Genomic DNA, 281114 nt, shown 5'->3' with positions numbered 1-281114 from the left:
TGAAATAATGACTACTCTCATTTTTGATTCATCTGCTTTATTTTTTACTCTGATTAAATGTCTAGTCTGTTATAGAGGAGCGGGGTCGAGCTCGGCCTGTGTTGTTCACCGTGCTCAGCCGCACCCTTCTCACTTCTAACCTCAAAATGGAGACCTACTGACTGTTCCTCACATCTTACGTTCAGTTTAGAAACTTCCAGTGGGTAAATTAAGCTGGTTTTGTTATTTTTCTTTACCGCACTGTTTTATAATTATTGTAACAACGCCCCAAAGGCGCGGTGAAATTGGTTTAATTTTCGACATTCGCTTGTTTTTTCTGTTCCTAACCTTAATAGCGTCATGAAAACCGCACCAATTACACCCAGGCTGGTATTATTTTGTAGAGACAAGTAAGCCAGAAATTTCACAGTTCTCATTAACTCACCAACCTCAGTGGTTGTGGCGAAAACTCAAAGGAACAACGCTGAATATCCTTCCGAGTACGGAGCAGCAGCCGGAGCGCTTAGGGACCGTCGTAAAATTGCAATCTCTGTATTTTCAGTTTGGACAATCCAAAAAAACCCCCAAAGAACAACAACAACAACAACAACAACAACAAAAAAAAAAACAACAACAACACACAAATCCTGTCATGACCTGGGGTCTGTATCACGAAGCGAGATCAACCTTTTCTGGGTTACCCAGACCTATCCTGGGTTGACTAACCCTAACAATGGCAATCAGGATAATCGGTATCACTATGCTGAATATCAACTCGGTAACTCAACCCAGGGTTGCTTTATCAAGAGCCGTGAACGCGCACGCAGCGGACCAATCACAATCATGAGAGAAGCGCAGCGTCACTGAGCGTCCTCACAGAGCGCCATATGTGAGGGAAAAAACAGTATTTCTTGTGAGGATCAGAGATTAATTCTACTAAAATATGAGGAGGAGAAAAGCAACATTACAGAAAAGGCCAACACCGTGGCAGCTGCAGGAGGAGGAAACATGCGTGGCAATGCATAACGGGATAAATAATGTTTAGTTTTAGTTTAGATTAGTTTATTTGCACATAATGTTAAAAACAGACAGGATAAAATTTACAAGATTAAAAAAAGAAAAGTGCCGGAGAAGCCACTAAAAGCTTATCAAAGAAATTCCCCTGTCAAAACATCAATTAAATCACGTAATAGAGAAGAAAAAAAACAGGTAAGGAAAGAAGAAATAGAGGAGGAGAGAGGGAAAAATCAAGACAAAACAAGGTAAAAAATAAAATGATGTGTATGTTAAATTACTCATCACTGGTTCAAGTAGCTACAGTACCTGTACCTGTACATCTGACACTGATCACACCCTTGAATCCCATGAAATCAATGCTGAGCAGACGAGTTGCGTGTATTACAATTATCGTCTAACATCATTGTGTCTGATAAATTGGTCTTCTTTGTCATAACGTTATATACGCTACAATAAAGCTTAAAGCTGACACCAAATTGATAGTCTGAATAAAATCATCCTGATATTGAGCTGTGTTAGAAATTAACAGCTGCGCAAAAATATACCTAGTCTCCCTCTTTAAAAAAACAAGAAGGAAAATCCCTCAAACACCATGAAGTGTAGACATGATGGGCTACTTTCCACATTTCCAGCAGCAAACCTGTCAATTAGGCCCATTATCTTTAACAGGGATCATTTCCTCCAACAAAAAAAATGTTGGCACTAATTAATGGTGCTATTAAGTGTCTGCAAATGATCAGTTTCTTTCTGAAGTGGTGGGATGAAATTTTGACTTCTTTCCACTCTTTTTTGAACAATCTTTTCATTGTCTGTTGTTGTTGCTTTCTCTTCTTTTTTAATGTTCACAATAAACTTTCAAATCAAAATCAATCAAATTAATTAAACTTCCCGTCATGACTGGGCTGCATTTCTCTCAGCGGAGTCATTTTTTTCCGAACAGCTGATTGGCCAGTGGGTGGTGCTTTTTATAGGATCAGATTCAACCCTGAACTTACCCTGCTCCGGAGCAGGATAGCCGTTCAGAGTAAGTTACAATGGTGATCTACCCCGATAAGAACTGAACCGGCTTTGTGAGACCGAAAACCCAGGGTTAACCCTGAAGTTACCTCGCTAAGACAAAATCCTGCTTCGTGATACAGGCCCCAGAAGGCTAAGAGTCTCACAGCATATTATTATTATTAATACTTTTACTCTGGTACAGGTATATACCAATGGTGGCTGCTGGTCTTTCAAGGAGGGGAAGCTCATTTTCGGCCTACATCATAAAATGTGTCCGTTTATTTATACGTAAATTCTACCCTCTGGGGCTGCTGCGCGAGGCTAGTGTGACCGCCTGTGAGTGTTTTGGGTCGGTGGAGGGGCTCACAGCAGCACTCGCTGCTCGTTGGGGACAGTAACTGCAGAGCGACAGAAGTCAGAGTCTCCAAATACAAGTACAGTCTCCAATAACACCAGAAAAAGATGCTAGGTTTGTCGCTAGTTGTTTTTAACAAAGAAATAGTCACTAAGAGGATTGGAAAAGTCTCCAGATCAACTCGGAACAACGGAATGAAACTTGAAAAAATGCTCCGGTGGTGGTTTATATTTCAAGATCGCTGATTTGCTTATTTCGCTGTCAGTCAAAAAGGGATTCAACCTCAGACAGATCATTCAATCATCATGCAGAAGCCCAGCGTCCAGGCCAGCCAAGGCCAGCCCACTGCCCCATAGACCCCCAGAGACGCTGAGCATCCGATGAGCGGGACAAAACCGAGCATTTATCCAATGACTGTCTAGTTTCGCTGCAGTGGAACAACCCACTCTATGCTTCCCCATTGAAGTCTTTGGACGCTGAGCTTCCACTGTTCAATGCACTGTGATGCTATGGGAATGAATGAGAAGAAAGTCGCGTCAGTGACCTGTGAAAAGTAGCTGATTCTGAACAAAAGTTGAACCCGTTCTAGCGCATATTTAGTCAATGAAATGTAAACACAACAGTACATATTTGACCACTTATTTTTTGACATTTTACGGGAAGCTGAGCTTCCCTTGCAGTTTTAGAGCAGTCGCCACTGGTATATACCATGTACAATAATCCCATTTTAATATTAAAGGAGCTATATGTAAGAAATTTAATGCAAATAGTCATAAAATCCTCCTAATATGTCACAAAGACTAAGAAAATGTTCATATAACATACTGATCTCACTGACAACAATAGTACAGCCAGAATATTTTCATCTAAAAAATTTTTTTGCAGTCTGCACATCATGTTTATGTTTTGAATTTGTGTTTTGGCCTGTTGCGCCACCCACCGCCGTCTACTAGTCACACAGTCAGTAGACTCTCAGCATCAGTTACAGTTACAACTGAGCTACAGCAGCACGGCAAGCAGCATTAGCAGTGTCCCAGTACATTTGGCCACATTCTTACATACACCACCTTTAAAAAATGTAATCCATATTTTCTTTCCACCATTTTTATTTTATTAAAAAAAAATAGCCTATTGAATGTCTTAATTGTATATCTCACTTTTATTTTGTAATAAGTCACTGGTATTTCAACCTTTCAATACCAACATACTTCTCTGTTTGTAAGGTCAGTATTGATCTGTCACAACCATTTTTATCCGTAAAAACATTTAAAAATATCCCAGAAAAAATGAGTGTTATGAGCATTATTTATGAGTATTTCTCAATTTTATTTTGAAATAGCTCACAGGAATTTCAGCCTTTCAACACTAAATTACTTTTCATCGGCTTTTAAGGTCAATTATCATCTTTCACAAACATTTTTTTCAGAAAAACATTTAAAAATATCCCAGAACAGAGGAACATGTCCGAATCCAGCTAAAGGGAAACACAGATGTTCATTTCTCCTTTCCGTTATTTTGTCAGATAATTATACTAACAATCCGAGCCTATCTGTGTGAAAAAAATGCACTTTTAGTGGACGTATTTTGACATTTGAAATGCCGTTGTTGATGCTGTCTGAGTGCCCTATTATTTAATATAGCGCACGTTCACGAGCTGCAGGCAGGTCAGCCCTAGCTTCATACTGGAGAAATGTCAAATATTGAACATCCTATCACTCATTTAAAAGTAGATCAGAAAATAGGGCCCAGGTTGAAAAAAACATTAGTTCCCCTTTAAGAATAACCTAGATTTAAGAAGTGAATTGTTAAAAATGGCATAAAAACTGGATTAAAGTTAGTTTTTTAAGAGCCGTACTGACAGAAAATGAGAGACGCCACGCCATCACAATATCACTAAAGATTCACATCAGGGTGAGGACAGATAAGAGATTAATCTAAAGTGTATCGCTCCTAAGTTTTATATTTGTTTTTGAATTAAACATCTAGTTAAAAATTTGAACATTACTGTTCAAATAATCTGTGAGCACCTTAAGGTTATTTTGCAACAATGCAAAAGTGTTCAAACTGAACCCGCTCTCCCCTACTCTGTCATAAGAAAAGCCACCCAGTATCTGTAAATAATATTACAGACTTACTTTTTTACTTAAAAAAAAAAAAAGTATAATTATTTTCATTGAATGAGTGAGGGTATGCATCCAATACATTCCATGTTTCAATGTTAACTTATCATCACATATCTTAATAAATCAAGTTAGCAACTATACAGTCACAATTGCAAGTTGCAATTGTCATTACAGATAACATTTCATCCCTACTCATATACATACATACTCAATACATATTTATCAGACACCCACACTCACCCACACAGCCACAGACATACAGACACACAGACACATAGACACAAAGACACACAAGGGCAACAAACAAGACAGAACTGACACAAGACACAGGGTTCCTTTGATTCATGCAGGCTTGATGTGGTGATCCTGCAGCCTCCCCCAGTCTACAGAGCTTCATAAACTGAGCTCCATATTTTGTTAAATTGCTTCTCTCTGTTACTGTCCTCCGACATTGTCCTTTCAATGCTCAAATGATATTTCATTACTGCTTTCCAATTTTGAAGTGTAGGTGCTTCTTTGGGCTCTAGTTTCGCAGACCGGGCGAGGCAGGGGCGCAGCGCACTTGCGCTTCGCCAAATGGGTGTGGCCAGGCGGATTTTGCAAGTTTGGCACACCGTGCGCGCTGGCGCAGCTGCTCGTCTGTCCCACCTCTGTCCCACCTACCTGCGCAAGTCGGAAAGAGGGAGGAGAGAAGGCGTGGAGTGGGTTTTACACACATCACACCAATCAAATGAGCCCCTCTCCTCGCCCTTAAATGCGCTGCGCGAAGGTGTAATGAGAGTGTACTCAATTCGCCATGGCAGAAGAGAGCAGCAGCGTCAGACAGCCAAACTTCTCCCAGGAGGAAACTGATGTTTTGGTCCGGGAGGTCTGCTCGCAGTGTCCGAATATACGGAACTGCGAGCAGACCTTCACGGGCTGATGATGCAAAGGTAGCCTGGGAGGAGGTCACCACAACTGTAAATCAATGTTGCATTTCTCTCGTGCGCACATGCGCTCTCTCTTTCTCTCTCGCAGTCTCACTCTGTTTCTTTTCTTTTGACTTTTCTAAGATGACAGATGCTGAATATATACTCCCTATCTGATGCTGTGGCTGTTTGTAGTTGGCTGAGAGGGATGTGAACTCATTAGTTTGCAGCTGTGTTAATCAAATCAAGTTGGGTTTCCATTACGCGTGCCAAACGGTGCCAATCCCCTTTGATCTGACATCAGATGTGACGGGACAGTCGATATAGAGATACATTTATGTGCTGATTGCAGATAGTTGTATTGCATAGTGGTTTTGTGGCTATTTATTGCATCGTTAATGTGCCTGATATTCTGGAAACCTGCCTGTGAGGTTTTGGTGAAGTGTGCGCACTGCCCACCAGTCAGCCAAACTTCGGCTTACACCGGCTGCGCTCCCCCTGCGCTGACAGTAGACCTGGTTTCAGATGGCGAGCTTTTAGCGCACCTTGGGCGAAGCCTTTTGGCACGAAACTGTCACTGCGCCAAGCTGGATCTGTCGACACCTCCCCCTGCTGCGTCGCCACACCCATCTCAGCGCACCTCGGTCTGCCAAACTACCAACCTGAGCATGCCTCGGGTTGCGCTGCTCGACACAAGCTCTGCGCAGGGTTCGCCACCCTGCGCCACCCTGCGCTGCGCCGGGAAACTAGAGCCCCTTATTTTTCCAATTTTGCAGTATAAGCTTTTTGTAAACTATTGATGAGAAAAGAATTTGCCAGCCAGTTGGATACCTTACTTTCTCCACATTTTGGAAGATACAAGTTGTTGAAAATACCACCTTGGTGTTACAAGTTGTAGACATCCATCTTTCAATATTCTCCCAAGTCTTTGTAGTTTCCTCGCAATACCAGAAGGCATGGATGAGGGAGTCACTCTGGGTGTGACATTTTAAACATCTATCTGAGGAGCTACTATCAAACTTATGAATTTTGTCTCTACTATAGTATACTCTTGTCATTAATTTGTACTGAATTAAGTGTACATTTTCATTAGTGGTGATTTTATATGTGAGTTGTAGGCATTCCTTCCATTTTTATTTGCATCTACCATACCAAGGTCTTTATTCTATTTATTATATATATTTTGATTGTGATATACAGCACCTATTAATCTCCCCTATCTCAGTTGAAACCCTATTCCCAAGATTAAAATTACATGTTATCCAGTTTTTCAGTTGCAAGTACTTGAAAAATTCAGTGTCTTTTAGTTTATATTTATTCTTTTGTTCGGGAAATGAAAGTACTGACTCATGATTCATAATATCTGATAATTTCTGGATTCCGCCTGTTATCCATGTCTCCCATTGTAGTTGTTCATTTTGAATAGTTAATGATGGATTGTTCCAGATTGGTATTTGTTTGGGGATTTCTATTTCTTGATTAAGTATTTTTTTCACCCTCTTCCAAGCATTTAATGTACTATTAATTATGAAATTTGCTATTTTAGTTTTATGCTTGGGAAAAAGTGCTAAGAGTAAACTATTAGGCTGTAATTGATCATTTTCAATATCTATCCAGGGTTCGGAAGATTCAGATCTCCCTCTTCTCGAGGATAATACAGTAGTTTTCTCTTAATTCTTAGTTTTATTACCCCAGATAAAGGAAGTAAGGAGTGAATTTATTTCTTTAAAGAAGGATTTTGGTGCGGTAATGGGTATTGTTTGAAATACATATAGGAATTTTGGCAGCCACATCATTTTGAAAAGGTTTATTCTTCCTATTAAATTAATCTAATTAATCTTGCTTAAAATCTTTAATTAATGGGAGAAAATTGTCTTTATATAACTGTGATTTTTCTGCACTGATATAAAACCCGAGGTATTTAATATTCTTTGTTTGCACTTTAAATTGTTTTACGTTTTCCAAGTTATTTATACTTTTGTCTAATATCAATAATTCCGTTTTTCCTACATTCATTTTATAGCCTGATAACTTTGAAAATTCTGTAATAATGTCCATTACATATGGGATGGAGGAGTTTATATCATTCAAGTACAGTAATAAATCATCAGCAAATAGACTAAGTTTATATTGCTTCTTACCAATAGTGATACCACTGATATTTTCTGTCTGTCTGATTTTTTGTGCTAAAGGTTCGATAGCAAGTGCAAACAAAGAGGGTGATAAAGGGCATCCTTGAGCTGTGTCTCTACTTAAAGGATAACTTCGGTATTTTTCAACCTGGGCCCTATTTCCCCATGTGTATGTGTGCGTATGATTCATAGGTACAACTCGTTCTAAAATTGGTTCAGTATTGAGGGAGGCGGATGCAACCGGGAGCCGCGAAACGACCTAAAACGGTAACGGGGGCAAATGCGTCCCGTATAAGTTTGCGCATTAAAAGTGCTTTTTATCGCCACTGACCTGCATCCGCCTCCCTCAATACTGAACCAATTTAAGAACGAGTTGTACCCATGAATCATTCGCACACATACACATGGGGAAATAGAGCCCAGGTTGAAAAATACCTAAGTTATCCTTTAAGGGAAAGGGTTCTGAGAGATTTCCATTTGTGAATACTTGTGCCTTTGGTGACTTATAATGTTTTTATCATATTAATACATTTTAGTGGAAAGTCAAAGACTTCTAATACTTTATACAGATAGGACCATTCAATTCGGTCAAAGGCTATCTCCGCATCCACTGCCAGTAATGTTAAATCTTTCTTGTGCTTTTTTGCATATTGTATTAAAGATAAGCATGTTCTGGTATTGGTTTTTAGGTCTCTGTTTTGTATGAATCCGGTTTGATTGTGATGAATAATTTTTGGTAAAATTTTTGTTAATCTATTATTTAAGGCTTTAGTAAGAATTTTTTTATCGCAGTTGATTAAACTACTAGGTCTAAAATCAAAAGGCCTATCACCTTACCTACCTGGCTTTTGGGATCACGGAGATAGTGGCAAGGTACATTGCTTGTGGAAGAGTTTGATTTTTTTGAGCTGAATTTATCACATCCATTAAAAGAAAATTTATGTTTGTCCAAAATGTTGAGTAAAACTCTAGGGGGAGGCCATTCATGTCTGGTGCTTTTTATAAGGGAGAATTGTTAATAGCTGATTTAATTTCTATAAAACTTGCTGGGTGTCACATATAGGTCTTGATATTCAGCCGGTGTAGTTGTTGTCTTAATGGCCAAAACTCAGTCTGCCTTGAACGAAGCTGTGCAGACATATCCGGCACCACTCTGAGATTGCTCCCCTCTTGTTTCTCTCAGGTCATTTCCAAAATCTGCAGTTTCTTCTGAAAATGATGTAATCTGATTATTATTAATTTTGCATTGTCTTTAGTTGGTCCAACACGGTGCGCTCTTTCAAAATCCTCTTCCTTAAGAGTTATGCTCCATTTCTCCTCCAAGAATTTAACAAAGAAGGCAATCATTGGCATTTCATTTTCTTCTCTCTCCGGAACATTCAGGAGTCTCAAATATTTTGTTGATGTCTGTTTTCCAACTGATCGATATACTCAGTAGCGTGCTGAAGTTTCCTCTCCAGCTCATAGACGCGACTTTCCTGGGAGCCTAACTTAACTCCTTGGTCATGCATTTCGCCGATCAAGCTCTCCACTTTAGTGTCGAGAGCATCCACTCCCTAAACTACGGAGTTCAACAGTGTGTTGGTTTAGGAGTTTGTCCAGTTTCAATTCTATTTCATCAAATCTGGCATTGTAGCTGGGTTCTCCCCCTGAAGTTTGCATTTTTGTTTGCTTCCTTGTATGCATCGATTGCACGCAGTTACGTATCTGGTAGTTTCAACTAGTCAACTTACTTTGTTTACAGATCAAGGTGTGGTGAAAAAGGTTGATGAATGAAAATTATTCAATGAGTTTTAATCCATTGTTTGACACGCCGGCATCTTGCTGAGGTGACGCTGTCGCTTGAAGAGCTGCTTCCTGGCAGATCTCGCACCATGCGTAGCTGCCGCGGGACTTTAGACACAAGGAAGTCGGGAGGTTACCGGTATTTTGAAGTGTGTGTTCCTTCACTTTTATAAGGAAATATCCAGGTAAACACTGCCAAGATAAATAAATAGTCACTTGTGCCTATAGATAAGAGTGTAACTATGCTGTAAGCTAAAACTGACAGAGGACGATCTTGTATTTTTGCCAATGTCTGTAGGTCTGTTAAATGTGTTCTATTTAAGCAATATCACACTCGATGTCATGATGTTGTACTGTATATTGTCACGGCTGTATTGTCTTCTGGCCTGCGGCCTCGTGCCTATGACCGAATCACAGCCGTGACGATATACAGTACAACATCACGACCTCGAGTGTGATATTGCTTTTATACAACAGTTCAGCAACAACTTAAACAGCAATGCTGAGTAGTGAAATGTTAATAAAAGGTGATGAAATAAATTATTTAAGTATGTTATGTAGCTCCGCAAAAAAAAACAGTTCCCCTAGTCTGTTGCCAGGCATTCTCGGAACCCATCGGCTGTATTCGGCATCTGACTTCCGGCAGATGACGAATACAGCCTCTGGGGGCAGACCCCTGATTTTTTGGCATTCTGGTTTGATTTGGGCGGAGGAGGCGAATTTCCGTTTCCGACTTCCGTTTAAATATATAGTAAATATGCTGAACCATTGAGATGGATTCAGAGTTTGCAGTGACGCCAATTATGTTCCACCTCGTTAGTACACCGCACGGACCGTTTCACCTGGCAACAACTGCAGCCGGCTCAAACGTGATTGATCAATATCACGCAGACTACAAATTGCCGACAACCGGAAACCAGGGCTCTTCCGCTCTTCTTCCGGAGGCAAGATCTCCGGGGTTTGCCTACAGACTCTACATTCACTGAATGTAGAGTCTGTATATAGAGACTAGTTGCCAGGCAACGCGGCACACACGCCAGGAACTCACAAGCTACTTTGTATTTACATTGATCTGCAACTGTGTAACTTCGTCCAGTTCGGCTGATGAAACGTTGGCAAACCTGGATGTTGGCACGGCCGGATTCAGCTTCCTCGTCCTCTCCTGACAACCACTCATAATTTAATTCAAATGTAATTTTGGGGAAAATATCTATCTTCTTGGTGTAATGCTAGTGTCAGTTTATGTCAGTGTAGCGAGTGTGACAGTTGGTTAATTAACGGTTTATATTTATACCACCTGTGAGCGGAGTGGTTTTACTGTTACATGTCCCAGTGATGTTATACTCTATATCAGCACTCATGGAATGCCTCTCGTCCAATCAAATTACTCGGTCGGAACTAACTGTTGTATAAATGTGTTTATACAACAGTTAGTTCCGACTGATGATTTGAACAATTTATAGGAGTTCATGTAAAAGTATTCCAGTTGTTCATGAATGTACACTGACTGTGAATTAACACTTTTTCATGTAAAGTGACTGTGTGTTATGTGGCTCAAGAAGTGTACTAATTTGTGTTTATTTTTTTATTTATTTTTACTCAGGACTGAGCCACTACTGTTGTCTTTAGATACCATTGTTGCATTGATAGCACCTTTTGATGATGCTGACACTGTTGCTAATACGGTTTAGAGATAAGTGATAGTATTAAGCTCTTGTAAGGTAAAGTGTTGTACGACATATTTGTTTCATTTTTGAAAAGCAAGTCTAAAGCTATTTTTTTTGTTTTGTTTGTTGTCTCAAAATTAAATAAATTAAAGCTGCTGATTTCTTTCAGTTGGGGAATAAAGACCCACAAAAAGTAGTTTATCTGTGTCAGGTCTCCTCATTTTATGACCAAGCTACATATATGAATGTACTGACTTCTTTATACTGTGTTTGTGTGTGTGTGTGTGTGTGTGTGTGTGTGTGTGTGTGCAGTGTCACTGGTTTACCTCTCAGATTTGAGAAGATGAGTGACTTGAAGGAAGAGGAGGACAGATCAGAGACTCCAGTGTCCAGCTGTCCGTCTTTGAAGAGTGACGAATCCAAAGATCATTCCCCATTCTTCAGTAATGAACCTGGACCCTCAGACACAAAGTAAGAGACCTGAAGATGTTTTCATACATGATGTGTTGTTTTATTCAGTCACTGGGGATGTACCAATCAAGTTCCTCTGTCTCCACACCTAAAACACTATGTTTTTAGGCTGTTGGTCAGTGCTTCCGGATATCTGTCTGTCAGCTGTCCAAATCTTGTGAATACAATATATCAAGAACTCCCTGAAGAAATTTCTTAAAATTTGACTGAAACGTCCACTTGGACTCAAGGATGAACTGAAAAGATTTTGGTGGTCATGGGTCATTGTCACTGATTATGCAGTGATGTTACAGAGTGGAGCCTTTCATACTGATGATCTTTAGTAACACAGTAGAGTACAGTAAAGTTTTAAGTGTTGGAGAATAAACTATTGAAATCATCTGAGGTTGTGTTCAGTAAATCAGCCTCAAACATGTAGATGTAGAAACTCTTCACTCCCTCAAATAAACATGTTTCCAGCTGTAGGTAAACTGTTCAGAGATGCAGATGGAGAAGGAATCATCAAATCTTGACCATGTGTCATGTTAATGTTACCTCTGTTCTTTACAAGGTCTAATGATATGTGTAAATCATTTGTTGTTTCCACAGACAGAGAGCAGAGTCTCCAGTGTCCAGCTGCCTGTCTATGAAGAGTGACCGGTCTATGGACAGACCTATAACCTTCAGTAATGAACCTGCACCCTCAGACACAAAGAGTCATTGGAGACAGTTTCAACTGTAAGTTGGCCTGAAGATGTGTTCAGTGTTCAAATTCAATGTATTTTAATATTTTTCAGTTCAGAGAATCAAAATATGTGAAGAGGGAATGGAAATGTGTACAAACAGCCTGCTGATTAAGGTGGTCAAAGGTCACTGTGACCTTGTGTCTGTCTTATTCTCCTCAACGCGATATCGCAAGAACACTTTGAGGGAATTTCATCAGATTTGGCACAAACTTCCACTTGGACTCAAGGATGAACAGATTCAATTTATGGGGTCAAAGGTCAAGGTCACTGTGGCTTAGTCCTTAGCATTCTCATGAATGTCATATCTTGATAACACCCTCAGGAAATTTCTTCAAATTTGGCAAATTCAATAATGAACTGATTAGAATTTGTTTGTCAAAATTCAAGGTCACTGTGGCCGATAAAGACATGTTTTTGGCCATAATTTATTAATTCATACAGTGGTTATGACTAACTTTCCCACAAATGTCCAACAGGATAAAATGGAACAGAGGGGGGGACGTTTGGTCAGATACTAAATTGGTGACACTACTCATGGGTGTTCACCTTGAAACTGTGCTGATTGTATCGATCCTTTGTGCTGCCACATTGAAGATGTATGTAAAGCATCCATGTTTTGGAAGATGTATCTTTTTTGCAGCAACATCCATATTTGAAACATTGCCTACTGTCATGGCTACATATGAAACTCGACTGGTTTACGGAGGCGTACAACTACGAGGCATTCATTTTAGTTTGGCCCTGATCAGAGTATTTTACATTTGGATATCTACTGATGCAGAGTCCGACCTGATACTTATATTTACCTAAATGTTGATTAAATGCGTATCTGACACATTGTAATAACAGCTGTAGCTGCTGAATCTGACACACCTCAGTGCTACTTGATCCAAACACTGGTTCAAGGTACAAAGTTCGGCTTTATTGTCACTTATATAATACATGATTTCACAATGAAATTCTTTTAGGCTGCACCCTCAGAACAAGTATTAGCAGATATTCAAATATCTAATTAAAATAGATGTTACCATGATTAGACAATGAAAAACAAAACAAATTATATAAGAATTTCACTAAAGGGAGAAATAAGGAGAAAAAGGAAATTATATTTACAAGGATATACAGACATACACTTACATTATGTGTACACAAAAAACAATTACAATCTGAAGATCCTGGTTCAAAACTATTAGGTTGATAAGCTTCACTTATTGATTTGATATGAATAAAAGTTCAACTTGAAGACTGTGACTCCTGAAATTGACATGATCAGTTAAGGAAAAAAAGGTCTCACTCTTATGGAGTTGTTGGAGCGACAGAAACACTCTGATTGTTCAGTGATGTTACAGAGTGGAGCTTCCTCTCACATAGATGATCTTTAGAAACACAGTAGAGTACAGTAAGTTGTAAGTGTTTGTGAAAAAACTATAGAAATGATTTGAACACAAGTTCATTAAATCAGCCTCAAACATGTAGATGTAGAAACTCTTCACTCTCTCAAATAAACATGTTTCCAGCTGTAGGTAAACTGTTCAGAGATGCAGATGGAGAAGGAATCATCAAATCTTGACCATGTGTCATGTTAATGTTACCTCTGTTCTTTACAAGGTCTAATGATATGTGTAAAACATTTGTTGTTTCCACAGACAGAGAGCAGAGTCTCCAGTGTCCAGCTGCCTGTCTATGAAGAGTGACCGGTCTATGGACAGACCTATAACCTTCAGTAATGAACCTGCACCCTCAGACACAAAGAGTCATTGGAGACAGTTTCAACTGTAAGTTGGCCTGAAGATGTGTTCAGTGTTCAAATTCAATGTATTTTAATATTTTTCAGTTCAGAGAATCAAAATATGTGAAGAGGGAATGGAAATGTGTACAAACAGCCTGCTGATTAAGGTGGTCAAAGGTCACTGTGACCTTGTGTCTGTCTTATTCTCCTCAACGCGATATCGCAAGAACACTTTGAGGGAATTTCATCAGATTTGGCACAAACTTCCACTTGGACTCAAGGATGAACAGATTCAATTTATGGGGTCAAAGGTCAAGGTCACTGTGGCTTAGTCCTTAGCATTCTCATGAATGTCATATCTTGATAACACCCTCAGGAAATTTCTTCAAATTTGGCAAATTCAATAATGAACTGATTAGAATTTGTTTGTCAAAATTCAAGGTCACTGTGGCCGATAAAGACATGTTTTTGGCCATAATTTATTAATTCATACAGTGGTTATGACTAACTTTCCCACAAATGTCCAACAGGATAAAATGGAACAGAGGGGGGGACGTTTGGTCAGATACTAAATTGGTGACACTACTCATGGGTGTTCACCTTGAAACTGTGCTGATTGTATCGATCCTTTGTGCTGCCACATTGAAGATGTATGTAAAGCATCCATGTTTTGGAAGATGTATCTTTTTTGCAGCAACATCCATATTTGAAACATTGCCTACTGTCATGGCTACATATGAAACTCGACTGGTTTACGGAGGCGTACAACTACGAGGCATTCATTTTAGTTTGGCCCTGATCAGAGTATTTTACATTTGGATATCTACTGATGCAGAGTCCGACCTGATACTTATATTTACCTAAATGTTGATTAAATGCGTATCTGACACATTGTAATAACAGCTGTAGCTGCTGAATCTGACACACCTCAGTGCTACTTGATCCAAACACTGGTTCAAGGTACAAAGTTCGGCTTTATTGTCACTTATATAATACATGATTTCACAATGAAATTCTTTTAGGCTGCACCCTCAGAACAAGTATTAGCAGATATTCAAATATCTAATTAAAATAGATGTTACCATGATTAGACAATGAAAAACAAAACAAATTATATAAGAATTTCACTAAAGGGAGAAATAAGGAGAAAAAGGAAATTATATTTACAAGGATATACAGACATACACTTACATTATGTGTACACAAAAAACAATTACAATCTGAAGATCCTGGTTCAAAACTATTAGGTTGATAAGCTTCACTTATTGATTTGATATGAATAAAAGTTCAACTTGAAGACTGTGACTCCTGAAATTGACATGATCAGTTAAGGAAAAAAAGGTCTCACTCTTATGGAGTTGTTGGAGCGACAGAAACACTCTGATTGTTCAGTGATGTTACAGAGTGGAGCTTCCTCTCACATAGATGATCTTTAGAAACACAGTAGAGTACAGTAAGTTGTAAGTGTTTGTGAAAAAACTATAGAAATGATTTGAACACAAGTTCATTAAATCAGCCTCAAACATGTAGATGTAGAAACTCTTCACTCTCTCAAATAAACATGTTTCCAGCTGTAGGTAAACTGTTCAGAGATGCAGATGGAGAAGGAATCATCAAATCTTGACCATGTGTCATGTTAATGTTACCTCTGTTCTTTACAAGGTCTAATGATATGTGTAAAACATTTGTTGTTTCCACAGACAGAGAGCAGAGTCTCCAGTGTCCAGCTGCCTGTCTATGAAGAGTGACCGGTCTATGGACAGACCTATAACCTTCAGTAATGAACCTGCACCCTCAGACACAAAGAGTCATTGGAGACAGTTTCAACTGTAAGTTGGCCTGAAGATGTGTTCAGTGTTCAAATTCAATGTATTTTAATATTTTTCAGTTCAGAGAATCAAAATATGTGAAGAGGGAATGGAAATGTGTACAAACAGCCTGCTGATTAAGGTGGTCAAAGGTCACTGTGACCTTGTGTCTGTCTTATTCTCCTCAACGCGATATCGCAAGAACACTTTGAGGGAATTTCATCAGATTTGGCACAAACTTCCACTTGGACTCAAGGATGAACAGATTCAATTTATGGGGTCAAAGGTCAAGGTCACTGTGGCTTAGTCCTTAGCATTCTCATGAATGTCATATCTTGATAACACCCTCAGGAAATTTCTTCAAATTTGGCAAATTCAATAATGAACTGATTAGAATTTGTTTGTCAAAATTCAAGGTCACTGTGGCCGATAAAGACATGTTTTTGGCCATAATTTATTAATTCATACAGTGGTTATGACTAACTTTCCCACAAATGTCCAACAGGATAAAATGGAACAGAGGGGGGGACGTTTGGTCAGATACTAAATTGGTGACACTACTCATGGGTGTTCACCTTGAAACTGTGCTGATTGTATCGATCCTTTGTGCTGCCACATTGAAGATGTATGTAAAGCATCCATGTTTTGGAAGATGTATCTTTTTTGCAGCAACATCCATATTTGAAACATTGCCTACTGTCATGGCTACATATGAAACTCGACTGGTTTACGGAGGCGTACAACTACGAGGCATTCATTTTAGTTTGGCCCTGATCAGAGTATTTTACATTTGGATATCTACTGATGCAGAGTCCGACCTGATACTTATATTTACCTAAATGTTGATTAAATGCGTATCTGACACATTGTAATAACAGCTGTAGCTGCTGAATCTGACACACCTCAGTGCTACTTGATCCAAACACTGGTTCAAGGTACAAAGTTCGGCTTTATTGTCACTTATATAATACATGATTTCACAATGAAATTCTTTTAGGCTGCACCCTCAGAACAAGTATTAGCAGATATTCAAATATCTAATTAAAATAGATGTTACCATGATTAGACAATGAAAAACAAAACAAATTATATAAGAATTTCACTAAAGGGAGAAATAAGGAGAAAAAGGAAATTATATTTACAAGGATATACAGACATACACTTACATTATGTGTACACAAAAAACAATTACAATCTGAAGATCCTGGTTCAAAACTATTAGGTTGATAAGCTTCACTTATTGATTTGATATGAATAAAAGTTCAACTTGAAGACTGTGACTCCTGAAATTGACATGATCAGTTAAGGAAAAAAAGGTCTCACTCTTATGGAGTTGTTGGAGCGACAGAAACACTCTGATTGTTCAGTGATGTTACAGAGTGGAGCTTCCTCTCACATAGATGATCTTTAGAAACACAGTAGAGTACAGTAAGTTGTAAGTGTTTGTGAAAAAACTATAGAAATGATTTGAACACAAGTTCATTAAATCAGCCTCAAACATGTAGATGTAGAAACTCTTCACTCTCTCAAATAAACATGTTTCCAGCTGTAGGTAAACTGTTCAGAGATGCAGATGGAGAAGGAATCATCAAATCTTGACCATGTGTCATGTTAATGTTACCTCTGTTCTTTACAAGGTCTAATGATATGTGTAAATCATTTGTTGTTTCCACAGACAGAGAGCAGAGTCTCCAGTGTCCAGCTGCCTGTCTATGAAGAGTGACCGGTCTATGGACAGACCTATAACCTTCAGTAATGAACCTGCACCCTCAGACACAAAGAGTCATTGGAGACAGTTTCAACTGTAAGTTGGCCTGAAGATGTGTTCAGTGTTCAAATTCAATGTATTTTAATATTTTTCAGTTCAGAGAATCAAAATATGTGAAGAGGGAATGGAAATGTGTACAAACAGCCTGCTGATTAAGGTGGTCAAAGGTCACTGTGACCTTGTGTCTGTCTTATTCTCCTCAACGCGATATCGCAAGAACACTTTGAGGGAATTTCATCAGATTTGGCACAAACTTCCACTTGGACTCAAGGATGAACAGATTCAATTTATGGGGTCAAAGGTCAAGGTCACTGTGGCTTAGTCCTTAGCATTCTCATGAATGTCATATCTTGATAACACCCTCAGGAAATTTCTTCAAATTTGGCAAATTCAATAATGAACTGATTAGAATTTGTTTGTCAAAATTCAAGGTCACTGTGGCCGATAAAGACATGTTTTTGGCCATAATTTATTAATTCATACAGTGGTTATGACTAACTTTCCCACAAATGTCCAACAGGATAAAATGGAACAGAGGGGGGGACGTTTGGTCAGATACTAAATTGGTGACACTACTCATGGGTGTTCACCTTGAAACTGTGCTGATTGTATCGATCCTTTGTGCTGCCACATTGAAGATGTATGTAAAGCATCCATGTTTTGGAAGATGTATCTTTTTTGCAGCAACATCCATATTTGAAACATTGCCTACTGTCATGGCTACATATGAAACTCGACTGGTTTACGGAGGCGTACAACTACGAGGCATTCATTTTAGTTTGGCCCTGATCAGAGTATTTTACATTTGGATATCTACTGATGCAGAGTCCGACCTGATACTTATATTTACCTAAATGTTGATTAAATGCGTATCTGACACATTGTAATAACAGCTGTAGCTGCTGAATCTGACACACCTCAGTGCTACTTGATCCAAACACTGGTTCAAGGTACAAAGTTCGGCTTTATTGTCACTTATATAATACATGATTTCACAATGAAATTCTTTTAGGCTGCACCCTCAGAACAAGTATTAGCAGATATTCAAATATCTAATTAAAATAGATGTTACCATGATTAGACAATGAAAAACAAAACAAATTATATAAGAATTTCACTAAAGGGAGAAATAAGGAGAAAAAGGAAATTATATTTACAAGGATATACAGACATACACTTACATTATGTGTACACAAAAAACAATTACAATCTGAAGATCCTGGTTCAAAACTATTAGGTTGATAAGCTTCACTTATTGATTTGATATGAATAAAAGTTCAACTTGAAGACTGTGACTCCTGAAATTGACATGATCAGTTAAGGAAAAAAAGGTCTCACTCTTATGGAGTTGTTGGAGCGACAGAAACACTCTGATTGTTCAGTGATGTTACAGAGTGGAGCTTCCTCTCACATAGATGATCTTTAGAAACACAGTAGAGTACAGTAAGTTGTAAGTGTTTGTGAAAAAACTATAGAAATGATTTGAACACAAGTTCATTAAATCAGCCTCAAACATGTAGATGTAGAAACTCTTCACTCTCTCAAATAAACATGTTTCCAGCTGTAGGTAAACTGTTCAGAGATGCAGATGGAGAAGGAATCATCAAATCTTGACCATGTGTCATGTTAATGTTACCTCTGTTCTTTACAAGGTCTAATGATATGTGTAAAACATTTGTTGTTTCCACAGACAGAGAGCAGAGTCTCCAGTGTCCAGCTGCCTGTCTATGAAGAGTGACCGGTCTATGGACAGACCTATAACCTTCAGTAATGAACCTGCACCCTCAGACACAAAGAGTCATTGGAGACAGTTTCAACTGTAAGTTGGCCTGAAGATGTGTTCAGTGTTCAAATTCAATGTATTTTAATATTTTTCAGTTCAGAGAATCAAAATATGTGAAGAGGGAATGGAAATGTGTACAAACAGCCTGCTGATTAAGGTGGTCAAAGGTCACTGTGACCTTGTGTCTGTCTTATTCTCCTCAACGCGATATCGCAAGAACACTTTGAGGGAATTTCATCAGATTTGGCACAAACTTCCACTTGGACTCAAGGATGAACAGATTCAATTTATGGGGTCAAAGGTCAAGGTCACTGTGGCTTAGTCCTTAGCATTCTCATGAATGTCATATCTTGATAACACCCTCAGGAAATTTCTTCAAATTTGGCAAATTCAATAATGAACTGATTAGAATTTGTTTGTCAAAATTCAAGGTCACTGTGGCCGATAAAGACATGTTTTTGGCCATAATTTATTAATTCATACAGTGGTTATGACTAACTTTCCCACAAATGTCCAACAGGATAAAATGGAACAGAGGGGGGGACGTTTGGTCAGATACTAAATTGGTGACACTACTCATGGGTGTTCACCTTGAAACTGTGCTGATTGTATCGATCCTTTGTGCTGCCACATTGAAGATGTATGTAAAGCATCCATGTTTTGGAAGATGTATCTTTTTTGCAGCAACATCCATATTTGAAACATTGCCTACTGTCATGGCTACATATGAAACTCGACTGGTTTACGGAGGCGTACAACTACGAGGCATTCATTTTAGTTTGGCCCTGATCAGAGTATTTTACATTTGGATATCTACTGATGCAGAGTCCGACCTGATACTTATATTTACCTAAATGTTGATTAAATGCGTATCTGACACATTGTAATAACAGCTGTAGCTGCTGAATCTGACACACCTCAGTGCTACTTGATCCAAACACTGGTTCAAGGTACAAAGTTCGGCTTTATTGTCACTTATATAATACATGATTTCACAATGAAATTCTTTTAGGCTGCACCCTCAGAACAAGTATTAGCAGATATTCAAATATCTAATTAAAATAGATGTTACCATGATTAGACAATGAAAAACAAAACAAATTATATAAGAATTTCACTAAAGGGAGAAATAAGGAGAAAAAGGAAATTATATTTACAAGGATATACAGACATACACTTACATTATGTGTACACAAAAAACAATTACAATCTGAAGATCCTGGTTCAAAACTATTAGGTTGATAAGCTTCACTTATTGATTTGATATGAATAAAAGTTCAACTTGAAGACTGTGACTCCTGAAATTGACATGATCAGTTAAGGAAAAAAAGGTCTCACTCTTATGGAGTTGTTGGAGCGACAGAAACACTCTGATTGTTCAGTGATGTTACAGAGTGGAGCTTCCTCTCACATAGATGATCTTTAGAAACACAGTAGAGTACAGTAAGTTGTAAGTGTTTGTGAAAAAACTATAGAAATGATTTGAACACAAGTTCATTAAATCAGCCTCAAACATGTAGATGTAGAAACTCTTCACTCTCTCAAATAAACATGTTTCCAGCTGTAGGTAAACTGTTCAGAGATGCAGATGGAGAAGGAATCATCAAATCTTGACCATGTGTCATGTTAATGTTACCTCTGTTCTTTACAAGGTCTAATGATATGTGTAAAACATTTGTTGTTTCCACAGACAGAGAGCAGAGTCTCCAGTGTCCAGCTGCCTGTCTATGAAGAGTGACCGGTCTATGGACAGACCTATAACCTTCAGTAATGAACCTGCACCCTCAGACACAAAGAGTCATTGGAGACAGTTTCAACTGTAAGTTGGCCTGAAGATGTGTTCAGTGTTCAAATTCAATGTATTTTAATATTTTTCAGTTCAGAGACTCAAAATATGTGAAGAGGGAATGGAAATGTGTACAAACAGTCTGCTGATTAAGGTGGTCAAAGGTCACTGTGACCTTGTGTCTGTCTTATTCTCCTCAACGCGATATCGCAAGAACACTTTGAGGGAATTTCATCAGATTTGGCACAAACTTCCACTTGGACTCAAGGATGAACAGATTCAATTTATGGGGTCAAAGGTCAAGGTCACTGTGGCTTAGTCCTTAGCATTCTCATGAATGTCATATCTTGATAACACCCTCAGGAAATTTCTTCAAATTTGGCAAATTCAATAATGAACTGATTAGAATTTGTTTGTCAAAATTCAAGGTCACTGTGGCCGATAAAGACATGTTTTTGGCCATAATTTATTAATTCATACAGTGGTTATGACTAACTTTCCCACAAATGTCCAACAGGATAAAATGGAACAGAGGGGGGGACGTTTGGTCAGATACTAAATTGGTGACACTACTCATGGGTGTTCACCTTGAAACTGTGCTGATTGTATCGATCCTTTGTGCTGCCACATTGAAGATGTATGTAAAGCATCCATGTTTTGGAAGATGTATCTTTTTTGCAGCAACATCCATATTTGAAACATTGCCTACTGTCATGGCTACATATGAAACTCGACTGGTTTACGGAGGCGTACAACTACAAGGCATTCATTTTAGTTTGGCCCTGATCAGAGTATTTTACATTTGGATATCTACTGATCCAGAGTCTGACCTGAACTCCCACTTGGACGCAAGGATGAACAGATTCAGTTTTGGTGGTGCTCAAAAAACATATTTTTGGCCATCACTTCACATGCATATTATGACAACATTTCCCACAAATGTCCAATAGGATAAAATGGAACAGAAGAGGAGACATTTGGTCAGATAATGAATCAATGACACTAATCTTGGGTGTCCATCTTGAAATTGTGCTGATTATATAGATCTTCTGTCCTGCCAGGTTTAAGATGTTTGTAAGGCATCAGTGTTTTAAAACATGAAGCTTTGCAGCAACATCTGTATTTGAAGTATTGTCAGCGAGTGATGCACCGATATGAATTTTTTTAAAACTGACACACTGACCGTTAATTTCACATTTTTTCTACTTTTCATCTGAATATCAGAAGTCTTTCAAGTAACTATGACAAATTCCTTCAATATTTATCTTTACTCAGAGACATGACTTTCCGTAATTGCTTTATCTGAATCATGGCTTACAGAAGACTCTAAAGAAATCTTTAAATTACCTAATTACAACTCAGTTCATCATGTAAGAAAAAATAGATCTGGAGGTGGCATATCTCTTTTTATTCATGCTGATTATGACTTCAAAATAAGGGATGACCTTTCTTTGAAAACAGATAGGGCTGATGTGGAATCTCTTTCTGTGGAGCTCTCTAGTGTCTCTGGTGGACAGAATGTTATTGTTGGGGTTCTTGATCACCCACCTGATTCTGTCATCAAAGACTTTAATGAAAGTTTGTTCTGTTCACTTGGCCTTATCAACAGAGAGAAAAAGCTTTGTTACATTTTAGAAGATTTTAATTTAAATCTCCTTAAACATAATTCAGATACCCTTATTGGGGACTTTCTAAATGTTCTCTATTCTAGTTATTTCTTCCCTCTTATTCTTAAATCAATACGAGTTAATTGAAAAATCTGCAACTTGACCAAAGGAATGAAATCTGGTATTCTATATTCAGACTTGTGAGATCATTTTCCTATATTCCAACTCTCTGTGAACAAGGTTAGTAGAGCTGAAAATTCTAAGCTAATAACACCTAAAGAAATATGAGTAAGAAAAACATTGATGAGTTTAGACATGCTTGGCAGTGTTTCCTGGGATGATGTATATGAAGAGAATAATGCTGATTTAGCATATCAGAAATTTATGAAAGTTATTAGCTCTTGTTTCAGTGAATGTTTTCCCATAGGAAGATCTACCAAGAAATGTCACCAAGGCGTCAATAAGCCATGGTTCACAGCTGATTTGTTGAAGCTGCTGAGGAAAAAGAACAAACTGTATGAAAGATATATCTTAAATCCTACTCCTCTTACTCATGGTGCTTATAAATCCTATAGAAATACTATTAGAAAATTCAAATAATTCTAATGAATTCTATTAGAGCTGCAAAAAAGAAATAGTGATAATGACGTGGCCAGTGATGAATTAAACAGGTGTTCAAACAACATTAAATCCACATGGAAAGTATTAAACCAGCTGCTTCAAAGAGAAAAAAAACTACCTCAGAATTACCTTCTGTCTTTCTGAATGGGGAGGATTGTTAAGTAACCCATTTGATATAGCTGAACAGTTTAATGATTTCTTTGTTAATATTGGTAAGAAATTAGCAAATAAAATTACTACTAGTCATGTAAACCCATTGGATTTTATTCAAGGGACATTTCCTGTTATGTCTTCTTTCAGGATCCCCGATATCCAGGAAATAAGTGACATAATTGATCACTTGAAAACATCTGCAGCTGGCCATGACAATATTCCAGTATCTCTTGTCCAGCAGGTGAAACAATTAATCTTGCAACCACTTTCCTACATCTTTTCCCTGTCTTTAAAAACAGGAGTTGTGCCAGAAGATTTAAAATTTGCCAAAGTAATTCCCTTGTTTAAAGTGGATGATCCATGTTGTTTGAACAATTATAGGCCCATAACTATTTTGCCATGTTTTTCAAAAATACTACAAAAAATGATCTACAACAGGATTCTTCTTCATTTAGATTTCAAAACAATTCTTTACAATCATCAATATGGTTTTTGAAAAAAATATTCCACTTACATAGCTCTGCTTCACCTGATTGACATGGTTACATCTGCTCTCGAAAACAATGAATTTGTTTGTAGTATATTCTTAGACATTTCTAAAGCATTTGATACTATAAATCACAATATCGTATTGACTATATCTTATTAGTTATATAAATATGGTTTTCAAGATGTAACTCATAAATGGTTGACAAATTATGTTTCTAACAGAGCTCAGTTTGTTTGTGTTAAGGGATGCTATTCTAACAGAGCTAAACTACACTGTGGGATTCTGCAGGGATCCATTCAGACCACTATTATTTCTTATTTACATAAATGATTATGATGATGATGATCCTCGGATTGGGTATCCTGGCGATCCTGTATATTTTAGAAATATATTTTTTTTATAAGACAGTGGTTATTAGCTGATGGCTTGCTCACCTCCAGACACACCCACCGGTGCTATCGGCCACTGGGATGGCTCTATCAGCTGAGCCCAGGTAGACCGGCCCTTACATTATGCTGCTCCTGGCAGTATGGCAAGAGACGCTGGCGAGTGAGAAATGAGCCAGAGGTCCTCTGCGTATTCGGCCTACCACGGTATTTTACACCGCTCAAAGTCTGTGAAATAGGTGCGCTTCCCTGTGGAATATCATCCATCCGGCCACCACGGATATCAAGGGATCCTACGGAGCCTCCACGCCTGAAACAACGCCGGAGTGTTATGGCATTCACCCACGGTCCTGTGAGTTGGCAAAAGCCAGATTTGGATAGTATTTAAATAAAAAACAAACCTTAACTTGGATGCATTCTTTTTTTTTTTTTCTTTCTTAATGCTTTGCAAAGTATCAGATCGGATACAAAAAAAATGTGACCGGGACTTCCCTATAAATGATATAGCAAATGTTTCAAATCTCTCCTATCATGTTTGCAGACGACACAACCCTTGTTCTCTCACACTCAAACTTCAGTTCATTGATTGAAAATGCAAATGTTGGTTTAGGTGCCTACGTTGCGTGGTTTAAAGCCTCAGTGTGTAAAAATGGTGAGTAACAGTGACATCAGTGGTCAAATTCAGATTGCAGGGCTCACTTGCGCTCACTCGCTCACCCCTCCCGTCGGGTAAGTGACGGTGGCCTCGTAGGACAAAAAGCCTTGCGCAGACAGCAGAGCTGGCACGAGTTTTTCAGGAGTATCTAGCGACGAGGTGAATATTTATTTAGGAATCTAAACCATGTTACGATATTGTAGCGACCCTGCAGTAAATGTTCTGTCATATTGTCAGTGTGAGTTAATGGCATCTTTGGGATTGAATGAGTATAGGTAGGGGGGCGGGGGGCGAGCGTGACGGGGATGAGGACTGTGTGAGTGCGCGTGCTGGTGTGTGTATGAGCGAGCTGGAGGAGAGAGCAGGAGTGCACAGTTGGAGTTACAGCTAAGTTCTTGTTTGTTGGTTGTTTTGGCGTAGTTACGGCCAACAGTAACCTGTACTGTTCAGTTTTAAACAGTGGTTTGCCGAATAACTGCGTCATCCTTTCCACACGTCCAGGCGGACGCTAAAATATGTTATAGCTTACCAGTGAGATATAGGTTATCTGTGAGTTATATGTTAGGAGTGTTTTATTTCTAATTGTTTTGGTAACACGAGCAAACATTAGCACAGTAATGCTAAAATAACACATTTTATGTGATAGTCACGGCTCAGTGCGGCAAATATAGGTTGATACGATTATAATATATGCGTTTCCAGAGTGTTCTTCCACAGGAGTTTTTTCCACCTGGAATAAGCAACGCCAATATTCACTCGCGTTTTGTCACGTCCTCGCTTATGTGATCTTTTTCTTTTATTTGGTGGCGTGGTTTCCCTCTTATGAGGCAAAACATATGTGAGGTATCAACAACAAGATTCCTGGGAATTATCATTAATTAGTAGAAAAATAAATAAATGTATTGGTATAATAAGGAAGGTTAGCCATCTCATCACCAGAAATTGTCTTTTTACTCTATTACAGTTTGATTTATCCTCATCTTTCATATTGCAATTTAGTTTGGGGGAGTACATATCCCACTACTCTCCAAAAGATTTTGACCCTTCAGAAACGCTTTGTTAGAATTGTATCCCAATCAGAGCCATGTACTCCCTCTGTCCCTTTATTTCAGAATCTTGAGATCCTTAAAATTTATGATATTAATGTTTTTCAAATATGTGTTTTTATTTATAAGATTCTCTACTAAACTGAAGAAAATATCCCAGAACAGTTTAGGACTTACTTTGTAGCAAATTCACTTGTTCATTCCTATACTAATGTAGAAACATAAATTTAAAGGTCTGGAGCTGGGCCAGAAAGCTCGCGACCTCGTTCCCATCTTCTCGAACAGACTTTCTTTGTTTTCTATTAGATATCAAAAAACTCAAATACTCAGAGGTCAAAAAATCACTGGAGACACGTAGAATCAGATGCAACTGAGTTTAATGTGCTCGCAGGCAACAAACACATCACAACTCAATGAGTCAAGCTCCGGAGCAGGACTGGAATTTCTTTGTCTGCACCCGTTTTTATTGTGAAGATTTCCGCTGAGTCGTCTTTTTCTTAATCCTTCCCACTTGGCACTTATCGTAACGGTATCACATTTCTGCTGAGTTTCCACTTTTTCTTTAGTCCTCCCCACCATATCGGTGTCACATTTCTCCATTCTCCCCCTGATGGCTGCCGCTTTACTTGCACTCGTTCATAATAGTATCCCCGCTCTCCTTTTCTCCCTTGGAGAAAATCTAAAAATCCAAAATCTTTGTTTCGGTACCAATACCAATATGAATTTCGATACTTTACGATACTCTTCGGTACTAAGGAAAAGTCCTTTTGGATACAAACCTTTAGAACAATAAATAGTAGGGGTGTAACGGTACCAAAAAATCATGGTTCGGTAAGTACCTCGGTACGGACGTCACGGTTTGGTAACTCAAATGTTCCACCAAGTTTGTGTTGTCTCATGTTGTCTCCCTTTGCGAGGCAGACTTTCTCTTGTCTTTTTTCACGTATGCCAGCTGCGAATGTTGATACAGGTGTTGTCATACACACCACTTGCGCAATATGTGCTCAGTCAGCTCAATCAGATGAACTGCAGCTCATTAACATCTGAAGTTTTAGGGAATATTCTGCTGAACTAATAAAGTGGAGACACAAATTTTGCACCACTGATGGTAATTAGTGACAGTTTTAGTAAATATCTCCTCTGGTGGCTTCAGATGAAGAAACTGAAAGTGATGTTCAGTAGAATCTCCATGTTTCAGTCTGTCAGCCTCAGACAGTTGAATCTACTTTAAGGTGTCCCATCATCTGACGCTCATGTGGATTTCAAAGCAGTTCACCAGCTAAAGAATGAATGATAAGAGGATGAATTACTTGAGACATGTGATTAATCATTGTTCCAAAGTTTGTCTGAATTACACAGCATGTCCACCAAAAACACCAAAACTAAAACCACCTGAGGATCAACTGCCTCTCATCAAGAACAGTTTAACTGTAAGGAAATGTTGAAAGACATGAGGAAAGTTTGAGCCTTTTGAAAGTTGTCTCACAGTGGAGCAGAACATTACTCAGGAGGTTTTCATGAAGCTCCACCATGAGATATTTGAACTGTCAGTGATTAAGTGTGTGAATAAAACAAAGTATTTCCACAAGAGGTGGCAGGACGAGGTCTAAAGAATGTGTTCATCTCCACAGAGAGAAGAAGAAGAGGAGTCGTGTTTCTGGGGAGGAGCAGCCGTCCTGCTGTGCTTTGTGTCAGGACGTCCTGAAGGATCCAGTCTCTACCAACTATGGACACTGGTTTGCCAGACTGTGCATCACCTCACACTGGGACCAGTCTGCTTCATCAGGAGACTCCTCCTGTCCCCAGTGTGGGAAAAGATCCAGAACAAGAGCTGGACTGCCGACAGCCAGTCAGACCATCACTGTACAAAGTAAGACTGTACATCTGTCCTCTGATGTGATCATGTCTAAACACAGGATTCCTCTTGGTTTATTTGTTATGTTGTACAGCATACACATAAAAGATTGTTATTAAAGTCATACAATTTTAAATTCTTTAATTTAATGTTGGTCATGAAAATAATCATCAGCTTCTCTTTTCCTTTAGTCTCACAGTGTTCCTTCTCTTTCAGGAGATAGTGGTCGGCAGGAGGTTTTAGATGAACATAAGATCAGTCTGAGGAGGAGATGTGAACATGTGACTGAAGGAAGTGATGAAACAGGAAGTGAAACCCTCCTCAACAGGATCTACACTGAGCTCTACATCACAGAGGGACAGAGTGAAGAGGTTAATACCCAACATGAGGTGACACAGCTTGAGACAGCTTCCAAGAAGAAGATCCTCCATGACACTCCAATCAAGTGTCACGAAATCTTTAAAGCTTTACCTGACCAACAGAAACACATCAGAGTTGTTCTTACGAATGGTGTCGCTGGCATTGGAAAAACCTTCTTGGTGCAGAAGTTCACTCTGGACTGGGCAGAGGGTTTGGAAAACCAAGATATCAGTCTGGTGATTCTGCTTTCGTTCAGGGAGCTGAACTTGATCAAATATGAGCAGTACAGTCTTCTCACTCTGCTCCATGTTTTCCATCCAACATTACAGAAGGTAACAGCAGAGGAGCTCGCTGTCTGTAAAGTTCTGTTCATCTTTGACGGCCTGGATGAAAGCAGACTGTCTCTGGATTTCCACAACAATGAGGTTGTGACTGATGTCACACAGAAGTCATCAGTCAATGTGCTGCTGACAAACCTCATCAAGGGGAATCTACTTCCCTTGGCTCTCGTCTGGATAACTTCCCGACCTGCAGCAGCCAATCAGATCCCTCCTGCATGTGTTGACAGGGTAACAGAAGTACGAGGCTTCACTGACGCCCAGAAGGAGGAGTACTTCAGGAGGAGAGTCAGTGATGAAGAGCTGTCCAGCAGAATGATTTCACACATCAAGACATCCAGGAGCCTCCACATCATGTGTCTAATCCCAGTCTTCTGCTGGATCACTGCCACAGTTCTGGATCACATGTTGACTACAGAGCAGAGAGGAGAGCTGCCCAAGACCCTGACTGACCTGTACTCACACTTCCTGTTGGTTCAGACAAAGAGGAAGAAGCAGAAGTATGATGAGGGACATGAGATGAGTCTACAGGAGTTGACGGCGGCTGACAGGAAAGTTCTTCTGAAGCTGGGGAGGCTGGCGTTTGAACATCTGGAGAAAGGAAACATCATGTTCTACCAAGAAGACCTGGAGCGCTGTGGTCTTGATGTCACAGAGGCCTCGGTGTTCTCAGGAGTTTGTACACAAATCTTCAAAAGAGAGAGTGTGATCTTCCAGAAAACAGTCTACTGCTTCGTTCATCTGAGCATTCAGGAGTTCCTGGCTGCTGTCTACATGTTCCACTGTTTCACCAACGGGAAGACAGAGGTACTGGAGAACTTCCTGGGGAAAGACTGGGATAATGACAGATACCTGGAGCATGAACTGGATGAAGCCGAGAATGGTTTCTCTACCCTGAAGGACTTCCTGGGGAAAGACTGGGATAAATACAGATCCCTGGATGTCTTCCTGAAGAAAGCCATGGAGAAATCCCTCCAAAGTGAAAATGGTCACCTGGACCTGTTTGTCCGTTTCCTTCATGGCCTTTCTCTGGAGTCCAACCAGAGACTATTGGGAGGCCTGCTGGGTCGTACAGACAACAGTCCAGAAATCATCCAGAGAGCCATCAACAACCTGAAGAAGATGAGCAGTGACAAGATCTCTCCTGACAGAAGCATCAACATCTTCCACTGTCTGCTGGAGATGAACGACCACTCAGTACATCAGGAGATCCAAGAGTTCCTTAAGTCAGAGAACAGGTCAGAGAAGAAACTCTCTGAGATCCACTGCTCAGCTCTGGCCTACATGCTGCAGATGTCAGAGGAGGTTCTGGATGAGTTGGACCTGAAGAAGTACAATACATCGTGGGAAGGACGACAGAGACTGATTCCGGCTGTGAGGAACTGCAGAAAGGCTCTGTGAGTCCAGATGTGATTAACATCATGAATTATTGTAGATTAGTAGTTTAGTTCTTCAAATATACACAGAATAAAATTCTTAATAATAATAATCCAGTGATTTTGGAGCCACGAAGTACAGAGGATGTTAGTGGATGCCACATCCCCTTCTTAAAGCAAATGGACCAAAAGAAAAATAATGCTCAAATTATATTTAAATAACTTTTAATTCTCTATATCCTTTTTTTATACTTAACTACCTTCACTCAAATCAGTCATCAAAACAGGACATGTCAAACTGTTTTATCATCAAATGCATAAAATCAATATAAAGAGTCCTCTTTCATAATAACGTATTTTAATATATGTGTCATAACAGACTTTCTGGCTGTGGACTCAATGAGACTCACTGTGAAATCATGACCTCTACTCTTAAGTCCAACACCTGCCACCTGAGAGAGCTGGACCTGAGTTACAACAACCTGCAGGATTCAGGAGTGAAGCAGCTGTGTGCTGGACTGGAGAGTCCAAACTGTAGACTGGAGACTCTGAGGTCAGTTCACTTGTTTACGTAGTTATTTTTGGTGTATATTGAATTCAAATCCTTGACTGAGGTCACAAAGCTTTACAATTTTCTCCAGAAATGTTATGTCTTTCCAAATGGCTGAACCATCAGTAACAAAAGTAGAGAAATGATGATTTAGAATGACATCATCGAGTTTGAGATTCATCAAAACAAATTTAGGATTCCTGAGGTTCTGGGTTATTCTTGTTTTCATGTTAACATTAACTAATTCTTTGAAGCCACAGACCTTTAGATGAAAACAAAAAGCAAATAAATAGTCTGCACTGGAAACATCATTGTCTTAAAGGGCACATTCATATATTTCAATCTATCTCAATAGAATACTCAGGTGTCCATATGTACATTCAAAGAGGTATTATCTCTGTCAGATGTAAGCCTGCAGGGGATCATGCATTTGGTTTTGAGTATTTGTACCTGTCTGTCTGTCTGTCTGTCTGTCTGCAGCTAATCTCACAAACTATTGGACCAATCAGCCTCATGTTTTGTGTAAACATTTATGACTGGATGTTCAATGACTTCTTGTGGTTGCAGTGATTCACAGTTGTTGAAAACCTGTTTTATGGACTATATTATACCGTCATTGACTGCTGACTTATCATTTCTTAAGTGTCTGGTAGGGGCCATAAATTTTCTGGCAGTTGACTCAGCTAAAAACAACAAGCTTTACTGTCTGTTGACTCAATGGGCTCTAGTTTCCCGGTGCAGCGCAGGGTGGCGAACCCCGCGCAGAGCTGGTGTCGAGCAGCGCAACCTGAGGTGCGCTCAGTTTGGTAGTTTAGCAGACCGAGGTGCGCTGAGATGGGTGTGGCGGCGCAGCAGGTGGAGTTGTCGACAGATCCAGCTTGGCGCAGTGACAGTTTCGTGCCAAAAGGCTTCGCCGAAGGTGCGCTAAAAGCTCGCCATCTAAAACCAGGTCTACTGTCAGCGCAGGCGGAGCACAGCCGGTGTAAGCCGAAGTTTGGCTGACCGGTGGACAGTGCGCACACGTCACCAAAACCTCACAGGCAGGTTTCCAGAATATCAGGCAAAAAAAACACTATTCAATGCAACTTCCTTACAATCAGCACATAAATGTATATCTGTTTCGACTGTCCCGTCACATCTGATGTCAGATCAAAGGGGATTGGCACCGTTTGGCACGCGTAATGGAAACCCAACCTGATTTGATTAACACAGCTGCAAACTAATGAGTTCACATCCCTCTCAGCCAACTACAAACAGCCACAGCATCAGATAGGGAGTATATATTCAGCAGTGAGACTGCGAGAGAGAAAGAGAGCGCACGCACATGAGAGAAACGCAACTGTGTTGACCTCCTCCCAGGCTACCTTTGCATCATCAGCCCGTGGAGGTCTGCTCACAGTTTCGTATATTCGGACACTGCGAGCTTGGACCTCCATCACATACAAACATCAGTTTCCTCCTGGGAGAAGTTTGGCCATCTGACGCCGCTGCTCTCTTCTGCCATGGGGAATTGAGTAAACTCTCATTACGCCTTCGCATGGCGCATTTAAGGGCGAGGAGAGGGGCTCATTTGATTGGTGCGATGTGTGTAAAACCCACTCCACGCCTTCTCTCCTCCCTCTTTCCGACTTGCGCAGGTAGGAGGGACGGAGGTGGGACAGACGAGTAGTTTCGCCAGGTGTGCCAAACTTGCAAAATCCGCCTGGCCACACCCAGTTGGCGAAGCACAGGTGCGCTGCGCCCCCACCTCGCCCGGTCTGCGAAACTAGAGGCCTTAGACAGATTTGTGAACAATATTTGAGGGAAATGGTCTTTTGTGTGTATAGAAAATGTTTTAGATCTTTGAGTTCAGCTCATGAAAAATGGGAGCAAAAACAAAAGTGTTGCGTTTATATTTTTGTTCAGTGCAAATACAAAAAAATAGTGTGTCAGTCTCAGGTGTGCAGTTAAGTTGGTCATATTCGCTCTTTTTGTTGAGATGGTTTTAGAACAAACCTGGCACACCGGCTCGTCCAAATTACTGGGCTCCCCTCTGACATTTGGTTTAAATTCAAAACACTCCCATACAGGGGCCGTGGCATTTGGTTTAGAAACAAGTTCCCTGTCTTTCTCTTACGCTCAACTGTTTTCTTTTTTCTCCGCCTCATCTCCCCCTCATGAAGATCGCACTACGTCTGTGTGTGTAGCCCATAGCCCCGCCTCCCCCACAGAGACAAAGACACTCGATGAAAAGAGCTTTCCCGCCGTTCATTATGCTAAAGGTATTTTTTCGCTGTCGCTCAGTTCGCCCCTTTGATATCGCTTCATTGCTCAGTTGCAATCGCTCGTCAATGTGGCAGAAATCAACAGACTCGCTTTTTTGCTTTGATAACGTCAATGAAGCGATCAGGGAATTTCAGGGAGGGGAGGGGGGGTTCTTGACTGTCATGACATGTCAGCTTCATTAAAAGTATAGCTGCAAATGAAAAGCAACAATAGATGTAAAAACACACAGAGACAATACATCTGTGATTAGTCCCCTAATTTAATTTTAACAATTTATTCAATCTTCTCCAATTTCTCGTTTTATTTTAGGGATGCACCGAATATTCGGTAACCGAATATATTCGGCTGAATATTGCAAAAAAACCACACATTTGGTATTTGGTGGAATAAGTTAAAAGCAAGGCCGAATAATAGCGACGTGTTTTGATAACACAATCAAACGGCGTGCCGTGACGGGCGGAATAAAATGTCTGCAGTGTGGCGATCCGTCCTTCACCGCATTTGCAACTAAAAATAGTTGTGAGCGAGCAAAATAGGCTTAAATCATTCAGCACGCTGTGCGAGCAGCCTACAGATTTCAACCACCAGCAGAAACAAATGGCGAATGCCACCGGTTGTGGGTTGAACGGGGGTCACAGACACAGACAGGAATGTATTCCTGTCAAATACGGCGGCCATCAGCTTACCGGCGGCGGAGAAGTCAGTTCCAATAAGGTAAAGGTAAAGTTCCACTGATTGTCACACACCTGAATGTGTGAAATTTGTTCTCCGCATTTGACCCATCCCCTGAGGGAGCGGTGAGCAGCAGCGGTGCCGCGCTCGGGAATCATGTGGTGATCTAACCCCCCAGTTCCAACCCCTGATGCTGAGTGCCAAGCAGGGAGGCAATGGGTCCCATTTTTATAGTCTTTGGTATGACCTGGCCGGGGATCGAACCCACGACCTCCCAGTCTCAGGGCGGACACTCTACCACAAGGCCACTGAGCTGGTATAAATATAATATAATATCCTCTTCTTGGCGTCACGACTGCCCAGAAGTACCTGAACGGCCGAGCCAGCCGAACACAGGTATGTGATGTTTCAGAGGAGAAACGAGCTTTTCACGGCCCACAAACCTCACCACACTTTAGGGACTGTTCGTTACTTATGAAGGGACTGTCGGGGGAGGAGGGTGGCTGGTTGATTCTTATTTTATTTATTTATTTTATTTTGATCCCCGCTATGTTTATCACTGATCGATGCTGTTTTTGAAGTACGAATAAGTCAATAAGTAAGTTATTCCACTGAAATATCATTGATGTATTATAGAAAAGTGATTTATCTTTTTGCATGGGTCCAGAACTTTTCGCATCTAAAAACTACATACAGTATTGGCTGATATCACTAGTGTTGCAGGGTATACTGATAACGGTAGACGGCGGTACTAAAACTCCACAGTACATATGATAGTTCAAAGTCCAATCACAAGAGGGCCGTCCCGGCGCACACTAGTCAATAACGGCTCGCGCTGGCCACCTGGCACTCAATATGCTGCTGTAGTGGTTTGTTTTCCAGACATGTGAGTGTCTTTGAGCAGTGAAAGTTATTATTTATTTCTTTTTACTTGTTTTACTCGCATTTGCAACTAAAAATAAAATAGATTTGAGCGAGCAAAATAAATCATTCAGCACGCTGTGCGAGTACAGATTTCAACCAGCAGCAGAAACGAAAGACGAATCCTGCCAGTTGTGGGTTGAACGGGGATCACAGACAGGATATGGCTTTCAAATACGGCGGCCATAGTGCTCTGTGCCGCAACATAACGGCGACAGAGAAGTCCGACTCCAGGTCCAGTAATTTCCTCTTTCGTTGGTGTCATGACTGCCCAGCCGCCAGCTGCCACCTGAACAGCCGAGCTGTGGCAGCACAGGTATGTGGCGTGTCAGAGGAGAAACGAGCTGTTCACATTTCTCTCTTTGTGGCAGGTAATGGCCCACAAACCTCACCGCACTTTAGGGACTGTTATGTATTATGTTGTAGTACTGGAGTTACCACTAGGTGGTGCTGTAAGAATACAAGTGCTGTGCTGTATATGTTGAAGCTGCACGAGTAAACACTGTTCAGTCTGATTCAAGCCGTCTCCTCCTTGAGTCCTATATATTACATGGTGTCATACGCGGGATTAAAAAGATAAAAAAGAACCCAGAAGATGAAAGATGGAGCTGCAAAAACCTCCAGGAACGTTGAGCTTAGAAGGGAATCTAGCTGAAAACTGGAGAGTCTGGATTCAAAAGTTTAACATATATCTCATCGCTAGTGGAATAGCAGAGAAGTCGGAGAAAATAAAATGCGCCACTTTTCTCCATGTTGCCGGGGACGACGCCATCAAGGTATTCAACACGTTTCAGTTTGACGACAATGTTGATGATCTGGACGTATTGAAAGATCTGTTTAAAAACTACTGTGAACCTCGAAAAAACCTGACGTACCAGAGACATTTGTTTTTCACAAGGGCGCAAGGAAATACAGAGTCTATTGATGCGTACGTCACAGACTTAAAAAACAAAGCAAAAGACTGCGAGTTTGGAGACTTAACCGAGTCATTAATAAGAGACAGAGTTGTATGTGGAATCACACATGACCAGATTCGAGGCAGACTGCTGAGAGAGCCGGAATTAACGCTACAGAGAGCAGTGGACATTTGCCGTGCTAGCGAGGTGAGCCAAACTCAGCTGAAAAAGTTACATGAAGAAACTGAAGTACCGGTTCAGAAATTATACAGGCAAAAAACATATGGAAAAAAGAAGAGACCACAAGTTCAACCAAAGGCAGAAAAACCACAAGCAGACTGTGATAAATGCGGGTATAAACATGAGCCTAGAAAGTGCCCTGCATATGGCCAAACTTGCAACTCTTGTCACCGGAAGAATCACTATGCAAAAATGTGCATGAGCCGTGGACGGAAAGAAATCCGACGGAAAATACAAGGTATTGAACGTGACACAGCAAGTGATGATGACATGTTCATAGGGACAATTGAACTGGAACAAAAAGAAGTGAGCCATGTTAAAAAGCTAGACAAAGTGGATGAGCAAACAGATAAGGATGACTGGACTGCAACGCTGAACATAAACAACCAGACACTCACTGTACTGATAGATACAGGTGCTAACTGTAATGTCATGTCCAAAAGAGAATTCGATGCACTGAAATTGACTGAAAAGAACCTGGACAAATCTTGCTTTAAGTTAGTGGGCTTTTTTGGGCAAAAAGAGAAGCCACTAGGGCAGAAGACCATTAAATGCCAATACAAAGACAAAGAGTTAAATGTGGACTTTCAAGTCATAAAGCATGATACAAAAGCAGTATTGGGAAAGGATTCTAGTGTTGCTTTTGGTATGGTGAAGAGGATATATGGAGTGGAAGAAAAAACACAGACATATTGAGTGAATATGAAGATTTATTCACAGGACTGGGCTGTGTCCCAGGAGTTCACCATATTCAGGTAAACCCAGCTGTTACACCAGTGATTCATCCTCCTAGAAAGGTCCCAGTAGCCCTGAAAAAAGACATTGAAAAGGAATTAAAAAGGATGGAAAACCTTGGTGTCATCGAAAAACAAACTGAGCCTACAGAATGGGTCAGCAGCATGGTGACTGTTGTGAAACCAAACAAGATAAGGATATGCCTTGACCCACAGGACCTAAATAAAGCAATACAAAGAGAACACTATCCTCTGAAAACTGTGGAGGAAGTTGTGGCTGAAATGCCAAAAGCAAAGGTCTTCTCAGTTGTGGATGCAAACCAAGGCTACTGGCAAATCCAGTTGGATGAAGAGAGCTCCAGACTATGTACCTTTAACTCACCATCAGGAAGGTACAAGTTTAAGAGACTTCCCTTTGGAATATCTTCAGCACCAGAGGTGTTCCAGAGATGCCTGTCACAGCATCTAGAAGGACTGGACGGAGTCGTCAATGTGATGGATGACATTCTTGTGTGGGGTGAAGACAGAGAGTCACACAACAACAGACTGAGGAAGCTGTTCGATCGACTGAGGAGCATAAACTTGAAACTAAACAGAGACAAATGCAAAATCGGACTGAGTGAAATCAGCTACATAGGGCATGTGCTTAGCGAAGATGGATTGAAAACTGACATGAACAAAGTGCGAGCCAAGAAATGCCTGAGCCAAAAGACAAAACAGAGCTACAGAGATTCATGGGCATGGTGCAGTACTTGGCCAAGTTTATTCCAAATCTCTCAGAAGTATCTGCACCACTCAGGAAGCTGCTAGAAGGAGAAACCACCTGGCATTGGGAGAGTGAGCAACAAAAGAGCTTCACACGACTGAAAGAGCTTGTGAGTAACACTCCAGTGTTAAAATATTATGATGTGGAGAAGCCTGTCACACTGTCACTCGACGCCAGTTCTGGTGGTTTGGGAGCAGTGATCCTGCAAGAACAACAACCTGTAGCGTACGGCTCAAGGACACTAACAGAATGCGAACAAAGATATGCTCAAATAGAAAAAGAGCTGCTCGCAATCGTGTATGGATGTGAAAGATTTCACCAATATCTTTATGGCAGACATGTTCAGGTTGAATCAGATTACAAACCATTGGAGACTATTTTAAAAAGTCACTTCACAAAGCTCCAGCAAGGCTGCAGAAAAAGTTAATGAGGCTACAGAAATACAGCCTGCAGGTGACATACAAGCCTGGTAAGGAAATGCACATTGCAGATGCATTGAGCAGAGCCAGCCTGAAACACCACGCACATGGCAGACAGGAGGATGACTTGGATGTGAGCTACGTAGTCCAACAGTTACCTGTTTCAGAAGAAAAGTGTCAGCAGTTCAAAGATGCAACAATAGAGGATGAGGAACTGAGACTGGTCCGACAAGCAGTACAGGATGGCCTGAGTCACGGAGCCAAGTTCGAAAGTCAATCCAAAAGTACTGGACTTTCAGAGAGGAGCTGACATATTCTGATGGACTACTGTTCAAAAACTCCAAATTGGTTGTTCCTACAAAGATGAGAGAGGAACATGGCAAAACAAATTGAAGAAGTTGTGCAGAAATGTGCAGTGTGCAACAAACACAAAAACAACAATCCCAGAGAGCCCTTGACACCTCATCCAGTTCCTTTAAGAGCATGGTCAAAAGTTGGAATGGATCTCTTCCATTTCAATAATGCAGAGTACATCATGTGTGTCGACTACTACTCAAAGTACCCAGAGATTTCAAAATTAAGTGGTACTACAAGCAGGCACATCATTACGGCACTTAAGTCTGTTTTTGCCAGACATGGTGTACCTGATGAACTGTTTTCTGACAATGGGAGACAGCTGATAAGTGCAGAAGTGCGAGACTTTGCAACCAGCTGGGAGTTCAAACACTCTACCTTGAGTCCAGAGTTTCCACAGTCAAATGGGCAAGCCGAGAGAGCTATACAAACAGTGAAGAATCTGCTGAAAAAAGCACAGGAAAGTCTCAAAGACCCATACATTGCTCTTTTGGAGTACAGAAACACGCCTTTGGAAGGAGTAGGCTACTCACCTGCGCAGCTGCTTATGGGAAGGAGGCTGAAGACAAAACTACCTGTGTCAAGGAACCTGTTAAAGCCAGGAGTGTACAGACATGTACGGCACAGACTGATGAGCAGACAAAAGAAGCAGAAACGCGAAGGAGAAAGAATAAGAGTCAGACAGCAGAACCAATGGCAACCTGCTGTCATACTGAAGAGACATGATCAGCCAAGGTCGTACATAGTACAGACTGACAATGGGCAAATCTACAGAAGGAACAGGAGACACATTCTGAAAACCAAGGAAACCGCAAGTTCCCCACAACAAGCACAACACGAGACTGTTGAAAGTGGTCACGATTCTTTGCCACTGATGGAGAGCGGACAGCAGCCAGCAGGAACTGAACCAGAACAGAGTGACTACCAAGAAAGTCACATGCCTGCAGGGTCTCTACCACAAACACCAGAGTCATCAGTGATAAAAGAGTCAGTGAGCACTGATAATCATGCAAAAACCTCACATTTTGGTAGACCTATAAGAGTTCCCTTTAGGTATCGGGAGTAATAGCTGAAACTGTGTTCTTTTAAGTTCTAACCTGTTTTACTGAGAAAAAAAAAAAAATCTGAAGAAAGGGAGATGTTATGTATTATGTTGTAGTACTGGAGTTACCACTAGGTGGTGCTGTAAGAATACAAGTGCTGTGCTGTATATGTTGAAGCTGCACGAGTAAACACTGTTCAGTCTGATTCAAGCCGTCTCCTCCTTGAGTCCTATATATTACAGGGACTGTTCTTCACTTATGAAGGGACTGTTCTTTACTTGTCAGGGGAGGAGGGTGGCTGGTTGAATTTTATATTATTTATTTATTTTATTTTGATCCCCCTTATGTTCATCACTTATTGATGCTGTTTTTGAAGTATGAATAAGTCAATAAGTAATTTATTCCATTGAAATATCATTGATGTATTATAGAAAAGTGATTTATCTTTTTATGAAAGACAAAAGGCACATCTGCCTCATTTTTGCTGTGGTATAGTGATACTACTCAGAACTGTGATACTTTCACTGGTATTGTACTGTGGGTCCCAATTTTGGTACGGTGACAACACTAGATGTCACAACCATTCCATTCGGAGTCGCACAGTGAGGCGGCTCGGGTGCCGCTTAAAAAAGTGTTCCCCTACTTCTAATTTTACAAATTAAGCACTGATATTAAAGCCGCTACAAGGAACTGTTAACTGGATATGCAAAAGTCTCTCGTTTCTGCTGATGTCTGTGCGTGACCTACAACAGCAAATGAGACCATCAGTGTGAAGATAAGCTATTTCTATATAGTATATATCCATACCTTTAGGAAACTGTGTACGGGTCCGCCGCAGCTCGCTTCCAGGACGAAGCGATTTACGGCACTCAGACGGCACACTTCATCTTACCTAGCTGCTTACATTTATAGTGACTCTTATAAATAGTCGCCATTCCTCCTCCTCGACCTGACGTCCGCGGGGAGTTAATATAGCAGCAATCATCGGGTAAAAGTTCTGTGAAAGCACTGGACTCACCAGCAGTCAGCCACGTCTCAGTCACACAGAGAAAACCCAATCATCGGGAAGTCAGGAAATCCTTCCGGATAAACGTTTTGTTCGCTAGCGATCTAGCATTTACCAGCCCAATCCTGGCAGCAGCCGGCAGGTCCACGGCATTAGCTGTCCGGGGAGCCACACACAGAGGCCGCAGGTTGCGCAGATTCACCCCGCGCCAGCGGGGACGAGGAGAGCAGGGGCCGCGGGGCTGGAACACCTCATCTGGGCTGACGACAGGTACCAGCCAGGCGTCGACAGGGTCCAGCGAGTGCCAAGAAATAAAGAGGCGAGGCACCGCTCCATACCGTCGCCAAACAGGCCTTCAGCCTTACCAGCCGACCGCTGCGTTTACCCCGGCGGCAGTGGCGCTTACGCCGGAGAGGTGGAGCTGGGGCGCGGCAGAGGTGAGCTGGGATCCCTGATAGGAGCGGGGGCAAAGTTTTCCCGTCTTGTTGTTTCATTCATCCCCAAAACAAACGCATAACGGTAAGCGTCTTTACGACAATCCGCGCTAGAGCTCATGGGAAATGTAGGCTTCATTCCGGCAAAACACTACCGCTTTTGTCCACAGGGTCGCCAAAATCAACTCAAAATTAAAGTTCCTTGTAGGGCCTTTAACTTTATTTACAATGAAGCTTGATTCTGCACTTAGCCCGTATGTGAATGTTTACTGTTGCTATGGCAACAAGTGACAGCTGACGTTAGCGTTAGTTAGCTTAGCTCAATCGTCCGACAAACAATAACCCATAAAATTATAAATCAACATATTTAAACAAAATCAACAACAGCTACCAACAGTTACAGTCCTTACAACCTTAGCTAATGTGTTGTCACAGGTTAGATTGTCAAGATTAAAGTAATAACAGCTTAAATCCCTGAGGAACTACGCTAGCATTAGTGACGGTTGCATCCACTCATATGCAGTTACCTTACGTTACAGTTCCCTCAAACAATATCACAAAGCACAATACAAACTATATAAACAAATTATCTATTAAGTGTACACTACTGATAAAATCTGAAGGTGCTTAGGTGACATTTACCCACCTGAAAGAATAAATGAAAATAAACGGTGATTTTGCTGGTCTTCAGTAGCTTTACTCTAGGTATAACTGCCAACTGAAGAACGCAACGCAAACCAACTGTTTATATACCCAGATTTGCTCTTGTGCCTTTACTCAAATCAGTTGTGCTTTAAATTGGGGCGGCAGTAGCTCAGTCCATAGGGACTTGGGTTGGGAACCGGAGGGTCGCCTGTTGGAGTCCCCGTCCAGACCAAATATGGAGCGTGGACTGGTGGCTGGAGTGGTGCCAGTTCACCTCCTGGGCACTGCCGAGGTGCCCTTGAGCAAGGCACTGAACCCCCAACCACTCAGGGCGCCTGACCAAGGTCAGCCGCCTCACTCTGACATCTCTCCACTTTGTGCATGTATAGGTCCTGTTTGTGCATGTGTGTGTCTTTCGGACCTGTGTGTAATTGACAGCAAGAGTGAAAACATTGAATTTCCCCATCAGGGGGATTAATAAAGTATATAAAATTAGAAAATTAAATTTAAAAAAAAATGAATTAAAAATTGAATGGGGGGCATCTGTATGGTATCTGTAAAGATACAAAATCGATATCATATGCATAAAATTTTGTCACAATTGAGTGGGCAGATACACATATACCCTATATGTCACACTAACTTTATTTGTGAGCATGCTATCTGCTCTCTTTGGATGGTATATCCAGCTGCTCAACCTAACAAAGGAGGCGGCACCTGTTGCTAGCTACCCCAACTACACTACCACGAAAGCAGCAACGCACCTGCTAATGGAGGTTCTTGATCTGGCCAGGTCGGACCTCTGTTGGCAGACCCGTCACTGCTTTTGTGGAAGTGTAGTTGGTCGTTCAGGCGCCTCTGCTGTTGAATTAGGTCGCGCTATTTTTGTGGATCGGGTTGTTTTTATTTTCTGCACTTCCCTATTCCGGTATTGACTCTGACTTCTGATTGGTTAAAATGGCCTTTCCGTTAGAAGTTACATCGCCACCTACTGCTTTGCCATTTGTATTACATCACTTGGTAGTGGGTTTTGCGGTTTCATGTGGATATCATATATTTTTATCACACCACTCGTGGACGATTTTTTTTTTGGAAACCGGAGCCCAAAAAACTTAGGTTTCAGAATTGATTTTCGCCACAGCTCCTGCACTGAATTCCCCGTGAACTACAGAACTCAGAACATGTTGCTTTGCAAGCGTACTAGGCTGATGAGTAGAATTTAAGAAACAGGCTAAATGACATGATGTTGCACAATCCTGTACAGTAGGTGGCGGTATGCACCTTTAAATTGTTTGCAATCCGCCAATAAACCGAGAGAAGAAGAAAAAAAATGCTTTGCAAGCTGTCATTCCGATTGAGACTGGCCAATAGAGATGTGTCTTACAGCTTTCAGTTTAGGCCCCGCTCACCAGGTTCAACTTTTTACTCGCAAAACTTTTTGACTTGCAAACGACAAAAAATGACTCGCAAACAAAACTTTAGGATTTGCATTTTTTAATCAATCATTTTTTACTTGCAATAAAACATTTTTTGATTGCAATATTGATACTTTTGCTCTCAAATCTTTTTTTTTGATTGCAAAACCTACTCTGTTTGATTGAATAATAAAGAAACAAATGTAGCTCCATAATATTACCTGAAACCTGCACCCTGAGCACACTTTTAATAATAATTTTAATAACTGCCTCCAATAACTCTTTTAATGTGCATGTGTCTTTTCACTTTTTTTGTATTTGACAGTTTTCAACCTCCATCCTGTTGAGTTCAGGTGTTTTAATTTTCCACTTTCTAAACTTCTTCATTCTAAACTTTCTTCAGCTCTGAATACATTATTAAACACTGAATGATCTCAAGCAGGAACATTATCTTCTAAAGTGACATCATTTATTCTTTATTCAGATTAAATTCCTGCTGGTTGTCAGAGATCAGCAGTGATTCCCTGGCCTCAGCTCTGAAGTCCAATACCCATCTGAGAGAGCTGGAGCTTAGCAACAACAGGCTGCAGGATTCAGGAGTGGAGCTGCTGTGTGATTTTTTGGAGAGTCCACACTGTAGACTGGAGACTCTGAGGTCAGTTCACTGACTGTCTGTTACATCCATAACACACACACCCACATCCAAAACTTACATTTCCATTTGATTATGATTTAATTTTTCTTGTATAAATGTATCTGCAGTCACAACAGATGTCCACTGTTAGTTGTTACAGTAAATTTCTGTTTATAATGTTTGGTCAATGGGAAGATCTGAACTAATCAGTTTTAAACTGATAAAGTTTACATGCTGAAGTAGAAATCTTTTTTTGTTTTAAATGTGTAGGTCAGCATTTTTATGTCCTAAATATGGTTTGATCTCTCTCTCTCTCTCTCTCTCTCTCTCTCAGATTGTGGAGCTGCAGTTTGTCAGAGATCAGCTGTAGTTCTCTGGCCTCAGCTCTAAATTCCAACCCCTCCCATCTGAGAGAGCTGCAGCTGAACGGAAACAAGCTACAGGATTCAGGAGTGAAGCTGCTGTGTGATTTTCTGGAAAGTCCACACTGTAGACTGGAGACTCTTGGGTCAGTTCACTGACAGTTACTGTTTTAGATGTTATATATTTAATTAACTATTGGATCTAATTTATGTGCATACATAACTTACATCCCTCATTTTTTCATTTTTCTTGTATAAACGGTCTTCTGTGTCTTAAAGAAACTGTTGAAAATGTGAACTGTTAGTTGTAAATTTCTGTTTATAATTTTTGGTAAATGGTCACATCTGTACACAGAAGATCCCCTGAAGTAACATTTGTTTTTAATTCATAAAGTTCACATGCTGAAGTAGAAATAATTTTGTGGTTTCTGTTAATTTCAGTGTGTTTTCACAAGCGTCTGATCATTGATATTGATCCTCCAGAACGCACATACACACACACACACTCACACACGCACAGAGAGCGAGAGCAAGAGCGCGCGCGCGGAGAGAGAGAGAGGGAGAGAGAGAGAGAGAGAGAGAGAGAGAGAGAGAGAGAGAGAGAGAGAGAGAGAGAGAGAGAGAGATCAAACCATATTTAGGACATAGTAATGTTGGCCTACACATTTAAAACCTAAACACATCTGATAGGGTTATTATTGACTTTTGACTACATCTTTTATTGTTTATTCAGTTTGAGGTACTGCTGGTTGTCAGAGATCAGCTGTGTTTCTCTGGCATCAGCTCTGAAGTCCAACCCCTCCCATCTGAGAGAGCTGGAGCTGAGAGGAAACAACCTGCAGGATTCAGATGTGAAGCCACTGTGTGATCTTGTGGAGAGTAATCACTATAGACTGGAGACTCTGAGGTCAGTAGAGGGTTGGAGTCAGTTCATGCTGGTTTCAGCAGTATTGTACCAAACACAGTTTGTATAACAGTATTTCCTGTAAACCTCCTCCCTTCTCAGTGCTGTGAGAGGAGAATGGTGACAGGCTGTAGGATTGGACAGAAAGACAGAGAGGACAGCAACACAAGTTGATGGCAGCTTGTGATGTTTTTCTTTAAATGGGCATCTGCTACAGTCACACTGCTACATGTAGCTACATGTGTGTAATGTCAAAGAAACATGTAATCTTGGTCACCAATGTTGTGACTTTATCGCAGATTTCAGATCATAATCCTGCTGGAACATGTTTGGTTGTGTTTAGAAGTTTTTATTGATGATTTTTCATTGTAGAAAGTGACGCTATTTTCCATTATTATCAATTATTTTCCAGCTGACCAATCAGAGCAGACAGAGCTCTTCAGGAAGGAGGCTTAAAAAGACAGGCACTAAAATGTTTCAGACAGAAGGTGAATACAGGTGTTCCAGCACAGACAGCATTAGGAAAATAAACATGTTCAAGTAGAAACCTTAAATACAAGTATGAACCTGAACATAAGCATAACAGATCCTCTTTAAAGTGTTTGTTCTCCTCATCTCTGTCACTGTCACATTTAGTAACCATGTGGTCTTTATACAGAGCAGAACCTCTGCTGAAGTCCAGTAATCACAGCTGGCATGTTGCTGTTCAGTCTTTGTATCAACAAATTCAAATGATATCAATTCTACAACAGACTCAGTCATTCAAGTGAATCTCTGTTTGATGATGTGTTCAGGACTCTCTGCAGTTTATTTCTACTGTGCACTTCAGTGAAATCTGCAGAGTAAATAGACTTGATGCCTAAAGTCTCTGCAGGTCCGCAAGCCTCCAGCTCAGTGTGTTCTCTCCAACATGTTAGACCTGAAAGGAACCTGGCTACGCTACACAGCTGCTCCACTTCTGGTCTGAACAGGACTGAAGCCCCTGCTGGTCTTTATACTGGATGTGCAATGTCCTTGACTGACAGCTGATTTATGACTTATGTTGTCTGTCTTTTTCTCTCATCAGCTGGAGGTGATTTCTGTCAAAGTGATCAGCACGATGGATGTGAGAGGTTAAAGCAGCTGCATCAGTTTGTGTGTGGAGAGACTCTGACTGGACCATATTACTTGGAGGTAGAGTGGAGATGACTCTCAGTGCTATAGTCTGAACTGCTCTGAGATCAGCTCCACTGTCAAGTCCACCATCATCCCTGTGTATTCCTCTGGATCTGACAGAGTATCATTGACTGCTCTGTTCTTCAACACTTCACTTGTTCTGCTCCACACTCAGCCACCTCCTCCACCCTCCACCTGGACATGAGTCTGGATTTTGTAGATAGATATACTGAATCTGACTCTGTAGATTTCTACTGTTTATGACAACATCACAGTAAATTTACAGTCATTTAAACGGCACTCAGGCTGCTCAGATTACAGTGAAATAGTGTAAAGTCTGTGAATGTCTCTGTATTGTTTTGTGTTGCACCTCCACACTGTGGAATGATGGAGAACTGCTGTTCATGTTCACATGATCCTCCTGTTGGAGGTTGATGTCAGGATGCAGAAGTCTGCAACTACATTTAATCATATTGATCACTGAGATTATATTTCTGTATATATGGTCTTTTTGTTTCTGCATATGTATGTTCCTATTTTATTTGAATAATATATTCTGTAGCAGAGTGCATCAATTTTTGAGCCATGGTGGTTTTATATTTGTAAAACTTCCTTTAAAAATCTGTGACGACATCACAGTGTAAAGTCAATGAGCTAAGAAGGAACTTGAGGGCGGGGCCAGTAAGAGAAACATTACAACGCATAATCCATACATCTCGTTACTTATAGTGGAGTATTGCTGCTTTTGGCCTCATATTCATTCTCTACAACGTCACGTTGTAGCAGGGTTCAGATAGCTGTCGTGTTGGTGGATTCGTCTTATGCAAGTGGTGGTTGCGGTCTGTAGGTGCATGTCATGTAGGCTCCTAATGATATGTGGCTGCAGTTATACATGTCTCACCTCAAGACCCCAGGAACGCCATCCAGCATTGCACCCAATTTTTTTCAAGTTGCCACTTGAGGTATTGCAACAAAACATCCCCTGCAGCCCAAAAAACATATTTCCCCACAGACAATTACTTCTGTCTTTATTGAAACTTCCATATTCGTGAGAACAGATGAAGTTGTGACAGTACTGTTAGACAATATCTATTATAAAAGTACTAAATAACACCATAGGAACGACACTGCAAAATAAAGTCAGACTTGGTACCTTAATATTGCATTTAATCTACTTGTATGGACTTTCTACTGATACTGACTGAGGCAAAGGTGATGGTGGTGATGACGGTGATGATGATGATGATGATGATGATGATGATGATGATGATGATGATTTTTCATTTTTTTATTTTACCAAGGTTATGATGATGTCATATTTAATGTCAAATTATTGTTGTTTAGCATGTCAAACAAACAAATATGTTTGTTTTATGTTTTTTTGTGTTGTTTTTTTGCCGGAGACAAAGACTCTAGTCTAAATTGTGTTTAATTTTCCTTTTGGTAAAATGCACTGTATATGATGAAATTAGAAGTCAAATATCCTGAGAATAGTAATCCAACCCTTCTCCCTATCCTTTCACTGTGCATGTAGCCTGGATCCAACGTGCTAAATGTATCACACATCTACACCGAGTAATGTCTGTCTAAATTACACCAACATGGCAATCATGTAAGCAGAGCTCAGATTGGCTTTTTTATTGAATACTGACCTGGCGTTAGCTAAGGTTACCTCTTGGGATCCACATTCACAGCTTAGTAATATGCACACTGATTGTAAAAGGGCCAACATGCCTGAACATGTGGTCAGTAAGAAGAGCCATCGGAAAAACCAGAAGCTTTGAGTTCGCTCTCTGTGTGTATAAAGGATGGTTCATTGCATGCAGGACCTTTGGTCTTGATAACCCTACTACACAGAGGTCACACCATAAATTAAACAGTCTTGCTTTGCCTGTAGTTACTGTGCTAACATTAGCTATGCTAAGTTATTACACAGGGCTGCCAACTTTTGACTTCAACTTGGAGTGAGATTTGTTCAAAAAACATGTAATTTAAAACAATTTTCCTGCATTTCTACACCACCTACCCTCTTGGATTAAGACAAGACAGAGCAACCATGTATAATGTTAACCAAAAATGTAAAATTGTAGATTTCAGCATTGAGGTAGTTACATACATAATCCAGACTAAAATCCATTGCCCCCTGAGTGTCTGTCGCTAGTGCGCATCTTAATGTGTCGGGGAGTGAGGTTTTACGCACTGCACTGTCTGCTGGCTACCGCTACACATAGGCATGCCAACCTAAAAACCTATTATTGGGAATCCTGAGAAAGCGACAGAGACACAAAGCATTCCCGTAACCATAGTAACTCACTCACTCCTGCCTGTGTGCGCACGGCATGAGAGGAGAGGAAGAGACGCTGACTGAGATTACTCAGAGCAGCATGCATGGGAATAAATTACAATATAATAGATATCTGTATATTTCCTGCTTTCCCCCTGATGACCGGAATAACATGGTGCTGCTGCTGCGTTTTGCTGCTCTGTCTTGTCTGTCCGTGCGCTGTCAGTATCCTCTTTTCACGCCACGACGTTATCAGTCATGAATTTAGTTTTCACTGCGTGAGAAAATGGACATGTGGCGTGAGAGCGTGTGAAAAGTGTCAGTTGCGTGGGTCTCACGGTCAATGCGTGAGAGTTGGCAGCTCTGGTTATTACATTACCAGTCCATGATTGGAGGGGGAAAAGATGCTGTAGCTCATTGCTTTTGTCAACCTGTGGTTGTCAGTTGCGGATGATTCTGGTGTAGAAGAACTGTGGTTCCAGTGCAGTCTTTGCTGTGCTACACTCCAACGAAGCAGGTAAGAAGAAAATGGTTGCTCTTTGTCTTTACAGAGTTAGAAGTTTGGCACTAACCCAGCTGTGTTTGTCCTGTTGCTTTTGAAATTAGCTTGCATACTTTGTGTCTGCTGCAGGTGCTAACTTGTCTCGTCTCGTTAACCATTTGGATGAGTCCTGTATTTGCTTCGAGCGGGCCACATGGTGACCAGAGAGTATTTTCTGCTGTTAGCGGAAAGGTGAGAAAAAAAGTGGAGGAAGGGCAGATATAGATATAAACGGCTCATTCTAAAGAAACAGAAACAATAATTATTCTTTCAGCTAATTATACACTAAAGAAAACATACTTCTGTTCCATTTCTGCCAATATATCCCTCTAAATCCTACATACTGGAGCTTTTAAAAAAATTTTGAATTTAGTGAGTGAAAGACTGGCAGGAACACAGTCCTGAGAAAGTTATAGGTAGAGTGAGAAGTTTTGAGTGATGTGTCAGTCTCTAACATGCCCATCAATGTGGAGGAAAATTAATCAAAAGGCATGTTTGATGTGCACATAAGCAACAGGGGGTTCTGTGGTTATTTTACAACAGTCTGAACCTTGTTGCATAAAACCAGGATATTTGCTGTGTGCAATAGTGCTTCGACAGTGCACATCACTCCAGTCAGAGAGTGCAGATGGAACAGACACCTGCTGCCTTTTGTGTTTCAGATGGCTGTAAAGAGTCTCCAGTGTAAAGGAAGGGCATTCAGTACACAGTACAAGGAAAAGAAATGTTGTGAGAGTGTGAATGGCCTGAGGGAAGAATGAGTCTGGTGGTCCGAGTTTGTAATGAGCTGTAGCGCCTGCCTGAGGGCAGGGGGTTAAACAGGCGGTGACTAGGTTGACAGCATTCTTTAACTATGTTTTGGGCTCTTGAGAGATAGTGTGTGTTTGCAATGTCTTGGAGTAAGGGAAGAGGACAGCCGAGACTTTTTTGGGCTGTATTTATGACCCTCTAAAAAGCTTTTTTGTCTGCAGCCAGCGTACCGAACTGTGAGGCAGTATGTTAAAACGCTCTATTGTGGAGCAGTAGAAGGTCAGATTATTTTTCTTCAGGATTCTCAGGAGGTGCAGATGCTGCTGTGCTGTGCCTTCTTGCAGTGGTGTTGGTGGACCAGGAGAGATTGTCTGATATGTGGATTCCCTGGAATCTGAAGCTGATATAGCTGAGTATATTACTGATTTGCCACAGAACAAAATCCTGAGGAAGGATTTTCCGAAGCATCCTAAGCTTTTCCATTGGTTATAGTGAAGGGTGACATTGAACAAATCAAATCATTCATTCATTTTCCGTAACCACTTATCCTCTTGAGGGTCACGGGGGGGCTGGAGCCTATCCCAGCTGACACTGGGTGAGAGGCAGGGTACACCCTGGACAGGTCACCAGACTATCACAGGGCTGACACATAGAGACAGACAACCATTCACACTCACATTCACACCTACGGACAATTTAGAGTCACCAATTAACCTGCATGTCTTTGGACTGTGGGAGGAAGCTGGAGTACCTGGAGGAAACCCACACTGACATGAGGAAAACATGCAAACTCTGCACAGAAGGGCTCCCCCACCCTGGGTGACCCTCTTGCTGTGAGGCTACAGTGCTAACCAATACACCACTGCGCCGCCAATTTTCTTTGATATCATGTATGATACCTGACTACTTGACAAATTCCATATTCAGTAATCCAATTGATGTAAATGGTTTTAAACAACAGAGTGACGTAAAGTGTGATATCGAAGTAAAACCTAAATGGGTAGCACTTTACACTGCACAAATTACAACGTAATTTCATAAAGTAATTTTAAATTTCCGGCAATAACAAGTAACAATTTCGTCATCTTAAAGTGTAATCTAATGGTTATATGCTGTTTCTGGTGATAGAAAGTAATTATTAGCATTATAACAGTTTGTCATTAATGTAGTTATCTGTGCGCTTGTTGAAAACTACTTTTTTTTTTTTTTTTTACTTCTCTCTTTGATGGAACTTCCATATTCTTGAGAACAGATGAAGTTGTGACAGTACTGTTACCCAATCAGTGTTGGTTTTGAGGGCAATTTTTTTTTTAATAGATAAATAAAAATAAATGCTGGTCTCTTCTAATAGAAAGAGAAGGCCCACCCACCTTTTGATAAAGAAAACAATGAGTTCATTAGCCTATTTTGATCTAGTTTTGTACTTTGGTGATCGTACATCATTGTTAGCTGTTGTCCAAAGGGCTCTAGTTAAGCTAACGTTAACTTCTGGAGCTTAGCTTCATTAACTTAACTGTAATGGCAGAGATAACAAAGGTTGGCAAATGTTATGCTGAATGATTCAGTGTAAAGAAGATGCAAAATGACAAGCAGATCTATTTTGACACGATACAGGACATGTTAGGTCACCCTAATCAGAGTACACATGGCTGCAAACATCAGTAGAATATTCATTTTCATCAGCCCTGTTAGCTCAGCTTAATCAGAATATTGTCTTTTTTGAAATAAGGGCAAAACCCAGAATATTTTGTGCATGTAAACATAGTCGTGTTTACAGCAGGTCTGATGGCCCTGTAGCAAAATCCACTCTTGCAACAATTCTATTTTTAGTTTAGGGATGTAGGACGTCTACAGACAGTCTGCAATCACAGAGAGAAACACTTTATAATTAACACACCCACCCACAGCAGCCAAGAGATGATTGTAAATAAAATTTCAGACTTTGAGAGCCTTATTTTAAGGAAATGAAATAAATGCTTTTAAAAACATTCCAAAGACCTGCAAATGAAAAACACAGCGGTCATGCACATCCTAAAACTATTCAAGGCAGGTGCTAGACAACAACAAAACGGCAATAAACAGTCTGAAGGAGAGCATTCAGATCAAAATGTCACTTGTTGATGTGCCAATAAATGTCAGTTGAGAGCTACAGCATGTGAACCTTTTTTGCGTGCTGATAAAGACCTCTTCAGGTAGAAGCCTATTTCACTCCACTGTTCGAATTGCTGTCACAGGAAGTGATGTGGCAGGGTTTGGCTGAAGCATCACATATAAAAGCTGGCGATTGTTTGGGTGAAGACATCGTATAGGGCATAATTTTGCTCTCAGCACACAGCAGATACATTCCTGTTCAAAATATCATCACCTGCTGTTCCAGGAGACGCAGCCAGCAGCTGAAATCCAGTCTGAGGAGGCGTTCAGGGACTTCAGTAGGTGAGAAATATACTGTCTCACTTTAATTCTTTATTTGTGCATGGAATAATAAAAGACAAAAAAAGAAAAAAAGAAAAATAACAACATAAGAAAATGTGCAGGTGGACTGAAAAAAACGTTGATTTTGTGATGAGAGAACCAGGAGTGCTAAAATGCTACTCATTTCTGGGATTTAAGACTCATTCCTGCAGCACTCTACAGAGATGCCACAGGTGGACAGTAAATAGTGGGGTACAAAAAAGCTTCACAGACACTGAGCACATATTCAGTTTATGAGCGAACATGTGTGCTTGTCTGTACAACTTGTGACACTGTCTGTAAACGTCCTTATCATGTAGCTGGAGCCATGGCAGTCAGCTGGATCATTCTGTTCTATGGCCTGGGACTGGTACCAGTACACCTTTGTATCTTTATACAACATAACATTCATATTATATGTCCACTGCAAAAACAGTGACATTGATTATTACGATGATGATGATGATGTAATTTTTCTTGTATTTACCAGGCAGCAGCTAAGCTAACGGGTGATACAGGTAAGTCACATATTTTAAATGTTTTTCATGTTAATTACTGTCAAAAGGGGGACAAAAACTTGACTCAGGCTGAGGTTGGATTCAGAGTGAGAAGATTTCAAATACCCTGTACCCTTTACACTTGTGATTTTTTGGCAGGCTAAAAAAACTCTGTGCATCTTTGCTGAGAAGGCTCTCACTCAGAATGATTTAGAAATTAATTTCAAATCTTAAGGTCAGGCACAATTTTAAATTGAAGAATTGACATTTTAAAGTAAACATGTCTCAGGTCTGTGGGACAGGAAGCAACCCTAACTGCTCCAATACATTGGTAATTATGTAAATAAGGTACTTTTGTAGTCCTGTTTTGAGCAGCATCTAATTGATTCCACATCTACAGAAAGGGATGTTGATGAAGGTCGTGACTGGGACATCTTTGACATCAATGAAGGTTTGTGGACACATTATGGTTTTTGCTTTGTTGTATAATCTGTGCATATTGCTGAGGATTTTCATCAAATGATGAAATTTTCCTGTTGCAGCGGCGGGGCTGGACCTGCTGGAGGGAGATATCGAACAGGACGATGTAAGCTGGTCTACACAGACACCAAAGACTCCAAAGGCTCCTGCTACTCTTCAGTAATCTCCATATTCAGGCCTATTTGAGTATGGCATTATATTTAATCAGGAGAGACAGATGAATGAAGTAATAATAACTGTGTGATAAGATTACAGGTGTAGAGATTACCAGATTATGTGCTGCTCAAGATTTGACAGAAGACTATCCAGTACGGAGTCCAGATGCTGATGAATCTGAGAACACTAGGCTGTGATGGAGAGGTGGAGGTTGCATACCACTGTAGTAAGAAAGAACTGCAGGCAGGAAGAGAGGCATGTTTAAAACAAGAAGCAGAGACTGTGTGTTGCTGTGCTGTTGGTTCACTGTGATCAGCTGGCAGACAGGCAGAGTGAATGGCTAATGGTACAAGACATAAATTACAGATCTTATGCAAAAGCTTAGCAGACTTCTACCCAAACAAACACTGACATGAAGATTCTCTCAGCTATATCCAAGACATATCTCAGGACTACAAGGTAATCTGCTAGTTTATTGTAACAGCTTGGTCTGGTCTTATTGTTCCATTTTGTTTGTTGTCTTTTTGCCTAACTGTTTTTATGGTAATGCTGCTAAATAAGGGAATCAGTTGCCTGCTTAGTGAAGACTTTTAGTGCACGTTTCTCTAATATTATAGTATGTTGTAAAGTATTAATTTCATTGACAAAAACTGTGTGCTGCTGGATGCAATTATCCTGAAAATGGAAATTCACCACAATCGTGTATTGTGATCCACAGTAAAATCATATATCGTCCCGTCCCTTGGGATAATAATTTATCCACAAAAATATGTTTTTCTGTCCTCAAAATGCCCCATTGTGCACTCGGAATTAAGACACTAACTTCCATATTTGAGCAGTATATGCAGGAAATAAAGCTGGGTGATTTGAACAGCATTAATGCGATGATAAATCATTGAATAATTAAAATGATGCTGGTGTAGAGATGAGAGAGAGAGAGAACACAACTTTATCAGTCTCAGGTCTCATTTTTAAGTGATTGTTTGGAAAGACACAGTAATAATCAAGGAACGCAAACAATTCCAAAACACCAGGTTACAGTTCGATCACTAAAGTGAGTTCGCCCTGTTTTTATTCATCTCTATTTGTATATGTGTTGTTCTCTTCATTCCAATCAGGCATTCAGAAACTCCAGAATAGGTGACGAGTATCGCTGGCCAACAACCATTCCCTACTACCTAGAGGACAGTCTGGGTAAGACACCGCATTACAATGGAAACTTGCATTCACTGTACTCATCATGTTATCATGGATATGCACCAAATGAGGAGGCTTTTTGTTTCTTTGTGTTACACTTTGCAATATGTAGAGATCAATGCAAAGGGAGTGATCCTGAAGGCATTTGACCAGTACAGACTGAAGACCTGCATTGACTTCACACCACGGAAAAAAGAGGAGAACTACATCTCTGTGTACAAAGGTGGCGGGTGAGCTGCTCTGTTCAGTTCATATAATCTGTGGTATTGAACACAACTGTGTTAATGCGTATTCAAACTGTCCTCCCCACAAAAAGGCCGAATAGGTCGTCTGTGCAAGCAGACCACATCTCTGTTTACTGTTAGGTAGCGACCTCTGGTGGCTGAAGTAATTATGACAGAAGCAAAGGGCCCAGTTGTTAAGAAAATATCATTTGGATTAGAATGATCCAGATATGGAAATCCAATGTTTTGCTATCCATGTGATTGGATCACCATGATCCAGATATAAACTTACCAAATTCGTCACACTAACTGTTCAACAAATCACAAAACATGTGCAAAATATGAATAAATGTAGTTCTTTTCTGCTGGGATCAGAATGATCCCTATTTTTTTGGATCAAAGGTATCCCAGTCCTATTAAGAATGAAGGTTTGATCCATATCAAAACCAAGAGTGGACTGCGTGATCTAATCCGATTTCAGTAGCCTTTTTTTTCCTTTTGAACAACCCAGTTTCAAGATTTGATCCAATCTGATAGCAGAAGTCTGATCAGATTGCTTTTGAACAACTGGGCCCTGGTGACGCAGTCAAAGATGTCCTGTAACAGTGGTTCTCAACCAGAGGTTGTTCAGGGAGTTTCAGGGGGTGTCCAGAAAAATGAAGATGTAGTTTATTTTCATTATTTAATTCTCTGTAGAATTGAGCTCACTGTTAGTAAGACTCATAGGAGGAATTCTGAACAGGGGCGTTTTTAGGTTTTGAGGACATGTGGTGCTTAGCACACCGGACCTCTGTAGGGGGGTCCGAGGGGAACCTTCTTCGGGAATATTTCTTAATGAACAAGCTCTTATTTATCCTTAAACCAGTTTATTTTCCAGATTAATTATGAATTAGTTGACAGTGAATGATACTGAGTAGCAACAGAATACTTTGCAACTACTATCATTAAAATTAAAACATTTTGAGGAACATGTACTTCAGTATTTACATTTTATTCTACTTCAGGCCCTGATCATACAGAGCATGTTTTCTCAGCTGGAGGCGGCTTTTTGTAATTGTTTTAATGACAATGAAGCTCTTTGCTCGCTGTATTTGTGTTGCTACGCTCCTCGTGTTTCTGAGCTCTGGGCGCCTGGCATTTTTGTTGGCACACTCTGAACTCCTGTTGAAAAAACTTAAACTCAGAAGAGAAAAGCGCCTCATGTCATCTCCACTTTTTTCCCATTGTCTAGTTGGATGATTTGAGAGGCGGGCCTTCTGTGGTGGTCAGGACAAGTTTACAGTTGGTTAACAATGGAGGAGGAGGAACTGCATTTGCAAAGCGTTTTTTTTTTTTTTTTTACTATTGGCATTCAATTATTGAAAGAAAAGGCAGTGCGGTACGTCTTGCGTTTTGCAACCTGCTAAACTCTGTCTGTGTGATCGGAGCCTCATAATTCTACTCCTCCACATCTCAGAGGGAAACACTGTACTTTTTACTGCACTACATTTATTGCCTGTTTGGGTTATTTTGAAGACTCAAATTATTATTACAAAATATAACTAATACAACTAACAAATGATGATGTTAAGCCAGATAACCAAAAGATATCTTGGGAAAGTTGAACTGGTATCGTAGTTCAGGCCTCAGGACTGCCATATAAAAACAGGCCCTGTTTGCTTTTAACAGCTCTTTATAGGGTGATAAGAGCCCATGTCAGTGTTTCAACACTTTGATCTACTGTCTCCAATTGACCCTTTGCTCTGCCTTCAAATGCAGACCAAAAATTAGAGAATATTCCTTCAGGGAGTTGGTGAAAGGCGGGCTCTGTGACAGCTTGACGGTCCATCACAAAGGTGCAGGACTTTGCAAAGGGTCATTTGGCTAAAACAAAAAATTTCAACAAAAACCTAATGGGAGTGCAGTTTTAAATTTCAGTATAATGGACCGTTAGGTTAGGTTTCTGCACAAATATCAATCCTCTTATACCCAGGCCTCTGAATGTTGACCTTAAAAGACCACTCAGTAAAAAGTGCATATCGCTTTCCCTCTCTGTATAGATGTTCCTCCTCTGTGGGGAACCAGCGTAAGGGGAAGCAGCAGCTGTCCATTGGTGAAAGGTGTGACAAACTAGGAACCGTTGAGCATGAGTTTCTGCATGCTCTGGGCTTCTGGCACGAGCAGTCCAGAGCTGACCGAGATGATTACGTCAACATCAAATGGAAAAACATCAAAACTAGTAACACTGATCAGTAAAATCTTATGTTGTAACTTCATAAAATAAATGAAAATGTTTGCTATCACCTGGGTTTTTCTCCTAATGCATGCCTGCTATCTGAAAACATTTCTACAGCAGTGAGCAGTTGCAAAACTGTTGTTCCATCAATCCTTGTTAAAAACAAAAACTGCATTCCCTAGATCGTACAAAGAACTTCAAGAAACACGATGACGCAGAGTCCAGTGCTCTTGGTGTTCCCTACGACTACGGCTCTGTAATGCACTACAGCAAGGATGGCTTCAGCAAGAACTCTGAGCCCACCATCGTCACCAAGATCCCCCAGTTCATGGATGTGATCGGTCAGAGGATAGGGCTCAGTGCTAGTGACATAACCAAGCTCAACCGTCTCTACAACTGCAGTAAGTCATGTCAACCTGTCATTGTGTCCATTACACAATTAATGAGAAAATCACCTGCACTTTGAGTGTCGGAACGATCAATACACTAAATCACCTCATAAAATAAAATATATTTTAATCCCACAGAGGTACAAGACAAGAGTCAGAGTTTATCTAGCAGGAGGTGATGCAAATATATATTGATAATCTTTGGCAATAACCTCTAATTCAGACCAGATGACCTCAGTGCTCATTTAATAATCATGTGGCCATAGCCTTTATTATCCAGAATGTTTTCAGGTCTCAGATCAGCACACAGTCTTTCTGCTGAGGGTTGCCAGCTCTTTTCTGTTCCATGTTTTCTTTTGGGTTCAGGTGCACTTCTGCTGTGAGATGATGTCACCATATTTGTGTGATGGCACTTTTGTTCTGTACCTGCATAATCCCCCCATCAGTTATGAAGCACTGCACTGACGCATCTTGGTGAAATTCTGAGTGTTTCCTCTCCACAGCCAAGTCTTCTACCTTTGTGGACAGCTGTGACTTTGAAGAGGACAACATTTGTGGGATGATTCAGGGTCCCGGCAATGCAAAGTGGGAACGACTCACTCGTGCTCGTGGAGGGCCTCAGACTGACTTCTCCAACATGGGACAATGCAAAGGTGACAGTCAATCATAACAAATGCATGCTATAGAGTTGAACCTTTTTTAATGTCCTGGATGTTCCTTTTACAATCTACTGCAGACTCTGACAAAGCATTCTCATAGAACGGTTCCTATGATATCATACTAATTAACGCCCCATTAATGACGTTACGATGTCCTAAACATACAGTCACATGCTTAATGTAAAGTCATGGAGGTTAGGTTTAGGCAAGTAAAGGCTATCCACAAAATTTGAGCCCCTCATAGTGGAGGCAGTGGGACCTGAAGGAGACTTAAATAAACTGACAATGATAAAGTTGGACTAGTCCCATAAAAAGTAATATGAGGCCCAACATTACTCACTGTTGTCTCCTCCTGCCCTCAGGAAAAGGCTACTTCATGCACTTCAACACAGCCTCTGCTAAATCTGGTGCCCGTGCTCTACTGGAGAGTCGCTGGTTTTACCCCAAACCTGGAGCCCAGTGTCTGCAGTTCTTCCTCTATAACAGCGGGGCAGCTGATGATGTTCTCAATATCAAGGTGCGACAGTATGACAAGGCCAACCCCAGCGGTAAACTGAAGCTCTTCAAGAGAATTTCAGGTAACAAATGAAATATTGCATGTTGTGTGATTTATACAGTGTTGTTATAATTAAAGCCTCCATCTCTCATTTTTCAACAACATCCCTTATGAATGTCATCAGCCCATTAAATGGCCGTTATCAGGTGTTGTCACTACCATTAAAATGCTCCAGACAGAGTAAAGTGCATCTACCAGAAGGTAAGAACATGCACATCCACTGCTGTGAAAAAGTTACAGCTGGAGTTCTCAATCTCAAGCCGAGCCTGATGGGTTGGCTAAAAATGTGCGCTGATTGGCCAGGTTGGGCAGGACTCAGGCTGTGGAAAAGACACACATTTATTTATGTATTTATTTATTTAATTTAGAGCAGGGAGCTTCTCTAGCGTGGAAATACAGTGTGGAGAGTTGGTGATCCACTGAGCTGGCCCATTTTCCATTGGAGACACGCATGACTTGTGCCTCCATGCAGCCAGTTTGTCCTGGGCGTTAGAGGCTGAGTAGTGCTTTTCGGGATCCAGTTTAGTCAAGTCTGGGCTCAGTATTTTATGTAATAATCTCAGACAGGATGAGTTGGGGCTTCAGCTCACATGGGTTGGTACAGTTTGGGATGTAATTTCTTTGGCCTGTTGAGAACTCTACTACTCTCTACTTTCACTTTCGTTTGGTTTAGGCACTAAAACTACACGGTCAGGGATAGGAACAGATCACAGTTTGGGTTAGAATAAGTACGGAATTCTTAGCAGGACTAGGTGTTACAATCCCTAATGATTCAGTTCGATGCTTTACCTGAGTGGGTTGAGAGAGAGATGTCCTCTGGGTTGGGTTGAGCTTGATGATGACTACTTAGTGATGTTTCTTCCCATGCAGCACATCTTCAGTTGTGTACCTCAGCTTCACTGGGTGTTTCGGCCATTTATCACAAGACACCCTCAGCTGAGGCAGGCCCACCACAGGCTGATCAGACCTGGGTGTGTGCTGCATGGGACTAAGTGGTCATTTAACTCCCCACGCTGTCTCCTTTCTTCTTAGCCACAGCCAGTGACTGCTCTTCTCTGCAGCTGTGGCGAGCTCTTTGATGGTCTTCCTCAAGGTCTGCCCTCTTATGCCACCTTCCTTCAGGAGCCTTGCTGTAGAGCTGGCAACAAAGCCCCTGCAGCCCACCTCTACTGGGCGTACCTTCATGCTCCAGCCACGATCTTCTGCCTCAGCTGCGAGATTGGCATAGCGCAGCTTTTTCCTTTCATGAGCCTCGTCGATGGCATCTTCCCAAGGGACCGTCAGCTCAATGATGAAGACACGGCAGCAGAACTTTGACCAGAGCACGAGATCTGGCCGCAGGTTGGTCACTGCAATCTCTGGGGGGAAGGTGATTTTCTTGCTTAGGTCGACGCGCATTTCCCAGTCCCTGGCTGCATTTAGTGGGCTTGGGTCTGACATGGAGGCGTTGGTCCGTTTTTTCTCCCCTTACTGGATGAAGGCTGATGTTCGTGGGAAGGTAGTCTGAGCCGATTGCAGGATGGCATTTGCTGTGGATCTCCTGTGCTCAATTGCAGAAGCTAGGCACTTCAGCACTTGGTTGTGCTGCCAGGTGTACCTTCCTTGGGTCAGACAGATCTTACAGCCCACTAAGGTATGTTTCAAGGTTGCTGGGGCAGCGCACAGGAGACATGCTGGGTCTTCTCCAAACCAGAGATGTAAGTTTGCTGGAGAGGGAAGAACATCATAAGTAGCCTTGATGATGAAACTTAGCCTGTTGGACTCCATATTCCACAGCTCGCTCCAGGTGATTTTCCTCCTCTCTATGCCGTCCCACCTCATCCACCGGCCTTGCTGTGCCTGGGAGACTGCTCTGGCACATCTGGCTGCTTCCTCCTGATTTCGCACTTCCGCCACCACCATTTTCCTCCGTTCGACTGGAGTAGCCATCTGCCATGTGGGTGTTGTTGTTCCCAGTCCGAACCCTCCTCTGCCATGCTGGACGTGACCCACAATGTCCCGGTGTTTGAGGGCAGCCTGTGCGTCCGCCACTGCAGCCTGTGGCTTCCACTTCCTCCCTGTTGCCAGGGTGGGAGCAGTGCCTCGCACCAGAAGGTCTCAGGACTCCGACAGTGTCATCTCCAGCCGTACTTTAGCACATTTGTATTCCTCCACCAAGCTTCACATCGGCAGGGAGAGGGCTTCATTTCCGTATAACCCCACACTGCTGAGGCACCCTGGCAATCCAAGCCACTTCCTCAGTTGAGCATTCACCAGCCTCTCCAGGCGCTTAACATGGGATAATGTCACCTCGTAGATTGTAATGGGCCACATGAGACGGGGCAGGAAGCCGAACTGGAAACACCACACCTTCAGTTTCCCTGGGAGAGCAGTGCGGTTGATTTGGTTGAGGCCATGTATTGCATCTTGCCTAAGTTGTTCCACCCGTTCCACATCCTTGAGGGCTGCGTTATACCAGCGTCCAAGACTTTTGATGGGTTTCTCCAGGATAGTTGGTATTGGCTCCCCACCGATGTAGAACCTCTCATTGGTGAGTTGGCCTTTAATGAGGGAGATGCTGCGGGATTTGCAGGACTTGATCTCCATTCGAGCCCAGCTGATGTTTTCCTGGAGCTTACTGAGCAGACGTTTGGTGCATGGCTTTGTTGTTGTTATGGTCGTCATATCGTCCATATATGCCCTGACTGGGGGAAGATGCAGCCCATTCTCCAAACATTCTCCTCCAACCACCCACCGTGAGGCCCGGATAATCAACTCCATTGCCATGGCGAAAGCCAAGGGAGAAATAGTGCAGCCGGCCATTATTCCAGTCTCCAGATGTTGCCAGGCGGTGGTGCAGTCCTGCGTTGAGATGCAGAACTGGAGATCTTGGAAGTATGCCTTGACCAGGCAGGTAGATAGCAGAAACGCTGCCAATAATGATGTTATATAAGGAGCTAGAAAGTCCACAGAGGTGGGTGGGAGGTGTGGTGGATTGGGTCCCACAAACCCCAGACTTTCACCCAGGAAGCCAGTGTTTGCATCTCGTATGAATGTAGAGCCAAACCATCAGGTTTTTTTCTAAATCTGACTGTGTGTGCTTTTGTTGACATCCTGGCGTTAGTTGGGCGTCCCACAATGTCAGCAGCAGACACATAAGGACACCTAGCCCATAATATACTTAAAATACAAAGTAACTGTATTTTGTTACAGTTTTAAGAGCTGCCATTCTGAATACAGCTATTGTCTTGAAGGGATTACTTTTTGTTCCTGTTTTATGGCATAATTCTCCGGCCAAACTACCACAAATCTGTGCCCCTGACAACTGATAATGGACATTAAATGGGCTGATAACATTAAAAGCAAGGGTCAACATCAAAAACCAAATATATACATATATATATATATATATATATATATATACATATATATATATATATATATATATATATATATATATATATATACATATATATATATATATATATATATATATATATATATATACATATACACAGTACAGGCCAAAAGTTTGGACATACCTTCTCATTCAATGCGTTTTCTTTATTTTCATGACTATTTACATTGTAGATTCTCACTGAAGGCATCAAAACTATGAATGAACACATGTGGAGTTACGTACTTAACAAAAAAAGGTGAAATAACTGAAAACATGTTTTATATTCTAGTTTCTTCAAAATAGCCACCCTTTGCTCTGATTACTGCTTTGCACACTCTTGGCATTCTCTCCATGAGCTTCAAGAGGTAGTCACCTGAAATGGTTTTCCAACAGTCTTGAAGGAGTTCCCAGAGGTGTTTAGCACTTGTTGGCCCCTTTGCCTTCACTCTGCGGTCCAGCTCACCCCAAACCATCTGGATTGGGTTCAGGTCCGGTGACTGTGGAGGCCAGGTCATCTGCCGCAGCACTCCATCACTCTCCTTCTTGGTCAAATAGCCCTTACACAGCCTGGAGGTGTGTTTGGGGTCATTGTCCTGTTGAAAAATAAATGATTGTCCAACTAAACGCAAACCGGATGGGATGGCATGTCGCTGCAGGATGCTGTGGTAGCCATGCTGGTTCAGTGTGCCTTCAATTTTGAATAAATCCCCAACAGTGTCACCAGCAAAACACCCCCACACCATCACACCTCCTCCTCCATGCTTCACAGTGGGAACCAGGCATGTGGAATCCATCCGTTCACCTTTTCTGCGTCTCACAAAGACACGGCGGTTGGAACCAAAGATCTCAAATTTGGACTCATCAGACCAAAGCACAGATTTCCACTGGTCTAATGTCCATTCCTTGTGTTTCTTGGCCCAAACAAATCTCTTCTGCTTGTTGCCTCTCCTTAGCAGTGGTTTCCTAGCAGCTATTTGACCATGAAGGCCTGATTGGCGCAGTCTCCTCTTAACAGTTGTTCTAGAGATGGGTCTGCTGCTAGAACTCTGTTTGGCATTCATCTGGTCTCTGATCTGAGCTGCTGTTAACTTGCGATTTCTGAGGCTGGTGACTCGGATGAACTTATCCTCAGAAGCAGAGGTGACTCTTGGTCTTCCTTTCCTGGGTCGGTCCTCATGTGTGCCAGTTTCGTTGTAGCGCTTGATGGTTTTTGCGACTCCACTTGGGGACACATTTAAAGTTTTTGCAATTTTCCGGACTGACTGACCTTCATTTCTTAAAGTAATGATGGCCACTCGTTTTTCTTTAGTTAGCTGATTGGTTCTTGCCATAATATGAATTTTAACAGTTGTCCAATAGGGCTGTCGGCTGTGTATTAACCTGACTTCTGCACAACACAACTGATGGTCCCAACCCCATTGATAAAGCAAGAAATTCCACTAATTAACCCTGATAAGGCACACCTGTGAAGTGGAAACCATTTCAGGTGACTACCTCTTGAAGCTCATGGAGAGAATGCCAAGAGTGTGCAAAGCAGTAATCAGAGCAAAGGGTGGCTATTTTGAAGAAACTAGAATATAAAACATGTTTTCAGTTATTTCACCTTTTTTTGTTAAGTACATAACTCCACATGTGTTCATTCATAGTTTTGATGCCTTCAGTGAGAATCTACAATGTAAATAGTCATGAAAATAAAGAAAACGCATTGAATGAGAAGGTGTGTCCAAACTTTTGGCCTGTACTGTATATATATATATATATATATATATATATATATATATATATATATATATAATAGATCAGCTCAGATCAAAACAAAAACTCAAATATTTCACCTACAACCTCAACCATGGTATTTACATAGTGATTAATCTTTGTTCTATCGGTTCTCCTTACAGGAGGTGTTATGGGCTCCTGGGAACTGCATAACATCAATCTGGATATGACACAGAAGGCCCGTGTGGTTTTTGAGGGTGTGAGGGGAAAGAAAAGTTCAAATGGAGGTTTCTCGCTGGATGACATTAACCTGTCATCCACAAAGTGTCCTCAACACACCTGGCACGTCCGCAACATCAGCCGCCTGCTTGCCACCACGTCAGCAGAAAAACCACTGTACAGCCCTCGCTTTCTGTCACCAGCAGGTTACTCCTTTCAGGTAAATGCCTTTTAAATATCTGATTCTCTCGATGCTGAAGAAATCCAAAGCTCGACTCACTTGTTGTTGTTCTAGTTGCTAAGCTATCATTGCACAACAGCTGTTCTGTCGAGGTGTTAAGTTTATGGTCAGTGAACTAACATTACCGTAACATGCTTGCACAGTACTTTAATGTTACTTAATCTCTACAGATATCGACATATGTATGCAGAATGTGCAGGCAGCGGGACAAGACTTTAGTATTTGTAGTCCTTGTTTGTAGTCCAAATAGTATTGATCATGTTTTAGGGGGTTTTGGTTGCAGGGGCGCTCATTCAGTCATCTGCAGGGAGCCACTAAGTCGCCTGCAGGGCATGTTCAAAAAAATAACTGTGGTCAAACCAGCCATCGCTCGCATCTCCGTGGTCAAATCAGTTAATGCTACAACTGTGGTTCACCCATACACTCCCCGTTAAAAGGGTTTTTTTTGGGGGAGTTTCTCCTTATCTGCTGCGAGGGTCCAAAGGACAGAGGGATGTCGTATGCTGTAAAGCCCTCTGGGGCAAATTGTGATTTGTGATATTGGGCTTTATAAATAAAATTGAATTGAAAAATTTAATATATTGACACACATGATAAATGCACTCAAGTAGCCCAGATCAAGCTGACAGGGAGAGCTAACAATTGACGTGGCTAACAATTTTTGTGTTTTTTTTTAAAAAGTTGTTAACACAGGGTATATAATGCCAGGGTTGGCCCTCACTAGACAGGTCCACTGGGAAAATTCTAAAACCTCCCAAAAGCCAGTCCATGCATGTTCGGTTATATGCAGTCCTGTAAACCATCAGCTATTGTCCCACAACAATTTAGCTTTGTTATCTTTTCTTTTATTTATCCACATTCATATGCAGATATCTGTTTCTACAAATTAGTGGAAATGTCCATCCATCTCCAATCTTGAGTCTCATGTTACTTATCGAGCTATAAGCAATGACCAGTGCACAAAAGAGAAAGTCTTGGTCTGGATATCATTTATGTGGATATCCATGGGCTAAAACAGATCCCCTGAAATACTGGCTTGTCCCCAAAGGCTACATTTGTCGTCAGAACAATAGCTGACGGGATTGCTTCATACTGCTTTGTGATCCACAGGTCAGTGTGTACATGTACAGGAAAAGCGACCGTTCAGAGTACTTGGCCACCTACTTCCGCCTGACCTCAGGCCCCAACGATCACAAACTCAAGTGGCCATGTCCATGGCGACAGGCAACCATCGCCCTGATGGATCAGCAGTCTGACATCAGACAGCAAATGAACATGCACCGCATGTTCACCACTGACCCCAACAAGAAGTCCTCTAATGGTAAGAGAAGGGGGGATAACTTGTAGTGTAACAAGTCTGACTCGCCTCTTATTGTTGCTTTGTTGGTCAAAAAGAGAATCACAGCTCACCTCTTTCTCCACAGGCACTAAGTACTTCTGGGATAATCCCAAGAAAGTGGGGTCTCGAGTAAATGAGTCTAATGGCAGCTTTTACTATCGAGGCCCAGGCTTGCCAACATTACAGTTCATCAGCCACAGCAGCCTAAAGAGCAGAAACTTCATCAAAGGAGACGATGCCTTCTTCCTCCTCAGTCTGGAAGGTGTGGAGTCAGACAGGACCAAGACATCACATACAACCATACTGTATATCATCCTGTCTCTGAAATGTCACCGTTGTTGTCTGCTTGTCCTCAGATATCTCTCATCTCCTGGTATCTCAGCCTCTTCCCCGCTCTGCAGTCCAAGCTGACACCGATTTAATGATAGCTGCAGACCAAGGTGCTCCGCAGGGAGCAGGGATGGGCAGGAATAATAGACAGCAGGAGATCGAAAAGGTGCCGATCATACAGGACATGTCCTGATTCACAGAAGTGAGTGTAAAACATTAGGGTCAGCACTAGTTCACATCATAGGAATGACTCACCGTGTTGATGCATCTAAATCAAACTGTCATGTTCTTTGTTTGTGTTCTGTCCCAAATGTGTCTTTCATTACAGTGGCAGACGTCCCACGATTTACCATCTCCTCTCACCACTCCATGATGTCCCGATCAGAGAAAGCAATCAGCACTAACAAGGCAAGAGATCACATTACTACATGATCTCTACAACCATGGGCACCAAATTATAGTTAAAAGTGGAGGAGCGGAGGGTCTGGGGCTCCTCTCTATATCTATTATTTTACCAAGCCACTTTGCATGAAACCACGCCCACTTCCGCATGACGAAAGTGAGGAACTAGATATCAAGGCCTGATGACTGGCTGCCAGCCTACTGCTAGCCAGTCCTCTGTGCGATATACCTGCGGCCCCTCTGAATTATTTCCCCCCAGAATGTTTGTTGATCCAGCGGGGAGTTGGGGGGCGGTCCAATCACTGAAGGTCCATGAAATTCATAGTGTGGAAAATACAGTAGGTTGGAAAATAGCAACATGGGTAGTTAAAGAGAAGCTTTGCTGATTTTCAACCAGCTCTGTGTCATCGCAGTGTGTGCAAGCAAAAGTTCGGTGGACCTCCGCCAGCAAACGAGCTTCCAGCGCTTATAGCACAATGGAGAGCCAAACACTTGGAGTTCCCTGCTGCACATACTTCCTACACTGTGATCACCAAGCTGGTTGGAAATCAGCAAACTTTCCCTTTAACAGATGTAACAACTTAAATTCAGCCAGTGTAAAATATGGACTGTACAATAAAGATGAACATGACAGCGCCCCAAAGGTGGTATTCAAAGCCACTGATGAACTCAAGCTGTGCTGTTGTTTAAATGACCCCCAGCATGCCACAGTGAGTGTTACTTGCAGCCAATAATCGGGCCTTGACGTCTGGCAGCCTGCTTTCGTCATGCAGAAGTTTCATTTAGAGTGAGTTGTTACAATAACAGACACATCCTTGGCCAGAAAATTTTCTGCATTCCAGTGAATTTTTACACTCCAAATTATGGTGCAAATGTGTTAATTTCCTTAAAGAAAAACACGAAATTCAGGTGAGAGGTGACAATTCAAAATTTCAAAACATCAGGTCGTGTAATGCAGTGGGGCTCTCACACATTCTGATTTGCTTGCAAATATTTACTCTCTTGCAGATTAGCTTCTCATTTAATGTTATCTCTGCTGAGTCACACACGTAGGCATGATTTACTTAGTCCTCCTTTGTGTCTTTTGCTTGTAGAAGTATCCTCTTAAAATGTGAATGTGGCACCTATTCACATTAATGATACATTTCATTAGAAACACCTGGATTTTAATAGCTCATCTGAGTTTCAGCAAGACTTCTGCTCATGTTAACTTCAAACTGCAGACTGTCACCAAAGAGGCCACTGTTTGTTTCACATGTGAATTTTAAGACAACCCATCATGTTTTTTTCTTAATCTAACCATGTGTGTTTGTTGCCTAAGTCGAAGGAAATCAAACTAAGGACTAAGTATTTTACCTATGTTGTAAGTACTTTTTTTTCAAAGTATGCATTTAGAGAGCAGAAACTGCATTTCCTGTAAAAACAGAGGTGTATCTTGTGAAAGAAACAATCAACATTTTTGTACGTGAACATCTAAAAACACACCTGCTCTGTGGGCCCAGTGATACAGAAGCTCCAGGTTATTTTACGCATGGAAGTCGAACATCTTTGGCTTCATTTATAACATTAAAAGGAATGAATGGGGCTCCACCACCAATACTGTATCCAGGTCTCTATACATCCATGGTGAGAATACGTCTGTCACAGAAAATCTCCTGTCGTGTGTCACATGTGTGAAGGGTCACATCCAGATCTGAATCTTTAAACATAGTCTGAGTTCATATGAGAAAACAGCTTTGGTTAGGATGGGAAATGTAGTTTTTAATTCATACTGCATCCACTTATCCAAACTAGCTTGAATGTTTAAAGAAAGCAAAGATTCTTGATCAAAAAGTAGGGATGCAAAAACACACCTCTGCTCCCCCAAGTGTAATAGTGGGGGTGCAGCTGCTCAGCTTGCTCCATTGCTCAGGCGACTCTACAGCAATTCCTTTTCATGTATAATTTGAATTTGAAATAAAAATCTTTATGAGCATGCATTTTCAAACCATGTGTTTATTTCATCATTTCCAGATTTGCAACTCAACATTGATTAAAATACTGTGGTTATTTTCTAGGGTCTGTGGAAGCAAAAGTCAAGGTCTGGAGCTGGGCCAGAAAGCTCGCGACCTCGCTCCTTTCTTCTCGAACAGACTTTCTTTGTCTTCCATTAGATATCAAAAACTCAAATACTCAGAGGTCAAAAAAATCACTGGAGACACGTAGAATCAGATGCAACTGAGTTTAATGTGCTTGCAGGCAACAAACACATCACAACTCAATGAGTCAAGCTCCGGAGCAGGACTGGAATTTCTTTGTTCGCACTTGCTTTTTTATTGTGAAAATTTCTGCTGAGTCGTCTTTTTTCCCTTAACCCTTCCCGCTATGCGCTGATCATAACGGGGTCACATTTCTGCTGAGTTTACACTTTTTTTAGTCCTTCCCCCTTGGAGCTGAAACATTACGGTGTCACATTTCTCCGTTCTCCCCCTGATGGCTACTTTTTTACTTGCACTCGTTCATAATATTATCCACGCTCTCCTTTTCTCCCTTAGAGCCAATTTCACCATGTGATGCTTTCCTGGACAGCCCGCCTCCTCTAGAGTCATATCAGGACAAGCTGCAATTCCCCTAACTTTCCACCAGTGTTTTCTGAGCCCATCCTCATGCTATTTTTAGCCTAGGTACTTCTCCACCACAATGCTTAAGTGCTCAATGAGTGTGTGTGTGTCATAAGAATACATGAAATATTAAACCAGTGTGTAATTTGTCAGTTGCACAGAGTACATTGCTTCAACACGTATCTTTAAAGGTCAACTTAAAGGTACAGTATAAACACTACAGTAAATATTACACTACAGGTCCTCAACCATGTCATTGTAAGCTTAGAGGGGACTTACTTATAACTGACCCTTAGCTAAGCCCTATCTCTTTGTGATGGGCAAAGTCAGAACTTTCTTTAGGGTGATGGGGTTGCACCAGGGGGGATTAGGACTTGATACTCTTATCAATCCTGGCTACGCCCCAGGCATTCAGTTGGTTTTGGTTGGGAGTGCATATGTAGCAGGACTGATTCCCCAGATTTCAGGTGATCAGGAAGAAGCCTGAGAACCAGTTCCCTGCCACATAATACAAAAACTATTTAGATGGAGAAACAAATCTCACAAATGCCTTCACAGTGACAAAATGCCTCATTAATGATAAAATAAACCAATGAACAAACTGTTGGGGATATGTTCAGCAAGTAAACTCTTGCATGAATAGCACCAAGATCTGCCCTGATGCAGACAGACTAGTGGAAAGGTGGTCTTTAATATTTCCTCCACAGAGTAAACTGAGAAACCAAGTTTCTGTCTGACAATATCTGCTAACATGAGGTCTGCATTCGGTCGAGGAAGGATCAGAATGTCTTGAGTGTGTATTTCCTCACCTCTCTTAAATCCTAAAGAAAGGACATCATCACACCCTGATAGGCCCAGAGGGGAAATGCACCAAGCTGCTCTCAATTTTTTATTTAGGAGTCAGTCCCCACACCCTGCGCAACAGGTGATCTGAATAACACTCCAATCAGCAACTGTGACATCCAGCTGAAACAACTTGGGAAAAAAAGAAATGACAGCAAGTACCAAAGATTGAGGGACTGCTACACACCACACACATCTGATCAACTTGCATAAAGGGCAAGATAGGTGTGCATTTCACCATTTGAAGGTGATTTAAAAAATTACATGGTTTCTTTTATCTTACTTGTGCAGGGTTTAGCCATCTAAAAAGTTGCGCAGTCTTTTGTGAATTTGCCCCAGAATGTATATTCTAATCCTGTATGGAACATATCATGGTCCACATTGTTCAGAGCATGCAGTTTTACATACTTGTCAAGCAAAATCCCCAAATCTGTTGGTGATTTTAAATAAATCGCAGAACTGCTGCAAGAAATAAAACCTTGTGCTTTCATGTACTAGGATATCAAATTTTTGAAACTGTCTACCTTAGAGACATCTCAACGCAACATCTTGAAAAGAAGATATGCCCTGTGTGTCATTGCATCCATCAGGCAGTCGCTTATTGAGCCAAAAACACACGACAAACATCAGGTCATGTCAAGCATCATTTTTATTTTGAGATACTCAAGGAAAACAGTGTAATTGATATAATTCACTCTCAACTGGAAAGCTGTAAGCACAGACTAACTTCCACAGAATGTTTTTTGTTTTTCATAAGAGTCTCAAAGTCATGGGTGATGGTTGACAAAGTAACTTTAAGGTTGTGTTCAATGTTTACTCTGTTCCTGTACTTAGTCTTCAGGTGGACCAGAGCTGAGTCGCCACTTTCACGAAGATAGGTTGTGCAGAATGTTGGGATATGTTTGATTGCATGGGAGTCTTGTGACCCTCTGACACTTCCTTAAGAAAGAAGTTTTGAAGCAGAATGCAATAATCATTGCTTTGAGTTGACCTATAGGACATCTCATGAAGGAGGACTATTCACTGGATTAGAAAGAAATTAACTCTTCACATATTGATTATTTGCTGAGAATTTTATAATAAATCAATCATCCCACTTCTTCAATTATCCCACTGTTTTCTGGTACAAAATTTAACTTTTACACAGCATTTTACAAACTGTGTCTCAACCAAACTGGTTCATATAAAACCAAAAGCAAGAGCTCAAATAAAAAAAAGTCAACAGTTGTCTTTTCACATTGATTAAAGATATAGTTTTGAGGTGTTCAGACTCAAAAAGATGATAATACCTTTGCAAGACCCCCCCCCCTTCTGATCACATCATGCTGGTTTTGGTTGTCTGAGACTGCAGCACTGAGAATCATGTCCACTTGGGATTCTTCTGTCAGTCAGTGTTGGATGAAGCTCTCCACTCTACCTCTCAGTAACATGGTCCAGTCAGAGTCTCTTCACTTTACATCCCAGTAACATGGTCCAGTCAGTCTCTCCTGTCTTCCTCCCAGTAACATGGCCCAGTCACAGTCTCTCCACTCTACCTCCCAGTAACATGGCCCAGTCACAGTCTCTCCACTCTACCTCCCAGTTACAGTACATGGCCCAGTCAGTCTCCCCGTCTTCCTCCCAGTAACATGGTCCAGTCAGAGTCTCTGATGTAGCTGCTTCAACCTCTCTGGATCATCAGGATGCAGCTGATTCTCTCACCACATCCACCTCACCACCACATCACTCATACTGACAGAGATCAGTTTCTAGCTGATGAGAAAAGAAGACAGACAACAGAAGTCATAAATTTAATTTACATGCACAGTTATGTCGAGCCATTTTATAGCACAACTAGGCCGTTTAATTGGACTACTGTCCTAGTCCCAGTATACAAGTAAAGGAGAAGGAATCTTAGCTATATAGCGTAGCCAGCTTCCTTTCAGCTCTAACATGTTGGAGTGAACATACTTAGCTTGAAGTTCACAGACCTGCAGAGACTTTGGGCATCAAGTCTGTTTATTCTGCAGATTTCACTGAGGTACACAGTGAAAATAAACAGCAGAGAGTCCTGAACACATCATCAAACAGAGATTCACTTGAATGACTGAGTCTGTTGTAGAATAAATATAATTTCAATTTGTTAATACAAAGACTGAACAGCAACACGTCAGCTGTGATTACTGGACCTCAGCAGAGGTTCTGTTGACCACATGGTTACTAAATGTAATGATGCTTCTTTGAAATCAGAGACACTAATTTGCAGGCTTCATACAGACTGATCTTAGAGCTGTGACAGAGACGACGAGAACAAACACTTTAAAGAGGATCTGTTATGCTTATGTTCAGGTTCATACTTGCATTTAAGGTCTCTAGCCTTTGTGCTCCACTGTCTCGCAGGTTAACTTATGTTGCAGCGGTGCCTGGATGGTGTGTCATGGTTGTGCTGCTGCTGTGGTCTTGCCTGATGCCTCCTACTGCTGCTGTTATTATTAGTCATATTTCTACTGTTATTATACACATATGATTATTGTCACATATGTACACTATCATATATTAATATATATCTACAAGATATTGTACCACAATAGCCATAATTATTATTGTAATATTGTTACTTTCATTAATGTTGTAAGCTACTGTCATTACCGTCTGTCCTGCATCTCTCTCTCTGTCTCTCTGTCTCTGTCTCTCTTTCTGTCTCATTGTGTCATACATATTACTGTTAATTTATCATGTTAATCTGTTCTGTACAACATCTATTGCACGTCTGTTTGTCCTAGAAGAGGGATCCCTCCTCATTTGCTCTTCCTGAAGTGTCTACCATTTTTTTCCCTGTTAAAGGGGTTTTTATGGGGAGTTTTTCCTTATCCGCTGTGAGGGTCCTAAGGTCGGAGGGATGGCGCATGCTGTAAAGCCCTGTGAGGCAAATTGTGATTTGTGATATTGGGCTTTATAAATAAAATTGATTGATTTGATTGATTGATTGATTGATACTAGAACATGTTTATCTCTTTAAGCCTCCTTCCTGAAAAGCTCTGTTTGCTCTGATTGGTCAGCTAGAGAATAACTGAAACAGAGAATAGCGTCAAAAATCACCAATAAAAGCTTCTAATCACAACCTAACATGTTCCAAGAGGATTATGATCTGAAATCTGGGAGAAATTAACGTCAGTGACCAAGATTACATGTTTCCCTGACGTTAGTATGTAGCTACATGAAGCAGCGTATGTAATGTAAACGGTTGCTGCAGCATGACTGAAGCAAATGACCATATAAAGAAAAATGTCACAAGCAGATGTCAGCGTATCTCATTGGAAACAGTCTGAGGTTTTTACTCAGGGATTACTTTTACATACATTAACCTCATTATTTAAAATTTTGGCCATGTATGACACAAAATAAGGAAAAAACATAATGGGTTCCCTTCAAGCTTAGATTACATGGTGAGACAGTTTGATGAAGGAGGACAGTTGTCTCTATACATGTTGTGATGCTGTCAGCTTTAATCCAGCTTTCTGTAGACATGAACGCAACAGTTGTCTTCACATCAGCTCAAGCACATGATCACACCAAGTTTCTGGCTGATTTGATTGGCTGACTGTTCTCTCTGTCTTTCTGTCCAGAGTTTACAGGAAATACTGGATCTTTGCTTTGATTCTAACTGTGTTTAGTACAATACTGCTGAAACCATCATGAACTGATTCCAACCCTCTACTGACCTCAGAGTCTCCAGTCTATAGTGTGGACTCTCCAAAAAATCACCCAGCAGCTTCACACCTGAATCCTGCAGGTTGTTTCCTCTCAGCTCCAGCTCTCTCAGATGGGAGGGGTTGGAATTAAGAGCTGAGGCCAGAGAAACACAGCTGATCTCTGACAACCTGCAGGAACTCAATCTGAATAAAGAATAAATGATGTAGATGAGTCATTCATAATCCAATCAGATGTGTTCAGATTTTTAAATTTGTAGCTCAACATCACTATGTCCTAATCAATGAGTTTTTCCCTAAAATGTGTATAGCGACTTTCTTGAGGGCTGACATTATGATGATCCTCAATAACACAATGACAGACATTCATACACCTATTCATGTCATGTCATGTCAGATTAATAACATGCTGATGATCTTAGTCAAGTTTGGAGTTAGAGGATCAATACAATATTGATATGCTGAAAATATGCTCTCTGTGTGTGTGTGTGTGTGTGTGTGTGTGTGTGTGCGCGTGCCTGCCTGCGTGCGTATATTTGTGCACTGAAGGATCAACAATGCAACCATGTACCAAAAAGTATCAACAGAAGTTTACTTTGATAACTTAATAACCTTAATAACAGTAGTAGTAGTTTTTTTCAGCAACAGAAGTCTGTTGTGATTGCAGGCTAAATTTTTACAAGAAAAATTAAAATAGGAATAAATGAAAATGCACATTTTCACGGATGTAAGTTATGTATGTATATAAATTTGGCCCAGTTGTTAATTAATGATAGATGGTAACAGATAGTCAGTGAACTGACCTCAGAATCTCCAGTCTACAGTGTGGAAAATCACGCAGCAGCTTCACTAATTCTTCCGTGTCTCATCTTGTCAACCAAAACAACATGAATTTTCTAGTAAACAAAACATAGCAGTTGCCGCAATCATGCAATCAGCACAGGTTGCTGATTTAGGTGACTTTTTAATTTAGTCATAATGACAAATGCTGGTTCAGCCAGTTTGCATACAATAGAACCAATTTAAGCTCGTACACTGAACCACACCAGCAAAATCCAGTTCTTTCAGCATGTAAACTTTAGGTTTGAGGAGCAATGTGAAGGAAAAACACATGCATGCATAGATCTCTTGCTTTATACTTCAATAGTTCAGATGATCTTCTGTATACAGATGTGACCATTTACCAAAAATTAAAAACAAATATTTACTGTAACAACTAACAGAGGACCTTTTCGTCTATTGTGACTACAGATCAATTTATACAAGAATAATTACACAGATAACAAATGGAAATATAAAATTTTCTGGGTGTAAGTTATCTATATGTAGATGAATAAGTTCAAATTGTTACTTAAATATGCAAGAGTGATAACTGTAACAGACAGTCAGTGAAATTACCTCAGAGTCTCCAGTCTACAACGTGGACTCTCCAGAAAATCACACAGCAGCTTCACTCCTGAATCCTGTAGGTTGTTTTTACTCAGCTGCAGCTGTCTCAGATGGGAGGGGTTGGACGTCAGAGCTGAGGCCAGATAGCTACAGCTGATCTCTGATAAAGTGCACCAACTCAATCTGAATAAAGAAAAATTGGTAGATAAACATCATTAATAATCCATCAGATGTGTTCAGGTTTTGAATGTGTATCTCAACATTACTATGTCCCAATCAATGAGCTTTTCCCTAAAATGAGTGGAGCGACTTTTTCACTGTGTTATTGTGGATTATCATCAAGTCAGCCTTCTACAGACATCATCCAAATGTCACCACAACATTCATACACCTGTTCATGTCAACACAGATTAATAACATGCTGCTGATCTCAATCAAGTCTGGATTTAGAGGATCAATATTTAATTGGACATGTTGGACTAAAGAACTGTTCATTATTTTATTTCTTAAATGACCTTCTTCATATTGTTTTTATATATGTAATTAAAAGCAGAGCCACACATATATTTATGTTTGTCTTAAAACAACAGCCACATGCACATCAATAGTTATTGGTCAATTTAAACAAATATTAGTTCAGAGGATCTTCTTTGTATGATGTGACCATCCATCCATCCATCCATTTTCATCTGCTTATCCGGGGTTGGGTCACGGGGGCAGCAGGCCAAGCAAAGCACCCCAGACATCCCTCTCCCCAGCAATGCTTCCCAGCTTCTCCTGGGTGACCCTGAGGCATTCCCAGCCAGAGATATATAATCACTCCAGCGTGTTCTGGGTCAGTTCCAGGGCCTCCTACTAGTGGGACATGCCCGGAACACTTCTAACGGGAGGCATGCAGGAGGCATCTTCTCTATTTCTACTCCGAGCTCCATCTGGATGTCCGAGCTCCTCACCCCATCTCTAAGGCTGACCCCAGCCACCCTACAGAGGAAACTCATTTTGGGCGCTTGTATCTGTATCTGCAATCTTATTCTTACAGTCACTCCCCAGAGCTCACGACCATAGATGAGGGTTGGGACATAGTCTCTTTTTCTGACTGCTTCACACTCGGCTGCAAACCACCCTAGTGCATGCTGGTGGTCACAGTGTGATGAAGCCAACAGAACCACATTATCTACAAAAAGCAGAGATGCAATTCTGAGGTCCCAAAACTGGACCCCTGACTGCCCCCGGCTGCACCTTGAGATCCTGTCCATGAATATCACAAACAGGATCAGTGACAAGGGACAACCCTGGCAGGGGCCAACGCCCACCGAAACTGTGTTTGACTTAACACCGAGTATGTGGACGCAGCGCTCACTTTAGCCATACAGGGACCAGATGTCTCAGAGCAGCGACTCTGGTACCCCGTTATCCCACAGTACCCCTCACAAGACTCTCTGAGGGATGTGGTCATAAGCCTTCTCCCAGTCCGCAAAATACATGTCAACTGGATGGGCAAACTCCCACAACCCCTCCAGCAGCCTCGGAAGAGTAAAGGGCTGGTCCATTGTTCAACAGCCAAGACAGAATCGACATTGCTCATCCTAGATCTTAAGCCCTTCTGGCGAACCGGTAGCTGTCTGCTGCTTCAAGTAACCCCTGGGCCAGCCAGACCTGAAAGCCCTCCACCTTCAGCCTGACAGCCTCCCTCACCACGAGTAAATGGTAAATGGACCTGCATTTGTATAGCGCCTTTCTAGTCATCCGACCACTCAAAGCACTTTCTACACTATGAGTCACATTCACCCATTCACACACACATTCATACACAGGTGGCCGAGGCTACCATAAAAGGTGCCACCTGCTGGATTAAAGCTGCTACTTTTTAACACACTCACACACCAATAGACGCATCATCGGGAGCAATTTGGGGTTCAGTATCTTCCTCAAGGATACTTCAACATGCAGACTAGAGGAGCCGGGGATCGAACCGCTCATCTTCCAATTGGTGGACGACCCGCTCTAGCTCTGAGCCACAGCCGCTGTGTCCACCAGCTGATTCCCAGGTTGCCACCACGACAAGCACAGACAGCCTTCTGACTGCAGCTCTTAGCAGTTGCCTCCACAATGGAGGCTTTCAACATAGACAACTCAGACCACCCATGTCCCCAACCTCTCCTGGTATGCACAAAAAAATCCTCGGAGGGTGGGAGTTGAAAACCTCATGGAAAGGGGCTTCAGCCAGACATTCCCAGTTCACCCTCACTACACGTTCGGGTTTAACAGGTCTGTCCGGCAGCCTCCCCCGCCATCTGATCCAACTCACTCATGACAGTTCTGCTACTCTCTTCAACCGAGTGTCCAAGACGCCCCCATCCCAAGGTCTGGCTCCGGGACCCTGGTCAAGGCATTCCAAGTCTGAATTTTCTGTTTCATCAAGGTCTTCTTGAATCGCTGTTAGTCCGGCCCCTCCCCTGGGACCACTTTGCCTTAGGAGACCCTTCTAGGGGCTATTAGCCCTGGAAAACACAGCTCTCTGGTTCACAGGGACATGGAAACCCCTACACCATGTAGAGGTGGCAATTCTTGGTGGAGCTGTGACTATTTACCGAAAATGATAGTCAGAAACTTACTTTAACAACTAACAGTGGACATTTCCTACAGTTTCTTTAAGTCACAGAAGTCTGTTGTGACCGCAGACTAAATTTATACAAGAAAAAATAAAATATGAACAAATAAAAAAAAATGTTTGTATGTACAAATAATAGGTCCAGTTGTTAATTAAATGTAAAATGTAAAAGACGGTCACACCTCAGAGTCTCCAGTCTACAGTGTGGATTCTCCAGAAAATCACACAGCAGCTTCACTCCTGAATCCTGCAGGTTGTTATAGCTCAGCTCCAGCTCTCTCAGATGTGAGGGGTTGGACGTCAGAGCTGAGGCCAGACAACCACAGCTGATCTCTGACAAAGTGCACCAACTCAATCTGAATAAAGAAAAATTATGTAGATAAACGTCATTAATAATCCATCAGATGTGTTCAGGTTTTGAATGTGTAGCTCAGCATTACTATGTCCCAATCAATGAGCTTTTCCCTAAAATGAGTGGAGTCACATTTTCACTGTATTATTATGGATCATCATCATGTCAGCCTTCTACAGACATCATCCAAATGTCACCACAACATTCATACACCTGTTCATGTCAACACAGATTAATAACATGCTGCTGATCTCAATCAAGTCTGGATTTAGAGGATCAATATTTAATCGGACATGTTGGACTAAAGAACTGTTCATTATTTAATTTCTTAAATGACCTTCTTCATATTGTTTTTATATATGTAATTAAAAGCAGAGCCACACATCTATTTAAGTTTGTCTTAAAACAACAGCCACATGCACATTACAAGAGTTATTGGTGGCAGTAATTATTCCTCCTGTCCACACTAAGTGTGAAGTGGTCCCTTCCTAACACAGCTACAATGTAAGAAATGACTTCATGAGTTAAGATAGAACTATTATGAAGCTTTTGCTGTCTCAGTTTGTCAAATCAAGTGGGTGTCTACCAAAGTTACAGACTGTTAAGCAACAAATCCCCTCTTTGAGTTACTATTCCTCCACTGCAACTCAACAAGGAAACACTGTAAAACACAAAATACTGACTGTGTCACTCAGACTGCTGAAGCCTCAGATTAGTTTAATCTGAACTTTTACAGAGAGTAAGACAGTGGATTTTGACCTCCATTTTGTAACATTGGATTAAGTTTATAAAGGGATTGTTTCACACACACCAACAAGACAAATGTACTTAGTAGAATGCAGATCTCCACCAGGTGGCTGCATCACAGCTGTGACTCTAGACAACAATGCACATGGTCAAGCTGCACTCACTGAGATTTTCCCTCCTGGGTCCTTAACAGTCAAGATGGCAGCAAAGATAACATCTCGTATCACTCCTAATTTTAGTGGATCTTAACATATTGGGTATGTAATTAATCTGCAGGTGTTCTAGTTTAAAGTTAGACTTATTTTTTCTATGAATGTCAGTTTTTGAGTCATGACAGTCAGTCAAGTGCAGTCAGTAAAACAGTGAATCACCACCACCACGAGAGGTTCTTGAGCATACAGTCATAAATGTTTACACAAAATATGAGGCTGATTGGTTCAGTAGATTGTGAGATTAGCTGCAGACAGACAGACTGACTGATACATATACTCCAACCAAATGCATGTTACCAATGGTCCAGCCATTTAGAAAGACAGAAAATTTTGGGAGAAAATGTAAAGCTTTGTGACCTCAGTCAAGGAGTTTAATTAAATATATACCAAAACAACTACGTAAACAAGTGAACTGACCTCAGAGTCTCCAGTCTACAGTGTGGACTCTCCAGTCCAGCACACAGCTGCTTCACTCCTGAATCCTGCAGGTAGTTGTCACTCAGGTGCAGCTCTATCAGGTGGCAGGTGTTGGACTTCAGAGCTAAGGCCACAACTTCACAGTGACTCTCTGAGATTCCACAGCCAGAAAGTCTGTTATGATACATATTTAAAAATATGTTATTATAGAGGAAGACACTTTATACTGACTTCACGCATTTGATGACTCAATAGTTTGACATGTCCTGAAGAAAATGACAAATTAAAGCTTATTAAAAGCATTTCAGGCACTTTTTTCTTTCAGTCCCTTGTCTTAAAGAAGGGGATGTGGCATCCACTAACATCCTCCATGATTCCTATAAAGTGGCTCCAAAACCATTATGGAAAAATTATAGCAATAATCGATGGAAGCAGTTCTTTGGGACTACAGAAATCTGTTTCAGAAAATGACACAGATCTTATTTTTTTGTCTTAGGTGTAGTGGTCAAGAAACTCAGGGGTTATTTGCATATCTGATTATATAAATCACCTTCAGAACCTACTGATGGTGTAATAACTGCATTCACTGATAACCATAAAATACTGCTACATGTTGGGCTGAAATGCCTCAGGATAAAACCTCAACCACAACCTCTAAAATCCTTCATTTGTTTGACCAAGTTCACTGTTGCCTCCATCATACAAAGGTGAAAAACGAACAATTATTAGAAATGAACAGAATAACTCGGTATCATTAACTTGATAGCTATAAACACAACCAACAGAAAAATCTACAATTTTTACACACAGCATTTGAAACGGCTCAAGAACATCTGTGACAACAGACACATCATTTTTGTAATAAACAAGTGGAACATATTTTAAGAATAATAAAAAAAATTAGTGTGTATATTTGAAGAACTAAACTACTAATCTACAATGATTTATGATATTAATCACATCTGGACTCACAGAGCCTTTCTGCAGTTCCTCACAGCTGGAATCAGTCTCTGTCGTCCCTCCCACGATGTATTGTACTTCTGCAGGTCAAAGTCATCCAGAACCTCCTCTGACATCTGCAGCATGTAGGCCAGAGCTGAGCAGTGGAAGTCAGAGAGCTCCTTCTCTGACCTGTTCTCTGACTTAAGGAACTCTTGGATCTCCTGATGTACTGAGAGGTCGTTCATCTCCAGCAGACAGTGGAAGACGTTGATGCTTCTGTCAGGAGAGATTTTGGACATGTTCATCTTCTTCAGGTTGTTGATGGCTCCCTGAATGATTTCTGGACTGTTGTCTGTACGACCAAGCAGGCCTCCCAATAGTCTCTGGTTGGACTCCAGAGAAAGGCCATGAAGGAAGCGGACAAACAGGTCCAGGTGACCATTTTTACTTTGGAAGGATTTCTTCATGGCTCTCTCCAGTAAAACATCCAGGGATCTGTAATTCTCCCCATCTTTCCCCAGGAAGTCCTCCAGTACCTCTGTCTTCCTGTTGGTGAAACAGTGAAACATGTAAACTGCAGCCAGGAACTCCTGAATGCTCAGATGAATGAAGCAGTAGACTGTTTTCTGGAAGATCACAGACTCTCTTTTGAAGATTTGTGTACAAACTCCTGAGAACACCGAGGCCTCTGTGACATCAAGACCACAGCGCTCCAGGTCTTCTTGGTAGAACATGATGTTTCCTTTCTCCAGATGTTCAAACGCCAGCCTCCCCAGCTTCAGAAGAACTTCTCTGTCAGCCTCCGTCAGCTCCTGTGGACTCGTCTCATGTCTCTCATCATACTTCTTCTTCTTCCTCTTTGTCTGAACCAGCAGGAAGTGCGAGTACAGGTCAGTCAGGGTCTTGGGCAGCTCTCCTCTCTGCTCTGTAGTCAACATGTGATCCAGAACTGTGGCAGTGATCCAGCAGAAGACTGGGATTAGACACATGATGTGGAGGCTCCTGGATGTCTTGATGTGGGAGATCATTCTGCTGGACAGATCTTCATCACTGACTCTCCTCCTGAAGTACTCCTCCTTCTGGGCGTCAGTGAAGCCTCGTACTTCTGTTACCCTGTCAACACATGCAGGAGGGATCTGATTGGCTGCTGCAGGTCTGGAAGTTATCCAGATGAGAGCCGAGGGAAGCAGATTCCCCTTGATGAGGTTTGTCAGCAGCATGTTGACTGATGACTTCTGTGTGACATCAGTCACAACCTCATTGTTGTGGAAATCCAGAGACAGTCTGCTTTCATCCAGGCCATCAAAGATGAACAGAACTTTACAGACAGTGAGCTCCTCTGCTGTTACCTTCTGTAATGTTGGATGGAAAACATGGAGCAGAGTGAGAAGACTGTAATGCTCATCTTTGATCAAGTTCAGCTCCCTGAACGAAAGCAGAATCACCGGACTGACATCTTGGTTTTCCAAACCCTCGGCCCAGTCCAGAGTGAACTTGTGCACTGAGAAGGTTTTTCCAATGCCAGCGATGCCATTCGTCAGAACGACTCTGATGTGTATCTGTTGGTCGGGTAAATCTTTAAAGATTTCGTGACACTTGATTGGAGTGTCATGGAGGATCTTCTTGTAAGCTGTCTCAAGCTGCATCACCTCATGTTGGGTATTAACCTCTTCACTCTGTCCCTCTGTGATGTAGAGCTCAGTGTAGATCCTGTTGAGGAGGGTTTCTCTTCCTGTTTCATCACTTCCTTCAGTCACATGTTCACATCTCCTCCTCAGACTGATTTTATGTTCATCTAAAACCTCCTGCAGACCACTATCTCCTGAAAGAGAAGGAACACTGTGAGACTAAAGGAAAAGAGAAGTAGACTCTATTTCCTAAGGAGGCTGAGGTCATTCAACACCTGCCAACCCCTACTGCACAGTGTTTACCACTCAGTGGTGGCCAGTACTCTGTTTTTTGCTGTGATGTGCTGGGGAGAGGGGACACGTACGGCAGACAGGAACAGAGTGGACAAAGTCATTAAGAAGGCCAGCTCTGTGGTTAGCTCTTAACTGGACACTGTCCAGCAGGTGGTGGAAGACAGGATGCTGTCCAAGATGAGGGCAATCTTGAAAAATCCCTCCCATCCACTTCATGCACTGGGGGTGATCAAAGGGAGCACCTTCAGTGACATACTGATTATTCCTAGGTGCAAGTCAGAGCGCAGCAGGAGGTCTTTTCTTCCTGCTGCAATGAAACTTTTTAATGAGCACTTATGATACATAAGTTACAGTGTGCGTTTTCTGTTTTTTATCTTAATTTATTTATTTATTTATTTATTTATTTATTTATTTATGCATGTAGGTGTGTTCAATTATGGCTGCTGTAACAAAGTAATTTCCTGTGAAGGATTAAATAAAATACTCAAAAGTACCTCTTGTATAAAATTCTAGTTCCGCCACTGCATGACATCAGAGGACAGATGTATAGTCTTACTTTGTACAGTGATGGTCTGACTGGCTGTCTGCCATCCAGCTCTTGTTCTGGATCTTTTCCCACTCTGAGGACAGGAGGAGTCTCCTGATGAAGCAGACTGGTCCCAGTATGATGTGATGCACTGTCTGCAGAACCAGTGTCCACAGCTGGTAGAGACTGGATCCTTCAGGACGTCCTGACACAAAGCACAGCAGGACAGCTGCTCCTCCCCAGAAACATGACTCCTCTTCTTCTTCGCTCTGTGGAGATGAACACATTCTTTAGACCCTGAGATGCTAAAAACCTCCTGAGTAATGTTCTACTCCTCTGTGAGACAACTTTCAAAAGGCTCAAAGCTTCCTCATGTCTTTCAACATTTCCCTGCAGTCAAACTGTTCTTGTTGAGAAGTAATCACTCCTCAGGTGGTTTTAGTTTTAATTAGTCTTTAGTTTTAGATTAATCACTTGTCTCAGCAAATTCATTCTCTCATCATTCATCCTTTAACTGCTGAACTGCTTTAAAATCTACAAGTGTCATGAGATGGGCATGGGCATCAAAGTCTGTCCATCCCCTTAGTTTAAGAGTGTCATCCTGGACAGTACATTGTCCTCTGAGGCACACATCAATAATGCTTCGAGGTCTGCATGCTTTCGTCTCCACCTGTCGCAGACACCTCACAGCACTGCTATCCCCTTTAACTCTTTGGTTGCATCCCATATTTATTATTGCAACTCTGTCCTCTTTGGCCTCCCTCTCAAGTGTCTTCATTAACATAAACTAGCCACCTGTATCATTACTAGAACCCCCTCCATAGATCACATCACTCCTGCAGCTTCACTGGCTTCCTGTTAAATATTGTATGGATTTCAAGATTGTGCTTCTCACATTTAAGGCCCTTCATAACCCAGCCCCTCTGTATCTTTCTGAACTCCTTTATATCTACACACACTCACATACTCTTAAATCCACCTCTGCTCCTTCCCACTTGACTACCATGGGTTTGAGAGCCTTCAGCCATTCTGCCCCCCAGCTTTAAAACTCTCTGCCACAAGACATTTGGAATATTGACTCCCTTTCACATTTCCCCATTTGAAAACACACCTGTACCGTCTGTATATAACCAGTATGTTTCTCAGTTTCTGATTTGTCACAGCAGCCAGTTTGCCATTGTGTTCTGTCTGTTTAAGGCCAAATAGTATTGACGTTTGTTTTGGGTTTTTGTGGTAGATGTCCAATAGTTGATGTCATTTTCTTTTTCTTAAGATATAATTTGGTTGGGCTGGATTGTGTGAGGTTTGTCCTGAGGCCTTGTGCTGTTGGAGGAGGTGAGCCTCAGGACCAGCTGGCTGAGAGGACTCCTCGCACTCCTCTGGGGTCACTTGTTTTAAGGTATTTGTAGAATTTCATTACTCTTTTTTGAATCCTAATTACAAGGGAGAATTGAGTTCAGCTCGGCATCCATTATTAGGGGTGTTCCTGTGGACTCTGAGTATACTGTTGCAAATCTCAGTGTGTGGGACTTCATCTGGGTGTTTGTCCAATTTTTCATAGTCTTGATTTGCAAGAGGACCCCACACTTCACTACACTACAGTAATGCGGGTTGGATTATAGATGTGAATATTTCGAGCCAGATTCTAACAGGTAGACTTTTTCTATAGCATAAAAAGCTCTCATTTCCTTGTCTCTGAGATCATTAACGGCCAGATTGTAATTTCCTTTTAGGGTTATTCTTAGTCCCAAATATGTGTAGCTGTGTCTGTGTTTTATGTCAGTCGAGCCCAGTAGGAACCTGATTGGGTTTCCCTGACACCTGGGTCGCTTCTGGAAGACAATAATTCTAGTCTTTTTCAGATTAACCATCAGGGCCCAGGTCTGACTGAAGATTTGCAGCTGATCCAGTTGCTGTTGTAATGCTTTCTTGGACAGAGCTGACGGTATTAGATCATCTGCAAAGAACTGGCGTTTAATTCCTGTGTCAGAAAGGCTGAGACAAAGAACGTCTGACTGTTCTGGTGATGTTGCTAATTACACAATAAATGTTAAACGGGGTGGGGCTGAGACTGCAGCCCTGTTTCACCTCTCTGTCCCGCACTGTTTCTGTTATAGTCTCTCTACCTTCTTGTGTGTCCAATGAAACAGTGCTGCAGATTATACACCAGCTATTTCCAAATGTTAAATTTCAGACTCAGTTTCCTGCTGCAGTAAGAAGTCAGCAGGCTCTTTGTACACATCTACATATTCTCTTCACAAATTTTGAGCCACTGAACAGGAAACTGATAAAATACATTGAATTTGAACACTGAACACTTCTTCGGGTCATTTTACAGTAGAAACAGTCTCTTACTTTGTGTCTGAGGGTCCAGGTTCATTACTGAAGCTTATAGGTCTGTCCAAAGACCAGTCACTCTTCAAAGACAGACAACCTGACACTGGAGACTCTGCTCTCTGTCTGTGGAAACAACAAATATTTTACACATATCTTTAGACCTTGTAAAGAGCAGATGTAACATTAACATGACACATGATCAAGATTTGATAATAACAACAAATAGTTGTGTTTATTTCTCCATCTGCATCTTTGTACCTTGAGCATGTGTTTGGATCTAGAAGCACTGAGGTGTGTCAGATGCAGCAGCTACAGCTGTTATCACAATGTGTCACATGCACATTTAATCAACATTTAGGTAAATATAAGTATCAGGTCAGACTCTGTATCAGTAGATACACACATTAAAAGGACTCTGATCCCCAGTGAGTGACTACAACAATACCTCATGTTATTATAAAAACACAGTGTTGTAGTGTAGATTATCAGATAATATTAAAAACGGAATCATATTCAGGTCAGTTTACAGTAGAAACAGTCTCTTACTTTGTGTCTGAGGGTGCAGGTTCATTACTGAAGGTTATAGGTCTGTCCAAAGACCGGTCACTCTTTAAAGACAGACAGCTGGACACTGGAGACTCAGCTCTCTGTCTGTGGAAACAACACATGTTTTACACATATCATTAGACCTTGTAACATTAACATGACACATGATCAAGATTTGATAATAACAACAAATAGTTGTGTTTATTTCTCCATCTGCATCTCTGAACATTTTACCTGCAGCTGGAAACATGTTTATTGTAGGAGTGAAGAGTTTGTAATGGCAATATAGCCCAACTTTGTACCTTGAGCATGTGTTTGGATAGTAGCACTAAGGTGTGTCAGATTCTGCAGCTACAGCTGTTATTACATCACTGTACTCTACTGAGTTTCTTTACACTACTCTACTGTACTTCTATGTCCTATGCTTCTTTATTCTATTGACTTACTTTACTGTACTCTGCTGTGCTGTATACATGTTCTGCGTGTGCAGCTTGAAGGAATTTCACTCTGCTGTCTTTTACTGTATAGTGGCAATGAAGCTGAACCAGTGTTTGGATCTAGAAGCACTGAGGTGTGTCAGATTCAGCAGCTACAGCTGTTATTACAATGTGTCAGATACACATTTTTGTCAATATTTAGATAAATATAAGTATCAGGTCAGACTCTGTATTAGTAGATACACAAATGTAAAGGACTCTGATCCCCAGTGAGTGACTAAAACAATACTTCATGTCATTATAAAAACACAGTGTTGTAGTGTAGATTATTAGATAATATCAAAAACTGAATCATCTTCAGGTCAGTTTACAGTAGAAACAGTCTCTTACTTTGTGTCTGAGGGTCCAGGCTCATTACTGAAGAATGGAGGATCAGACTTACTCTTCAAAGACAGACAGCTGGACACAGGCGACTCTGATCTGTCCCCCTCTTCCTCCAAATCACTCATCTTCTCAAATCTGAGACGACTGGACACACACACACACACACACACACACACACACACACACACACAGCATAATGAAGTCAGTACATTACCCATACAGTCAGTAACTTGTTATTGACAGGACACTGATTACATACTGGGTGGGTATTTTCCTGACACTATAACAGACTAAACAATTAATCAGAATAAAAATCAGCAGATGAATCAATAATGACAGTAATCATTATTTACAGGTCTAGTATTAACACTCACCCTGACTCAGACAACCTGTATTCCTCTGACTGCTCCATCGAGTTTAAAATGGAATCTGGGACAAACAGGTTTTATCTTCAGTGTTCTACCTGTTTGTAACTCCTCCTCCCTTTTTTAGAAAGGAATCTGGGTGAAGTTGCAATCACAGTGGCTTGAGACTAAACTTGGGATCGAGATTTGGGACCCCCTAATATTATTATTACTATTATTATTATTTTGGCACATTAACATAAGAAATAAAAAGCAACATCAGTCAGTCAGTGTGCTGCTTCTCTTCTCTGTGTCACTGCCTGTTTGCAGGAGGGCAGGGCTGCACTCTACACACACACATACACACACACACACACACACACACACTCACAGCGAAGGGACTTATACATATTTTAGGATATATTTAACTGGAGTCAGTGACATGGGTGCTCATTATAACTACAACAAAAATGTATCAAACACCTGTTGAACAAGCAACACACTATTTCTTTTTCTTTTTCTACTTTAATATTTTACTTTTTAAATTTGGCCCGTGGCATGAATTCTACATTAAAAGTGTGCTGTAACACCTGACAACTGTATTTGAGTTTTAACTCTGCCAGACTGCAAGAACCCCTGCCACTCCCTCATCACTGTCCCTTGTCACAGTCACCACAGTTAACGCACTTAAATCGAGCACCCCACAGAGCAGCATCACATCTCCTTGTGACCTGTCTTCATGGACAGACAGGTAGTGATCATGTTTTGCTCTAAGCCTTGGTATTGTACACTTTTAAAACATCTCAATACAGCCAGTCTAACTTTGGCAATAACCACCGTTAATCCTAACAACAAGTAAGCTAGTCTGGCATCAAATCCCATTGTCTCCTTCAAACTCTGTCAGATTCGGGTTTACCAACTCCCTGGTGTGAGCAAAGACAGATGCTGAATTGCTTTCCCACCTCCACATGTCTTTAAAAAACAAACAGAGAATATTTAACTTTCTCAAGCTGGGGAAAGAACATCTGTAAGCCCGTTAGAAATGGAGGGAGGCTGTGAGGATTTCCATTAGAGAAAAATTTAATTTTATTTCTGAACCAACAGGAATTAAAGCATTTAGCTGGATCACAGGTTAAATTAAAGGGTTCTGTAACAACAAGATGAAATATAAAATAAGCCTTGCATTTCAGGCCCAAAGAAAAGAAACATGTTTTTAGAAAGCTGAATTTGATGTAAATGAACCAAACTATCTCCCAAAAGACTGTTTTCTCTTCAGCACTCTGTTAACTTCATATGTAACTGAAGAACTCTGAGATAGATAAATCATAATGAGTGTGTCGGTGTGTCAGAACAGCTTCTACTCTGCACATCCAGAACCATTTAAACCTCACTACAGAACAGTGATCTACAGGAGAACAAATATTTGACAGCAGCACAGAATGGGAAGGAGAAGAAGAGTGTTACCTTTAAACTTTTCCAGCCTAATTAAAGAGTGAAAAATCAAAAGCTCAAAAAAAACCAAAACAAAGTATTGTCTAGTTCTCAGGAATGAGTGAGTTAATTTGTTGTTTTTCTCTACAGGCTGCAAATCAATGAGCAGAAGAAAGTGGACGGAAACAGAGATCGGGACAGTCGGATAGCATTTCATCTTACAGTGCAAACTGCCTCAGAAGAGAAACTGCTCTGACTACACTCAGACAGAAAAAAGAACATGTCAGAAATGGAATACCTGCTCTAAAAAGGCAAATGTTCAATCAGAACACCTGTTAAATGTACAAAAACTAAGTATCAAACAGGTGTTCATTTGACAATGCATACACCCACCCAGTGCCTTAGGCCTAGTCCACATGAGCACGGGTATTTTTAAAAAATCTGCGTCCATACGAGCGGTGTAATAAAAATACCTCCGTCCATATGACACCACAAATTCCACTATCAAGCAATGTAATACACATGCCAAAGCAGTATGTGGCGATATAACTCCTAACTGTAAGGCCACTGTAGCCAATCAGAAGGCAGTAAAACGTCATTACCCGAAAAACAACAACAGCAGGAGCAGTCTCCCTAATAGCACACTCTTGCCTCTGTTGCTGGATGTGGTTGAGTAGCGTTAGTTGTATGATACAGCCACAAAGTGCTGATATGCTGCTAAACAGCAGCAGTATTTTGTTTAGGTCCATCATCAAATTGTCTCTCGCACACACTGGATCGGGTAATAACACAGCTGTTTTCTGTTTACGTTGCACACTGTGACGTCATACAATGGAGACGAGACAAAATAACTGATGACTGCTGACACCGGACTTTTCCTAAAAGTTCACCCTGGACTCCGGTTACAAATAATTCCGGTTACAGGGGCCCAAAACTGCAGTTACGTGTGGATGAAAGGGCAAACTGTGAGCAAAGAGTCACGGTTTTATAAATACCCGCGTTGGTGTGGACAGCCCCTTAGAGTTTGCTTTGTTGTTGATGTTGTTGTTTCATTTGAAATGCTGTTTTTTTGTTATATTTAAGTACTGAATAGGACCCACTATGCAACAAGTCAGACTCAGAGACAAAAAAGCAAAGGATAACAAAAACTGAATGGAATGTTCCAAGTAAAAATATCACCAAACAAAACTCTACAAAAATAAAGGGGTAGAGAGCGGACAGGCAGAGAAGTCAGGGTCTTCATCCAAACACACAAAAAGAGTTGACAAAAAGGCAAAAACAGGGGCAGCAAAAGCATTCACAGAGGTTCTTCAGAGTCTGAGTGGTTACCACTATGGGAAACGGACGATTTGACAAATACTGGAAGTTGAACTGGAGTCTGTATGGTGAGCAGGCAGGTGAGTTCTTGATTGATGGCAGGTGTGCAGTGGAGGCAGAGGAGGCAGGGACGAACAGGAGAGGGAGAGTGGTCAGCCACGCCCTGCAGCAAGGGAGAAACTAACACAGACAGGGGAGAGAGACAGACAAGAAACACAAGGGAGAGGGGAAAACACAAGAAACATGAGGGAAGAGGGAGGAGACTGCCGATACCCAACATTTTTCTTGTTGTTTAAGTCTGCACCATGACCCAGCCCATCAGGCTGAGGATCAGCTTTGGTGAAGATGATGACAGGAAGCTAATTCTGCCAGCAGGGATACCAGACTCCATAGAGGAATTGTTCCAGACAAGTAAGACCAGTTTTGGATTAAATTTCCAGCTTCAATATCAACATGCTGATTTCAGAAATTAGTTCATAAACCTGTTGCTGACCACAAAAATAAATGACAAAGCAACCATCACAATGATCTACTTTCAGATTTATGCAGAAGAAGATGATGCACGGACACATCAACCTCTGGCAGCCCAACACATTCCTCATGAAACTCCTCGATGGACACAGATACTGTAACACAGAGCCTGTTTCATCTCCATCTTAAAGGCTGTGGAGTTCGGCCAAGTGTTTTCATAATTCCTTGTTTTAGCTGTGATGCTGAACTGAAACTGAAACTTGAAACAATGTTGGATTTTTCAAGCATCCTGCAGTCGAGACAGAACACAGGTGTCCTGTCAACAGTTCTACAGACGTCTCTTTTACAATGGTGGTCTATAGGGAAATTGCTTCTTTGCAATACTGCGAGTGGCTGCTGGAGAAAGTTGGAGGCAAGGCTGGGTGATGTTCCTGAGGGCTTGATGTTTCTGCCTGGGCAGAACCATAGACTGTTTAAATAATGGACAATGCTACTGTGATGTCACCCATTGGTTTATGGACTCCTGCTTTGAAGCTTTGAGTTCGGCACTTCAGCCGTTGCTATCTTGGCTTATGGAGCCAGAAGTGACCATATGTGGGTGAGAGGCTGGAGCTGTGGAAAAGCGAGGGGTGGATCTGACTGAGAAGCTAAGGACACCATCAGCAGATGGCATGTCACTCAAAGTGGCCCCGCCCTTAATTAGACATAACTTTAAGCCTTAATAAAATGTAAAGAGGTGAGTTATAGCAGCTGACTGACTGTGAGCAGGTCTGAAGAGTCCTCTGGATTACATCACTTCAGAAACATGTGGAATAATAACAACATTGTTTTTAATCATTTTTGTTGATTACAGAACAAAAATATTTCGCTGACAGTTTCATGTAGGTGGGAGCTCTGAGAAATTATTTGTGCCCCTTCTCATTTATTTATTGTGTCAACACATTGGTTTCTGTAAATAATGCACTCTGCTACAGAATATAATGATTCACATAAAATAGGAACATAAATATGCAGAAGAAAAAAGAACGTGTTACAGAAATATCATCTATCAGTGATAAAAATGATTAAACGTAGTTGCAGACTTCTGCTTTCTGACATCAACCTCCAACATACAGGATCATATGAACATGAACAGCAGTTCTCCATCATTCCACAGTGTGGAGGTGCAACACAAAACAATACAGAGATAATCACAGACTTTACACTAGTTGACTGTAATCTGAGCAGCCTGAGTGCAGTTTAAATGACTGTCCATTTACATGTTTGTTGTCATAAACAGTAGAAATCTGCAGGGTCAGATTCAGCATATCTATCTACAAAATCCAGACTCACGTCTAGGTGGAGGGTGGAGGAGGTGGCTGAGTGTGGAGCAGAAGGAGTGAAGGAGTTTCAGTGTAGAAGGACAGAGCAGTCAATGATACACTGATGATGATTCTCTGAATAGAGCATGTTACTGGGAGGTAGAGTTCCTCTGGAGTCTCTCCACTCTACCTCGCAGTAACATGCTTCAACCTCTCTGGATCATCTCTCTCAACACATCTACCTTTCAGATCACTCACTCTGGCAGAGTTCACCTCCAGCTGATGAGAGAAGAAGACAGACAGTCATTAATCAGCTGTCAGTCAGTGATGTAACACATCCAGTATAAAGACCAGCAGGGACTTAAGTCCTGTTCAGACCAGAAGCGGAGCATTCATCTCGTATCATGCTTAACTTTAAATGGATCATAACTCCTCACATCAACTTAAACAAATGATCACAACAAGTTTCTGGCTGATCTGATTGGCTGACAGGCACTGAGAAGGTTAAAGGTTTACAGATAATAGTGGATATTTGCTTTGATACAAAATGTGTTCAGTACAATGTTACTTAAACCGGCATTAACTCACTCCAACCCCCTACTGACCTCAGAGTCTCCAGTCTACAGTGTGGACTCGCCAAAAGATCAGAGAGCAGCTTCACATCTGAGTCCTGCAGGTTGTTTCCTCTCAGCTCCAGCTCTCTCAGATGTGAGGGGTTGGACTTCAGAGCTGAGGCCAGAGAAACACAGCTGGTCTCTGACAAACTGCACCAAGTCAGTCTGAATAAAGAATAAATTATGTACAATTGTAGTTAAAAATTCTATGCATTCATAAAAATAAAATCAATAAATAAATAAATTTGCTTTAACAACTAACAGTGGACATTTTGTACAGTTTAGAAACAAAAGTCTGTGTCAAAAAAGACAATATGAACAAATGAAAATGGGAATTTTTAAGTATGTAAGTTAGGTGTGTGCAGACATTGTTAAATTGTAATTACATGTATAATATCTATAACAGTAATAAACAGTCAGTGAACTGACCTCAGAGTCTCCAGCCTACAGTGTGGACTTTCCAGGAAATCACACAGCAGCTTCACTCCTGAATCCTGCAGGTTGTTGTAGCTCAGATCCAGCTCTGTCAGATGGGAGGGGTTGGTCTTCAGAGCTGATGCCAGAGAAACAAGGCTGATCTCTGACAAACTGCAGTACCTCAATCTGAATAAAGAAAAAACGTTGTAGATAAAGTCATTAATTATTCAGTACATAGGTTCAGTTTTTAAATGTGTTGCTCAACATTACTATGTCCTAATCAATGAGTTTTTCCATAAAATAACTAGAGTGACTCTGTCATTGTGTTATTGTGGATCATCATAATGTCAGCCTTCTACAGACATCATCCAAATGTCACCACAACATTCATACACTTATTTATGTCAACATAGATTAATAATATGCTGCTGTTTTCAAGTCTGGAATTAAAGGATCAATACTATATTGATCAAACAGCTGCATCTGGAAATATGCAAAATATTAGCACACACATCAATTTCCCTTTAAACAGTTTCTTTACGAAACAGAAGTCTGTCATGAGTACAGACTAGATCTGTACAAGACAAATAAAAATATGAACAAATGGGAACATACATTTTTATGGATATAAATTACATATGCACATAAATTAGATCACATTATTACTTAAAGATATCAGGTAACTGAAAATTACTGAACTGACTTCAGAGTCTCCAATCTGCAGTGTGGACTCTCAAGACAATCACACAGCAGCTTCACTCCTGAATCCTGCAGGTCATTTCCACTCAACTGCAGGTCTCTCAGATGGGAGAGGTTGGACTTTAGAGCTGAGCCCAGATAAACACTGCTGATCTCTGACAAATTGCAGGAGATAAATCTGAACAAAGAATAAATGATTTTAGAAAACAAAGTGCCTGCTTGAAATCATTCAGTGTTTGTTTTCAGAGCTGAGGAAGGTTTAGAATGTAGAGGTTTAGGAAAAAGGAAACTTAAAACACCTGAAGTGAAAAATAGCTCTCATTAACATGAATGACAACATGCTCCTACTTTGAAAAAGATTAATGACTTTGCCTCTTGAACTCTGCCAGTTCCACTCGTCATGATGTGCAGCCAAACACAACTCATTTATTTAAAGAATCATAAAGGTAACTTTAAGTTAAAATCAACTGTTTGACAGGTTCAGAGTGAAATACCCAATGATAATTTGTATTATATTAAGGGTTTAGCTCAACAATGCTCTGCCACAGTCAATGGACTAAACCATTGAAGAAGCTTTAGCATGAAGACACTGTGACACAGTGTGAATATCAGCCTTATGTCTGCAGCTTAGTGTTACTACAACTTTCACATCATATTAATCTCAGCACAGGAGTAAAAATGATGTCTGACCTCAGAGTCTCCAGTCTACAGTGTGGACTCTCCAGAAATTCACACAGCAGCTTCACTCCTGAATCCTGTAGCTCATTGTGACTCAGCTGCAGCTCTCTCAGACGGGAGGGGTTGGACTGCAGAGCTGAGGCCAGACAGCCACAGCTGATCTCTGACAAACTGCAGGAACTCAACCTGAATAAAGAATAAATCATGTAAATAAAATTCATTAATGATACAATCAGATGTGCTCAGGTTTTAAATGTGTAGCTCAACAGTACTATGTCCTAATCAATGAGCTTTTCCCTAAAATAACTAGAGTAACTTTGTCATTGTGTTATTATGGATCATCATCATGTCAGCCTTCTACAGACATCATCCAAATGTCACCACAACATGCATACACTGATTCATGTCAACACAGATTAATATCATACTGCTGATCTCAGTCTCAAGTCTGAAATTGGAGGGTCAATATCAAATCAGACATGTTGGACCAAATAACTGTTCATTATTTCATTTCTTACATGACCTTCATCATACCGTATTTGTATATGTAATTAAAAGCAGAGGCATATATCTGTTTAAGTCTGTCTTAAAACAACAGCCACATGCACATTACAAGAGTTATTGGTTGCAGTCATTATACCTCCTGTCCACACTGAGTGTGAAGTGGTCCCTTCCTACCACAGCTACACTGTAAGAAATTACTTCATGAGTTCAGCTAAAACTAATAAGAAGCTTCAGCAGTCTGAGTTTGTCAAATCAAGTGGGTGTCTACCACAATTACAGACTATTTAGCAACAAATTCCCTCTTTGACTTTTCTCCACTGCAACTCAACAAGGAAACACTGTAAAACACAAAATACTGACTGTATCACTCAAGCCCCTTTACACTGCCAGATTTTCTGTGAATGTTGGGCTGTTTTGCTGGCAAGCTGCGAGTGTTTAGACACACAGAGCCGGATTGGTGAGTTGATCCGAGGTGCCCAATTTTCCGCCTCGTAGGGTAGTCATATTGGTGGAACCCTTTTAGTTTAAACAGACCAAGGCGGCCTTCCACAACGGAAGGGGCTGTTGAAGACTTGTGGGAGGAGCTGTTGATGATGCCACACGTGCGAGCCACTGGCGGTGGATAAACGGGAAACAGCTGATAGCAGGAATTAGCGAGCAGCTGGTACCACGAGGGAAACGCAAACCTGACAGACACTGTAAACATGAGCAACTGAGGAGACAAGGAATTGCACGCCCTAATTGCCCTCACAAACATAGAGGCCATTAACCGCCAGATGACAGGAACGGTGAAGAACAAGCCGACCTACGAGAGAATCGCTGAAGGACTGACCAGCCGGGGCTTCCCTCCCACATCACTGTTTACATCACACGCTGAGCTACACGTTTTGTTACTTGCTCACTAACACCCCATTCCCCCTGAAAAAGGCGCATTCTGTATAAACAAAAGTAGGTAGGCGGCATTTTGCCGCACTCCCCGATTTTGCTTTTATACTGCCAATGCTTAAAGAAGACTGATTGTTCTTTGCTGCAAATTTGCACATTTCCTATCTAAAAGGGGGCTTCGGAGTGCTGAAGCCTCAGATTGATTTAATCTGAATTTCTGAACAAGACTGTGGATTTTGTCCTCAATCCTGTAACACTGGAGTCAGGTTATAAAGGAATTGTTTCACAGACAGCATGGATAGAAGGAATGATTACAGACACCAACAAAAAAAGTGTACTTAGTAGAGTGCAGATCTCCACCAGGTGGCTGCACCACAGCTGTGACTCTTAAAAACAATGCATGTGGCACAGTTGTGTTCCATGAAAATTGTGAATCAGCACAACCACGAGAGGCCCTTGAACATAGTCATATATATAAACACAAAATCTGAGGCTGTTTTGTCTAGTAGTTTGGGAGATTAGCTGCCAACAGACAGACAGATACACATGACCACAATCAAATGCATGATCCCCCACAGGCTTGCAATGCCTAACTCTTTGAATGTACATATGGACACCTGAGTATTGTATTGGCATAGACTTGAAAAAATATAAGTGTGTCCTTTATAAGACAAAGATGTTTCCAGTGCAGACTATGTATTTGCTTTTTGTTGCAATCTAAAAGGTCTGTGGCTCCAAATGATTAGTCAATGTTGACATGAAAACAAGAATTACTCAGAACCTCAGGAATCCTAAATTTTGCTTTTGATGGATCTCAAACTTGATGATGTCATTCTAAACTATAATTTCTCTATGTTTTGTTGACAATTTTTCAGGCATTTGGAGAGACACAAAATTTCTGAAAAAAGTGAAATCCTGAAACCTCAATTAAGGACTTGAATTGAATATATACCAAAAAAATGCATTAACAAGTGAACTGACCTCAAAGTCTCCAGTCTACAGTTTGGACTCTCCAGTCCAACACACAGCTGCTTCACTCCTGAATCCTGCAGGTCACTGTGACCCAGCTGCAGCTCTCTCAGATGGGAGGGGTTAGACTTCAGAGCTGAGGCCACAACTTCACAGTGAGTCTCATCCAGTCCACAGCCAGAAATTCTGTCATGACACATATTCCAAAATATGTTATTATGGAAGAAGACAATTTATATTGACTTCATGCCTTTGATGACAATAATGCATGACAGCAGTTCTTCAGGACTTCAGAAATCAGCTTTGGAAAATGATACAGATCTTATTTTTAAGTCTTATGCATAGTGGTAAATAAACTCAGGTATTATCTGCATATCTGATTATATAAAAAGCCTCAAAAACTGTAAAATGTAATAATTATTAGAAATACATAAAATAACTCTGTTCATTAACTTGACAGCTTTAAACACAACTGAAAAAGTTACAGTTTTTACACTCAGCATTTGAAACAGCTCAAGAACATCTGTGACAAAATCAAGTGGAACACATTTCAATAATAATATGAATTTTATAGTGGGTGTACTTAAATAACTAAACTACAATGATTTATGATATTAATCATATCTGGACTCACAGAGCCTTTCTGCAGTTCCTCACAATTGGAATCAGTCTCCGTCGTCCCTCCTCTGATGTGTTGTACTTCTGCAGGTCCAACTCATCCAGAACCTCCTCTGACATCTGCAGCATGTAGGCCAGAGCTGAGCAGTGGATCTCAGAGAGTTTCTTCTCTGGTCTGTTCTCTGACTTCAGGAACTCTTGGATCTCCTGATGTACTGAGTGGTCGTTCATCTCCAGCAGACAGTGGAAGATGTTGATGCTTCTGTCAGGAGAGATCTCATCACTGCTCATCTTCTTCAGGTTTTTGATGGCTCTCTGGATGATTTCTGGACTGTTGTCTGTCCGACCCAGCAGGCCTCCCAATAGTCTCTGGTTGGACTCAAGAGAAAGGCCATGAAGGAAGCGGACAAACAGGTCCAGGTGACCATTTTCACTTTGGAGGGATTTCTCCATGGCTTTCTTCAGGAAGACATCCAGGGATCTGTATTTATCCCCGCCTTTCCCCAGGAAATGCACCAGGTATCTGTCATTATCTTGGTCTTTCCCCAGGAAGTCCTCCAGTACCTCTGTCTTCCTGTTGGTGAAACAGTGGAACATGTAGACTGCAGCCAGAAACTCCTGAATGCTCAGATGAACGAAGCAGTAGACTGTTTTCTGGAAGATCACAGACTCTCTTTTGAAGATTTGTGTACAAACTCCTGAGAACACCGAGGCCTCTGTGACATCAAGACCACAGCGCTCCAGGTCTTCTTGGTAGAACATGATGTTTCCTTTCTCCAGATGTTCAAATGCCAACCTCCCCAGCTTCAGAAGAACTTCTCTGTCAGCCTCCGTCAGCTCCTGTAGACTCGTCTCATGTCTCTCATCATACTTCTGCTTCTTCCTCTTTGTCTGAACCAGCAGGAAGTGTGAGTACAGGTCAGTCAGGGTCTTGGGCAGCTCTCCTCTCTGCTCTGTAGTCAACATGTGATCCAGAACTGTAGCAGTGATCCAGCAGAAGACTGGGATTAGACACATGATGTGGAGGCTCCTGGATGTCTTGATGTGGGAGATCATTCTGCTGGACAGATCTTCATCACTGACTCTCCTCCTGAAGTACTCCTCCTTCTGGGCGTCAGTGAAGCCTCGTACTTCTGTTACCCTGTCAACACATGCAGGAGGGATCTGATTGGCTGCTGCAGGTCTGGAAGTTATCCAGACGAGAGCCGAGGGAAGCAGATTCCCCTTGATGAGGTTTGTCAGCAGCACATTGACTGATGACTTCTGTGTGACATCAGTCACAACCTCATTGTTGTGGAAATCCAGAGACAGTCTGCTTTCATCCAGGCCATCAAAGATGAACAGAACTTTACAGACAGCGAGCTCCTCTGCTGTGACCTTCTGTAATGTTGGATGGAAAACATGGAGCAGAGTGAGAAGACTGTACTGCTCATCTTTGATCAAGTTCAGCTCCCTGAACGAAAGCAGAATCACCAGACTGATATCTTGGTTTTCCAAACCCTCGGCCCAGTCCAGAGTGAACTTGTGCACTGAGAAGGTTTTTCCAATGCCAGCGACGCCATTCGTCAGAACGACTCTGATGTGTTTCTGTTGGTCAGGTAAGGCTTTATAGATTTCGTGACACTTGATTGGAGTGTCATGGAGGATCTTCTTCTTGGAAGCTGTCTCAAGCTGTGTCACCTCATGTTGGGTATTAACTTCTTCACTCTGTCCATCTGTGATGTAGAGCTCAGTGTAGATCCTGTTGAGGAGGGTTTCACTTCCTGTTTCATCACTTCCTTCAGTCACATGTTCACATCTCCTCCTCAGACTGATCTTATGTTCATCTAAAACCTCCTGCAGACCACTATCTCCTGAAAGAGAAGGAACACTGTGAGACTAAAAGGAAAAGAGAAGCTGATGATTATTTTCATGACCAACATTAAATTAAAGCGTTTAAAATATAATGACTTTAATAACAATCTTTAATGTGGATGCTGTACAACACAACAAATAAGCCAAGAAGAATCCTGTGTTTAGACATGATCACATCAGAGGACAGATGTACAGTCTTACTTTGTACAGTGATGGTCTGACTGGCTGTCGGCAGTCCAGCTCTTGTTCTGCATCTTTTCCCACACTGAGGACAGGAGGAGTCTCCTGATGAAGCAGACTGGTCCCAGTATGATGTGATGCACTGTCTGCAGAACCAGTGTCCACAGCTGGTAGAGGCTGGATCCTTCAGGACGTCCTGACACAAGACACAGCAGGACGGCTGCTCCTCCCCAGAAACACAGCTCCTCTTCTTCTTCTCTCTGTGGAGATGAACACATTCTTTAGACCTCGTCCTGCCACCTCCTCTGGAAATACTTTGTTTTATTCACACATTTAATCACTGGCAGTTCAAATATCTCATGGTGGAGCTTCATGAAAACCTCCTGAGTAATGTTCTGGTGGTTTCACTTCTTTAGGTCAGTTTACAGTAGAAACAGTCTCTTACTTTGTGACTGAGGGTCCAGGTTCATTACTGAAGTCTGGAGGTACAAATTTACTTAGGTTACTCTTCATAGACAGACAGCTGGACACTGGAGACTCTGATCTCTGTCTGTGAAAACAACAAATGTTTTACACATATCATTAGACCTTGTAAAGAGCAGAGGTAACATTAACATGACACATGATCATGACACACAAAAAGCTGGTCCAAATGGCATATACTCGCGGTACCATCCACATATGCTCTCAGAGCCCGCACAGGGCATAACCGCTCAGACTGGTCGTCCTCTTCACCCTCTGGTGGGTCAAACCGCGCCAACTGGATCAGCCGATTGAGGTGCAAGCTCGACAAAACCTTAGGCAGGAATGCAGTATTCGGCCATAAGGTGACCCCTGAACATAAACTAGCCACCTGTATCATTACTAGAACCCCCTCCATAGATCACATCACTCCTGCAGCTTCACTGGCTTCCTGTTAAATATCGTATGGATTTCAAGATTTTGCTTCTCACCTTTAAAGCCCTTCATAACCCAGCCCCTCTGTATCTTTCTGAACTCCTTTATGTCTACACACACTCACATACTCTTAAATCCACCTCTGCACCTTCCCACGTGACTACCATGGGTTTGAGAGCCTTCAGCCATTCTGCCCCCCAGCTTTAAAGAGCCTTGTAATAGTAGGGGGTGGGGTCACTTGTTTTATGGTGTTTGTAGAATTTGATTGCTCTTTTTTGAATCCTAAATAAAAGGGGGGGAAATGAGTTCAGCTCGCTGTCCATTATTAGGGGTGTTCCTGTGGACTGTGAGTATACTCTTGAAAATCTCAGTGTGTGGGACTTCAACTGTGTGTTTGTCCCATTTTTCAAAGTCTTGATTTGCAAGAGGACCCCACACTTGTAATTTGTAATTTATTATTTGAGAGGGACAGTGCAAGTTAATGAACATCACCATACGTGTAAACATGCCCGATTGTAGCCATCTAGCTAATTTCCATCTGTTGTCCCTAGCACATGTTCTTCACTACAATACAGTAATGCGGGTTCGATTATAGATGTGAATGTTTCGAGCCAGATTCTAACAGGTATTTCTATGTTAGAAGACTTTTTATAGCATAGAAAGCTCTCATTCCCTTGTCTCTCAGATCATTAACGGCCAGATTGTAATTTCCTTTTAGGGTTATTCTTAGTCCCAAATATGTATAGCTGTGTCTGTGTTTTATGTCAGTCGAGCCCAGTAGGAACCTGATTGGGTTTCCCTGACACCTGGGTCACTTCTGGAAGACAATAATTCTAGTCTTTTTCAGATCAACCATCAGGGCCCAGGTCTGACTGAAGATCTGCAGTTGATCCAGTTGCTGTTGTAATGCTTTCTTAGACGGAGCTGACAATATTAGATCATCTGCAAAGAATTGGCATTTAATTCCTGTGTCAGAAAGGCTGAGACAAAGAACGTCTGACTGTTCTGGTGATGTTGCTAATTACACAATATAAATGTTAAACAGGGTGGGGCTGAGACTGCAGCCCTGTTTCACCTCTCTGTCTTGCACTAATAATTTCAACGGGTGTCTTCCGTCTTCTTCAGAAGCGTCACCAGATGTCAATGGTGGCATGCCTTATATCAGCTGATATTATGGAGGCGTAGTCACCCTGTAAAATTTAACAGGACAACCACGCCTCCAGCTGTCAGGTCGCTCCTCGAGGATGGCGCTCCTGGTATGTGACAGCATATATGCTCCCTCATCCCGGTTCATTGTCCTGCAGGCCCGCTTCCTTATCTCCACTGCCTCCATGATCCAGCGTTGGAAAGAAATATCTATAATCTATAATCTATATATAATATATGTTCAGATGACTCTGGCCTCCTCTTAGTTCATTATGTGGTTCTCTCTTTTGCAGTGATCAGAAATAGCTGAATTCAGGTTTTCTTGATCGGCTTTTTCTTTTTCCGATCTTGTGTGTCTTTTTTCTGTTTCTTTTTTGCATTCTTTCTGGTGTTCTTTTTTTCTTGTGTCAAAGCATCTGCCCATTTCCCCAATGTAAGTTGCATTGCAGGAGCTGCAAGGAATTTCGTAGATGACATTGCACCTATGGTCCGGTCGTATCTTGTCCTTCGGGTGTATGAGTAGCTGTCTTAGTTTGATGAGTGGTTTGATCCGCGTGTCAATATGATATTTTGCATTGGATGCGTTCTGTGATGCCTCTGATATATGGTAATGTGATGATAATCGTTTCCAACGCTGGATCATGGAGGCAGTGGAGATAAGGAAGCGGGCCCGCAGGATGATGAACCGGGGTGAGGGAGCACATATGCTGCCACATACCTGGAGTGCCGTCCTCGAGGAGCGTGGTCGTCCTGTTAAATTTCACAGGGCGACCACGCCTCTGTAACATCAGCTGATATAAGACATGTCATCTAGTGACACTTCTGAGGAAGACCAAAGACACCCATCGAAACATGTCAAGGTAAAACAAACCTTGTTAAATTTCAGACTCAGTTTCCTGCTGCAGTGAGAAACCTGCAGACTGTCTGTACACATTTACATTCTCCACAAATTTTGAGCCACTGGACAGGAAACTTTGAATTTGAACACTGAACACTTCTTCAGGTCAGTTTACAGTAGAAACAGTCTCTTACTTTGTGTCTGAGGGTTCAGGTTCATTACTGAAGTCTGGAGGTACAAATTTACTTAGGTTACTCTTCAAAGACAGACAGCTGGACCCTGGAGACTCTGCTCTCTCTCTGTGGAAACAACAAATGTTTTACACATATCATTAGACCTTGTAAAGAGCAGAGGTAACATTAGCATGACACATGATCAAGATTTGTTTATTGAGTTCTGTTTATTATTATTGTGCAGTCATGCTTTGTATAATGGCAACAAAGCTGAACTTTGTACCTTGAACCAGTGTTGTCCAGGTGTCAGATTCTGCAGCTACAGCTGTTATTACATCACTGTACTCTACTGAGTTTCTTTACACTACTCTACTCTTAACTATAATGTCCTATGCTTCTTTATTCTATTGACTTACTTTACTGTACTCTGCTGTGCTGTATACATATTCTGCGTGTGCAGCTTGAATGAAATTCACCCTGCTATTTTTTACTGTATAATGGCAATGAAGCTGAACCAGTGTTTGGATCTAGAAGCACTGAGGTGTGTCAGATTCAGCAGCTACAGCTGTTATTACAATGTGTCAGATACACATTTAATCCATATTTAGATAAATATAAGTATCAGGTCAGACTCTGTATCAGTAGATACACAAATTTAAAGGACTCTGATCCCCAGTGAGTGACTACAACACCTCATGTCATTATAAAAACACAGTGTTGTAGTTTACAGTAGAAACAGTCTCTTACTTTGTGTCTGAGGGTCCAGGTTCATTACTGAAGTCTGGAGGTGCAAATTTACTTAGGTCACTCTTCAAAGACAGACAGCTGGACACAGGCAACTCTGATCTGTCCCCCTCTTCCTCCAAATCACTCATCTTCTCAAATCTGAGAGGTAAACCAGTGACACTGAACACACACACACACACACACACACACACACACACACACACACACACACAGCATAATGAAGTCAGTACATTACCCATACAGTCAGTAACTTGTTATTGACAGGACACTGATTACATACTGGGTGGGTATTTTCCTGACACTATAACAGACTAATCAGAATAAACATTAGCAGATGAATCAATAATGATTATTATCATTATTTGCAGGTCTAGTATTAACACTCACCCTGACTCAGACGACCTGTATTCCTCTGACTGCTCCATCGAGTTTTAAATGGAGTCTGGGACAATACGACTAAGTTTCACTTTCAGTGTTCCTCCAGTTTAAACCTCCTCCCATTTTATTTAGAGGAAACTGTTAAGTCGCCAACACTTTGACTCGAGACTCGTCCTCAAAAGACCCATGAACGATCTTCATTATTAGTATTATTATTATTTTGGCCATAAATGACATAAAAGCGACAGCAGTCAGTCAGGGCGGTGCCTCTCTTCTGTGTCGCTGCCTGTTTGGAGGAGGGCAGGGCTACAACCCTTCCTCCTGCATCCTCCTCCATCTTATAGACTCTACACACACTGCCATCTAGTGGTCAAAAGTTATAGTCTGTGCACACAATACATGGACAACTTTTTCCCACAGAAAAATAGATACACACATACTAAATGGCCCCTACACTCTGTGTGGAGTGTGGCTCCTCCTTGGGCCTTTCCATTTGCTTGTTTTGTGCAGAGTGTGTGAGTCAGTCAGAGTTAGCTAGCTTTTGTATTTATTTCTGTAGAAACTCTGAGTCTATCCTTGATTTGTAGATTGCACTGTAAATGTCTGTGTTAAGATAGCTACTAGCTGTGCACCACATGGCCATCACTAAGAATATGTGTATATGTCTGTATGTCACAATTCCCCTGAGCTGATTGGAGGGTTATTCAGATCACCTGCTGTGCAGGGTGTGGGGACTGACTCCTAAATAAGAATTGAGAGCGGCTTGGTGCATTTCCCCTCTGGTGTCTTGGCCCTTTCGGACTTCTTTGCCATCTTTTGATTTTCTGGTTGAGGGTGATTTTGAGCTTTCTGAAACCTCAGTGGAGGAAATATTAAGACCACCTTTCCACTAGTCTGCCTGCATCAGGGCAGAGCTTAGTGAAAGAGTTTTAGCTTGTCTAATGATAACCCAACAATTTGTTCATGGGTCGATTTCATTATCAGTGAAACATTTTTCATTGTGAAGGCACTTTATTTCTCCAGCTAAATATTATCTATATTATGTGGTAGGGAACTGGTTGCCAGGCTTCTTCCTGATCAGCTGAAATCTGGGGAATCAGTCCCGCCACAAAAAATGTTAAAAGCATCAAAATCAGGCTTCAAAACCCACTATGTCATTTGTGTTTTACTGCAGAATGTAAATGTAATGAATGTAACACCTATTAAGATTATTAAAACCCCATACTCCAAGAAACACTTTAGAAATCATGACCTTGGTGTCCTCAAAGGTAGCTACAGCCCTAACTGAACATCTTATAAATATATTGTATTTCCTCTGAAGGGTCTGAGGCTCAGAGGTCTTAAGGCTGCGATGATGCCTTCCAAATAGTTTAAACTGGAGCTGCAGCTGAGCCACAAATACACTTGCCACTTAGGCAAAACACTAACTTCCTGACTAAATCAAATCAAATTTATTTATAAAGCACATTTAAAACAACAGCCGTTGAACCAAAGTGCTGAACAATCATGAGCATAAAAGCAACACAATAAAATAAATGAAAAGAAGCACAAACAGATAACACAGACAGAAATGCCAAACTCTCATACAGAGTTAAAAGCCAAAGAATAAAAATGTGTTTTAAGACGTGATTTAAAAACTGGCAGTGAGGGGGACAGTCTGACATGCAGGGGCAGCTCGTTCCAGAGTTTGGGGGCTGCAGCTGAAAAGACCCGGTCTCCCCTTTGCTTTAGCCTAGATCTGGACACAACTAAAAGCGACTGGTCAGCAGACCTGAAGGCACGTGGAGGTGCATGTGCCACTAAAAGATCAGATAAATAAATGGGGGCTAGCTCATGTAAAGATTTATAAACGAAAGTTAAAATTTTAAAATCAATTCTAAAACGTACAGGGAGCCAGTGAAGGGAGGCCAGTACAGGAGAAATGTGCTCTCTCTTGCCTCTTCCGCTTAAAAGGCGAGCTGCAGCATTTTCAACCTGCTGCAGTTGTGAAAGGGAGTTCTGGTTAATCCCAACATAAAGGGCATTGCAATAATCCAGACGGGTAGAAATAAAAGCATGGATGAGTCTTTAAAAAAGTCATTAAAAGAGAGGCAGGACTTAACCATAGATAAAAACCTCAGTTGATAAAAGCTGGATTTGACGACTGAATTTATGCGTTTATCCAAATTAAAACCACTGTCCACTGACGGATGATTTTACATATGGACTTACATTGCTCAGGTCCATATTGGGACCAACACAGGCACTACTGGGTCCAAATATCATAATCTCTGTCTTTTCTTCATTAAAACTTAAAAAATGTAAGGCCATCCAGCAGTGGCAGGAGGGTGCCATTTTGTTTCAAAGGCAGATAAATTTGTGTGTCATCTGCATAAAAATGAAATGCAATGCCATGTTTTCTCAGAATTGAACCCAGGGGGAGCATATATGGGAAAAAGAGGATAGGCCCAAACTAAACTTAAGTCACATGCAGCCTGTACGAGGTGTTGAAACTACAATATCAACTAGACGTTGGAGGAAAATGAGTCAGTTGATGATGCTTTAAGTGGTTAATAGTCAAAATTACTGAATATTAAAGTTTTCATTTAAAGCTGCCATCAGACTGTACAACAGACACTGACTTTGTTTTGCTTCCTTAAACCTTATTAATCTGCACCTTTACTTTATTATCGACACAGTGAGATGCCTGACCTGCAGCAGCTGACTGTGAGCAGGTCTGAAGAGTCCTCTGGATTTAATGGATTCAGAAACATGTGGAATGACAACAGCATTGTTTTTAATCATTTTCCCTGTCATACATTCTTGTGTCAGCACAGTGGGTGCGGAGCCTCCAAGCATTCCTACGAGACAGCGCTGAGCAGGTTTTTTTCATGCAGCAAAGTGAGACGGTCATTGGATAAATGCAAAATCGTCACTTCCAGGGAGGCTCAGCTTCCCTGGGACCTAATGGAGCGGTAGGCGGAAGAGGACGCTCGGTGTCTGCATGATGATTGGAGGAATTGTCTAAAAGGCTGACCCCTTTGTGATTGACAGTGCTTTGGAAATACACACCAGTATCGTCATATTTTGAGTTGAGTCCCATGTGGATATTTGTGAGTGGAGTCTTCTGACAGAGTGCTGTCCAGAGTTCCTTATTTCCATAAGCAATATAGCTCATTTTCACCGTTTCTAAACCCATCTGAAATCTTTGAGGTGTGTTTTGCTGTGGTTCTGTGGCATGAGTGTGGATGAAAAACTGCTTCAATGAAATGCTCCTTTTATAAGTTACTGCCTCGCTACAATATGACAAATTTTATGATGTAAACTTAAAGTGCGCTTCCCGTTTGAAAGACCAGCAGCCGCCACTGGGCTCCAAGAGACTTTTTTGTACGTCTGGACATGAAATGTGTGCATACCAAATCACATACTTGTAAGTGCAACGTACTGTGGAGGCTATTTCGTCGAAGTTTTGTAGGGGTTGCTACGGAGCTATTTTTTGAAATTTTTCACGATTTCTGGTGTGAGTACCAAGTTTTGCGACTTTTCCAGCACTTTTAGCCGCTTGAAAATGCGATTCAGTTGAGAAAAATAATTCCTTCTGTTTTAGTAAGGTCCTCGCACCATTCGCTTCTCAGGCCCTAAATATCAACTGTGCCAAGTACAATTTCTAGAGGCAAAGAAAAGCACCACACATTTGGCTAGATTTATGAAGAACAGTTTATTGTAGAGTTCAGTGACACATTGGACCACCACCATCCTGACATATAACCCCATTTAAACAAAATCTCATGACAAAAGGGAGAATTCTTTCAGTGACAGAAGTATTTTGGTACAGCAGGTAGGTTACTGACATTTCACCGGTACTTGCACCGCACTGCCCACTTGCACGGCGGTCACCTCAACATTTACCACAGTTTAACATCCATCACAGCCACAGGGGATGACTGGCTTTGTCGAATCAGCTTAGCGTGAGCAAAACAAATTTACCACAACCTTAAACATGGGATTAAAAACACAGATGTTTGAAAGCCTCTGTAAATTACTGTGAGATGCCCTCCTGTCGCTTATATTGCTTGCATGACAAAAAGAGTGCTCATTAATAAAAGGCAATACCCTGCACAGAATGAATCATATGTACAGTGTGAAACTGTGAAGAGAACGTTCGTTAAAATCACAGAAATATTAACCTTTATCCAATTCAAGATCATATTTTTGAATCAGTGTATCCTGCTGGCCATCACAGGACTTCAAACTAAAATAGCATACTGCAAATGACACTTGCAAAAGTACAACTTCTGTTATGTAATAAATAAACTTGTCACTATTATGAACTAATTCAAAAGCTTGTTTCACTAAAACACTATTAAAAATGAGTCACTAGTAATATATGATTATTAGGCTGACATTTAACAGCACCTTTCAACGGTAACATTACAGCACAGAGTGTACTGTATCATAATACCTTATACATGTGTTTGCAGGAATGGACATACAGGTACATTTGACTTCAGTACAGTCTTAAAGCCACTGTTACCCTGCCATACCATGCATAGTGCACAGGATCAATGCCCCATAAAAAACCTCATTAGGGCATTAAAGTGTGGTGACTACTCACTCACTTCAAATGTATGACGTCTAACTACTTGAATGTGAATAACTAACTCACAGCAGCCGAGTTGTAACTACGTGTGATTTTCGGTGACTGGTGAAATTTTTTTTATTTAACTATTCCCAAAGGAACTAATTCAACTACAAGCTTGTCATTTGATTTCCTTCGTGAATATCATAAGTGGCCCCTTTGTGTTTGCAATTTGACAAGCAGATGTTTGACAATTTAATTGGGAAAAGCACTACTGCTGATAACTGCTGAAAATTAACAACCCATGGAGTCCTTTATGCGAATATATCAAATCAGATATTATATCTGACTTATTATTCCCTTTTCTTCTTCATGATATTTGATCATTATTGATGCTCAAATGTCGTCTGCATGTTTTAAAGTGGAAACAGACAAGTTTTTTGCTTTAATTTAATGTTGATTGCATCATGTAACAGCTAAAGAAAAAAATTAAGCCTTGGTTCCCTTTCAGCCTTGCTTTCACAAGTCTTGCATAGCCAGATCTCCACAGCGCTATGTCAGTCTTATTTTTTTCAGCTATAAGGGAGGAAAAAAACTCTCAGGCTTGTTTTTGTTTCTTTAAACCAATCACAGTCATCTTGGGTGGAGCTTACCCCAGGATGCATCGACCGTTTTCTTGCAAAATCATCAGGGTGAACTTGTTTTGGTGGAATATTTGCACGTGGGGGGATGAGGACTGTCTATAAAATGGCCCCGTAAAAGAAAACACCACAAAAAACATTAACAGTCGTATGTTACTGTGTGACTGAATGTTTAGTCATAAAAAAGACAAACATAATTTGATTTTCGGAGCCCCAGAGGTGAAGCCTGACTATACTTAAGCTGGTCTATGCTCGCCATAGCATCCCCAGCATGAGCTTTGTGCACCATAAATGAAATGATTGCCCCTTTTGTTTCAAGTGCAAAGGCTATGAAAGTTGTTTCGTCTCTTGTTTGAGCAGCAAAAACTAGGCGCCCACTACGGGCACTGCAATTTTTCAGTTCAACAGTGACCCATTCAAGGGAAAACTGGCCGAGCAGGTTTGCCCGTACAGGCTTCTCTATAACTGTTCATTGAGAGGCCACAGGGATAGTCACTTGACCTTCAATTCTTGGATAGAAATAGCCACCACACTGGGGAGAGAAGAGTACTTTGCTGCTGGCTTATAATGAGGGATCACTATAAAAGCAGACCCCCTCGGAAACAAAGCTGTACAAAATAATTTTGACTTTGAGATAAGCAACAATTGGAATTATAGTACACAACTGCAATGTTTGACAGTACGTCTGTGTTTACTACTGTTGTCAGGCAGTGTACTTTTCTGGTACACTCGTTGATTTCTTGCTTATCTAAGAATATTGTGTTTTGTCTGTTTGTAGCTTGCAAGCCATCTCTGGAGGCCCGCACCACAGGATCGCGCTTTTCAAAGCTGAAGGCTCCATTTATGGCACAAAAGAAGTGTATGAACCATTGTGCAACCCAAAGAGGACGAGGATAGCACCCAGTAGCTATTGGTTGCTATCCCCAATTACCAAAGAGCATTGGTGTCAGTTCTTTGCAGTTACAATCCCCAGTAGTGGAAATGATGGGCAGCGGAGCATCCGAGGTAAGTGTGAAAAAGACAGACTGCCCCGTTGCTCAGCTCTGAGGTAAATGCAAAGCAATGTGGCTGTCTTTGCATCTCTGGTGCCAACAAAAACACCACTTAAAAAAGCTAAGAGTTGTCTGTTTCCACTTTAAAGAAAAACACTAATACCTTTATCTTTTATTACTCATTGTAAAGTAACTGTTAAAGGAAATATGATCTCATTAAAATGTTATTTTCATGAGGTGGATTGCTCACTGAAAGGAGGCATGACTGAAATCCTCCAAATACACAAGTTAAAGAAGAAAATTCTTACTCACTAGCTAATACATTTGGGTGTGGTAAACACTCAAAGAAAGTAACAGTTAGACAGTTAGAGATTTGAGGAAATATGCTTGTTTGTTATTTTGCCCGGTGTCAAGGTTTGATATTAATGTCATCTCTGTGTATCCTGTTCAGAAATAGGCAGGGACGTGTTTAGCTTAGCTTAATGCTAAGGCAGAAAGCAAGAGGATACAGCTAGATTAGCTCTAGCAAAGTGAACAAAAATTGACAACAATAAATGTGTCTTATGTATACAGGGCCTACGATTAATAAAGACGCTATGAAACAGAAAAGTTTTACATTTTTTTCACCATCAACTGCTTTGTGACTTGCAGCGTCTCAAAAGTCCCATCCCAAGTACAGATGCACTGGTGATTAGCTTGCAGGTTAACAAGATGAGACTATACTGGTTTCATTCATGATGTCAACGTCCTGTCTGTTGTTGCTACGCAACTTTGACGCGGGGACCAATAGGAGTGTCAACCAAAACAGACTCTGATGGCCCAAGTCAAATCACATTTATGTCTGCTCTACCCATTTAATAACAGGTGAGAATAATAAACAAATCTAACACCAGTGAGTCATATCATAATGGTGTAATAGTTACACCCTGAGCCTGTGTGTTTGGTCTCACATTTTGGTGGTCATTATAAGCCCAGGCATGGCCCGTTAAAAAATACTTTATTCATACTCGTACTTCAGTCATCTTATTAAGCTAGCACAAAGGTTGTGGTATCACGTCAGATAACCAAAGGCATGAATCAAGGCCAATCGCAGTGAGTTTTCTTTCCCATTTTTCCTTAAAATCACCCAATGAAGGACTTTAATCCCTCAGTATTCTTCAATACAAATGTAACTCAAGGTTGCGAAACTGACCAGAAAGAATAAGAAACTAAAGCTCACTCAAGATTATGCAGCATGCAGACCACAGAATACACACCTCCTTTTCCCCAAGCAAAGATGATGGCGGTGTCACGACGTCAAGTTTTTAGCCATAGTTTTTAACTTGCTAGCCATACCTTGGCTAGCCATTTCTATTTACCTTATTCCCTATATGTAATATCTCTGTACAAGATGCATAAAGATGACACTTCATATCAGTTTGCCAGGTTAAGATGACTAACAAGTGAATTTCCCCAAACCCTTTAAGAATGAAGAACACATGAGTCTGTTCACTGGGATGATACAGTTATTCTGAATGGCTTAAAACATGGTGTAAAAAGCCATGAGCACTGCTTTAGCCATTGCAGCTTCCCATTCTTTCCTGGAGTCACTGAGGCACTACTTCCTTCAAAGATGCCAGGGCTGAATGAATGCGGACATGAAGCCTGTTCTCAAAGTCGTAGCCTGTAAAATCCTCCTAAAACATGAGATTAGACTAGATTAGACTAGATTGTGATAGATAGACAGACAGGTAGATAGGCGAGTTGGGTAGGAAGGGTAGGTACTGTAGGTAGGTTATGGTCAGGTAGGTAGGTTATGGTAGATCGGTAGTTATGTGGGTAAGGTACTTGGGTAGGGCAGGTAGATCAGGTAGGTAGGTAAGTGAGACGTTAGGTAGGGTATGTAGGTAGGTAGGTAAGTGGGTATGGTAGGTAGGTAGGTTAGGGTAGATAAATTAGGTAGGTTACAGTAGACAAATTTGGTAGGTTAGGGTAGGCAGGCAGGTAGGTAGGTAGGTAGGTAGTTGGGTAGGATTGGTAGGTCAGGGTGGATAGGTTAGTTGGATAGGTATGTAGTTAGGGTAGGTAGATTAGGTAGGTAGGTAAGTGGGAGGGGTAGGTAGCTTAAGGTTTATAGATTAGGTAGGTTAGGGTAGATAGGTTAGGTAGGTTAGGGTAGATAAATTTGGTAGGTTATGGTAGACAGGTAGGTAGGTAGGTAGGTAGGTAGGTTGGATAGGTAAGATATGTATATAGGGTAGATAGGCCAGGGTGGAATTGTTAGTTAGGTAGGTAAGGTATATAGATAGGGTAGGTAGATTAGGTAGGAAGGTAAGTGGGAGGGATAGGTAGGTAGGTTAAGGTTAAAAGATTAGCTAGGTTAGGGTAGATAGGTTAGTTAGGTAGGTAGGGTAGGTAGGTAGGTAAGTAGGAAGGGTAGGTAGGGTATGCTGGTAGGTAGGTAGGTTAGAGTAGATAGATTAGGTAGGTTAGGGTAGATAGGTAGGGTTAGGTAGGTAAGTAGGTGGGTAGGGTTGGAAGGCCAAGGTAGATTGGTGGGAGGGGTAGGTAGGTAGGTTAAGGTTAATAGATTCGGTAGGTTAAGGTCAATAGGTTAGGTAGGTAGGTAGGTAGGTAGATGTTATGCATCACTATACATTATCTGGTAAATTAAACATAATTATAATTTAGTCGATTGCTTCATCAATATTTTACCTTTGCTTGAAGTAGCAATGATCTCCCTTTTCCCAGAGTCTGGATTGCAACATAAAAAGGTCCAGGTTATGACTGAGCATGTGATCACATCAGGACCATCCAAATACAGATGTGAATTAATCAAAATGTGAATGCTGCGTGCGGCAGACTTACCTCCTGTTTTGCAAGAAGTATACATCCAAGCTCATAGACAGCATACGGCTGAACGTACGAGTTGATCTGCCGTCCGTACTCATCTCTAGCAGCCAGCTGGAATGACTGGATCACAGATAAAAATGGACAGGCGAGCAGCTGAGTAACATTCAAAGTGTATATCAACTGCAAATACATGTGTAGATGTAGACTTGATACCTGAATAGCATCTCTCATATTTCCATGACATTTGTGAACAGCACCAAGAAGTAGGTGTTTCAGGCCTCTGCACGAAGCCTCATCTAAACTCTGTAACACTGAACAGACATCAAGAGGGAATTATCACACAGGGTATATTCTTAGAAATCCGGCTGCGGCTAACTCATGTTGCGATGAATCATGAAGGTTACAGTCACCCTGATTCATTATCTGCAGTTTAGATGACGAGCAGTTTGGGAGCGCTTTCCACAGATACAGCACTTCAATGACACCGAGGATGCATAGCTCTCTGGTGGGCGAGATCTTTCTCAATCTCTCAGCCTGCAGACGGGAATCAGAAGGAGGAGTGAAACTTTTGTGACACTCTTGTGATGACTTTTGAAAGAGAAAAAGAGAGAAAATCTGCAGCAAAACTCACCCTTTTGACAGCAAACTGCTCTATCTGGTTGTTTTTTCTCTTAAACAGCTTCTGCACATCTTTGAAAACTCCACTTGCTCCATCCAGGTCACCTGCAGCACCCTGACACACTGGAAAAACACAAAAGCCATACAGAAAACAGAGTAGACAGTTCTCAGCGGACAATGTATCCTCATACAACAGTTGGTATGATAGGCTACAAAAATGCACACACAACATTTCGTATGATATCCTACGAATTAGCTGCCCATGAATGACGTTATGTCTGCATAGAGTTATGTAATTAACATAAAGTTTAAGCAAGCAAGGTTACTGTGGTGTCACAGTGGGCACTTTTTACCTGCCATACATGCCATCTTCTCAGCTTATTCAGTACTTTTCCACTCACCACACCTACCTGCCAGCCTACTGCGTGCTCACACATTTCCTGCTCGTGACACTTTTGTGTGTGCGCCGCTTGTCTGACATCTGCCTGCTACCTCACAGTGCCTACCTATGTGTGCGTCTGGCCAAGAGCTGTGTACTGATTCAGTTTTCCTGAAAGTTCTGAACTTCGACACTGACTCGCTCAGCTGCTTCACCAGCCTGCTCCCCCTGTACTTGTCTAAGTGGTGCATTGAAGCTCAATGTAAACTGTTCTGCATGACTACTGTGCTGCTTCACTCACCTGTTACATGTGGTTAGGTTTAGGAATAGAAACATGGTGATGACATACCTTAAAATGACTCACAACTGACTCAAAGTTCAATCAGTTTCAAGCACCAGTCTCCTGGTAAAAGTCATGTGATTTGTGACCCACCCACCACTCCAACCTGCCTCCTAACTGAGCCACTCGTGACCGCTTCACTCTTTACTCCCGTCAGTGAATTGGTCACGCAATAGCAGCCTTCCAAAATACATGGGTTATGCACAAATTACTAGCTCATCATTACATGGGATATGTACCAATTATGGTGCATTACTTTTTGTAGGAAAACATACAAACAGTGCATGAGAACAGCCTGCAGCAGAGTTAGCATGTGTTAATGTGTGACAGACTTACCTCCGGTCAAGTAGGCATAGTAGCACTGTGACCAACGCGACTCGTTCTTCAGCCTTTCAAATGACCTGTATGCATCTTCAAAATTCATCTCTATCATGCTACACCAACCTGAAACAAGGAGAGTAAAATGAATCCCTCCCTGTGCCGCACACAATGTGCCAGTATGTCCCGACTAACCTGATGAGCAAACACGTACCAATCTCATAGAGACACACATGCTGGATCTCTCTTTGGTCTGATGCAAGCTCTAATGCATCATGGAAACAGGCCAAAGCACTGTTGATATGGCACTGGGGACAGAGGAGAGAGCACACACACCGACAGGTAACGGTAGATCTGTTAGACACACACTGCATGCATGTGTTGAAAGACAGAGTTAGATAAACAGATGGTGGATCAGATGGTGGTGAGTTCATGAACCATCTGACATGCATTCTTATTAACATAGGCGTAGATTTCAGGGAACAAATATAAACACATTTAAGTACAAGAGGACTTTCATTTTGATTTTTTTTTCAACCATAGATTAATGCAGATAAAGCCACAAATTGCTGCAGAAAAATGTACTAGAATGCTGGATATTAAGTCTGTGACTCAAACGCCTTTCCAGTGGGCCCCTGCCCCCATGTTGAAACAAAACCTACGCCCTTACTTAATATGTGTACTTGAGCAGCAACTGCTGTATCAGCTGATGGAAGATTTTTGTCAGATTCTACTGTAAAAAATTACGTCTATTTCCCACCTCATGTCTTTATCCGGCATTACAAACACAAATAATACACTGCTCAAAAAAATAAGGGAACAATTAATGGTCAAGGTTTAACACCAAGTCAGTTAAACTTCAGGGATATCAATCTGTCCATTTAGGAAGCACAAGTGATTGTCAATCAGTTTCAGCTGCTTTAGTGTAAATCAAAGTGACAATAGGTTCAATGGAGAGGCAAAAGCAAGACAACCCCCAAAAGGAAATGGTTTTACAGGTGGTGGCCACAGACAGTTGCTCTCTCTTTATCCTTCCTGACTGATTCTTCTCTAGTTTTTGTTCTGCTGGTGTCCTTGTCACTACTGGTGTCCTTGTCACTACTGGCAGCATGAGGTGGTACCTGCAGCCCAATCAGGTTGCACAGGTAGTCCACCTCCTCCAGGATGGCACATCCATACATGCGGTCACAAGAAGGTTTGCTGTGTTTTAAGAGCTTGGAGGAGGAACCAGAAGACCAGTCGTCACACGAGGAGAGCTGGATGGGGCCATAGAGGGGCATCAACCCAGCAGCAGGACCAGTATCTGCTCCTTTGTGTGAGGAGGAACAGGTGGAGCACTGCCAGAGCCCTACAGAATGACCTCCAGCAGGCTACTGGTGTGCATGTTTCTGACCAAACTGTCAGAAACCGACTCCACGAGGGTGGCATGAGGGTCCGACATCCTCTACTGGGACCTGTGCTCACAGCCCAGCACCGTGCAGCTTGACTGACATTCGCCAGAGAACACCTGAATTGGCAGGTCTGTCATTGGCGCTCTGTTCTCTTCACAGATGAGAGCAGATTCACAATGAGCACATGTGACAGGTGTGAAAGAGTCTGGAGGCACCGTGGTGAACGTTATGCTGCCTGTAACATCGTCCAGCATGACTGGTTTGGTGGTGGGTCAGTGATAGCAAACGATGCCCTGACTGCTGTTGGGTACCAGGATGAACTCCTCAGAGCGACTGTCAGATCTTTAGCTGGTGCAGTGGGCCCTGGGTTCCTCCTGGTGCAGGACAATGCCCGGCCTCATGTTGTTGTGTAGACAGTTCCTGGACAACAAAGGCATTGATGCCATTGACTGGCCCTCTCGTTCCCCTGACCTAAATCCAATTGAGCACCTATGGGACGATCGGTGCATTCAACGCCAAGTACTGCCAAAGACTGTCCAGGGGCTCATTGATGCCCTGATCCAGGTCTGGGAGGAGATCCCCCTGGACACCATCCACCAAGTCATCAGGAGCATGCCCAGATGATGTCAGGAGTGTATACAGGCAGGCGGGGGCTGTGCACAGTCACATTATTTAAATTGTGAGTTGATGTGATAAATTTCACACATGCTGAATCAGTCTGTGATAACAATGTTTTACTTTGGTTTCTGGTGTGATTTTAAATCCAGCCCTCAGCGGGTTGATGATTTTGGTTTCTATTGACCGTTGTTGCGTCATTTTGTTTTCAATAATTTATAGATACATCAGTAAAGATTTTCAACTTGAAAAATTCATTCATCAAGATCTGATGTGTGATTTAAGGGTTCCCTTCATTTTTTGAGCAGTGTTATAGTCATAATAATAATAATAATAATAATAATAATGCCACTTTCAGCTTGTTAAAATTGGGCTTATTGTTAACACCACTGAGCCTGCTGTACATACCTCTAGCCTGTGAACCCGTCCTTTAAAGAACATGAAGAGGGATGAGTTGGGGTAAACCACTGACTTCCTCTGCAGAATAGCTTTGGCTTCAAGTAACCCCTCATGTGTGTCAGAGCCATCCAGTGCAAAGAAAGGCAGCACTACTGTGTGGTACCACAGGAGGGCCAACCTGAGCAACACAACAGGAGAATCACCTCAGTCAGTCTGAAACTTTAAATCTAAAGCTCAGTCAGAATCTGTATTCAACTGAAAATTTGTGACACAACAGTCCGCTGTTATGCTGTATATACTAATAATGACAGTACAGCATATATCTTTGTGTTTCACATGTGAAAAAAGGCATGGACATGTTGGTTTACATATTAATTCCATCAAAAGTTTAGTTAACAGTTTGCCAGATGAGGCCTAAAACCTTTATTGCCTAAGCTAAGCTAAAAATTTCCTTGACCTCGGAAACAGGAGGTGATGGAAGGTTAAAGGTCACAATAAATATGTGAACCAACATATCCATGCCCTCTTTTTACATGTGAAAGACAGACCTATCCTAATTGAAATATATTCTATACTGCAATTTTTAGTTTATAAGGCAGAGGTTGTCACAGGTCTACCTGGACCCTAGGGCCTGAGATCTGACCCAGGACCTGTACGGGTTTTGGTCCATGTTTTATTCTATTACTGGAGGTCATGGGTCTGGTTCTTATTATGTGTAATGCCCCAGTGGATCCGAGGAGAACCGTGACCAGTGCTGATCACAAGAGAAATGTAAAAGAACTGTGGCTAACTTGCTTGATGATTTGGCTACTGCCAGCCTGATATCAGTGATAAATAAGTAAAGTAAAATGCAGAGCAACAACGGTTAGCAGTGGCATACACACACACAGGTTCTCACAGAGAAGCTCAGATTACAACACACACAGATGGAGCGTGACTTCATCTCTGCTCAGGACGTCATTACTCCACTATATCTTTACACAGTAAACAGTTGTTTGCTGCTATGGTAACACTCTGAATATCATATAGAGCTCAGTTATAGCTGCTATAAGCGGTATTTTTTTATTAACAATCAATCAGATGACTGTGCTGTGAAAGGTGTCGCTCACAGTGACGAACCCACAGATAATTATCACCCAACTCTGCACCAGTTACTGAAGGTTCACTAACCGGTGAAAACAAAGAAGCCTTAACACTACATCCTGGGAACTTTGTTGCTAGCTTGAGTCTTCTTGAAAATGTGGCTTACTAGAATATCACTTAAATTAGACAGACATGTGTATACTGGGAATATATTCCTTTTGACTCCAATAAAGTATGCTGATACTGCCCCTCCCATAACCCTCTGCAGAACATCATGTCTGGTAACCTCCTGCTTTCACTATGAGGCTGTATAGACGTCTTCATGCACCCAAAATGACGGACCTGAACCCTAACAGACCCCGGAAATTCCTTTCAAGTGTTGAAATTTCTCCAGTAGGAATTAATGCTGTGTTCAAATGGAACTCATGAGCTCGTGTTCACAACATGGGAAATCGTGTACATGATGACCTCAGAGAAAATTCCCACTTACGAGGTTGTGCGTACTACAACAGGCGGGTGTTCATATGGTCTGTTCTCGTGAACACGGTAAACATGACCCCATTTGAATGCAGCGTAACACCACTGGCTCTGTCAGCAGTGTTGCTGTTGTTAGCGCTGTTAGCTGCTAGCCACCTGCTCAGCCACCACCATGTTGAGAGCCGCGTGCAGACAATCTGAATCAGACTCAGAATCCCTGAATATCAAATAGAGCCCCTTTACAGTCTTAAATTTACCATAGTTGTACAGTTCATTTGACAACACAACATTAACTCTACCCCCCTACTCACGTAGCCAGTGGTGCCTTCATGTCCTTGCTCTCACTCGCATACATAAGGGAGGACAGACCCTGGAGACGGTCGCCAGGGAAACCCAGCAGGTTGATGATCTTTAGCAGGTGTGGCGGTACCATGGAAATGCACAGGTGGAAGAGGCCGTAGCCGAAGCTGACGGAACCCTTGAGCCGGTCCAGGGCCTCGGCTGTCACGCAGTTCTCCACTGGTGCGTTGTGGTTGGCATTGTCGGTCGAGAGGGACTCCTGGTGGACAGAGGACCTGCGCTGACAGGCCTCCTGCAGCTGGCTGATGTCACTGTGGCACTTATTGTACATTTTCCACGCCTTGCGTAGAATCCAGCCTCCTTTGATGTAAGCTGTTTGTGGAAAAAGATACTTTTAATGGGGTTTCCCATTGAAATGCTACAGTGGAAGTACAGACCATAATTTTCTATTAGTCTGTTGATTATGTTTATTAGCCCCACTAGTGTTGTGAGGATTTGCTGCTTTTCATTTCGATAATTTTGCTCCTAAATTAAATCAGTCTCATATTTCTGTCATGTTTTTTTTACATCAATCTATCAGTCTGTGGTCTACATGCAGACTAATTATGAGACAGACACACACCGCCATGATGACATAATACCTCAAGCGCTGGTTGCCATGAGAGACAGACATTTAAGGTCACACTCTGTGGGTTAGTTTTGATTACCTGAAAGTTCCTGCTTGACGAAGGAGAGCACGGCGAGGTACACCTGACAGTCGGCAACAATAATCTGTCTCTGTAGGCGGTCCACAACCACAACGCCTGACCTCTGGGAGTCCATCTGTAACACACACACACAACCACAAACACACACACATTCAGTATGCAGTATTAAACATCACCTGCAACTTCACCCAGAGGCTGGCAGCCAGAGTTTCCTGAATGATCCAGAGCTGAGACAGCCCCCACTCTGCTCACTCAGTTTGTTGATTACATTTCACAGAAGCACTAATTAAATCTGTGAGTGGGTTTGGCATGATCTCACTGCTGCTTGCATCATTAGGCCTGATGCAGAGGGTGGAAACACTGTTATCTGAACAGCAGCCTGTGCTGGCTGTGGTATTAGCAGACATCAGGAATCCTGGTTGTTCACACAAACTGCATGAAAAGTCTAAATCTGTGAACCGGTGCTCAACTTTGACAGTGGCACTGTTATCAGAGTTTAGTTTCACTGTGTTTTATCGCTGGATCGTGAGACAATGGGACAGTAGGCCCATTTTTATGCAACAGTCTGTGTAATATATAATTTCTAAACGTCCATAGTTTGGTACTCACACTTTTTTTAATCTTGTTTCTGATTGTCTCGATGACTCCAGCGCTGTCGCTCTCACACAGCTTCTCAGTGGTCCTCAGGTCGTCACAGGCCGTCTGCATCTTCTCCTCCTCAAATGTCATCATGGCGTTCTGCAATGCAACATTAAAAACATTTTGTTCATTATATATCTTAAAAACGCTGTGATTAATTGCTTTAATATTCTAATATCTTATTGTCGTGTTTCACAGAGATCCATCCTTGAGCCAGCACACAAACAGAAACATCTTGTAACAAGATGGAAGGAGTGTTATGTAATGATCCTAGAAAGGACAAAGGGCTCTCTCTGCATAACACTGGTGACGGCGCCTCAGCTCGCTGTCCTCTGCTTGTTTCCTTTGCTGTTGTGTTTTTTGTCTCTGGGGCTGCAGACTGAAATCAGCGGCAGCAGCCAGTCTATGATCAGATGTCCTGAACACACACACACACCTCTGCACTTTTGGTTTTTGCTCCTGTTTTTTTTTTTCTTCTTACAGCTCAACATCCTTACAGCACATTCTCACCCACTCGCCACATTACTGACTTCACAGATTTGTCCCATCTCTGTTTGCTTAGTTTTGCTTCTTTTTTTGTAAGTAAATAATTTTATGTGTTGGTTTACCTCTGTAGGAGCCAGGTGTAGTCTGGTCACTCATTGTGATTGGGTCATGTGGTGTTGGAGACAGTGACAGGGGTATCACCTGTTCAACAGTTAGTTTGTGAATGGAAGGAGAGTGTATGATGGGGTAGCCTTATTTTTTGCTGACTCCTGTTTAACTATTGTTTTTTTTTTCTTGCAAAATAAAACTACAAACGCAGTCATCGAACCTGTGATTCACTCACAGCCTCAGGCAGGTTAGTCTTCCTTACTCAGCCTCCTGGCGGCTAGTAGCTATTTTCAGATAAACGCCTGTGACTCGTGTCTCTCTCATTTTTCGTCCTAAGAATGTCTCTGATCTGATGTTGTCTCGAATGAGTAGTAGTGATATTTTAGTGACATTTAGAGATGAAACTGCACATTCTGATATTTTCTTATACAACCAATGCATTTGTTCTCCATTGATGCTACATTTAAAGAAGAATTTCACCACAGGACAGACGATCTTTTCATAAAACTGGGCTGACTATGCAGTAGAAAGAACAGGGTGCAATGTGCCACACCGGACACATAAACACTGCCACTAGTACATAATGCACACTTGAATGTATAACACAGTGGCAGCCAGCTGGTAACAAACATTCTCGTGTACAGTTTAACAGTAAGCTAAAATATTTTTCCAGATTTGAGGCAAGAGAAAGGCAACACAGTAACAGAATCTTGGTTTGTATTTCATCAGCGCTGCCTAGTTTTAGTTTGAGATAGTGTTAGGGTACATTCACACCAGGATAGTCTCGGGGACTCAGTTTGATTGGGCGGGGAATGCCGAAAAATTTCACACCTTAATTTGGTTCGGTTCACTTTCACACTGCACTTTTTAAAGCGGGCTAAACCGCTTAGACAACGTCATGCAGTTACAACAGCTGCTCGTTTGGGGGCGCTATTGCCCGAAATGACCACTGACCAGGAAGTAAAAAAGCATGAGGAAGAAGAAAACCCGGCTTATCGATTGGCCAGGACCAAAAATGGAAATCCTTTGTGGGTAGCCACCAAGCAACTATATAACGATATATAGTCCTCTGACCATATATCACTGAGCTCCTGCACCTCCTCACTACTCCACATCTGCCAACAAGACATGTTCCAACTTTTTCTATTTTTTACCTCTGTTTCTCCCCGTTTGTGCTGTTGGCTTCGTTTTTTTCTACCCAAAATGCACTGCGCACTACGTCACTTCCTCTCTTTGGTTCACTTCCTCTCTTTTGCGCCAGGGTTCACTTGCAAGTGAACCGAGACCCCCAGGTTTCAAGCAGACCAGGGTTCACTTGTTTGATTTGAATTGATTTGATTTGATTTTTCCTATATTTTTCCTATTCACTTGTTTGGTCCGTACCAGAGTTCAAATGAGCGCTCACACCACTACAAATGAACCAAACTATCCATGGAAGCGGACCAGGGTTCGTTTAAAGCAGACCCAATAGCACCAGTGTGAATGCGTCCTTAGATATCAGTTTTTTCATCCTTAATTTTCAAGTAGGTATAACTGCAGCTGGAGCAGCTATGTGACCCTCCCTCTAGCTACATGACTCGCCCACCATACCTACACGTCAGTCCGTGATCAGCCCCCTTCACCCCTTTGCCTGGAAGCAGAGGTCCAAATGAAAGTTAGCAATTAGCTAGCTCGTAAGTATTACGTTAAAAGACAGGTGGTTAATGTTAGGATAGGGGGATTATTGCTACATTTGGTCTCTTTTATTCACTACAGTGTAGCTTTGTAGCAGGGTTCAGATAGCTGTTGTGTTGGTGGGTTTGTCTTGAACATCTATACATTCTGCCCACATTGTTCTGATACAAAGCTGGTTGAAAATCAGACGAGTATCCCTTTAACTGTGCCTGTGCATGAAGGAATGCCCACCATGGTGCTCAGATGTCACCACCCCCACTGCCTTCAGGGCTATTTAGCATCTGGGGACAAAGGATGACATCATCTCTGGCTTCATGATATGTGTGTGTGTGTGTGTGTGTGTGTGTGTGTGTGTTCATCACACTGTGAGAAATCTCCTTCTCCATTAGCGATGGACGCAGCGTTACAGTAATGTGCTTCGCTGCAGGAGCATTGCTGTTCTTGAGAGGAACGATGCATCCATTATGTTAATGGATGGAAAAGCAGGAGAGAGGAAGCCAGTGGTGACAATGATAGAAACCAATTTAACAGACTGGGTTATTCCAAGTGATACTGGGTCGAGACATGTATTGGTAAGAAACAATATATTGAGTTACCATTCAATATATTATGATAACTGTATTACGATACTCTAAGCAAAGGGGATGCACTGCAATTTTTTGTATCAAATTGAAGGGAAACAGTCATAGTGTAAGAAAAAACAACACCATACGCATAAAATCTGATCTGTATTTGTATTTATCAAAGTCTCTGAAGCACGCTAGCAATATGTTACACTGGAAAAACAGAGATAAATAGCTAAGGATAGATACCAGCAAGCAGTCAGGAGTTAAAACACAACACAAAAAGAACCACTGTCACAAATCTTTGCATGTAAACTACTGATTCAAAATCAATACAGTATCACAAAACATAATATCGCAAGTGTATCAATAGTTTCTTTCATCATTAATATTGGGTGCTTTCTTTATGAACTCTGATAGGCTTCAATCTCACTCTGCTCAGCACAATCTCTAAAAAAATGTTGGCATTGTACGTTTATGCAAACCCGTTACATTTGACGGGGGGGCTGGAGCCTATCCCATTTGACATTGGGTGAGTGGTGGGGTTCACCCTGGACAGGACACCAAGATGTGCGTCTTTTTTACTCCCTCTCAAAAGCAGCAGTGTTAGACAACTTGGGAATGAGAACGGGTTGACAGCAGATACACTGAAACTTTACGTTTCAGCAATGCTGTGGTTAACGTGTATTTAGGTTTAGGCACAAAAACAACTTGGTTATGGTTAGGAAAAGATCATGTTTTGGCTTAAAATACCCAGTTTTGGGAGCTCAATCCTGGTTGGAAAAGCAGTGATGTCTCAGTAAAAACAACTGCTTTCCGTGCCACTATTCCCGCTGGAAAAACAGCAACTGGTCACTAAAAAACACCCATGACTGGGGGGCATAAAGGCGATGGAAACACTGTGATTACTTGCTAAAAAAAACACACCATTTTTCAGACATCATGCCTGGGTGTCACTTCATCCACTATTGCCTCCACCTCCTGACGACAAAGTCAGCTCATATACTACATCACTTTAGAAACTCAGATATAAAACATACAAATGTCACCTTGGTTTGCAGAAACGTACATGCCAACATTTTTTTCTGGCGACTGAGCTGATCTGCTGCTATATCAGTTATGAAATTATACTAACTACCGTTTTGCTATTTCTTCACACTAACTGTCCTCTGGCTTCTTCAACAAGCATTTTGACACCAACTGACAGGAAACTCACCAGGAAACTGACGAAGCTGGCCCCGAAGCTCATCAGTGGGCTCTGGGTCCTACACAGAGAACAGAAACAGTTGAATATTTTGTGGAAAACCTATAGCTTTGGCACACCTCTGTCTCAGCCAGCAGCCAGAAAGCCAAAGAGAATGAATCATATGCATCTCTGAATGGAGCTATGGATGGTAAATTCTCCAGCAGGCTGAGACAGAGCACGCACGGGAGCAGGTGCAGCCACCGTCCTGACGTCAGGAGTCATCATGTTAGTGTTCATCATGTTAAATGCAAAATGCCAAAAAGATATTTTCAAAAGTCTGTGTGACACCTGGTGGATTGATGGTAACAGATTCATGGCTTGTGTCCATGATTTAAATGTCATCTCTCTATTAGAAACACCAAATCAGAGGTGGTCTACAGGATGACAGGTGACAGATCCTCACATGATGAAGTAATTTATTGCTGTTATATATGTGCAGCAGTAACAGTACATGCTGTGCCTGAATTTCACTTTGGTGTTTTAAATGCTACTGCATGCAACATCCTGCAACACATTGATATGGAGATAAAGCAGAGAGCAATGACCTGTATCTCCTGAAGAGCTCGTCGCTCTCTTTGAATCCGTTGTTGAGCAGCATGTTGATCCCTTGCAGGGCCATCTCAGCATCATCTATGTGCTCTGCCTTCTCCTCTACCTGCTGCTGCTGCTGGGACTGCTCGGGACCCGCCATTGTTTATACTACAGCGCAGTGGCTGCTGGATGAGACCGGTGCGACGGAGAACAAAATCAGAACCTGTTTGTCCTCTGAAACAAACCCGCATTGGTTTATTTCCACTGATGGAGGAGACGGATTTAAACAGAGACTCGCCTCTGGTCGGCTAAAAAGGGAAAAAGAAAGACAAGGTTGTGCAGGTTCCGCAGGCTCCAGACGTCTGTGCGCCTCAGGGATAGGCCACTGATGCCCAGACGGGCTCAATCACACCGCACTCCGCACGGATTTACATTTATCATCGCTGTTGCCGACAGCAGACGTCTGCACGTTCAGTGTTTAATTGTCACTAAATCAGCCATCCGTCAGTTTTTCCCTGCTTCTTCCCGCCGTGCAGCAGCATCCGATGCATTACATAACGGAGATCCAGGCTGCTGTGTTGCTCTGACAGTCCCACGTAATGCACTCGTCAAACGGCCTGGCGTCATAACGCACCGCGCATCGCCGGGAGGACGGAGGGATGAGGCCCGCTGAGGCGAAGCTGCATCCTGTCAGCTTCCATCGCTCACGCTCCGGCCGTTAACCCGCCCTCTCCTCCAGCCGGCAGCCAATAAGCGCGCAGCCTGACCGCCTGCAGAGCGCAGACACACCGAGGACGCGCCGGTGAGCAGCATCACTGTTTGAAATAGGTTACCACTGCTCATCTGTCTGCAGGCTGCCATGCAACTATAGCACATTAACTCAAGTACTGCAGGACTTAAGTAGTCTATTATTTTGAGGTACTTGTACGTCACCTGAGTATTTGAATTTTCTGCTACTTCATACTTGTCCTGCGCCACCTGGCGGCACTTTTCACTCCACTACATTTATGTGATACTTTGTATTACTCGCCAGCAGAATAACAAATAAAATTCTGATGCATTATTATGAATAGCCTAAGTCCCATATAACACTGGAGGACAAAAAGATAACTAAGTAGGCCTATCATATATAAATGTATAAATTTATACAGGAATACACGAATAGATACGGAATAAATAATACAGGAGTAAATAAATAAATGGAAATAGATAAATAAGTGTGAAAAATAAATACAGAAATAAACTGATAAATACGGAATAAGTTAATAAATAGCCTACGTGTATAAAAATGCAAGAATAAATATATAAATACGGAAATATAAATAAATAAATGTATAAATATATACAGGGGTAAACAAATAAATAATTAAATAAATAAATGTATAAAAATACATAAATGACTGAATAAATAAATAAATAAATACGGAAATACATAAGCAAATTTAGAAATAATCACAGGAATAAATAACCACATAAATAAAATTAATTAATTTTAAGAAATACAGAAATTACTTAAAAATACGGAAATAAATAAATACATGTATGTATAAATAAAGGAATAAATAAATAAATAAGGAAAAAAATGGTTTTATTTTTAAAGTATAGAAATTAATAAATAAATTTGAAAATAATTAGGTTAATATATATATAAATAAATAAATACGTCAATAAGGAAGTGAATACATTTATTTTAAAAAATGCAGGAATAAATAAATACAAAAATAAACAAATAAATGTATGAATATATTAATAAATACAGGAATAAATCAGTAATTCAATTTATAACCAGTACAGAAATGAATAAATACGTAAATAAATAAACGTATTCTAGATAAATAAGGAAATAAACAGAATAAAACAATGCTGAAATATATACAGAAATAAATAAATGCAGACATTAAAAAATATATATATGTTTGTAGTTTAGTTAATGAAGTTGAAGTGGATCATCAGCAAGATGGAGACTACTTAAAGCATGAATAATAAAAAGTCAGAATAACAGCCCTGTTTTCAGCTGATCCAAAAGGGTTTTAAAGAGCTTATTTAGCAACAAATAAAGGAGCACTTCATCCTTCAAATTATCACAAATATTCAACATGAGCAATTCTGGAGATACGTAGTTTTCACTGGACAGGAATGGCATGAAACACTGTTTTCGACAGTAGAGAAGTATAAGGATGCATGAAAAGAAAATACTTAAGTGAAGTACAAGTATCTCAAATTTGTACTTAGAGCCGGGTCTCACTCCGAAGTTGTCAAAATCCAGCGCTTGGGCAGTGACTTGCAGCATCAGACACCAACGAAAAACGTTTAACGTCGGCATGACATGCGCCCAGTGGTGTAAGGGGGAAACGCGGTGGGACAAGGACGAAAGTTAAGGCGGCGAAAGTCCAACTTGAGTGGGCGAGTGGGGTGGTGGATGGGACCAACAAACACCGACTTTCACCCAGACAGAGATGTGTTCACATCCCATAAGATTCGAAAGCCAAACCCTGTCAAGTTGTGTCAACATAGTGCGTTTATTTTGAAAGAGACTGCATGTAATCATTAAATTTCCTGTGAAAACAGAAGTGTATTTTGAAAGAAGACAATGCATGTAACAGGCAGAACTTGACACGGTGTCCCAGAATGTCAATAGCCAATGCAAACCTTGCATGTCGTATGTGGACGTGGAAAGTCCATGACCAAATGTCAGTATGTGACGAGGTCGGAGTGAGAATGTATTGGTACTTAAGTACAGTACTTTAATAAATGTACTCAGTTACATTCCACCACTGCTGTCCGCACACTGTGTATTACAGCATCACAAACCAGCCAAAGTCGTCACATACCGCTGCTTTGTCAGTGATTTCTGTGTCAGACACCAACCACCAAAAGCCACTTTTCACAGCAGTACGATACGCTGCTGGGCAGAACTTTTGAGGTGTTATGATACGCCACCAGTCGGCTGGACGGCACCTGTCACAATGGAGGGGTTCAACCAACGCCAGACTTTCCAGGTGTTCACTTCTCATATGAATGCAGAGTCAAACTATTATGGGTTTTTTTCCCAGTCTAACCATGTGCTTTTGTAGATGTCTCTGCGTTGGTTGCAGTGTCCCCGAACATCAACAGCAGACGCAGGAGGACACCTAGCGCATAATATGTAGATGTGAAAGTCCACTGACAAAGCGGCGATATGTGACGACTTGGGATAAGTCAGGAATAAACCTCAAAGATGCCATTTGTTAGTATCTCTGTAAACTTCCTGCACACTGCAGCCATATCACCCTGTCCTCACTGTTCTTACACATTTCAATAGTCTCTGCTATGCGATCATATTCCTATCTTCATCTAATCAATACTCTAATGCACTTCTTTGTGAGCTGCTGTGCATGGTTGGATCTGAAATTCACCATGTCACACAGACAGCACGAGTCAACATGTTTATCCTTTGGACTGTTTAGCAGGGGGTGGTGCCAGAGCACTAGACTGGGCCACTGACCTGCATAGTTCACTGAGGCAGAGTTGGTGGACTGTACTGCACTCATTATATCAGTAAAGACAGACATGGAGCTTGGATCAGCGGTAAGTACAGTGAGGAGTAAGAGGGTACTGCTCGGTGACGAGATCCGTCCTGCTGTCATCGTAATTAAGGATGGAAAGATCCGTGAGATACTCCCAGACAGAGACTTTTCTGGAGCTGCTGCCTGTGAGGTAAGCTGGCACTCATTAGTATCTGTTTATGAGCTCATATGCATTGATTTAACACTCCTAATCGTCTATGTGCACTAAACCACGGTGTTGTGACCCGGCTGTGATGGCAGGTGCTGGATGTGGGCGACAGTGTGGTGATGCCAGGCGTTGTAGACTGCCATGTTCATGTGAATGAACCAGGCCGCACTTCCTGGGAGGGTTTCTGGACCGCCACCAGGGCTGCTGCGGCAGGAGGGGTGACAACCATCGTGGACATGCCGCTGTAAGTTGAAGAGTTTCCCCTCTCCAAATCAATCAAAACCCACTGTCTGACCTCACAAGGTCACAGGTAGAGGGTAAAGGTTGCAGCGTAAACAGAATGGGAGATAACTGTCCTCCCAGCCCAGTCACCAGAAGAAATGACATGCACATTTCTGCAAACCATGGATATGTTGCATTTGTATGTTTCATACATATATATGAGCTGACTGTCATTTTGAGGAGACGGTGGATGGTGTAACAAGTGAGATGGCTGCAAAGCTACTAGTGATGTGACGTTCGCGAACGAGCCAAGTCTTTGAACCGGCTCTTTAGAGTGAACGAGTCCTAATTTCTTTGTTTTTTGCTTTAATTTACTTTGTATCCATTAATTTCAGATTATTTGATCCGGAACAAGTCGAGAGAGACTAGTTTGGGAGGGAGAAAGACAGTGCAGCTGCTCACTTGTTCACTTCAAAGAGCCGGTTCAAAGATTCAGCTCGTTCACGAACATCACATCACTACTTGTTTATAAAGGCTGTTGCTATGGCTACACCAAACTTTATATCTGCTGAGTCTATTCTGGGTCCACATTACAATATCCGTGATGCGATAAATCACCAATGCGATTCGTCATTGAACCCAATAACACCCCCCCCCACACACACACACACGAAAAAAAAAAAAACAAAAAAAAAAAAAACGAACCTCATCTATAGATCACTGTTTGAGACCAACAAACAAAGATTATTAGCAACCCATCGCTCATTTCTAGCAGCGTTGGTGGCACATACGTTTGTTTTAAAGTGACCCCCTGCTGTGTTTCTACCAGGGATAGTGCCACAGAAAGTGGTTGTTATGCAAAAAGTTATTAAGTAATATCAACACAGTAGTCGCCGATATACTACGGATCTGAGAGTTAAGTTTTTGTGGATTTTTATGTTTGCACTTACAGTACATGGTAGTGGTTTTGACAAATGGGAAGTAATATTTTGGAGACATTAGATTTTAAATCACCCGCAGCGACGTTCTTTCTTCCCACAGAAATAGCGTCCCTCCAACTACCACTCTTGGAAATTTTCACGAGAAGCTGCAGGAGGCGACGGGGAAGTGTTTTGTGGACACGGCCTTCTGGGGAGGTGTGATTCCTGGCAATCAGGTACAGTGCAACAGCTTGGACGAAAATGAAAACATTCTCAGCCGGATGGTGCTGAATTACAGGCAAGCACAAACAACGGATGTTCTCCTTACAGCTGGAGCTTCGGCCCATGATCCAGGCAGGAGTGGCTGGCTTCAAGTGTTTCCTTATCCACAGTGGTGTGGAGGAATTCCCACATGTGACGGACGTTGATCTACACGCAGCCATGAAGCAGCTGCAAGGCACAGGAAGTGTCCTGCTGGTAACTCACCACCTGCAGCATCTTTGATAACACATCAAAAGTTTGAAGTCGTGAAACTGAAAAACCCTCTGCTGTGTCTCCTTTAGTTTCATGCAGAGAGGGATGTTCAGCCGACAACAGAAGAGAATGGAAGTAAAAATAATTTTACAGCGTACAACAAATCATCTGTTTGTTCCACCAGACTCCATTTAAACAAACAATAATTTTAGCGTGTACAGAGCCAGCATATTTTTACATCTTACTGGGCGAATAAGAGATTTATTTCAACCAAACCAGAGCTGGTGGTTGTTGGAACAGTGGAAAGATGAACCAAGAGGATTTTTGTGAGCTTCATTTTGTTTTATGTTGACAGTGAATTAAATGTGTTTTACGACGATAAAATTACTGTTTATTTAAATGGAGTTTGGTAGGATGGTTGATGGCAGTTTTGGGGCTGTTTCTGGTTTAATAAAAAGGATCTTACTCTATAACAAAGAAGTCTATCTCTGTAGGGATCCTTTCCATAAATTGTCAGTCACTTATAATACCAATCTGAGGCTTTCAGTGGCAAAAACAAGCTCTTTTGGTGGACATAAATTGATGTGTGAACCCGCCCAGAGTGGTTACGTTGCAGCCTGGCTGCTGCTGCTGGCTGCAGCACTCTCAATACTAGACCTGTTTTAAAGATTTTTGTTCTCATTAGTCACTAAGCCACAAAAACATGAGAAAATAGGTCCAGGTTGGAAAAAAAACAAACATATCCTTAAAGAAAATCAACTACAAATTTGTCATTATTGGTATTTCCTGCAGTATCTTTTGCACTCTTTCCCATGTTAGACCCTTGCCAGTACTCCACCTTCCTGCAGTCCAGACCAGACATCATGGAGATAGAGGCAATTCGCACCGTCACACAACTCTGCCTCCAGTACCAGTGAGACTCAGCATGGTGACAAATCACTATAACATCATAGTGGATCGTTCTGGTTGTAATTGTAGCGTAGATGCTACAGTGAGCTAACTCTCTCTCCTCCAGGGTGCGGTGCCACATAGTTCACTTATCCTCTGCAAAGCCACTGCAACTGATCCAGGAAGCACGGAAGGCCGGAGCGCCCTTGACAGTGGAGACCACCCACCACTACCTCAGCCTGTGTGCAGAGAACATACCTGCAGGGGCCACACAATTCAAGTGCTGCCCCCCCATCAGAGGAGCTGCTAACCAGGTGAACAGACGCTGAACGATGCTCAGTGGACTGACTATTTCCAGCGTGAGCCGAACAGTGTGGGCTGTACCTGCTTTATCATTCTTTGATCATAGTAGATGGTTGATTTTGTTGCCACAGGAGCAGTTATGGTCCGCTCTGAAAGCTGGGCAGATTGACATGGTGGTGTCCGATCATTCCCCCTGCACCCCTGATCTGAAGAAACTGCAGAACGGAGACTTCACTGAGGCTTGGGGAGGAATTTCATCTCTACAGTTTGGTAACTACAGACTAGTGACAAACATTTTTATTATTTTCTATCAAGTGGAGCAACAATTAAACTGTAATCCTAGCTCCATAAGTGCAAAACTCAATGCAACATAACATTACATGTTTATTTCAGTGACCTGGGGTCGTAATTTTACACCCTAAATCCATAAATAGCTTTGTTTCAACCATTTTGGTGAAATGCAAAATGGATTTGGTCTGTGGATTCACGTCTTGAAGCCTCTGGCATTTTGGCCATTGCCTTCTTGGATTGTTGGAGCCAGAAGTGACCATATTCAGACAAGAGGGTGGAGCTGTGCAGCAGCGAGAAGTGGATGTGACGCACGTGGTCAAATTGAATGTTTAAAATTCCATAATTCTGCATTTCAAAACAGTTCTGAAGTCCATATTAACAAGGTGAAGTGTTTTGATTGAAAATCAAATGGATGCAAAGAAACTGAATTTACGATCTTGACCTTTATATTAATTTAATTCAAATCTGCACTGCACTGCCACAACAGTGTGGCCTTGAAACCACGGCTACATGCCACCCTGAGGTCGTCTCTTAGACCCGGGTCTTTCAAGATGTTGACTGGTCTGCAGTCAGTTTCCACCCATTTAGCACTGTAGTTAACTTCTTCAGTTTAGTTTCATCCCGAGGTCTATGACGATTAGTTCACTCCAAAATACTGTTTTGCCAACTGTGGCAATGTGGTTGCCAGCTAACATCAGTCTGAGTAGCTGTACCTGTGTGCCCAGCTCATTGGTGGAAACTCAAAGTACTTGGGTGATATTTTGATTCCATTTGACACAAGGTGCAGATTACTTTTGTTTTGTCAACTGAGCCATTTGGGAGTTTTGTAAAGTGAGAGGAGACATTCAAAAGCACAGTGGTGTCGTTACTTTCCATCACTGCAGCAGGAAGCAGGGTGCATCAAAGGACAGATATATAGATGAGGACAGGTTGTGTTTGGGGAGGCATATTCATTTTGTAACACTGTTTGGAATTTGGACTGTAAATAAAGTGGGTGTATTACTTATTTTTTTAATTGGGTGGTAAACAGACTGGGAATAATTGTATATTAGTTGCAAATAAATCTTATTTTGGTTTGAAAGCTCTATTTGATACCTTTCCTCAAGCCCAAAGATTAAAAAGTATGTCGTTTAAAAAGTGTTCCACAAATCAGTTCATTTCCTGAATCAGCTAACATTAACACTACTCATAATGAGTCAGCACTTAATTCCCCAGATGATCCACTTTGTTTGAACCAATCAGCATCCAATCAATCAAAGTGCAGGAGGGACCACGAAGAACTGATGATACATTACTGGAAAAAAAAGGGATACCAAAGATAATTTTGTTCAAAACTATGTGGCTGTCAACAAAAAATTAATTGCAGCATGCAAAACGTGCAGGTCGAAAATTACAGACGGAGACGTAGTAAATTCCAGTAAACATGTTTAAATACAAATTTTAAAAAGGCATTCACGATTTTTTGGAAAATGTATATGTAATTTCAACCACTATTAAAATGGCATTACATCTGGATAAGTTAAAGTTTGGTGCTTGGTACGTGTCAGGCTTGATTTGGGACATGACTTTTGACTTTGACTTTGTTACTTGGCCCCATCTCAGGTATTTTTACATTTTAGCTTACCTCACCCCCGGGAGTATATGTGTTACATGACATTCTCTGTCTCAACATTGTGTCAAAGGTCATTCCCTCATCAGCGTCTAAATGCAACAGTATCCTGACTGAATTATATTCACTGAGGAGTGATTTAAGAGACATCAGGTGACACTTACATCCTCTATCACTTACTGTACAGATTTTGTTTGTGAATTTACATCCTAATGAGTGTTTTAATATCTGAATATAGGGCTGTGAGCTGTGAATAGGATAAAGCACTAGCATCACAGGCTGCTGTCAGAGTCATGGCAGTTCTCACATTATTCACTGTCTATGAAGCAGCTCCAGGATCTGTCTCGACATGACAAATCCTCTCTGCTGTTCAGCTGAAGGAGACACCGGCTAGAATTCACAACTTAAACCTGCTCTGTGCAATGTTACAGGGAATTTAAATGCAAATTTCCCTTTTTAAGTGGATTAGTTTCTCTCTCCTCCTCACCCGTAAATCCTTCTGACAGTCTCCCACAGCGGGCAAAGTTCACAGAGAGGTAAACAGCAACTGAGCACAAGTTTAGAGAACAGAGCAATCATTTACTGTTCAGACAAAGAGGGCAAGCGGTCAAAGTCTGACACCAGGAACAGTCTGATCCACAGCCAGAAACAAGCTATGTAAAACCTCATCAGTATTTGATGGTGTCAGCTCAGTCCTCTGTAGGCTTTGTAGCACCAACTAATGTTATAATTCCTGAAAATGTCTTTGCACCCGGATCATTCTATAAATGGGGGTACATTTCATGTCCATTGTCCATTTTTTAACTATGCTCCTAAAAATATATATTTCACCAATTAAGAGAAAGCATAACATAAAAAAGACAAACATTTTGGACACGCTATGTTTCATTCAACTTAAAACTGTCAGGATGTTTCTAAACTAACATTCTTTACAGTGTCCATTTTTATTAGTTGAGTGAGTCTTGGCCTCAAAATAGTGATAAAAACCATTAAAGTCAGTGTTTAAAAATTCTAAAAATTCAAACTAGGGCTGCCAAATAACTCGCCTTCATTTCAATTTATTAAATCACAGAAAAAATAGACTCACAAGTCAGTCTTTAGACACTTTGCTTAACTAAAGACTGATGTCTTTCTCCCTGATTTTGTGTTTAGATGGGCGGATACAATTTCAGAGTTTAAAAAAACTCCCTACATTGCAGAACCAATAGTACATCTGCAGGGCGGTCCTTCGGTGGCTCGCTGAACTCTTGTGCTTGTAAACATAGTCCAACTGCGTTAAAAGTTTTAAACAAAGTGGCTGTAAGTCCTTCATTTCCACAATCTTGTGGACTGAGCACACGTTTGATAAAATGGAGTTAAATCTCTCTGCATCCATTTTTAAGCTCTCTGTGTGTTTGTTTCCTTGCGGACGAGAAAAGGGGGAGCGCACATTTCCGGGAGGGCGTGTCCTTTTCAAAAATGCAAGAGGCGTTGCTTTGTTGCCGGCCGTTTTCTCCGGTGTGTTAAACACACTTTAGAAAGGAGTGTCCCCAGACTATCAGAAGGCGGAGATCTCTGATTGTCTGGTGGCGAGACTACAGAAAAAAGAACCCGTTAAAAAAAAAAAAAAAACGTTAATTAATTGCATTCCGTGGTGCACTTTGACCCAGTGCGTCACTGAAGGCCACAGTGGCTTTGTCGCTTGATGGAGGCAGACAAGACGACGCTGCTCGGCCTCGTGAATGGAACATTTACATTTAAAAAACGCCAAGATGGAACTGTTGATAGGAGTTTCTGCAGTAAGGAATTTTCGCTCCGTTTCTTCGACCAACAGGGCTCTCATTTCAGGGCTCATTTATGCTCAACGTTAAATACGGATCAGGATACGGACGGAGCCTTCTGTCTGTGCTCCGCGTTCATTTCGTCTGTATTTCTGCACGTTTCCATAAAGCTTATGGATACGGGCCAAACGGAGCAGTACCACCGGGAACCATGGGGGCAGTGTTGCTGTCACTACCCGATACGTAGCTTTCGTGAGACACGAAGAAGAAATAACAATTCAATTTCTCTCATTGGCAGTACTAGAGAAAAGAATTCTCCGTCCTCCAGTCGGATGTATTTAACGGCCTCACCGACCACCGCCTCCTACAACACTGCCTCTGTTTTTGTCTTTTATACAAGAGGTACATTATCAATATCACCTCCACAGTCGCCATGTTTGTTTTTGAGTTTGTTGTTGTCATAAACTTTTGACGCTGGGCTGCCTCCTGGTGGATATATTGGTTAACATCCATGCCAACGTAAAGGGCGCATGGAAGTATGTGGGCAGTGACGGTAACATCGTTTGAAACGGACGTATACATTTTCGTACGTAAAGGGAGCATAAATGAGCCCTCAGACTGAATTTACCAACACACTGTGTCAGGTCACTCACTCACCACGAGTGTTACATGAATAAGTAAACACTGACCAACGGGACCAGACTGGCCGACTCGTATGCTCTCACTCAGTGGATGGATGATGTCACAGGAAGCCAATCTTACAAAGGAGGACGACACTTCAACGATTTCCTCCAGTTTGCTTTGCTATCAAATCTAACGTTAGCTAAACAATTAGCATCACAGAGAAATCAAATATTCCTCTTAATACCTCCCCAGTTTCTGATGGAGAACAGGAAATACTTTTTCCCTAACCTGATATGAAGTGTGTGCTGCACATGTGAGCATTTTTGATGATTGCCTCCGTCCAGTCCTTTGGTCTTATCACATTTAACCATAGCTGTCTTTGTTTTTGTTGACGGGCAGTGGCGGCTGGTTTTGAGCCATGACTCCTTCTATTCTGGCTCCCAATAACACAACAAGACCACATTTTAAGACTCCTATCCTACAGCCTTGTGGTGGAGAGGCAGGTTTTGCCACATGATGCTGGCTATAGAAGGGTCTATTGGGATTGACTCCCTCTTGAGGCCAACCCCAAGTGGCCATCAGAGGAACTGCAGTTTTTGGCATTTCTGTGTTGGCTTCATTTTTCACCCCCAGTGGTTGCAGCTTGAGCTGCACCTCATGTACAGCACCTGTTAGCTGGAGAAATCAATCTGCTGTGTGCAACACGCTGTGGCACATCTGCTGGAAATGCCTCAAGGTTGTTTCGGGCAGCTGCGTAACATCTGCCCTTTACTCAGTGCACTTTTCTAGTTGCATTATTGGTCAAGTAATTACATTATTGGGTTTTATCACATTTTTGATCAGGTTAAGTGCAAATTTTACACATGTTCAGAACATTATGACATTATTGGTGCTACACAGCCTGTTAATCTCTTCACCCACCTTTAACATGTGCAGGTTTGCCTCTGTTTTGGAGTTCAGCCAGTAAGCGAGGCTTTCAGCTGTCTGACGTGGTGAGACTCCTCAGCCAGAAAACAGCCCAGCTGAGTCGGCTGGACAACCAGAAGGGCAGCCTCGCCCCCGGCTATGATGCTGACTTGGTGATATGGGACCCAGAAAGAGAATTTAAAGTTAGTAAAAGTCATATATGACATCAACAAACACCTTAAATCAAGAAAACTGATGTATTGATTTCATTTTTTGTCACACTTCACAGATTAAAGAAGCAAGCATACATCATAAAAACAAGGTAAAGCACGTTAAATGAACAAAAGATGTGATGTAAAGTTTTTTGATATGGCTGAGCTTATGATGATATGTGTGTGTGCAGCTAACGCCTTACCTCGGCATCACACTGAAAGGAGTGGTGTGTGCCACCCTCGTCAGGGGGCGGCTGGTGTTCAGAGAAGGCTCCTTCTGCCCCGAGCCTCTAGGGAAGCATCTCCTCATCTCCTCAGCTGTGAAGCACAACGACAACAAGCTGTGATAAACTTACCTGAGTGTCATGTGAATCTGTAACAGTGCACCATGGTGTTTTCCTCAATTCTCTCGCACTGAACGCTTTTTATTAGATTTCATGATCTTAAAAATTTTTACATCACGGTTTGTTTAAAATATCCTCGATTTCAGAAGTACCTCCAGAAAACAATATAACCTCCTGAGATAAATATTCTGTGAAGATAATTAATAAAATGCATTATAAGCTGATTGCATCTTCACAATATCTAATCAGAACAGCATATGGACTAATGATTATGAGACAATGGGCCCCTCTGCAAAAATATGCATCTCTTTGTAGTTGTAGTGCAGCTTTTTCTTGGTTTGTATCTTTGAGGTAACGTTGTGTCTTTTTGTGGTAGTTTTTGCCCATGTTTCTACTATTTTTGTCCCTGTATGTCTCTCTGTTGTCATTTTGAATCTCTTCCTGGTCTGTACATGTTAATTTGAGTGATATTTTGCAGGTGAAGGTCAGGGGACCCCTCTTACAGTTTGGGCCCCTGGGCCTGGTTAGTAATCCATCCATGCTTATGGACATGCAATCATATAAGTCTTTGTATCTGGAGTCAGATGACAGTCATCATAGATCTAGACACCCTAGAAAATTTAGTCTCAAAGTTTTTAATAATAAACATATTAATTAAATAGTGCTTTCTTTTTGGGGGCCTTTGAGACACCTTCACAACACATTTTTGATTGTCTTTAAATCAGAGTATTTCAGGGTTTTGTCATTGGAAATTGGACTCACTTTCCTTTTTTGTCAAATCACACTTGCCCATATGAGCATCAGTAGTGTTAGACTGGATGCGCAGGGCAGTTCTCAACCCAAACACCAGAAAAAATGTTGGTATTGTATGTTTTTGCAAACCAAATGTACGTTATTATGTAGCAGATACAATGAAACTTTGCATCTCAAAAACTGTGGTTAATGTTCGGTTAGGTTGAGGCACAAAAACAACTTGGTTATGGTTAGGAAAGATCATGTTTTGGCTTAAAATATACAGTTTCAGGGGCACAATATATACATACATACACTGTCCAAATATTCCCAAGTGAAATCTATAAATCATATAAACTGTACCTAATCAGAACGTACATTAACCTGAGTTATGACGTAGGCAAACAAGAGCGTTGAGTTGTAGCAAACACATCCTGTAATGCTGTGACCAGGGCAAAAGCCTGGCGCTCTAGAGTCTGCAGTCAATGATTAACATATGAGGACATGTTGGGTGACTTCCTTATCTCTGGAAAGACCTCACTGGTCAGACAGAGGGGTGTGCTCAGCTCAGGCTTTACTTGACCTGCTTCCACAGCTGTTTGTGGTTTTACTGCGTTTGTCAATCTGCTGGGAACATGTCGTCCGTCTTCATACCTCCACCAAAATGCCTGCTGAAGTCTATGGTGGTTCCTCATCGTCACATGTTCGGACCAGGACCCTCCAACGTTCCTCCACGGATCTTGGAGGCCGGGGCCAACCCTGTCATTGGACACATGCATCCAGAGATATTTGAGGTAAATCAGTGCAAGATGGAGCCTGACTAGCTACTAGAACTATTTACACATTATGATGGGGGAGTTTGGGAATGATTATAAAGTTTTCACTTTGCATTCCCAATCTTTAATTAGCTGACATATATTTTAAAAAAAAAACAAAAACATTGTACATTTGCAGTGGTTTGCAACATTGTGCACAGAAAAGCAATTAAAGCTGCTGGAAAGTAACATTTACTCGTGCTGTGCTTAAGTATGATTTTAAAGGTCCAGTGTGTGAGATTAAGGGGGATTTAGTGGCATCCAGTGGTGAGGTGGGCAGATTGAAACCAGCTAAAACTTCTCCTGGCTAATATTCCTTCAATGTTCATTGTTCAGGAGTTTTTACCGGGAGCCGAGAGAGGTCTCCTCCTCTCCAAAACAAACGGACCAGGTGATTTAAACCAGTAAAAACACAGATTAAAGCAGTTTCACATTTAAAAAAAAGTCAGTGTTTTTCCAACACTTGTCGCAGAGGGGCTGTGAACTACGGTGGCCCACGCTGAGACACCAATGGCTCTGTCCAGAGCCAGTGTTTGATTTGTCTGTTCTGGGCTTCTTTAGCAACATGGCAGACTTCATTAGATATAAACAGCTCATTCTAAAGAAACAAAAACATCCTTCCATTTTTATCTGCTTGTCTGGCCGGGTCGCAGGGGCATCAAGCCAAGCAAAGCATCACAGACGTCCCTCTCCCCAGCAACACTTTCCAGCTCTTCATGGGGGACCCCAAGGCGTTCCCGAGCCAGATGAGATATGTAATCCCTCCAGTGTGTTCTGGGTCTGCCCTGGGGCCTCCTAGTGGGACGTGCCCAGAACACCTCTAACAGGAGGCACCCAGGTGGACCCTGATCAGATGCCCCAACCAACTCAACTGACCCCATTTTGATGCAAAGGAGCAGCATCTCTACTCCAAGCTCCCTCCGGATGTCTCACTTTGGCCATTTCTATCTGCAATCTCATTCTTTCAGTCACTACCCAGAGCTCATGACCAAAGGTGAGGCTTGGGACGTAGCTGGACCAGTTAATCAAAAGCTCCGCCTTCCGGCTCAGCTCTCACTTCACCACAATGGTCCGGCACAGCACCAGCATCTCTGCAGACACTGTGCCAAACCGCCAATCCATCTCACGCTCCATTCTACCCTCACTCGTGAGCAAGAGTAACTCTCTCCCAACCCAGAGGGCGCAATCCACCTGTCACCTACACACTGGACCTCTGATGTAATTGTACTTTACTTGACTATTCCATTTTATGCCACTACATAATTCTACTTCATCACATTTCAGAGGGAAATATTGAACTTTTTAATGCACTATAGAGCTTTGATTCTCGGCCTGACCTTACCCACCAGGTTCAGGCCTGGATTTTTATTTTTTAAAATACAGACCATATAGTCTGTGTAATGTCAGGAATAATGTGTGTGCTGTGTACTGCAGGATTTAGGGGCATATATTGTTTTCTTTAGTGTATAATCATTGTGTTTTCTTCACTTTATAATGAGCCGTTTGTATCTACACAGGGAGCGGGTCCTCGTTTATGGAGATCACCATGTTCACCGCCATGTTTCTACAGCAGCCCAGAGCAGACAAACCAAACACTGGCTCTAGTTAGGGACATTTGCATTATGCTTTTTTGTTCGGCCACAACGACACAATGACAGTGTTGGAAAAATGTGAAACTGTTTTATCCAGTGGTTTTACCGGTTTAGGTCACCTGGTCTGTTTGTTTTGGAGAGGAAGAGACCTCTGTGGATAATTCAGCTCCTGTTAAAAACCTCCTTGGTGGGCCCTCTGCCACATGTTGAACAGAATAGGAAAAGCATTGATTTTCTACTTCTCACTCCGAAGTCATCGAAAGGTGACACTTGGTCAGAGACTTCTGGCGTCAGACTGACGAAAACATGGTTTAAACCACCCTTAAACCACTATCACCTGACACTGAAATGAACAGTTTTAGACTTGAACAGTGACCCGAAAGCCATAGAGTTAAAAAACACTAAACAAATGTGGCACTGTTTGCAACTTTGTTTTTGCACAACAATGTTCAGGCATTGAAAAAAACTGTTTTCTTCATTATTATTCTTAATTACACACCTGCGACCATTAAATAAACCCATTGTCGCCATATGAGGACATCTCATTCCAAAACTACTTTGTTACTGTTCAAAGACAATGTTTAGCTTTTTATATTTAATCCCAGATAGCAAGGAGAACTCAAAAAATTCTACCAAACAAAAGCTCTGGTCTCAATTATCAATTATCAAAAATGTTCCTGATTTATTTTCCCTCATGATCGGACAGATTGAGACCTGTGTTTTGTTCGCTCAGTCTGCCCCTCATTACAGGAAACATGGTGGTATTGCAGAGAAAATATATTTCTATTTAATCTCTTTCAACAGTGTTTGCTCATTTTATGTTACAGATAATGAATGACATCAAAAGTGGAATCCAGTACATATTCCAGACTCAGAACAACATGACTTTAGCGGTGAGCGGCACCGGCCACACTGCCATGGAGTGTGCCATCTTCAACGCAGTGGAGCCTGGGGAGAGCGTACTGATGGCAGTAAACGGCATATGGGGAGAGCGAGCAGCAGATATGGCTGAGAGGATAGGTAAGGCTTGGTGCTCTGTATTTTTCTGTCAACAAGAAATGACATTTTTCTGTTATTTTCATGGGATTTGTTGACTGTAATCAAAATACATCACATTGTCACTCCTCTCCTTTCAAATCAGTAACTGATGGAATAAACATGATTCTGAGGCGATTCACAAACAGAATATCTTGTGTGTTAACCCAACAGGTGCCAGAGTAAACACCATAGTGGCGCCCCCTGGTGGTTTCCTCACTAATGCAGAAATTGAGCAGGTATCACTCTGACTCTCCACTTATCAGGTTACTTAAATGAATTCAGTCAAATTAACCAAACTACACCTTCCCTTTAAGAGAAAATATGTCATCATTTATTTTCTCTTATATCCTTTTTGTTTTTTACTTTAAATAGTATTTTATTTTTATTTATTTACTTACTATGAATAAACATTTTCTTAGATTTTTTTTTTGTATCACGATTAACTTCCATTTTATTTCATTTTTATCTTTGTTTTTTTAATCATTTTTCTTTCAAACAGGTAAAAAGAAAATTAAAATACATAAATAAGATAACTAATAAATTAGCAGTTATCCCAGAGTTACTTCTCAATATAATTCTTATAATTCTTATAAACATAAATAAACATCATTTATTAAACATCAAGTATTTACATGTCCAAAAAAACTTACATTCATTATTTAACTTAGATTTACTATTAATGTATAACAACAATATTATTATTATTATTATTATTATTATTATTATTATTATTATTATTATAATACTTATTATTATTATTATTATTAATATTATTATTATTATTAATATTAATAATAATAATAATAATAATAATAATAAATATCAGTAGTAGTAGTAGTAGTGGTAGTAGATTAATTAGATTTATTTTGAAAATGTAAAAAAATCTTTATAAAAATAAAAAACAAATAAAATGAATATATAAATTCTCATAAACATAAATAAACATAATTTAATATCTACATGTCCGTCCCCTTCTCCATTACTTAAACTACAGTATTTACTGAAAACTCACAATTATTCATTATTTGATTTTAAATTTTAGCAGCACACAAGATGTGATTAAAAACAAGTATATAAAAATAAACATGGCAGGGATTGTGCAGAAGTAAGAAACCCAAAGGGGGTTTATGGTGAAAACCTTCCCTCTAAAATCTATTATATTACAAATAATATTTCTCTCCGAAACAAATAAGTATTTTTAGCATTAATATGAGTATTATTATTAGTAGTAGTATGAGTATAAGTATTAGCATTGCTATAAATCTCTCTATCTCTCCATGTGTAGAGGTGTTGCGTATATTTCCTTGTCTGGAAATGGGCATTCAAACTTAGACACTGAACTATTGAATTAAATAAATAAATTCTGTCTGTACCCTGTGTGATCATACTGTTGTGTCATTGCAGGCCTTGTCAAAACACCGGCCAGTGCTGTTCTTCCTCGCACATGGAGAATCTTCTACAGGAGTCCTGCATCCTTTAGATGGCATCGGTCAGCTGTGCCATAAGTAAGACGCAGCGCTCGCTCCTCTGACATCGTCACACCTGTAACAAAAGGAAGGGCAGATAACAGCTGTGTCATGACTTGTGCACGCAGGTATAACTGCTTGTTCCTCGTTGACTCTGTGGCGTCGTTGGGAGGGTCGCCTCTGTACATGGACAAGCAAGGGATAGACATCCTGTACACAGGCTCCCAGAAGGTTCTGAATGCTCCTCCGGGCACAGCGCCCATCTCCTTCAGTGAAAGAGCATGGTGAGAGATCTATATACAAGTGATAATTCAAACTATATGTTACTTGTGTATTTAAAGTTTAATCTGTCATCAGTCAGAAAATATTCAACCGGAGGACAAAGCCTGTGTCATTCTTCTTGGATTTGAGCTGGCTTGCAAACTATTGGGGATGTGATGGCAAGCCGTCGAGAGTGTAAGACATCTTTTGTCACTGCACACAGAAACTGATTAGATTTCAAACTGTGCTCTCATTTTTAGCCGTACTTGTGCAAAGTCTGACAATTGCCTTGTGTCTTCCATTTCCTCACGACAGATATCACCACACAGGTCCAGTCACTGCGTTTTACTCTCTAAGGGAGAGTCTGGCTGTGATCGCTGAAGAGGTAGGACGTGTTTGACGGAAATAGTTTGATCTTGTATCTGTTGGAGCTTTAACAGTTCTGTACCACTGAGCAGGTTACACAGTGACAGAAATACACCATTCTCTGTGCCAAAGACAAAATATCAGAACAAGGCATCAATATGAATTAACCATTAACTAGCTGTTGCTTTGGGACAGAGCCGAAATGCAAGCAAAATGAGTTTTGTTTTTGTTTCAAAGAGTTGCTAGCACAGCTGTAGACATTTAGTATTACCATAGAAACCCTGATTAGCATCCTTAGAACTGATATGTACAATATACACCGATCAGCCAAAACATTCAAACCACTGACAGGTGAAGTGAATAACTTTGATTATTTTGTTCCAATGCATCGTTCTACTGAGAAACCTTTGGTTCTGGCGTTCATGTGGATACCACCTGACATGCTCCACCCACTCAACCACCGTTGCAGACCAAGTACCCCCTTAAGACCTTAAACTTGGACACCTGCCACCCTTATGTCTGTTTAAATGCCTTATTTCAGATCTGGTTTTAACTGAGTGTAAATGCTTTTAACTCTACATCTACACCATGACATGTTTATCATGCTGTATTTCTTCTTTTAGCAATCGTTTATTGGGCACTTGGGCAGTAACTTGCAGTGTCAGAAACCAACAAAAGTCCTTTAACGTCAGCATGATACATGGCTGGTTGCCGTTATAGTTTGATGGGGCCCTGTGGCGTCAGGGGGAAATGCAGCAGGACAACGACAAAAGTCAAGGTGGCTAAAGTCCAGCTGGGGGGGACAGGAGGATGGGTCCAACAAACACTGACTTTCACTGGAGAGAGTGTTGTTTGCACCCCATACGATTCTAAAGCCAAACTGTTCTTTTTTCCTAAACCTAACCACGTGTGTTTGTTGTTGAAGGAAACAACGTGGTGCTTTTATTTTGAAAGAGATTGCATTTAAACATTGAATTTACTGTGAAAACGGAAGTGTATTTTGAAAGAAGACAGTGCATGTAACAGGCAGAACTTGACACGGCGTCCCAGAACGCCAACAACCAACACACCCAGGGTACCTTGCACGTTGTATGTGGACGTAGAAAGTCCATGACCAAATGACCATCAATGAATGAATGAATGAATGAATGAATGAATGTGTACAAAATAGAAAAAAAATATATGTTCTGTGTTATTCAAAGGGTCTGGAGAATTCATGGGACAGACATCAAAAAGTGGCAGAGTATTTCCATGCTGGTCTGGAGGGCATGGGACTCAAACTTTTTGTCAAAGACAAAGTGAGTTTCAAGTTTCATCACAACCATTTGTTTCTATTATGACCTGTAGAGGAATATACACAGAATAATGATCATTAGAGCTGCAATGATTCATGGATTCATTGATAAGATGTCAGCTAGGCCTGTTGAATTAGTCGCCAACTAATTTCATATTCGATTAAGTTAAAAATCTCTGATTCCAAATTCGAACATGTGAATATTCACTGATTTCTTTACTGCTGTGACAGAATAACTTTGGGTTGTGGACAAAACACGACAATTTAGGACGTCATCTTGGGCTCTAGGACACACTGCTCAACATTTTACAGAGCAGTGGTTCTCAACCTTTCTTGTGTCAAGGTCTCCTAAATCAAAACACATTAGGTCTCTTTAATAAGATTTCACACAAGATTTTGGTTCTCAGATTTGATTCAGATCAGAATTCAACAGTTGTCAGCTACAGCTTAGCAGATAACCGAGAAGAAAATAAAACCTGTGATCAAAATATTAACTCTAATGACTCTTACTCACACTGGGCTCACTTCTACAGTAAATTCCATTGTGAAAATAAACTCTCTTCCATGTTTGTGGTGACCTCCTGGAACTCCCTCAAGGACTCCTGAGGGTTCCCTGGCCCCTGGTTGAGAATCTAATCTAATTAGCCCTGATGATCATATTACAAATGCGCCATTTTCTGACTTTAATGTAATGATTGTTACAGAAAGCAAGACTCCCGACAGTGACCACTATTGTTGCTCCACATGGATACGACTGGAAAGAGATCACGACCTACATCATGAAAACACACAATCTAGAGATTTCTGGAGGACTCGGACCTTCAGTTGGTTTGGTAAGAGAAAAATCTGTCAAATACTTTGTATAATAGTTTGTGTATATAGACTCTAGGGGTGTGCCATGTCATCTTGTTCATGATAACACAAGTATCATTTTTAATATGATATGACAAATTCATACCGTGATACTCACAGTATTTTGAATTGGTGACATAGTGATGCCATACGGTTACCCACGGCAACAACAAGCATGTCTGAAAGCGAGATTATTACAGACTCCTTGGTGGTTCCGAAAAGAGGAGCAGCTTCAGTTGTGTGGAATAAACTGATCTCCTGAATGTTTTATGAACAGACTCTTTTAGCGAGTTACTGCTCAGACGGAACTCAGTCAGCGGCTCCCCTGGCAGCAGCACAGCGTCTCTCCCTCTCCTCTCTCGCCGTGTCGCCAAGTGATTTTGTCATAAATGTTTGTCAAAAAAGACGATCAAGAACATCATTATAGCAAAAACACGCTGAAATATTGTGATATTACTTTAGGGCCATATCGCCTACACCCTGATGGATGGAGCCTTCCAAGTTAGACAGTTAACTGTAAAACTTTAATTAAAAGTCTAGTCCCAATTTAACGCCCAGTCCCTTTCACTAGCCTGGTGTAGCTACACATTTTAACAAAGGCCTGTCTCAGTTAGAGGCCTGGTCTGGTTGCCAAGCAGTTCATTTTTATAGAAGTTCTTTGGATGTATAAAACCAGGCTAGCTGTTAACTAGGTGTTTAATTCGTGCATTCAAAAACAAAAAAAAACATTTAACCTTTCGTCAGTATGGAGATGCTACACATTGTTAGCCCGGTTAGATTTTCTATAATTCAATTGTTCAGTTCAGTTTACTGAAACCATGAGCACCAAAGAATAATGCGCTCCGATTTACCACAATGGTAAACAAGAGAGACAGAAAAAAAAGGTGAATCAAAAGGGTTTTTCATAAAAATTAATCCAAGTTGTGATCCTTGGGTACTATAACTCACTCTCTGATGTGCTGTCTGTCGGAGCTAGATTAAGTGAATGATTCATAATTGATATATTATTTGAAGCCTCATTTTTAAACAAGTAATATTCATACTGGTTTAAAGAAACAATTTGATTGTATATCCAATCTTTGCTGAGCAACAGCTTTGTGTGAAAGGAATTTAAGGCCTGCCCCAAATATAGGCCTGTCGAGTTCGGTGATTTAAGCAAATAATACTTTTACGGTAAGTCCTGTGTAGCCTAAATTCCAATTTTTCTTGGTCGTTTTAGGTGCTGCGTGTGGGACTGATGGGATGTAACAGCAGCAAGGCCAGTGTTGACATGGTGCTGGCGGCACTGAAAGATGCTCTGAAACACTGCCACAGGAGCAAAGTGTAACATGTTGCTGTTGGATGCTGTCAAGATAACCCTGAATCAACTCTACTGTCATTAGGAAGTAATAAATAAACCCTTATTCTCAGTAGTTGTCTCGTCTGTATGATGCTGTAATGCCTTTTGTCAGCTACAGGTCTGTGTTTTAAGCCTTCATTGATTTTCAGCCCAATAAAAAAGACACATGGGAACTTTGACATGATAGCGTTCGCACTGAGGGTGTGAGTAAGATGTACAGATTGTATAGCACCATGTGGCAAATTTTTGATTTGTTATATTGGGCTATTTAAATAAAACTGACTTGATTATTCCACTCTTAATGGTACATTAGATATATTTCACACATATAGAAAGACCACATTCTGCCTTCTTATACAATAATATTATTTCTTATGATTATTTATTTGAATCTGTTTTATCATGTTCCTGACGTCATCATTCTGGAGTTGCTACGTGCAGAAGTGTGTCTGTGAGTTCCTTTTCTCCTCTACTGTTGATTCAGCTAGTTGAAAACACCTTAATGTTAAGGCAGTATTACCAAATTTAGTTACTTTGGAGTGTAACTTGCATGATAAAAAATGTAATAAGTTTATTCCTATGATCTTGACATCTCAGGTGTTTCATGATTATTACAGAGGGTTACATACACAGGCCCCAGAGTCAGTGACCTTATCTGTTATTGACAGGGCACATTCTAAATTCATCAAGTGGTCTGTTTCCCCAGATGTTAAAGAAACTCATTTTAAGGTCATTCATAAGATTTAGATTTAAAGGTTTAAATTCGAGTCGTCCCTGTACCTTCTGTGGTGAGAATCAAGAACATGCTTTTTTTATTTTTTTTGCCCTGTGTCTCAAAGATTGTGAAAATGGTTATCGCTGAAGATTAATGACATTCACACATTTGATTTCTCTCACATTTTTTTTATATAGATAATCTGACTTAATCTGTCTCCCACATAATAAATATAATTATACTTATGGGTAAATACCATATTTATTGTAGCAAGTGGAGGATTAGTGAGCCCTCCCTAAACTGGTTTATAAAAAACTTTCAATTTTTTCTGTCACTGAATAAAATGAACTCTGGCAGAACTGCAAGGAATTAAGTGTCGACTTTTCTCAGTTCTTGTTTTGCAGTGTGATCCTTGTTTTTGGTTCTTGATATTTTTGCTCCAATTTTGTATGTCTGGTGTTTTAATTTATTTTACTTTACTTTTTTTTTTTTTTACAATTGTTATTTATCTATTTATAAATCTCCCCCAGTTTATTTTATTCATTATATTTAACTAATTTATTAATTTATTTATTCTCTTTTTCCTCATCTTCATCAAGGTTGACTATTTTTTTTCTCCGTATTTTTATATAGGAGGAAATGTTGTATGCTTTTGTATGTTCTACAAATGTTAATTATTATTATTATTATTGTTACTGTTATTATATTATTATTATTATTATTAACAATAATATTATCATTGTTATCATTATTATCATTATTATTATTATTATTATTATTATTATTATTATTATTATTATTACTACTACTACTACTACTACTACTACTACGTAAATAGTAAATCTAAGTTAAATGATAAATGTAAATAATAAGGAAAGTTTTTTTGGACATGTAAATATTTAATGATGTTTATTTATGTTGTTTATAAGAGTTATTATATTGACAAGTAAGTTATTTTATTAGTTATTGATCTTATTTATGTATTTAATTTTTTTACCTGTTTGAAAGAAAAATAATTTAAAAAAAACAGCTAAAAATGAAAAAATCCTACAATTTTTTATTCATAGTAAATAAATAAAAATAAATTACTATTTACAGTTTACAGTAAAAAAAGATATGAGAGAAAAATAAATAACATTTTTTTAAACAAAATTATTATTATTATTATTATTATTATTATTATTATTATTATTATTATTATCATTATCATCATCATCATCATCATCATAAGAGTCGCATTTGTTTATTTTCAATAAAGTTGTTTAGAAAAAAAACAACCGGAACAGGAAGTGCGTCAATATACTTCCTTGTTGACAACTTGCTTCATTAAAAAGGCGGGTAAATGGTGACTTGGGTAAAGCTGTGAGCAACCTGCTGTTACCGCTTTGTTTTGGGGTGTAGCTCCAGAGAGCAGCTCGCTGACAGACCGCAGGACAGAGCTGAGGGACAGTCGGCAGTGATGGCGGGTAAAAGAGGAGCTCTCATCGTGCTGGAGGGGGTGGACAGGGCCGGGAAGACGACGCAGTGTAGGCGGCTGGTTCAGGCGCTGCAGCAGAACGGCCGACCCGCAGAGATGATGAGATTCCCCGGTGAGACGTGTTGTTTGTTCATGTACCGTAACGGGGGTTTCTTTACAGCCCCCGCAAAGGTCCTACGTGTGAATATAACTTTAAACATCTGCTATCACCACTGCAATAAACCTACAACACCAACGTCCACTGAACCGATTACTAACTGCTCTTTAACGCGATAATATCGTCGCTGTGTATGTAGGCTGCTGTTTGCACTCTGCGTCATTGCACTAAAGTTCGTGGAAAACCTGGAAAAGCCACGGAATTCAAGTCTAGTTTTCCATGTCTGGAAAAGTCCTATATAATCTGTAAAGTACCAGAAACCTTCGGAAAAGTCATTAAATTTTGTGTAATGAAACGTTACAGTTATGTTCCGTAAATAATCTTCCACGTAACGTTACAGAAATGCAACTTTATTTTTTGTATCTGTGACGTGTAATGTCGTTGCGTCAGTGCGTGACGCTGAGGCTGTCATAGGGTGCGACCAGTATGATAATTCAAAAACATGGGATTAAGGCAGTGAGCAATGAAAGAAAAAATGACCAAAAAACAAATGTTTAAAAAATGAATAAATAAAAACAAGGAAATTGACTAAGAAAAAAAATAGAATAAAAAAGTTAAAAACGAACAAACAAGGAAATGACCCGGAAAAAGTGCTTCAAAAGTTATAATAATTCTGTACCACAATTTTAAATACGTAATGATAATAGTTATTAATATAATTTTTCCCCAGTTTTTTAAAATAATTTTCTGAATCCATTTTTTTTTTTTTTTTTTTTTTGCGCAATTTGTGGGACATTTCTCATTGCAGTTTCTCATTGCATTTCCCCCATGTTTCTGAAAGAAGCCACACCAATGTTCATCACTTACTGACAGAGGATTGTGGGTCAGAATGGCCAGGACAGCACTTTCTGAACAGTACCAATGGCTGGCTCTGTCACTAATTCATAAAACTGAATTTCAAAATATATTTTTCAGTCAAATAAAAGACAGTGATATAAACAATAAAATGAACAGAGCTAAATTAAAACTTTCATTAGAACATGAGTATGTCCTGCAGATAACACGTGACATCAGTGTGTCGCTCTCTGTCCTCTGTCAGCCTTCTCTCATCCAGTGTTGTGTCTATTTCTCTGGTGTCCACTGCAAATCCACAAAATATATACAGTCTATGGGCGAGACACGTGAGAGACGCATCCAGAAGCACAATGTAGCCAATCAGAGGCAGAGTAAGGCGGGTCTCATGATTCGCCCATGTTTGTAACTCCTCTCTACACAACACTGGAACACTGTACAGCACCACCAGTGGCCATCAAAGCTGATTCTGACTCTCCTGTGTGACGTTAATGTGCTGTGGTGTGTTTTCTCGGTGCAGACAGGACCACAACAATTGGACAGCTGATCAGCACCTACCTGGAGAAGAAGAGCGATCTGGAGGACCACACGGTGCACCTGCTGTTCTCTGCAAACCGCTGGGAGCTGGTGTAAGACCCTGGTTTTGTTGAGTTCAAGTTACATTTTACACTCACAGCCGACCCTGTGACGAAGCACAGGTGTGTCGAATAGCCTTAACGATGGCTGCGTTCCACTCAGTGATGGTCCAGGTGTTGTGCTTGCTGGCTCACTGGAATAGCTAACTGCTACCTCTTGCTGTGACAAGGCAAGATGTGAGCTGTGAGAAAAGTCTGGGAAGCCCTTTACTACGCACCAAATGTGTTTTAATCCTTGTCTAAAAATAGTCCTCAATAAAAGCACTATTTACTCGCATAGTTTGAGTCATATTTACTAAAAAACAACAGTGCCCAGCTGTTTAAGGAAATAATTTAGCCTATGCTAGAAATCAAACTTTACATTTGAAACTTTACAGGGTTTATCAACTCAGAGTTCATTTGTTACACTCAGAGTTTGTGAAACCTGTTATCTGAATCAGGCCCTAGCTTTATTCTTTTAAAAATGCACAGAGCTTTTAGTATATTTAGTCCCTTTCCAGTTGCCTGTATTAGCAATGATGCTAACTCTATCAATAAATGCTTCTTTTTTTCTTCTTTTGTCTTTAGCCGTGAGAAGTTCCCTTAAACTGTTCACATAATAGCCGACATGTTCTTCTAATAAATACTTGTGACCACAGGCCTCTAATGAAGAAGAAGCTGGAGCAGGGCACCACTCTGGTCGTAGATAGGTACGCCTTCTCTGGAGTTGCTTTCACCAGTGCAAAGCCGGTGAGTCTTCTGTCAGCCTTTCAAACTCTACATCCATCACACCGAATCATCCTGTGTGTTTGACAGTTTGATGTGTTTGTCTCCTTCAGGGTTTCTCTCTGGACTGGTGCATGAAGCCTGACGTGGGACTGCCCAAGCCGGACCTTGTTATGTTTCTGCAGCTCAGTCCGGCCGAGGCTGCTCTCAGAGGACAGTTTGGAGAAGAGAGATACGAGACCAGTGTTTTCCAAAGAGCGGTTCAACAGAAATTTGAACAGCTGATGAAGGATCCTTTGGTCAACTGGCAGGTATGAGGCGGCTCTGGACTGTACAGCCCAGAGTCCAATATGTGGGGGAGCTGTGTAGAACGTAAACAAAAACAGAATGCAATGATTTATGAGTTATTTTCTACACATTCTGTCCAAATATAAGTTGTGACAGGAGCATGTTTACCACTGTGTGACGTCACCTTTTCTTTTAACAGCACTCAGTAAGTGTTTGGGAACTGAGGACAGTAACTGTTGAAGTTTTTCTAGCTTAGCTCTAGTCCGGGATCAACGTTGTCATGTTTTGTGCTTCATAATGTTCCACACATGTTCAGGGGGAGACAGGTGTGGACTGCAGGCAGGTCAGTCTGGCACCTGGTACACTGTCACTACGAAGCCAAAATAGAACTCGGCAACACCATCTTGGTTAGTCTTGTTAGTCCTGCAGTTAGTTAGTCCACTGTTCCAACAATCACTAACTCTGGTTTGGGCGAAATAAACCTTTAATTCGCTGAGTTAGATTTTCAGAGCTGTTTCTGATTAAACAAAAAGGATCTTACTCTTTAACAGAAAGGTCTGTCTTTGTAGGGATCCTCTCCATAATGTTGTCCGAAACTCAAAATAACAGTCCCTGCTGTTGCCAGCTGTTTACAGTCCTTTATCTCCACAACTTGCAGTCACCTCAGCTGCCTCTTGCACCAGACTGACCTCTAGTGGCACGTGGTGTGCACAACATGCAAAACATCCTCAGTACAGCTTCTCCAGTATAAGGTTGGTGAGCGTCTGTAGATTTGACCGTACTGAAAATCATACCGTCAGGATTTTTAAATACCCTGGTACACTGTGACACCGCCCAAGCCTAGTACCTAAGCCCATGTAGTGACATCCTTTATACAGTCATGTTGGTTTTTATTGCAGTGCTGAAGGATCGAAGGTCAAGGGCAGTTGTGCAGAGATTTCTCCAGATTCTCTGAGTCTTTTGATCATATTATGACTTGTAGATGTGAAATCCACAAATTCTTTTCCATCGTGAGTGGAGGAACATTGTTCTTAAACTGTTGTCTACAGTTTTCCACAAGTGCTGAACCTCACCTCATCCTTGCTTGTGCTTTTGAGTATTCCACAGCTTTCCTAGTTTTTGTTGCTCCTGTCCCATCTGCTTGAAACGTGTTGCAGGCATCAAATTCAGCACCAGTATCAGCTGATACCGATGACCTGCTGGTATGATCGTGCATCCCTAATATTTTGTCTTTGTGCTGTGTTCAGTTGAATAAGACTAATCATAGCATCCTGTTTTTATGTGCGTTCAACACAGCATCCCAACTTTTCTGGACTGTCTTGTTCATTTATCCCCGTGTGTTTATTTAAATCAATAATATGAAACATCTTGTGATCTGCTCTAGGTAATCGATGCTTCTCAGGGTGTTGAGGATGTGCACAAGGACATCATGACACACAGCTTGAATGCGATCAACACAGCTCAAAACCTGGAGCTTGGAGAGCTGTGGAAGTGATCCTGAACCAGTGACCTTGCACCTGCTGGTTTGAGAGTAACAGTCTGCTGGTGCAGCAGCTTAATGACTCTTGTACGTGCTTCTCTGAAGCATCTTTATTAAACTGCGTTTCATATAATTTTATCCTTGAAACTGAAGAGAGATGTACCATCGTCAAATATCAGATTCTGACTTTATTTGTTTTTAATCCTCTTACATGTGTATTGTTCTTTCACCTGTCTATATATTGTGATTAAATAAATAATCTTCAAATGAACTAGTGTATATGTTTCAGACTTGGCAAGGATACTTCGCATGAGCAATTAATGCAACTTGTCTGCAGATTTGACTCGATTTGGTTTCATTACAGGCTGTTACAGACTTGAGTTATTAGTGACAAACCGCGTAAGCCATGGGCATCATGAACCTTCGTGTTTCTATACAACATAAAACTCTTATGGCAATTTTACTTATGGAGTCAGGGAAAGGCACCATATCACTTCAGAATAAACATTTAAAGTGTTAAGACTCAATGGAAACACATGTATGTGAAGATGTGCATACAGAATTTATCCTGAGCTCCTGCTACGGCTTCCACCAGGCAGTCTCAATGTTGGATACAGAGAGCATTCAGAGGCTGTTGAGAAGAACGCTGTGTGACACACACTGACTACACCATTGGAGCTGGACTGGCTCAAGAGGTCTCCAGTTCATGTTCATCCCCTCAGGCTTCCCTTCTGACACAGAGAAGAGACACAGAATATCTCGCCAACTGTCCCGAACGGCAAATCATTGTTCGTATGTTCCTCACAGGGAAAGGATCTCAAACTCTTCATCTTCTGAATCAAAGAACCGTTCCAACCTGTCCGAGTCTGAGAAATCTGCAAAGTGAACGTCGACGCGTAAAAGAAAAATATTAAAATCCATTTTCGTCAACAGAATTTTCTGAATATTTTTGGCAGAAAATATGCAGTTCATTTACCAGGAGTAAGGTTAAGGGCATCCACGCTGACCATGTGGGAGGGCTGACTGTCTACTAGTTCAAACATGGGAAGGCCACCTTTGTTGCAGGACAGCTAGAAGACAAGGACCATCAGTCAATTTATGAGGTACAAATTCCTCCTACAGCAGAGTGATGCTTCACTTAAAGAGAGTTTGGGATTTTTTGAAGTGGGGCTGCATGAGGCTCTTATCCAAAGTCATTGTATTACCTACAGTCAGAAATTAACACCCGCCAAATGTGGGTAGATTTTTTAGCACCCTGAATTATACACACTGCACATTATCCTACAAAATAACACTTACTTTTAAAGCACCTCTCTTATTCAGCCTAGCGAGAAGACTTACTACTTTCATTAATGTTGTAAGCTACTGTCATTACCGTCTGTCCTGCATCTCTCTCTCTCTCTCTCTCTCTTTTTTTGTGTCTCATTGTGTCATACGGATTACTGTTAATTTATTATGCTGATCTGTTCTGTACGACATCTATTGCACGTCTGTCCATCCTGGAAGAGGGATCCCTCCTCAGTTGCTCTTCCTGAGGTTTCTACCGTTTTTTCCCCCGTTAAAGGGTTTTTTTTGGAGGAGTTTTTCCTTATCCACTGTGAGGGTCCTAAGGACAGAGGGATGTCGTATGCTGTAAAGCCCTGTGAGGCAAATTGTGATTTGAGATATTGGGCTTTATAAATAAAATTGATTGATTGATTGAAGACATTTAGCTGGAGGCTTAGACATACTTTCTGCATTTAACGTCCACGGGCAGCTGCAGTTCATGCAGTTCCATCCATTCGTTCAATGTGGTTTTCTGTTTCCACTGTGAAAAGTTGTGGATGGTACCAATGCAACCGTTCTGTACCGTCCCCATTTCTTGTCCCCCCTCTGTTGGGGTACTTAGCACACAGATCTGGTACTTAAAGGTGGAGCTGTGAACACTGCAGTCTGTTGATTGAATCTACCAATCAACTTAGCCTGCACATCCCTGGTAAGTGTCTCATACAAACCCACTTAAAAAAAAATCCAAACTACCCCTTTAACTGCTACAGTCAAGTCAAGGGAGCAACAAAAGAGCAGTGTCCACAGAAACATACCCTTCTTATGCGCATACACCAGTCATCAAACTCGTCCTCTGTTCTGCAGAAGAAACCCTGGCGGAGACCAGAAAACAATAAGTCACGGAACATCTGAGTTACTGTGCAAAGTTTTCAGCCTGCTCACATTCACGTTTAACAATGAGCCTCAGTCTGAGCTGCGCTATAAAACCCTCACGAGCATTCCTACCGCTGCGATGGATGGGTCCAGTTCACAGATGTGCATGCGGCAGGGAGGGTGCTGACAATGGTACGTCTCATCGGGGACCTGGCCGTCTTCACATGGATCCACTGCAGGCTGAGTGGTGTGCGGATCTAAATAGATGAGCTCCTCTCCTGAAATAAAAAGAGAAGCATGTTTAGAATGAGACTGTTCTCTTGGTGTTGGTAGAATTATTATGGTGAGCATGAGTGTGCAGTGCACAGCTGAGTGTTTATTTCACAAACACAGAGACTAGACATACCGACATAACCAATGAAGTAATGGGCACTGTTGGGTTTTCCCCCAATAACACCCAGGGACTGAGGCAGCATGAAGCATTGCTGTGAAAAGAGACAAGAGGGTTTATCTCACCCCAGCTGCACCTGACTTTGCCTCAGTGCTAATTTAACAACCTGTTTTCAGAAATCTTTCAGCCGATTTAGCACAAACAGAAAAATGACATTTTGCAAAGCGTACCATTTGTTTGGGGTTTTTTTTAGGGTTCCCTCAAAATCCTTGAAAGTTTTTGTATTTGAGGGGGGGAATCAAGGCCTTGAAAGTTTTAGAAAACAGACATGGGTCAGTGAAAGTGCTTCAATTCATGAATTTTCTGCAAGAGTAGAAACTGAAGTTCATTCGCTATTTTTTTCTCAGCTGTCTGCATGCGAGTCTCCCACGGTTGTGTCACTGTTTCACGCGGGATCCGCCTCGAGAAGGTGCGACAGTCACAGGCGGGCAAGAGTGACCGAAGTCAAATGATGCAGGTTAACCAGAGAAAGAAATCTAACGTTATGCAAACCTTCAGCTATGCCCGGAAAATATAATTCCAGAATGTGTGGCGGAAGCGGGCTGCCAGACCTCAAGGCTCGATAATTGGCTGCCAGCACCACTGAGAGTATGTTAGCAAGCTAGCTCCCCGCTGCTCGGAAACTGCAGAGCTGGAAAGTTTGCTGATCGGGCAGGGATGAGACTGCTTCTAGCTAGCGAGCCCATTTATGGACGTATTCCGTGGTACCTCAAATTCACTCCCCCCAGATAGTTTGCTGATCCTGCAGGGAGTCAGGGGGGCAGGCCTGTCACTGAAGGTCCGTCTCTGTGAGATACGACAGCTACATTAGCTTGGGAACAGTGATCTGGGTAGTTAAAAGGAAACTTTTCCGATTTTCAACCAGCTCTGTGTTAACGCAGTGTTCGTAAAGACACATGAACAATGGGGAGGCATATACATGTAAACAAACACAGATACATAAAGGAAGGAAAGGGACATCAAAACCCAATGTCCTGTGGCAGCTCAGTGGATAGGGTGGGTGTCCCATGTACAAAGGCAATGTCCTTGCTGCCTCTGCCGCAGGTTTGATTCCAGCCTTTGCTGCATGTCATCCCCTCTTTCTCACGCTTAATCTGTCCTGTGAAATAAAGGCAAAAGCCATCTCGGTGGTATTTAAAGCCGCTGATTAACTCTCGCCATTTCGTTTCACATGGCACCCAGTGTGCAGAAGCGAGCACTACTTGTAGCAATAGGCTGGCAGCCAATCATCGGGCCTTGGCGTCTGGCAGCCTGCTTTCGTTGGGCGTACGTGGTCGTGGTTTCAGCCAAAGTGGTCTGGAAAAACAATAAAATGCTCCCAGGACCCATGGCTCACCAAAACCATTCATTAAGACTGGCTTGTTAAACATCCTCTGGCCATGTCTCAGTGCAGAGCCCGTAGCAAATCAATAAAGTCCACGCTGTTGGTGAAGCAGCTTTGATGGGCCATGCTGCTGGAGCATCACACAGGACAGCACTCCGCGAGTTAAAAGTGTTTAATCTTGATCTGTGTCTCGAATAAAGCTGTTTAAAGTTCTTGAAACAGCCTTGAAAAGTCTGTGAATCTGATATTTAAGAGGGTGTGGGAACAATGCTTTAGATTACTAGTGGAAGTTTAGCTCCTTAAAGGACTTGAATTGGTAAATCTACAGCAATCATACCAGAAAGCCACCCCAAAAAAAACAGGTAACTTGTTTATTTCAGTGTCTCTGTTTTGAAATGTAGGCTACAAATATCTCCTTACAGCATGAGCACCTTTAAACCAGCATATGTCTTGAGGTGCATTTCACATGTTCACCTGTTGAGAATCAGATAAAGCAACATCAAGATTCTGTTCCCTGCATATTCACACACCAACCACAGTAGTTGCAGAGGTTTGCAGCGATGTGTGAGAACCTAATACTGGCGCAAAAAGTATGCAAAGAAGTTTGTAACTTCCTTAAGATTGGTAATCCATCACAGATAAGAATTGTAATATGTTTTTGACCAGTTATACATGTTGGTCTACAGGTTAATTTTGCTGCTCATCAGTACAGCTGTAGTAACGTTACTCTCACTATGCTGCACCACAACAGAAATAATAAGGTAGTCATGTTACACTGTTAGTTGCGGTCGCTCTGCATTGAACACCACCAGGTTGTTGGGGGGGGGGGTGTTAGCTAGTGACGTCGCTGCTCATTTGGCGATTACTGCTACTGACGGCACCCAAACCCATTGTGGCGTTGCTGGGAGAACACTGTGCCCACCCTCAGTCCACCCGAGGTTGCCCCGACAAGTAAGCAGCCTCATTTTATCACTGTTAGCAGCATCAGCACGGCTAGTTGTGCTAACATTGTTAACAATGCAAAAGGGATTTTACAGCTCAAAATTAAGCTGCTTTTTAATGGGTGTCTATAACTAGGACCTTATTTATTTTTATAGACTCTAGTGTAGTTCATATATAGCCTAACATTAGCTAACATTAAAATATCAAGCAGGAAATTCAGTTGTCTCATTCAGTCAATCAAATTTTAAATGACAACCCACTCAATAAACCTCACAGAAAACCTCTTAGATTCAGGACATAATTGTTTTAACACACACAATGTGGGAATACAAACGCTCAAGTGCTTCACCTTGAGGGTTTCAATGTAGGCCTCATTTATATCACTCAGGCCCAGCCTGAGGGGGATGAGCAGGACCAGAGGTTTCCAGAGAGCCGTCTCCTCCTCTGTGAGGGCACACGCCCCCTCCAGGCAGCCATTGAGCTCCCCCACGCCTTCTGGTCCACCACAGGCTGCAATGTCCAGCCAGGGCATACAGAGACGCTCTGCAGAGAAAAAAATTGGCATTACTGTAGGTCACACAGGATACTCAAGTCAGACAGTAAATGCTGACACTGATCACTCCACCCGCTACTTTTTGTTTTAATCTAATTAAAACAGTAAACCCTCTAATGGAAGCTCCGCCTTTTTTCCCATCTCTTCTTTGTATATTTGCACATTGAAAAGCACCAAAGTACTGTAGTTGTGACACATATTCTGTACATACTAATGAATAATAACAGGAAACAACTGCACTCACTGATTTCCTCGATGACCACAGTGTTGTCCATCGCCACGTGTACGACTAATCTGCTCCACGTGTCAAACACTGCCAGCTTCCTGAAAACACACAGAGGTGGGATTTGTGTTTTTCCAAACTGAAAAGACCTCTCTAACTGTTTTGGATAGATAAATCCATCATGAGTGGAAAAGAAATAAAGGGCAAACTGATAATGCAATACAAACAACTAAATGGTGCACAGTGTGTGTTTCAACCACACTGACCGAATGTCTGCTGCGCAAAGTACAAAGTTTAACTCATGCTTATGATGCTCACTGAGGTGAGACTCCTTCTGTCAGCCTTGAGGTTTCGTCTTTTATTGTTGTATTTCTGTTTTGTTTTATTCGCCGGCAAAATAGCATTTATATATCAATTAGTCACCCTGTATCAGCTTGAATTTGTGAGGACAACTTTGTTTTCTTGGATACCTCCACGGTGAACAGAGAATCCAAAAATTGAGAAAACAGGACTGTGTTTAAAAGAGCAGTGTGTAGGATTTAGTGGCAACCAGTGGTGAGGACTGCCCGTGGCAACCAGCTAAAACTTTTCCAGGTAAGAATTCCTTCACTGTTCAGTGTTCAGGAGATTTCTATCTGGAACCAAATTATCCACAGAGGTCTCTTCCTCTCCAAAACAAACAACGGAAAAACGCTGAATAAAGCAGTTTCACGTGTTTCTCTGACGCTGTTCGGCTCATCACAGATGGTCCACTAGCCCAGGCCCTGCTAATGTGTGCTCACTTTTTTCTCTGATAACTGAAGTTCCAGAAATTGAGGAGGTTTTTATCGGGAGCTGAATTATCCACAGGTCTCTACCTCTCCAAAACAAACCGACCAGCTGATTTAAATTGGTAAAAACACATGAATAAACTTGTTTCACGTTAAAAGTCAGTGCTTTCCCGAGGCTGCTCATACCCGCCTAAATCCAGCACACTGGAGCTTATACAACCACAAAACTATATCAAAACATCCATTTACAAACTCTCACAAATCCCGTGCAGTATAATCGAGCACAGGATGTGTGAGAGTTTGTCAACGGATGTTTTGATAGACTTTTGCTGTTGTTCAATTCGCTTCCCAACAACCAATTCATAGAGAAGGTCCACCTTTTTTGGATTCTTGGTTCACTGTGGAGCCATGCAAGAAAACAAAGCTTTCTTCAAGGATTCAACGTAACACGGGGTGAGTAGGGTTGCAGCAATATACCGGTTCCAAGGTATACCCTAACATGAAACCTGATGGTTGTCATACTGTGAACATTTGCTTATCTACAATATTGAAAAGAAATACTGTTGCAACCCCAGAGGAGAGTAAGTGATATACAAATACTCATCTTGCAGGTGAAGTGTGTAACAAATAGGTATTTGAAGACGTCACTCTGGGTTCTGGGAACGTTTGACGGGCATTTTAATATTTTTTTATTGCAAAAATAATCGCAAGAATGATTGATAATAAAAATAATCCCTACTTGCAGCACTAAAATATAAAATCTGGAAACAACTGAAAGTCCAGTAGCTTCTCTTCAGTACTTACTTTAGAACCTGGGCGACTGTGTTCGGTCCATACCACTGGCCTATAGGCTTCCCCTCTCCAACTCCCATTTGAGCTGCAGCATTTAGGAACAAAAAACAAAAAATGTTGCACACACTCTTTCAGGACTCCCTGAGTGAGTCCTCGATAACAGTGGAAATGTCTGACACTCCCTACTTACCAATCTGATGGATGGAATAATAGCTGTCTTTTTTGTCAATGAAGGCGTTGAGAATACTGATGTACTCTTCTCTTTGTTTCTGGCCTCGGGCCCATCTCCAGTCTGAGAACAACAAGCCAGTTATCAAGCCTGATTCAAACACGCTCTGTTTGCTATAGTCTAATCGCTGGAGAAGAGCTGGGAGTGCCACACAGTGATGAAATCTGGATTATATATCTATATCTATCTACAATCGAAGGAGTTTTTTTTCTTTGTTTTTGTATTATTTAAAAAGTCATCTCACCTCTGCCTACATGTCTACACACCAAGGCCTCGCCCAGGATCATCTGGCCGCACCGTAACATACATCCCCATCCTGTATCTGATGTTGGTCCTGTCCCACCTGTAACACATCCAAGAACCATGCATCACATCAACTTTTGTAATTAAATGTCAAAACAAAATGTAATAACGTAGTTTAGGGGCTCAACTGAAACATTTACCAATTGGTGGGAAGTTTTTTCTGTATGTGAACCACAGTCGTGACGTGACATCTGATAAAATCTCATCTTTTTCTATGTGAAGACCAGAAATCAACATGTTAGAATACATCCACAGAGAAAGGTGCATATGTGCTAAATAACATCATTATACTACCTATGAGTGCGTTGTATTCTTTCCCCAAGATCCACACGGGCTCCGAGGTCTCAGGAAAATCTTCAAACTCTCCAAAGCGAAGTGTGTCGTACGTCAAGGTTGCTGCAAAAGAGGAGAAGAGAGACAACTGTCAGTGTGGGAAATAACAGAGGAGAAACTGCACATATTGTTGACCACTGTCCGCTTGCTGCATTAAAGTGAAGCTATCTGTCAGGGAGTAAAGATGGCACCCATTAGTTATGCTTATCTTATATGCAAGGGAGCAAGTGAAGGAGGACGCTCCCTGTGGGGTAAATAAAGTATTATGTTTCAAGTTCCTGCCAAATGTATACGGCAGTGAAATAAACACACTGTATAAACAAGCCCCACAAAGTCAGGAAAAACACTAAGCTGTTTAGTGTTGTATTTTCATGATGTTGGGATAAATGTGAGAGACAGATATCCTGACTTTGAGCACTAGTATATGTACAGCTCAAAAAACGCTGATTCCTACATTCCCCATAATGCAACGTGATAGTGTTACTTGTATCCTGACGCTCCCTGTCCTCATCTATCAAGCTTCACAACCCCATTTTGTAATTCAGGATTTCTTGGTCTTAAGGGTGGAATAACCTTGACGACATCACTATGGCATCATTAATGTTATTTTCTCAGACTTCAAAAACCTCATCCAGGGCCACAGATGACATTTTTCAACTTTTTTTCACTAGCTGAGTAATATTCTTCATGACTAGCAAACTGAACTTGATGTGTAAAATCACCCCTTTAATATCAGAGGCAACAACACACAAGACAAACTGACAAGATTCACTACATCACACATATCAGTATCTGAATCTGCACTTTTGTGTACAATAAATAACACTTCTAAAAACTGAACAGGTCTTTCATTTGTATTCAGATAAACTGTACATTTTAACAGTACCTTTTCATATTTTATTGTAATTTACATCTACTCTTAACATGTTTATCACCCGTTCTTGAGAATTGGAACAAATCATGTCCTACACCCAAAAAAATCTTAAAATTACAACGTATCAACACACTAGTTTCATCTCTGAGGTGAAACATATATTTTTTTAAATATTTGCATGTATGAAATATATATGATTTAAAAATATTTTAATAGTTTAATATGTTAAAGATGTCTCCCAGATTTTTGTCAACTCCGCCAAATTCATACAAAAACATAATTTAATCGGGCATAAAAAGCAGTCAGCTGTATCACAAGACTCCTGTCTCACTTCCTGGTTTCAAAAAAGGTTTGAATGCTACTCAAGTACTGGTAAGATTTCTATTTTTGATATTCATTCAATAATATTGGCATCAGGTGTGTCTCTACCACAACATCTCAACTCCATAGCTCTTCTAAATCCAAACTAAATAAGAATTATAGTTTAAAAATTAAGTGTTTTGATTAGCATCAAGAGAACTCCTGATGACTTTGGAAAACAAAAAGGCTGCACATTACAACTGCTGTTAAATTAATACATATGTAACTTTTCGCCAACTCCATCAGATCTTAGCTCTGACATCCATCATGTATGACTATTAAATCATTGGGAGGTTGGCCCGTTACAAGGTTTAATAGTCAAGGCTGAATTTTTGGCACACAGCTTTTATTTTAAAGTGCCTTTTCCTGCTGTAGAGTAAGTGAATAACAGACAGCTGCTTAACACTGACAGCAAATTGGCTCCATAACATGGTCAAACACAAGTATGATGGTGAATGTATTAAACTGTGCGGACCTTGAACTAATGACTCAGGACAAATCTGGACCATGTGGCTGGATCAGTTGGGAACCACTTTATTTCAACATACATGGAAGGTGTAAGTGTAAAAATGACAAAACCCAAAAAAGTAAGATTTTGTCCCAATTTATGCACCAACACCAACATTTTTTTTTCTACAAAACATATTTCTTTTTTCCAGTTTCTACAAATATTTCTCCCTTGTGCAGTTAGGTAGTGATAAATAAGTATGTAAGCAATTAAGTGGGTGCTCTAAATATAGTGTGATGGCAAAAGGCAATCACAGTAACAGTCTGTATTGGCAGACTTTTCACTGCAGCTGGAAACACTGGGCTCACAGCCAGATGTAAAACTGGGCAAAGCAGTAATGGACACCGTTAAAGAGTAAGTTACACTTCCTCTTGAAAAACCCTGGCTAACTTGTGCCTGTTATTATTCACTGGAGATGTTTATTTAAGCTTTTATGTAAAGTTTTTTAAGGGTTTAGTCTGGTGTGTTGTTAAATGTCCACATCACTGACAGCAGACAGGAAAACGTTATCGTTACCTGTCAGTCAGTTAGCTTGGACACAGACAGCTGAGATTTACAGTCTCATCGATAAAGGAAGAAGGGATGTGGTTGCAGTCGAAGAAGAAGGGAATGTAATGATAACTCCTATTTTCTGGACGCTATTAAGTTATTAAACTACATGAGTTTTGTTGCTTATCATATAACTTAACCTCTCACGTAGCTACTAGCATTCCGGTGCTAACGTTAGCTTAATAACTGATGTGATGGTGACAGTGCATCGGCTGGGATGTTCATCTTGGGCGTAGCGTACTGTTAGCACAAACAGTCAAACCAAGGACAGAAGGCTCGTTATTAGGAGCGAAACTTCACCGCAACACATGACACTACCACTGCCAACATCTGGGGACCGTACAGGAAGTTATACGGCTGTGTGGCGAGCTGTCAAAGCGCCACGTTTAGCAATAACAGCAGGCTAACGGCGGTTAGCAGTTAGCTTTAGTCATCATTTTAGCAGGCTAACGTCACCGAGGCTACAAAGCAGTATGTGTCTGTGTTGGACTGGCAGCTAGAGTTGGAAATCCCGTCATGACAGAGCAGGGAATTTGTTGCCAGGCATGACGTGGCGTTGCTGTGGTTATTTTGTGATAACACTATCTCGCTACGGGGGAGAAAGAAATGTTATTTTACTGTTAAATCTCGCTTACCTGCATCCATCCCGACGGTCTTCACCCTATCTTGTTTGTTGTTCTCTGGACTCCGACCCGGTGGACCAATGGGAGCAGAGTCCTGCTGTGGAATTCGGGGAGAGGCGGGACTTTTCTTACGACGTCCAATGAGATTTGAGAGGAGGGGTCAAATTGCTCAGACCAATCAGGAGTGGCTGACGTTGCGTCCCGTTGAAAGCAGTTGACAGTGGTTCAGATTAAAGGAGGCTTGATATCACTTAATTTATGTGAGGAACTGTTCGTTATTTATCAAATCAGGGACGCAGAAAGGATGGGGAGGCACTTGGGATATTATATTTATATATAATATATAATAATAACAATAATAATATAATAAACTATTTATATAGCATCTTTCATACAAGAAATGTAGCACAAAGTGCTTTACAGTAAGGGCAGTATGAAAACTATAAATCATAAAATCAAGTAAGATTTTTAAAGGAGTTGCAGCAGCATGAAGCGTAAAGAGTGTCAGACCTGTGTCAGAAAAGTCAGAGCTAGTTAAAGACTTAAGTGAACAGATACGTTTTAGCTTTCTTTTAAAAAATACTTAGCAAGCTAGCTTTCCTGATATCTACAGGTAGTGTGTTCCATAGCTTTGGAGTGTAATTGACAAAGGCTGTGTCCTCGTTCTTCATCCGGCTGTTTCTGAAAACCTCCAATAAACCAGCACCTGATGATTACAGTGTTCTTGGTGGCAAATAGTTAACAAGGGAGTTAGCATGTAGCTTGGTCCCAGCCCATGTAGGGCTTTGTATACAAGGCTGGTAAAAAGTGCATCACAGTTGTGGAGTCAGCTTGAAATTGAAGCATGAATCAATTTCTCTGTATCTTTTTCATTTGGAAATGGTCATTCCTTGGCTACATTTCTGAGGTGGAAAAAATGTTTCGGTCACCTTGCTAATGTGGAACTTGAGGCTTAGATGCAAATCAAGGATCATGCCAAGACTTGTCACCTCAGATTTAATCCAGGGAGTTAAATTCACCAGATTATTAAACAACACTTCTCTTTTTGTGCTAGGGCCGACAAGCAGGATTTCAGTTTCAGTCAATCCAATCGCCAGAAAAATGTTGGCATTGTACGTTTCTGCAAACCAGAGATGTTATTTGTACAGTAGGATGTAGTGGATAGGTTAAAACTTTCAACAACACCGTGAATAATGTGTGGTTAGATTTAAGCACAAAACCACTTGGTTATGGTTCACAGTAGATCATGTTTTGGCTTAAAATAACCACTTTTGGGGGCAGAGTCCTGGCAGGGATGTCTCTAAAAAAAACATCTGCTTTTTGTGGCACTATCTCGGCAGGAAACATGGGGATGTCTAAGTAAAACAGCCTTCACCAAAGCAGTGATATCCTGGTAAATAACAACTGCTTCTCATGGCACAACCCCAGCCAGAAAAACAGCGATGACGTTCTATAAAGCACAAACATTTGGTGCTGAAAAAGCTGCTGGAAACAAGAAATGTTTCGCTAAATAACAACCAGTATTGTTGTTTCCTGGTCTCAAACAGTGGTCTGCAGCGGTCCACTGCTTGGCAAACATCTTACCTAGGTGACACGTGAAAAAGATACTCTAATTTATGAAACAGGCCTAAAGGCAGATGGAATGAAAACTAGGCGGGCAGGAACACAGGAACAAAGAAAACCACAATAGAAAAAATAACCTGGGCAGGTAAGAGTAGAAAGACACTGGGTAAGGAAGTGAGAACAGGTAAGTTGACTGCAGGACTAGTGAGGGACAGGTGAAACTAATCAGAGTGGGCAGACAATCAGAACTGCGATCACTGAGGAGATAGGGGCAGATCATGAAACCATGTCACATTAGAAACGTCGTATGAAACACACAAATGTAACATACTCATGCTTTGCAGAAACATATCATGCCAACATTTTCTTCTCCCTACCTTACAGAAACCAGCTGCAAAGCAAAATCAGTTTATCAATAACTTATCAACATAATCGCTGCAGACTTGATGGACTGTTGTAAGAGCCATTTATTATTCTTAATATTCACAAATGCAGATGACTCTCAAACTTTCTAGGACTCCTAGTGCTACATGTCATATAAAAGTGAAATTATTCATGGAATAAATTCTACGCACAAAATGAAATGTTATCAAAGTGCTCTAAGAAAATACACTGTAACTTGCATTACTGGAATTACAGTACAGCTATATCACACACAGCCTCACAGTGAACAACGAAGAGAAGAGGAACAAGTTGCATTACATGTATAGTGCTCAATTCATCAGACTTGTTAGGGACTGTATGAAAAACTGTATGACTATATTAAAATTATTAACATTTTCTTTTGTCTTCTTTTGACTCAGAAAAAAATTTCCCCCAAATTTTTCAACACACTCCAATTACCTACAACTTGTTTCCCTATTAATACCTAAGGGAGGAAAATATACATAAACAAATCAAGATGGCGTACCTCCATTTTAAACATTAATAAGTCACCCAGTTGAAATGAATCATTTCACTTCACCAATTTGTGTAAACAAGTTGGAATCTGATTCCGAATTATATTACAGGATGACTTTTTATGACACATTTTGATGGGACGACCATCCCGTCAACATTTTTTTTTCATACAGTCCCTTAATTAAAGGAAAACATGTTGTATTTTACATTTATCTCGCATGCACTTGTCTGTCGGGCTGTATATGTGAGATTTTTGTAAAACCACTTCCTAATAAATGTACAGAAGCCAAGAATGGCCGTATTTTTTTGTTTTCTTTTGACATTATCTTAAGATAACATGTTAATTTATGTCACTTCTCAAGAAAACAAAAAGCTGAAACGAAATGAATTTTGGTCGAATGCAGGATAATTACGAAGAACTCAAAAATGAGTGTCTGATTCATTTGATCACACCTGATTTCAGTCAGCCAGTCTTCTCCTTAAATGATGAGGACTGATCTGTTATACAGATCTGATGCGTTGATCAATAACGGCTTCTCCTTGATCTGACCTTTGTCATCTTGAATCAGTTGCTATGGTTGTCCAGATGCCACCTACGCATGCTGGCGTGGCACTCCTGAGCTCAGATAAAGAGAAGTAATACGAGAAAACAACCTTTTGTTTTCTCATCGTAACAAGTTCATTATCTTGTTTATTACTATCTTGATTATCTTAAGATAAAAAAAATAATTAACTTGCGACCTCAAGATAACGGCATTAGGGGAAAAAAAGATTTGCAAGTACGGACATTCCTGACTTCCCAGGATCCAATACATATATGAAATAATTAAAGGGTAACTTATGTATTTTTCCAACCTGGACCCTATTTTCCCATGTTTTTGTGTCTATGAAAGAAAAATGGAGACAACAGTTTTTGAAATGGGTCCCGTATTGAGCGAGACCAGCGGCCAAACAGGCTGCAATATAACACTATGGGGCAATCACACAGCATCAATGTACGCGTCTGACTGCATTATGGAAAGGATCCCGACAGGTGATAGACCTTTTTACTAGAGAGTAAGATCCTCTTTGTTTAACCAGAAACCCACCGGACTCCATTTACAGTGGCATGCAATGGCTGCTGACTGTTGAGACAAGGTTTCAGGAGTCAGAGTATTTAGAAAGCTTTGAATTTTCCTAACGATGACTGTGAACAAGCCAGAGCTCTAACAAGCTAATTAAGGTCTGAGACTGTGGTAAAAGTTGTCTGAGAGCTTAAATGTGTTGGGGTGACCACATTTTTTAAGGTGCTGCTTTCCTTTTTTTCACTCTTAAATTGTACAAAACCAAAATAATACACTGATCTTGCTTAAAATGTTGAGAAGCATGTATCATCTTTAACTTCAAGCCTTTTGGAGATCACATTTTCCTTAAATATTTACAGTAAACTGAATTTTGACCAAGGGTGCCCAGACACAAAACATGGAAAAAGAGTCCAGGTTGATAAATACTGGTTACCCTTTAAAGTAGTTACAACTTTTAACCACGAGGGGGCGCCAAGCATCTCCCAAACAGACAACAAAATGACCAGTTCTGCTGTTTGTGGAAAAATTAAGCGCTACAAACAGAGGGTGATTTTATACATTTACGTCAAATGTGTGCCTTAAAATAAACATGAACAATAAATAGAAAATCTAGCACAGGAAGCAGAAGAAGCACGGAGAGTCTGTTTTCTGTGATGGGAGAATGTGTTCGTCCATGAAGGTTCAGTGCAAATGAGTGTAAACATGATCCAATGCAGGAGATGCTTTCGTAAAGACATGGTGGTGGTGGTGGACAGTGCTGGTCACTCTGCTCAGAATCCAGTGTGTGACTCTGTCTCTCACTTCTCCCTGAAGAGGTATAACACAATGGCCTTCACGTAGTGTCCAAAGGCACAGACGGCACACACCAGCCAGTGAGAGCGGAAGCTGGGATCAGTGTTCACCACGCACTTTGTTACATCCACCTGTAACAGCAGAGAAGACACAGAGCTCATTGAATCAATTCAGAATAAAACAAAAATGGTTGCATCTGATGCAGACACTCAACAACATTCAGGCAGGCAACAAAAAGGCCCAAATCAGATTGTTTTTTTGCTCATATGTTACCCAGATTTAGTTTTTTTTAATAGCAAAAAATCACATTGAATCTGATCTTTTTTTATTCTGATTTGGGCCACTTCTTTACCTGAGGCAGACACCCATGTTCGCTCCTCCACAGCGCCACCCTCTCACCCAAATATGGTCACTTCTGGCCGAAAAAAATGCTGAAATTAAAGGGATAGTGCACCCAAAAATGAAAATGCAGCCATTATCTACTCACCCATATGCCGAGGGAGGCTCTGGTGAAGGCTACAGGCTACAATGAGGGTGAGAGTTCAAATGACATTTTTCCAAACAACTTTTTATGTCGGGGCTTCAGGACACTTGAATCACTACGGATGAGCAGTATGGAGATATTTTGTGGTTTCAATTATGTGTTCTTGGATGTTTTAATCTGGGGCGCCGTCAGCCATTAGGTGTGCAGTTGTGCTGCTACCCACTCCCCCCTCGGATCTCTGCAAGTGTTGTGAGGACTCTGAAACGTCACTAGAGCCTTCCTCCGCATGAGGGTGAGTAGATAATGGCTGAATTTTCATTTTTGGGTGCACTATCCCTTTAAGGCTTCAAAACGAGAGTCCACAAACCAATGGATACATATGACTGAAACTAGAATCACCACCTTGTGGCTGAATGCCTCCAAACCATTCAAGCTGCAGTTATGGCGTAACAAACAGATAACATCATGATGTCACAGTGAAGTTGACCTTTGACTTTTGGATGTAAAATGTCTTCACTTCCTCATTTTATCCTGTTGGACATTTGTGCATGTTTTCTGACAGCTCACATACGGATGAAATGCAGCAATACCACCAGAGATGGCGGAGGCACTGTGGCATACTTCAAGCAATTTCCGACCGTAGGAGACGACAAAGAAATTCAAATGGTGGCAGAGAGGAATGAATCAGTAATTATGACAGGATGTAACATTATATGGTATCACAGGCCACTGCTGTCAATATTACATCCTCCTCCACCATCTCATTTGTTGTTGTGGGAAACTTCTGACTTTGCCCTTGTTACGCTCCACCCTTCGGGTGAACAAAACCTCACCACTGACCCAAACTAACATAAGACAGCTTTAAAACGATCAAATCCATGAAATCTATGGTCTTACTTTTCTGGCAGGTAAGCATGGATGGAACTTATTTCTGAAATTATTAAATTATTTCTGATGCTTGCAGCGTGATTATAGCCTAAAATACCTGATAAATCCCACATGTGTTCTTGATTTATAACATTTTCACAATGTGCAGTGACATGATGTGCAACTTATCCACAAATATGTTCTTTCAAAGCCAGAGCCCACTCTGTAATCTCAGCAATGCTTACTCCAAAAATCCACTTATATAACCAGAGAACTTTTACAGACTATGAGACTCCACAGAAAGCACAGTTAAGTGTCAGTCCTGACACTAAACACTTGTCCCTCTCTTCAGATCCTTCATATCACTGAACGTTATTTAGGTTTCCTACCAGCTGACATCATGTCCCGCTGTAGAGACATTACAGCTTGAGTTTAGACTGCCACAGCTCCCTCATTTCTGCCCATGAGGTCAGTTATACAATGCAGCGCTCTTCATTTTGTCACACTCCACTTGTCTTCAAAACAAAACTGACTTGGGTGCCATGTCTCCGAGTGCATGGGCACATTTGTTCACTTGTTGTGCTCTTTGCAGCAGAGCAGAACGGAGCTGAGGCACGCTGCCAGGCCTTGTTCCTTCTCGTACACTTTATTGTTTCTGCAGGGTTTTATCAGACAGGCTTCTCCCATTAACGGGATCCTACAGATGACATGCCTACTGCTCCGTCTCAAGCTGTGGCGACAGTTTCTGTTTGTTTCTGTTTCTGTTTGTAACCCAAATGAATTCTATAAATAATCAGTGGATTGCAGCCCTAATAATCACAAACACACTCGGTCACCAAGAAATATTAAAGATAAAATTGGAGCAGTAGTTCACCTATGCTATCATTTCAAGCCCCGTATAACACTCCTATAATATCAATACTAGGTCTGAACAATCATATGTGGGAGAGTTTAGTGATTTTATAGTGCACTTGGCATACTTTGGTCACCCATACTGTAACTTTCAGCTGCTTCTGTTGTTTATAAGTACTGTATTCAGGGCGTTCTTGTAAAAGAGAGTTCGCTCTCAATGGCTTTCCTTGTGTAAATAAAGATTATAACAACAAAAATACTTTGTCACAGGATAAACACACCACCTTCAGTTTACAACAGAGAATATAAAGGCCTGCAAGTTATTTCATTATCAACACTCTACAGAAGCGTCCCTTACCCAGCCACCTCTCCTCTTCAACCAGGAGGTCAGGCTTTTGCGGACAAACTCCCCCATACAATCGACAATGGTATGGACCATAGCTGGATGACCATGGCGAACACAGTCCACCGCCAAGGCTCCTGCCACGGCGTACAAAGACACCACCTTCCCCCACGTCACACCTGACAGGAGACACACAAGAGACGTGGGACCGTTAGAGCAAAATGCACTGCATCCACACTCAATGGTTTATACACTATCAGTTATGTCCTCGATGTAACTCTTTCCCCTTGTGGTGCTACCAGCAGACTGTCGTGATTATTATCAGTGCTGCTAATATTAATGTCACAATGCTGTTCTTTTCTCTGTTTCACCTTGTTTTTTGGCTCCTTTGTCCAGGTTATTTGTATTTTTATTTCACTTACTCCACTCCTTATGCCAGGATTTCTTTTATTTCTTGCTCTTTTTCGACCTCTAACATTACATGATAGACTGATCCATTTGAAGGGGTGGGGGGAAGTGACGACGGCTGGTACCGCTGCACCTAAGTGGGCCAATAGGTAGGCTATCGACAATTTTGAGACCTTGTAACCCCTAATTAGATGGGCTTCGCCGACATCAAGTCAGCAGCAGCCAGCAGGTCTTTTTTAAACATACACTTTTCCCCACAAGTGCTGGTGTTGGATTTGCGGCCCATAAGGTGGACCGGCCCATCTCGCAAGTGTCAGAATTACCCGATGGCCATTCCGAGCCTGGTCCTGATATCTGATGTATGAACACAAACTTTTCAAACAAATTATTATTGGATGACTTACAGTGTTCCTGGCCCTAGTCAGCTTTTTTCCAGCTAATTCAGCATGTTGAATTGGCGTTAGATACAGCACAGCCCGTCGGTGAATAAAAAACCTCTGATTAGCAGTTCAGCTCAGTGCACAAAAAGAGAAACAGGAAGTGAGAGAAGAGGGCGTGAGATTGCTACATTAGTTGAGATCATTTTTTAGCCCTTTAGCAGAAACACTTCGCAACTGTTTGTGTTATGGTTTGCTAGTGTGCCGTAAATGTCCTTTGCAGTGGCTTATGTAGCTACAACCGGCCCCAGTGCTTGATAATTTTACAGGTCCTGGTGCCAGATTTTGCCACTAAAATAGCAACTGTATATCATGTCATGTATATCATGTGCCAAAAACTGCAGTTCCTCTAATGGCCACTTGAGGCTGGCTCCAGAAGCCAGTCAATCCCCATAGACCTCCATGTTAAAATGTCCAACTTTACAGCAGAAATAAACGTTTACAGCCTGGTACAAAAAACTGTTTTGGTCTCAATAGCCCTGTTTGTGATGACTGTACTAGTTTTTCCACATATATTACACGTTTAGATTTTAGTAAGTGTTACACATAAATAAAGGCGGGCCTCTTTGAGTGACAGGCTGTCTGATGACAGTGTCCTCAGCTCTAAAGGCCCCCAATCCCACCCTACAGGCCCCTGTGCAACTATACTACCTTCACTTTATATATTTACGCCCTTGGTCTTTTGTTCTTTCAACATTAGGTTGTGCTGTTTATGTGATAACTGGCTAACTACAATCTTGAATCCGTCCTGTCAATCTTTCCCCTATCAAATAATGATTACAGACCACCGCTGCCTGCTTGTATAGAGAGTTATTTCCTCTCGTGCAGGTCCAGAACGTTCATGCTGGTTGGTCGTCAGCTGTAGTCGTTGCAGTGTGTTCATGAGCAACTTTTTTGGCTGAAGCACCGGTGACGTGAGCCACCAGGCGACTTTGGTCACCACTTGTGTTTTTGATATCTGTTTGTGTTTGTCTGGGCCTTTAAATTGCTGTTTTTGAGGAGTTGTAGTTTTTAGTGCAGCAAACGTCTCTCAACAGCTCTCTCCAAAGACGGATAAACAAATTATAAAACCTCAGCAGCAGCCAGGCATGAGGCATCCATGCCTGCCTGCCTGTCCCACAGAGAACCCAAACAGGAGGCTCCGGGCAGCAGACAGGCTGTACGCCTCACCAGATTAGTGAGCAGGTCATTTTTCCAACTTAGTTCACATGTTAAGTGAAGCTTTCTACCGCTGCACCATTTACAGTCAAAACTTCAGACTATTTTTGCAGTGTTTACATGTCCAACACACACAAACTGAGCCTCAGCCTCATCCATCTTCTGTTCCTGTCGTCTGATTCATTCCTAGTATCTCATAATGGACATCATGTTTCTCTCACTGTGAAATCTGGAATTTGCAAAATGTGGTGCAACATGAAGATCTCCATAAATGTCTCCACCTGCTCCCTATGTAGATGTGAACAGCTCATTCTAAGGTAACGAAAACAAAACAGTTCTTATTTTAAGGTGATTATACACAAAAGAAAACATACTTATTATATTATGTTCCATCTCTGCTGATATATCCCCCTAAATCCTACACACGAGAGCTTTAAAACCAAAACAATGAGCTAAAAGAAACTAAAAGTGTCCGTAGAGCCGAGGAGAACTGAGAGTTGGGTCATAATTCTCTGTGGGTTTCACAAACGACAACTTCCACTTTACACACATTAATTTGACATACTGTTAGTGTAAAGATATTGATCACAACTATGAACAGAACAGTGTATAGTCTGTAAACACGTACTTTCATATTTACACATTTGTGAATCCATTTTTACACGTGAGACTGGTTTTGCATATTTGTGGATCGCTTCCTGTAAGTTCACGGGTCATGTGACATTTGTGACTTGGCACCTGTGTATTTGCATAATTTTGTCCAATTCCTACCACAGCAGGATCTGCTGATGGCGACATTCTCTCACATGAGATAAGTGTACCTAGTAAGCTAAAAAACAGAGCCTATCTAGCGTTAGCATCTGCAGTTTGCAGTGATGCTGGAAGGTAACAAAGTACATTTACTCTCAAGTACTGTACTTGAGTATAATTCTGATGTACTCGTACTTTACTTGAATATTTTCATGTTCTGCTACTAAATTCTTCCACTCCATTACATCTGAGAAGGACATGTTTTACTTTTCACTACCCTACATTTATTTGATACATTTAAATATTAGTTAAACTGCAAATTGAGACTTTAAGTAAAAAATATTATGATGGATAAGCAAGACTTAACTGACTGACTCCCACTTGACTTTTCTCTTGTACTTTCACCTGAGCAAAAGATCTAAGTACTTCTTCCACCACTGCAACCCTGTGTCAAATTAGTCCGTTAGCTCGATGCTAACACATAATGGGAATAAACATTAGTGCGCTACTGAAAATTAGCATCGCAAAATTATTATCCTTACAAATGATCCATTTTTATTTCAATTGCTTAACATGAATAGAAATATGTGCTCATACTGAGAGGCATAAATTCCCCATGCTCCCTGGAAAGGAACTAATAGCGGCTGACCTCTATCCCTGTGTCCAGTTGTTATTGTTAAAGGGATAGTGCACCCAAAAATGAAAATTCAGCCATTATCTACTCACCCATATGCCGAGGAATGCTCAGGTGAAGTTTTAGAGTCCTCACATCCCTTGCAGAGATCCCAGGGGGGTGTGGGTAGCAGCACAACTCCACCTAATGGAGGCTGACAGCGCCCCAGATTAAAACGTCCAAAAAAACACATAACTGAAACCACAAAATATCTCCATACTGCTCGTCCGTAGTGATCCAAGTGTCCTGAAGCTCGAGCAATATGGAGATATTTTGTGGTCTCAGCCTGCATTAGGTGGAGTTGTGCTGCTACCCACTCTCCCCTGGGATCTCCGCAAGGGATGTGAGGACTCTAAAACTTCACTTGAGCCTCCCTCGGCATATGGGTGAGTAGATAATGGCTGAATTTTCATTTTTGGGCGCACTATCCCTTTAAGGATGCCAATGCTAGATAGGCTCTGTGTGAGGGAATGTCGCAAGCTGCTGATGTGGCGAGTAACTCCACCTCCCTTTTTTTACAGATCCTCCAAAATCATACAAATACACAGAAGGGAAGTCACAATTGAAACAAGAGCCGCAAACATACAGGAAGTGATCCACAAATGTGCGAAACAAGTCTCACGTGTAAAAATGGATCCACAACTGCGTAAATATGACCGCACATAAATCCTGTAACATCTTTATGTGAAATTAAAGCATGTGTATACAGAGTAGGTTATGCTGTAGAGTGTCTTGTGTGGGTTACAAATAATAAAGTCCAATACAAACTTCCATACAGAACAGCTTTAAATAAAGGGGCATCCTACGCTGCTGGATGGTGCAACATGTAAACTGTGGGAGGATGTTTTTGTTGTCTGTGTCTTGCTGACAGTTGTGACTGAGCTCATACACATTAGATAAGTCTGTAGTCATAATCTTCTGCTGTCCATAACTTCCTCTTGACGCAGTGACACATCTAGACTGTCAGCTTCACTGTATGTGTCAACACTTACACTATCATCCTCAAACCTGTGACTGAAACTAAAGCAACTTACTTGAATAACACCACACTCGTGGTCATAACCACAACAGCATGTTTGGATTAAGGTTTAATTTAACGTCAATATCCTTGAAGCAGTCAGTGATTTTTCTAAGTAGCTCTGCACATACTAGGGACCACACTAACCTGATTTTGTTCAGTTTGCAGCCAACTCCTAATTAACTTTGCAGCAGATTGTTTAGTTACAGTCCCTGAGGTAGAAACCAGCTGAAGCCCATGACTGCGCTCCCTGGGTGGGGTCCAAACTGTCTGTAACAATCACTCGCTCCAGCAACATGTTAACCTAATATGGACAGAATGTTTTCCCCACGGTTCCTTTCCCGTAAGAGGATAATGACCGCTAGAAAATGCCTCTGAGTAACTGGAGAATCCTGTGGCAACCCTGCAGGAGAGGTATTTACATGACAAAGTAAGCTGGAATTAGTTGAAAAACTGCTCTTATTTAAGTAACAGAAGTTCTCCAAACATTTCAATATCTTTATTGTGTTTGCCTCAAGCTCTGAAGTTCCCCTCCCTGCTGACAAAGATATGAAGAACTTCCCTAAAAGGACAAATGCTGTGTAATCTCCCTTTGTTTTCTGTGTACCTGATAACAAAGTCCTACAGTTAGTTCCCATGATGCAGGCCTGCACGCATGGCCTGATTTACAACACAGATGCGGACCTACCTGTGGAGAAAATGTCTGCGGCCACAGCCAGGAAAGCATCAGACACAATGCTCTCTGACGCCACGGTGATGTTGAGCTGTCGCGCTACGTTGCGGTAAACGTTGGGTCGAAGGTACTCCAGCTCGTCACCTGGCAAAACACAAGAGACTAAACTCAATCAAAAATGTTTCTGTTGAAGGTTTGTAGTGTCTTAGACTTTTCCTTTAGACTGAACAAACACTTAATGCAGGAAGAAGCAAGAACACAATATTCCTCTTACGCATCAGTTGTTGATTCATTAAAAATAAAACACACCCATGTTTGACTCAATATCCTCGGGGATTTTGCTTCTATAGCCTCACTTTGTCTGGTGTGATGAGTGGTTTGTAGTAGCTAAAGTCAGGCTAGTTCTCTCCCCTTGTTTTTGGGCTTTGCACTAAGCTAAGCTACGCTAACCAGCTGCAGCTCCATACAAACTGTACACACCAGGGCCCCAGACCAAAAAGCCAAGTTGACATAGGGGCCAAACTGAAATTACAACTTCCTTGTCCAATACATCAACGGTTCCCAACTGATGGGTTGTGGTCCAAAGGTGGGTCACAGGTTCATTCTGAATGGACCGCAACTGACTCAGGAATGTGTCAACTTTGTAAAAAAAAAAAAAAAAAGAACACACAATATTTTAGAGTGCAGTGAATTTCCAGCACAGAGCTTTTATTTTGGAGTGCCGTTTCGTGCTGTAGAGTTAGTGACAAATGGACAGCTACTGGACAGAGACGGCAAGCTAGCTCGACGACATTGACAAACACAAGTATGACGCTGACTATATCAAACTGTGTGGACTTTGAACTAATGACTAAGAAGAAATCTGGACCAGTTGGGAACCACTGCATTACATGACGCCATGGGGCCCAAAAATACTTTACCATAGACTTACATTGTGAGAGAGATCAGTAAATCAGTGGATAAATTTTTTGAGCGTCACATCCCCCACAAAGTTTTTGGTGCGTTCACTCTGTTGGCCCAATGATTACAAAGATCTGGGTACTTTTATAGCCAAGAGGTCGAACTTTTCAGCTTTATGCGTCAGTGAGTAACTTCAAAGGAATAAACGAGGCCCCGCCTCCAATGCTGTGGCATCTATCCACTCATCTAAAGCCCCTTTACACATGCACTGCAACCCTGGACTTATGTAGACCCATAGGAGCTATACTGTATGTGAGAACGCAAGTGTCCGAATCAGTTGGACCAAACAATAAACAGACTTCACCCTGCCAGCTCTGTCGTACAAAATCCCTGTAAAGTCCAGTTCAGCCCATGTTGGAATACAGCAAGAGCGTGTTCAGCCCTGACACACATAGCAAAATGTTGATTTCAACAAAAACCGTGGTGCGTTTAACAACCGTTTGCAAACCGTTTTACACCGTTTAGAGGAAACATGTAGTTCAACCCGAAACTACGCACCCCCGGTAATTTGTCTGGAGAATTCACAGCGAGCAAGTGGGCATGTTGATGACATTTCTAACATGCAACTGGTGCAAAACCAGAAGAATACAAACATCCAGGACTGAATAAACTGTAGAGATGATGACAACTGGGAACTTCTGTTCAAAAACATTAGACAAATTCAAGGGACGGCAGGAGACTCGGTTGTTAATGACCAAATTACCCTCCAGCTACGTAAACTAAACACTTTAATTTCTGCAGCCCACTTTTTGTGTCATGCCCTGCCTCCTGTCACCTCTACCCAGACGCCACCCTTCACCTTCACCAGAGTATTTCCAGTAAGTAAAAATGTGTCTTAATCTCCTGTTGTGTGCTACATGTGCGAAAAGGCAACAGGATAATGTCTGGAGTTCATATGAGAAACCAGTTTAAGTCTCAGCAGAGAAGTGAGTAAGGATAGTTTCCAAAATGTTGAACTATTCCTTTAAAATCTGATTTAGCCTGAATTTTTTCCTTGATTTATGAGCAGTGGATGTTTTTGCTGTAACCTGAAGTGACTTCATATTCAGTCGCCTTTAAAGGAAACAAAGTCCAAAAGTAATCGATCTAATCTCTTCAGCTGATTCTGGCCCAGAGGTTTGCCAGCTCTGTTTTGACCACAGTTTTTGAAACTCTTCTGGAAAGTGTTCCCAAACTTCCTCCCCTTTTTCTTTTCTTTATAACCCCAGTCTTTGTTCGATCTGAGTTTCCAACGAATTGCACAACTCCTTAAACTGGAGGTGGGGTGATAACCACAGAGTGAAGTCAAAGCTCAGACAGGAAGAGAAATCTGATCTGCAGTCTATGGATTGTCACACCAAACAAACATCCAAATATTCCTCATGAGACTGTGTCACTCATTTGAGCTGGTTATTCCTCAGAATCACTTCAAGGTCTTCCAGTGAAAATGGAAGGTGATCCCACAACACTTTTCTGAATGATGAGCAGCCCAGTCACCAGAAGACAATGCTGACAATGTGTGCTTCTGCAAGTCATGCTACTGACAAATCATGCTACATTTGTTTCATTTGTATCATCTAAACTGATGTGGTATAGGAGCACAGGTGGATTATGAGACAATCGACACAGATATGCAAAGGGCCTCACCACCTCTCCTACATGTTTGTAGTCATTTTGTGTCTCATTGTAGTAGTTTGAGTCTCTTTGTGGTTGTTTTGTGTCTCTTTGAAGTAATGTCGGTTTTGATATTTTGTGTTTCAGTGTTGTCATTTTGTGTCTTACTGAGTATATTTTGTGTCTCTTTGACGCAATTTGGTGTCCTTATTGGTCTTTTTTGTTTTCTTTTGTTTTTTTATAGTCATTTTGTGTCTCTTTGGAATTTTTTAGCGTCTTTTATGTTCATTTTATGTTGTTTGTACTTGTTTTGCGTCTCTTTATGTTGTCTTTGTGTCTTTTTTGTCATTTTGTGTCTCAATGGGGCAATTTAGAGTCCTTTTTGGTCATTTTTTTGTTGTCTGTAATTATTTTGTGTCTCTTTAAAGTAATTTTGTGTCTTTGTTTGTCATTTAGTGTTTCAGTGTAGTCACTTTGTGTCTTAGTAGAGTTTGTGTCACTTTGAGGCAAATTAGTGTCCTTTTTGGTTATTTTTGTTGTTGCTTGTAGTCATTTTGTGTCTCATTGTAGTCGTTTTGTGTCTCAGTGTAGTCGTTTTGTTTGTCTCTTTGTGGTTGTTTTGTGTCTTTTTGTGGTTGTTTTGTGTCTCTTTGAAGTAATTTGGTGTCGGTTTCATGTTTCAGTGTAGTCATTTTGTGTCTTACTGAGTATATTTTGTATCTCTTTGAGGCAATTTGGTGTCCTTCTAGAGCTTTTTTTGTTTTTTTGGTCGCCATTTTGTGTCTCATTGTAGCAGTTTTGTGTCTCTTTGGAAGTATTTAGTGTCTTTTATGTTTATTTTTTGTACTCATTATGTGTCTCTTTATGGTTGTTTTGTGTCTCTTTAAAGCAATTTTTTGTCTTTTTTTGTCATTTCATGTTTCAGTGTAGTCACTTTGTGTCTTACTTAGTAGATTTTGTGTCACTTTGAGGCAATTTAGTCTCCTTTTTGGTCAATTTTTGTTGTTTGTTGTCATTTTGTGTCTCAATGTAATCATTTTGTGTCTCTTTGTGGTTGTTTTGTGTCTCTCTGAAGTAATTTTGTGTCGGTTTTGTCATTTTGTGTTTCAGTGTAGTCATTTTGTGTCTCTTTGAGGCAGTGAGGTGCCTTCATTGGTCTTTTTTTGTTTTCTTCTGTTTTTTTTAATAGTCTTTTTGTGTCTCTTTGTGGTTGTTTTGTTGTTTTGCATCTCTTTGTCTCCTTTGTGTGTCTCTTTGTGGTGATTCTGAGTCTCTTACTGATCCCTACATGTTAATTTGACATTTGACATTTTGCAGCTAAAAGCCAGGGGCTCCCTGTAACTTTGGGCCTGTGCCAGGTAGGCCCGTTCAGTAATGCATCCATGTACATGAGCTGACTTTGTCATCAGGAGGTGGAGGGGATGGTGGATAGCATGACATCTAAGCAACAGCAAACAGCATCTGCTTCTAGCAGGTTCTAAGGCACCAAAGAGGGTGTGTTTTTTAGTGACCTGTCACTGTTTTTGCAGCAGGGTAGTGCCACAAAAAGTGGTTGTTTTTTAAAAAAGACATCACTGCACTTCCACCAGGGATAGAGCCATGAAATGCAGGCATTTTAAGCCGAAACATGATCTTTTCCTAACCATAGCCAAGAGGTTTTTGTGCCCAAACCTAACCACAAATTAGCCATAGCATTGTTGAAACATAAATAAAGTATAGCTTCAACATATCTGCTACAAATAAGGTACAAATGTAACACATTTGGGTTTGCAGAATCGTACAATGCCAATATTTTTTCTGGCGACTGGGTTGCTGACAAGACAGGTTATAAAGGTCATCGGTCCAAGCAGCCCCGCCGATGCCACCCTCAGACCTGAAAATTCAACTTATTTATTTGTTTATGAGTGCGATTTTTTTCAATTCTATGAAAAACTCTTGTATGTCGCAGAAATTTTCTAAATTACATTCTAAAACTGTATTTTTTTAATGATTGTTCTCATCATTGTGAAAAGCTCTGTGTACTCACGTGTCTTCACTTTTCTTTGCATAAAAGTGCTCAAATTCAAGCACACTGAGTCTAATAATACCACTGTCTGTCTTTTAAAAGCCCACTGTGTGTAACTTAAAATGATCCAGAGTAAACTGCAGCTCAGGTCCCCAAACTTCTTGGAAAAGTACTTGCAGCATGACCCCTGTGTCCTGGTATAAATATAAATCAGTGTAGACGTCTGTGGGAATGTGATGGGAATATTTTTGCCTTAAATGCTGTATATGTCATTGAAGTCACATGGGAGGGTGCCCATGAGTGTGATGTCTACTAGTGTCTGCAGACCACCCACAAAAACTTACCCAGCCACAGCAGCACCGATGATATCTCTCCCAGAGCCCCACCTGATGCAGCCAGTCCATGCTCAGGTTTAGACCAGCCTATCCCGGCACGGTTCAGCCTGGAGTGGATGTAGTCTCTGCACAGTGCTTTGGCCTGGGACACCAGCTCCTTGTCGGTGGGCGAGCGGTCAAACACTTCAGCCGCAAACACAGAAGAGCGGCGCAACATCTCCATGCCCCTGTCCGGTCATCCGCCGCGAACTGCGCTGCGCACCTCCCCGCCTCTCGCAGCCGCCACCTCTCCCCTGCACCACCTCCGTCCCTTTATCGTATAAAGACTTATGGAGATTATTCTGCAGTAACACACACACACACGCAGATTAGTTTGATGGCCTCCCCGAAGCAAAGTGTAGTGAAGCTACAGGTTATATAAACCCCAGGCTGGAGAGCAAGAACACTGAGGCGAGGAAAAGTTCACACCACAAAAGTTCTGCACGGGTCCATAAAGTTCCAGAAGTGCGCGCACAGTCGTTTACAGTGAAGGTGAGGACAATTAAATAACACTTACCCGACAATCAACAGGCGAACGCGCCCCTACACTCAGATATTCTCCTGCATCGCAGCTCACTAAGCAGAAAACTGTGTTCTGGTGTCTGACTTTTATGAACTGAAGATTTGCTGCCACTCAAAACATAAAAAAAAAGCTCCCCAGTTTACAGTCTGACGGGCTTTCCTTCTAAGGGCACTTATTGTGAAGTCCAAAGGCGGAGATAAGAGGACTGACACACGCCCCACCCCCTTCCCATAACACACACACACACACACACACACACACACAAACATGACCCAGTCCTACCTCAGCTGTTAATCATAACCGGATTTATTAAAGGTGTGCCAGAGTAACAAAATCACCACATCTCAACTCTTCTAGTCTTTCTGTTTCACAACACATGTTGTCAACCTGAATCCACTCCTACATCTGTGTCAGTAATGTGTCTCAGGCTGCTTCCAGACCTAGAGTTGTCTTACTTTGGTCTGAATCAGGCACTAATTTTGTTGCAAAGTTGCATAATGGCCTAGAGCTGGTTTGTGTTGTCATGGCAGCATTTACAATCAGACCAGATAAAATACCTTGCATGTGAAAGACAAGGGACAACTACGCAGGTTGATTTTAGCGCTGCTCATCGTGGACTATATTGCTGTCATTGTTCATTTTAGTCAAACCATACAGTTTGAAAACGAGGCGCGGCTCCAACTAGAAAACAATGTTTTGATGCATCGGATGTGCTGAATGTGCATATTAAGGCAGTACAGGAGGAGGTGCACATTAATAATCCTCCAGGACTGTAACATGCTCATGTTTAACCCAAACAATGTGTCATGTGACTGCAGCTGGTTCAGATCCAGGTCGGAACACATTTTCACCGCAAACGAACTGCACCAGAGTTTGTTTGTAACCGGACTGAGACCACCTCTTCAAGAAGATCTCCGGTTGTTTTGGTGCGCACCCGAGTGCAATTGCTGTGTTCACACCTGCCCAAACGAACCGCACTTAGGGGGCAAACAGACTTGACTTCGATTGAACCGAACCAAACAATGTAGGTGTAAAAGCACCCTTTGTTGTTGCAGAAAAGAAGAAGAAGAAGAGGATGAAGAAAAAACAAACTGTTCTATAGAGCGCACCAGGGACAATATTTTTCTGTAGGCCGACAAAGTTAGCATCACCCTGGTTCCTTTTTGCAGAAAATAAGCTCTGTGGTGAACAAACATTTGTAATGTTCTGCAAACAGTCTTTACAAATGAACACCCCTTTTAAGTGAAGCCTAAATGCAGTGGCAGCCCTAGCATGTTTGGTGCCCTAGGCAAGCCACCAGCTGCTCAGAGGTAACGTAAGAGCTCTCCTCCAACAGATTCCATGTTCTTCTCTCCACATACACTCATCTCAGTAGTGTAGTGGTGGTTGAACTGACCGGCTGACTTTACTAAGTCCCGCCCTCGGATGCAGACTGGCCAATCATTACATAGTGTCAGGCTAATGCAGTCGTTTCAGATTTCCTTCATTTTCAGGCTGGTTTTGTGGATTTGGAGCTAAATGTTGTGCCTGGGGCACGTCATGTATTAATGATATTCGTTACCTGGAGAGGTTGGAAAAAGATATACGTTTCTTCCCTGTTCCAAACCAAAATCAGACCCTGAAAAGTGTAGGGTTAGCTAGCTAGCTACTGAAGATACAGCCTACTGAATGTATACACATGCTGCTTTTGCTTTTTAATGATTATAACAGTGAATAAAAGACCGACCCTGCTGTACAGGAACCAGTGAAGGGAAGCAGGGAAACTTTGCTGATGTTCAACCAGCTGTGTGTCATCGCTTTGTGTACAGATGATCGTTGTTTGACTTCACCCGGAGATCCCTGTTTGTCCGGGTGCTGGCAGCAGCACAGGGGTGAAGCCAAACACTATTCATCTGTACACACTGCGATGCCACACAGCTGGTTCAATATCAGCAAAGTTTCCTTTTATATTCATTGTCTTGTGTGGTGATCAGCAGTGATGTGGTGGTTCACTTTTACACTGTGATCTGTAGCCAATAGTTCGGCTTTAGCTTCTAACTATCTTTGTCTTTTTAACCTGTTGTTGCTGCTGAGTCAGTTTGACATCCTGGATATATCCTTCAAACACAGACTGTAGACCCCTCTGTCTGCTTCTCTCCAGAAGTGCAGTTAGTTACAGTGTGGGCTCCATGATTACTCTGACACCCTGTTGGACCATCACAAAGGGGCGGAGCTGGCACCAGACAGCTTTTGTCGTTTTGACATGACAACGATACAGCATGTTTCAGAGTTCACTTGATGTCAGACAACTTGCCCATCTCCCCCAGAGAGCAGGTTAAGTGTAACGAGGTGGGGAGGGGGGCCGGGAGGCGGCAGCACCCTAGACAAAAAGGCCTCTCTATTATTTAGTAGGCTTTGCTATGTAGTAACGTTGTTGTGGCTTTATGTTATATTACAAAATGATAGTAGTAATAGTCTTAGTTTCCCTATTTGTGGCGCCCCCCCTCCAAATATACCTGTGTATGTGTGGACATGGCCTTAAAAGGTCCCACCAGAGCCACATAGACATAACACAACTGTTTTACAGGCTCACAACAGTCTAATTAAGATGTTAATATCGTTCTCATGTCTGTTCATAAATATGAAGCTACTGCAGTGGTTAGCTTAGAATAAAGACTGGATTAAACCACTGAGATGTAACATGCTAATCAGTGAGCATTAGAGCTGCTGCTAGGCTGCAGACTGTGTCACCTTCGGAGAGAGCCAGGCTCGCTGGAGCTTATCTTTTGGTGTCTGCTAAAGTTGGTGGGGTGTTTGACTCATGACTCAGCGTTTCTATACAGCCTTGTCGGTGTTGTACCTTTTAACAAGGGGAGATAAGGTGAAAGCTCTGCCTTCTCATTATATCCTGTTACAAATGAGGAAGGTCTGTTATTGTGTTCCCTCTATGACACACTAATCCAGTGATTAGCCTGTGAAAAGGATTTGAAACCAACACACTGCATTATCTGAGCTCTGTCACGCGGAATGCAACATATTTATGTGCTTATCAAATCGTTATCAGACTGTCTGTGAACCTGTTAGGTAAAGGCAGTGGAGTAAATATATAAAGCACAGCACTTGCAGCACTTGTTGGATCTACACATGGGGACAGAGGTGATTAAACTTATACCTGTGTGAGTCATTTTTGGCTGGCTTATGTGGTGATACCGTGCAGCCATGTTGTTATGACAGTGAGGGCTCCACACCTTCTCCACTCCCTAACAGAAAATCGTTTGAAAAGATTCCCTTGGCAGACGAACTATAATGTCACTTCTGGGGAAGCCGCCGCGCCCTGTGTTCACACTGTTTGGACCTGCCTGAGGAATGCCCTGCTTTGTTTATGACTGCTCGACAGATTTGCAGATCCTCGTTAAAACCGCGGGCAAGTAGGTCGACGCTTCCATCTTTGACTGACAGCCTGATCATGCACACACACACAAAAAAGCTCAGTGAAACATTTCCTTCATTTAGCAATACCTTTACAGCCCTAAACCCTCAAGCAACATTACATCTTCCCATGCCTCAGTCTCAGCTAAGGCGTTAATACAGGATTCTGACATCACTTTCAGTTTGCAAAACTCTCTCTGCAAAGATCCACAACTAAAACCACATGAATACAGACACTTTGTATTAGCACATACTTCAATGCCTATTATTAAGTGTTGACAGATATCATTGCAGCATGTGTCAGCACTGACTGACAGAAAATAAATTGCCAGCTACACTGCTCAAAAAAGTTAAAGGAACCCTTAAATCACACATCAGATCTTGATGAACAAATTGTTCAAGTTGAAAATCTTTACTGATGTACACTGTATCATTTGTTAAGAACAAAATGACATAACAACGATCAATGGAAACCAAAATCATCAACCCACTAACGGCTGGATTCAAAATCACACCGAAATCAAAGTAAAAACCTGAAATCACAGACTGATCCAACTTGAATTTTATCACAGCAACTCATAATGTGACTCAGTAGTGTGTATGGCCCCAGCTTGCCTGTTTGTCCTCCTGACAATGTCTGGGCATGCTCCTGATGAGTCGGCAGATGGTTTCCTGGGGGATCTCCTCTCAGACGTGGACCAGGGCATCATTGAGCTCCTGGCGGAACTTGGTGGCGTAGGATGCACGGATACATAACGTCCTATAGGTGCTCAGTTGGACTTAGGTCAGGGGGATGAGAGGGCCAGTCAATGGCATCAATGACTCCGTAATCCAGGAACTGCGTACACACTTTGGGCACATGACACCAAGCACTGTCCTGCACCAGGAGGAACCCAGGGCACACTGCACCAGCATAAGGTCTGACAGTCGCTCTGTGGATTTCATCCCAGTACAGCAGTCAGGATACCTTTGACTATGACATGGAGGTCTGTGCAACCCTCCAAAGATATGCCTCCTCAGACCATCACTGATCCCCTGCCATGATGTTACAGGTGGCATAACGTTCATCATGGCGTCTCCAAACTCTTTCACACCTGTCACATGCGCTCAGTGTGAACCTGCTCCCATTTGTGAATAGAACGCAGCACCAGTGACAGACCTGCCAATTCAGGTGTTCTCTGGTGAATGCCAGTCAAGCTGCACGGTGCTGGGCTGTGAGCACAGGTCCCGTTAGAGGATGTCAGGCCCTCATGCCACCCTCATGGAGTCTGTTTCTGACAGTTTGGTCAGAAACATGCACACCAGTAGCCTGCTAGAGGTCATTCTGTAGGGCTCTGGCAGTGCTCCACCTGTTCCTCCTCACACAGAGGAGCAGATACTGGTCCTGCTGCTGGGTTGATGCCCTTCTACAGCCCTGTGCAGCTCTCCTCATGTAATGGCCGGTCTCCTGGTATCTCCTCCATGCTCTTGAGACACAGCAAACCTTCTTGTGACCGCACTTATGAATGTGCTATCACTGAGGAGCTGGACTACCTGTGCAACCTGATTGGGCTGCAGGTACCACCTCATGCTGCCAGTAGTGACAAGGACACTAGCAGAAGACAAAACTAGAAGGAATCAGTCAGGAAGGAGGAGGAGGAGAGAGCAACTGTCTGTGGACACCACCTGTAAAACCATTTCCTGTTGGGGGTTGTCTTGCTTTTGCCTCTCCATTGCACCTATTGTCACTTTCATTTGAACCAAAGCAGCTGACACTCATTCACAATCACTTGTTTCCTAAATGGACAGATTGATATCCCTGAAGTTTAACTGACTTGGCGTTACACTGTGACCATTAAGAGTGGCCTTTGACAAACAAATTCTGTGGACATTCTTGCCTAATTTGAGAAAATAAAGCCTAAATGTATTCGTGAGATAACGTGGTCACAAGAATTAGACAGACGAGGTCAGTGACCTTGACCTCTGACCACCAAAATTCAGTCAGTTCATTGTTGAGTCCAAGTTCAATTTGTGCCAAATCTGAAGAAATTCCCTCGAGGTGTTCTTTAGATATTTCATTCAAAAGAATGGGACGAACGACCTGAAAACATAATGCCTCAGGCCACGGCTATTGCCAGTGTGGAGGCATAAAAATGGTGCAGACTGGTGGCAAAAAATTTTTGCTGCGTAAGCATAGCACTGTTGGACCATAGGGGAACCTTAGGGAAAATACATTAAGCCTACCACAGTAACATTTTCTGATTAATCTCCAACTCACAGTCTGTCACACTGATGATTAACAACACAAAGACAGAGAGTGTGATTGAAAAGATCTTTTATTTGTTAGATTTTCAAAGGAATAACATGAGGACTACATGAGGGCATCCAGGAGCACGGCCCTGATGACATGCTGCTAAACAATAAATAGGAGTAACATACTGTATGTTAACTGTGCAACAGTGAGTCTCTTACACACACAGAATGTCAGATGGTTTTGGAGATGACCTCTATCATCACCTTACGTTAACAGCTCCAGTGGCTTCTCCACACACGCAACCACACACACACACAAACACACACAGAAGGGTAAAGATTCCAGTCTTCATACAAAAAAATATACCAAATACTACCACGGTTGCTTGTAGCGCACTAAATAATTGACAATAAGCGTCACTGGTGTCTCCCATAAGTCAGCTCCCATTCGTCTAACACAGTCCGACACAGCACAACATCATCACCGAGTACGATTACTTCAAAATATGTTCTTCTTGTTTTTCATTTTTAGGAGGAAAATCTGCAACTTGTACACACAGTAAACACGAGAGTAACCACTGCACATTTTTTCCTCAGGTTGTTATCCCTATATGCAAAAATAAAAACAGGATACATTTGATTACATTTGATATTAAAAGAGAGAAATGTAGCACCAAACTGGCCATAACGCTGCCTATGACTAATCAGGAGAGTTAAGCAGAACAGCTCCCTTTTGAACATTTGAAACGTCCTTCCATTCACAGGAAAATAAAGCCTCAGATAGAAATAAATACTGCTTATATGAAAAAATGTATTCTGAAAACCTTTAGCAACGTTGCTAAATTGCTCGAAGCTTCCCATGCGTCTTCTCCTCGTAAACTTGTTTCAACATCCTGTAAACCTTCTGCTCGCCTCCATCTCCCACACACACATCTGACTCTTACAATGCACAGAGCACATACGATCCTGTACCTTCATTTCCCACATACTGTATATCACCTGTGTCCCGGTCGTAGCAGAGCTGTACCAAACAAAGCTTCAGTCGTCATGTACTTAAAGGGTAACTTTGGTGTTTTTCAACCTGGACACTATTTTCCTATGTTTTTGAGTCTGGGTGACTAAGAGACAAAAGTTTTTTTTTAACTAGTCCAGTATTGAGAGAGAGCGCTGCAGCTGGCAGCAGCAAAACGGGCTGTGATTTAACCACTTGGTGCATGTTCACCATCAATTTCTGTCCAGTTAAAGTGTTTGTTTTTGCCTCTGACAGGCTCAGATTATTATTCAGAGTGTCTGACAACATTATGGAAAGGATCCCGACAAAGATAGACCTTTTGTTAGAGTAAGAGCCTTCTGGTTTAACCAGAAACAGCCCCAAAATCGCCATAGCCATGCCCACCAGACTCCATTTAAATAAACAGTAATTTTAGGATTGAAAATAACACTTAATTCAAAGTTGATAGAAACAAAATAAAATACACAAAAGCCGTCGTGCTTCATCTTAACACTGTTCCAACAATCATCAGCTCTGGTTTGGTTGAAATAAACCCTTACTTTACCCAGTTAGACGTTAGAACATGCTGGCTCTGTACACGCTAAAATTACTGTTTATTTAAATGGAGTCTGGTGCGTTTGGCGATGACGATGTTGGGACTGTTTCTGGTTAAACAAAAAGGATCTTCCTCTTTAGCAGAGAGGTCTATCTCTGTAGGGATCCTTTCTATAAAGAGTCAGTCATTTATAATGACAATCTGAGCCTGTCAGTGGCAAAAACAAAACAGTTTAGTCAAAGTAATTTGACGTGTGAACATGTCCAGAGTGGTTACATCGCAGCCTGGCTGCAGCACTCTCACGCAAAACTGGACCAGCTTCAAAAATAGTCGTTCTCATTCGTCACTTAGACACAAACACATGAGGACAAAAGGATCCAGGTTGAAAAATACCGAACGTACCCTTCAGGAGGAAATTCCTTTACAGGGCCCGAATTAAAGCCCTTTGTGTTGGTCCCATTATAACAGTATTTCCCATCAGTCCATGTGAACGGCCCCATCGAGCGCCACACATGCAAAAACTGATCAAAATGTACACGTCTCCCTTTCATTATATCCTGGGAACAAATGTTATCATTTACATCATTAATCAAGAAAAATGCACAGATCGTTAGAATTAAATCTTTAGGCTGAGAAATGTTAACACTTCAACTGGCAGTATCTTTCAGTCTGCAGTTGTTATCGTCTTCCCTTCACATAAAAAAATTACACCAAGAACGAGAGTGGACAGTCTTTGTGACGTCCCAGAGGCCCAGCCTCCAGACACATGATGTTCGACTTAGTTTCCGTTTATCTCCATGGGACCTCCTTTGGGTATGAGCAGGCTCATCCGGCCCGCCGTGCTGGCTGCACTCTTGATCACCTCCATCCATCTGTGAAGACAAGACAGCAGAGTTGACTTTAAGGCCGACCTGTGGGATGCACTGCAACGTTGTGGGGATTAGAAACGTACCTTTCGAAGGTGTACTCGCTTTCTGCGCGGAAAAAGTAAACGTGGGACTTGAACTGCAGTTTGAAGACGTACTCCTTGTGAATGCTGTCTGATTCTTCGGGGGTGCTGACTGTGTAGCCGAGCAGTGGGAGGCTCGCCAGCGGGAAGTCATCCTGCAGACAGAGATAAACACACTGTCTGAGAACACACCCACTCACGTTTTAAATGCGTTGCAGCGTAATAACTGGTGTCAGGACGTGTCGGCTAACCTGGTGAGTCTTGTAGAAGAACAAGCAGAAGTTGGTGAAGACGACCCAGAGTTTCTGCCAGCCATTACTGTTCTTGAACTTCCTCAGGAGGTAACCTGAGAGCTGGTTCTACACAGAGAACATGACGGTCAGACAGATATGATATGATATGATAAGATATGATTAAAGATAAACTATGACTGATGTTTCATCACTAATTCAGAATAACACTCAGTGATTTGTGTGTGAGTGCTTGGTTGTGACAAACTGCATTAATTAAAAGATCTGTGTGTTAATAAGGACTGTTAATGTGCTGCTTTAAAATGTTAAGTGTGTTAATACGCTCATCTCACTGAACAGTAAAAACTGTAGAAGTATTTTAACTGGACCTCTTGTAGTAATCTATCTGGGCCTGTGGTTCTGGTACCTGGTTCATGCGCAGGTAATCAGTGAGAGAGAGGTTCTGGTTTCGGTACCAGCAAACATGTGTGATGGTGTTTGGTCTTTGGCCCTGACCGAGGAGATAGCGAGGAGGGAGCTCTGGTGAGATAGCCGGAGAGCCGAAGACTGAGAGGGCGAAGAGACAAAAGAAGAAGACAGGGTGTAGAGAAAGTGTTAGCATGTTAGCTTTGAGAGGAAGTAAGAGGGGAAAAATAAGAGCAGGAAGTCCTCCAGGTCTGTGGAGTAAGAATGTTAGTGGTGGAGAAAACCCTGTGTTGCATGCACATTGTTAAAATCCTCTCAATTAAATAAGAAACCCAGAACAAAGAGCCTTCCAGGACAAACTTCAGTCAAACAGTGGAAACAGTAGAAACACAGGATATTAACAGTCACCAGCAGGAGAATAAAAAGAGGGAAACTGAAAAGGTTAGAAGGAAAAGGTGAAACGCAGAGATGGACTGCAGAGCGATGGCAGCCGTTTGTCACCAACGTCTATATGCAGTGTTGATGAACGTCACTTAGAAGTAAGTTAAACTCAAAGGGTGAATAAAAGAAGTGGACGTAACTTCCAGGTCTGAGAAGTGCAGCTAATGAAGTGCCTTGAACCTGTGTTCTTTCTAATGGCCAGCAGGGGGCGACTCCTGTTGGATTATATAGAAGGGAGGAAATTAACTTCTAACCAGATTTATGACCTCAGTAAACATTTTCCTAAAGTATAGTCCCATTTAGAGTCAAATGGACCAGCTATTATGAGCCCAAATATTGCCTGGTGCCCCCCAGAGGCGTATCGTCATCAGACCGATAGCCGTAGGGTTCTGAGACGTCACAGAGGCTACGTCCACTTCTTTTATATGCTCTGTGGTTAAACTATCTGTGTGTGTGGCTGTGTAAAAGTGTGTATATGTGTGTCTTGAAGCGGGCAAAGGAGGAGTACCTCCACAGCCTGGCTGTGATCTGACATAGACACACTGGTGTTGCGGTGCCAGCACACATGCATGGTGGTGTTGGCACGGTGGTGCGTCTGCTTGTCCAGTGAAGTTCGGGAGGAGTTCATGTCATCCTCCGACTCCTGCTCCAGAGAAACCTCATCAGATGACCCTGAAGGGATGGGAAGTTGTTTGGAGGAAAGGGATTAACTGGATATTTGAATGTGTGAAGGAAAAAGATTTTTTTTTTTTTTTTTTTAAATTATTCCTGACTCAGCTGAGGAAAGTATAAAAAAGCCACACAAAGTAAACATCTCCACACCATCAGTTACACCAGTTCTTCTACATCTCCACGGAACACTGAGGTCAAAACAAGCTCTTACGGTTGGAGTGATCGCCGAGCCCAGCGTCGAGAAAGATGCTGGATTTCTCCTGCGACTTCTTGGCCATGTCGATAGCCATGTTCAGATCCTCAATCCACTTCCCCATCTCAACTTTAGAGCTGAAACACAAACATAAGCCCTGTTCACACACAGTTAGGAACATTTGCATTTTGCACCTTTTCACACACACCATGGAAATGCCGAAATAGAGGGATAATGCAGCAGGTGGTGGTAATGGATGCCAACTGCCATAAAACTCGACAGAAAAAAAAGATATTGAGGTGAGGACATCAGAGAAAATCAACTCATGTTACTCCATGTTACTACTTAATCGAATTTCTCAGTCGGGCTAACACACCCAGAATATGTGATTGGGAGTTGAATTACTCCTGCATGTATACAGTCAATCGGACTCAAACTGGTCTGAGTGCGCTCCACACTTTCCGCCCTGGGCTTTGACCCAAAAGTCGAATAGTATTAAATGTGTCACAGAAGAAGAAGTCGGGTAAGGAGCTCCTGGACCTCACAGTTTTCCTAATTTGAGGACATTCTTGGCGACTGGTTTTCTTCCCTGAGTCAGCTGCTAACTGCTATCACCTACGTTTTAAACCTCAACACTGTAACACATCATCAAATCAACACACATATACCGCCCACGATCCTACTGGCTGTCCTGTTTACACAGACATCGTTATGACACTATTACTACTTCTGTTCCAGGCTCAGGGGCGAGACAATTCTGTCCCCCCATTCGATGATTGTACCTTACATACAGAACACTGAGGCGGAATAACGCTGCAATATGTATGCAGTGTGAAAGAGGAAGGACTTGAGGTGGGAAACTGGTGGTACTGGTTTCCCATTCACACCTGACCCTATGCAGGAAATGTTCCTGAACATCCCGGCGACAGACTGCATGAGTGAAAGACGAACGACGGATCAACAGTGCACTGATGTACAGGTGGGTTTTTACGTTGTGTGTTCAGAGTAGTTGGAGAGAAAATGAAGTACAACATGGTGTAATGAAGAAAATATGATGAAAACATTTTATCTGCTTTTGCTTAAGCTTTTAATTAAGCTATAAACAAATTATCCGAACCTTTTCTTTATTTGTTTGACCAAAAGAGATAAATTGGAGCTGAACTATAACTACTACAATAAAAAAACAGTCCTTTCCCCTCCTCACCTGGCAGCCACGACAATGGTCCTCTGAGCAGAGTAGATGGTGAAGCAGTGAGGCACCGACCACTCATTCTCACTTTCCTCAACCTACAAACCAAAAAAGAGAAACCCAGAAAACATTACCCTAATACTGGATACATTCAATCTATCACACATTAGTTTACAAAGGATGCTTTGAGCTCAGGAGTGAAGGGGGAGACAAAGTCTGGAAGACAGAGCTGCCACTGGAGCATCTATATGTGTATCTGTGTGGAGGTAAACTATAAGGAGTTTGTTAAACCTCCTATCAGGACTGAAGTTAAAGACTAAAATCTTTGTCTGTGGGTTTATTTTGGCTTGATATACAACTACAAATATTTGTAACCATCTTGAGTAATCTGCAGGGTGTGCATTTTGGTGATTGCTCTACACAAGCATGGGAGAAGAAGGGTAGGGTTTGGGTTAGGGTTGTGCGACTGGAAGAATATATCAGCTATCAGCGATTGGTGATGACGATGGTCTACTTCCAAAGAACGAGTGAGAGACGCTGCTCAGCACTGAAACAAAGTGAGACCCCACATATTTTATTTATTTAACTGGATGTAAGACATTTAAGACATTTTAAGGACCTGCACACACCCTGATCTACACACTGAATTTTTATAACCTTTACTCGTCTTGTAGTGTGTCTGATGTTCGCTTTTATTCCTGTCATGTAACTGTTGGTTTCAGCCGTGTTTCCGGTTTATGGTTTGTTTTATTTTTAAACGAGACACAGGATAAAGTGACTTTGACTAAATGTCACTTTTAAGCTTAGATTTGGTTGTTTCCTGACAGAGGTGTTTGTTGTACGCGATGTGTTCAAGGACCACTGGAAAGTTGAAAATCCAACAATAATTTTGTTTAACTAGGGCTGTCAAGCAATTTAAAAAAAAAACAAAAAAACTAATTGAATTAATTACATGCTCAGTGATTAATTAATCTAAACTGATCGCATACATCAGCTTTTGCTGTAAAAGTATTTAAAAAATGTTGATTCCAAAGAATTTCTGTATAAGTGTCGTAGTAAAGCTGCTGGATTTTGGTCACAATTGTCCCCCTGTCCTCTACCACCCAAACTGGTCTGCAGTCCATTTTGTAAGGGAGTTACTTAGTTGGTCACAGGTAGACTGACTCAGTTTTTGTCTGAACGCCTGGTCGAATGTGGCTTGATAAGGCTGCCTGCTAGCGATAAATGCTTTGTGTTGAGGTGATATTTCAGCCTTCAAGTCCTCCGATGATATGAAAATTCCTTACTGCAGAAACTGCAGAGAATGGGGTGTCGGTGGCTTAGTGGTAGAGCAGGCGCCCCATGTACAAGGCTGTTGCTGCAGTGGCCCGGGTTCGACTCCAGCCCATGGCCCTTTGCTGCATGTCATCTCTCTCTCTCCCCCTTTCACACTTAACTGTCCTATCCATTAAAGGCAAAAATGCCCCCAAAAAATATCTTTAAAAAAAAAAAAAAAAAAGAAACTGCAGAGGATGGTGCTCCTATCAAATCTTCCATCTGGACATTTTTTAAATATAAATGTTCCGTTCACAGGGCCAAGCAGCGTCGTCTCATCTGCCTCCATCATGTGACAAAGCCACTGTGGCCTTCAATGACACACTGGGTCAAAGGGCACCACAGAACATGATTAATCAGCATTAAATTCTTTAAAACGCTATTTTTTCTGTGATAAATTAATTGAAATGAACGCGTTATTTTGACAGCCCCAGTTTTTACAGTTTCCTGCTGAGATAAATGATGTAATTTGGGCAATTTTTTAAAGAAAGCATTCTTTCAAACCTGCTGGCGGGTTTTGTGGTTAAGGATTTATTTTGAACAAATCAGAGTTGCATGTTGGAACAATGGAAATAGAGTACAAGACGCGCATCCCAGTGTCTGATGGAGCGGGTGCTGGACTGAAGGAATATAAAGTAGAAACAAATATATCCACACACCAGTGGATTCTACAGTAGAAAAACCAACCAAGACGAGTTTGAATGAAGAGTGTTTCACTATGAATTAACAAGACAATAAAGTCAGTCTTTCAGTGAAAGAGAGAAACCTGCACAGTTTTATTTTTCTGTTTAGTAAAGGAAACAGGTGTAAGAGTATTTCCTTTCTTGACGTTTTGTGACTCTATTTGGTTCATTTATTGGACTTAAAAAAGCTATGAGAGCTCGTGAAGCTCAGCGAACCCGCCACCAGAACACACCTGTGCGAAAATATCACCAATCGCCGGCTGGAAAATGTTACCATATCGCCCAACCCTAGTTTGGGCATCCCAAACTGGCAGAGCTCAGAGGACTTACCGGTGCATCCAGCACTATGAGCTGCAGCCAGGAGTAAAGCAGAGACATGCAACGTTAGGAGACCCAGGCCCTCCCTTCTCAACACACCGATCAGATCATACTGATGATTCTAACCTACACATGTCACCATCAGGGGTTACTGTTCCTCTAACAGTGTACCAGGAGCTGTAGTGGGACCTTTACAGGGCTGGTGAGGGTTAACGAGGGGTAAAAGTTAGAGGAGGTGAACTAGAGCTCGTATACTCACAATCATGCCATGAAGGGGCAGCTGGCCATGCACTTTGAACTGATTGGTCGCTGTAACACCTTTGCTCGTGTAGAGGAGCATGTCTGAGAACTGAGAAGAGACAGAAACATCTTTAACTATACTGATTTATAAAAAATTTAATCACAGTCAGTCGTAGTAGTTTTGTACTAACCAGGAAAAACATCCTTTGCTGCAGTCCTTTCTTGGTGAGCTTGTACAGACATCCCTCTCGAATGAACTCCTGCAAACACGAGACAGTTGTCAGGTACTCTGGGTGAAGCTTTTACACAGTTTCCCAGCGCCCTCTACCCTCTGCTCCGTGTCACTGCACTCACCCTGCCCGGTGCTGTCAAGTTCTCGATGCCAATCAGGTCTCTCTGCAGCTCGGTCAGCTTCTGGAAGTTCTCCAACCGGATGAGACTGCTCTGCAGCTGAGTGGCGATCTCAGCCACTTCCTTCAGAGCCTCTGTGAGTAAACAAAAATGACGTTCCATCAGTTTTCTGAAAGTCACTCAGTCCACTCTGAGAAAATACACATCTTCAATTTGCTGATATTTCACCTTAAAAAGTTTTAAATCCGAAATATTTTTAAGAATAATTATCTGAAGTAAAACCGCAAACATCCAGTAAATTATTACTGCAATCACTGACGGTATGAGCACAGCAGGTGTTTTTTCTCAAAGTTGTCTTCCTCAGCTACCACTATCTTTACCAAGTAAAACTTCAGAAGCGGAGGACACAAGCTGAGGAAAACTCACCCTTGCAGTCGTCATGATCACGGTGGGAGGGAGAGTAATGCTTGCACAGTCTCTCCAGGATGAGTTTGTAGTGCATGAGGCGCTGGATGGGCTTGAGCAGGAATGTGTTGAGGGGTAAGTAGCAGACTTTCTGCAGCTCAAACTCTTTGTAGACCGTCTCCAGCTTCTTCAGCCTCTTGGTGGCTTTCTCCAGCTCTGTCAACACCTCGTCGTGTTTCTGCAGGAAGCTGGTGAATTCCTAAGGACGACAATAAACGTGTCAAATACAGGACCGCTCTGTAAAGGAGAGGCCGTCTTCACCAGAGAGCTGACAAAGCATTCTCACCTTAAGAGAGCACATGTTCCTCAGCATCACATCACCGATCCTCTGATAGTCCCCTTTGACGTGAGCATTGGAGCGTCCCTCCCTAAGAAACACATTTGCAGATGTTGTCTTTATTAGCATCTCACCAGAGGCCTCCACACATGTAATCACACAGAGAGAGTGCAGGAGCACCCACCAGAGAGCCAGCCTCTGGTCCAACTCCTTCAGGAAGCCTCGGTGGAACTCATAGATGGGGTCGATGTTGGAGAACAGGAGGGTCATCAGGCCTTCTGGCATGGCGTTTTCTTTGATCACAGCACTGCGGAACCACTGAGCACAAGAGGGACAACACGCTAATGACGCATACACTCCCAATAAACGATCATGGAAGAAAATGACAAAGCGGGCTTATAAAATCTCAAAGGTTAACAGCTTATTGTACTCTTCTTTATTAGAGGACTGTATCAAGCTTTCAAAACTTTTCTTTTAATGGTGGGTCCATTATTATTATTTTTGAGATTTTAATATCATCCTGTATCATCTGATGCTCTCGTCTTTGTTGCGTGCACACTGGATATTCAACATAATCGGCTCCGAATCCGAGACAGCATCCAGTAGCTGTTCTAGCATATGTGGTGCCCTGGGCAAGCCTCCCGCTGGCGCCCCCCAAAGATCGTGTCGTTCACTGCAGCTCAACAGTCACAGTGCTGCATATTTATTACCAAAATGCAAATAAACAACCTAACTAACAATAAAAAATAAGATAAAATTAAGTTTTGCTTTCAGTAACATGTTTTAAATGTGTTCTAGTAATTATATAAATCAATCATCATTAAGAGGAATAAACAATAAAATAATATATGACATTGTAAACTAATAAATTGTATAAATTAACTTGTTTTTTTTTTCACCTCATACAATGCACGTAACTGTACATATTTCTTAAAATTATGTAAATATAAAGCAATAAAATAAAGTAGAAATGAAATGTACTTTAAAATGAAATAAAACCTGCCTTATGCTACGGTGTTTAACACTACTTAAGATGTAAAAATTCAAATATTAAAATAAAATATACATCGTCACTGTGCTGAGGCAGTAAGTGTGAAAATTTAACTACAATATATGAGTAAATATATTTCATACTCTTATTCTTACTTCTTATGATTCCCTTTTTGTTACATCGGAGCTACTGTAACGAATCATAATTTCCCCTCGGGGATCAATAAAGTATTGACCTTTTTTATGATCATCCTTTGATGCAAATTATTTTTTATTTTAACATATGATTACATACAATCCTGACTTCAGCGTTTGTATTTCAGTGACCACATTATCTTAACGCAGCTTTGGTGAATCCAAATAAGAACAGGGTTTAAAAACACTCACCACAGTGATGACCTCGAGGTCTTTCAGGTACGTTCGCTCTGTGGTCAGAATCTCTTTGGCAATGAAGTAGGCCTTATCGGTGGGATATCGCTGAGGGAGAAGAGGGACATTTCAAAACTGAGTGACAGACAACACTAAGAGAGACACTTCAAATCCTTCCCTCCATTATACAAACTCAAAGTTTGATCTTGTTATAAATTAGGGTTTTGTGATTTCTACTTTTAAAAGAAGGGGGTTGTGAGGCAGGGGGGAGTGGAAGGGTGGCATGTAAGCAGTGTACCTTCCTCCTGCCCTCCTCCTCCTCCTCTAGCCTGGCATTGCTGCCCACCTCGCTCAGGATGGGGCTCTGCAGTGGCGACGGGGCCTGGCCTGGCAGACTGAGGGTCGACATCTGGAAGGAGGGGGACAGGCAGAGGGGACCTTTGGAAGTGAGGGGCGAGAGCTGAGGGCTGTCCACGACCGAGTCTGTCGAAGAGGGAAAAGAGGAATTAAAAATCAGATTTAATCAGTGATTTAAATCAGTCAAGACAAACAACAGAGCATCAGAGCATGAGACAGCAGTGTGAGAGGTGGGGGAGGTGAAAAATAAAAGAACTGTAGAGGTTTCAAGAGAACAAACACGATCTTTTGTGTGGCGTTTAAGTCAACAGTCACTCACATGACCATATTTGTAATAGCGCTAAAATACGCCGCATTCAGTCAAATATATACTCCATCTTCACCTAACCTGTTTTTCCAAAATTATCTCATTTCCTCTCAGAGAGAAACCACCGCCTGCACATTTTAACAAAAACAAGTGGAATGGTTCATCACACACGTTGGCCACAAATGAAAGGGGAGACGGCAGAGTAGACCGAGGCAAGTAATGGTTCCCACATTTTTTCCCCCTGCCATTGTTTTCAGAGCTCGCTACAGAAAGGACAAATGATTCACTGCCAACTTCTACGAGCCCGGCTCTGTTTCAGACAACTGGCTCTTCAGCTTTTGTTCGCTTCGCTACACAACAAATCAGGAGACAAAACACGCAGATGAAACGTAGGGCTGTCCTCTTTACTGAGTCACAGGTCACCACAGCTGTTCTTCCACTTCTATTAGACAGAGAGGAAAAAAAAGGAGTGGGGGAAGGCTGAGAGACGGGGAAAAAAAAGAAAAACTCGACCCGGAAATAATTGCTCACGCTATCAGGAATGTGGCTTGTCTGGAGGGCAAATAGTTGTTTATAGTTTATCTGAAGTGGCCCACAGGGACTGACAGGAGAGGGGAAGAGAGCGGACGTCGGGCTCCACAGCAGGACGAGGGTTTGCTGTGGAATGACTTGGCACAGAGCCTGTCCAAACACACACACTCAGCTGGAATTAGGCTGAGGAATCTTGTGTACGAGTCCGACCCAACCCCCAACTGCACACAAGCTTGTTGCCTTAGACATATAAAGGCGATGTGTGCTGACTTGTTGTATACAGGCTTCTTTTTCTACAGCACTGAAGAGCATTTCATATGAACAGAATTTCTCTCATGGAGAAAATCAAAAGGAGCAGCTAAAGTAAGGAGTATACAATCTGGAGTGTGTTGCTCCTGCACGTGAAAACAGCTTTGAAAGATTTTTACGTGGGATCACAAGTTGGTCCTTAGAGTTTCATTTAGTTTTTAAATAATGAAGAAAATGATCAGGATAAAACATCACACCTAATACACAATATCTCCAGTCTGATGTCTGCGTAAAACCAAAGAGGCAATTTCCGGGGATAAAAAACGCCAAAGTGCCAAACACTGCAGTTCCGCTAACGGCCACTTGAGGCTGGCTCCAAAAGTGAGTCAACCCCCATAGACCCCCATGTTAAAACTCAACTTTACAGCTGAAATTAACGCTTTTACAGCTTAGTACAAAAACGGTTTTAATCTCAATAGCTAATTTTCACGTTCACGACAACTGAATGGGGGGTTATTTTTTATAACTCACCCATTTAGATTTTTTTTAAGACTTAAAGTAACGCATATTTAAGGGTGTGGCCACTTTGAATGACAGGTGGGTGCCATTGATAAATGGCTATCACAACGACAACACTGGTTGGGTAAACGTGTCGTTACCCCAATATTCATGTAGTATAGTAGTAGCTGTCACTATTTCAGTGTATTTTCAGCCCATGAAAGCTTATTTTAACGTTTTAGTCATCGGGAAAAGTTCTGTTTGGCATTTAATCTTACTAAAAGACCCTCTAAGGAATCATGATGTTCGGTTTTTCCACTAAGTAAATTGTTTTAAGCCTTTTTTTTTTTTCCACTAGCAAAAATTTGCATCATCACAGCTAATCATAAATGCCACTTGCTAACTAAGCTAGCAACTGGCGTTAGAGTTAGCTCCGCTCTCATATCCAAACGTGGTCACTTCTGGCTCCAAAAATCCAAGATGGTGACGGCTAAAATGCCGAACTTGAAGCTTCAAAAATGAGCCCCCAGAAACAGTACTGCTGGACTTTTGACATAGTGGCCAATTTGTACAATGACATCTTCAAGGTCTGTCGCTTGATGCCATTGGGCACATAAAGACTTCATTCCCATAGGATTACATTCATTCAATTCAGAGAGAAACACCTGTCAATTGTCACAACGAAAAGACTACTTTTATTATTTGGATTTCAAGAGACCAGGAAAAAAAGCTCATTTAAATCACTTTAGCCCCATTCAAGTTAGCGGAGGGCAAAACCAGAAGTCAGCCATTTGGTTGCACTCGGCCACTGTAGTTAGCTCACTTTGTAGGCCCCACAATGCGTTAGATCTTGGTAATTTCGTAGCATGGAAAAGTAGCTTTTTGCACCACCAAGCAACTTTCATTTGCATGAACGGGGCCTTGCCTCCAACGCTGTATCCAGGTCTCTTTATACATCCATGATTTTTATCCCCATTCACGTTAGCAGATGCTAAAATTGAAGTAGCCGGCTCAACCAGCAGAAGTCTCTGGTGCGCTTGCTCCATGGTCACAATGGTGCAAAAGATCAGGATAATTTTACACTCGGGAAGTACAACTTTTTCATGCTCCACTGAGCAGCTTTGACAGGAATGAACGGGGCCCCGCCACCAACGCTGTATCCAGGTCTCTTTATACATCCGTGCTCAAAACACGAGTCCTCAAACAAATGGGTAACATGTTGGCTACGTCCATTATTTCGTACAATTTGAAATGCGGACAGAGGGTGAGATAAACTTCATCCGTCGTGATCTGGGCCATGCACATTACAAGAGTGTCGAACACCACTGAGGTTTCTGTTAAAGCAGTTGAAAGAATGACATCACCATTGTGTCTTTGATTTTTCGGTCTGCATCTGAAAAAGAATTTTAAGTCTGACATTCATGGTACCCAAAAGTGATTACTTTATTCTTGAGAGAGTAAAAACATACACACATTAAGTACAGGTTTGTTTATAAGAAGTCAATATACATATTCAGGATTAAGTGATGATTACTTGATGCCTAAGTGCAGTTATAGCTTAGCTGGTTATCATTGTCAGCCCCGTCATTAGTTAAATCTTCAGTTGAGATGTTTGAAGAATCACATGGCAGAAAAAGAATCAAGGCAACCAACTCGGTCTAACAGGTAACTGATGGCACATGAAACTAAATAACGTTCCACAACTGTTGTTGTTTTTATTGGGAAAATAACAATCCTTCAAAATGACAATGAGAACTGATGAGTATATATTCTTAGTGACTAAAGAGGAAAACTTAATTTAGAAAGCCCCTTTTTTCACGTGGATGTTCACCGGAAACATCCATTGAAAAGTAAACAGGAACGTACACCTGAGATACGCATGACAAGCATGAAAAGAGCGAAAGTAAGTGCTTTAAGGCACAGAGGTGCAAGACAAAAAGGCAACACTAACAAGCACAGAAAAAGCAAACTTTGCTGAATTCAAGCAGATTAAAGTGAGCTCAAATGAAAGGAATTTAAAAAAAAATTGCACTCAGCAAGTCAAGACTGTTGAGGATGAAATGACAACATGGTGACTGATTAGTTTGATATCAAGAAAGTATTAGTTTTTTGTGTTCTATGGCACAAGTGAATTCGTTCTAAGAGGCAGTTCAACCCCAGAAATCACAATATGCATATTTTCCCTCTTACTTGTAGTGCTATTCATCAGTCTAGATTTTTTTGGTATGTACTGTTGCGTGTTGGAGATATCAGCCAAAAAGATGTCTGTCCGATATAATGGAACTAGATGGCAGTCAGCTTGTGCTGCTCAGGCGTACATTTGAAAAACTCAACAGCAATCCACAGACCTTGTGAGCAGTTTCATTTAGGAACTTTTGTCTTTCTACCAAACTACACCCTCTAACCCTTATCAGTGCGCAGGAGGAAGTGTGCATCTACTCATGAACGAGAAGCTCGAGCTCATGAGGTAAACATTAATGGTGCCCTCCATGGCTGCGCTGTAATGTCTGCTAGCTCAGTGGTGCTAGGTGAGCTAGCAGTTGATGCACTCTTCCTCCTGTGCAGTGATACATCCTCCAATTGTATCACTGCACAGGAGGAAGAGTGCATTTGTTTGGTAGAAAGAAAATAGTTCCTACATGAAACTGCTCACAACAAGACAGATTATCTTGAGTAACCTGGTCATGATTTCTGGAAAGAGACATTGCTGCTGAGTTCCATGATGTTGGAGAGAAGGCAGACATCTCTACGGCCGATATCTCCAGCACCCGGCAACTTGCACCAAAACTATATAGACTGACATTAGCACTACAGGTAAGAGGGAAATTTGTATTTTTGATTTTGGAGTGAGCTGTCACGACAGACTTGACAAGACCAGTTGGATCTCTGAGGCCGGGAGGTTGGATGAAAAAATTAAATTAAAAAAAAAAAAAAAAAGCACTGTGCATGCTTGTGTGTTAGCGACAAACCACATGACAGCAAACTATCATTCCTACACCAATACTTCAAAAACAACATGAAAAAGAATCCAGCTACTGTAAAAGAGAAATTCATAGCTAATGTGCAAAAGACCCCCGTTTCCTTCAAACCAACAGAGCACCACCTTGTTGGTACCCTGAAGACAGCCAAAGCCAAAACCCCAAAATGTGCTAACATGCCTGAAAAGAGACATACTGATGCTTCAATAAAAGCTTCCCCTACTGAATCCAAAGGGTTTCCTACAAGCTACAAACATGGATGGTTTTTAACGTTGAAAAGCGCTGTGTCTATTATACATGGTTTACTAACTATTTTAAGTTTGCTACAGGTGTACGAAGCCTTACATACAAGGAGGATGATACATTCATTTTGTAGAGAGTGGTGTTAACTAGGGATGCACCGATCTATTGGGCAAACGTATTCGCCTTGTTGACGACCATCGGCCTATCAGCAAGTAAGATGATATTCACTGATGGCAGTGGACGATGTTTTTCTGTTGTGTCACATCGGCTCCAGGCAACATGAGAACAACAGAAAATATTTGGAATGAACAGAGGTCTTCATCTGGATGCTTTCAGGACTAAAGGACGCAGTAACCTCAGTGTCAAAGATTCTGGGTGACAAACCTTATTGTTTCCCTGATAATGCTTCATTGTGAGCAACAAATCTGTTTTGAAATCGACAGGAGAGGAGCTAGTTAGCGTTAGCTGTTAGCTGATAGCAGCCGGAGCTAACTGCTAATGGAGGTCACTTTGAGTTACATCATGAGGCTTTCAAGCTCTCTTCAGTAAAAATGAATACTGGACAAAGGTAAATTCTAACACTCTCATGTAAAATGGAATTTTTGTGAAACTTGAGTGCAAACAACTGTTTGAAGGAGAAATTTGTTGACATTTTCACAGCAATATAAAATATATATTAGAAAGGGAAACAGTGTCTGCACAACCCGAACAGGCAGCAGGATGGAGCCACGGATGGGTGTTACGGTTCGACGACGTGTTATGCGTGCCATCCACTGTGGAAGATTTTAACAGTAGCTAACAGTAGTTAGCAGGTCAAAGAAGAACAACAGTGACCATAAATGTCCGTAAATTAGGAAAACAATGAGGTGCAGGAGCTCCTTACCCTCCAAGCACAGTATGTAATCAGGAATTATGATATATTATATATAGTAAAAAGGCTTATGAGTTTTATCAAAGGTTGTTTCATGAATTGCTCATTCAAAGGTAGAGTAATATACAGTTCAGTTATTCTTTTCATAATGGAGAGTTCTTTGTTTCTCTGGTACAAAAGGGGGAATAAATAAACACACAAAATAAACAACAACAACAAAAAAGCATTGGTATCCGCCCAATTATTCACTATCGGTGCATCCCTAGTGTTAACAGTGCACTGAATGGCTCATTAGTACACTGCTTACATTCTTTAACTTTGCTCGGCGTGAAGCTAAAATGTTAGTTGGTGAGATTTATATATATTTTTTTATCCTTCAGACATGATGAACCTACCTAAAGTTTAAGTGCATGACACCTACTACACGCTGTGGACTGGTCTGATGTGAAGAGTGCTGACTTCAGCCAGCAGATGTCAGTGAGGCACAGAAGTGGCTCCATGGAGTGTCTCATATTTTACATTCAGGAGGCCTGTAAGGATCTCTGGACCTGGACGACTGTCTGTTTCATTTTAACCCTGAGATTAGACAAATTAATGATTATCATCTACTGGGAAACTGTACACTACACAAGTACCATATAAGAAAAGCCAGGTGATGATGATGATGATGATGATTAGAATAATATTATTTGTGATGTACTTTGTAAATTAGGATATCACATTTTTTAAGCTTACTTGTTGGTCAAGACAAAAATGGTAGAAATCATTCAACATGGATCTAATTGAAACTACTAAGGCTACTACGAAGGTGGATGCACAACTAGGTTTTGTCACAGCTAAAATATTACGTGTTCAGCAAATGGAAGGCAAATCTAACAAGACATTCCTATGACAGTGTACATTCATGTTTTAAAGGACGGGAAACAGGACTTAAAAGGTCTAAAGCTTTCAAAGTAAAAGCCCAAAGTGTTTGTTGCCGTTTTCTTGAATCTGTGAGAGATTCACCCAAAATGCATAAATCAACATTTCCTCTAAATACACTGAACCTGTCGATAAGACAACTGAAAAGACAAAGAATTATTCTGCATTCAAGAATCTCGTGAAAAAAAGCACCATGACCTGACTGTGACAGGGTTGAATCACTGATACAAACTAATAGAATCGTTCTGCTGCAGAAAACCAACACATGGAACGGAGGATGTTTTCCTCCACTTCTCATTGCAGAGAGTTAAAAGTGAAAGCATGCAACAAGTGTACGCAACAACGATGTGCATCAGCGCTGATGAGAGTGCAGGTTGTTGGAAATGACTCAAAATATGAAGACATAAACAGCCGGACACCTGCAGCTTCACCTGGTGCAGCCATCTCTGTCTTTTCTGACAATTACTAAAAGCTTTGTGAATATTAAAGTGTTGCTGGGACTAAAGTAAAATTGAATTATTAAAGAGTGCTGTTGCTGCTTATCAATCATCAGTCCCTCCAGGATGTCACTTGCTTTTTTGGGGATTATTGTGGACCCAAATGTCTGATTTTACGGCAGCTTTTCTAAAAAAATGGGAGGAACAAATGATATTGCAAGTCAGAATTGCAAAAATAGTAACACTTTTTATAATTGATTAAAAAGGAAAGGCAGTTTGTCCCAATGAGACTAAAACCGCAATGTTCTGAGTTTGTGATTTATGCAACTCTGACGTTACCAACTAACCTGCATATTTAATTTAACTCACCTCCATTCTTTTGTACGGAAGAACAGCCAGGCCACGAGAAAAAAAAAGTATCAGTATCAGGTAATCACATGAAAGCTTTCTTGTTTATAACAAGATGTTTTTCCACATTTTTGGAATTTTAGAAAGAAAAAGTTTTGTTTTGTTATTACAAAAAAAATGTAATTATATAAAAACATCTTGCACAGATGTGAAAAATCTCATAACAAGAAAAGTTTTACGTTATCACAGGATAAATAAGTATATTGTTATAAAATGATTTTTTGTTATAATTTGAAAACTTTCTTATAACAAGTTTTTTTTTCAGGATTTTAGAAATGCGTCACGTTAGAAAAAGGTTGTTGTTTTTTTATTTATTTTTTAAGTTTATTACATGAAAACATCTTGTTAAGATGTGAAAAATCCCATTATAACAAAGAAACTTTTCATGTTTTAAAAAAAAAGTTTCACGTTATAAAAAGATAAATAAATACATCATTATAATGAGAATGATTCTTGTTATAACATAAACATCTTATAAAAATGTGGGAAAAGTTTAACAAAACTTTTATAACAAGAAAAGTGTCACGTTATAACAAGATAAATAAGTATAGTGTTATAACGACACAAGTTCCTTGTTACAACATGAATGTATTTTGTAAAAATGTGGAAAAACATCTTGTTAGAACAAGAAACTTTATGTTACTACCTGATACTGATCACTTTTCTTTTGTTTTGTTTCTGGCCTGGCATCAATAAACTTCCATCCGTTCCTGTCTTGTCTGTTGTTCATGTGTTTCAGTTATATTCTGGGTGTTTTGTGGTAGAAAAGTGTTTCACGTTACCCCCTGTTTCATGCAGAACATCAGGAAATTACCTTGTACGATTTTTATCAAACCAGAGACAAAGAAGTGAGTTTGGTGATGTTGTGCGTGGAGCTGCTATGATTAGTGAGAACTACGATGATTGTTTACATTTGTTGATAAGTTGGACAAAATTAAAAGGTTGCACATGTATTGTTGTGACTGTGACATCGCAACATCCCGGAGGGGCTGAATTATTGATCATTAAGTGCTGTACCGATGTGTGATTTACATTTTAATATGAGGGGATCCAGAGGGGTCTGCGAGCGCCAGGGCCTGCAGGTTGTGGCACTGAAGGAGGAAACCCTCTATCCCACCACTCCCTGTCAGCGGATTACTGTAAAACAGGTTCTGCTCAGGAGGGAGGACGCTGTCAGAGCCCCAGTCGGAGTCTGAGTCTGAGCTGCCGTTCCCAGAGCCCTCAGTGGCTGTGGGGGGGTAGCTGAGCTGCTCAAGCTGCTCTACCAGGTCACTGAACTGCACAGCAGAGCTGCTCTCAGATCGCACTGAGTAGGCAGGGAAGTTGACCATAGAGCTGGCCTCTGACTGGATTTCAGAGCCTGGCAGGCGAAGCGAGGAGGAGTCAGCGCCTCCGTAACCCACCGACATGGACTCGCCCGCAGAGCTGAGCCCCAGGTTGTCCAGGGAGCTGCACTCAGAGCGGTTATTAACCAGAGAGCTGGTCTCAGAGTGACCAACGATGCTATCAGGGAAGGGATTGGTGTTCCCATTCAGGTCCTCGATGCCCACACTATACATCCTGTTTTTGCTGAGGTCGGACTCCTCCACATAATCAAACTGATCTACTTTGTCATCAAGCCCAAAAGAGTAGGCCTCGGCCCCCCCACCGTAAAAAGAAATCTCAGTGGGATCGTCATCTATGAACTCCTCTGAGACATGCAGCGGGGAGTTAGACATGGAGAACATGGGATTCTGTTTTGTACGCAAGAGCTCCGCCTCAAAAGCCTCAGGTGTAAGAACCCCCCTCCTCTTCCCTCCACCCACTCCCACCGAGCACCCAGGGCCCCTCCTCCCACCATGCTCATTATCCTCATTGCCATTTTTGGAGGGCTGTGATTGGGAAGTGCCACTCTCTACACACACAAACAAGGGGCTGCAGTGTCCTGCTGCCGGATTGCTAGGGGCACCTTGAAAAGCGAAGTGAGATGGGGAAGCGGCCTTGACAGGTTCTTCCTTCGGAGGGCTGGGGGGTCTGGTGGCTTGTGGAGGGGACTGAAGCTGCTGCTGCTGGGGAGGCGCTGCTGGAGACCGGCTCAGTGCGGGCAAAGGCTGTGGCTGAGGCTGGAGTTCAGTCCGTGGGAGGACGCTGGAGATGTGCGCTGGGAAGAAGGACACAGAAGCGGAGGAAGGGGAGCCTGGGGCCCTGAGACTGTCATTGAATGACAAGCTCTGAAACACAGACAGAGTGGGGGAGGAAAAGAGTTACGAAGGAGACAAGTATTCATTTATTCACTGTTGTACAAGGTGATGACAGTTTTTATTTGTTGCACCTTGGTGCTTCACTGACCTGTTTTGGCACATCTGTGGCGAGGGAGCGAGCAGACATTCGTATTTTACTGTTCCTCCTGAGCAAGAAACAATTTAATGACAGGATTATTATTATGAATGCAGTGTGGAAACATTTCCCAGAAGAATTAGAAAGGCAAACAACGTGTCTGTCTGATAAACAGTTTATATACTGTACAAAGAAACACACACCTCTGGTATGGAGTTCTCTTTGCTCCATTTTCCCTGACGTAGTCCACAAGTTGCTTCTGGGTCCTCCCACTGACAGAGAGAGTTTGGAATTAAAACACTGAATAATGACATGACAGAAACACTGGTTCTGTATGACAGTGTTGAGCTGCTAAATTGCATGAGAAATATAGCATATCAGCGCCACATATCAATGTCAGCCCTGTATCGTTAATAGCATGACAAGTGTATTAAAACGTGAGTTCCAAAACAACAAATGTATTAAGCAACAGTTAATCGGGGGTCTCATTTTGGAGCTTTTTGAAATGTTTCAATAGCTTAAAAGTATAGGGCTATTACTAGCTACATGTCATTTCTAAACTATGGTGGCTCTGTAGGGTCAGACAGTAGAAGAGGCACACTCTCACTGTTAATTTAGCAAACACAACTTGCCATTGGTGAACATAATGCCCATGGCTAACAAAAACGCAATTGAGTTGCCTGTTGGTGGAATCATGGTTTGTCATTTTTGGACTATCTCTATAATAATACACGCACATTGTGTATGGCAGGTCTATGATACATAATATACACCCATCAGCCAAACCACTAAAACCACTGGTGGGTGAAGTGAATAACATTGATCATCTTGTTACAGTGCAATGTTCTGCTGGGAAACCTTTGGTCCTGGTATTCATGTGGATGCTACTTGACACGCTTCACCCACCCGAACACTGTCGCAGACAAAATAAACCCCCTCATGGCAACAGCACTTGTCGATGGCAGTGCCTCCAGCAGGACAACTCACTGTGCCACACCACAAAAGCTGCTCAGGAATGACCCCAGGAATGGGACAAAGAGCTCAAGGTGTTGACTCTGCCTCCAAATACCCCAATCCCAATTTGATCGGACATTTGAGGGACATGCTGGTATCCCAGAGGTACCCCTGATCCACCATGGGTGCTCCTTGGACTGGACATGGCTCTGACCTGGATGGTGTCAATTGGTGTCTGGCACCAGGGCGTTGGCTTCAGATCTTTTGAGTCCTGTTGGTTGTGAGGTGGGGTACCAGCACGTCCCACAGATGTTTGATCAGACAGGGATTTGGGAAATTTGGATTCGAGGCCAATGCCTTGACTTGACGTCTCTGTCATGTTCCTCGGGCCACTCCTTAGCAGTTTTTGTGGTGTGGCATGGCACACTGTCCTGCTGGGGGGCCAATGCTACTGGGGGACGCAGTTGCCATGAGGGGAGGGTATCTGGTCTGCACGGGTGTTAAGGTGGGTGGAGTGTGTCAGGTGGCATCCACATAAATGTCAGAGCCCAAGGTGTCCCAAAAGAACATTGCATTGTAGCAAGATGATCAATGTTGTTCACTTCACCTGTCAGCGGTTTCAATATTTTGGTTATCGGTGTATTAGCATTTGATCCAATAAATATAACCATAGATTAGCAATTTGCTCTGATATCGTGTTTGCGGGTGTCCTTCACTGCTTGTGTCCAACCTCTGTTTGGAAGGCCATGTAGCCCTAAAGCTTCACCTTACCCCTCTGTACCAACAAGAATCCAGACACCCAACCTTTAGACGTGAATGTGAAAACAGATGGGTAGAGCTAAGTGGTAGGGGCAAGAGGTGTACTGGGATTGAGCCTTGATGTCAGTATGTAATACCTGTATCTGAAGGAAGAGCCTCTGGTGAAGAGGATAGCTTTGGATTTTGGCTGGGGTTGGTCAAACAAACGGAAAAATGAGTGGTACTCCACACAGATCTTCCAGAAGATTTTACATTGGTCTCGACTGGCCATCATAAACTCAAGAGTGTCTTGATGGGGGCCCTAAGGATAAATACAGAGAGAGAGACAATACAATTACACAGTTAACTGGTGTCCTTCAGAGTGGATGGGGAATCTGAAGAAAAACTCCAGACAATGTCCAGAGTATCAGGTACGAACATTTCCTGTTGCCCTTTCACACATGTTGCGCACAACAGTAGACTGTCCCTTTCAGATGTCTTCTTAGCTACTGGAAAATCTATTTGGTTAAGGGGTGGCGCCTGGGTAGAGCGTACAGGAGGAAGAACATGACGTAGATTACACCGCGGTAACATAGCAAGTTTGTAATTTGGCCATAACAAGAGTTTCTTGCCGTTTCTAGAATTTGTCTGATTATTTCAGCTCTGGCCTTCTCCAAGAGAAGTTCCTGTATCTCTTCATTGCTGTTTTCATGTAAATGACACTTCTTCTTCCCCCTCAGAAGTGTGTATTCTTCTGTTCTTCTGGCTTTGTGCCAGCCGAATGATAGAAACGTCATCAACACGCCCACTTGCTCCCTGTAAATTCTTTAGACAACAACCTGCTCTATTCTCACATAGGCTCAGACGGATTACACAGATTTTGTGCTCTGATGCTTGTTGAATGTCCGGCTCTGACTGATTTGGACCTTTCCATTTTAACGTACAGCTCCTTCAGGTTATGTTCAGGTTTTCAGTACATGTGTGAAAGGGACTTGAGACGTACAGATAAAAATAATTGACATCCAACACTGTCATTTTTTGAATAAAAACACAATACGTACATGAACCTCTGGGTGGAGCTTGATCAGGAACCGTTTCCTCTTGAAGCTCAGTTTGCGGATCTTGGACCAGTTGAAGGTATTTATTTTTGTGGTGCCCTGAAAGAAAAGGGGAAAAAAGAGAAACAACCTTCAGCATCACTGTTAAGGACCAAGAGTCACATCCACAAAACACAGCTAGAATGAGAGCAGCAAGTCACCTGAAAAACCTGAAGGCCCATGTGAGCAACAGCCAGATTGATTTTGGTGCCTTCCCGATCGGCTGCTGGGTGGAAGCGGACGCCGTACATCTCCAGTTTACGGGCAATCTCCAGGATCTGGAAATCTGATTCGGCTGGAGTCTGGCCCCTGGAGGAGACAATATGTAAAATACATCAATTTTTGTGACTGACAACGTGTTCTCTCCATGCAACAGGAACTTTTTTCTCTCATCTACTAAGTATGTATCCAAAAAAGACCAAGGCTCAATCCTTAGTCCTCTTCTATTTAAACTTAGGAAGGTTCCATTAGAACAAATTATACAAATCAATGAAATTACCTCTTATAATTTTGCAGACAACACCCATTAAACTAAATGACAACACTACAATAGATTTTCTCAGAAAGTGCAATAAACACATTGATGATCTGCCTTCAGCAAAAAACTGAGATTAAGAGAAGACAGGTTAAAGCTCTGTGCTCATCTCTAATCTGTGAAAACAAAGCATTGGAATTCTGGTGTTATTCCTAAATGGCCTGAATCTGAACAGCAACATCTTGACAATAATTAAAAAAAGTAACATGGTCATGTTTCACCCAAACAATGCGTAATGCGCATTCAGTTGGTTCAGATCGAGGTTGGGACACGTTCTCAACACAAACGAACCACACCGGAGTTCTTTTGTAACCGGACCGAGAACTTGTTTTGGTGAGCACCCAAATGCGTTTGCTGTGTTCACACCTGCCCAAACAACCCCCACTTTGGGGGCAAATGAACTTTAGTTCGATTAAACCAAACCAGACAGGGCAGGTGTGAAAGCACCCTAGGACACCTTTCAGCTGCATACTGGATTGTACCATCAACAACACTTAAAGCTTAATTCTGTTTCTCACACACACACACACACACACACATATACACACAATCTTAAATGTTCCTCAAATCAATAAGGTTAGTAACTGCAACTGACCAGGCTTTTGGAGCACAAAGTGTAGTGTGTGAGTGTAATGTCTCTTTGATTAACCGCATGAACTTTAAACAAAGATCGCATCATGACTCGTTTGCAGGCTGGTGTGTCCTTAAATCCTTTACAACTTCCAGGATTTGAGCAGCATTATCTAAACCCATGTGATTACAACCAAACAGCATGCTAGGAAGACATATCCATCCAATCATCACCACATTCTAATTTTGTTCATCCGTTAAGCGGTGAAATCTCCTTAGGGCCCTCCCCTGCCCCACTGGCCTTATGGCTAATAGAGCGGCCAGAGCAGGGGATTAGGCCAGGGAGCTCGCTGCTTCTGCTTCCACACTGGCAACCAAGGGAAGAGATTAGCAGAGGTCTTTAGAGCCGCCAAATACACTGGGCTGAAAGGAGCCCCTATTGGCCACAGCATAGTAGTGAGCTAACAAGGCGGCTGGTGGTGGGAAAAGTGCAGCGAGTGGTTTTGTGAGACTCTGGACTCTGAAACGGGGCAAACCCTCTCATTATGGTTGTTTAGTGAGAACACATAGTTGTCTCAGTTCAGTTAACACTAAACATTTGTGTTTAAAGCCACATAAAGAGGGACAGACAAGACAAGACAAAGTGCCACCGCTTACAAATTCCACTTAATGTGGGATATGATTTTAAAATAGTCCAAATGGTTGGACGCAGCTATGTGCAGTTTAATTTTATATAACCATTTGTGCGTCAATTAATGACCCCATGTTATGTTGAATTCATGAAGACATGTCTCTAGTGAACAAAGAATTCAAACATGGAGAAGATTCTTGATGAAATGAAGGAAAGGGGACCTCGTTTAAAGGGGAACTTTAAGGGGTATTTTTCAACCTGAAGCCTTTTTCCCCATGTTTTTGTGTCTTAAGTGACTCGTGTGACCATCATCATTTTTTAAACTGGTCCAGTGTTGAGAGAGCGAAAGAGGGCTGCAGCCTGCGACAGTGGCAAGACAGGCTGCAATTGAATCATTTGAGAAAAGTGCGCCGAGTCAAGTGGCGTCCATTACAAGTGTTTGTTTTTGCTGCTGACGGGCTCAGGTTGTTATTCTGAGTGTCTGACAACATTAGGAAAAAGGGCCCTAAAGAGCAATGAAATGTTTTGCTTGTTCAGGTCTTTATTGTGTCAAAGTCTTACTAAAAGAGAAGTTCTTGATGTTAATGTTAGTGGCATTCAGTAAATTACTTTAAAAAAAAAAAAGATGTTACCAATTATTTTGAGATAGGATTTAGGGGGATACAAAACCAGAAACTGAGTATAATATATTAAGTATGGTTTTTTTTAATGTATAATCACCTGAAAATGCGAATCATTGTTATCGTTAACTTAGAGCTGTTTATATCTACATAGGCAGCAGGCCCTCATCCATGGAGTCTACCATGTTGCACTGCTGTGTTTCTACAGTAACTCAGAACGGACAAACCAAACACTGGCTCTACATTGGGGCCACTCATGTTTCTGCATTTTCACTTTGGCTGCAGTAGTTAGCAGCCGCTCCGCAATGACAGCATCAGAGAAACAGATTTTAAGTGTTTTAAATCACCTGTTTCATTTGTTTTAGAGAGGAAGAGACCTCCGCAAATAATTCAGCTTCAGGCAAAAACTTCCTCAATGTCGGAGTTAAAGAAGAAGGGAAAAAAAAAGGTGAGCGCCAGCAGGTACTGGGCTAGCACCCGTCAGCAACATGTCAAACAGTGTCGGAAAAACACTGATTTGTAACATTCAGTTTTTCTACTGGTTTTAATCATCTGGTCCGTTTGCTCTGGAGAGCAAGAAACCTCTGTGGATATTTCGGCTCCCAGTACAAACATCCAGATGGGATTCTAACCTGGAGAAGTTTCAGCTGGTTGCAATCAGCATTCTCCTCACAGCTAGCTGCCTTTAACCCTCTTAAATCTTCTTCAAGAGGTTTTTACATCAACTCAGGCCTTATTTTTAGATTAATGAATTCAGTGCCTTTTAAGACTTTTTTAAGGATCTGTGGGAACCCTGCTTTTGCTTTAAGTCCCATCTGTTGAAAAGTACAAGAAGACCATGAAAAAAAAAAGATGATCTGTGCACAAGAGAGCAGAAGTGCTGAGTCAGCAGCAGCGACAGCCTGGCACTCAGCTGGTCGGGATGGTTGCGGTCGGGATGAGACACTGTGCAGCTAGAAAAGTTTACCTGATGGCATATATAATAAGCACTGAAGCCGCTGGAACTGTTACTGAGGTTTGCTGATTGGTTCAACAGGAACTAGTTTCCTTCCTGACTGACACTGTTCAGAATGTTTGTTAGATTCACACAGTAACAGAGTCATGGAGGAAAAGACGCAGCCACAACAACACAGGCACAACCACATACTGTGAAGGCAGATCGATGAGGCCAAACAGAACATGACGCAGCTTCAGGGAGACACTTACAGGTGCCTGCGGTGGAGCTCCATGATCCTCTCTTGCACCTTCTCTTGGTAAGGCAACAGCTTGGTCATCCTCAGGAAGTCCCTGTCGGCCACGTCATCATAGTCGCCAATCTCCGCTGTGGTTTGAGGAAGACCAGAACAGATCAGCTTTTCTGTCATGTTAACGCCATCGTTATTGTTTAGAAATCGCTGCCGACGCATGTGTTGCATGTCACGCCCATCACAGCATGACACCGCCATTGATTGGTTCTGTGTGAAAATGCAAAGACTGTAGCACCATCTCTGCATCTCTACATCCTCCAAATCAAATAAACAAACAAATAAAACTTTAATTACTGAACAGCCAAATACTGAGGTAGCTTCAACATACACTGGACGAGGTGTGAGGCCAGCAGGGCGCCTGTGTTTTCTGTGCAGATCAACCTGCCGTCCATCAGATCTCTTTTCATCTGCAGCGAAAACAAGTACCTATAAAAAAAGCAAAAGCACAAAAGGCTTAGCGTTTATCTGTTCATGTTCATTAGAAGACATTTTTTAATTCTTGAGTTCCTTTAAGTAAGACGTCCATTCATCAAATCTCTTACTGACTGCAGCAAAGCCCTCCAAGAACTTCATAAACATTTTTTTTTGAGGACAAGTATTACAATGCCCTGAAAAACCATAATCATGAGCTTCTGAAGCAGGAAAAACATAAAAAAAAATCTGTGTATTTTCTAAAGCTCCTCTACACAGGCACCAGATAAAAGTAATATCCAGTAGGAAATTACAGTCACTGACCTCGTGTACTCCTCCTGCAGCTGACCGGGGTCTGGAGGAAAGAATTTCACTGACAGTCTAAAGAGCGTATTCGCTGGTCCTGAAAAACATGAAACCGGATCATCAGCGCACAGGCACATTTTCATTCTGTGGAATTTAAGCAAATATTTGAGCTCACTTACGTCTGACTTGTCTCATAATGAGTTTTGTGGGTTCCAGCCAAACCTGGAGAGACAGAAATAACATCATCTTCAGAAAAATCTGACAGATGGTGACCGCTCTGCTTAAAATGACTCCTTTAATATCATCTAGACTCTGACATGGCGTACAGTCACTGAGTGACGAGGCATTGTTGTGGGCAGAATCTGGCTTTGCTGCCTCAGTGCAGGAGCCTGGCTGCCCTGTCACATCTGGGCCTGATTGAGGGAGGAATGTGCTCCATCCAGACAGATAGATTGAGCAACTGGTATCAGCTGATGTTTGCCTGAATCCTTCTCTCAGTTTATACCTACAAAATGTGCTGATGTTACAGTCAGTTTAGGTTTGTGACATCATCAGCTGAATGCAGCGGAGCGAGGAGCAGTGCCTCGTCCTCTTAATGGAGGACAAAAACAATGACGAAAGTGTCAATACATAAATAAATGTACAAATAAACACAGGAATAAATAAATAAGAATAAATAAATGCAAGAAGAAAAAATGCAGAAGAAACAGAAACACATGTCGCTGTACAAAAACATGGCAATAATTTAAAAAATTGTCTATTTATGTTCTATATTATTATTTTTTTATTTCAGCATTTATTGATTCTTTTATTTATTAATGTATGTATTTATTTCTTCCTGTATTTACTTATTTTCCATATTTAAACATTTATATATTTCAGCATTTATTTACTCATTTATATATTTATGTATTCATTTCAGCATTTATTTATTCTTTTATTTATCTAGTCATTTTCTGTATTTATTTTTGTATTTATTTATTTAGGTTTTTTTGTACTTCCACATGTATTTACTCCTTTATTTAATTATTTATATATTTACTTATGTCTGTATTTATAATAATCTAACACTTACTTGTTCTTTTATTTAGTCATTTTCTGTATTTGTTTCAGCATTTATTCTTGCATGTATTTATTTGCATATTTATGCATTTCTGTATTTATTCTTACATTTGTTTTTGTATTTACTTTTGCATTTATTTAATCATTTGTTTCTTTATTTTTTCACTTATTCATACATTTATTTACAAACTATTTTGGCATTTATTTATTCTTTTACTTATTTATTTAGGTATTTATTTAACCCTGTCTTTATTTATGCATTTATGTTTGTATTTGTTTTAGCATTTACTTATTCTTTTTTGTTTCCATATTTATATATTCTTAACTCATTGTTTTTTGTATTTATTTAATATTTACTTTTTTGTATTTCAAAATCTATTTATTTATTTCTGTAATTATTTCAGCACTTATTTGTTCTTTTATTTAGTCATTTTCTGTATGCTATCACATTTATTTATTTCTGTATTTGTTTCAGCATTTATTCCTTTATGTATTTATTTGCATATTTATGCATTTCTGTATTTATTTATACATTTGTTTTTGTGTTATTTTTACATTTATTTAATCATGTGTTTCTTTATTTACACATTTACTTATACATTTATTTATAAATTATTTTATCATTTATTTATTATTTAATTAATTTGTTTCAGTATTTATTTATTTATTTTTTAAATTTATTTCAGCATTTATTTAATTATGAGTTTATTCATTCCTATATAATATATATTTATACATTTATGTATTTATTTATCACTTTTTTGGAGTACCTCTCCTCTTTTATGTGACAAAGGAACCATTAAAGAGACAAAGAGCTGCAAAGTTAAATGTATTTGACCTTTGACCCCGACAGTTCTTTACCTTTTCAGTAAGAAACATTTAGTTCTTCTTATTTGCAGCTGCTGCCAGGCTTTAAACAAACTGCTCGACTCTTGTCATTTGAAAGTGTCTTTGAAAGCAACACCACAGAGCGACAGATGTATTGTGTATACACATAATGGCTTTTCAGTGCTTTTGCAGTTGAATATACGAGTGTCTTCTCTTTGAAGAAGATTCACAGTGTGTGTAATATCTCTTCTGTTGCTTTCCAAAAAAAAATCTGTTGGTGGTCTTGAATTCCACTTATGTTTCTGGAAGAATAAAACATTGGAAAGTCTGACATTTGTGTATGGGCACTTGTGCCAGACGAGTTAAAAATATTCCCAGATTATATACTGCTCAAGTCCAGTAAAAACAATTCTGCGTCACAGTTTGCACCACTGCAGAGAGCTTAAGAAGAGCAACTGGCTGAGAGGTGACTAATAAAGTTCATCTTTTGCCCTCAGATAGTCATGTTGTCCGCAACGTGTGACCTTTGACCTCTGAAACAAAAGCTGCGTTTGCTGGTCAGTACTTCACAGATATAAAGAATCACTCAGCATGTCAGTTCCTGGATGCTCAACAGGAAACAAAAGACACAGTGCGGCTGTACGTACCCAGTTCATCTGCATGTTCTGGAACTCCAGGCCAAAGTAATCACTCTCTATGAGGTTGCCTCTCACGAAAACCTCAGAGAGGAGGATCTGTCCAATCGCTTTCGGCTGAAAGAAAAAACAACAGAGCAAAAAAGGACTCATTATTTTCATCCCAAAAACCAACACAAAGATCTTAAGGAGCACTTCACCCCCCAAATGACCATTTGTATATCAATTATTCATCCCGTGTTACACTGAATTTGGGAAGAAGACTTTGTTTTTCTCGCTTGCTTTGATGGTGAAAAGTTTTTGTCAATGGAGTCTGGCCTTGAAGAGAGCACAGATAAGTTTCACTTTCAGTTCAGTTTCTTGTCAGAAAGGACTGTTTGGTTGAAGTCGAGTTCATTTGCCCCCAAAGTGCGGTTCATTTGGGCAGGTGTGAACACAGCAATCACACTCGGGTGTGCACCAAAACAAACGGACCGAGACCTTCTTGAAGAGGTGGTCTCGGTCCGGTTACAAACAAACTCTGGTGTGGTTTGTTTGAGGTGAGAACGTGTTCCAACCTGGATCCGAACCAACTGCAGTCAAGACAACTCTAGGTCTGAAAGCAGCCTTTGATTATACTGCACGAGTCGTGAGAGTTTGTAAACGAATGTTAAACATGGACCCCAATGACTTCAATTCATCGAGAACTTTCTCAGTTTTAAGTTCCTTGCTCACCATGAAGGCATGTGAGAAAAAAAAAAGTTTTCTTCCCAAATTCAACACAGTCTGTGGTGAGTAAATGATTTACAAATGCTCAGTCGGGGGTGAAGTCTTCCTTTAAAAGCACACTGATGATACACCTTACAATCTCAACGGACAGAAATTTCTTTTTGAAAAATTGTTTTGACAAAAATAAGTTTGAAACACAATAAATCTGGCCAAAAACATCTGTGATTATCAGACGTCACAGGCTGAGGTGAGGAAAGCCAAGCACAGAATAAACGCCGTCTGTCTGTGTGGTGCAGAAAATATTTGGCATCCATAAATGATCCACTTCATGTGTGTTTTATGGCCGCCTATGTTCCATCTGTCAATTCAAATAGTTTCCTTGACTTGGACGAGTGAGTAAACTGCAAAAATGTGTCCTACTGTACATTTAAAGTCATCCGGCCCTGAACAGAGTGCAGCAGAATCACAAGCAGGAAATCTGCCGCAGTTTACCTTCTCAACGCTGCGGGGTTTGTTTTCACTAAACGAAGGACTAATTACTATGTACTAAGAACACACTGCACTTGAGGTTTGGAATCCTAGCCTGTGACTTTTTGAGAAAATTATAGCCTGAAACATCTGGTTGTAATGTAAAATAGTATTTTTAAAAGCCTTATAAAAAGAACTGCTTTGCATCGGCTGAAGTCAAATACTACAACTCAAAGAGCAGCAGCAGATTTACTGTAGTGAGTCTTTTCATTACTTTGATACAATCACATGTTCTGCATTCACGAAATCTATAAATTGCAGGTGAATCCTACTGACAAAACATCCATAAATGTAGGAATCTGTAGTAAAATGACCTTCTCTCCGAGGATTTACAGTGTCCGATTACAGCTGATCTCAACCAGACAGCAGAAACTGGTGTGTTAAAATACTTTGTCTGGGTTGTGTTTGAGTGCAGGCCAAACATACGATCCACATGGCATCAGGAAGTATTCAAAATCTATCAACGGCCAAATGTAAGGAACATTTTGAGGTATTCTGTCTCAGTTTGACTGGTTCAGAGGAGCTCAGTGAACTCAACAAAGAGTCAGAGTAGTAATATTAGCATAAGGGGGGAAATTACTTTAAGTGTGATGTTTTCTCTTTAAAAAAAAACAAAAAACATTATCAATGCTTTAAACAATATTTCACATGCAGAATTGGAACAAAGTTGCAGCTTTTATTTAGTTAATCTACGAGTAACGTGGTGAGAGAGCAGAAAATGGTGGAAGCTTCAGTGAAGCAAGCACCTTCAGTTCCTGTAGGGAGCCCGGTGTAAACTCACCGCTGGATAAGCGAACTTTTTGTTGCTGATGTTACACATGTTAGACCCAACCCGCTGTGAAGCAGGCCCTGGGGTTTGCCCCGGCTGAGTTTGAGCTGCTACAGCCACTACTGAGTGGATCTCCTAAGCCTCAGCCACTCTCCTCCCAGCAAACAGTCTCATCGTGGCGGAGAGTGAGGCGGAGGGACCACAGGGTGCATTTACATTTAAAAAACGTCCAGATGGAACGGTTGATAGGAGCACTGTTCTCTGCGGCAAGGAATTTTCATACCATCGGAAAAACTTCAAGCCTGAAATATCACCTCAACACAAAGCATTTAGCAGCGAACCCAGAAGTGCGAGCTGGCACAGCCTCTGATACTAGCGCTAGCAGCCAGCCTCGTCAAGCCACACTCGACCAGGCGTTCAAACTGAGCCACTCTACCTGTGACTGACTGACTAAGGGCCATTCCCAATACCCCCCCTTGGCCCTACCCCTACATTTGCGCGTTCCCGTGAGGGGTAGAGGTGTCCCAAGAGGTGTTCCTTTTTGCGTGTAGGGGTAGGGGGCATAACGAGGGGTAGTGGGTATGAAACTAGCCCTTCGGAGCAAGGGAATTCAGATGATGACTTGCCAGCGAGGGGTAGACGTCGCCATGGCTACCATCAAGCAAGAGACTGGGAAAAAAGTTCATACATAGCTAACGTTACTGTCGTCAGGTTGCTTGTTAGCTAGCTAGCTAGCTCGCACTATCTGGCTTCTGGCAAAATTGTCGGACAAAATTGTCGGGGGTATTGGGATTGGGCCTAACTCTCTTGCAAAATGGACTGCAGACCACTTTGGGTGGTAGAGGACAGGGGGACAACTGTGTCCAAAATCCAGCAGCTTTACACGACACATCTGTCAAAATTCATTCGACTTGAATCTTTCAAAATACCTTCATGTGTATGCAATTAATTTTGATTAGTTAATCACAGAGAACACAATTAATCAGATGCATTTTTTATTCACTTGACAGCCCTAAAAATAATTTTAAAACTTAATTTACTTAATCTAAATTACTTGTAATATAATGGACGCAGAGGCTATGCCATAACCTACACGTTAGCCTGACGTGCACCTCCCCATACATGTAACTTACAGAGGACACACAAGTCTATATCTGCCTTAAATCATATACTGAGTTCTGAGCAGACAGAATTTATGTCTGGAACGCTTTGTAAACAATGTTATTAGAGCAAGACCAAATCTTCCCTGTGGATTAAGACATTTTAATCCAAGAATCTCTGTTTTCTCTTTAATGTTTACCTCTTTCATTTGTTATTTTACACTGAAGTCAAGTTGAATTCAGGCTAACACGAGTTTAAAGTGCAGATTTCATAGCACAGACTGCAATGTTAAACAGGTATAATGAGCCCAATCACTGCTCAGATATGAGGTCTAAAATATATCCACCTCTTCTCCATCTGTAATATTTTTAAAAGCTGTAAAACAGGTTTGATTTGGTTTGACAAGAAGAAAAAAAACAGAAGTTAGATGTGTGAAGGCAGACTGAAGCAAACAGATTGTTTCCTCAGTGTCTTGAGCAAATCACTGTGTTAACTCTCAGAAGCCCCGCCTTTGTGTTACTCATTAACCCTCTGCAGGAATGTAAAACTGCACTCATGTCTCCAGAGACAGAGTAAAATCTTCCTCTGGTACATTCAGCTTTATCTTCCACAGTCTGAGAGCGAGGGATGACGGGTTCACACAGACTGCTGCCAGACAGCTGGCAAAAAGGACAAGCTGCACTACTGTACACCCCCCTCAGATCCTCCTGCATGAATACACACGGAGTATGCAGACAGTGTGGTGGCTGCAGACAACTATACACTGAACCCAGGTAATTTTATATCTGCAACAGTCTCTTTTCATCACAAAGCAAACCTGTGTGGATCATTTCCCTTCGAATAACTTCCCCTAACTGCTGACCGCATTGGCTTATCTGTGTGTACAATCAGTCACTGTGTACACTGTGGGCACACACTTATTATACCACCCTTTAATGGCATCTCTGCGTTCAAGAGCAAAAAGTGAAAGGAGGGAGAAAGAACGCTGTGTGACACAAGCAATGAACCAAAGCTGAATTTAGAGCAACAACATGACAGAGACATGAAACATAAAATAAACATCAAATTAACACGATTTGTGGAGCGAGTCAGCTCCTGACCACAAATTACACATTTAAACAGCTCCCATATACAAAAAATGTCCACCTGGGCCTTTATGCTCTGCCATTTCTCCTCTAATCATCACGCTGTTGACTGTGACAGGCTGTTATGATACCACAACTATTTTACATTACCAAAGGTTTATGACAAAATCACTTGACGACACGGCGAGAGAGGAGAGGGAGAGGGAGAGGCGCTGTGCCGCTGCCAAAGGAGCCGCTGAATGAGTTCCTTCTGAGCAGTAACTCGCTAGAAGAGTCTGAGAAGTAAAAGATTCAGGACACCACAGTTTGTTCCACACTTCTGAAGCTGCTCCTCGTTCTGGAACCACTGCAGAGTCAGTAATAGTTTCGCTTTCAGACATGCTTGTTGCCGTGGGTAACAGTAAGACGTCAATATGACAACAAGTTGAAATATTGCATCGGTCTGACTTATCTGACATTTCCGCTGTGCTTATTTTATGTACTGTGGCTCTTCGCGGGCGTCTTTGATAAACCAAATCTACTGTAAATTCAAGATGTAGTTTTTTTTGTCTGTGGCCCAAAAGGTAAATCATGTCTTCGATCTATTGTCAGTTAAAAGTGTTGTCATTAATGAGATATTTGAAGCATCAAACATGCTTACCAGATGAATGAGACGTATACATTTTGAAATAAGTCCAGAGTCCAGAGTTGTCTTTGAGTGTGTTTGCTCTTCGCAGACAGAAGTCTAAAAGTCTACCTGCAAATTATTGTTAACATTGTGACTCAAGTCTGTAGCCTATTTTCTTCGGGAAACTCTCATCACTCTGGGAACGCCCACCAGAAAATCTATCTTTAAAGATACTGTGAAATCACCAGTTTTGACTTTCCTCAATAGCAGATTGTAAAGAGCGAGTCTCACGATATCACTAGTGTGAAACATCAAACACCCTAAACTGCATGAGAGAGAAGTGAGTTCCAGCATAACCAACGATAGTTTCTAAAGAGTGTAAAACATTTTCTGAAAATGATCCCAACAAATACTGTACAATTACTGCCTCACATAATTTAAATCCATTCTGCCGTGCAAACACAAACCAGTCGGCTGCTTCCTAAAGATCCATCTGGCCTTTTCAGTTCGAGCACATCTGTGATGTGACAGTGAGATCACATGCAGTTTGTTCACACCACACTTGTGGTACGAACCACAGTCTCATCTCCGAGCTCTAACATTAAGGCAGGTCAGTGGGTCACCCAATCAAGCTCAGAAAGCAGCGGGGATTATCACTAACAGATGTTTTGCTGGGAGACAAATCTTCCCCTGTGTGTGTGAGGGGAAAGGGCACTGTGTGTGTGTGTGTGTGTGTGAAGTACAGGTTTTAAAAAGCAGCCTGCTATGAGAGACTGCGCTTCACATGCACAGAGAGCAGAGAAGAAAAAGCAGGTAACCCAAATATCAGCCAGCCTGACTCAGATCAAGGGCTTGGGTGTACCTCGCATGACAGGTTCAGCATGGTTCACCAAGCAGCAGTCTAACTGCCCGGCCAGCGGTGAATGAGCTGCAGTGGAAGCTCCTCCTGACGGCAGGGGTGTGTTGGGGCTTGTATCTGGCACAGTGGGACGTACATTGTTAAGGCCTTGCCACCGGGAGATTTCCTGCTGACACGCATTTGAAAGCTCTGCACACCAGCGGCCACTTTCACAAGTCTGTGAGGAGACGTTTCAAAAGATCAGCAGCTTCTTTGATGCATCTCTTAACCTGACGGCAGCTTTAAAGCACCAGATTTCTCTTCACTACCTGGTTTCAGGACACACCTGTGGACAGCCGGGCAGGGCATTTGTTGGCAGATAAACATGACGCAGTGGGAAAGATAAGGATCAGGTGTGTTACTGTGCCTTCTGCTCAGGTCACCTGTGTAACCCAGATACTTTACAAACTAATCTCAGACTCCACATTAGGGCTGCGTGATGAGGAGAAAATCAAATATCACAATGTTTTTACCAAATACCACAACGTTGATATTGTCATGTAGAATATTGCTGCTTTCACAAATACAGATCTCATTACAAAGTGCTCTGCTGGGTTTAACATGGATTTTAAATGCTCAGAAAATTAAGTTAATGGTCGTCTCAAAAGCTCACTCATAGCTGCTTAATGATTTCAGCATTTTCACTTCTAGTAGTTACCAGCTACACTCCTACAGGTGGTTGCTTTTTAATGTAATGTTCTAATTTTAGTCCCAATTTGAGTCTCAATGGAACTTCTTAGTTAAATAAAATAAAATTAAAGTGAAATATAGTGATAAAGTGAGTGAAGGAAGATCAGAATACAGCTAGAAGAGTCGGGAAAGTTCAGAAAATCACATCACTTTGCAGTAATGCAGCCTTTAAAAGCAGGAAAAAACAGCACTTAACATATCACCATACCCAAAATCTACAATGACATCTCATCTTATTTCACGATATCGATACACCAAAAATATTGACCGGTTTTGAAGGTAAAGTGTACTGTAGGTACACTGGAATCTCTTCTGTCTGAGCGCATCTCCTGTCCTCATTGACTGCATGTCAGACTTTTTCTACACACTTCTATAACAAATAAAAAAGTTTCAAGTTTCAGTTATGAAACAACTGTCTGTTTAAACAAAACAAACCCTTCTGTTTTCACTCTTTTAAGGGTCACTGATAGTAATAATAATTGTGTAATACCGGCATACAGTGAATCCGTGATATTTTCTGAGACGATAAAAGTACCGTGAATATCTCATACTGTTGCATTACTGTCCGCAAAACACAGGCGGAGAATGGCTGGAACAAATAAACAACAAACAAGACAAATCACCATGACAGAGGTGGTTGAATCAAGTATTTTGCACGTGATGAAAGAATCAATGTGAGTTAGATTAAATATGCAGATTAGAATTTAACAGTGTTGGGGAATGACTAGTTACATGTTACTGTGTAATAGGCGGTGTAGTGGTTAGCACTGTTGCCTCACAGCAAGAGGGGTCCTGGTTCGAACCCAGGGTAGGGGAGCCCTTCTGTGTGGAGTTTGCATGTTCTCCCCGTGTCAGCGTGGGTTTCCTCCAGGTACTCCAGCTTCCTCCCACAGTCCAAAGACATGCAGGTTAATTGGTGACTCTAAATTGCCCGTAGTTTGTTTGTTAGAAATGTAATAAAAACTGAATAAAATGTAAGAAGTTACATTACTTTGATGAATTAAAATAGTTATACAAAAAGTATGTTTTTTAGCAGGGTAATTAGTAATCTCTATTTCATAAGTGACGCTCCAAACACTGGTGGTCATGTTGGTGTAGTGTAAATCAGAAACTCAGAAAAATGTGGTTTTATTCTCACTGGAGAGACTCTTCTCATTCACTGTTTGTACATTTTCCTACAAAAAGTAATGCACCAAAATTCGCAAATATCCCACGTAATGATGGGCCGGTATTTCAGCATAACCCACACATGTATGAAGGATCACATAATCAATCTGCTGACAGAAGTAAATAAGGAAGCGGTCTGGAGTGGTCAATGAGAAGGAAGGTTGAGGTGGTGGATGGGTCAATAAACACAGGACTTTCCCCAGGAGAGGTGTTTGGAACTGTGTGAACTTTGAGTCATTTTAAAAAGGCACAGCGTCATCATGTTTTTGTTCCTTAACCTGACCACAGTAACTTAACGTTAAGGACGTAACGTCATCCATGGAGCACTAATTCACAGGATATCATACGAACTGTTGCATGAGGATACGTTGCACTGAAACAAGCTGCCTTTAATTCTAAATGAATCACACAGACAAAAAAATATTGCCAAATACTTTTGCCATTTTTACTTCATCAACTAATTCCATTGAAATAAATATTGCAACACACAAAGCTGCTGGGAAATCAGACATTTTAGGCCACAACAATCCCAAAGAAAGCCTGCGAGGGACTGAGAAATGTGCAGAGCAGATGAAACAAGTCGCTCTCTGCACAGCCATTAGATTGTTTGGCTACTTCAGTCCACAGTGGGACAGTGTGAATGCTTTGTATAGCTGAGAGCTGAGTGCTCAGCTGTAGTGGTTGTAATGAAGAGCCAGAGTCCTCCTTTTATGAGCGTGCACATGTAACAGACGCCCTGCTCCCTCCTTTACACATTACAGTATTACTTTATCTCAAACTATTGCATGATACTCAAGCTCTATTTAAAACACCCTGAATATCCAGTATTTTCCTTTTCTCACCAACAGTTATCAGATTAAAACAGCACTGACACATTACCAACAAGTCTCAAGAGTTTCATCATTCACAACAGACAAAATCACAGATTCTGCTTCAGGCCACTGGTTCAAATTCCAAACTTTCAGCTACTCTGTGTGTCCCCTCCCCCACCGCCCAGCTCAAACTTTGTACCGGCCATGACTGCTCCCTCTGAACTGCTCTTTTAACACCAGAGCACCCCTCCACCACCACCACCACCCCCTCCTAACCCACTTGCTTGTCAACCTTGCTATTTATGTGCTTGTTTGCTAACACTAAAGCAAAAGCCTGCCCGGGTTCCCTCCCACCGATGCCCCGACTGTACTGCATTTTCACACAGCTAGGTTCCACATCCCACCCTCGGCCTTTTTCTTTCTTTCTTTTTTTTTTTTTTCTTCTTTGCGAGTTTGGAGCTGGAAGTTAAGGCCAGCGGAGGGGCTGGCCGTGCTGGATAAAAGAAGCCTGTGTTTCCCTGCCCTGCCGGCCTGGCCTCCCTGTCCAGAAACCACAAGGCTAAGCTTTCTCCTGCGCTGGCTGTGGGAGGGGCCTGAGGACAAGAGCCATGCAAGCAAATGTCTGCTGATGATGATGATGAACATGCTGGGTACCTGCAGCGGATGAACGCCACGGATCAAAGCACACAAACTCTGATCTGATTTGTCTGTTGTAGTTCCACACTAAAAAGACATTATAAGACCATAAATACACAGATTAAATCACACCACGTGTTCGTATGGTTCTGCAGTATCAGGAGATGAAATCTGTCAGGCGTTACAGGTGGCAAAACTATTCAGCATGACAAAGCCGGGACCAAGTGTGTCCTACTCGTGTGTAACATAATTTTCCTGCCAAAATTACCACACATAAATCCAGGGAAACCCACGAAAATAGGGAATAGACTCCTCTCCTATCGCCAGTAGGCCAGAGCTCTGCAGCAGATAAGTGCACCTTTCTATGGGTGCGTCACATTCACGTCACAAACAGGTTAGTATACAGTAAAAAGCAGCATGGAGGCCAGTGAAGATGTTTTTTTTTTTTCTTTTTAATATCTGTTACTTATTCAGTCTCTCATTCAAACTCAGGGCCGTCTAATTCGGAACCATGTTCAAGCACCGTTTAAACGGAGACAGACAGACTTTAGCTGCATGTCATTGCTTAGCAGGTCCAACTAGGTGGCATATTTCAAACACTTTGGATCGGAGCAGGAAATCTGCTGCCCATGATCCTGTCCTGCATATACAGACACCGTTTCAGCACTGTTACTTTTCTCATGGCAGCTTAAAAGCGAGACAACTCCTCATTCCAAGATCATACCTTATATAAAAAACATTGAGGCAGCATAACGGCACAATAGTCCCGCTCTGAACAGGCTGAGTAAGAGGGGCTAATATAAAACGCTTTATTCTACGAATGGCACGCCTTGAGCACACATATTCGCCTCAAGTTTTCTCCTAAAATATGACACTTTAGGCTTAATTTCTCCTTAGCTGTGGGACTTAACACTGTTGCACAGAATTCCTTAAAAGGTCTACTCATTTACTGCATTGAAAGAGATTTTACAGTGGTAAAAATTTCCATGGAGATCATTTGTTTACTTGAACTCACGCTTGTGACACCTGATATCATCTCACAAAGTTGGCTTATAATTAGATCGTGAAAAAATATATTATACTTCTGGAGTAAAGTTGATCCCCAAATACCAGAAAACCAAAAACAACTGTAGGAAGGAAATGCAGCGGAAATTAATTCAGTCAAAATCCAAAGTGTAAAACCAGAAGCAAATCTGTTGGGTTCTCCTGGTCGTAGAACACGTGAGACTCAAGATGTGTTTTTCCATTTATCACCATAAACTGAGTCATGTTGCAGTTAAGATGGAGTCAGAGGTACCTTAAGTTTTTTTTTTTACCTCATTTTGGTTGCTAGGGGGTCTGGGGATTCCTTAAGTATGACACAGAGACAGGGAGAAAACCATAAATACTGTGTGAACATTTTAGGGAAATCTTAAGGAGAAGACTTAAGAGTGTTTTGTGCAACCGAAGAAGGACTTAAAATAATAATAAAAAAAAATCTTAACTAAGGTGTTTTGTGCAACTGGCCCCTGGTCCCCAATGACTTCAGTTCCCTAAGGGCACATTCACACCAGACTCTGTTCGATTGGGCGGAGAATGCTGAAAAATTTCACACCTTCATTTGGTTCAGTTCACTTTCACACCGAACTATCCATGGTAGCGGACCAGGGTTCATTTAAAGCAGAACAAATAGCACCAGTGTGAGTGCGTCCTAAGTTTTCTTCATGAACTCAATCTGACACAGGGTGAGTAACCCATACACAAATGGTTGTAATTTCTGCTTCTTTATTAACGAAGAAAATACATTTGTGGGTTTGTTTTGCTGCTTGTGCAGCCATATTGCTGATGATTCCTCAGAACAGAGTGTGCCTCTGTAAAACCTTTGTTTGCCAGGCCTTATAGCTCGAGCACGCAAGAAAAACAAATTCACAAACGCAATGCAACACGTGGTGAGTAACTGATATACAAATGGTCATTTTGCAGGTGAAGTGCTTTAAGAGAGCAGGATTTCAACACACGTCTGACGGGAGTGTATTTGTTCACAGCACAGAGTGAGAGTGGCAGGTAACTGCAGATGATAAAAGACTTTACTCAGGAGGATATTTGAGCAGCTGAGCAATCGAAATACCACAATGGAGGGAGCCAGTTGCCTGAAGGCCACAGTCATTTCAAACATTCAACACTGCAATTTTGTATCTATTTTTGCACTCAGTATGCATGAGGAAAAACTACAATTATAATGTAGGAAAAGTTTTGCTGCTTCATTCATTTTTCTTTAGAAGGACTGTGGTCACACACACACACATATATCTAATGATGATATAGCACACTGGCAGCTCTTCTTAAGTAAGAATCGAACACAAGTCACGTCGAGGATGTACAGCTCTGCAGCCACGCTGTGCAAAGACATAAATACTATTCTCCCACCAGCCCATGACTCTTCAGTATGAATGAACAGCAGTGCTGGGCAGTGGGGGAACAACAGAGCCTCTCAGAGGCCATCTTGTTCTTGGCAAACTGCAGTCTGCTTGACAACAGGATTGCCGTCATTCCCCTTTTGCAGCCATGTATTTCTGTCTGCCACCTCCTATCAACACCACGTCCAGAGCTCACTTTGAACTCTGCAGGCCGAGTTCAGTTGTCTCTCAATATATGCGTCTGAATATGTTCTTTAAACAGACATCTTCTCTCCCTCCAGACTGAGCAGCGCAGGGACCCACTTCTATACAATTAAACTTGTGTCTGTCACATTCTATTAGCTCAAGACTCTGAGACGACATATGGTGCATTAGATTATGAAATGTCTGTCTCAGCAGTGCCAGAACCGTTACTGTTACGGCTACACAAGGATTTAGGACAGTGCGGTTATTCATCTGACCTTTTCTCACAGAATTAGTAAACCATTAGTTATATGACACTGCAAATTCATACTCCTCCACTGATCAGTGTCTGACTAGGGTGTTTATTCATTGAGGAGGCTCCACTTTGATATTCTCTCCCCCCACAGAATGGACAGGAAACTCGCTCTGATATAGCGGCTTCCTTATTGCTTCCTATTTGCCTTCTGAATGACTCCAGCAGCAGCTCGGAGAGTAAACACGGAAAAAGCACTTTAACAGCGAGGATCGAAAAGTTTGCTCAAAACAGCTGCTGATCTTTAAAAGGGATTAACTTCTCTGTAAAGTAATTTCAATGCAAAGGGAACACAGCAGTGATGATTTTTGGCTTCAGATTTATTCATGTTCAGTATTAAGCTTTTGACAGCGTAATTGTCCTCGCACTGTGTGCTACTGTGTTGCTTTAAAACATGTTTTTTAGTCACCGTGGTTGCAGTGATGACAGCAGAGCAAGAAAATACGCATCTTAGTATACATTAATAGAGAAAGCCGAGTTATACTGGACTTAAATAAGGCTGCAGTTAATCGCTGATTAAGCTGATGATTATTTTCAGATTCATCGATGCATCATTAAGTCTATAAAATGTTATGAAGATATGAAAAACGCTCATCACAATTTCTCCGAACCCAAAGTGAGGTCTTTAAATTGCTCCTTTTGTCCAACCAACTGTCCAAAACCTGAAGACTCTTCATTTACTGTCAAACATGACAAAGAAAAGCAGAATTCTCGCATATAGGAAGCTGGAACCAGCAGATGTTTGACGCTCGAAAAATGGCTGAAACAATAAATTTATTATCAAAATAGTTGCAATTAATTTTCTTTCGATTGACTGATCTATTAATACTTGCAGCTCTAGACTAGCAAGAGGCTATAAAATGTTGTTAGTGTGACTGGGCCGCTGCAAAGTCCCTTCTTAATGCCTCCTTTGCATTTTTACACCGCACCAAATGACCGTGGCATCATTCTGCTCCAGTGTGTGATTTTAAAGAGCCTCCCAGTGTCAAGAGAAGCGTTTGACAACCAGTTTGCCATCTACTGTGCAGCCCTAATCCTCAGCACAATAATTCAAAACAAAGCGTTTGTTTCGACTGAACATAAAAGACTGGTTAATAATAGAGGTAGGAGGGAAAAAAAATAATAAAAAAATCGAGCATAGTATGGGGATATTTTTGAAGCAATATTGTATCAATGTACACACGCCAAGTATCGTTTTTTTTATTTATTTAAATTGTAAATATTACTGAGACAAATTTAACTTTTTCGTAGTCTTCGAGAATTATTCATTTAATTGCTTTTTCAGTCCGCTAGAATCATTTTGACTGACGTGAGACGAACACAGTGAAAACTTTATCTTGTTCAAAGTTAAGTATGTAAGATTTAGTCGGATGAAGTGGTGCCTAGAAGTGAAGTTTGCAGACTGCAACCAGCTGAAATTTCTCCTGGTTAGAATTCATTGCTCAGGAGGTTTTTTACCAGGAGCTGAATTATCCGCAGAGATCTCCTGCTCTCCAAAACAAACACACCAGCTGATAAAAAACACTGAATAAAGCAGTCCCTAATTACAAATCGGTTTTTCCTGATGCTGTTTGGCATATCGAAAACAGGTGGCAAGCCCAGCACATGCTAATGTGTGCTCACCTTTTTTCTTTGACAACTTAACATCAAGATGTTCAGGAGGTTTTTACCAGGAGCCGAATTATCCACAGAGGTGTTTTCCTCTCCAAAACAAACAGACCAGGTAATTTAAATTGGTAAAAACGCTGAATAAAGCAGTTTCACGTAAAAATGTGTGTTTTTTCTATGCTATTTGGCAAGTTGGGAGACTGGCAGCTCCCTGACCACATGCTCACCTTCTTGCTTGGATAACTTAACATCCAGAAATTCAGGAGGTTTTTACTGGGAGCTGAATTATCCACAGAGGTCTTTTCCTCTCCAAAACAAACAGACCTGCTGATTAAACCAGTAAAAACACTGAATAAAGCTGTTTCGTGTTACATATCAGTGTTTCTCTGATGCTGCTCATTGCAGTCGGGCTTCTTACTATGGTGGTCGACGCGAAAACGCGAATGTCCCCATCTGTAGCCAGTGTTTGATTTGTCCATTCTGGGCTACTGTAGAAACATGGTGGTGCAACATGGGGATCTCAGTAGATGAGGACCTGCTCCCTCATTCTAAGGTCACAAAAACACTACAGTTCTTATTTTCAGGTGATTTTACACTAAAGAAAACATACTTCTTTATATTATATTCCATTTTGGCTAATATATCCCCCTAAATATTACACACTGGAGCTTTTAGGTAAACCAATGTTGAAAAATTTTTCCTTTGGGGACACAATTTGCAGTCACAAAAAGGTAATAAATCACAATATGTCACCAAAATACTCAGCAAAATGTTCAAATTGCAATAGTATTGTATCATGACTTAAGTATCATGATAACATCATATCATGGGCCCTCTGGTGATTCCCACCCTTAGTAAATAACTCAGTTTACCTCCTTGTTGGCTGCAGCTTAGGAACAGAACACACTAAACTACTGCTTTTGCTTTAATCACAAATCACAGCCAATAAACTAAAAAAGTGCCCTGGTGAGTTCCACTAAGTTACCCGAATAAGACGCCTTAAGGAGGAAGGGATTTCCGCACCAAAGCCATGTGGCAGCTGTCACCAGCCCAAGCCTCACGCACCCTGACTCCGAGGTAAGAAGCAGCCTGCTGCGTATCAAACTGCAGACTTATCACAGTGTAAATAAAAGAGGATGTAGGAGACACAATGAGGCCGCGAGGAGAAACTCACGTCAATATCAAAGAACTCCTGGGAGTCGTCCAGCCCCTGCACACGGATCTGTACTCCTCCTCGACCGTGGCTTCTGCTCCCGCCGACCATGTTGCCACTGAGGCTCTGGCCCGGCTCCAAGGTGCTGATTCCGGGGTTGAACTGGGCTCCCAGCCTTATGCCAGGGGTCTGCAGGACCCGGTATGAACCCTCAATCTCCCCCATGACTGCTCAGAGCAGCTCCCCCACCTCACTCCTGCAAAGACAGAGACGACTGCATTAAGGCTGGGGAAAATGCAAAACATGATGAAGAGGTTAAGGGACTGTTCTTTATTAATCAGTGGAGGGGGTAGCTGAGGTGTGACTTCATTTTCTTTGTTAGTTCTGTTTTGTGTATGACCCTCCCTAAAGCCATGAATATGCTTCCCTAAGTGACTTGGGGAAAATGCATGACCCTCCCTCCACCACTGATTAGTACCCTTTGTTGTTTAAAAGTTAAAAGACGAAATCCTGGAGTTGAAAAAAGCCTTGGTTATTCACTCTTGTTGTTCATGCTGGTAAATTCATGCAAATGGTTTATTTTGGCCAAATTTTTTAGACATTTTTTAAGTAGATCCCATACTACCACTCTCTCCAACCTAATCTTAACCACCTCTCTTTTGACGTGATACTTCATACCTGGCTGATCGCTGATTTAGCATTTTCGTCGGAACTTCCGCTTCCAGGTCAAAGAGCAAAGGGGGCTGATTGTGAACTAACACTACATCCAAATGTCACCCTCTGGACTTGTGGACTGAGCCCTGGCAGACTCCAGTTGTACGTAGTGTGACGCATTTACCAGTCCCTCCAGAAAATCGCGATTGTAAAAATTAACGCAAATTCAACGAAAGTCCGCAATATTTGCGGGGGCTTGCAATTTTTCAGAAGTCCCACAATTATTCCGCATTTTCCGGCTGACCGGAAGTCATGTGACGTCATTTGAAACTTCATCAAATCGTGCTAATGACACTGCAGTATGGAGAAACGCTCTCACCTGCCGACAAAAATAACCGCCCAAGACCCTATGTGTACAGATGATGTAGCTTACATGTTGTTTTACCGTCACATTGTCTGATCTGAGGACTACAATATTAACTCAGGATTTTTTTTGCAACATTATTCGAGTCCATGTTTTGAAACTAATTAAATAAAACTGACTTTTTTGGAGGCAGTAGTTTAAAAAAAATCTCTTTATTTCTACTGAGTTTGCAATTTCCCAAAAAAAAAAAAAAAATCATAAAAATGCTACAAAATTGGCCACAAATTCAAGGATTTTGGGCCGTGAGATGCTGGAGGGACTGATTTACTGTCATCACATAAAGTCTGCCAGAGCAGAGACTGCAAGCGTATTCATATAAACGTCGTATAAGTTGATGAACAGTGCTGAACTCATCTGTCCCTGTAGATAACACGATATAAATCCCATGTACAGCCTTTTGTTGAGACTGAACAAAAATGTATCAATACATCATGTGTTCAAAAACAGAAATGCTTGTAAATAAGAACAGGACTATAACTCCATAAATTGAGTATTACTGACATTAAAAACCTTTTGTTGTTTTTCGGACAATTTCGATAGGCCGCAACAACAATTGCATTTTCATTCCCTCTACAGCCTGTACTTGTACATATTTTGAATATCATTTCTGGTTGACACAATTCTGGTAGCAATCTAATAGGACTAACTATCAATAACTACTTTACACATTCAGAAGGGTTTTTTTGGCAGTTGAAAAAACACCAACGTCACGTCCGTATTGCTGATGTGTGCAGCCCAAGTGGACTCTCTGGAAGTCTGCAGAAAGTCCACTTGAGGCGGACTTGTGATCTTAGGCTTTATATTTAAAATCTAACTGAAGCACACAGCACTCCTGGACTTCCCAGGAATGTGCCCCCAAAGTCTGTGAGTCTGCAGATGCAGTGAAGTGTGGACATTTGGATTCTGTTGTGTAGCTAGAGGACAGGTAACGTAGCTGATACCTACCCGGTAATTCAGGCAATTTCTAAAGAAAACAGCCTTCCAATTGTGTTCCCTTTAAAAACTGGCAGTTAAATAAACACAAAATACAGCCATTTTAAGTTGTATGCCCCTCCCGTACCCTAAAACAAAAAACACACAGCGCCACTAGCCTCCCGTTTCTGCACCACCCCCTCCCTCTCATAAGTAACGAACAGTCCCTAAAGTCTTCACATATTGTCATGCAGGTTGACATCAGGGTTTGTTTTATTCATTTATAACACATGTTAACACACAGAGAGGACACACATGAGACCAATCTCCCCCTGAGCTGTCTTTGTTAACACTTTAAGTTACACTCTGCTTGAAAAACGACCTAAAAAGTCCCAAAAGAAGAGACGGCGGACTGATTTCACGTTTATTGGCGTCTCGCGCTGCGTGTGGGCCTAAAGTGGGTCAGCAGGACTTCGCCGCTTCAAGCGAGTGAACACAACGGAGAGACATTCACAAACCACACTGAGCTCTAAACTAAATGTTTGCGGTGCTCCTCTCTTTCAGAAATGGAGCTCAGTGGAGTTCACCGAGCAGCAGCAACGCACAGATTCTCTGCACCGAGTTTTGTCTCCGGAAAAAGTCGCCAAACTCGAGTGCGTAAAAGTAATAATAAGCTCATAAAGCAGCTTTAAACTTACCGTGTTTGCCCGGATCGAAACTAAAAGTTTGTTCCACCGAAAAGGACACTACTACTCCAGTCCATGGTCGTCGTCTTCCAGCGGAGTGCGTACTCAGACTACTTTGTCATTGGTCTAAAGCAGCAGCCCCATGCGTCCTGCCATTGGCTCAACCGTGTGTGAGGAGGATTGTAGGCTGAGGAAGATTTACCTTCATTTACTTTAAATAGCTTGATGGATGCAGAATAAACGTGTCCGCCTGCAGTAATTACAGGTTGTGGATTTTTTTTTTTAACCCAGGCAGCGTGGAAAGTTTTAATAGCGTATTTGCTACGTGTGTTGAATCCACAGGCCGATGGTTGTCAACACCCCGAGGAAATTATCTCATTATCTGAAAATTATCTCCCATAAAGCGAAACAGACTTTATCTAAGTTTGGGCTAAAGTTTGACCCGTAGATAAAAACAAAATAGAAGTAGGTTTCCTTTGTAAACCTCCAAGTAATACTAAATCAAGTCACAGATTTCTCTCGAGCACATTAGGTAACATTTTGTGTGTGTGTGTGTGTGTGTGTGTGTGTGTGTGTGTGTGTGGTGAGGAGAGGAGAGGAGAGGAGGGAAGGAAACTTCTGACGTTGTGATGGAGCGCCCCCTGCTGTTACCTCTGCAGTAAGGACAAATTATTATTATTATTATTATTATTATTATTATTATTATCTTCCCCTTGGGGATTAATAAAGTATATACAATTAAAAAAATCTTTAAATATTATTATCATTATTATTATTATTATTATTATTATTACTGTAAGTATTATATTATCAATAATATTATAATTATTATTAGTAATATTATTATTATTAGTAGTAGTAGTAGTAATTAATTAATTAATTTATTCATGTGTTTATTTATTTGTGTATTATTTATATATGTATGCTTGGACCACACTGTGAACCTGATGATGCTACACGCAAAACGCGTTGTTCATAAATAAAGAATAAAGTCTCCATATCAGTGTGCAGAGGTTTATTCCTATTGTTGTGTTTATTTATTTATTAACCTTTTCATGCATGAATTATTAGGACCTCAGTCAAGATTTTTTTTTCTTGAGAGTTTAATTTCTCTTTAGGCATGAAAAGGTAAATTATGAAGGGTTATGAAGTTCTTTTTTTTAAAACATGCATTTTTTTTTTTTTAGAGTTTTTCACATGTCCACCCGGTTGGACAGCATGCGTTTAAGTTTTCAACTGAAGAAATACAAACCAGTTTAAAAAATGATATATATCATGTCAAACTATAAAAAAATATATATTTTTAATGCTGTTAACTCTTTGAAAGCAAAGGGAGCAAAGTGGCTTGATTTCTTGTAAAAACATGGAAAACGCCGTGAGCAATGAAAGAAGACATGACCCCACAAAATTAGCAAGAAATTAGTAAAAAAAAAAAAAAAAAGAGAGAGCAAGAGAGAGAGAGAGAAAATTTAAAATTAAATTAGTTTTAAAAAGGAAAGAAAGGAACAAAGTTAGAAAAAACAAACAGGAAAATGACCTGGGAAGAGTGCTTAAAATTATAATAATTCTGTAACATACAGTTTTCCCCAAGCTTTTTTTTTTTTAATTTATATTTTATTTATTTTTATTTATTTATTTATTTTTTTTTTTTTTTTGCAATTTGTGGTCACTGCCTTTTCTCCCATGTTTCTGAAAGCAATCTCACCAATGAGCTCAAAGGTTTGAATACTTGCTAAAAGGCATCTGAAAGCAGCACAAGAAAAGTGATGTTGCTCCAGGTTTCCAAGGGTTAAACTAGTGTGTTCACATACTGCTCAATGCCATGCAAAAGCGTTGAACTCTGCTCCTGACTCTTACACTTCTCCCCTCTCTCTTTACTCCTCCCTCCTGTACCTACCTCCATCCCTCCTTCTTTTAGCTCCATCCTCCTCACTCCTCACCCCACCAATCTCCTCCTGATGAACGATATCATGTTTTTCTATGAATATTTTCTGCAAAAATATTGTCAAGATATTGTTTCTGTTACAAAAACTGTAAATTACATTCTAATAACACAAATCAATTGAATTACAGCTCAGAAAGTTGAAATATAGCCAGCGATGCGCGATGCCCAGTTCAGTGGACAGATGATTAATTGTAGTTTCCTCACAAACTAAAATTTATACTTGGAAAATTTAGCAACAGTATTACTCCTTAGATGTTATTTGATGTTACTAGATTTTTTTTATTTACCAGAGTCTCCTATTATAGAATGATTAGCAGATATTCTTGAGCTGCACAACATATCTAGCTTTCTGTCGGCCATCTTGGTTTTGAAAGATTTGTGTTGCACTGACAGCACCTGGCCAGTGGGTGGCAGTGTATGACATGACGCACAAGGGTCCACTGTGGTGACGCTAATGCAACTATAGCATCCAAACCCTGCATACACAAGAAAATGGCTTTGAATAGCTGTCCACTGCAGGCTTTTTTGTTTTTTTTTTGAGGCAATATATTAAAAAGGTTCATCGCTGGTTGGGTGTTAAGTAAATCCTTGTTAAAATATCCAGCTAGCTGGCTAAATTCATGAGGGCCACATTAAAAGGGAACTCAATTCCCCCATTAAAATGACTTTGATAGCCACTGGCTCAGTTTGCCAATAACACGGTGTCCCACTTTAACAACATGCTACTGGCAACTTGAGACAGGGCGGCACGCTGGTGTAGAGTTTGCATGTTCTCCCTGTGTCAGCGTAGGTTTTCTCCAGGTACTCCAGCTTCCTCCCACAGTCCAAAGACACGCAGGTTAATTGGTGACTCTAAATTGTCTGCAGGTGTGAATGTGAGTGTGAATGGTTGTCTGTCTCTATGTGTCAGCCCTGTGATAGTCTGGTGACCTGTCCAGGGTGTACCCTGCCTCTCGCTCAGTGTTAGCTGGGATAGGCTAGAGGATAAGTGGTTATGGAAATGATTGAATGAATGTTCTTATTTTTATATCCTCATTCTTTTATAAATGTATCTGTTAAGTCTTTGTGTTTCATTATTACTTCTGTTTCTTTTCTTTCTGCTGCTCTATTATTACATTATCCTTAATTTCTGTCATTAGAGGATCAGTTTGGTATTTTGACTGTGTTTTTTGATCTTAATTTGTCTGTACTCCTATTTTATGTTTGTACTGTGATTTAATGTGTCAGACCCCAGGAAGACTTGAGGCACATTTGTGTGTTTCTAATGGGGATCCTTGAATTAACAATAAACTAGCTCAAATATTTTGAGCTGCCTCTCTTGTCTCCCTCACGACTGACACAGTGGGTGTCCAGTCTCTGACTCATGGAGGACAGCAGGAGGCAGCTCAGGAAAGGTATGATTTCTTCATTAACTGAACATCGCAGGGGGCAAACTGTCGAGCAGATACACAAACAAAATCCACAACAGCAGCCTTAAAAATCTGCTGTTGTCAACCTTATTATGATCACTCTAATGGGTAAAAGAGGTAGAGAGGGGTAAACACCTGACTTTGGCTCAGAGGTTATTATAATATAATGAATACCACAGTCAACAGCTTCAAAACCGACACTGACCTCTCTCTGCAAAGAATGATAAACCCCCTGAAGCAAGTGTTTATTACAACACCACTGCACTGACATGCATTACATTGCACAGGTGTTGCCATCACAGTGTTTACCCTAAACTGAAACACACATCCACCAGACTAATTTAATCACATATGGGCACTGTGAGGAGGTCCAGGGCTCTTTGAAGATAATGCACACAGATCAAAAGAAAACATATTAAAAAAAAATCTATCAGTAAAGACTCCACCATCACAGAGACCATCTGTAGGCTTCTCCTGCATGTTTTACATCAACAGCTGGTTAATAAATGAGGACAGCAAGCTAAACGAAAAGAGGAAAACAACAAATAGAGCGTGCAGACAGTATGTCGACCATGATACAAATACAAAGACAAAGTGAGAAGTGCATCATATGATTGTCCATTAACTGGAAAACTAGACTTACCACTTTGCGGAGGTGTGCCTTCGTCAACAAGTCAAGTTTCACTTTACATTTATGTCTATTTATTCATCGTGGAGACCTTAACCTTTCATTTGCTGCTGATTAGAGTATTCTAACATAAATTATTCTTGATTGGTTGGAGATAACCATGAGTGGCACACCAAAGAGTCAAAAAGATCACCAGTCCCAAGGTGAGCCATGTGGCATGTCAATTTTCTACTGCAGCTAAAACAAGAACAGCAAAAGTGGTTGTAGGATGTTTGACTTAGAATCAAAATATTCTCACAATTCACTTTATATGAGAAAGGATTTTGAGTGAGTGTGTATTCAGTTAGAGTAAGACAAAAAAATTAAACTACAGTGGGACATTTTTCTGAAGATAAAGCAGCAAGTTTTTAGGCCACCTGGTGCCATGACATTGACAATATTCTGACTCCCTTTCCACCTTCAAATCCTGGTGCAGTGGTTAGCACTGTCACCTCACAGCAAGAGGGTGCCTGACTCATTTTCTCCAGGTACTCCAGCTTCCTCCCACAGTTCAAAGACATGCAGGTTAATTTGTGACTTGAAATTGTCTGTAGGTGTGAATGTGAATGGTTGTCTGTCTCTATGTGTCAGCCCTGTGATAGTCTGGTGACCTGTCCAGGGTGTACCCTGCCTCTCACCCAGTGTTAGCTGGGATAGGCTCCAGCCCCCCGTGACCCTCAAGCAGATAAGCGGTTACGTAAATTAATGAATTTCTTATTATGATTTTTGTCTAGTAATTACATTAACTTTTATTGTATACTATGGAACTGTGCCACGTATGTACACATTCATGGCGCTGAGTTGTAATGTTAATTAGCTCAGTAGATGCACAAATCCATTTGCATGGTGACACAGTGGGGGTATAGTTCAGTAGTGAGAAAACAGTTCCGACATGAAACTGCTCACAACAAGGTCTGTTGATTATCTTGAGTAACCAGGGCATGATTTCCGGAAAGAGACACTGCTGTTGAGTTTTCAGTTGCATTTTTCTGGTACTTTGAACACCACAAGCCGAGTGCCGTCTAGTTCTGTTATACTGGAGAGAAGGCAGATGTCTTTAGGGTCGATATCTCCAACACTTGGCAACTCACACCAAAACAATCTATACTGATACATAGCACGACAGGTGAGAGAAGAAAATATGTGTTTTTGATTTTGGGTGGAAGTGCCCTTTTAAGTTTGTCTTGAAATTAATTTAATTGAAGCACTAATTTTAAATAATATCAATAATTGCTTTAATTTATACAAGCCTAAAGAATATTGATGTATCAACACCTCCACTTATAATTAAAGAGTGATTTGTAATTACAGCCTTGTGTTATGGTACACATAGTACTCTGTAACAGCCCAGTGTGGTGTACAGGTTTTAAATTAAGAGAAAAAACAGCCTCAGTATTGGACAAATATCTATAATTAGAATCAATACTGGGAGAAAAAAAAGTCTTTTATGTGTGCGATATAAATCAGGGGCTTGATATTTGCATCCCGATCAAATATTTCTAAAGGATTTCCCTCTGCTCGAGGACAACAAGTGGAAAATCTTTCTATTGCATCAGTGCTCTACCCAGACTGAAGGAAATCTCATTTATCATTTACACATTTCACTTATGAATAACTTAGCTGTGGCATCACGTTATCAGTCATGACTGTGGAAGAAAACTTGTGTGTCTCGACATCTTAGAAGAATCACTATTTTTGATCCTGTTCAGAACTTTAAGCATTCAAGTTAGGAGGTTTTTGAGAGGTTGTGAGTGATAAGACAGTTTCCTGGAGAGATTTCTGGTCAGAACGAATTGACTTTAATTCATAATAACATGTCTGGAGCTCAGTTATAGAGTGTATTTACTTACTCGTGTTTTTTTAGTGGTCCACTGGCAGTAAAGTGTGGACTATGTGACCTTGTGCAGTATATCCATAAACAACTAGCTGAGGAATGACTCAGACTTGAGAATGCAGCCTCTCTGAACTTGTATTAGAGGAAGTATTTCTTCACATACCTCTGTTGTCCTCAAAGAAAATTTCAGAATTGTTTGGCATCTGCATATTGCCAGTGGTGAAATGAGTATTCAGATCCTTAACTACATTAAAAACAGTGCAACACTGTTAAAAGACCCTTCTACAAGTTAAAGTACTGCATTCAAAACCTTAATTAAGTCAAAGTACGTTCATATTACCAGCAGAACACTGAATGTAAAAGTAAAAGTATGTATGGTGCCGTATAATGTTCCCTGTCAGTGTTTTACTATTAAATCTGATGTTTTTGGATTTATATTACACCTTATAAATCAAATGTGAGAGAATGATAGAAAGGAAATGTAGCGTGGTGTGGTGCTACTTTTCACCTGTAGATAGAAATACAGCAGGATGCATTATTATTTTTTAATGAAAAATGAACATTTTTAAAAAACAATCACTGAAGTGTCGGTTCAGTGTCATTAAATTTTTTTTTTTTTTAAGATTTTTTTGGGGCATTTTTAGCCTTTATTTGTTAGGACAGACAAGTGTGAAAGGGGGGAGAGAGAGAGGGAGCGACATGCAGCAAAGGGCCACAGGCTGGAGTTGAAACCGGGCCGCCGCGGCAACAGCCCTGCACATGGGGCGTCCGCTCCACCACCAAGCCACCGACACCCCAGTGTCATTAAAATTGAAACAAACAGTATCAGGTCATATGTATTGAATTAAGAATGTTTGGTATCGCCTATCCCTTATCTCTACAACGGATAACACCTGCATTCATTCATTCATTCAGTCATTCATTTTCTGTAACCGCTTATCCTGTTAGGGGTTGCTGCGGGGCTGGAGCCTATCCCAGCACAAAAGCCCCATTTCCACCCAGCAGTACAGAACGGTTCAGTTCAGTTCAGTACGCTTTTTTTTTCAGTTTCCACTGTGAAAAGTTGTGGATGGTACCAATGGAACCGTAACGTACCGTCCCCATTTTTGGTCCCCACTCTATTGGGGTACCTAGCACTCAGCCACCAGTACTACAGCCACATTTCCCCCAAACACTTTTGGTAAGGTACCTTTGGAACCAAAAGTAACCCTTCAGACGTGGTACCAAGACTCTAGCATTTCCATTTCGGAGAAAAAAAAAAGTGTAGCAGAGCGTCGTTCCTGTGGGTTACGGACACACTAAACCCCTGAGCTTGCCTGAGAAGGACTAAATGCACAAAGCTACTATTTTTAAATATCCCATGGAGAGAGACTCTCACTGCAGCCTGTTCTATTTTGTCCTGAAAATGTCGGCGTGCCGCCTCGTTCTGTGGACGATAAACGAGGTGCAGACTTCACCTTCTGTGTCACCGCTGATGAGGAAATACAGTGAGTGCTGGACGGAGCAGTGAGTGACAACAACCCTATGGACTATGGATACCTATCGACTATGGAAGACCGAATGACTGCGGACATTCCTGGCAGAGTCCATTCCGTGTACATTCCGCCCTAGTATGTTAGGGCCTTACACTATGGACGCATCTCTGACTGTCTCTGTCAATCTCTGACTGAATACACTTTTCTCTCTGCGTGCTTGTACCTCTATTAATCTCATTTTGTTGTTGTTGTTTGCCTTACTTTTGCCTTACAGTTTGTTTATTTTCTGTAAATCTCTTGAAATATTGTTACTCACATTCTTCACATTTAGGCTACTTCTGTCATACTTATTTGGATTTTTTATATTTTTACATGTGCTGGTATTAATTACCTGATGTTTTGTACATGTTGTTTTTCTCATTACAAAAAAAAAGAAAAGAAAAAGAATAAGTTTTTTTTTTTGTAATCGGACTCTCTGACGTGACGTCGGAGGATATGATTGGTGGGCGGCTCTGGTATATATCCGTCAGGCTTCAATCCCACCTTCTCGCCAGTGGAATTTCATCTCAGCTTCTGCACCTTCAGGGCAGACGAGAACATAAAATAAGTAAGTACTTTACAGTTTTATACGGACTATGACTACATTGCCGTTACATACGACCTCTCCGTGTGTTATACATGGCGGTGTGGTACTTGTTGGGGGGGCAGTTTGTCGTTGAACCTAGAACATTACAGTATGTTCTGGCCTGACTCCGTGTCATTTCTCCCCCTGCTCAGCTGTATGCCTACGTGGACTTAGCGAGCTACTAGAACAAACTGTAAAGCTAACACGAGCTCGCTGGCTAAAGGCTACAGCACAACTTTTACGACCGTTAGTGTGGGCTAATTTCTGTTGTTTTAGAAATGACACGACCCCGGTGTTTGAGCGTGGCGGTTATTATTTTAATTCTCAATCCGGTGTTAGCTTAATGTCATTAGCTGGCTAATGTACAGCTCGAAGTTGTGTGTAGGGCTGTTTGAGTGAGCCAAGCTACACGTTAGCCGAACAGCTACGTGTCACAGTCGCACACACCAAAGTTTTTAGCAAGTTCTGCTAACTAGCTAGTGGTTTGGAGCTAGTAACCGGTGCTACAGTGATTTGATCCCACGTCTATTAAGAGGCACACATCTTCGCTAAACAACCAACGTTCACTTCATGTCCCTGACAGGAAAGATAACGTTAGTTTGCCTCGATCTCAGTCCCATTTTCATTAGCCGACATGACGGGCAGCTAGCATAGACTGTAACGTTAATGTGTCGTTGGCAACTGTCAGCTAGTTAACTTGATATCATGTTAGCTAGCACTCACACTAACCAGCCACTTAAATCCTTAATCTGGGATTTATATAGGCTCGAAGGTTGTCATGCCGCAGCTAATGTTAATGCAAATTTAACCAGCCAGACGAGCACGTCAGCTTTAACTTGTTAGCAGCTCATTAACATGAATGACCTCGTAGATAGGTTAGATAATACGACCCGTAGTTTTATCTAAACTACGTTGGTTGACCGCTTCGAGTGGTGTGTGGTGGGAGCCTGTGACTAATGTAGTTATTAGTCACCGGTTTGAACACACAGCTGCATCCATGACATGATAGTTTGAGCAAAACATCCTGTTATCACACGTGTCATTATAAGACATGGAGATCCTTTAACTGACTGCTGCTTGTGTAGCAGTGGGCTTTAAAGCTAGGCCTGTCACCAGATCTACTTTGGTTTGACGATATATTGTCCTAGAAGTTATTGAGATAAACTATATTATTTAGAATCAGAAATACTTGAGTCATCCCAAGGCAGAAATTGTGGTTCCTTACTGTCGCTCTGATGTAAAGCATAGAGATTTATAGTATCGTTTTTTTTAAATTATATGAATTATTGTTATCCCAAATACAAATTAAAGTTTTGGTAGTGACTACAATAATAAAATCAATCGCTTTTTCAGTCCACTAGATACAGTTTGCTGCAATAATAACCAAAGTGAGACAGACCAACTAAAAACGTCATCTTTTTAGATAAAAAGGATGCTAACATTTTTTTTATGGACATAGTTACCTATAGTATATAGGTAATATATTTTAATGCAATACTCGACATATCATAAACTGTTTAAAATTGCAATGATGTTGTATCGTGAATATTACTGTGGTATATCTGGTGATTCCCGCCACTATTATTGTATTATAACTTGTCATTTTAAGAACATTTTATGCCACAGATATAATGATAATATAATAGTATAATAATGCAAGTACACGTTTCAAAGAGCAATGAACTTTTAGTGCTTAAGAATATTCAGACATTGGAATTGGATTGTGGAAAAAAAAGAAAATATCCTAAATAAATAAAACATAAAATAAAACCACCCAACCAAAACAATTAAATAAATGCTACCCTAGGTGCACTTAAATAAATATTAAACATCTAGCACAGGGCTATAGAGTCATTCCTTAACAGGCAAGATACTTTCAAACTCTGCCGTTTATTAAGGCTGCAACTAGTGATTATTTTCATTGATTATTTTTGCAATTAATTGATTAGTTCAGGGGTGGCCAAACTTTTCAGTTGTTGGCCAGATACAGGCCAAACAATAATAAATGAATGGGCTTTCAACCAGTTAAATGGCAAAAAAAACCCCGCCCATTTGCCATAGAATATTAGTTTTTAAATCAAAACTACCAAGCAACACAGCTAAACAGTTTGATGTTTGAAGTTATAGTAGTTTACAAAAAGTATAGTTCTTCTGTCTTTTCAGGTCCATAATTACTGAGGTAAATGTTTTTATTCACGAGTAAACAATTATTGTAGGTGATGTAGCAAGTCTAGTGTTCACATGAAGAAGTGTAAAAAATTCTCAAACTGATAAATGGATTCTCAAATTAATTAGGGATTAATTTAATAGTTGAAAACAAATCGAGTTGTCATTGTTGGTGACATTCCTATGTAAGCAAACATGCATTTAAACACAGTATGTACAATATCGTACGATTTGTGGACATGACCTTGATCATTTCTGCTAACGCTACTACACCAAATACGAAATGTAAATTCTCGTAAGTTACATCTTACTTAATGTCGTCTTTATAAATATTAAGTCTATAAACATTGTGGTTCGAGAGGAATTTGGTGACGCCACTGGCAGACCATTAAAATGTTTTATTTACTTGCACAAAACTGTCACTCCTTGTCAAATCAAACAGCCTGTAATAATCACACCCTTTTAATAAGACGCATTCATTGTGTAGTTTTGCCGGCTCTTGCGTTCGAGAGCATTGGCCTATATACCTGGTTCACCCGCAGCAGCTTCATTAATTGCCAGGTCCGTCTTTCTGTCTGACGGGGCATTGTCTAATTCTGGAAGCCAGATGCTTGTCAAGGAGAGTGAGCTCCAATGGCACCAGTACTTTACTGGAGTTCAGTAATGCGCCTCTTGGCATCAGCTTTATCTGATTACTTCTTAATTTCTGGATGGTTTCAGTTGTCTGAGGCGGCAGTATTTTGGCAGCGTGGCAGCATTTTTCCTGCTGGTCTCACCAGAGGCGCTGCTATCAAGAAACGTGCAACTTAAAGATGTGATGTGCAACTTTTCCGCATTACTATGTCCATAAACAACTCAACCAGATTATATATTATTGTTGAGTTGTGTACTTGCATTATCCTGAACGTTTCCAGCAATGTTCAAACCAGAGGAATCTGTCAATTTAATCAAGTACACAGTCTGTGTCTGTTGCTGACGCCTGTTGGTGTGTGCCAGAAGCTGTCATAAATTGACTTTTTATCCAGTTTGTTCAGTATCCAGTTTTCAAATTTTCACATTACACTTCTAGATTTTAGTCGTTTTTAACTATATATTTCAACTGAATGATGGATTTTAGTCACTGAGCATCTGGATCTGAAGTTACCAGAGACACAAGTTGAACAAATGTAAACGGCAGCTCATCTCCAGGCCCTGCTGTGCCGAACAGCATTGGAGAAACACTGATTTTAAATATTAAACTATTTTATTCAGTGTTTTATCGGTTTAAATCACGGGGTCAGTTGGGGAAGAAGAGGTCTCTGCAGATAATTTGGCTCCTGGTGAAAACCTTCTGAACATCTGGATCAGTTGTTCAGAGAAGTTATCAGAGAAAAAAAGCTGAACACACATTCGCAGGAGCTGGGCTAGCATCCCCTCTGCAATGAGCCAAACAGCTTTGGAGAAGCACTGATATTTAATTTGAAACTGCTTTACTCTGTGTTTTTACTGGTTTCAATCTCAGGGTCCGTTTGTTTTAGAGAAAAAGAGACCTCTATGGATAATTTGGTTCCTGGTGAAAACCTCTTGAACGATAAACATGGAAGGAATTCTGACCAGGAGAACCTGACTGCGATGACGGTGTTGCTTCGTCTTTTGTTACTGTTTTGACTGATGGACCCATAGCAGCAGAAAATGATATAGTGTGCATTTAAGCCTTAGCAGCAGCAGCTGCTTCTGTTTAAATCTGAGTGAAGGCCACGTTGCATTTCCTGTCTGAGATCTACTGCTTTAGCTGTTAAACAAATAACTATAGGAAAATATCCACTATTGGTATCGGTATCACTCTCGATTTAGAAGTTGTACTTAATGGGGCTTGATGCAAGGCTCATACACTTAGCAATATTTCAAATTAATCATAGGGATATTTTTGAGAATATAACTTGATTTGTCCACATATAACCTTGTAGTAGTCAGTCTTAAAATGAGCCCCCCTGAAATATTCTTTATCTGTCTTTGGAACTACAACTAACTTGTTTCTTTGTCGTCTTCAGGCAAAAGCTGGCAGGCTGACGGGAAACTGCATCTTTACAGGACGGATTATCTGGTAACTGACCATTTAGCTGGTAAGTCGCAACATCTATTAGCATTGTAAGTACTGACACTAATACCGTCTAAGGCAATTAGCGTCATACGGTTTTGTTTACCCTAAATGTGATTCTGCCCACCCCAGCCACAGCTTGAAATTAGCCCAGTGGTAATGGAGTATAATTAGGGTTGTGGAGGACAAAGCTTGCAGTGATGTTTTCTCAGTGACATTTAGCACAAGTGAATCCAGAATATTTGGGAATTTAGAGTAGTACGTCATGCCTTGTTCTTTTCTTTTGTTAACGTTTTAATTTTGGCCAGCAGGAGGCTTTAGATGTCCAAAGCAAGCTGAGAAACAACCATGACATTAAAAAGACAAAACTGATTTTGTCACATAGTCTAACATAAAGTAAGCTGGATGTTGTGGAGAAAATTGTTTTCATAGCGCTTGACCTCCCTTCCACTTTGTCAGTATATTTCAAGTTAAAGCAGGCCGAAGAGGACGTTGTTTTATCAGTACACTTGGTCAATTCAGGAGGAAGAAAACTCTACCATTAACTGTTCAACTGCTGCACTTTTATTTTGGCTGTAACTGACACATGCGTGAAAATGTGCGCCTTACATAACCTCTTAGATATTTGCGTCATTTAAAAATACTTGACAGTCTGTTTAGCTTTGGCGTGGCTTTGTCTTCTCCCATCCTGGATGAGATTAGATAAACCTTTATTGATACCCAGAGGGGAAATTCAGTTGTTAAAGCAGCACAAAGACAGCTAGAGTACAGATGAAGGAAAATGATAAATAATAAGAGGTGTATTAAAAACTTAACCAGTATAAAAACTTTGACGTGTGCTGCACCTTCTTAGGCAACAAATAAATCAACAAAGCAGACACCTCCAAACTCAAACTACTGTTGTTACAAACTTGTTCACGTCAGAATAATAAAATCCATATTAAATGTTTGATTCATTCGCACACCTGATTCGGCAGCAAGGTCTGTAAACAGTAAGTGCTGGGCAGAGCAGCCTTAAGTCTATGAAGCCTGACAAGGAAGAGGCCACTAAAAGGGTGGTCTAAAATGTGTAGGGGGAAACTGCCGTGTTGAAGCTTCAGGTGAATTTCCTTCAGTTGCCTGGTCTGTGGAGAAAAAACAACCTCTTTTAATATCAACAATTTTTCTCTGACATCCAGGAGCCTCTCTGTGCTTTCAGATGAGTTTCAGGCGTGCTTGGGGGCAAAATCCACCCTAAAACACTTCACATTCCTCTGCGCCTGTTGGCCAGGATTGAAGTTTCTCTGCCAGCGACTCCTGATGATATATTGAGTTTCATCGTTGACAGTGAAATGGAATCAAGCTTTAGTCGGAGTGCTCATTTGTTTCTTCTTCCCTTTGCAGAGCAAAAATAATTGTTGTTAATGGAACTTAATCAGCGCTTCCAGCGTTTATAAAAGAGAAATCTAAATAGCTGTGTGGGTGTCTTTTATAAGACAGGACATATGAGTTTTGTGTTGGTGGATTTTTGCTTTAATCCCATCCAACACTGACATACAGAGGGGTCAGTGGGGAAAAATCCTCTTAACCCTGCAGCCTACTCGCTCGGTTACACTTCTTAGAATAGCACCGGACAAAGAGCGTCATACACAAGACAAACTGGTTTCTTCCAGAGAGACAGCATGTACTGGAGCTGTGACCCTGCCCACACCAGTGTTTTCTTTGTGGTGCTAAAGTATAATCTGTTTACTCACCACTCACAGTCTCAGCGAACATTAACACAGCGCTGACATGGTAATGTGACAACAAGTGTGATTATTCTGAGAGACACACGGCTTCTTTTGATAAAGGTAGATTAGATAATGGTGAATATCTCAAAGTCCACCTGTGATAAGCTCGCATAAAATGCTAAAGCTGTGCACGTGACGCTTCAGAGCCTTTTCCGCCATTTAAACATGGATCTAGATTTAGCCACAATTACAGATGAGCAAGTCAGTTTCTTAGTTAGATACAGAACCGGTTGTATCTCAGTCCCTGGTAGTGCTGATGTGCAAAACAAAAAGACAGAGCTACAATAACTGGTTAAAAAATGTTTTAATGATTACAACTTCTTGTTGTCGTAGCCCGGATTTGCAATAGCAATTGAAATAAGAGTAAAGCATGAATCCATTATTAAATGTGATGTTGTTTTTTCAGTTAAATTGACAAGATTTTATTGATACCAACGAAGTTATTGATTCTGCTCATTCGTCCAGTTCTTTGATTCCCTATCAGTTTTCTGCATGGGAGAAAAAGTAGGCTTACACAGATTTTTATTTCATTTTATTTAACCAGAAAAAAACCTTGAGATTAAAAATCTTTCAAGGGTGTCCTGGCCAAGACAGCCGGCGGTGTAAGTTACAGACAGACAACATGGAACAAAAATACAGAATGAAAATGTAAAGCTCTAAAACAAGCAATATAAAACACGATGAGATTACCTCAAAGAAAAGCCAAAAAGTAAAACTATTCAATTAAATTTTAACACAAACAAAAAATATTTAATTTCCAAACTGATAAACATGTTTTTGTAAATAAACACTCTGAATTTCATCCCTACTTTTATAGAGTGTATTGAGGCATCAAGTTCATAATGAGTGTATATTTACAAAAAAATGGTAAAGTTGATCAGTAAAGGAGCAGTGTGTAGGATTTGGTGGCATTTAGTGGTGAAGACTGCAGCCAGCTGAAACTTCTCGTGTGCCAAGCTTGAACTCCCAGTAAGGATTCCCTCAGTGTTCATTGTTCATAAGGTTTTTACCAGAGCTGAATTATCCAGAGGTCTCTTCCTCTCTCAAACAAACAGACAGAACAAACACAGATTTAAACAGTTAAATGTTAAAAATGAGTGTTTTTCCAAAGCTGTTTGGCTCATTGCAGAGGGGCTGCCAGCTCAGCTACTGCGAATGTGTGGTCAGCTATTTTCTCTGATAACTGAAGATCCAGATGTTTGGCGGGGTTTTACGTAATATCAGTGTTAACGTGCTAATCCTGCCCGCGTGGTGCTAATGTCATTGTATATTAGATTATTAACTCTCAGTAACAGACGTGCTGTTCGACTGGGAAGCAGCAGCACTGGAGTGTAGAGTTTCATGCCATTGCTGGAATTCAGATGATGATTCAGGAAGATGATTCAGCATATTGCTGGTGTTTCCAAGGAATGTGAAATCATCTAAGTCGTTACAAGCAGCACTGTTGTCATCTTTCTGTGTGAAATGAAGCCACACTTTGGACCTTTATTTCCTCTCTCCGTCAGGACTCCTTCCTGCTTCCAGGAGGCTTGGACAGTATCTGTTTTTTCATACCTCCCTGTCATTTCACAGGGGTGTGCAATATATGTTGGTATTTGTTTGAAAAACAACAACAAAAATCTGAGCTACTAGTGATAGTCATTGTCTAGTCTACAGTACTGTGTTTCTAATATGCAATTAGCCTAATTAGACAAGTGCTAAGTTTAAACACTGAAAGCTCATAGAATAATTAATAGATACGTAATAAGCGCCTCTTGCCATGACAGATACAGACACATCAGTGGGACAAACTGGGATGAGGTGTTGGAATAAAATCATGTGGTTCATTAACTGCTTTTGTAGCTGGGGAAAAAAAATCATGTCAACATAGTTTTACGAGGCAATTCTCCCAAGCAGGGGCATTTTTCTTTCTTAGCAGGCCTGTCCTCCCCTAATGTTATCCCCACCATCTCAGCTGCCTGTTCCACCTGTAGAGACTGACCTCTGGTGGCAGGTGCTGTGCACTACATCACTTCAGTACATCTTCTTCCTATCAGTTTAATCAAAAAAAGAATGTCTGTAGTTTTAACAGCACTGAAAAGCCTACCTTTGGGATTTCTAAATACCCTGGTGTGCCGTAATACCTTGATACTGCCCAAGCTTCATAGAGGCATGACTTTGATGTCAGTGTGCAATGCGCAACTGTCAGAAAAACATGCTGGCATCAATATAAGGAATTGATCAGCTTAGAGGCATACGATTCCAATGCATCGCACCAGTTCTTGCTTCCCACCTCTAAGCCTACATCAGGAGAAAACAAAACCAACAGACTGTACTTTGGCAATAATAAAGTAACCAAAATATTGCTGTCTCATTTAAGCCCCTGAAATTCAGTGTTGAGTATGAAACAAGCAGCTGACAGAGGTAGTTTAAAAACAAAAAACATCCTTGGGTGTTGTTATCACTTGGCTAATCTGCCTCGTCAGGATTGTGTGGGGAGGTTTGATCACATCTGACTGACAGTGTCTGACATAATCAGACAACCTCACAACTGTTATCAGATTTTGATTCAGATGTTGCTCAGTCCTGTTTGGTCCCTGTGAATACGTCACGTCAACCTTTCCCAACGACGCCCAGCCTACTTCAGATATGTAAGACAAACAAATGACCCACAAACAACCAACACAGTTCCAACTTTGGGAGATCATTTTGTATAGATGTAGGACCCCATCCTTCATAGTAAGAAGCTGATTAAGAAAATGGGTTTCAAGGCCTTTTAAGATATTACACTCTTCCCTGAAAATAATGCAAACTCCCTCCACAGTGGCACACTCGGACTCTGTGTAAACGTGGGATTTTGACCATGAGCTCAGTCGCTGTACTTACGCAGGAAAGCTTCAATGAGCACCGCAGTGGGCTCTTGCCAGAGCAGAGTGGTGGTGAGTATTCGGATTTTTAAGGTTGTGCTTGATTTGTGAGACGCAGAGCCATGAGTGGACTCATGTGTTTATTTTCTCTGTTCAGCTGCTGGGGCAGGACCCAGTGCTGAAGGGGAAGAGGATGCCCTTCCTACCTACAAGGACGCCTTCCCACCTCTGCCCGAGAAGGCGGCCTCACCTGAGGGGACCCAGGAAACTGCCAACGCCTGGACTAAGATCCGTCCTCTCAAGTCCTCTGTTATCACCCAGGTATGACATCTTCAACATTTCCAACACAGGAACTAAACAGTATTTTTGTTATTGTGTGAATAATTTTTTTAATTTGTGTTTTTATTGGTGTTCTTGATGATGGTAGAGGGTAGATTTGTACCTCTTCAGCTGGTGGTCTCCTACATTTCCCAGAATACGTTTCACAATTTCTGAGAAAACATTCCTCACCATGTTCCACTGAATATGTGATGGTAGATAAAGGGATAGTAAGCCCAGGAAATAAAACAATTTCACCAAAAAATCTGCCTTGCAGGCAAAATCAGGGTGACTCGCAGTATATGCAGCCCCTGCTGGGGGAAGAGTTTAAATAGCTGTGTCCGTCTGCCTATGATGGATTTCTCTCTGCAGGTGTTTCAGGCTAACTTAATGCCCTGCGTTCAGATACAGGTGTTTTCAGTTAATGTGGCTGGTTTGTCCTCTTCTCGGGTTGAAGGTGGGCAGAGCCATGCTGGAAATGATGAGGTCACCAAAATAGATTCATTTATCCAAAAGGAAAAAAGGTGTAAGTTGAGTGAGCACAGTCTGTACGTGCCCACATAGTCGTGAGAAAAGGGCTAATCAGGCAACAGTGATTAAAACCACCTGCGTTGGTGCACCACAAGTGCTTTAAAGTGGAATAACTCTTGGTTTTAATGTGGCAGCTTTTTTCTTCTTTATAGCGTAAACTTTATAGCCAAAGACACCTTTTTCCACTGCAGACTTTTTGAGTTGTCGTAGCAGCAAAGACACACCTGCAACTAACAGCATTAACCACGGATCATTTCTATGAAGTATCCCAGTATATTTTGATATGCCACATTTCCACCACATGGTACAACACAGCTGAACTCCAGCTGTACTTTTTGGTTCTCCATGAGCAAAAGTCGTGGGCAGTATCTGGGGATAACTGTATGTTAGTTGTAAATAAATTTGGGAATTTGTTGAAATAATGAGTTAAAAGAAGAAATGTAAGAAAGGGGTAGGGACATACATTTTACTATTCCCTACTCCTTTTCAGACACTGTTTTCTTTATCTTGTTTGTTTTTTTTGTTTTTGTTTTTTTATTTTGGTTCGAAATAGTCATTCATTCACTACGTACACTAAGCTGTACATTATGTACGTTACGCCATACGGCATACAGTACTCCGTACAGTTGTACTGACGTGCAAAATAAATTTCCTCCATGTATTAGTTCAGGTGTGGCTGCTGCTAAACAGTTGAGTTTCAAACCATGTATTTGTTTTTAATATCAGTGGGTCTCGTTTATTTGTAAGTTTTATTGATGTAATCCTGATGTAATAATTGTTTATGACGTCATATTAACTTTTTTTTTTTTTTTTTTTTGGTCATGATTAGGTTTTCCATGTGCCGCTAGAGGAGCGCAAGTACAAGGACCTCAACCAGTTTGGGGAAGGAGACCAAGCGAAGGTCTGTGTGGACATCATGCACAAGACCGGCGCCCACCTGGAACTCTCCTTGGCAAAAGATCAGGGTCTCTCCATCATGGTTTCTGGAAAACTGGATGCCGTGATGAAGGCCCGTAAGGAGATTGTGTCCCGACTGCAGACTCAGGTTAAGAGATTCACCTTTGATGATAATCACTGCAGAAGGTGTTAAAAGTTGAAGACAGTAGTGCCAAATGTACATTTTAATCTTTAACAGGCTTCAGCTACTGTCGCCATCCCCAAGGAGCACCATCGTTTTGTCATCGGCAAAAACGGGGAGAAGCTTCAGGAGCTAGAGCTCAAGACTGCCACCAAGATCCAGATCCCACGACCTGACGACCCCAGTAACCAGATCAAGATCTCTGGTACCAAGGAGGGCCTGGAGAAGGCAAAGCATGAGATCCTGTTGATCTCTGCTGAGCAGGTAACGTGTCTCCAGACACAGTCAACTTACTCCATTGTCAAATGTGTCGTATATCGCAGCTTTAGGATACGTTTTCATTTTTTTGCCTCTGCTTTGTACTCTTTTAGGACAAGCGTGCTGTGGAGAGGGTGAACATTGACAAGGTGTACCACCCATTCCTCACCGGAGCCTACAATAAACTGGTAGGAGAGATGATGCAGGAGACTGGTGCCCGCATTAATGTCCCCCCTCCAAGTGTGAACAAGACGGAAATTGTCATCACTGGGGAGAAGGAGCAGGTGGCCCTTGCTGTGGCTATGATCAAGAAAGTTTATGAAGACAAGGTAACATCAAAGTGTTTGTGTTTACACAGATCACACTGGTATGAAGCAGTGCTAAACTAATTTCCTGTGCAACCAACCTTTGCATTGCAGAAGAAGAATGCCACCACTATCGCAGTGGAGGTGAAGAAGTCTCAGCACAAGTATGTGATTGGCCCCAAGGGAAACACCCTGCAGGAGATCCTGGAGAAAACTGGTGTCTCAGTTGAGATCCCACCTTCTGACAGCAGCTCAGAAACTGTCATCCTTCGCGGGGAGCCGGACCGTCTGGGTCAGGCCCTCACTGAAGTTTATGCCAAGGTGTGGAATGTTTGAAAATGATCTAGTGATGAGGTTTAACGTAGGTAATTGTAAAAAAAAAAAAAAAAACTGATGCGGAGTAACTTTAAGTATTTTTTTTTTTCCTTTGCAGGCAAACAGCTACACTGTTTCCTCGGTCTCAGCTCCTTCTTGGCTTCATCGTTTCATTATTGGCAAGAAGGGGCAGAACTTGGCCAAGATTACCCAACAAATGCCCAAGGTCTGTTTAATGGATGCACTTCTTAACTCTCAATATTACATTATTAAATTTCACTTTGTAACTTATCGTTTTGATGTATTTTGCGTTCAGGTGCACATTGAGTTCACCGAGGGAGAAGATCGGATCACCCTGGAGGGTCCCACCAAAGATGTGCAGATGGTGCAGGGCCAGATTGAAACCATTGTTACAGATTTGGTGAGTGTTGACTTACCTATACAGTTATGTCTTAGATCAAGACCCAAAGCTTGGTAGCCAATCAGAAGGGTTCTTTAAATGTAAAGGTCATGTGCTAGAAAGTAGATTATGTAAAATGAGAACCTAAAAGTGCAACCATAACAAGCAATGTATCATAGCCTACTTACCTGAAATCCTGAGTGCAGAGCTGATCTTCTTCCAGGCACTGTTTTAGTGTGAAGGCCTAAATGTTGTCTGTGGGACAGATGTTAATCGCCAGAGATTATCTGGGGGGGGCTCAAAGACACAGGCGCTAAAACAGAGCTTTCGGGGCTGCATCCACACTAGCGCTTTTATTTCAAAACATAACTTTAGCTGTGTTTACGCTTAGCTTCCACACTACACTGGTGTATTTGAGCCCCTAAAATGGAGACCTCTGAAACCGTAGCTTAAACTGTTGTAGTGCTTCCTGTTTACACCGGCAGAGCAGGCCAGTGCACGTGAATGATCATGTGAAATGTATGTTCAGGCGTGATATAATCCAGTGATATTCATGCTTTTGTCTGCTTGCACCTGAAAGGTAAGCCGTATGGACTACACAGAGATCAGCGTGGATCCAAAATTCCACAGACACCTGATCGGAAAAGGAGGTGTCAACAGTAAGTACAGTAACACTTGTGTATTAAATTGCAACAGAAAGTGTATTTATATTTATACATTTTTATTTATAGTCAACCGCATCAAAGAGCTGCACAAGGTGACTGTCCGCATCCCCCCTGACAATGAGAAAAGCAACCTGATCCGTATTGAGGGGGATCCCCAGGGTGTACAGGAAGCCAAGAAGGAGCTGCTCGAGCTTGCGTCACGCATGGTGAGTTCAGACTGCAGTTAACAGGAGGGATACTGCACTGTTTCCTGATGCGCTGTCACTAAACAACCTGTCTCTCTCTGGCAGGAGAACGAGCGTACAAAGGACCTGATCATTGAACAGCGTTTTCACAGAGCCATCATTGGCCAAAAAGGGGAGAAGATAAAAGAAGTGCGCGACAAATTCCCAGAGGTGAGTTGGTAACTATCGGTGTTGGCTGGTATATGGTGATGATTTCTGTACTGTGCCCGTTACATGTTCTTAAATAACACTAATCATATTCTCTTCCAGGTCATCATCAATTTCCCCGACCCAGCACAGAAAAGTGACGTCGTTCAACTTAGAGGCCCACGAAATGAGGTGGAAAAATGCGCAAAGTTCATGCAGAAGATAGTGGCTGAGATGGTACGTTTTTACATGTGGAAAAAACTGTTGTTACTGTTAGTCACAGACACAAAACATGGGGAAATGGCGTCCAGGTTGAAGAGCACTTTCTTAACTTACTGTGATTCCTTTCGTCAGGTGGAGAACAGCTTCTCTCTCTCAGTCCCCATCTTCAAGCAGTTCCACAGAAACATAATTGGAAAAGGAGGCTCAAATATCAAGAAGGTACTGTAGATTTAAAATAATGAATGTAGTTCATTGAGGTCTTCGGGGTGTCCATGTTTGATTTGACGATATATTTTCCTCTTTGCTTTATAGATTCGGGAGGAAACTAACACAAAAATCGACCTGCCTGCTGAGAACAGCAACTCAGAGATGATTGTCATCACAGGCAAGAAGGCAAACTGTGAGGTTGCACGAAACCGCATCCTGGCCATTCAGAAGGAGCTGGTAAGCACATGCACACATGTAAATTGGGTTTGATGGTCATGAACAACCTGGAAAAGTCATGGAATTTGAAAATGGCAATTTCCAGGTCTGGAAAAGTTTTGGAAAAAGAAATGAACTGAGAAAGTTATAGAAAAGTCGTGGAAATTGGCTTCATACATACCTGTAAAATAGAGTATGTACAGTTTTAATGTTCAGGCAGGTCAGTCACATCATTTGACATTATGTTGCCCTCTGCGTAGGTGATGTCAGACTCAAGTACCTCATCACCTCTACCTAGCTGAGATGTAAATTCTCTGTAAAGTCTCCATGTTTTCAGCTCTCAGTAATTTTGCAGCTTCTCACTGAATCTGAAGTTTAGTTTCTGTTTTTACTTTAGATATCTGCTTTATTTTACTGTTTAATGCTTGCTGTCTGCTGTATAGGAATCTCATTAGTTACTGCTGATGACAACTCAGGATTTCATTATTTTGCCGCTTCACAATAAAAGCATTTACTAAACAAAATAACAGGACTTTTATTGTGAAGAATGTATAGGAAATAAAATGTGTTCATCTGTGAATTAGCAGAACTTTGTTAGCAGCTTTTCTTCAACAAGTAAAAGCAGATATAGTTACAGAGATATGATGATGAAGAGCTGCAGACAACAGGCTCTTACTGCACCTCTGCAGACAGCTCACCTCCAACAGGTCTTTTCCCTGCCCCACTGTGGAAAAACACATGCAGCAAAATAGCGAGGGACTTAAACCGTGGATCAGCCAGCTGCTTTTAAAGGTCATCACTCAAGATGAGCCTGTTATCAGTTAAAGGCACCTTCAGACAGTTAGCCCTGTTGTACCGGTGGCGCAAATTCCTGCCATGCATGGCTGACATACCAAACCAAGCCAAGGCAGCGCATGAGTATGAATCAAGGGTATATGTGCGTTAAAGGAGACTAAATGGCTTGTTGGAATTACATTAGTGAGAATTAAAGACAAACACCAGCTTTTTTATGTCATGATTTTCCCATGTGGTGAACGCAAGTGCTCAAATTTTTCTACAGATTTATTTTTATTTTTCATCTAATGTCAATCACAGACATTTCAGAGAATGTACGGTCAAAAAGTTATTGAAATGTGTTGGTAAAAATGTGCACAAACCCTGGTTTATTATACATGCCACTCTAAAGCTTTGGCATAACCGACTAAATCCATGTCTCATCGTGTTCAGGCAAACATCACAGAGATCGAGGTGTCCATTCCCTCCAAGCTGCACAACTCCTTGATTGGGTCAAAGGGTCGCTTTGTGCGCTCCATCATGGAGGAGTGCGGTGGCGTGCACATCCACTTCCCCACTGAAGGCTCAGGGATCGATAAGGTCACCATCCGAGGTCCTGCAGAAGAGGTGGAGAAAGCCAAGCAGCAGCTGCTTGCCTTGGCAGAGGAGAAGGTTTGTATGAAAGATAAAAAGTTGAACTGCTGTTGACCTCGCTAAACTGGCAGCTATTAGACAGGGGCATAAAAGGAAGGGAAAAGGCAAAGAGCTGCTTCTGTGCAGCGCTGGTCGTACGTTACCACATGCTGAGGACCTCTGTTCTTTCAGCTGTCAGAGTGAAAACAGCAAGCTCTTGCAAAGTTGTCAGGAGTAAAGGCTGAAATTTGTTTTGCCTACTGCAGTTTATTCCCTCAAGATGAAATGATGTTTAGCATATTTAAAAAAAAAAAAAAGCAAATTAAAATCAGGGGTTTGAGTTTTAGCTGAGCATGAAGGAATTTTCCATTTGTTATAATTCTAAAGTTAAGTTCTGACTTCTGTAATTGAGGTTGACTTGTAATGAATTTCTTGTTGTAAATGGTTTTCTTCAGCAAACGAAGAGTCACACTGCCGAGCTGCGTGCGAAGCCAGAGTACCACAAGTTCCTCATTGGTAAAGGTGGTGGAAACATCCGTAAGGTTCGCGACACTACTGGGGCCAGGATCATTTTCCCCACCGCGGAGGACAAAGACCAGGAGCTCATCACTGTGGTCGGCACTGAAGAAGCAGTGCGGGATGCCCAGAAGGAGCTGGAGGAGCTCATCAAGAGTCTGGTAAGATGAGTTAAAACATGGCAGGACAACAGAGGTTAAATCTGTGTGTACTTTTACTTTTTACTCTTGCTTTACGACAGCTTACTTTATTCTAACTCTTTGCTTACAGGACAACGTCGTTGAGGATACAATGAACGTTGATCCAAAGCACCATCGCTACTTTGTGGCTCGCCGTGGCCAGGTCCTGAGGGATCTTGCTGATGAGTATGGTGGTGTGATGGTGAGCTTCCCTCGCACGGGTACCCAGAGCGATAAGGTTACCCTCAAAGGAGCCAAAGAATGTGTGGAAGCAGCCAAAAAGCGCATGCTGGAGATTGTTGAGGACTTGGTGAGTAGATACAGTTCTGTTTCATTAAGATGGTCTCGATGGTGTGTGTGTCTTTTTCCTTTTATCAACTTCTAATTTTTACCCATTTGAACTTTCTCTTTTCCAGGATGCTCAAGTGACCATGGAGTGTGTGATTCCTCAGAAGTTCCACCGCTCCATCATGGGTCCGAAGGGCTCACGGATCCAGCAGATCACCAGAGATCACAATGTACAGATTAAGTTCCCGGAGCGTGAAGACCCACAAGGTAAACACATGAGCAGTGTGAACACTTGTGCCCAAAGACTGTGTTTAGTAGGATACGGAGAAATGCTACAACATTTGATCTGATTGGTCTAAAGCCTAGAAATCTGGCATGGACATACTTTGGGCAAATATCTAACAGTACAACTTTTTAGATCACATGAAAATTCATAGTTTTATCAACAAAGTTTGAAAAACATTGTTGCTGTGTCTCAAATCGGATACTTCTGTACACTGCGTACTATTTGCGTAGTGTACGAATTTTGAGAGGGTAATGTTTTTTCAGATCAAACACGGCTGTTGCGCACTTAATTGAAATGACAGTCACAAGATTTGACAGCTTTTCCTCTTCTGCTCGGCGAATTGTGACCAGGCCGATCAATATCGCCAACATTTGACATCAATTGTTAAATCTACATCAGCCACGGAGAGTGAGAAGTGTCCAAAATGTTCTCACCAAAGTTTTTCTGATTCACTCTTGCTGCAGCACCTCCAGCAGAGGCTCCTATTCAGGAGAATGGCGAGGCCAATGGAGAGGTGAAGGAGCCTGTCGATCCAAACGCACCCAAAAAGTGTGATGTGATTGTGCTTTCTGGCCGTAAAGAGCGCTGTGACGCTGCTGTGGAAGCACTGAAGGTCAGTATTTACAACAGAGCTCAGCTTTATGTCTCCAATCTGTCGCTCTGTTCCCAAACAACTCACCTGTCTCCTCTCCTTAGGCCTTGGTTCCCGTCACTGTGGAGGTGGAAGTGCCTTTTGAGCTTCATCGTTACATCATTGGACAGAAAGGAAGCGGAATTCGCAAGATGATGGATGAATTTGAGGTGTGTGTTCCAGGCTTTATGTTGACACAGAGATGCACAATATTTTTTTTTTATTTTGCTTCTGATTCATTTAGACATCACTTTGTGCCTCCAGGTTAATATTCAAGTGCCTGCTCCTGACCAGCAGTCTGATAAAATCGCCATCACCGGCTTGGCCAATCACCTGGACCGCGCCAAAGAGGGCCTCTTGGAGCGTGTCAAAGAGCTGCAGGCCGAGCAGGAGGATCGGGTTAGTACTGTGTGGAGAACTTCATCTACCGTTTGAGGTTTAAGGCGTGAACAGAGTGTGTGTCTGTTGTGGACTGAGGCGGGCCACTTCTGGTTAACTCTTTCTGGTGGAAGTGTCTCTGTAGCGTAGATGATGCACACGCTCTCATGGAGCAGTTAACTTGGCTAACCTAGTTAGGTATAACTGGGGCTGTACCTGACTCAGAATTACGTCAGGCGAATCAGATTTGACTGTTCAATACAACAATTCGAGTATTGGTTCCTTTTTTCCCCATATGGAGTTTGAGAATTTGAATTGGGCTCAGCAGGACATGTAGGGTGACGGTGACATTAAAGTAATACAGTAAACAACCTAACTGCACCAATGACCGATAGGGATTGTGTAACGACATCTTAAGCTATCAAACTAAAGCCAGAGACTGAATAGTATGAAGCTGCTGTGAGCTGTAAATTCACGAAGCCGCTCTTTCTCCGGACAGCTGCCTCTGTGTCTGCAGCTGCCTGTACCAAAGAGTAGCATGAAAGCGAGGAGTGCTCACTCTGCTGCTAAATCTGGGAAACTGAAACGTATTCAGAAGTACACTGCACACTGACTGATTAAAAAATAAATAGAAAAATAACTGCTTGACTTGAGGGAATCTCAGTCAACGGAGAGGTCTCTGACTGATGATTCAAATGTTAGATTTTCACGGTGCGGCCCCAGGTATAACATTAGTTAGCCAGCCTATTACATGAGGTAACTGAGGGTCTTCATTTGATGTTTTAGTTTCCTCCATCTTAGTTTAGTCTGTTGTTCATTTTCATAATGGCATTTATATGTGCGATGATTGAGTGCAACCAATACAGTGGATTACACAAAATCCCACCAGCAGAAACGGCACAACAGACCGGCTGTCCCTCTCTCTCACTCACTCTCTTCTTTACCGTGTCCCGGCCACAGCGCACCCCAGGATGGATCAACATGTTGCCAAGGTTCACCTTGTGACTTGCGGTTTCTGGAAATTTCTGGAGAAGGTTTGCACTGTCCACCAGCATTGGCCTCAGTGCACAGCTTTCAACCCAGACATGAAGAGCATCTCCACGCAGCAACAAGACAAAAAAGTCCCATTAGAGAAACAAACAAAAAAGAAAAAGAAATAATCACTGCTGCTCGATGCTGCAGCGTCCGTGCTGGGAGCTGAGGCAAGAGCAGCTGGTGCGGGTGGACGGTGCACCTCCAAAATGTCTCATAACTCCATTTCATGCTGCGGACTTCAGCCACATGTCCATCCTTCCTGCAGTGCACTGTGTCCAGCTCTTTGGTGCAGCAGCAGCCAAATGGCGCCTCAGATCTAAAACAACCAACAGCTGCTGCAGGAGTGTGCTGTGCTATTTCTTGTCTCATTTGTGTTCTCATAAATATTAAATTCATCAAATTGGGTGTCATGTTGCTGTCTGCCAAGCTACTGTAGCTGCAATCTGGTTTCTATAGTAATGGATTACATCAGATTATTTACCACACCCCCATGCTCTGTTAAAGAGAGAATATGGACCGTTAAACAGGAAGTAACACTGGCGGGAGGGCAGGTAACCACCAGGTCCAGTAAAAGTAGAAACTCTGTGAAGCTCTAACCCAGAGTTTTGTTCACATCATCCCCTTACAGGCACTCAGGAGCTTCAAACTGACCATCACTGTGGACCCCAAATATCACCCCAAAATCATCGGCCGCAAGGGCGCCATTATAACAAACATCCGCACTGAGCACGACGTGAACATCCAGTTCCCAGAGAAGAATGATGAGAACCAGGTAAACTACAAATCAGACATGATGGAGGTAAAAGGTGAACCTTCTGTACTCCATCAGTACAGCAGGTGGTGCTGAGTTACCACTTTATATTACTGACACATGAGAATAGAGAATAATTAATTTTTTCTTTATGTCATGTTAAAGTTGCTGCTGTCTCTCCACAGGATCAGATTACTATTACAGGGTATGAGCACAAAGCCATAGCAGCACGAGATGCCATCCAGGCTATAGTGGATGAGCTGGAGGAGATGATCTCTGAGGACATCAACCTGGACAGCAGGGTTCATGCCCGCATTATCGGAGCCCGCGGCAAGGGCATCCGCAAGATCATGGATGAGTTTAAGGTGAGGCGGCTGAGAGGACACGACATCAGTGGGATAAAATAACACAGCAGTGGACGTGCGCAGTGTTTTTCAAGCATCTTTCAAGTGTCTTTCAAGCGTTCTGTGTTCATCAACTTTATAATCAATTGTTTTCTGTGTGCTGCTTCTTAAAGAGATTTCGCTTTTGTTAACGTGTAAAATTAATCCTTACTTTCAAGACAAACGGACGTCAGCTAGTGATGGATTTCTTTATATTGTCTGCTGCAAATGTTTCCATTACATACACTGCTACATGTAGATACACACTAGGGCAACATGACATTATGGAGAGGATCTCCACAGAAAAAGACCTTTTGTTCAAGAATAAGATCATTTTTGTTTCAACAGAAACAGCCCCGAAATCACTATCGCCAAACCCACCAGACTCCATTGATATTTAATATCTTGTTGTAATTTGTACTGTATGCATTTTCGATTTCAACTCATTTTTAACGAAATATCACCAAAATTTTTTGAAAAATTGCCTTAAATCAGCAGAATGATGTGAGATTATTCCAGAATTTTATCACCAGATAATAAAGGGATAATACAAATCAGACTATAAATCATAAAATAGATTCTCCAATCATCACAAAACTTGCAGGGTATGTTAAATAATGCTGAAGCTTGTGAGTTTAATTATTTTGACATTAGTCAATAGGGGGCACCATCACTTGCAAACAAGGGCAATGGCCTCTTGCAGAATTTGGCCATAAATCAATGAGGGTTTCCAAGAGACACAGCACCCATTAAAAAGCAAATATAGAGGGGGTGTAACGCCAAATGAGCATGAGACTGGGTCTGGTTTTAACTTTCACTTAGCGAGCGCTTCCTAACAGTAACCAACAATCCTGCACAGTATACCTATAAAGTATTCAGTCTTTGACATGTCCTGGTGTCCATGTTTTTCAGGTTGATCTCAGGTTTCCTCAGAGTGGAGCTGCAGACCCGAACCTGGTGACAGTCACAGGTCGCCCTGAGCTTGTGGATGAAGCCATCGACCACCTGCTGAACCTGGAAGAGGAATACGTAAGCTTCCTGCTCGCATGACAACATGTTTTATTACAGTTTATGACATGAGAAATGCCTGTAACATGTCTTGTTTCCTAACTGGCACTGATACATTTTTCTGTGCTGCTTCCTGTCAGATGGCAGATGTTGTAGAGAACGAAGCAAAGATGGCTTACATGAGGCCTTCTGGAGGAGGCGCTGCTGCCATGGATGAACAACGTGGCCCATCCAAAGGCTTCGTGGTGAGGGAGGCTCCCTGGGCCACTGGCAGTGAGAAGGTGAGCATTTTCCTTCAAGCCTTACACAAGGTGTGTTTTACACAGATCCTAATATTCCACTAATAATCAGAATAAAACTGCCTCATGTAACCACCTCCGTCTGAAGAGAGCGGCCTGATGCGAAGGAACTTTAAGTAAGGTTGAGAGGGGAGGTGTAAACCTTTTGATAATCTGTCCAGTAGGAAAATATCACCGCCTAATAACCACGTTAACACCTAACCCCAAAGTTCTCTCATGTTGGAATAAATGTGCTTTCTGAGCATGCTGGGGGAACATGGGATGACGTAGCTGGGGTGTTCACCTGCTCCCTCTGCTGATCTATAACAGATTTGCTCATACATTAAAAAATTTAGCGCTTAGCTCGTGCTGCGCTCTTATGTGAGCAGTCTGATTAATACAGTCTTTGATTTTGAAATAGTAGCCTTATGTAACGTTCTTGCTGCGGGCAAAATTGTGGAGTCACTGCACAAAACAATCAGCTCTCGCCAACATGCAGTAGCCTGCATATGAGACATTTAGGAAACATCTGTAAATGGTAGTGTCTACAAGGAATGCACAGATTGTGAACTTTGGCCGATTATTGATACCAATGTTTTTGTCGTGTAGTTCCTCTTTTGTGCCAGGCAAACAAAGAAATCTGAAGTCTTTCAGTACATCATTTCACCTCCTTTGAATAAGCACAAATTCAATCATACAAATTTATGAAACAACCTTAAATACAACCGTCTTTCATGGTAAAAACATCTCTCTGAAAAACTGTTTCAACTGCTTATGTCAACACGGATTTGTTGTTCATTATGTAGATGAGGGAAACAACAGGGTGTGTCCTCTGACGCGTCATTAGTAGTCTGGAGCTCTGCATTTTAGCCTGCACAAAATGGATGTGACACGACAGAAAAACATGGGCCATTGCCATCAGTTAATGTCACCTTATTTACAGATGAGGCATGGGCAGTAAGATCAGTTGACACCGATGTTTGTCTGATAAATTGGTGCATTCCTTGCATCTACTGGTGGTCTGCATGTGAGGTGCTTAGGGGACATCTGTAATTCATAGTTACAGGTTAATTGGTGACTAAATTGGCCGTAGGTGTGAGTGTGAGCATAAACATGAAGTCAGGGGCTGGGTGCTACTCTTGTGCCTTTTTTTTTTTTTTTTTTGTGCAAGCTTTCAAGAGCGCAGCAACAGGAAATTACCAAATTTACCTGAAATCCTGAGTGCAGAGTTGGTCTTCTTAAAGGCACTGAGTATGTGTAGGCCTGTTGTCTGTAGGACAGATGTAGAGCTCTAGCAGCTCTGCACTCAAACAATCAACTTCTTCTTTATATTTATCACAGACTGACATTTTCAGACGAAGGGAGAGACATCTGTCGGCTGTGATTGGTTGGTCCTCGTCACATGACATGCGATGCGCGCTGCTGTGTTCCAAAAGCTGAACTCGGTTTATCTCAGGACGCAGCCGTCAGGCCCTGAACAATAGGCGCTTGGGAACACGTGCGTGCCGCAGTGGCGTCGTTCTGTTGTTTTGAGCGCACTTGCCCCACATGTACATTGAAAACAATGAATTCGAAGCCGCAAAAAAACGTTTCATGTGTACGGCCTCTTTATATTTTTAGCACATAAGATGCTTTACAGTGGGCAGAACCATTTTTTACAAATCAAAAATGTTATACTGTGATTAAATGCTTTGAGACGTGTAAACACACGTCATCAGATCACATTATTTAGCGTGCGTATAAACAGTTCAGTTGGAATCTCTGATCAGAATGACTTAAATCTGATTTTAAAAATATCATCCTCGTAACCGCAGCTACTGTTTGGAAAAATTAGAATTGGTCACACCTGTTTGTTTTTATTTTTATTTATTTATTTTTTTTTTACTTCTAGGCCCCTGATATGAGCAGCTCTGAAGATTTCCCCAGCTTCGGAGCCCCAGTGGCAACCAAGGCCTCTCCCTGGGGGCCCAAGCGCTTCTAAGCCATGCTGCTACAGATGGGCCTGAACTAAACCGGACACAATCTTCCCCTTCATCGTCCCCCTCTTGACCTGGACTGACCGCTGACCCTAAAAGTCTTCAGTTCCGAGAATGTCATCCTTCTCTGTGTACTTACCCCAGTCTGCCCTGGCAGATTCATCAGTCTAAAAGTGCTTTCAGATAATTGACTCGTGAGCTTTGTACCTGCATTAAATAATGCTGTCTTACGCTAAGAAAAAAAAAAGAAAACTGAACAGATGTTGCGGTTACGTCTACACAGTCTGTACAACATTTAAGTGTTGATTAGACCTGACATTTCATTGTGGTTTGAACTGTTATACCAAATTCAACGGTGGCCAGACATGAGTTTTTTGGAGCTGCCCTTCTCTTAGTTGCCTTCAGCAGGGTGGGGTAAAGGGATTGAATTACCGCCGGTGACGCCGGCTGTTTTCAGTAACTCGCCCCCTGCCTGCTTTACTCATGTAGCTGAGTGAACATTGTCAGTCGTGAGCCCTCGAGCGCACTGTAGTGGTTGTCCTCCGTCACATCTTTCCATTTGCTCGTTAACTGTGCTTCTGTGAACATGGTCAAGTAGTGGCACGTACCTCTGTAGCCTTATGAATTGGTAAACTCTACAAAGAGGGGAGGGGAAGGGGGTCCAGCCACTGTAGGATGGCACCCATTCAAACTGCCAGATGCTTGGAGATCAAGCAAGAACTAAACTTCTCACAACACTAGGCCTAGAGCTCCAACGTATCAAACCTCACACTAACTGTCAAAGGAACTCTTTGACATTAAATCACTCTATAAAATATGTGTTTGTGAGTGAAACAGCCGACCATCTCGTGCCAACTATCTGTCTAGTGATGTCCTGTGTTACTCATCCTCTGTATTGGGTCAGTGTCCAGTCCCTTTGTCTTCCAGTTGCTATGCAGATTGTTCTGTTCAATAGCAATGGCCCTTTTTATCAGCCTTACAACTAGAAAGATACAAACCAGGTAGAGGTGATGTCTGGGTGCATTTTTAATGGACAACTGGAAGGTATGTTTGTTGTTCCTCTGAAAGCTCTCGGAAGATTTTTGGCCCCCCATAATTATTGAAACAAGATTAATTTTGCCTGAGGAGTGCAGATCTAGCTCGCCAGCTGCTAATTCAACACCTTGCATCAGCCTACCTTGGTTTATATCCTCCTAGCATTGAATGAAAGATTATGCAAATACCATTGAAGTGAACGGTTACGGATGACACTGGAAAAGAAATTGTCCAAAAAGTCAATAAAAATTGAAAATCTCTGTTGTGCCGCCTTTTGATTCTTTTGTAAAGAGCAACGTCACTCATTTACTCAGGGAATATAACCTGTGAAATTAACAATACTGGTAAATCTGGAACTTTCACTGCTTCACCTTAATGTCAGACAGTGATTTCCCAACTGGAAAATTAAGCCTTATATCGTTCTCTGCTGAGCCAGACTCCATTGATAAAAACAGTAATTTTAGCTCACTGAACACAGGAGTTACTGGTCTACCTCTGCTTAAACTTTAAGTTGTTTCATGTTACTGTGTGACTTCGGCATTTAAAATGGTTACTTCGGATTCACCAAAGTCACACAATACCACAAACTAACTAGGTGATTAAAGCTGCAATAGACCAGCAGCTGTCATGTTCAGCGTGCTAAAATTACTGTTTTTGACGAGAGCATAGATGGGAAGCTGAAGTCGTGTATTAAATACAATAGATGTCAGTCAACATGACTCCAGTTTGGAGAAGCAGGGCTGGAGGCTGACACAGAAGCTAAGCAATGTACTGCTTTGTATCAGACAGCCTGTTCCAGTAGGGAGGCCATTAACGACCTCAGTTTGTCATCTACGCTTTCATCAAAGGCACCAGACTCCATTGACAAAACAGTCATTTTAGCACTCTGAACACAGGAGTTGCTGGTCTACCGCTGCCTCATTCAGTTAGTTTGTGTTATCGTGTGACTTTGGTGAATCCGAAGTAACTTATTCTAATGCCAAAGTCACACAATAAAACAAACTAATTTACTGTTCGAAGCAGCAGTAGACCAGCAGCTTCTGTGTTCAGTGATGTGAAATCACTGTTTTTCTCAGTGGAGTCTGGCTTTGTAGAGAATGACATAAAGGCTTAATTTTCCTGTTGAAAATCACTGACATTAGGGTGAAGCAGTGAAAATACTCTCAATACACTGTACACTTAAACTGATATTGGTGTATTTAGGTGGGACTTTTTTTTAAGGTGGCTGAAATAAGTTTTGTTGAACTCCAGCCTGTTTCTCCAAATGAATGGGTGCTGACTGATGTCTACTGTATGTCATATACTGTCCACGGATAAATACCTCATGAAACCCCACTTCAAAAAAACTGAACTATCCCTAAGAGGTCTTAAAATGTCTTACCTTAAAATGAAATATAAATATTAGGACATAAAAGTTATTTAAACGTCTAAAATTTGAATTTGTTCGATCTTTACTGTCACAAACATTTTCTTCTAAATGACTGTACACGTATTTTAATTTCTTTTTGGTCAAAAGGAGTTGAGCTCAGATGATTTGTGTAAGAATCAGTCTTAAATTAGGTTTTAAATGATCTCAAATGGTCTTAAAAAGCATGAAATATTAGTGTCTGTCAGTTGCAGACACCCTGTATTGAGTCTTTCTCACCTTTTGGCCTGAGGGTGGTGCTAGAGGAGAAGTCATTATTATAATCCACCCATGAGATTGTGGGTTGTCGTGTTCAGCGGGGGCAGCCTGATCTCAGAATGAGCACCAAATCTGAGGTGTTTAAACATAAAATGGCAAAAATATCAGTTTAAAATTGGTCATTTTTTGTCAGAGGTGGCTTTTATTTGGAGACAAAATATGAGACAAAGTACACTGAGTCAGCCTTTGTCACAGAGAGGAGGAGAAATGGCAGAGCATAAAGGTTAGGGTGGGAAAAAAACAACTCAGTCATTTAGGATTTTGCTAAAAGAAAGAAATCACCTGTTGATTTATATATATAGCTCCCAGGGGACATTTTTTGTATTTGGGAGCTGTTTAAATGTGTAATTTGTGGTAGATTTTATTTTGTTGAACTATTAATATTGTGTACAGAATCTGAGTTACTGTTGTCGTTCACAAACTAAGGAAATTAGATAATTTTTGTGGATTTTTTTTACTGAATATTTGAAGGCAAACTGTAAAACTACATCACTTATTTTGTTATATTTTTACTAATTTGTCATATTGTCAAGAATATCGTTGTCATGAAAATACCCTGAAATAAAGTGATATTATTTTAGGGCCATACCGTTCACCCCTAATTCTACGTCTCATTTAAAGATTTGGCCATTTCATCTTCAACTTTTTAACTATCGAACATCAAAGGTTAAAATCTAATAACTAATTTATGATGGAGGGAGGATCGTGCACTTTCTGCCAGTCAAACACAGAGGTTAAAGAGGGAATATTTGTATATTCAGAGAGGGTTGAAATAAAAAAAGCAAAGATAACAAAAAAGAAAAGGAAGTCACACCCCCTCCTGATAACTAAACAACAGTCCCTTACCTCTGAGATGTAGTGGAGTAGAAGTATAAAGTAGCATCAAATGAAAACTCTCAAGTAAAGTACAAGTTTTGTACTTAAGTACAATACCTGAATAAAAGTAGTTTCACTTCACTGCCACATAGATCTAACTGAGTCTGCGCAGTTGGGTGAAACAGCGCCTCCTGTGGTCAGACGCAGTGTAACACCGAACACCGAAGTTCAAAGAAGCGACGTCACGTTCGTATGAATAAAAAAATAACGATTATCTGCGGTAACCGTCGTGTAAATGTCTATTAACGGACCGGTCTGTGGTAAACAAGAATGAAATATTATATTATTAAAATTTGTCACCTCAAAAGAGAAAGTCGGCGGTGCTAACGTTATTTCCCCAGTGGTGCTAACTACTGCTAAGGCTAGCTAGCTAACTAGCTAACAGCAGTTGAGTGAATTTAGGAGTTATTTTCGCCAAAATGACCAACACGGCAACATTATATGGATATTTCACCTTCGTGGGAGAAAGAAGAACAGAGATTGACGTCAAACAAGGTGAGTCAGATACACCTGTCTGTCTATGTCTGGCTGTGGGGTGTCTTTCCTCATGATAATGACAGTTTGTGTTCCTGTTAAAGTTGTCGTGGAGGTCACAATGGATACTGTGCTGTGTTTGCTCATGTTGTTTGCCATGACCCTATTTAATAATTAGAAATAGCTGTAGTTTTTGCATGTAATGTCATGCAAAAACACCTGAGGATTGTCTGTAGTTGGTGTCTGCTGGATGTTAATAAGAATGTTTGGATGCTTTTGTTTTGGTCTTAGGTGAGCTTTTAGGAGTAATGAGCTCTAAATGAATGAATTACTTTATTTTGAACAGAAATTAACAGACATGCTCAAAAAGGAGCAGGAAGAAGTGTACACTTATATAATCCTACCCCCTTCTCAGTATTCATGTCTCATTTGCAAAGGAAGTTGTCAACAGCTATCCCAAACTAATTTACAACCATTAATAAAGATAAATAAACAAGTATTGGATATTAAATATACAAGCCCCATCTCAACCAAGCCCAGATTAACAAATAAACCAACCCATCAGCATCACCCCTCTTCATCTGTGTACGTCTTAAATATACTGCCTGTACATCTTCTGTAAGTGTAGTGCTTCCGTTTAACTTCTCCACAGTTTTCAAGGTTGTACATACACAATGTTTTTGCATTTAATTATATCCTCTCAAAACATTTTTTGAATATTGCCCAGAAGTATATTATGTCTTGCTTTGTACATTATTTGCACTGTTTCAAATTTAACCAAATCCCCAAATTTCAATGCATGTGACTTAAAAGACAGTGTGTCGGTGTGCTTCCTATGTGTAATGTATATAAGTTGCTTTTAAAGGTGTTTCCCCAGACCTCCATACAGTAATTAAGTTGTGGTTAAATGAGTGAGCAGTAGATAATGTATAGTGATTTATGGTCCAGTATGTGTCTTCATTTTCTCACAACTGCACTGCTTCTTGCTGTGACTTATTTGAGGTTTCCAGCTGATATTGTGATCCAGTATCACTCCCAGAAATTAATTTTCACACACTTTTTCTTTATCAACATTGTCTATCTAACGTTGCACTTGCGTATCAATTTGTCGATTTTCAAATAACATAATTTTGCTCTTTGTCAAATTTAGTGACAGTTTGTTTGTGTCAAACCATCTTTTCAGTTTATTCATTTCTACTTTAGCGACTGTTTTTTTTACTTATCAAAGGAGGGGCATGGCTGGAGTATGATTTTTTTTTTTTTGACCCTCCCCGCAGCTACAAATAGGTTTGGGTTTGGAAAAAGAAAAAGAACAGGGTCCAGCTTTACATTCCTACGGGAAGCGAACACTGGCCTCCTGGGTGAAAGTCGGTGATTAAATATCGGTGTTACAGAATAACAGGGACCGGCTGTGTATAATGCCAACATGAAAGGAGGGCTTTTTTTTCGGTGTCTGATGCCAGAAGTTACTGACCAAACACTGGTACCTGATGACTTTGGGGTTGCTTAAAAAATTAGAAAATGGATTTTTTTCCTGTGGATTGACAAACAGTTAATTTACCAGTGTCTGAATTGGTTAACTCTGTTCTTCAGATCTGTGGTTTCCAACCTTTTTCCTGAAGGGACTCCTTTTCAGTCATTGAGTAAACTGACGACCCCTGACTGACATTTCATATTATAGTCAATACCACTAACAGTGCAGGGACACTGATAAACTGTACAAGTAACCCAAACAACGAACAAAATGGTTCTCATCATGAAATGTTAATAAATCTGTGAGTAGATTAGTCAAGAGTAACCCATGAATATCCAATGACCACCATATAAAAAGGTGATAATTACTATAGCTGCATCCTGTCCACCTGCAAACATGGAAAAAACTGCAAATTTATTTTCCAACACTGAGACTGAAGTTATTTTGGGTCAAGTGGAGTTGAATTTCTTTTTTTATAACATATAAAATATTTTATTATTAGTGGTGTGGGAGGGACAGGTAAATCAAAGGCTTGGAAGAAAGTAACAGGTGCCATTAACTCTGTGTCCTTTAAGGTTAAACAAAAATGGTTTGATATTAATGCAAAAAATATTGACAGCTTAGTGTTTGGTCAGTCACACAAATTGGTTCTGCTCATGTTTCATTAATTAGACCGACTAACTGCAGGAATTTTGGCTTGTTTTTGTCAAATTCAGTGTTGTCTTCTCCCTGACACTTGGCCATTGTTCTGTCAGCTGTTTGCTTGTTTTAACGGCATACTTTTATAATTCAAGACAAGACTATTTAAGGAATAATTCACCTGCAAAATGACCATTTGTGTATCAATCATCATGCTGTGTCATGTTAAATTGGTGAAGAAAACTGTGTTTTTACCCTACTCACTACTGGACTCTAGCTTCAAAAGAGCATAGACAAGTTTGGCTTTCAGTTCAGTTTTAAATATTAAGGTTTTTTAGTGATAAATCATGTGTTTGTGAAGTACTGAGCTTATGACTGGATAAATGAGACTTACATTGTTCTCCACTGTGAGAGTTTGTCAGTGAATGTTGTGATATAGTTTTGCTGTTGCTTAATTCGGTCCCCAGGAAATAAATGAATGAATATGTTCAAGTAACACTGCATGACTATTGACATACAAATGGTCATTTTGTGGGTGAATTATTCCTTTAAGCAGAGAGTGAAGGCCCTGTGACGACAGCTTGTGTTGTGGTCTTCACCGTGTCCCCATTCTGTGAGATTTTATCCTGAATAATAATCTAAACTTCATAAATAACAATTTCATTTAGTTTTCTTCACAGAAATGAAGGAAATGCTGAGGTGTAGTCCTACTCTTTATATTTTAAAAAAGTTTGTAACACCTTAAAATCAAGGAGGCCTCACGGCCCCCTTTTGACGCTTTGGCGACCCCTGCTGGAGGTCAGGACCACCAGGTTGGGAAGCAGTGCTTGTGATGACAGGTCTGACTTTTAGCACAGCTAAAATAAGTGTTTTGGTTAAGGTTCAATTTAGCCGGCCACTCTGAAACAACAGCCGGCCCCCGTCTTGCCCCTTTGTGGTTTTAGTGGACCACAGATGATGACTCACTAACTCTCTAACGTATCGTATATCCAACCACAACAAAGTGTTATTCACCCATTCTCAGCGACTGCAACAAGCTACAAATGCAACTGCTCCTTCAAACTAAATACTTAACTACGTTTCATACCCCTTAAAAGCACCTAAAGGGACATTTTTTAATCAGTGTTAATTTTTTTTCTTGGTTCACTCTTTCAGTATCAGGACTTTTAGAAACCTCCTCCCTTTTGTGGCTCACATGTGTGGGTGTTTGTGAAATACTTGAACGGACAGAAAAGAGTGGAGATGAATTTATTTTTCTCTCATCCTCTGGATAGAGGTGTAGTCTCAACACTCATGAAGCGCTCCTGTGTATTTGAAAGGAGCAACGTAAAGCTCTCACCAGAGCTTTGAGGCATAATCATGACACAATTAAGATAATTTCCCAACCACTGCTGGTGGCGAGAAAAGCAATTTTTACGCCTTGTAATCGAGTCTGGCTGTCAGATTAAGATAGCAGGTGATTTGAGGGAAATTGTCTTGGCGAACTCTTTGGAGTGGGATCCAGGTGGCCTCAGGTATCTCTTTGCCCATTGAGGTTGCCCGTAAGGTAATGCAGTTTTGATTTTGAAAATGAAAGAAACATTTGAGTGGTGGATTTGTGTCTCTGGGCATTTGTCGTCTTATTACCTGCCTCTGCTGCCATCTACTTCTGCATCTTGTGACTTAAAAGAGCCAAGTGCCCCGTTATCTGTGTCTCACTTTCTTCCTCTGTCTCCTTTTTCTGTCTTTCACTTGCCGTCCAATGACAAACTCAAAATTCAACACACATTATGTGAGATTACCATGTGTAAGAGTCTGTGTAGGATGTTAGCTTCTCACAGCCGATAATTTCACAAAGATTTCAGGAATAAAAAAAGAATACCCTCGCAAATAAAATGCTCAGTGGTAGTTCAATGCAAGACAAGTTTGTGTGTCACCTTTACACAATGAAGCTTTGCCTTAAATAAATAAACTTGCCTTGTCTTTAATTGACCCTACTTGCTTTATAGAAGACATAAGTAGAATTTTAAAATTTTACAAAAAGTAGAAGATAAACATATAGATTTTTAATATGAATAAAAGAGATTAAGCTGGAGAAAATGATTGTTAGGTACATCACTCTAAGAGATACAAATATTTATTTAGTCTTGATTTAAAAGAACATCTTTTTTTCAGATCTCTAAAGATATATTATGTTTTTTAAATTTTCTCTGTTTTGGTAGAAAGTGTTTTTTGGCTGGGTTCATGCTTACATTACATACTGTATCAATAAAACAGAAGATGCCCATTGTTTTTATTTTTTTCATTTGCAAGTGTTACAAAGTTCATTCAAAGTAAATACACATTTATGTCAAACATTTTTTGAATGATTCATTGATTATATTTGATGAATTAAAATACAGTACACAATATGCATACAGTACTGAAATTCATCAGGATATCACAGTCAAGTAATGTGACTTATTTCCATTGGTGTCCTGAAGTAGAGGACTGGAGGCAAGCAGATACAGTGAATGTCATGTAAATACCTATTATACCTATTACTATCCTATTTTTACAGTAACTCACCAAAAAAGAAAACACAGAAAATTCAGTGTTATACAGGAACAAACAACAACAACACTTTCATTTAGAAACCAGACCAAATACTGTCCTGGAAAGGGTGTTTCACTGTACTAACTTAATTTGTAACCTTTGTTTTTTTTCCATTATAGCGCCAAAAACATTTCATATTGTGATCACTGTATGCGGTGGCTTTGCAAAGTATTCAGACCCTTCACCTTGCACACATTGTGTTAAAAACTTTACTTAAAGTGGATTAAATGTGCTTTTTGGCCACCTGTTTACACAATAACCCACAAAGTCCAGGAAAAATCAAGTCTGTAGATTGTTTTGCAAAGTCATCACAAATAAAAAGTTCTTAGACCCTTTATTATTGCACTCCAAAATCAAGGGACAGTTCACAGATAGTGTTCAGGGTTTCCATTGTCATGGAAAACCTGGAAAAGTCTTGGAATTTGACAATCTTGTTTTTCAGGCCTGGAAAAGTCTTGGAAAAGTCATAGAATTATTTGATTACTTAAGTCTTGGAAAAGTGATGGAATTAGTAAATTATCTAAACGTCTTGAAAAAGCCATGGAAGTAAGTTTTAGAAAAGTCATGAAATTAGTAAATTACTTAAAAGTTTTTGGAAAAGTCAGGGAATAAGTGTATTACTGAAAAGTCTTGGAAAAGTCAGGGAATCAGGCAATTATTTAAAAGTCTTGGAATATTTGTGGAATCAGACAATTACTTAAAAGTCTTGGAAAAGTCATGGAACTAGTAAATTAGGCTAGTTAAAAGTGTTAGTGATGGAATTAGTAAATTATCCAAACGTCTTGGAAAACTGATGGAATTTGTAAGTTTTAGTAAAGTCATGAAATAATAATATTTAATAATAATATAATAATAATAATAATAATAATAATAAATTACTTAAACGTTTTGGAAAAGTCAGGGCATCAGTAATTTACTTAAATTACTTAAAATGGAATTAGTTAATTAGTTAAAAGTGTTAGAAAAGTCATGAAATTACTTAAAAGTCTTGGAAAAAGTCAATTAAGAGGACATTATATTGGCTGTGCTGGTAGTTTGAAGTAGTTGAAGTGAATATGAACATAACCAGCTATCAGAAATTGGCTGTTTAATTTTCCTGCAATAATTAACACTTGGAGTAAAGTATGATATACAATTATGTTCGTGTTAGAGGTTGTAAATAGTTCCTGGAAATGTTATTATGGATCTTTGGAATGTCACTGAAAAGTTTTAAAATTTTGTAAATGAAAATGGGTAGAAACCCTGAGTGTTGTGCTATTTCTTGGTCTAGATTGTTCTGATGTGTTGCCAATTGCGGGAGATATTGACCATAGAGATATCTGCCTTCTCCAATACAATGGAATCGGATGGTACTCAGTTTGTGGTGCTCCAAGTGCAAAAAAATACATTTGATGCACGGTTCCTTTTTTGCAATGATATGGTTAGTGGGTGCAATTTGGTAGTAAGAGAATAGTTCCTACATGAAACTGCTCACAAGGTCTGTGGATTATCTTGAGTAACCAGGTCATGATTTCTGGAAAGAGACATTGCTGTTGAACTTTTTAAATGTATTTTTTGTAAGATAAAAAAAAAAATCTGTTTTTTATTTTGGGGTGAACTGTCCCTTTAAGCTCAGGTGCATCCATTTTGTTTTCATAACCTTTGAGATATGTAGCCTAAAAGTAGGGATGCACTGAAATGAAAATTTGTGGCCGAAGCCGAAGCCGAATATTATTAAACGCTTGGCCGAATACCAAGTACCGATACCACAGCAAAAATGAGGCAGATGTGCCTTTTGTCATTTATAAAAAGATAAATCACTTTTCTATAATACATCAATTATATTTCAATGGAATAAATTATTTATTGACTTATTCATACTTCAAAAACAGCATCAATCAGTGATGAACATAGGGGGGATCAAAATAAAATAAATAAATAAAATAAAAATCAACCAGCCACCCTCCTCCCCTGACAGTCCCTTCATAAGTAACGAACAGTCCCTAAAGTGCGGTGAGGTTTGTGGGCCGTGAACGGCTCGTTTCTCCTCTGACACGTCACATACCTGTGTTCGGCTGGCTCGGCTGTTCAGGTACTTCTGGGCAGTCATGACACCAAGAAGAGGACATTATTGGAGCCGACTTCTCCGTCGCCGGTAACGTTAAGCCGATGGCCGCCGTATTTGACAGGAATACATACTGTCTGTGTCTGTGACCCCCGTTCAACCCACACCCGATGGGATTTGCCTTTCGTTTCTGCTGCTGGTTGAAATCTGTAGGCTGCTCGCACAGCGTGCTGAATGATTTAAGCCTATTTTGCTCGCTCAAAACTATTTTTAGTCACAAATGCGAGTGTGGTGATGGACGGATCGCCACACTGCCGACATTTTATTCCGCCCGTCACGGCACGCCATTTGATTGCGTTATCAAAACACGCCGCTATTATTCGGCCTTGCTTTTAACTTATTCCACCAAATACCGAATGTGTGTTTTTTTGCAATATTCGGCCGAATATATTCGGTTACCGAATATTCGGTGCATCCCTACCTAAAAGCACTCCATCCCAATGGCAAATTCAACTGATTTAGAAAGACACAAATCTTTGTATACAGGTTCCACAGTTTACGGTGATCATCAGGCCCAAAACCCAAGCCAAGAAATACAAGGGACTCTCTGTACACCTCTGAATTCAAGACTTTTTTCACAGCTGACATTTTTACTTCTTATTGTATAAAAAACACAAGTGTTACTAATAATATTAACAACGTCTATATTCTTTTTAGTGTCCCAGTAAGCCGTGACATTGTGACGGTGAGCCAGCATGAACATCACGGCAGAACCTTGAAACTGAAGCAGCTAAAATGGAATTCAGCCAAACAATCAATAATTTAATTATCTACACCTGTTCTTTATTTTTACTGTAACATGTCAGAATGTCCTCTGTAAAACATTTTGAACCACCAGCACTTGGTTGCACCTGTTATTCATAAATCCGCTGCTAAGTTTTTGTGTAAAGTAAATAAGTAAAAGTAAAAAAAAAAAGCTCAAAATCTCTTAATACTGATAACTGATAGCCTATCACTAACATTTTAGTCCCATCTTGTCTCGTCAGTGAATAAAGAAAACCTACATAGTTTTTCCTATTAAAGATCTATTTTTAGCCCATCTACGTCTCGTCTTGGTCATGGGGGAAAAAAGATGTTGGTGAACATTTTTCATCATAGTTGTTGTTAATGAATCTAACGCTGCTTATGTTGCCTTCAGACAAGGTTGTATTTATGAGAAGAGTTGAGATTAAGGCCTCCCCTTGTGGTATTCATGACCTTGTAAGTGGAAATTTTCTCAGAGCTCCGAGTTCATAAGTTGTAATGTGTTTGCTAACGTCAGGAGATCCATTTGAAGAAAGCATTGCTTTCAAACTAGCGATTTCTGGCTCAGTTTGCATCATCCAAACTTTAGAAATGTCTTGACATAAGTTCCAAATATAACAGTTTTAGCGGGGCAAATTATTATATTTTTTATGTTAGTAACTTAATTGACAGTCCTTTGTAATAGTGAGTATGACTTGGTGGTTTATTTATACATAAAAACTGAGAAATGTGAATGTTTCAGAGTAAGTAGTATTCATTTAGAATAAGTGGGTAATGTCTGATTATGTTGACCTAACCATTATTAATTGGTCTTTTAATCTGACTTTATTAAAAAGCATTTTGATCAGCCTCAGGTCAGATATGTCGCTCATATTTCATCACGTCTTTTACTGTTCAGTCTAAACCAGTCATGTGTCAGCAGGCTAATGTTAGCTGTGCCAGTTGGTTCAGTTCTTTTTTTGAATTTAATTTGACATTTTTAACAGAACATTCCCTCAAAGAAAGAAAGAAAGAAAGAAAGAAAGAAAGAAACAGACTTGTACAAAAGCTGCAGTCCTGCAGCAGAGCGCAGTCAGTTACAAAAGAACCTAACAATGGCATTTTCGGTGGTACTCCATTGTAATACCACACTTTTGTTAAAACAACCCACTGCACTTGGTTAAACACTGAGGTACAGTGTACCACAAGTCCACCTCTGTATAAACGTGTCCATTTTTAGTTGTAGACATGGCAGTCATTGGTTTTATTATATATTATTACCTATTATTAGTCCCTGTGGCCATTAAATAAAGGTTGGTAGTTTTGCATCCCTCCAGGTCAGTTATCATTCACTTAGCTGTCAGTAAAAGTATCTACCGTATAGAGCACTCACTATTGATGCACATGCTTTCAATAGTCAGTGCGATTTAGAAAAAGTTACAGTGCAGTTGTTTTGCATGCAGTTTTTTTTTTTTTTTAAAAATCACTATGTTGAAAAAAGGAAGGGTTGATTATTATTTTGTTTACATATTATTATTGTAATTTCTCTTTTTTTAATTTGTAAATTTAATTTTATACTATTTTATTTATGTATTTATTGGATTCATAAAAATGTTATGTGGGACCTTGGGGGTGGGGATATGGGAACAAAAATTTAAAAAATGAGTCCTTAATGTTCAGTGTATTTCACTGTATCTTTTAAATCAATGAATACATCTATTAAATACAGAAATAAATAAATAAATAACTAAATTAAAGTACTTGCAGTATAAACTATATCTCTTTAGGTTAGTTGGGTTCAGATCTGATGAGGTATTAGTTACAACTTGCAGTTACTGGGTGTAAAAGTTTGGTAACAGTTAATCTGTGTGTAAGAACTAGTCTGCGTGGTGCAACCTGTTTTTAGTAATGCAGAAATTTACATTAAGTAAACACTTGAATTATAAGGCCAACAAGGCATTACCTAAGACATCAATCAAGTGACACTTTATATTTATGGGGTATCATGTATTGAATTAAATGCCAAAAAAGTACATCCATTCTAGTTTGATTTGAATCTTTAAAACAAAGAAATATGCAAAAAGTGAAGGGGTATGAATATTTTCAAAGCCACTCAATCCACCCAGCTCTTGAAGTATCCTACTATTTGTCGCACTAACAGTTACTGCCATTATTATAATAGTGTATGTTGTATAGCATTAAATAGTTGAGGAGAAATAATTAAATGCACATCACATAGATGCAACACTATCAAAAAACAGTGTTCATTAAGAAAGAAGTAATACCTGCACACTAACTTCATGCCACACAAGTTTAATGAAACGGATCTTCATCAAGTCAAAATGTTTGAAAAGTTGAAACCACACCTATATTTACACATAAAGCACACCAATAGGCTGACGAGCTCCATGGAGGCAGGCGTGGTTAACCATCTAAACCACTCAGGGTGGTAAAACAGTTGCCAATTAAAAATGCAAGCAGCAGTGAATGGGCCCTTGCACCTCTGCGCACATCAGGGTCACTATTAATACGCCAGCTGATGCAGCTTTTGTTTGCTGCCAAAGTCAGACTCTGCAGGAAGGAACAAGATGGTATTCAGTAGGAGGAATGGTGGTGCTGGAAATGACATATTGCAAATATTGTACAATTTCTTGTGTTGACTTTGTGGTGCTATAGAACTCAGTTATATACCTCATTTAGCTGTATTTGAATTTGACCTTATAAATTTTGTGTAAATCAAACAATATTACATTATTACACAAGACTTACTTCCTGCTGCCACAGGGTGGTGCAGTGATGATGACACCTATTATGCAGATTTTACTGGAAGATATTTTCCTATTATGTATCGGAGCTTTTTCTTTTTTATTGTGTATTTGTTAGAACTGCTTTTATCAGCACACTTGGATTGACTAAATTTCAGAATCAGAATCAGAAATAAGTTATTGTTCCCCGAGAGGAAATTGTGAATCATTAGTCGCTTGCGATGTAAAGAATACAGAATTCTAAGAAGTAAGAATAAATTTGACAAGGTAAATCAAAGTTACAACTACTTCCTGTTTCGCAAGTGATTTGTTGGTGTTCAAATGAAAACATGACATTTCCTGTTGCCAGCAGGAGGTGCTATGACTGTAACTCAATTCTGGCATGTAGATGGCATGAGGCTAGGACTTTAAACAAATTTTTGGCAGATGGGACAATGTATGCTGATGTTACAACAACTACGTGTTCTATAGCAAAACGTGCAAAAATGGCTGCAATGCTATGGCAATGCCATTTGATGAAAACTCACAATTTCCCCCCAAAAGCATCATCAAGGTGTTAAAGCTTTTCAAAACGAATTTGACACGACATGTATAAAACATGCCATTTCCTGTTGCCAGTATTGGGCGCTATAGCTCTAATAAAATATTGCCATTTAGATGTCTTCAGACTAGGGTTGCCACCTTGGATTTGTGAAAAAAAGGGACACTCGACCAAATGTTTGAGGCGGAGGGCTCGGCCATTATTACCAGTTCAGACTGACCAATGAACATGAAATTCAGACATAGGACACCAGATTGGCCATCATTTCATGTCTTTCTATGTGCCTGTATTTTATATTAATTTTTATATCAATGAAAAAAACAAATCTGTGTTACTAAATTCTTACATTTTTACATGTATCTCACCATAGCAAGTTGGAAGTTGGTATATTCTGCCATATCTGAAGAGGGGAGACTCTCTGGAATCTGGCAATATAGGAACCATGATGGTGGGACATTCTGACACTTCAGAGCTGTCCAAAACATGTGGTTTGTGCCAGGCAGACATGATTGCCAGTATTTTTTCATTATTGCAAGAAATTCCATTGACTCATTCACAAGTCAAAAATGTGTTTTATCTGAAAGAAACATGCAATATTTACATCTAAGATCATAGAAAAATGGTCAACCAAGTGCAATGATGTCCTCCAAGATAATATTTGCCACTTTGATTGCAGTAAAAAAAAAATTGGGCATTGGTGGGGGGGGGGGCATGTGTCCCCCTCAATGTATATGGTGACTACGGCCCTGTCAGCATGCATAATTAGGCTGCAGTTGTCTGGGTGCGCAAAGGTGAAGTGGATGATCTTGTCATCCAAAGTTTGATGGAGTGTCAACTGGACAATATGGAGATATTTGCATCTTGAAAGCCGGACTACAAATGTGGATAGATAGGGAGAAACACACACAAGCCTAAGACGTGGTAAGATACGATATTCCTCACTATATGAAGTGACTGATAACAAGATCTGTATAATGGATTGTAAAGAAATGCATCAGGTTTTTATTTTGTAGACGTTTGATCTGGATTTATAGTGTGATGGGATGACAGCACAATAATGTGTATGGTATCAATGGAAAGCTCTGCTTCTGCGCTTTCATGTGATATGCGTGGCATTTCTGTGCGATGCTGCATTCGCGAGTAATCCATCCAAGAGTAATGTGTGTGCAAAGCTGTATGAAAGCTCTGTTATACATCATTTTAGTGTAACTTTATCATATTCTTTTGCTGTGAAAACATTCGGAAAGCTATGATTCCGCTGTTTCACGTGATATGCGTGGCTTCTCGCTATGACGCATGGTCGCGGAGAAGAACAGGTGTGAATTTGGACACACTATGCGTCGTTCTGGATGGACTCCTTGGCCTGCTGCTGCTGCATTTTCCCCAAAAAACGGGACAAATTGTGTCCCGGGAGAGATTTTTTTTTCCCCGGGACAGCTGATGAAAAAAGAGAACAATTCTGGGAAAAACGGGATGGGTGGCAACTCTACTTCAGACCTGGACTGTCATCAAACCTGTGAAGTCTGGGGCAGATTTGAGTATCTATAGGCGAGCAACAAACCACTTCCTGTTTGGTGGTGAAACACTGAAATTTGATGCTTTGCCATCGTCACACAGTTCAACAAAAACTCAAACTTCTAACAACTTTAAAAGGCCAAAATGCACAGAAATTGTGCATTAAATTCAAAATGGCTGACTTCCTGTTGGGTTTAGGGTGTGGCTCCAAGAGACTTTTTTGTACGTCTGGAGATTTTACATATGCATATCAAATATTGTACTTGTAGATTAAACGTACTGCAGGGTTATTTTGTTGAAGTTTTGTAGGAGCAATACTGGGCAATTTTTTGACACCTGAGCATGAGACCATTAAAATATCAAATATGTCACCAGTCCAGGTGTGTGTGCAAAGTGTCATGAGTTTTCGAGCACCTTTAGCCCCTTTAAAAAGGCAATACATTTCAGAGAAAAAATGATTCCTTCAGTTTTAATAGGGTCCTCCTGGCACTGTTCAGTGCTTGGGCTCTGATAAACAGTCCAATAAAATACATAGATGAAAGTACATAGGGAAAAAACATAAAGACAAAAGCCATACTGCAAATGATCAAACATATATCTTGATTAATAAAACATAACATTTATCATCCCTTATATCAGTCTACATCACCTATGTTCAAAAAAGTATCAAGTTAGAGGCAGTTACATGCACAGAAATTGGGTCTAAAACATCCATCTAAAAAATAGTTAGATCAAATAGCCAAAGTCTGAAATCCCTCCCTCCACTAGATGGCATTGATAGACTTGAATTTGATATTCTCTCAGCCAGGACCAGCCTTCACACTCAACACCAGCCTGCTCAGTGTGTATAAATCCCCCATCTTTTACTGGTATCTACTGTTCATTTAGCCAGCTGTTAAATGCTGAAAGGAAAAGATAGATTAATTGATACATTGACGGAAAATGAGCCTTTAAAAGACAGCTGAGATCAAGTAAGAAGTAATGACTGTTTTGTGCATAAATTCTAAATGTTATATTATATAAGTCCAGTTTCCTTTCCTCATCTTGCTCTTAAATCTTTGTTGAATCTGAAGGATTGTTGTCCTTGTATATTTTCAACACCAGACGTACTTCAGTTTAGAAATGTTGTGTATGTGCACCTTATAATTTTAAAGGACCATTTATTA

The 281114-nt window shown here is 41.1% G+C and overlaps 12 protein-coding genes and 1 pseudogene across 23 annotated transcripts in view; 7 read left to right on the top strand and 6 right to left on the bottom strand.

Moving 5' to 3' along the window:
* LOC117253861 (NLR family CARD domain-containing protein 3-like) overlaps positions 1-29947 on the top strand; it is a 30042-nt gene extending 95 nt beyond the window's left edge. The window contains exons 2-10 of the mRNA XM_033621649.2: positions 11278-11436; positions 12025-12153; positions 13808-13936; positions 15591-15719; positions 17374-17502; positions 19157-19285; positions 20940-21068; positions 27625-27863; positions 28065-29947. Coding sequence (XP_033477540.2) covers positions 11309-11436; positions 12025-12153; positions 13808-13936; positions 15591-15719; positions 17374-17502; positions 19157-19285; positions 20940-21068; positions 27625-27863; positions 28065-29947 — 3024 coding nt within the window. The 5' untranslated portion in view covers positions 11278-11308. The remainder of the gene's footprint in view (positions 1-11277; positions 11437-12024; positions 12154-13807; positions 13937-15590; positions 15720-17373; positions 17503-19156; positions 19286-20939; positions 21069-27624; positions 27864-28064) is intronic.
* An 11576-nt stretch (positions 29948-41523) lies between these two features.
* On the top strand, positions 41524-46498 carry LOC144463725 (ribonuclease inhibitor-like; annotated as a pseudogene). Its single transcript, XR_013491751.1, has 5 exons — positions 41524-41660; positions 42817-42937; positions 43251-43424; positions 44012-44185; positions 45249-46498. The product of XR_013491751.1 is annotated as a ribonuclease inhibitor-like (transcript).
* Positions 46499-47679: 1181 nt separating this feature from the next.
* On the top strand, positions 47680-67338 carry LOC117253635 (meprin A subunit beta-like). Of its 2 annotated transcripts, XM_033621205.2 has the most exons (18): positions 47680-48138; positions 48253-48354; positions 51290-51345; positions 51684-51733; positions 51854-51881; positions 52261-52311; positions 52403-52446; positions 53615-53690; positions 53806-53923; positions 55957-56135; positions 56315-56533; positions 57025-57174; positions 57543-57758; positions 63014-63270; positions 64402-64612; positions 64716-64892; positions 64987-65162; positions 65289-67338. In XM_033621205.2, exons 2-17 carry the CDS (start codon positions 48317-48319, stop codon positions 65151-65153), a joined length of 2037 nt encoding a protein of 678 aa, XP_033477096.2. In that variant the 5' UTR covers positions 47680-48138; positions 48253-48316; the 3' UTR covers positions 65154-65162; positions 65289-67338. The 2 variants fall into 2 exon arrangements, with proteins under 2 accessions (XP_033477096.2, XP_078024744.1); XM_078168618.1 differs by lacking the exon at positions 48253-48354 and having other exon boundaries at positions 47681-48138.
* A 2098-nt stretch (positions 67339-69436) lies between these two features.
* LOC117254261 (protein NLRC3-like) lies at positions 69437-85718 on the bottom strand. Of its 2 annotated transcripts, XM_033622407.2 has the most exons (11): positions 85691-85718; positions 85323-85460; positions 84496-84600; positions 83968-84072; positions 81643-81881; positions 79195-80986; positions 78223-78396; positions 76677-76850; positions 73893-74066; positions 72507-72680; positions 69437-70557 (listed from the first exon to the last, which is right to left on the bottom strand). In XM_033622407.2, exons 2-11 carry the CDS (start codon positions 85439-85441, stop codon positions 70554-70556), a joined length of 3060 nt encoding a protein of 1019 aa, XP_033478298.2. In that variant the 5' UTR covers positions 85442-85460; positions 85691-85718; the 3' UTR covers positions 69437-70553. The 2 variants fall into 2 exon arrangements, with proteins under 2 accessions (XP_033478298.2, XP_078024740.1); XM_078168614.1 differs by lacking the exon at positions 69437-70557 and having other exon boundaries at positions 70586-72680.
* Positions 85719-89692: 3974 nt separating this feature from the next.
* On the bottom strand, positions 89693-102060 carry LOC117254262 (NLR family CARD domain-containing protein 3-like). 5 transcript variants are annotated; one of them, XM_078168610.1, is made up of 12 exons: positions 101787-102060; positions 101400-101558; positions 100674-100778; positions 98044-98148; positions 97620-97858; positions 95581-97417; positions 94959-95132; positions 92601-92774; positions 91915-92088; positions 91224-91397; positions 90786-90959; positions 89693-90459 (listed from the first exon to the last, which is right to left on the bottom strand). In XM_078168610.1, exons 1-12 carry the CDS (start codon positions 101822-101824, stop codon positions 90450-90452), a joined length of 3363 nt encoding a protein of 1120 aa, XP_078024736.1. In that variant the 5' UTR covers positions 101825-102060; the 3' UTR covers positions 89693-90449. The 5 variants fall into 5 exon arrangements, with proteins under 5 accessions (XP_078024736.1, XP_078024739.1, XP_078024738.1 ...); XM_078168613.1 differs by lacking the exon at positions 100674-100778 and adding an exon at positions 101381-101397 and having other exon boundaries at positions 101465-101558; XM_078168612.1 differs by lacking the exon at positions 98044-98148.
* Positions 102061-107038: 4978 nt separating this feature from the next.
* On the bottom strand, positions 107039-123288 carry LOC117254000 (tetratricopeptide repeat protein 39C). Its single transcript, XM_033621954.2, has 14 exons — positions 122689-123288; positions 122114-122162; positions 118037-118165; positions 117428-117542; positions 116732-117092; positions 114870-115038; positions 112670-112763; positions 112474-112581; positions 111432-111541; positions 111211-111334; positions 111014-111111; positions 110816-110920; positions 110663-110701; positions 107039-109644 (listed from the first exon to the last, which is right to left on the bottom strand). The coding sequence occupies exons 1-14, from the start codon at positions 122832-122834 to the stop codon at positions 109555-109557; spliced, it is 1737 nt and encodes a 578-aa protein (XP_033477845.1). The 5' UTR covers positions 122835-123288; the 3' UTR covers positions 107039-109554.
* A 2850-nt stretch (positions 123289-126138) lies between these two features.
* Positions 126139-135600, top strand: LOC117254136 (Allantoinase, mitochondrial). Its single transcript, XM_033622170.2, has 11 exons — positions 126139-126370; positions 126481-126632; positions 127652-127766; positions 127861-128007; positions 128094-128139; positions 128824-128917; positions 129020-129206; positions 129327-129465; positions 134416-134588; positions 134675-134707; positions 134789-135600. Exons 1-11 carry the CDS (start codon positions 126224-126226, stop codon positions 134942-134944), a joined length of 1389 nt encoding a protein of 462 aa, XP_033478061.2. The 5' UTR covers positions 126139-126223; the 3' UTR covers positions 134945-135600.
* A 692-nt stretch (positions 135601-136292) lies between these two features.
* On the top strand, positions 136293-144766 carry agxta (alanine--glyoxylate and serine--pyruvate aminotransferase a). Its single transcript, XM_033622174.2, has 10 exons — positions 136293-136467; positions 138908-139100; positions 139290-139354; positions 140523-140623; positions 140713-140868; positions 140942-141040; positions 141161-141230; positions 142414-142509; positions 143210-143338; positions 144577-144766. Exons 1-10 carry the CDS (start codon positions 136309-136311, stop codon positions 144682-144684), a joined length of 1176 nt encoding a protein of 391 aa, XP_033478065.2. The 5' UTR covers positions 136293-136308; the 3' UTR covers positions 144685-144766.
* A 1971-nt stretch (positions 144767-146737) lies between these two features.
* dtymk (deoxythymidylate kinase (thymidylate kinase)) lies at positions 146738-151216 on the top strand. Its single transcript, XM_033622175.2, has 5 exons — positions 146738-147000; positions 148358-148466; positions 149111-149201; positions 149291-149488; positions 150850-151216. The coding sequence occupies exons 1-5, from the start codon at positions 146871-146873 to the stop codon at positions 150958-150960; spliced, it is 639 nt and encodes a 212-aa protein (XP_033478066.1). The 5' UTR covers positions 146738-146870; the 3' UTR covers positions 150961-151216.
* On the bottom strand, positions 151114-162040 carry atg4b (autophagy related 4B, cysteine peptidase). The gene is made up of 13 exons (XM_033622171.2): positions 161931-162040; positions 158966-159067; positions 158812-158883; positions 158613-158711; positions 158330-158431; positions 158152-158224; positions 156599-156678; positions 156151-156344; positions 153491-153569; positions 153217-153362; positions 153027-153083; positions 151922-152015; positions 151114-151820 (listed from the first exon to the last, which is right to left on the bottom strand). The coding sequence occupies exons 1-13, from the start codon at positions 161938-161940 to the stop codon at positions 151747-151749; spliced, it is 1182 nt and encodes a 393-aa protein (XP_033478062.1). The 5' UTR covers positions 161941-162040; the 3' UTR covers positions 151114-151746.
* Positions 162041-163930: 1890 nt separating this feature from the next.
* On the bottom strand, positions 163931-179529 carry boka (BCL2 family apoptosis regulator BOK a). Of its 3 annotated transcripts, none has more exons than XM_033622176.2 (5): positions 179350-179529; positions 178803-179134; positions 173916-174044; positions 168799-168962; positions 163931-166368 (listed from the first exon to the last, which is right to left on the bottom strand). In XM_033622176.2, the coding sequence occupies exons 2-5, from the start codon at positions 179014-179016 to the stop codon at positions 166243-166245; spliced, it is 633 nt and encodes a 210-aa protein (XP_033478067.1). In that variant the 5' UTR covers positions 179017-179134; positions 179350-179529; the 3' UTR covers positions 163931-166242. The 3 variants fall into 3 exon arrangements, with proteins under 3 accessions (XP_033478067.1, XP_033478068.1, XP_033478069.1); XM_033622177.2 differs by having other exon boundaries at positions 178803-179103; XM_033622178.2 differs by having other exon boundaries at positions 178803-179529.
* A 5531-nt stretch (positions 179530-185060) lies between these two features.
* Positions 185061-233009, bottom strand: farp2 (FERM, RhoGEF and pleckstrin domain protein 2). 3 transcript variants are annotated; one of them, XM_078168607.1, is made up of 27 exons: positions 232742-233009; positions 230075-230309; positions 215412-215516; positions 213054-213096; positions 212893-212971; positions 212486-212583; positions 212117-212231; positions 208716-208863; positions 208519-208614; positions 207616-207779; positions 205969-206037; positions 205778-205835; positions 205398-205659; positions 195948-196132; positions 195668-195757; positions 194475-194608; positions 194300-194381; positions 193975-194212; positions 193552-193682; positions 193389-193457; positions 193217-193306; positions 190658-190740; positions 189472-189590; positions 188149-188288; positions 187743-187850; positions 187495-187646; positions 185061-187414 (listed from the first exon to the last, which is right to left on the bottom strand). In XM_078168607.1, the coding sequence occupies exons 2-27, from the start codon at positions 230276-230278 to the stop codon at positions 187321-187323; spliced, it is 3156 nt and encodes a 1051-aa protein (XP_078024733.1). In that variant the 5' UTR covers positions 230279-230309; positions 232742-233009; the 3' UTR covers positions 185061-187320. The 3 variants fall into 3 exon arrangements, with proteins under 3 accessions (XP_078024733.1, XP_078024734.1, XP_033476790.1); XM_078168608.1 differs by lacking the exon at positions 188149-188288 and adding an exon at positions 189097-189260 and having other exon boundaries at positions 195996-196132; positions 232742-233006; XM_033620899.2 differs by lacking the exon at positions 188149-188288 and adding an exon at positions 189097-189260 and having other exon boundaries at positions 232742-233005.
* A 7537-nt stretch (positions 233010-240546) lies between these two features.
* Positions 240547-264839, top strand: hdlbpa (high density lipoprotein binding protein a). Its single transcript, XM_033621216.2, has 28 exons — positions 240547-240666; positions 244881-244952; positions 249500-249614; positions 249700-249863; positions 251221-251436; positions 251527-251733; positions 251841-252056; positions 252147-252353; positions 252466-252573; positions 252664-252768; positions 253328-253406; positions 253479-253618; positions 253703-253807; positions 253907-254020; positions 254138-254224; positions 254318-254449; positions 255656-255874; positions 256291-256512; positions 256622-256840; positions 256947-257085; positions 257569-257717; positions 257801-257905; positions 258000-258134; positions 259777-259920; positions 260085-260264; positions 261195-261311; positions 261431-261571; positions 263460-264839. Exons 3-28 carry the CDS (start codon positions 249539-249541, stop codon positions 263547-263549), a joined length of 3816 nt encoding a protein of 1271 aa, XP_033477107.1. The 5' UTR covers positions 240547-240666; positions 244881-244952; positions 249500-249538; the 3' UTR covers positions 263550-264839.
* The last annotated feature ends 16275 nt before the right edge of the window (positions 264840-281114 follow it).

This window comes from Epinephelus lanceolatus, chromosome 6 (assembly GCF_041903045.1).
Source record: "Epinephelus lanceolatus isolate andai-2023 chromosome 6, ASM4190304v1, whole genome shotgun sequence".
NCBI classification, from domain to species: Eukaryota; Metazoa; Chordata; class Actinopteri; order Perciformes; family Serranidae; genus Epinephelus; species Epinephelus lanceolatus.
Note: the sequence above shows the minus strand (reverse complement) of the source record. Positions and strands in the feature narration are given on the sequence as shown.

Coding starts and splice junctions, on each gene's coding strand:
- LOC117253635 (XM_033621205.2), top strand. CDS start 48,317: ATGGTGACCAGAGAGTATTTTCTGCTGTTAGCGGAAAG. Junction 57,175..57,542: donor CAACATGGGACAATGCAAAG/GTGACAGTCAAT, acceptor TCCTGCCCTCAG/GAAAAGGCTACTTCATGCAC. Junction 64,613..64,715: donor CAACAAGAAGTCCTCTAATG/GTAAGAGAAGGG, acceptor CTTTCTCCACAG/GCACTAAGTACTTCTGGGAT.
- LOC117254261 (XM_078168614.1), bottom strand. CDS start 85,441: ATGAGTGATTTGGAGGAAGAGGGGGACAGATCAGAGTCGCCTGTGTCC. Junction 84,073..84,495: donor CCTGCACCCTCAGACACAAA/GTAAGAGACTGT, acceptor TTGTTTCCACAG/ACAGAGAGCAGAGTCTCCAG. Junction 74,067..76,676: donor TGTAGACTGGAGACTCTGAG/GTGTGACCGTCT, acceptor TTCTTTATTCAG/ATTGAGTTGGTGCACTTTAT.
- LOC117254262 (XM_078168610.1), bottom strand. CDS start 101,824: ATGGAGCAGTCAGAGGAATACAGGTCGTCTGAGTCAGG. Junction 92,775..94,958: donor TGTAGACTGGAGACTTTGAG/GTCAGTTCACTT, acceptor TTCTTTATTCAG/GTTGAGTTCCTGCAGTTTGT. Junction 92,089..92,600: donor TGTAGACTGGAGACTCTGAG/GTCAGACATCAT, acceptor TTCTTTGTTCAG/ATTTATCTCCTGCAATTTGT.
- LOC117254000 (XM_033621954.2), bottom strand. CDS start 122,834: ATGGCGGGTCCCGAGCAGTCCCAGCAGCAGCAGCAGGTAGAGGAGAAG. Junction 117,543..118,036: donor GAAACAAGATTAAAAAAAGT/GTGAGTACCAAA, acceptor TGTGTGTTACAG/ATGGACTCCCAGAGGTCAGG. Junction 111,112..111,210: donor ACTGCAGATAATGAATCAGG/GTGACTGTAACC, acceptor ATGTCTGTTCAG/TGTTACAGAGTTTAGATGAG.
- LOC117254136 (XM_033622170.2), top strand. CDS start 126,224: ATGGAGCTTGGATCAGCGGTAAGTACAGTGAGGAGTAAGAGGGTACTG. Junction 127,767..127,860: donor GTGTGATTCCTGGCAATCAG/GTACAGTGCAAC, acceptor TTCTCCTTACAG/CTGGAGCTTCGGCCCATGAT. Junction 134,708..134,788: donor GCATACATCATAAAAACAAG/GTAAAGCACGTT, acceptor GTGTGTGTGCAG/CTAACGCCTTACCTCGGCAT.
- agxta (XM_033622174.2), top strand. CDS start 136,309: ATGTCGTCCGTCTTCATACCTCCACCAAAATGCCTGCTGAAGTCTATG. Junction 136,468..138,907: donor TGCATCCAGAGATATTTGAG/GTAAATCAGTGC, acceptor TTTATGTTACAG/ATAATGAATGACATCAAAAG. Junction 139,101..139,289: donor AGATATGGCTGAGAGGATAG/GTAAGGCTTGGT, acceptor TTAACCCAACAG/GTGCCAGAGTAAACACCATA.
- dtymk (XM_033622175.2), top strand. CDS start 146,871: ATGGCGGGTAAAAGAGGAGCTCTCATCGTGCTGGAGGGGGTGGACAGG. Junction 147,001..148,357: donor AGAGATGATGAGATTCCCCG/GTGAGACGTGTT, acceptor TTCTCGGTGCAG/ACAGGACCACAACAATTGGA. Junction 149,202..149,290: donor CTTTCACCAGTGCAAAGCCG/GTGAGTCTTCTG, acceptor TGTCTCCTTCAG/GGTTTCTCTCTGGACTGGTG.
- atg4b (XM_033622171.2), bottom strand. Junction 158,884..158,965: donor AGAATACAACGCACTCATAG/GTAGTATAATGA, acceptor GTCTTCACATAG/AAAAAGATGAGATTTTATCA. Junction 158,712..158,811: donor AAAAAACTTCCCACCAATTG/GTAAATGTTTCA, acceptor GATGTGTTACAG/GTGGGACAGGACCAACATCA.
- boka (XM_033622178.2), bottom strand. CDS start 179,016: ATGGAGATGTTGCGCCGCTCTTCTGTGTTTGCGGCTGAAGTGTTTGAC. Junction 174,045..178,802: donor ATCGGTGCTGCTGTGGCTGG/GTAAGTTTTTGT, acceptor GTGTTTTGCCAG/GTGACGAGCTGGAGTACCTT. Junction 168,963..173,915: donor CGCAGACATTTTCTCCACAG/GTAGGTCCGCAT, acceptor GTCTCCTGTCAG/GTGTGACGTGGGGGAAGGTG.
- farp2 (XM_033620899.2), bottom strand. CDS start 230,278: ATGGGGGAGATTGAGGGTTCATACCGGGTCCTGCAGACCCCTGGCATA. Junction 194,382..194,474: donor GACCAGAGGCTGGCTCTCTG/GTGGGTGCTCCT, acceptor TGTGTTTCTTAG/GGAGGGACGCTCCAATGCTC. Junction 189,591..190,657: donor ACCATTGTCGTGGCTGCCAG/GTGAGGAGGGGA, acceptor TTTGTGTTTCAG/CTCTAAAGTTGAGATGGGGA.
- hdlbpa (XM_033621216.2), top strand. CDS start 249,539: ATGAGCTCAGTCGCTGTACTTACGCAGGAAAGCTTCAATGAGCACCGC. Junction 249,864..251,220: donor AGTCCTCTGTTATCACCCAG/GTATGACATCTT, acceptor GGTCATGATTAG/GTTTTCCATGTGCCGCTAGA. Junction 257,718..257,800: donor CTGCTGTGGAAGCACTGAAG/GTCAGTATTTAC, acceptor TCCTCTCCTTAG/GCCTTGGTTCCCGTCACTGT.